General features: G+C 42.4%; 4 protein-coding genes and 2 pseudogenes across 8 annotated transcripts; 4 read left to right on the top strand and 2 right to left on the bottom strand.

The window, feature by feature from the left end:
• Positions 1-15,638: 15,638 nt before the first annotated feature.
• LOC147439444 (caffeoylshikimate esterase-like) lies at positions 15,639-16,990 on the bottom strand. Its single transcript, XM_086484319.1, has one exon. It carries the CDS (start codon positions 16,982-16,984, stop codon positions 15,890-15,892), a length of 1,095 nt encoding a protein of 364 aa, XP_086340445.1. The 5' UTR covers positions 16,985-16,990; the 3' UTR covers positions 15,639-15,889.
• Positions 16,991-30,270: 13,280 nt separating this feature from the next.
• On the top strand, positions 30,271-33,270 carry LOC147439443 (uncharacterized; annotated as a pseudogene).
• Positions 33,271-33,284: 14 nt separating this feature from the next.
• LOC147439442 (uncharacterized) lies at positions 33,285-35,090 on the top strand (annotated as a pseudogene).
• Positions 35,091-40,614: 5,524 nt separating this feature from the next.
• On the bottom strand, positions 40,615-41,148 carry LOC147439441 (uncharacterized). Its single transcript, XM_086484318.1, has one exon. It carries the CDS (start codon positions 41,146-41,148, stop codon positions 40,615-40,617), a length of 534 nt encoding a protein of 177 aa, XP_086340444.1.
• A 57,300-nt stretch (positions 41,149-98,448) lies between these two features.
• Positions 98,449-195,930, top strand: LOC147439440 (mechanosensitive ion channel protein 10-like). Of its 4 annotated transcripts, none has more exons than XM_086485295.1 (10): positions 98,449-98,887; positions 143,819-144,850; positions 174,694-174,867; positions 175,024-175,638; positions 177,559-177,699; positions 178,384-178,626; positions 178,719-178,934; positions 179,042-179,073; positions 194,697-194,973; positions 195,503-195,930. In XM_086485295.1, the coding sequence occupies exons 2-10, from the start codon at positions 143,954-143,956 to the stop codon at positions 195,650-195,652; spliced, it is 2,745 nt and encodes a 914-aa protein (XP_086341421.1). In that variant the 5' UTR covers positions 98,449-98,887; positions 143,819-143,953; the 3' UTR covers positions 195,653-195,930. The 4 variants fall into 4 exon arrangements, with proteins under 4 accessions (XP_086341421.1, XP_086341419.1, XP_086341420.1 ...); XM_086485293.1 differs by having other exon boundaries at positions 174,979-175,638; XM_086485294.1 differs by having other exon boundaries at positions 143,795-144,850; positions 174,979-175,638.
• Positions 195,931-231,038: 35,108 nt separating this feature from the next.
• LOC147439439 (pentatricopeptide repeat-containing protein At2g13600-like) lies at positions 231,039-233,961 on the top strand. Of its 2 annotated transcripts, none has more exons than XM_086485291.1 (2): positions 231,039-231,311; positions 231,405-233,961. In XM_086485291.1, the coding sequence occupies exons 1-2, from the start codon at positions 231,135-231,137 to the stop codon at positions 233,508-233,510; spliced, it is 2,283 nt and encodes a 760-aa protein (XP_086341417.1). In that variant the 5' UTR covers positions 231,039-231,134; the 3' UTR covers positions 233,511-233,961. The 2 variants fall into 2 exon arrangements, with proteins under 2 accessions (XP_086341417.1, XP_086341418.1); XM_086485292.1 differs by having other exon boundaries at positions 231,172-231,311; positions 231,416-233,961.
• Positions 233,962-288,358: the final 54,397 nt, after the last annotated feature.

The following is a 288,358-nucleotide window of genomic DNA, read 5'->3' as shown; positions in this document are numbered from 1 at the left end:
TTATGTGCATTGGTCATTAAAATATTGACACACATATCAATGCAAATAGTGACAATTTAGTTACGACACAATTTAGGATGTTTTTTAAGCATTGTGAGTATTGGAATCCCCCCTCCTCAGGCTGCTCACTTTCCAAAATGTGTATCATATCATGTAAGTTAACCGGAGAGGATTATTAATAGTCCAAAATGTAATTTTTTTTGTATACATTAGAGGGAGGTGAGGGATTTTAAAATAGGTTCACAATGTAAATATAACATGTATATTGGGGTAATATTAATAATATGTGGAGCACACAGGATTACGGATCTTTTGATGAGTGACCATTTTAAGGTTCACCCGCATCAGTATGGATGGCATAAGTGTGAAGATCCCCTTGTAGTGAAAGTTGTTGTTGTGGTACCGGCATGATGATGACACATCTTTAGGTATCGATATCATTATATCAATGATGATACTGGTTTCATATTGGTATGATAACAATACAAAAGAAATACCGATATGAAACCATTATCATATCAATATAATATTGGTTTGATATCGATATGACAAAGATACAAAAGAGGTATTGGTTTAAAACTATCAATTTCATATAGAAACAAACTGTATCATAAAGGTATGATATTGATACCTCTTTGATATGATGATGTTATCTTATCTTTATGATACGATTTATTTTTTATATGATACTAGTACCATACCGAAGTATAATAACAATTTTCTTATGGTTTGATACCATTGTTTTTGTTAAATATGTGTGGTTTAGACTCATGTCTTAGTCTTTCTTTGAGAGTATAGAACAGTGTTACCTTTAACTTATATGACTATGGAGTAAATGGTGAAGCCTCGGATTAATACAAAACAATAAGAAGTCAAAGAAGAAAAATATAAGGATTGTTATAATGTCGTAACTGACTTTTACTTATATGACTATGGAGTAAATGGTGAAGCATTGAATTAATAAAAAAGAGCAAGAAGAAATGGCAATATACCTTGACATTACCAAAGAAGGACAATATAGGGATTCTTATCATGTCATAATTGACTTGAACCAGTATTCTACATGTGACTATCTATTAATACAATGTTTACACAAATAAGGATGTAATATTATGCTGCAATGCAATCATATAGAAATGTACCGAGAATAAAGAAGAAAATGAAAAATTTGAATTAGCAAAATAGTTGACCATCAAATGTGAACAAATGGGCTTACCTGAGATTCTTCAAGAATATTCACAACATTTTTTCATATATTTCTTTCTTCCAATATGTTTATGTTCTTTCTATTGGGTGAAATACAAGTGTTGGACACCCAAAAAGAGAAGATCAGGTCCTTCACCTCAAACATAAAAAAACCACAATCATTTAGCTGTTGAGGACACAGAAAGAGATGGGTACATTTCCACTATCAACTACCTTCAGTTGATTCTTAGCATTAAGGAATTTTCTCTTCTGTACATTTAGCAATTTGAAAATTTTAGTAGTATTAACTTCAAAGGCTGAAATGGATTCTACATTTATAAGTATTGTCATGATGAACCGTTTCACAAACAAATCGTCTTCTTTTTGGGTATTTTAATGGACTCAAGTGTCTTACGTAGGACTTCAAGTAGCAAAGTGTCTTACGTAGGACTTCAAGTAGCAATGTGTCTTCCTTAGAATGCTGAAGACGTGAAAGAGTTGAATGGTTTTGATAAAGCTTCTCAATATATATGAGCGTGAACAAACACCAAGGGGCTTTGTGTGCCTATTGAAGGATAAATGAAAGCCATTGCAAAGTCTTTGCCGCTTAGCATCATTAACAATAGTTTCAATATTTTCTTCCACCAAGGCTCATTGGCCACGCTTGTTCTTCGCACAAGGGTCCCTCTTTCTCCAAGAATGATACTCCTTGATCCTGCTTTGCAGATTGCTGACATGTAGCCTAATTGCCATCCCCCATATTCCATGAGGCATTACGTCTAAAGGGAGAGAATGTGACATTGGATAGACCTTTACTTCAATTTGTGAAATAGCTTTAGCAAGACCACTTGAAAAGTATATATATATATATATATATATATATATATATATATATGAGGAGAGAATGACTTAGCTTAGCCTTGGGCTAGTTAAAAATTCAAAAGGCTAGTAGAATAAAGGAGAGAAATGACTTCGCTTAGCCTTGGGCTGGTTAGAAATTCAAAGTGGCCGGTAGGATAGAGGCACAAAGTAAATAAATGCAAACTTCCAAATGACAAATGTGGGAATGTTGTGGATTTGGCAATCAAATGGCCACTAGCCAAAGGTATCTAATAGACAATGCACACATATTCAATTCAATGTTGAACTATACAAAATTCCAAGGGTATTACATAAATTGAAATTTTACAGGAAAATTATAGCCAATTGTAAAACCTGTGTCGGGACACAGTTTTTGAGCTACCTAATCATGCATCCATCCTATACCAGTATCACACTTATTTATCATTTTGTACCATACTAGAATTATAGTGGCATTGTAGTGGTACCATTGTTATATGATAGGTATTGTTACATAATATTGGCATTGTAGTGACCATACCATTGTTATATGATAGTGGTGTTATCCTAGGGCCATCCTAGTATTATCTGGGTGTCATATTGAGATCCTACCAAGATCTTAGTGATATTATTTCATATTGGTATCATACTTGTGTCATTCATGTACCACACTTGCATCATACTGGGTACATTGTGGGATAAGAACAATATCATACCATTGTCATAAAACTGGAATGACAGTCGTATCAACAAACTAACATGTTGGGCTTGCGATGCATTGTTAGCTAAAGCACCATGTATCAAGGTTTCTTGCACTAATGCCAAAACATTTGCAAAACATTGTAGCTTTGGGAAATAGCACTAAGAAGTTGTACTCATGATGTCGAACATGTTACTTTCTTCCCATATGCTTTCTTCACATATCTTTTTTTATAAGACAAAACTTGAGTGTTAGACAACCAATAGCAAAAGTTCCAGTCTTTTACCTTAGCTCCTAATAAAACTGTAATGCCAAGGGAAAATCCAAGGGAGGTCAAGGACCGTGCCAAGGGCCGGCTGCCAATGGAGTAGGGATCCTAGGCCAAGAGGGCCAGAAAGGGAGGTTGGACGGAGGATCTAGCATGGAAGTTCCAGGGTTTCTCACACTGGTATCAGAGCCAAGGGGAGGGGAGCTATGGAGGAGGGGAAAGATGTCCTTGCATGGTGTTCCATGTCCTTGCATGGTTCTCTCTCTCTCTCTCTCTCTCTCTCTCTCTCTCTCTCTCTCTCTCTCTCTCTCTCTCTCTCTCTCAACGTAGGCATGAAGGCTTAGCTTGAGGATGAGAACGAGCATTGGTAAGCAACATGTGCAGGGGCGCTTGCGGTGGGGATGGAGCAAGCTTGACCTCCACCAAACCACACATGCTTGAGCTTGACAACATCGTGTCACAGAGGGGAGGACATCTCGTCATGGTGTCATCACCCGAGAAGAAATGCAACAACGGCAGTCTTCTTTCTCTCTCTCTCACTGTACTCTCTAGCCGCCATAGCCCAATAGGGAAGCTCTTTTTCACACACAGACGACCTAAGGCCTTTGGCCTTGGGCAATTAAAGTTGATTAAGGGAGGTTTCCCACGGGCCAACCCCCCTCGTAGCGTCGGCATCTTCACATGTCCTCATCTTCTCGGCATGTCACCAACTCAGCAACCTGCAGTACTGCAGAGATTAAGGATGCAGCAGTACTATGGAATTTCAAACATTTTTAAGCAAGCAAATCTTCAACGATTTTAAGGGGCTTACACCCCAGTTTATTCGACAATTGCTTCACATACGACAACACGTTTCCAAGGAGAATTGTAGCGAGTACAGGTATGCTTTATTCATAAAATTTAGCTAGTTTGTCAAAAATTTTCCTACTCGACACAGTCGAGAAACGTTACACACACTTTTCTTGAAATTTTATCTCGACTTTGAGTCTGGACACAAGGTACATAAAGCATGTTTTGCCTATGGAGTAGGACTCTGTATGGGGCTACCATGAACATGGCTTGAGTAAACAATTGTTGTCTTACAGTTTTTAAAACATTTGAAGCTTGTATCTCTGACCTAATGTCGAGGAAGAGACAAGTCACTCAAAACTATGGAACAACAATGCTTTCAGGAGCTGGGCTCTATACCTATCTATATACATTGGGTACATGGTCACTCCATAGTATTAATAGCTTGCCACAATACAGGCCAGGGATTTTAATTACGCGATGACGCATTTTGTTAAATGTTAATTATTTTTGTTATTATCACTATTTTTTTCATGTTAATAACATATCTAATGTCATGACCTACGAAAACCGGTAGAAAACGTAGAACCGGCGGGACAACCAACAATCCCGATAGACCCGACGAGCTTAATATGAAACCCGGCGGGCCCGGCGGGACAAGCAAGAATCCCGCTGGGCCCATCGTGTACCCCCTCTATATTTGGTGGCTCTATATAACACTTTTATAGACATCACATCACCTCTTCCTCTAAATTTGGTCATCCTTTAAAATTTAGAAGAAAAAATAAAGGTAAAAAATGAATAGTCTTTAAAAAAAATTAAAACTTAATGTAACTCTGATCATGGATCATTAGTTCTTTTTTGGACTGAACTGATTCTTGAAAGGAGGTAGAAAGGTGAATCTTTGGGTCGATATCTCTACTTTTGGGATGGACTGATCTCATGTTTGGTTCACCGTTATATTTGCTAAATTGATTGCTATATTGATTAGAACTTCTATCATGGGTCATTAGTTCTTTTTTGGACTGAACCGATTCTTGAAAAGAGATAGAAAGGTGAATCTTTGGGTCGATATCTCTACTTTTGGGATGGACTGATCACATGTTTGATTCACCGTTGTATTTGCTTGCTATTCCTATTGGAGCTCCAATCATGGGTCATTAGTTCTTTTTTGGACTCGACTGATTCATGAAAGGAGGTAGAAAGGTGAATCTTTGGGTCAATATCTCTACTTTTGGGATGGACTGATCACATGTTTGATTCACCGCTGTATTTGCTTGCTATTCCGATTGGAGCTCCAATCATGGGTCATTAGTTCTTTTTTGGACTGGACTGATTCATGAAAGGAGGTAGGAAGGTGAATCTTTGGGTCGATATCTCTACTTTTGGGATGGACTGATCACATGTTTGATTCACCGCTGTATTTGCTTGCTATTTCGATTAGAGCTCCAATCATGGGTCATTAGTTCTTTTTTGGACTGGACTGATTCATGAAAAGAGGTAGGCAGGTGAATCTTTGGGTCGATATCTCTACTTTTGGGATGGACTGATCACATATTTGATTCACCGTTGTATTTGCTTGCTCATGTTTGAGTAGATTGAGGTTTATTCCCTTCAGGCTTCACTACTACGCTTGTGTGTGATATTGATTATAACACTAATGTTTGGTTTGAATAATACTTGAAAGAAGAGATAGCATACTGAGCTATGTTTATTGGTATTGCAGGCATCCAATAAGTATGTCTTCCACCAGGAATGTGAGCGGTGATGTTGGTGTCTCAAGCCTGGCTTCCTTGAGGAGACCTCCTACCTTGATGCCAGGTCCTGCTTCGCAGGGCAAGCGAAAGGCAGGTGGAAAAAGTCCAAGACCCGAGTGGAATTTTGCCACAAATTTAAATAAGTATCAAGATTGGAAATGTAACTTTTGTGGGGAAGAGAAATCTGGAGGAGCACCAAGAATAAGGGATCATTTGCTAGGTGGCAATACCAGAATCCAAGGAGGAAAGTGCAAGGGCTTAGGTGCAGAAGAAGCAGCTATGCGCTTAAAAGCTTTAATTGGTAAGCTAACTTCCACGAGCAAAAGATCAAAACTCTCTACTTTCGACCATCACACCCCGGTATTGATAAGATCAAACCAGGATGAGGGATCATTGGGTGTAACACCCACCAACGGAAGCACTCAAAGCAGGGAACCAACTTCTCATATCGATGGAACTACACCTCCAAACCATGGATCTCCTGACTTTCAGGTAGGATCGTCAAAAAGTAGACAAGTTAGCTTACAAACGAGCTTCAAAACGCTTGCCTTAGAAGAAGCACAACTTGCACTAGCTAAAGCCGTCTATTTCACTGGGGGATCATTGGCCATTGTCACCCGTGATGCAGGAAGTCAGCTTGGAAACACATTGGGGAGTATGGTGCTAGATTTACCCCTCCAACATATCACCTTCTGAGAAACCAATTGTTGAATAAATGTTACACAAGCACACACCAGGATATTCAAAGGGTAATATTAAATGCAACAGAACAATCTAGATACACCATAGTTAGTGATGGTTGGTCCAAAGTTCAAAGGCGGCCATTCCTAGAGTTCACCTCTTTCCATTGTGTAACCACTGGGTTGGCCCACTAGGAGCAACGAGCTGCAATTTGAGCGGTGTCATTCACTCCACCGCCTTGACACATGGATCTGAGACGCTCAAAAGCGCGCTTAGCCCTTTGATTATCATTATCCATATCCTGATTAAACACTATACTTCAGTTACGGCATACAAACTTAATGATAATCAATTGCTATAAGAGTAATCACCATTTTACAACAATCAATTGATATAAGAGTAACCACCATTTTATGACAATCAATTGATATAAGAATAACCACCATCTTACGACAATCAATTGATATAAGAGTAACCACCATTTTTAAAATCAATGAATGACAATCAGTGACTGCACGTGGCTTATTGCTTGAAACTTAAGAGAAAAAACAAAACTCATAGAAAATTTGTTGTCTATTGAGATATAACAAAGTGTTTTTATTACTCATACATCATCCATGGCGCATAAAACCCAAATTTTAAAAGTGCTTTTATAAGTCAAAAGTCTCAAAAAACCTTGCTTCATAAAGTGCATCATATATCCATAAAAAAAAGGCTACACTCATTTCAGTGGGGGGACGTAAGCATCATTCTAGCTGGGCTTCAAATCTTTCTAATTCTTTGTCCAAAAATGCCAAGGTCTTTCTCTCTGTGGATTTCTTCCTCACCCAACCTTCCACAACAATCCTAGATATGGCTTGTACCTCCACTGAAACCTTATGTTTGAACCAATCTCTGATGTAGTAGTAAGAGAACTCTCCACAAAACTTACAAAATTGCCATATCACCCACCCTATGGCGTACACATCTGTGGCCTTGGTCCATGGGCATGGGTGATTGCCATCTAGTAACTTAGGAGCTCACCAAGGATGAAGCTTTTGCCAGTTTTCATCGGTATTGTTGGTATTTTGTGTCTCTAAGCCAACACGCAGAGACAATCCCCAATCAATTATTCCAATGCGGGGAGTGAGATCCTTGGTAAATCCCAACATGATGTTCCATGGATGGAGATCATTGTGGATCAGTCCTCGTCATGTGCGAATAGCAATGCCTTCACCAAGGCATGGATCAACGAGGGAGCATGATTGTACAGGCTCTTGATACGTGTTTTCTGCTCTTCAGAGGGTTGCTCCCATTTAAAGTCTGCAGGGATCTTTCCTTTCCCCTCTTGATGCGCTACAAGCGTCGTGAAAGAGCCATGTGGATGGGGCACTATCTCCATAAGATCACCTAAAGTTCCCCCATTGAAGTAGGGGAATATAAGAAACCATGACAACGTTACAAAGTGGGCAATACTCCTCACAATCCCTCTATGGTTGAGATCTACCCCACTTTCTGATGCAAAGCTTTTCCACTGATGCTTGGCCTGTCCTTTGAACTCCTTGGCACAATAATAAGTATTCATTGTAGGAAGGAAACTAATCCCTTTGATTTGAACTTGCCACCCTTGATCTTCTTAATGGACTTATTTGGAATGCCCAGAGTCATACTACATTCAGAATTGTATATACTGCTCTCCAGGTGACTGGCAGAAGCAGTAGAACCCGATGTTCCCTCAATGTCAACCTCCTCAATAAACGGTTCTCCAACTTGGCTACTCCCCACAACTCTGGTGACAGCCATTCGCATTTTCTTGCTTAGGCCAAACTGTGTGTCTATGTGGGATGCCTGCCTTGACCTCTCCTTTTCAGCTCTCTATCTAGTGTTCCAATGGTCTAGCTTACCCTTGTCTACTTCTTGAGGGCATTCCTCTTTCAAATCAGAGACCACCTTGAGCAAATTGCCCACCCAATTGCTCAGTAATGAGTTTATTGATTCGGTTGTTTTTTCTGGATATAACAACAACATTTTGCGGGCAATCTCACTGTATAATGATTGCAATCTAGAATCATCTGCAACAATTTGCGCTATATCGTCGGGATCTAGTGCACTGACGATCGTAATCAACAATTGTCTAATTTTATTTTTGAACTCTATCATTGAAGTAGCAGAAGCATCCATTTTGCCTGCAATGGTATTATTGCAAACAACACATTGTGAAATATAACTATGTGCCACTGCATTTGGATCTTTTCTACGTGAACGAAAAAGTGCAATATAGACCATAGATCTCGTACGCTTTTGCAGTGACACACCTAATCGCAACCATGTGCCAATTCCTCACCGTACGACAACTTACAAACAGATGCTCCTGTCATTCTAGCAGCAACACACCTAGTCGCAATTGCAACCATGTGCCGAAGCATGAATGACTGGGAGCAACATAAAACATAGTCACCCTACGCTTTTGCAATGACACACCTAGCCGCAATTGCAACCATGTGCTAGTGCATCCACGCACGGTGACTTCTTTCAAACAGATGCTCCTGTCATTCTAGCAGTAACACACCTATTCGCAATTGCAACCATGTGCCGAAGCATGAATGACTGGGAGCAACATAAAACATAGTCATCCTACGCTTTTGCAATGACACACCTAGCCGCAATTGCAACCATGTGCCAATGCATCCACGCACGGTGACTTCTTTCAAACAGATGCTCCTATCATTCTAGCAGCAACACACCTAGTCGCAATTGCAACCATGTGCCAAAGCATGAATGACTGGGAGCAACATAAAACATAGTCATCCTACGCTTTTGCAATGACACACCTAGTCACAATTGCAACCATGTGCCAGTGCATCCACGCACGATGTCTTCTTTCAAGATTCAAGCATATGAAGCATTATGAAATTATTTGAGCACACATTCATGCATTAGATGCTACCGTCAATCTAGCAGCAACACACCTAGTCGCAATTGCAACCATGTGCCGAAGCATGAATGACGGGAAGCAACATAAAACATAGTCATCTTGCATTTTTGCAATGACACACCTAGACGCAATTGCAACCATGTGCCAGTGCATCCGCGCACAGTGACTTCTTTCAAACAGATGCTCCTATCATTCTAGCAGCAACACAGCTAGTCGCATTTGCAACCATGTGCCGAAGCATGAATGACTGGGCGCAACATAAAACATAATCACCCTACGCTTTTGCAATGACACACCTAGCCGCAATTGCAACCATGTGCCAGTGCATTCACGCACGGTTACTTCTTTCAAACAAATTCTCCTGTCATTCTAGCAGCAACACACCTAGTTGCAATTGCAACCATGTGCCGAAGCACGAATGACTAGGAGCAATATAAAACATAATCATCGTACGCTTTTGCAATGACACACCTAGCCGCAATTGCAACCATGTGCCAGTGCATCCACATATGATGATTTGATAAAAGAAAATTTAAACCTTTAAGTTTTAACGCAAAAAACTCAAAAAAACATCAATAAAATAAGGAAGGGTTTAAAAAATTATTGCTACACTGCTTTGAGAATGTGGAAAGCTACCAGAAAGTTTGGTGAAGACTTTTCAATGTACCTCTTTTGTGAAAGACAAGCACCGGCGTCACCTTTATATAACCACAGCGGGCCCGACGGGCAAATAGCTTTACGCGACGTGACCGTCGGGAAGATTCACTAGCCCGGCGGGCCAACTAATTAGCCGGGCAGGCTACGAGCTAGTCTCCAGGTCTCCCTGGAGGTTAAAAAAGATGAATGTCAATTAACAAAATATTTGTTATTTTGCATTTCTATTGTTATTAACCTGAAATTATAGTGTGATCACGTCATTTTGAAATCCCTGGTACAGGCAAAAACCATACATGAAGCACATTGACATCAACAACTATGCTACGCCTTCTAGTGCCAAGGGTAGTGGTTACAAAAATTGCTATCTCTTTCAATATTGAGCAATCGCATGATTCCCAATACGTTGCATGATTTGGCAAGGCCGATTTTCTATGCACGCTCGACAAGGTTGACTCTCTTTGACATATATATGTCAATAGAGGCATATGTTTGCTATCAGCACACTCAGGATAGTTATGTCTCATCTTTTTGATGGGCTTCTAGGAAGCAAGGCTTCATATTAAGATATATTGCATAGCAGTTTCCAAAGTTTGGAATATGCTCATAGCATACGAACTTGGGAACACTTGCCAATATGTCTACACGTTTTTACATCCCATGAGGGTGTATATGATGTATACGCTAACTCGCTCGAGCAATACATATGGCTATGAGCCAGATTCAAGCAAATTTCCACAAACCTCATTTACATTACATAAGATCTCTCTGCTCTGCAAAGCAAAGTGCTTGGACAGACTCAATACAAAGCTGTTGTAGAAAGCAAAGTGTTTTGCCAAATTTCATGTGAAGCAAGGTTTCTCTCATGTGCCCAGGCATTATCGTTTGACTTTCGATCAACGGTAATGGCACACATCTTTAGCACTATGTGGATATAAGCTCACAGGCAACGTTGCATTGTGATGTATCCATCCCAGTGTAATTGTGCACGACACGTATACCAATGGCTCACATGGTTGAGGCTGTCATTGAAGCCAAGGGCTTATTATTCTCTTTTTACCTTTGTATGCATGGCATACTAGTATGATGGTCGTACAACAGCCATCATTGCATACGCTTCTGCTATAATGCTAACTACTCTGTGAAGGACAAGGTAAGTGACTCATTTCTTCAATCATTTTTTATGTTTAATAACAGGCAAACTGCCATACACATGCACCCTGATACAGTCACAATCACATACACGGTAAGTCGGTCAAGATGTGTCTTACGGTACCTCTCTCTACAAGGGCATGGTACAAGTACATTGTTGTATGATTATAGGATAAGCTAAGACACAGACATGGTCTACACTGGGTCATATGCAAGGGACATACAACACATTCGAATAAGGAATTTTCCTTAGCCCAGAATTCTCTCTTTCTCTCTCTTCCAACTTCTTTGTGGGAAAGGTTAAACTAGGCATGCTTTTATTGACATCTTTCTATGTCAATACGGTAATAGGAAGGGCTAAGAGCCAACAAGAAGGGATAACACCATCTATCGCCACCTCTTTTGAAATCGCTAAGCGCCATCTGTTTGTAATCCATCAGTGATTGCTTTCAAGATCGAACAATTCTATTTCATTGAGTACCATCAATTCTAATTGACAAGCAAGAGTCTTGCCATTATCAATTTTTGGGGCATTATTTTAACGCTACACACTTTATGTGGGAAGATCACATTGAGTTTTTGAACGTCTTAAACTCATAAGAGCTTATCTCTACCAAGGTATATAGATGAAGCCAGCATTTTAGACAGCATGACTGTTCACAACAACCCAAGATTATGGATTTTTGGGTCTACAGAAGATCCAGTGGTGAATACAATTCAAATTTGAGTGGATCTTCTATTTTATCTATAGCACTAAGAGTGTCTATACAAGTACAGTTTTGGGGTAAGACCCAGCTCGTGATTACTCAATCACTTATTACCGTATTGATGGTCACTTCTTGGAACCATCAAACTTCCACTTTCAAGAATTAAAGTCCATAAGCTGCCAAGGGGTAGTGGATAATTTCGACCTCCAAAGTTGAATTCAGCTACTATTAGTTTCTAGTTGAGCAGCTTTCCTACAAAAGTCTAACCACGTGGTTTGACAATGTCGATTTTAACTGAGGGGATTGGATTACAAAGGCAACACCCAAGGTTACATGTGCACAATGCTTGCACATCACTACTTTTCAGTAAGAGCTCCCAGGTCTTTGCAGGCGAGAAAATTGGGCATGTGCCTTTGACTACAGGTAAGTGAACACTCTGTTCAACCTCCAGGTACGTATATGATTTGGTTTATTTCCATTTTTGCATATGCTTTGCTTGACTTTTTCAAGCTGGATGAATAAACTACCATGTTTTTATCCATTTTTGCTCGTCCGCGAGATAGCAAGGTCATGTAAGAGCCAAGAAATTTGGGCTATAGAGTCCAAAATAAGTTTGTGCATTACGCAGTTATGGACCCACTTGTAGGGTTTGATTTGGCACAGGTTGTCGCATGGGATACAACATGGTCTAGGAACTCAAGGAGTTCGGTTTAGCTAGTGTGGAGCATGGATAATGAGGGTCTCTCTCACGCACGTCGCATGCGTGTTTACAGTTACCTCCACACCCAAGTACATCTTGTACTTGAAGGATGTTCTTTTTCTCAAACATCCTTACTTGAGACATATTCCACATGTGGAGAATATGAGTCTCTGGAACTGACACTGGCACTTGCTATTCCAATTATGTGTCACGACAAAGTCCCTCGGTGTGGTGGCCAAATCCGTTTTCTACACCATTTTCAGCAAGACATATTAGGAACAATTTTAGTGGCCAAAAATTGTCGGATACTTAGGACGACTTGCTACGATACAAGTGTTGCTAAACACCATTGACGAATGGTTGTTTATGCATATAGCAAGGTTATGAGTTGTTAACAGAAAGTTTTATTGTTTGTACCTAGAAGTGACCTATGTTTCACATTTTATTATGGTTCAAACCTTTCAGCAAGGCTTGCAAATGATTGCATTATAAAGCATCTAGTTTCTTTTCCGACCTATTTACACTCCTCTTTCATGTGTGCTAGGAGCATCACATTCACCATAAGTATTGGTAAGTATGATCATGGATATGCAAGTTTGGATCCGTTTTTGCTAAATGCATGCACACTAGGTGTTATGGTCCCTAGTGTTTAGCCAAGACTGATTTGGAGTGTCATGCATATTCATCACAGTAGTTGCTTATGAAGAGTTTTGTACTCTATGTGCAGTATCTCTATGAGATTACTTTTGGATCTACCAATCACCAATAGAGGTCATTGCTTAATTTGGGTGCTTGTGGATCTTTCACCTTAACTAAGATGGTTATTCAAGCCATTGTTGATTCCTCAGCAATGTTGTACAACATTGTGATCCCTGTTTACTAGTCATTTGGGAAGACTGTCTGTAACCATGGGGAAACACACCTCACTACTATCAGTTATCTAAAGAGGATAGCCAGATTACAAAGTGTAATCTTGTGCTAAAGGATATGCAAACTCTGTACGATATCACCAAGAAACTCAAATAGAAAGCATGTATTGCTCTAGTTGGAGTTTGCTTACCATAAGTTAAAGCATGTTTGCGACTATGCTTAGTCTCTTCATGTATAATTCAGGTTCTCAACCTTGAACACTAGTTATGGTGGGGTTGTTTACTGGTGAAAATGAGAACAAGTCAAGGACTTATATTTTGTTGGTAAATTACGTCAGCGGTTACTTTCATTGAAAGTGAAAAGAGGTCCTCTTTTGGGTACATCTTTGTTGTGATAACTCGTTTAACATGCTCGTATGTGTTCTTAATAGAGTCTACACACTATGTAAGATAGGAACCGGTAACACATGACGGTTGCAAATAGACAACAATGTGGAAAATCAAAATGTTACTCTTGGTTTCATTGAACCTCCTACTGAATCATGTTCCGATCCAACAGACAACTGGATCCTTGAAGGATGCCACTGCTGAAAACGTTAGTGTTCTTAAGAAGATACAACCACTTTTGTTTTCGAGGACGAAAACATTTCTCCAAGGGGGGAGTAATGTAATGCCAAGTGCAAATCCAAGGGAGGTCAAGGACCGGGGGCCAAGGGCCGGCTGCCAATGGAGTAGGGATCCTAGGCCAAGGGGCCATAAAGGGAGGTTGGGCGAAGGATCTAGCACGGCAGTTCCAGGGTTTCTCACACAAACACAATGCACCGGTTGATTGACACACAGGGAGATAAGCAAATCTCCATTATTATGTTTCTTTCGTCAACAATTCCTAGCAACAAGGAAGTTTCTCTTGTGCAAGTTTAGTGATTTAAAAGTTGCAAAAAGATAAAGTCTAGAGGTTCATGTGTACTTCACCTTCATAAGTATGATTTTCAGGTAATTCAAAATTTTGAGCTTCTTCTTCTTCTTCTCTCTCTCTCTCTCTCTCTCTCTCTCTCTCTCTCTCTCTCTCTCACACACACACACACACACACACACACACACACACACACACACACACACACACACACACACACACACACACACACACACACACACAGCTTGAGCTACTCTTACTCTCTATATAGACTTGTCTAGTGCATTCTAAAGCTACCATTCCTCACAAAGTATGTCATTGGGTGAAAGCAAGGGATGGTGGTACAAAATTGGTTATACTTGATAGAACCTTTGAGAAATCTTTGCACACACACACACACACACACACACACACACACACACACATATATATATATATATATATATATATATATATATATATATATATATATATATATATAGAGAGAGAGAGAGAGAGAGAGAGAGAGAGAGAGAGAGAGAGAGAGAGAGATTCAAGGCTAATGCAAGACAAAAAATTTGCCTATTGAATGTTTGAAATGAGAGGTACAAAGTCTTGCTTTCACTCACACCTTCATAGGCCTCTAGCTCAAGGGCTTACATTCTTTTAAAGAAGCTTCTAGGTTGACATTCCTTAGACATAGGAAAATGTGGTGAGAATGTGTAGCACTAGTGGTGATGTGATTAATGAGCGTCAGTTTGTGTGATTGACACATAGGAGAAGACTAAGAATAGTAGAAAAATCTAATATGCATGGATAGAATACTGCTATGTGAAATTGGAATTCATAGAGGTATCCTTGAATTGTGGTGAGTTTGGTTGCTGCTTAAGAGATAGGGTTTGATGGTTGCCTTGAAATTGGGATTGATAGGCAAAGATGGTTGATTGTATCTATGTGTAGAGTGTGTTTGTGTGATAGCGGCAAAAATGGTCAAGAAGCCTAAGGGGAGCATGAACCTAGAAATACAAAATTTCTAGCGATCATCTCCACTGATGTGAAATTTGAATGCCTGTGTGCGTGTGCATCTAATGTTGTGTCTACTTGTCTCTATGGTCATGTGCATATGAACAGGAACATGTGTATGTTTGCCACAATTACTGTTGGTTACACACTGGATTGGTTGATATTTTGTTGACTAGACTTGATTTTGTTGAGTGGATGCTTATTCAAACTACGAATGTTGTGCTAGCTCATATGACACCACATTAGCTTGACAAAAGAGTAGACCCGAGCATTCTACACAGTGATTTTAGATCATGCATTCACATTCATGGATTTCGAAAGAATAGATTTGTAAGCTCATAGTCGATACCCAAATAGGGACCTCAACCATAAAGATGCAATCCACACATAAAATGTCAAAGTTGCTTTCATTGCATCGTGTCCACCTTGTGAGAACAATCATTTATGAATTTTGTCCCAATTTTGTAGACACGAGACTATGAGAACCAACTAGTGAGGACAACGAGATAATGGAAATTCTCCCAATTCGTTTTTCGAAGTTTGAAGGATTTACTGGTTTTTACACCAAAATCCATAAAATTTTGTCGATTTTAGGACGCAAGCTTTGAAATCTAGCTGAGATTTTTAGAATGTCAGATGGTACACTAAACGTTAGTCCTTTGTGAACAATAATGTGTTGAGTGGCAGTTTGTTAAGAAATTAAGGCTTTATTTATTTGCTTGAGCAATTATGCAAAGCTTTTATGTATAATAATTGGGCTATGGAGAACTTTGAGCAGCCGCTCTAGCATCGAGCCAGGAGCACATGTCCGTGAAGACAATGTCAAGGTTGTGCTTGGGCTCCCCAACGAGCTGGTGCCACATCCCCTCGTACATTTTCAGCGTCTTGTCAGTGCTGCTTGCCTTCTCATACACCTTCCTCACTCCCTCTGGGTCGCACACCACATCCTCCTCCCCATGCACCACCATGAAGGGCACCGTGATCTCCTCCACTCGCACCTCGATCTCCCCTACCGCCCGCAGCAACGCCAACGCCGTCGCTGGCCTCGGCTTTAGTGTTATCCGCATCGGATCCTTTAACACTAGCTGTAGCTTCCATGGCTCTCTGAAGGACACCTGTGGGATGGCCTTCGTGGGAACAATTGGCAATGTGGGGATCAGCGCCGCGGCGAACCCTAGCAGTCGGACTAGGGCTCGCGGTGGTTGGAAAGATGGCGAGATGCCACACATTGCCCCGACAAGGATGATGCCATCGCAGCGCAGCGTTGGGTGGCGCAGGTGCAAGAGCAGTGCCAGTGCGCCGCCCAAGGACTCGCCTACGTAGAAATATGGACCTGCATGGCCCGTGCGCTGCCGGGCCATGCGGGCGAATTGGGCCCAGTCGTCCACCACGGGACCCACATCGGGAATGTGGGCCCGGAGGCCCTCGGAGCGGCCATGGCCGGGAAGGTCCATGGCCTGCACAGAGTAGCCTTGTGCCGCCATGCCGATTGCTGTGAGCTGCACGGACCAGCTGCTGTTGCCTGTGAAGCCATGCAGGAGCAGGATTTGGCCCTTGCGATTGCTGCGGCTGGTGGGCTCCCAAGACTGTGTAAAGAGGCGCATGCCCCGCTCATTGCTTATCCATTCCTCTGCGTGCTTGACCCCATGCTTCTGGTAGAACTCCTCTGCTGTTACACCCCCAAATAGGCTCTCAGCATTTGCTTCTTCAATTGGATGCGAAGGCATCTCTCTCTCTCTCTCTCTCTCTCTGACACACACACACACGCACGCGCGCACACATGCACAGCTCTGTCCTCCTTGTTCGTCGTCGTCATCTTCTTCTTCTGCCTTTTTTCTGATTTTTACTTTCATGCTCTTCGCACGACCAAAACGATACCTCACCTACCAAGCCACACTTTATCAAAGTTACAGCCTACAGGTTGGCTGGCTGTCCTGCGACGGACCCGGACAGTAGGTTTTCAAAGAAATTCACAAGTCAGGACAACTGAGTTCAGAGCTCAGGAGTGTGGAGAGCCACCCTCAAGACTAATTGACACCCCACTTGTCAGGTGGGATCTATGGTTCTCAAGAGTTGATGGCGGCACGATTGGTTCTCCACCATCCGATCCCGAATGTAATCCAAAGTGAACACCAAGTGAACTCTATTAAAGTGACCCTCTAGAGAGCTTTTTGTGAACTCCTTTTGAACATCATGCGAGCTACCAAATACCATGTGAACACGCTTATTCCGAAGTGGACATAATGTGAACAAATTCATTGCAAAGTGAACACCATGTGAACTCCATTTCCACATTATTACCATATTATTTTATAATCATGCTACCATTTCAACAAATATGCGATAGCTTAATGGTTGGGTAAGTGCCTTGAGAGTGGAACGTGGTGGGTTCAAGATCAGGGGCAAATCTAGCCGCACATTTTCTTTTTTCCTGATCAGCTTAATTGGACAGCCCATAGTGTTCGGCAATATTTGTACAACTTTGATCCTACCTCAAGAAGAAGATGTCAAATAGTAACGAGGAAGAACCACAAGCCTCGTCAATATCTCAGATGCGATATCTTAGGGGGGGTCTAGGACCCAAATTAGCGAGTATGGGTGGGATCAATCTGCACCATAGGATCGCTAGGTAGACTAGGGTGATTTTTTAACTAACATAAACAAGGGCATAAACTACGATAGTGCACACCCACCATGTCCACATGGGACTGCCACGCACTAGCATGATGATAAGGCTTTTGTGTGGAAACACGAGGTCCTAGGTTCAACTCCAAGAAATGCGGTGGCAAGGGGGACTAGGAATGACAATTTTGTCCCCTTAATCAGAGAAATGGATGGTGGAGATCTCCCAATGATCTGGGGATGTTGATCCCTTAGGACATCCCAAGTAGACAAGTATGTGTGATCACAAGGACCACCCATTGTCACCACATTTAGATAGGTTTCCTAGAGACAATATTTTGACATGTGACAAAAAAACACATTGTGCTTAAACTAAGAAGCATTGCCAAAAAGGATTTGACCCATACAAGATTAAAAAACTACCAAGGTGCCAAACTTGGGGGATCTTTCAAACTATCCAATTGATTATATAATCTTGAATCAAGATTGTTGGAGGACAAGTTGACAAGGTCTTAGGTCGAAAACCCACCAATGAAAATATCCCAAATAAGATCCTGACTACTACTGAAGGTCGATCTTCACAATGGATTATAAGAAATTGTGTGGGCAAAGGAGTAGCAAGGTCTTAGGTCAAAAGCCCGGGTTATACAAATTGGCGAGCAAGTGTTTCTGAGCAACAAAATAATCGAGCAAGTCCCTTCAAACATTCTTTATTACTTAGAGTGAATCGCAAAAGTGTAAGCGGGTTTTCAATTGTTGAAAACTAATCCCACAATTAAACTCAAATCCCATGATGACTAATCCCATGGAACCAAGATTGGAGCCAATTTCAAGGTTGCCTCCCTCCTAGCTATGTGAATAACTACTTCATTCAATGACCTCAAGCCAATGTTTGTGCTCTTGCTCTCATGATCACGAAGATCATTGTCATCAAAGTCCTATGTGACTAACACGGAGTACACTTGATCACTGCATAGAATATCGTGAGACATAGATCCTCTTCCTTTTCTTTGAGAGACTCTCCTACTTGTAGGACTACACCCAAGTTCTCAAAAAAATAAACAACCCCTTAAACCACTGCACAATCACTACTAATGAGAGTGTTGTACACATTTATCATGTAATCAATATACTCATTGTAATTAACACATTCATTCTATGTTGAGAACCAAGCATGAGGTAAAGTCTAGCTATGAGCAAGCCATGATAACAAAATAATTATTAAAATCCATTATTTTGTTCGCATGTGCTATCTTACATATTTTCGAGTGGACGCCCCGGGGATATCTATTATCCAAGAGGAAGCATCTCTCTCTCTAATAGGCTAATTGGAGGTAGGCTTCATAGTGTCCTTAACACACAAAGGTGGATGACAGGGTTGAGAGGATTGTAGGCATCAAGGACAAGGGAATCAGAGCATGTAGGAGGAGTTAAGTTCTAGCAAGTACCCAAACATAAAGACAGAAAGCTACGTTCTGGCTTGGGAATGGGTAAAAGAAAGCCATTGGTTGACATGATGGCTAATGGGCAACTAGCTGGAAAAAGCAACTACATAGTGATTTTGAGGGTCCCCTCCACCACTTCTAGCCATGGATGCATGGTGCTCTACATTAGTGCTTTAGTAATATTCAAACATATCGGTGCCTTTGCTATCAAAACACATCTTACTGGAGTATTGGTACTAATATCACAAACCCTCCAATCCGCCCATGTGTGGCCGCCCTTGAGAAGACAAGTCCGCTTTTGAATTCGGCCACCGGCCATTGAATTCGGCCATCGGCCACCAGCCATTGACTTCCGACCACCGGCCACCGGCCATTGACTTCCGACCACCGGCCATCGGCCATTGACTACCGGCCACCGGCCAACCGACCGGTTGTTTTCCAACCACTTTCCGGCCGCCGTCCGGCCATAATATTCCGGCGAAAAAGAATATTCCGGCGAAAAAAAAGTCTCGGGGTAAAGTTGCCCCTGATTCTTGTCAGTGAAAATTTTGGTTTCCGGTGAGTGATTTTCCTTCACGCACGATGACTTCTCCTCATAATGGGGGCCTTACAAATGTGCGCCAAGGGTAAATCAGGCTCCATACTTAACAATCTCCCACTTGGAGACTGATCTCCAAACCAAACCTGTGCCTGCTTTCCATTCTGGCTTCTTATCCTTGAATGCCGATTGAAGATGAGCAAAAGCTCAACTTCTCCTTGTTGACCACCTTTGTAAACATGTCTGCAGGATTTTCACTTGTATGCACCTTTCCTAGCTTTAGTTGTCCCTCTTCCAAAAGAGTGCGTATGAAGTGATATCTCACCTCAATGTGCTTTGTCCTTGAATGAAAGGCTGAGTTCTTTGCAAGATGGATAGCGCTTTGGCTATCACTGTACAAGACACAATTGTCTTGTTTGAATCCAAGCTCTTCTAAGAATCTGTGAAGCCACAGAATTTCTTTGCTTGTCTCCGTCATTGCTACATACTCTGCTTCCGTGATAGAAAGTGAAACCACTTTCTGCAGCTTTGAAGCCCAGCTTACTGCTGTGCCTCCAACCGTGAACACATAGCCAGTAGTGCTCCTTCGAGTATCTTTGTCACCTGCCATATCTGCATCATCATACCCTTCTAGAAAAATATCAGTTCCTCCAAAATACAAATCATTTGTTGTTGTCCCTTTTAGATACCTAAGTATCCACTTCACAGCTTGCCAATGCTCTTTACCTGGGTTGTCCACGAACCTACTCACAACTCCCACTGCATGTGCAATGTCTGGCCTTGTCCAGACCATAGCATACATTAGAGAACCTACCGCTGCAGCATATGGAACTTTAGACATATAGGCTATCTCCTCTTGTGTCTTTGGACACATATCCTTCGTTAGTTTAAAATGACCAGCCAACGGTGTAGAAATTGGTTTTGCATTTTGCATTGCAAACCTTTCTAGTACCTTCTTGATGTAATCTTCTTGAGATAGCTTTATTGTCTTCTTCGTCCTGTCCCTTGATATTTTCCTACCAAGTATCCTCTTTGCAGCACCTAAATCTTTCATTGAAAAAGATTTGGACAGCTCCTCTTTTAGGTCTTTGATGTTTTGCATGTTAGCACTTGCAATCAACATGTCATCAACATACAACATTAGGATGATGAATTTCCCATCTCCCAAATTCTCCATGTAGATGCAGTGATCCGAGTTGCATCTTGTGAATCCATGATCCAACATCCATCGATCAAACTTCAAGTACCATTGTCTTGATGCTTGCTTTAAACCATACAAGCTCTTCTTTAATCTGCAAACCATTTTCTCATTACCTTTTACTTCATACCCCTTTGGTTGAAGCATGTAGATTTCCTCCTCTAAGTCACCGTGAGGGAATGCCGTATTTACATCCATTTGCTCGAGATTTAGATCATGAGCAGCCACAAGGCTTAAGACAAGCCTAATTGAGTTCATTTTTACAACAGGAGAAAATATTTCATTGAAGTCAATACCTTTCTTTTGAGAAAAACCTTTTACCACAAGCCTAGACTTGTACCTTTTCTTCCCACCTTCTTCTTCCTTCAACTTGTACACCCATTTGTTTTGAAGTGCGCGCTTACCTTTAGGCAACTCAACCAACTCCCATGTTTGGTTGTGATGTAGTGAGTCCATCTCCACTTGCATGCTCTTCGTCCATTCTTCTTTGGATTCATGTTGCATAGCTTCTTCGTATGATTCCGGCTCTCCAGAATCTGAGATCAAGAGATGGTTGAAGGAAGGAACAAACCTTTCTGGAGGTCTACTTGCTCTTGTAGATCTTCGGGGAATAGGTTGAGGCTCCTCATTTGGTTGACGTTGTTGCACATTGTCACCGTTTGCAGTCCTTGAGTCTTCACCGTCCTCAAGCTCCATGTACTCATCACCTGTTTCTTTTGTTTGTTTCTTTCCAAGTAATCTTTGTACATATTTTGTTCGTTAAAAATTACATCCCTAATCCTTAAGATTTTACCATCTTCAAGATTCCATAGGCGATACCCAAAGTCTGCTTCTCCATAGCCAATGAAGAAACACTTTTTGGACTTTGCATCTAACTTTGATCTTAGGCTTCTATCTATGTGTATGAAAGCCTCACACCCAAACACTTTGAGAAATGCATAATTCACCGGTTTACCTGTCCATGCCTATTCTGGAACTCCCCCATCCAATGCCGTTGAGGGTGACCGATTGATTAAGTACACAGACGTACTTACAGTTTCCACCCAAAGCTCAAGCGGTAGGCCTGCATGTAGCCGCATGCTTCGTGCTCGTTCCATGATTGTCCTGCTCATCCTTTCCAAAATCCCATTTTTTTGGGGTGTCCTTGGGGTTGTCCTTTGCCTCCGAATGCCATTGCTAGCACAAAAGCTTTCAAAAGCTTGGCTGCAATATTCGCCTCCATTGTCGGATCTGATGCATTTAACCTTGGTACCTGTTTCATTCTCCACAAAGGCTTTCCACCTTTGAAATATGGAAAATACATCGGATTTATTCTTCATGACATAAACCCATGTTTTTCTAGTCGCATCGTCTATGAATGTCACATAGTACAATGAGCCACCAAGTGATGGTGTACTTGCAGGACCCCAAACATCAGGATGAACCAACTCAAGTTTTTTATTTTTTCTTTCATTTCCTGATTTTTGAAATTTTACCCTTTTTTGTTTACCATAAACACAATCTTCACAAAACTCTAAGTCCACTTCTTTCAAACCTGGTAGAAGCTTCTTTGTTTGAAGGATTTGCATTCCTTTGGCACTCATATGCCCAAGTCAGTAGTGCCAGACCGCATTGTCAACTTCTGTAGTTGCTGCACAAGCTGAAGGTTGCGTGCTAACAGTACACAAGTAAAGTGTACCGACTTTTTCACCCTTGGCAACCACCAAAGATCGCTTTGAGATCTTCCACCGTTTGTTTCCGAATGCAATGTTGTGACCTTCATCGTCCAATTGTCCTGTAGAGATCAAATTTTTGCGAAGAGAAGAAACATGCATAACATCTTTAAGCTTCCATTCATTTCCGTTAGCAGTTTTGACAGAAACTGTACCTTTGCCGACAATCTCACAAGCTTCATCATCTCCCAAGTATACATACCCAAAATTACCTTTGGTGTAGTCTTGGAAATGTTGCTTGTGTGGTGTCGCATGGAATAAAGCCCCGGAATCTACTATCCAGGAATTAGACACATTGTCTAATGAGAGAATTAGAGCATCTTGCTCTACTTTACCTGCCACATTGGCCTCCGATGTTGGCTTGTTGTCTTGAGACTCTGTCTCCTTCTTCTTCTTGGACCAACAATCCTTCTTGACGTGGCCCTTCTTGCCGCAGTTCCAACATTCAAGAACTGACTTCGTGAGTGACTTGCTCCGCCTTGAGCGATCACGACCCTTTTGGTTTTTGAACCTCTCCTTAAGCCTTCCTCTTGTTTCCACTGATAGTGCAGCACTTGATGATTCTCCCGTGCTTCTCCTTCGCATTTCCTCGCTTAGGAGAACACCCACAACATCATCAAACTTAAGAGTATTTGTGCTAGAGATAGAATTACTTACAGCCATCACAAGGCTGTCCCAACTATCCGGTAGAGATGATAGTATAAGGAGAGCTCGCACTTCGTCATCGAAATTGATTTTCACTGATCGAAGTTGACTTATGTTTGTGTTAAAGTCATTTAGGTGTTCTGCAACTGAACCATTCTCTGCCATCTTTAGATTGAACAAGCGCTTCATAAGAAATACCTTATTGGATGCTGATGGTTTCTCGTAGAAGTCGTCAAGTGACTTCATCAAGTCCTCCGTGGTCTTCATCTCCGAAACATTGAAGGCCACCGTTGACGCCAAGCTTAACCGGATTGTTCCCAGTGCCTTTCGATCAAGGACAATCCATGCTTCATCTGCCATTGTTGCGGGCTTCTTTGCAAGACCGCCTAGTGGCAAATAGAGGTCCTTCTGGTAGAGATAGTCTTCAATCTGCATCTTCCAATGTTGGTAGTTTTTGCCGTTGAACTTCTCAATCTTGAGCTTCCCTTCCTCCACCTTATCTCCCACTCAATTCAAGGAATCCTTTCCTTGAGATAATTTAGCTACGAGCAAACCTTGCTCTGATACCAGTTGTTAGGAAATAAGACGTAGCTAAATAGATAATTGAGTAGCTTACTTAATGGAGAGAGACATATTTATATACACGAGATTATAGAGTAGAGAGAGAGAGAGAGAGAGAGAGTACACACGATATACGTGGTTCACCCAATGTGGGCTACGTCCACAGGAAAGCAGCCACTCAATGGCTTTAGTACTTCAAAACAAGAAGTAGTTTACAAAGGGATTATACCCTTAATGGAGCTCCCGCCTTGCTTCACTCTCACCACCTCACACTCACCTTGTTGCATCAACTTCACACTATGAAATGTGTGTAGAAATGGCCTCTTTTTATAGGCCAAAAGGGCTGCCCTCTCTTATGAGAGATAGCCATGTGTAGCCGCCCTTGTGTGAATAAGTCCAAATCAGACCCTCCAATCCGCCCATGTGTGGCCGCCCTTGAGAAGACAAGTCCGCTTTTGAATTCGGCCACCGGCCATTGAATTCGACTTCCGACCACCGGCCATTGACTTCCGACCACCGGCCACCGGCCATTGACTTCCGACCACCGGCCATCAGCCATTGACTACCGGCCAACCGACCGGTTGTTTTCCGACCACTTTCCGGCCGCCGGCCGGCCATAATATTCCGGTGAAAAAGAATATTCCGGCGAAAAAAAAGTCTCGGGGGCCTCCATCCCCGAGGCCTTTAAAGTTGCCCCTGATTCTTATCCGTGAAAATTTTGGTTTCCGGTGAGTGATTTTCCTTCACGCAGTATGGCTTCTCCTCATAATGGGGGCCTTACAAATGTGCGCTTTTACCACAAAAAATTACAAGAGTAAATCAGGCTCCATACTTAACAGATTTTAGTTATGGGAGACATGTCTTTAGAATACAATCCATTAGGAGTGAGCTTCTCAAATAGCAATAGGAAGCACCACAAGTGATCCATAATATAGAGCAAGATATATATATTTATATATACACACACACACACACACACACACACACACACACATATATATATATATATATATAGAGAGAGAGAGAGAGAGAGAGAGAGAGAGAGAGGGAGAGGGAGGGAGGGAGGGAAGACAGAGATAAAGATAGAGATAGATAGAAGAGGAAGACAAAAAAGATATGGAAAGGGAGAGGAAAAGACATCGATAGAAATATAAATGGAAAGAGAGAGAGAGAGAGAGAGAGAGAGAGAGAGAGAGAGGGAGGGAGGACAAAGATAGAGAGAGAGGGAGAAAAAATAGAGATGGAAAGGGAGAGGAAAAGAGAGAGATAGAAATATAGATGGAGAGAGAGAGAGAGAGAGAGAGAGAGAGAGAGAGAGAGAGAGAGAGAGAGAGAGAGAGAGAATTAGAGGGATGGAGGGAAAGAGGGAGAGGAAAGAGATAGAGATAGAGAGAGGGAAGAGAGATGGAAAGTGAGATGGATGCGGAGGGAGAGAGAGAGAGAGAGAGAGAGAGAGAGAGAGAGAGAGGAGGGGGGGGGGGGGGGGGGGGGGGGGAGGTATAGAGATAGAAGAGAGGTGGAAAGATCGAGATATGGAGAGTAAATATGTATGCATGTATATATGTGTGTATAATATCATGTATATATATGTTGATATGTATGCATATGTATATGTGTGTGTATGTGTGTGCATGTATATAGCTAGGCAACACTGAGCAAGGGTGTATACACCCAATGGTCAAACACTTCATCTTGGGTATAGTCCCTTTTTAACTGTGACATTGCTGTCTTTGGTTCACTCATGTATGGATTACCACATCGTACCCGTGGTTTTACCATGATTGAGATTGTGATGATATTTAAAGAGGTGCCACTAGACTATTGGCACTACTAGCCCCTACCTAGGTCTAATAGTATATGTGTATGCATATATATAATAGATACGTATGTACGTGAGTGGTGTGTATGTATGTATCTATACAAGTGTGTATTTGTTTATATCCATGTATGTAAGCACTAAGTATACTTGTATATATGTATCTATGTGAGTGCGTGTGTGTGTGTGTGTATGATAGAGCATGTGTATATACATCTTATATACCTCTCTTTGTAGAGTAGGTGTATGTTAATGTGGAAAAGTATAGGTATGTAGATTATTTAATATTAAGGTATAGATAGGAATGTACAGCTTAGGGAAAGATTACGTGGCCATGAGAGAGAGAGAGAGAGAGAGAGAGAGAGAGAGAGAGAGAGAGAGAGAGAGAGAGAGAGAGAGAGAGGATTGGATGTAGACATGTAGAGCTGTTACATTAGGTATAAAGAGATTAAGAAATCCTTTTCAACAGCCCACAGGTGGTTGACGAGCGTCTTCTAGTAGTGCACAATGGTGTTCGTCTTAGGGTAGCGAGCACCATGAGCGACGGAGCAGTTGTTGGATCTCTTATTGGGACGCTTGTTTTGGTGGTGCAAGGGGGACAGCCTCACCTGTTCAGCAACATGCCACTCTAGTCATAGACGACAAGGACACTAATGCGCCCGTGTCAAACATGCATGGGCATTACTATAGGGTCGAGTATGGTGGCAAGGTCGACTTTGGTACTACCTAGGGTAGGGCATTTTTGGTGCCATCTACAAGTTCTTATACACTCGACATATAATAATTGTTTTATTAAATTCAAAGACCGAGTGCTCGATCATGCATGCAGCATCAAGGAAGCATTGCATTCTTGATTTTTGAATGCCCCCAATGAGTGTTTCTCAATACAATAGTTGGAGGGGTATATAAAAACATATTTTAACAAAAATCAATCAAGTGTATGACATGCAACAATCAACCAAGTCACAAATCTAGACAAGAGCTATTCTGATGACAACTTGGAAAATGCAGAGTGTGAGTGGGCAATGCAAGAAAATAGCGAGGAAGTTGCAACCAGATTATCCCACGGCCAATAGCGCAAATCTCGGGCCAAGAAAAATCCCGCACACTATGGTTCAGGGGGCAAAGCGGCTTGGAAAGATATATGAATCTTTTTTGCTTATTGTTAACTTAGGAAAATATCACTCTAAGCCATCCTACTAGAGAGATGGTTAAGTATCAAGACACATAGAGTTTGATACTTGGCAATGGTTGTTAGAAAACCATCATATCTTTCGTGAGAAATTTGACTTAGTAGTTAGATCTTTTGTAAGCGATAAGTGTAGACAATGAATATTGTATGAATCATTAATTTGGGTTATTGATTTATCCGATTTGTTTTTGGTTGGTGTAGAGTCGTAGTGATCAAATGTATATACATGTGGACGAGGACAAGGAGCATGACGAAGAGGACTAGGATAGATAGACATGTTTATGTCCTACAAGTGCAAATGTGGCACAAAAATCTCTCATGTTTTGTATATAAAACTCATTTTAAAATTTGTCTTTATTTGTAATTTTTAAGAGTATTGTTCTTTTTTGATTCAATTTACAAAGGTCAGGGGTGAGTTCAAATTTTAAAGTTTTTATTTTTTACAATTTTCAAAATGTGATTGATATTTGATATGTTTTATGTAGGTCAAAAATAAAGATGTTCATTTGGGCCACCCAAAATTGTGGCCCAGATGAGCATCTTTATTTTTGAAAAGCCATATAATAGCGGCAACATACACAATAATGAACGCGGTAATATGGACGATAATAGTTGTGAAAATATTTGCATGACTATTACCATGCCTATTGTTGATAAACCATTATCCCATGCATTCCCACTGCTATTACTGCTCATGCAAACTTTTCTCTTTCTATTTTCCTTTGTTGAACCGCGAGAATGTTGGTGATTCTAGACTTAGGCTATTATAGTGTATTCTCCCCAATGCTCTACACTTCCGCAACATCAACTTTGACATGTCTTTAGCTCTCCCTAACACAACTCCATTTGAAATGCCTCAATATTACTAGACTCAATATCCAACTGATGTGACAATGTTCAAATCTGTCCAATAGCATATCATAATCCATGGGAAAAGTGAGTGTCCATATAGGTAGGCCTATATAAAAGCCCATCCTTTGTAAGTTGGAGAAGATTCTCTCTATTTGTAGTCATCTTTGTACCCAGCTCATGTATAGGTTGTGTCCTGCTCATATTCAACTAAAACAAATCCTATTGTTTAAGTCTAGTGACCTCCCTCCATGTTAGAGAGAGATAGATAGAGAGAGAGAGAGAGAGGGTGCATCTAGAGAATACTGAAAGGACTACCATCCATGCATACCAACATGATGTATCTCCCTATGTTATAAAGTGCCAAGAGGACTAGAGAAACACACACACAAATGTTGTAAAGTGCCAAGAGGACTAGAGAAACACACACACACACACTTATGCTTGTGTAACTTATAGGTGGGAAAAAGTACTGGAATCTTGGTATTTTGAATAAAATACCCCATATTTTCTAGTTGTTTTGAAATATTAAGGTGACCTCATAAGGAGATGTATTAAGTGGTGTGAATTCCTTCCCAGAAATCCAAGAGTGAGCTCCATTCCAAGCCAAGTTTTTGCATATACGAGTGGGACAATTGGAGCTTTTATCAAATCCTACAATAAACTAATCCTATGAAAGTTTTTGAAAATCAACAGCAAGTTGTGGTGTGATCCAAGAGCTTTCAGTAGACAACCATTGAAAAGGTATACGTGAGATATTTTGAATAAAGCATTTTTCAACCAATTCAACTAAGTCCAGTAGGACCGTCTTCTCGAGTCAAAGAGTACTAACAAGGTCAGTTAAACAGCTAAGTAAAGTTGTTAAAGCTAGATATGGGTTAGTGGGTATGTGATTAAGTCCCTTAGCAAGGATTTTCCAAATTGTGGTATTTTCAATAAGATCCAGATTACAAGTGTAGACATGCAATCCATAAGTGTCAAAATCTTTGCAATATGGGATAAATTTATCACAAGAACAATCAAGCACAGTGTTGCGTCGTAAAAAATCATTATTGAAGATCACATTCTTAATAGGTTGTTGATACTTCCAACCAATAAGAACATTATCAAGCATCTCATGGTTTCCAAATAATGAGTTAAAACATTCACAAAAAAGTTTTTTTAGGGTCTATCATGTTAAGGTTAAAGGGGGCTTTAAAGAGTTCTCTTTTGTCCAAGAATTGACCTTCTTTTAGAATTTTGAGTCTACAATCCTCAATTGTGGCAGCACGGAGATTAGCGAGATACACCGAGGTTTCACTAAGAATAGGTTCTAGAAAAGCTTTGTTAGGTAGAGCCAAAAGCTGATGGTTCACACGAAAGGATTCAATTTCAATCTATCTAACAGGTAGGAAAGAAAAAACCTTGGATACTTTGGGTACCATTTCTAAAAGGTTAGAGTCACTTAGGGAGCAAAGATTGTTTTGGAATTCCTTAACATCCTCAAGTGCTGCATTATCTTTGCAAAATATTCCACCTGTTTGAGGAACAATTGGGCTAGCAGGGGTATTGTTAAAAGATGGATCGAGCCCACATAATTTTTTCAAAAAATTAGATAATTCAGCTATAGAAGACGAAAATAAGGCTAGCTCTTGTTGATATTGTATAGAAATTATAGGAAATTGGGCTATGTACTAGGAAATCATATTCACCCCATCTTTGGAGTCCTTGTCCAAGGTAGACAGAATCTTGACCCAATCATAAAAGGATAACATGTGTAAGATAGATAGCTTTTTATTTGAAGTTAGATCCAAATCATATATTAATTGAGAAGCATCCAAACCCAATACATCTAAGGACAAGAGAACTAGCCACAGAGAGGGGCTCAGAAGATAGTTACAGGCCTTGCAAGAGAGCAAGGGTCTGCAATAGACAAAATTTGTTAGTAAGTCATGGATTACTTGTGGTAATATGTAACACAATACTTGACCCGTCTAGCCAAAAAAGGTCTAGTTCTAGCAACTAGGGAATTTTTTGGAGACTGGTCCTTTATGTAAAATCTGATTTAGCTAGGTAAAATCCAAGACTAGATGAATGCAGGTGAGGAGTCTATCTTTTCTTGGAATTTTTTTTGGCTTAAAGCTATTGTCTATCCAAGAGTACACTTGCTCCTACCACTTGGGAAGTAATTCTTTATTGGATCACTATCATTGTATACTAGAATGAGGCTTCATTCTAGTATACAATTCTTTATTGGATCACTATCATTGTATACTAGAATGAGGCTTCATTCCCATATGCCATGTATAAAGATAATTTTAAGACCGGGTTGTTTTTGTACTAATTTTTGCCTTTTCTCTATAGCCAGCTTTTGGATTTTTGTCACCATTCTATCTGATTAGGATAGAATATGGTGACAAAAAAAATCAGCGAAATCCAATCTACCTAGCTTTAATCTAGTTACAGGGTATATGCATGCTAAGGTGGTACACTAGCTACTTGATTTTTGGGGGCTAGCCACTTCATGTTACTACCTAAGTTTGTAAGTGGTGGAGGTCACTTGTAGTACTGAATTTGAGAACATGGGGGTTTTTTTTTCAATATATACATATTAGTGTCTTTTTTTTTAGAGTGAGTTGAGTGGCTTGGGCCCCTTTGTAACAGCCGCGATCGGAGAGCTGGGGGCATGGCTATCATGCACCAAACGGGCTCAGTCCTCTCCACAGCACATCAAGGAGCGGGTGGGGAAAGAAAGGAAGGCACACAGGCACAGGTCTCAGGAGCAAGAAGCAAGGCAGAAGGAGAGCAAGCCGGTGAGGAAGACACCACCCAGGCACGTCGTGCATGCTTCTCCAAACAAGAGTTGCATCCTCTACTTCTGAGGGGGAGGACCATGACACACGCAGGGTGAAGAAGAGAAGGCCAAATCCTACTCATGCAACACCTGTTGTAGAGGAGAGGCAAGCTCGTCATTCCCGATCAAACCAAAATGTCGGAACCCCCGCTTCTCCTGCACCAATGTCTAGGTGGCAGCCTCCTCATGTCAACTTTGAGAGGAAGAGCCAGTTTTGCATGACAAAAGCAGAGGCCCATGAGGTGTACAAGCTTAATTGTGCTGGACAGGATCCTAGGCTCCTCAATGAGGAGGATTTTCCAGATGAAGACTGGCTGCAAGTGTTTACTGAGGTGCCAAAGAGAGGCAGCAAAGTCAAATGCCGGTTTGTTAAGAAGGAATTCTGGAGAAAATTCTACTCCATGTTCACTTCGGTGTAACAGGAGCCTCCTGGGAACTATGGTATGGAGGTAACAAAGGCATTTTCTAGGGGTTTGCTCTATGAACATTTGAGAGGGTTGTGAATTGGGTAGCTTTTGTTGAGAGCATTGTAGCCAATATGGAATCTAGCAAGCTACAACTGAAGAAACGGAGATGGGTAGCGTTCCACTCCGCAAGTGCACCGCAGAGCTCGTGGCGCATGACCATGGTTACGAATGTAGATGATGGGGATGCCAGCAGAGGTTCTGGCTTGCACAATGCGGCCAAAGTTTCAAAGCTTGGAAATTTGTCTCTTCGTGAACTTGATGATGTTGGAATGGCTGTGGCACTCAGCCAAGAAAAGGCATTAATGTAGTACCATGAAGCGTGTAAAAGACGAGATTCCATGCAGGCAAATGTGCATCAAAATGAGGGGGCAATGTCAATCATTAACAGTGTGACAACGCAGCTTGCTAAAGCCAAACATCGATTGGGGGAGCTGCAATCATCTGCAGCGGACAGTGCTCATGTGAAAAGGGAGAAGGCACGGGTCTTCAAGCTCAAAATGACGCTAGAGACCTTGCAAGCTGAGGTAGAGGATGATGACTGCAGTGTAGAGTTACTTGAGATTACTAGGGAAATTGAGATTTCATTTGCAGGTTCCACCCCCCAAAGTGACACCACCTAATGATGAGATATTGCAGGTGCTTGATAGCTGCAGTGCATGTGGCCTGCTCATGTATGAGGAAGAGGCGTTGGGGATATTCATACTCCCCTACAAACATGCTTACCACATACATTGTTTTGCCAACCTTGCTGGCAAAGAGGGAAAATGCTTGGCTGCAAGTTGTGGTCGTCTCATCCTAGATAATATCAAGGAATTAATGTTTGTAGACAGCGGGGGCGACACATCTCCTAGATGCTTAAACTTTGGTAAGTAGGTCATTTTGCTCATTTACATATGGTATTTGTGAATGTGGCTGAGAATGTGCATTGTTATTACCATCTTCCTAGGTATCATATGGGTAGGCACCTAACATAGAGATAGTTGTGTTTGTGGTAGAATTAGTCTACTACCAGTACATCTTCAGGCCTGTGCATACTTGTAGGTGTCATATGAGCATGATCTCAAAGGTATCTAACTATAATTGCATCTCCACAAGTACTATCTTCCAAAGTGGTGCTTACTGGGGCAGACATCTACTAGTGTGACATGAAGGGTAGCCACCTTGTTAGACAGTAGCTATGGTGCCTATTTCTTAATGGCTGGCATTTTCCCTCCAAGAGAACTGTGGTACCTCTTGTACGTGTGGTAGCAATGTGGTTGGCTAGGTGTTACCATGTATAGGTGTTCTAGACTAGATATTAACTAGGTAGGTCTTAGCTTGCAAGGTGGCAGTTAGCTGGGTGGTAGATGGCTAGCTACTGACTAGCTACCACTAGCTACTCAGAGCTAGCTAGTGACTAGCTATTGCTGAGTGGTGGCTACCTCTAGTCAACACTACCTAGTCACAGGTAGCCACCCTTCAGCACTACCTAGTCACAAATGCTGACTTGCTAGCTGGTTGGGTAGTATGTGACTAGGTGGCTAGTGACTATGTGGTAGCTTCTACAAAGGGGGTAGTACCTATGGTAGGTGGTGGTCCACCCCACCCAAGTCAGACCTGCCTAGTCACAAGTGCTGACTTGGTTGCTGGCTGGATAGTAGGTGGCTAGGTGGCTAGTGACTTATGTGCTAACTACTCCAAAGGTGGTAGCTATGGTAGGGGGTGACTACCACTTTATTTCCATGATCATGTGTCTTACATTCAATATTTAGGCACCAATGTTGTACTGGCTAAATTGTAGCTACTATGGTTTGAGCCACCCAGCACAGTGTTGTTACCCACTAGTATTGTGGTAGCTACCAGTCTGGGGATAGCTACCTTTTTCATGCAATGGTATCTAGCATGGTGGGACATAATCTTTAAGGTTATATCCATTGATGGTTAGCTTGTCATAACCTAAATTGACTAATGCTTGTACAGAATCTACCTCCAAGAAAAAAAGTGAGGTGCAGGTCCTTTCAACCAAATCAGATGACAGTTTTGGTAACCCTCTCTTCGGGGACATTCGTACAATATTTGTATGGTTTTGTCAATAAATGTTTCCTAAGCTTCCTATCTATTGATCAGATGCTGAAAAGGGTGATCTAAACACCGAAGTGATCTCCAAAGAGGTCAAAGTGGGCGCTATGATTAGTGTTCTCTCCGATAAGGAAGAGAGACATTGCAATCTAGAAGTTAACAACAGTTCCTTGGGTCCTCAGAAACAGATGTACCTGATATAGAGGAAACCCAATTAATGGATGGTGATGTGCTCCCCATTGCGCATGAAATGCTTGCGGAATCACCACTTGTCAGGGAAGAAGTGGAGATCTTCAAGAGCCAGTATCCTAGAAAACCCTTGACATCCATACCGGTGAACCAAGAGAAATCTCCCTCAAAAAGCCCTAATATTGCAGAGGCTTTTGCAGCGGCAAGAAATGCAAAAAAAACGCAAAGGGACTTCAGGTATAACTGGGTAGTCTTTGAGATGTTTGCATCTGTATGGATTGATTAGGGTGTTTATTAATAGTTACTACTCCTACAGGGGGGCGAGGGGAGACCAGAATGAAAGGTTGGATGCAACCAAAGAGTCAGAGAGTGCTAAAGAGAAGGATTCTGTGGTTGTAGATGGGGACACCGTTGCAGTAAGTGGAGAAAACCTCAAAAAAGGTGTTGCAAACACACGGGTAAAAATATGCCTGGCTTAGACTCTACCTAGTGTCCATGAGTGATGCTTTATAGCCAACCCTTCCATGAGCCTTTTTGGTTGTACCATCCTTTTTGTATCAAACCACTATCCTTCTTTGTACCGCAATCTTTTCGTAATGTAACAATAGAATGTTTGGAGGTGAGACCCATTTTCTCTTTAAAAAAATTAATATTGCAACTTTCTAACTCTTGCGTTATGTTTGTTTAGAGGAACTCAAACCCTTGGGCTACAACAGGTGGAAATGGGTAATTCCCCAAGGATTGAAAGGGGTTTTGAAGATCTTGTCTACTTTACGACGCACAGGTTTTGCCAACACAGCAAAAACACCAAAGGAGCTGCTTCTGCTGATACAATCTTTGGCTATTTTTCCTGGAAAAGGAAGGCACTGACATGAAGAGTGGTATAATGTCTGATGATGAATCACAGGATCCTACTGTCGGGGCATCCATGCATGTGCACCCAGCGGCCCCTCCAGACTTCATCCCTGTCGGTGATGCTCAGAAATATTCCCCTCTAGGGCAAGATGTGCAGCTAAAGCCTCCGAAAGAAGTGCATTTGCCAAAGTTACAACAAGATGTAAGTTCTTGTACAAAAAGGTGAAAGTATGTTCTAATGCCTTTCCCAATTAGCATTGTGACTGCTCCACTGATGGAGGGTATGCCACCTCCAACCTGTCCTGCTCAAAAAGTCCTGGTATTAGACATGAATGGGGTTCTCTTGAGAAGATACCCCAATCTAGAGATCCCTCCAAGAACCAAATATTTTCTCTATCGAAAAGTGTTCAAGGGAGGCACTGACCGTGGCACCTTTTGCATAATCAGGCCAGATGTGCTTCAATTTCTTCGTGAATGTGCAGAAATCTTTCACCTTTGCATCTGGTCCAGCTGCACTAACAGAAACATGAATATTACACTTAAGGGTTGCTTGAGCAGGATGCACCCCAGAATCTGGAAAGAGCAATTTTGCCAAACTGACTTCGTCAAATTGCCTTTTAGACTTACTGATATCAAAGAGCTGCAAGGCGGCGAAGCAAAACCAGTTTTTGTAAAGGGATTACCATAGCTTTTAAAAAGGAGACCAGATTGGAGTGTATCATCGATTCTTATGGTGGATGATACACGGTACAAAAATATTCTCAACAGTGATACAACCATGATATGTCCAACATTTCAACCGGATGACGAATCACAGGATCGCTACCTCACGAACACTCTATAGCCGTGGCTAAAGGGGTGGAACTGTGTGCAAGATCCTGATCAGTATGTTAGGATGCACATGATATCAAATGAGAAGGACCAAGTTTCCCAATATGTTATCAAATATTGGTCACAGAGAAAAGCGACTCGATCGTAAGAGACCAAGTTTAGGTTTGGTCCTATGTACTTGTGTAAACAGCCAATGGGAGTTGATAACCCCTTTTTGTATCATTGACCTATTTATATCAGCCTTCTTGAATCTGTAACTGGCTTCATACTAAAATGGATATCTCATACTTCTTGGCATTTGTGATTTTTTTGGGAAATGATACGCGGTACTTCAAGTCATTTGTAATTGATTTGAAATTTTTAAATCTTAGTCAACTGTGTTGTCTCCTCCCTGCAAATGCCACCAATATAAATCCTATTGTATGGTAGATGTCTATTCCTGCATGGTAGATGCCTGTTTATGAATGTTAGCTCTGTTTTCTACATGGTAGCTGCCTATTCTTGACTGGTAGCTATTTATTTTTGCATGGTAGTTGTCTGTTTAAGATTGGTAGCTAGTTTCTTATTAGTGGTAGCTATCTATTTTCAACATGGTAGCTAGCTGCTCAGACTGGTAGCTATCTTGTATTAGCATGGTAGCTAGCTTTATCTACATGGTAGCTCTATGTGGAAGCTATCTATTTCTTTCTGGTAGCTACCTATTTCTACATGGTAGCTACCTGTTGTCTCATGGTAGCTACCCCCTCTGACTCATGATTCATACTCATGACAATTTTGAAATAGAAGATTGTGTGCATGGGAGAGATAGAGAGAAATGAAAGGGAGGGAGGGAGGGGGAGAGAGAGAGAGAGAGAGAGAGAGAGAGAGAGAGAGAGAGAGAGAGAGAGAGAGAGAGAGAGAGAGAGAGAGAGAGAGAGAGAGAGAGAGGGAGGGGGGGAGAGAGAGGATGCTAGTTTTACAGTTCCAATTTTTTAATTGATTCGCGGTTGGAGTTTGATGATGAGGCCTTGTGCCTTGGTCTGGGAACCATCAGCTGAAGACTTTAATCCTCTTCTTGGATGTTCATTCTTCCTACCGCTTACCAAAAGCTCCTATTGTGGATCCTTAATCCTAATCCTATGCATTTTTTGTTCTGGCTGAGGCTCATCCCCTTGGGGTTTTGCTGTGATATAATTTTTCAAGGGTTTTACCTCGGTGATTTTCAGCCTTGTGTTTTCAGCCGTTACGGTGTAGTTTTATGTTACAGTTTTTGCCCACCTTCTTTTTTGCGAAGAGAGAGAGAGAGAGAGAGAGAGAGAGAGAGAGAGAGAGAGAGAGAGAGAGAGAGAGAGAGAGACCATGACTTGAGGATGCTAGTTTTTCTCACCTGTAAGGCAATTGTCTGTGAATCCTTTTCACCCAAATCTGTCCATGTCAGACTTGTAGAAAAGAATTCAAATTTCGTTGATGGAACCATAAAACCCATCTATGGTCTCAAAGAGCGGTAATTCATTCAATTAATACCTAGACTCATTCGCACACACATACTTTAAACTTGTTTCCTCGCTCAACACCTGGTTGGCTCGAAAGTCGGGTGCCCCTTGCAGTATTTATTTTTTAGTTAGAAGTGGGATATTACAATGGCTTTGAATACCAAGGTTCCTGACTTGTTCACACCTAGTCATCACCCGCTCTGGCTAAATTGAGGTTTAAGGATTCAGAGGAGATTTTGGAATTTTGGTTGGATTATTGTTTGTTCATTGACGATGAGGCCTTGTGCCTCCAACCCTAAACCATCAGCTGAAGACTTCCCTACCCACAACAACCTCCCAAGTGAAAGGAAGGTACCATTACAGAGCAAACACTTCTCTACCCACATCAACCTCCAAAGTGAAAGGAAGGAACCATTACATGTACAAAAATAGAGAGCAGACGTCCTATTGTGAATTAGAGCCCAAGAACAACATAGCAGTATATCCTTGCACCATTTAATTTGGAAGAAACAAAGGATACTTTACTTATTGAATATACTGGAAATTCTAAGGTCCCTATGTATCAAAGGGAATGCTGTTGTGAACAGCCTCATATACATCGGGGGACATCATAAACAAGTTGTGGTCGATTCTCTCCATGGGAAACTTGATAGCTCTCACAAGGTGTGATAACATATAAACTTCGTGCTTCGAGTGCAAGAGCTTGTATTCATGTGGATTTCCAGATCGCTGCTCATACCAAATTCCCTTGACCACATAAGATCCTCACAGGCAATAATTACCCCAAGCATCGATAATTGGAGACTCGATGCATGACTCCTCTCCCGTGCACTTCAACAAATAGAAGTCCACAAGCTCTTCATTGTCTGCACTTGCAGCAATAGCAAAGTTATCATCTACATGCAGAACATCTGTTAGGGCATCATAATGCCCTTCATAGGCTGGATTGTCTGTTTCTTCCTCCGCCTCAAAGTCATCCGTGGGCTCCGATCAAAACGTACTCCCAAGACCCCACATGCGCAAAATTGGAGCATCTCCTCCAAAGACCGTGCATACATGCACTACAAAAGCATGATAGTGTCCTACTTCTCAGAGCTCTCCCATTTGTCAGTGAATAACCAGATTTGCAATGAATGCTCCGCGTATTAGGGACAGCCTTACAAACCCATGCCTGACTTCGATCGACCTCATCTAACTTGATCTCCCAAAACACCCGTGATACTAGCCTGGTCTTTGATGGATAAGAAGCCTCTGCGCCTGTAGACATGGTCTCCCTCAAGAATGCTACAAATTCTCGTGCACACTGGAGTTTTACTCCATTTGGCTTCAACTACTCATGAGTGAGATGACGTTTGATGACAGCCCTTGCTCCATCATGCTCACCTTTTCCATGACCTGATCCTGAAAAATTCCATGTCATAAGAGCCCTTATTAGAGTTCCATACCTAGCAACAAAGTAAAAAGGCCTCCTGGATTTAAATTGAGAGGCCGCACCATCCGACCACACCCAATGTTCTTGGACTGCTAGGCCAAGTTGTTGCAACCATTGGTGATGTAGCATGAAACAATGTTGAACAAAAAGAGTATCATGAGTCTTGTCATCTGATATGTAGAAGTGAAAATATTTTTGGACCACTCCTGCAACGCGGATATAGGTGATGTGGACAAATATTGTGACCTGATCAGAGTACTAGTGCATTGTTTGAATCTCGTTCTACTCTTTGAACGTGTAGTTCTCTGCAAAGTCCACTACAGACAATACCACCGTTTCTGGGAAAACTAGAAGACACTCTTTGAATTGCTCAGCCTGCCATCTATACACAGAGTTATGTTGGATATACTTCTTCAAGTGATCCCTAAACAAAACCAGAAGCTCTTTGTTCTTCATCTTCTTAATTGAAAGGACTTTCCTCTTCTTCTTTTTCCCGGCATCTGTTTGTCCAACTTTGACATCCTCGAATAGCTTGACTGTCACGATGCATCCTGTCTGTGATTCTTCCCTTGGGCATGCATGCATTTTTTCTGGTCCACAAATAGAGCATTATCCCATTAAACATTCTTTATTGTGATGGCTAGAACTTTCAGACTTCGGACACACAACAAATTCCCATAGTACTGGCTAGAACTTTATTATCCCATTAAACATTCTTTATTGTGATGGCTAGAACTTTCAGACTTCGGACACACAACAAATTCCCATAGTACTGTCATACTGCTATAGTTTTGAGCACATGCATTGCACTTGTCGGTGGCTCCACAAATTTTACATTGGCAAGTACAGCTGACGGAATGCAAGCCAAGAGAACCTTGCCTTATCTGGTTTAAGGAATCTCTCAAAAAAGACATATGGACATGTGTTATGCAGCAGCACGTGTACCTATCCTTAAGTTTGCGGACAAAGTATGGCTTCAGTTTCTCGAGAGTTCGTTGACCAATCTTCACATCTGGATGGGCTCTTTGAAATTGAAGGAAGAATTCTACCTGTAAACATGCAAACCTTTGGACTTTGCATCCATATGAGCACGGTTTAAGCAGCAAGTAAAAAAAAAATTGTTGACCTATTTCTATTATGCACTTGATTGTACCTACTTATGGCCTAGTCAGCTTAAGTATATCTGATGGAAACCGTGCACTTCAAAATACCTTCCCCAATACAGGAAGCTAGCAGATGTCATACAATCTATAGCCACCCGTCACCAGACTAGCCTCCTTGATGAGCTCTTTTTCAGGTTGCCACCACCTAGGGGGTAGCTACCTGTATGATGAGCTCTTTTTTAGGTTGCCACCACCTAGGGGGGTAGCTACCTGTATGATCTATTAGTGTACCAATTTCATGCACCTACCACCACATAGAACCCAACCAAAAATGAAGGTAGAGTGGTAGCTACCTGACTATAATCTTCAACCAATAGCAAGTTGAACCCTAGGGGATAGCTACCATGTATGGAAGGTAGCAAGGGATTGGTCACGCCCTACCTTGGGAGGCTGCAAACCAAATGGGTAGCTACCTAGATCATAATTGTGGTGCTCTCAAGAAAGACTAAAATCCATGTCATTGTAGCCACCTCATGAGCACACCCCACCACAAATAATGGGATAGCTACCAAGCAAGGTACTTACAAAAGGTAGCTACCAATGACATACTAGTCATGTGAAAAGGGAAAATAGCCACCTCTTGACCTGAATTGCTACATTGTGCTCAAACACCACCAGATGGGAAAACCTAGCTACCACACCAATAAATTTTTTACTACAACCCCACCAGCTGGGAAAACCTAGCTACCAGACCAACAAATTTCTACTACAAGCAACACTATAACTACCATCCTGGATGCCTACTAGTAAGTAGCTACACTCAATATGTCTTATAGATTGGGTAGCCACCAAGACAATGACTTCTGAAGATACTAGTGTATATAGTAGGTGGACATCCCAGGTTATAAGCTGCATGCTAATTGACAGGGCATCATATCAATGACTTCTTCCTTAAAATGTGATAGCTACCACCCTCACCTCACACAATCTGGTGACTATGAAAACCATTCATGTAGATATGCAGCAAGAACTAAGCTTGTATCAACACTGGCGGCCTACCACATATCACTCCAATGGTAGGACTCATGAAAACCAAAGGGTGGATGCCACCATAGGGCTGATTACCGTATTTATCCCACCTAATCTTACAGCTATGAAAAAACTTACAACACGCCAACAAGAAAGATAGGAATGAAGCTAATGTAATCTCAGGATGCTTTTCAAAGTGCAAAAAAACATAAGAATGCATAAAAACATCAGAATGCAGAAAACATTCACCTGGGGTTGCTCTAGAAGATGCACAGGATGCTTTTTCCACAATTTTCTCTTGATTCATCTTCGGCACACATCCTTCTTGTGTGAGACACGTGTATTATCTGTCCAGAAGGAGAGCACCAATTACTTGACCTCATCAGAGATTGCATCCTTTGTGCGTGTCTGTCACTCGCATAAATGCAATGGCAAGGACCCATTTTTTAATTTCTCTCTTGCTGTGTAGAAGTTTTTGCGGTGTGTCCCTATAAGTTTTGAAGCTGCATAAATGTTTGGGGCCGGTGCTCACATGGCCATCATGATAGTCGCCCTCTTAAGAAACAGTTCTTTCTTGCTCCTGGGTTTCTTGATGGTAAAAAGAGTCTCCTTGAAACCCACCAGCACTGGATTCTCTCACGTCTCAATTTTGAGCCCACGCATGTAGCCATCATTCATCACATCCTTCATGATGGATTCCTTTGTCTCGTTGTCAAGGCCTCTTGTGTGCTGTTTGAAACATGTGACAATACGCTTTGCAATAGCTTGGCGTTTTGCAATAATCGGACGAGATGGATATTGGTTCTGACTTTCCTTGAGCTTTCGACGATACTCTCTCTTTCTGCGAGCTTCATAACTTCTGGCAGCAAGCCTTCTACATTTTTCACACTCACAAATGCCGGCATGGTTTGCACATGCTCCAAAACCTGAGGGAGCTTCAACACATGCTGTTCCATCTATTATCCCTGCTCCAAAACTTGTCGATGCCCCAATCAATTTTGTTTCCATAGATGCATTCTTGTTTCTTTCTCCAATAAACCCATTACCCGAGGGTGCTAGAACCAATGTTGATCCAATGCTTGAGGCTGCTCCACTCGATGCGGCTGCCATGTAGACCAAATTTAAGGTCCTATCGCTTGTAAGGTCAAGACGTGGCTGTCTTCCCACCATGGCCTTCTTGATATGTGTCAAAGAGTGCACACTAACCACTCTTCCTGCAATGTATAAGTTGTAGTTGTAGTTGTAGTTGTAGCTTGAAACCTCCTGCTTCACTACCAACACCCTCTGTGCTTAGCTCGAAAAGATGCTCTAGCTGCTTGCCAATTGGAAAACAAAAGCAAAACGTCTTCTCTGCAAAACCTCCTGCAAAACTCCCCTTCTGTGTTTGTCTTTGCCTAGAAAATAAGCTTATGTGCAAATGCTCCTGCAAGACTACCAACTTTGTAAGAAACTCCCATTCTGTGTTTGGTTCGTAGAGAAGCTTCTGTGCAAATGTTTCTGCAAGACTATCAATGCTCACTCTCCTGTGCTTGGTTTTTGTGCATGTAGAGAGAAAGAGAGAAGGAGAGAGCAAGGTGTTTGTGCATGTAGAGAGAGAGAGAGAGAGAGAGAGAGAAGGAGAGAGAGAGAGAGAGACATCCGACTAATTTTGTTTGAAAGTTCTCCAGGGGCATGGAGGGAACTATGGAACTACGAAACTGCCAAAGGTCGTGGGAATATTTTAATCATAAATGTCCACGCTTTGAAACTTTAATGTTTTATTTAGAACTCTTCTCTTGGTTCTTGCTTTGATATGCAAGAAGCTACCTCTCCACCACCAATGTCCGGGACATAGGTATTTAGTCCACCTAACCATGCACACACCCTACAACTTATTACACGTTTAGTAAAATAACATTAGAAATGGCATCTTTTACAATGTAGGTAGCCTGCTAAGAAGCAGGTATCAAAAGGAATCGGCACTTTAACCTAAAGTTTGCAAACCACATTCCCCACAACGTGGTTCAAGTAATACTCGTCCTTCAGGGCAAACCTTACCATTATCATGAGTGTCAACGGAAAATCATACCGCCTCTTTTTTATAAAAGTCAAACATTAAGCTAATTAGTATCATGTCATGCCAGCCATACGAAAGTAACAAGTATCCAATAATCCCCCTTTATTTAGCTGTCAGCAAGCTCAAACTACCCGTTTGTGTGTGTTATATTTTCCTATTAGCTATACAAAACAAGAAGGAAGAATCTCTCAATAGATCAACAAGGATCTTTGCTGTCAGCAAGCTCAAACTACCCGTTTGTGTGTGTTATATTTTCCTATTAGCTATACAAAACAAGAAGGAAGAATCTCTCAATAGATCAACAAGGATCTTTGCTTGCAACAAGCTTGCATTTGGGGGTGTAGCACCAGGAAATCCCACATTGTGAACCTCGTTAATGCCACTTGAATTATGTGTGAGTGTGTGTTCTTTATGAGCCAACATGCAGGGCTAAGCTCTCCTGCAAGTGCACGATGAACATATGCAATTGCAGAATACATATTACTCCCAATCTTATCATAACAATAATGCTTATTGTAAGTAGTATGTACTAATTGAGGTAAGGCCACCTACCTATATTAAAGTGAACTCACCAAGCCCTCTAATTGAGCAGAGTCAATGGTTATACCATCACATGAGGCCACACAATTTCCTAGCATTTTCTTAGGAGAAAATATGGACCAGTTCCTATGAAACCTCATAGACCAGGTTCCCATAATCACTTTGTATTCTTCAATGAAACCATCCATGGTTACATTCAGTAGGTATAAACCTTCTCCCATGTTACTGTTAGAGTATTCAAAGTTGTTATGAAATCATTGCCAAAACTCCAAAAATATCTATTAATGGCCTATGATAGCCCACCACTACTATCTTTGTTGGTATTTGTTTGCAGCTATCCCATAGATTTCAGCATGATTGACGAATTGCCAATAAAATAGTAGGGTACGAGTGATGTCCGATATTGTGACAATGTGTGTGTGTGTGTGTGTGTGTGTGTGTGTGTGTGTGTGTGTGAGAGAGAGAGAGAGAGAGAGAGAGAGGGAGATGAAATAAAATGTTATATCAATGTCTTCAAAAGTCCAAAATGACCTATGAGACCAAAAGGTTAATTCATAACCTATGCAAGAGAGGCTACATCCATTATATTATGTCTTCAAAAGGTAAAAATTGATGGGTTTCAAGCCCTAGTCATGGTTGTCCAACTTGTGTGGGAAATACTCCTATGGTAGAAACTAATGCAAACCACTCCTTTGTGGAGTTTGCATGGTTACAAAAGGATAGGCTAATATCATTCAAGGGACTCTATGTACGTAGAAGCTTTTTGATAAGGAATATAGCGCACGAAATTTTTCCCTTTGTCAAAGTTCTTCTTCTTCTTCTTCTTCTTCTTCTCTCTCTCTCTCTCTCTCTCTCTCTCTCTCTCTCTCTCTACCCTTCTTTGCATGCTTCCTCCCATGGCATGCCCTCATCGCCATCCTCTAAATCCAACCATCACCTAACAAAAATGACCTTTGAGACCAAAAGGTTACATATGTGAGAGAAAATTTTTTTGTACCATGCTTTGTCTCATACTTCTCCTTAATTTGGATCTCTAGATGTAGTCAATGTTTGGCGCTTGGCCATCAGATACATCTCTATGATGTACCCTTGGATACATCCCATTTGTCAGCATTTATGCACTACTTGGTTTGGATTTTGGAAGGAATTATGTCTTACGTTGATCTGACACTTGCGTTCTTATGTTGAGGAGGTAGTGAGGCATCCACTTGCATGGAATGCATATGTGACAAATGCAAAAGGTTGTAAGCTAGGTGAGAGAACTCACATTGATTGGGCTAGATGGGATGAAGGGCCAACAAGCTCCTTACACAATTCGTCCAATGCTTCCTTGGTTGAGTCACATCTTATTGGGGAAACCTACAGGATCTGTAGAGGGGCTAGTGCCCATACGAGAGAGATTTTATACCCAACTGGTATGCCTTCATCGAGGGATAGACTCATTTACCCTCACATCAAGGATGGAGGGTGTAATTTGATCCTCTCTAAGTAGACCCGAATTGTTTGGCAGTAGGAGACTCTAATCTTTAGCACCGTTGTTTGAGATTGGCCATCATGAACTAACGCTACATCAAACTGGATATTTAGGATGAGGTTTCACCTAATCAACACACCTGACTACCCATTGGTAGCATGTTAGAGCCGACGGTAGGCTCTTTCCATAGGAGATCATGTGTCGACCCTATTCCCACTATTGAGGAGGCACCACTTTGGAGACTATGGAATTGGCAAGGCAAGCCCCTTGTTCAATTGGACTGGGATCTTGGAGAGTGGCACAAGCCTTTGTTGAGTGATAAGGAAGCCCATCTATCCTCTTTTGAGTACATATCCTCCCTTGGGAGGAGGATTCTTGAGAGATTACCCTTCCCAGACATTTATGCAAAACTTATACATTTTCACTATACGTCAAAGTTGTGGAAACATTTATATAGGGTAAGAGTTCTTAGTGCCCGACCCAACATGGTGTGGGAATACACCCTTGTATGGGAAGGAGGCCACGAGGAAGGTCAATTGAATTCTACATTTACAGGTCCAAAGGGGATCGCCACCTTCTACTGCAACTTTTTTTCTTCTTGGGTTGCGGCCGCCGTGGCCAGAGCAGACCACCATCTCTCTCCATCTCTCTCTCTCTCTCTATCTCTCTCTCTCTCTCTCTCTCTCTCTCTCTCTCTCTCTCTCTCTCTCTCTCTGTGCACTGTTATCACCATCGGAGGCCTTGGAGAGGTTTGCTTTCCCATTAGGCATCACTATTTTGGGCTTTTTCCCAATTGCGTTTATCAAAGAGGGGTTCTCACGTTTAAACTTCATGCTTCGAAAAAGTTTGCAATGCCTAGTCACCGAAACAAAGCCATGGCAAGCATGGTGGATCAAAGGTGCAAGATTTCAACATATTTTTTCTTGGTTTTTATGAGTGTTGTATAAATCCCATCTCATTTCAAATTCAAAGAGGCCAACACAATAAATTGACAAAGTTATATACACTCAAGCAAGGCTTGAGATTCAAGAAGCAATTGCCAACAAGTATAGCAGTGTAATTTTCTTTAAGTTTGGATGTGGGATGGCCAAAGAAATCAGGAATGTTCTCTTCAAGGGAGTAGTACCAGGGGAATTTTTACGCTTGTAAGTACGTTCAAAATAGAGTTTCTATTTTTTTATTTGATTCAATTGTCCAGGTTGAATGAGCACAGCTATTTAACACCAGCGGTAGCATCCCAAAGAGTGCACGATGCATGCAAGGTAAGAGGGAGAAGAAGAGCAGACACATAGTGTTGGTGGAGCTCTCAGTGAGAATTGGGAATTACCTCAATACTCCTTATTATTCTATATGATCAAAAGAATAGATAATGTTAGTACAATCAGTGTGATGGGTGTCACTACAAGAGGTTGTGTGCTCTTGTGACGCTGTTAGCGACGGAAATACACTGGGTTTTTATAACCCCTGGCGTCGCTTAAACCGTCGCTACGAGAGCGTCGCTATAGGCATCGCTATATGTGTCGCTATATGCGTCGCTATATGCGTCGCTATAAGCGTCGCTATATAGGGACGCATATAGGGACGCCTATAGCGACGTTTACACAGAAGACTATAGCGACGCTCATAGCGACGCTACAGAGCCATAAATAGCGACGCTTATAGCGACGCCCGAGAGAATTTTTTTTTGGTGGCAGGGCATTCAATGCCCTGCCACCCATCAACCATATTGTACTTGATTCACTTTTAAAAAAAAGTGCAAAGGTAGATAATAGACCCAAAATAGTCACCCACAAGACGCATTGTTTGCAAAATTGACAATTGTACACATCATAAGCAAAATGAATTGATTGGCAAATGTAATAATGACAATTGTACAACATCATAGGCATAAAGAATTGATTGGCAAAAGGAACTGCGGTGATAAATGTAATAATATACATGGTTCAAAAAGACGTATAAAATCCGTCTCATGATACATAAGCTATGAGAAACCCTAAACTAATGCTATCTAGCTACGGCTAAACTGACGTCGTCTAGTCAGACGTCTCATCGCGTCCAAGCGGCGTATCTGTCGGATTCTGCAAAAAAAGACAATAAGACAGCTTTCAGTAAGTATAAACATATAACGACATTTATAAAACAATACAAAAAATAAAAAAGAGTAAACCCTAATACTAACCATGCCGCCGCGAGAACTGAGAATGTCCATCAGGGCGTTTAAGCCCTTCCTGCCTGCGTACTCGCGCTCGTACGGTGTGGGATCACGTCCTGTCATCGACCACTGTCAAAACATACAAAGATTTCATTATGTTAGAACTAAAAAACTCATAAACCCTAAACTATCGAACATGCATAAAGAGCAATGTGAAAACACTTACAAAATCGGCCTCAAATGATGCCCATCCACCGCTCCCCAAGTGGTGCGAGCTCCCTGCCTCTACTCGCGCTCTGGCTGCATCCTTTTGTTGCTTCCACTTGTCGGGATTCTCGCGCGCTGCTTTCTTCGCATTCTTCCAATCTTCTTTGGCCAGCCAATCTGGCCTGTTCCACCCATTCTTGATTGCTTTTTGCACTTCGGAACGCTTGTGTTTGCAGTATTCGCGCATTCGAATCTTCATCAGGTCCTCATTGAAGCGTTGATCCCGTGTTGGAACAGGAAACTCATCATGAAGTATGCTGATGACTCTGTTTTTTAAATCACTTGGTACTTCACTCCATTTGTTTAGTATGTAGTGTCTAAACAGCTGAGAGCAAAGACCACACATGCGCGAGATCACCTTCTTGCCGTCATCATCCATGATGATGCCGTCGCTGATGTCGACGGAGTAAGGCAAGCCCTCTGGCCGGTGACGCGTGAACCTGGGTGTCCCGGCAGGGGTCTCTAACGGCGTGTCGATGGGGGTACGGACGTCAGGTGTCTCCACCAGCGTCTGGGCCCCGAAGCGAGGAGTGTCGAGTGGGGTGGCTCCTGGCGGAGTAGGTAGAGGTGTGTAGCTTCTAGGAACAGTCAGTCGTGAAAAACCTGGCGTAGATGGCGATGCTGTGGCTGGTGTGGGGGCGGGCAAAGAAGGGGAGGGTAAAGAGCCTCGTCGAACACGAGGCGGTGTGGAGGCATCGGTGGCGGAATCCCCACAACAACCGCCACCGCCACCACTAGAGCGCCGGTGTCTAGACGAGTGTGAAGCTCGTCTCGTCAACGCCGAAGCTTCGGAGCGCGCCGAATGCTCCGAAAGAGAGGGAGATGCGGATGGAGTAGGAACGCGCGATGATGCGCCAGAGTGATGACGCTCCACGTACCACTGTCTCTGCTGCGGTGACAAAGAAGAAAGAAACTCCTCATCATCCATACCTGCATTAAACACACGAATATTTAAACTTAATATTGAATGAATAGAGTAGACAATGACGCAAAGACCATTAAATATAATGACGTAATGACGCATATAAATACAATGACGCAATGAATCGAGTGATAGAAGAGGCAAGTCGAAAACTCAGAATTTTCAATCAAAAGATGTGAGCGCGAGTAGAAAAGAGCGTTATACACCATGGAAGGTACTTAGAGAGCCAGAGCTTTTACAACACGGAGCAAAATTGTTCAAATACAATATTTGTGGCTTTAAGAGATCTCTCTCTCATCCTCGCATAACTCAGCATAACTTCCTATATCTATATAGAGCTCTCCGTTTAAACACATATCCTCTGTTTCATTTTGTAGCTCCTCTGCATGCACCCCATATAGAGTAGTAGCATCTTGATGCTCGTCTGGCACCACCGCAGCGGCTTCTGATTGAGCATCTTCTCTGATCTCCTCCATTGATGTCGTTGTGATTGGCACATGGTAGCCTTCATACGTCCTTGCACTACGAGGGGCTACCTCTATGACATACCACCAGTTTGATGTAGACTTTGTAGGATGAAATATTACCTGCCAGAGCCACATAACTTACATGAGAGCTTTCAAGCACATAACTTGTAAAAGGGGGATGTTAACTATTTATATACTTACTTGTTCACAATGCTCGGGTAGTACGAAAGTGTCTCTTAGGTCAGTCCATTTCTTAGTAGAATCCACCTCAAGAAAACCAGACTCTCCTCTACGCACAGTAGCGTTGCGACCCTCCATGATTATCTTGAACCATTGCACGTCGAACAAGTCGACAAAAAATCCTCTGTAATCGATCCTCAAAATCTCTTGCAGCGTGCCGAAGTAAGTGAGTTCCGCCACCACAGGATCTGCATCAGAGGAACGTCGTCGACTAGACTGTTCAAATTTTGCCATGATTCCACAATCTTGAGTAAAACGCTTTTTGTCGATTCGTTCCACCCTAAAATGTCGACCTTTACACCATGCTGCTGTGTATGACTTATACTACAACGAACAAAGATTATGAGTGGCTGTTCAAACGTTTATAAATAAAGTCACTTGCTAGTCGTACATTGCAAACTTACCTTGGTCGCGCAACCCCGAGAGTACTCCCACTCTTCTTCAGTAACTTCGTCACCGCATTGTTGTGCGCTTTTCAATTGGTTGTGCAACCATCTTAAGCTCATGAAGGTTGGTAGGCTCTCCAGAACCGCTGGATAGTGCATCGGTGGTCGTCTTCCCCGTCTCCACTCGATTCGTGCCCTTTGTCGCTCTTGCTTTGCATCCTCATATTGTGAAATCCACTTTTGCATCACTGGATTGTGAAGCATGCAAAATCGGTTGATTTTAGCCTCTAGATCTTCCGTCATCTTCTTCTCAACACCGAGATTGCACATGACAATCCCAGATATGCGCTCATCATCTATGGTTCGCCATAGCGTGTCCCGGGATTTATCAAATCCGTCTAGCCACTCTCCAATGTACACTAGGGACTCTGATAGCAACCAACCTTCTGCCATGCTACCCTCCGGACGTGCCTTTTGACGCACATATCCCTTAAGCGTTTTCATGAAACGCTCTAAGAAGAACATCCATCTGGAATGAACTGTGCCAGCTATTTCCACCTCATCAACTATGTGAACAAGAAGATGCACCTGAATGGTTAGCATTGTGGTAGGAAAATGTTTCTCAAACATGCACACAAGCTCCGCAGCATTTAGTTTGGCGAATGGTATGGAGTCTACGTTGATCTCCTTTTGTGAGATCCATTGCACCAGCTTTGCAAGTTTGTAGATTGTGTTACGGATGTCGAGAGACAAACATCCCTCAATGGCAACCGGTAAAATAAACTGTAAAGTATGTGCAGCAATGATATTAAAGTCCACATTTTATGCAATGATATTAAAGTCCACTATGAACGTACCTGACACATTTTATGCCAATCGTGTGACTTCAAACCGGTAAGCTTTCCTTCTTTAGTAAAACACGTTTGGAGCGAGTGCATTACGCCAATGGGGGTCCGCAAAGATCGAATGGTCTCTTTTACTTTGCGTTCTTGTGCATTACGCCATCCATAGCCAGGCCTAAGCGCAAATTTCGAGCTTCCCTGGCAAAATCCGACCATGTTCCATCTATATGTTTCCACGCTACGCAATCTGCAGGAATTCGTAGCACACCATCCGAAGATTTATTCTCCTCATGCCATGATGCTAGGGCGGCCATGGACTTACATTCGAAGAAATGCTTGATGCGAGGAAGCAGAGGGAAATGTCGCAAAACCTTTTGTGGAATTTTTGTCCCGTGGAGATCTACTCGATATCTTTCGGAATCACATTTTGGACACTTCTCCATGTCTATGTATTCCCCTCTGAAAAGAATGCAGTCATTAGGACAAGCGTGGATAGAATTGTAATCCATCCCCAAGTTTCGCAAAATCTTTCTTGCTTCATCTCGGGAATCTGGCATCACATTGTCAGTTGGTAGTATGTGCTCTTTCAGCAATCTACACAACATAAAAATATGATACAGTCGTGTAAAAATCTATCAGATCATTATACATTTAGAGTTCTATTAAAGTAAACTAATTGTAATAGATCACCTGAAAAGCGCTGTGACGCTAGTGTCACTCCATCCAAACTTTGCCTGCATGTTGAGAAGAACTAGGAGTGCTTTCAATCTAGACATACGTGCTCCATTATACAATGGCGTATCGGCTTCACTTTTCATATCATCATAGATAAGCCTTTCTGAATCCATGATCCTCTCGATCATTTCATCAATCTCGGGCTCAAACATTGCCTCGTTGGGAATGTGCTATGCATGATCATCCCCCGAGCTGTCAGAGGCTACATCTTGTGGCCTCACATATGCTGCTTGACCAAAGCGCCTGCGAACACGTCTATTGGGTTGCAAGATTGCTGCTTGTTGGCCAGCGTCAGAGTCCGACGAGTTATAATTGGCAACAACTCGATCTATAATAGATGGATCGAACTCGCCAAATTCGCGAACGTGCTGCAAAGAAACACGTCTTGTCCGTCGCACAGCATGCTTGCATTGATTACAAGGACATAAGACCCTCGTTGAGAGATAGGTGTTTCGGTTGGACGGTCCCACATCCTCGTCGCTACTCATAATGAGGATAAAAAACTTATAACCTGGACAACAAATTTAATATTCTATTGGCATTCTTCGTCTTATCTCTCTCTCTCTCTCTCTCTCTCTCTCTCTCTCTCTCTCTCTCTCTCTACCTCACATTCTCTAGTCATGTCCAATCCCCGCACACCTCGGTCTAGAGGTGCACGGAGATCAGAACCACCGGGTTATAATCTCGTCTTTATTGGTCAATACCTATATTTGTGGGTACAAGAAATCTACACACCCACGTCTACATGATACTGCCTGTAGTGGACAAAACCCCTTTGCCTCTTCTCTAGCTGTAGCACTTCACTTCATCTTAACATCTTTTCACAGTAGATCTTTTCACTGTTCGTCTAACTCTAAACCCTAAACCGTAAGTAATTCTTGCGTGGACTCGATCTAACGTAAATAAGCGTAAATCTAAATAAACGTAAATCTAACTAAAAATAAAGCTAAATCTAATTTAACGTAAGTCTAATGACTAGAGGTTGTCTAGATGGTCATTGTGTCGGGGATGTAGTGACTCTTTCCGCCCTGAAGATCCACCTTCTTCCCTATCTTCTGAAGACATTTCACCAGTACTAGTTTTGGATCGACGGAGCCCACCATGAGTGAAGGCAGCAATACCCTATATTCCATTGAGGGCTTTCTTCACCCGCTTCATGCAGGCATCGCAGTCTATGGAGACCTAAATCTAATCTAATATAACGTAAATCTAAATCTAGCTTAAATAAACGTAAAACTAGTTAAAAATAAACCTAAATCTAATTTAATGTAAGTCTACATATAACCTAATTTTTAACGTCTTTTAAGATAGTTTCCTACGACGTTATAACTCTCTTCTTCTTGTGTGTGTGCGCGTGTGTGGATGTGTGTGCCAATAAAAAGAGATAAATGGTATAACCTTTCTATCACCCATGCCAAGTATGATAGATTGATTATGCCATTTCCCTCTTGAATAATAGGTCTTGAGTTCAACTCCTCGTCGGCTAGATCTTTAGGTCTTTTAATTTTAATTAGTTTCCTACGACGTTAAATTAGTTTCTCTCTCTTTCTCTCTCAATGTGTGTGCGTTTTTTTGGATCGTATGCATGTTTTCTCTCTCTTTTACTCTCTCAATGTGTGCGTTTTTTGTTTATGCATGTTCTCTCTCTCTTTTCCTCTCTCAATGCGTGCGTTTTTTGTTTATGCATGCTCTCTCTCTCTTTTTCTCTCTCAATGTGTGTGTGCATTCTTTGTTTATGTATGTGTGTGTGCATTTTTGTTTTTGTTTGTACTCTCTCTCTCTCTCTCTCTCTCTCTCTCTCTCAAAAACACTATGTGTGTGTGTGTGTGTATGTGTGTGTGAGAGAGAGAGAGAGGGAGAGAGAAAGAGGGGAAGGGAACATGAGAATGAGGAGAGGGAAGGAGCATACCTGGCTCTCCTTCCTCTCCTCGTGTGTGTGTGTGTGTGTGTGTGTGGAGAAGAAAAAGAGAGAGAGAGAGAGAGAGAGAGAGAGAGAGAGAGTGAGGGAGAGCATTACCTGCTCCTTGCTTGAGGGCGCCAAAAAACTCAGATCTGAGATCTGAGTTTTTGGGCGCGCTCGGTTATTTTTTTACCCCAGCCGGCGTCGCTATGAGCATCGCTATAAGCGTCACTATGAGCGTCGCAAATTTACAAAGAAATTTGCGACGCTCATAGTGACGCTTATAGCGACGCTCATAGCGACGCCGGGAAATTTTTTTTGGAGCGTCGCTAATATGAAGAGCCTCTTGTAGTGTGTCTGGTCAGTTGCTTGAACCCTATCTATCTCCCACTTGAAGGCCAACGTGGCCCAAGTGGCCTATGTATGCACATTTTTACAAACATGAAGCATCCAAGTGGCTTCACCCTACACCCATCATCTCCATGCAATGTGCAAACCACTCGGAGGGTAGGCTCTTTGTGAGAGCATCTGCAGGGTTGCCATATGTATAAACCTTGACCAGCTCAATGCGCTTGCTAGCCAATATGTATTGTATCACATGATAATGGACTTCTATGCGTTTTGACTTGGAATGAAACACAGAATTCTTTGCTAATGCAATTGCACTCTAACTATTACAATGCAACACTAGAGTTTGTGTAATGCCAACATCTCCCACTAGGCTAACAATACAACTTCCTTGCTAGCATCAAAAAGTTCCACATACTTTGCCTCGATGATGGAAGATGATGTGCAATTCAAGAGACATGATCTCCATGCACAACTACTTCAAAAAATAGGAATACATAGCCATATGTGGACCATCTAGAATCCACACAATCCCCATAATCCGCATTCATGTAACCCACAATGGATGCATCATTGTTCCTAAAGCATAAGCACTTGTTTGTCATACCTTTCAAATATCTTAAAATGTGCTTCACCACTTGCCAGTGCTTCCTGTTAGGATTTAGCGTAAATCTTCTAACCACTCCCACTACAAAAGCAATGTCTTGTCTCATGGCTATCATGGTATTCATAAGTGACAACTACTAAAGAATATGGCACCTTGTCCATTTTTGCTTTCTCAGCATCATACTTGGGAGCATCATTCTTGCTAAGTTTTTTATATGCCTACATTGGGGGATTCAATGTAGCCTTCCCCTCATACATATTGAAACATTGCAAGACCTTGTGGATATACATTTTTTGAGACAACTCCTGTATTCCACGTTTTCTATCCCTCATTATATGCATACCAAGAAAGTGATTTGGATCTCCCAAATCCTTCATAGAAAATTGCATGCTAAGTGACTTCTTCAAGATGGCAATCTCATCTTTGAACTTCCCAGCAATGAGCATATCATCAACATAGAGCATCAAGATAATAAGTGAACCATAGTTCAACTTCTTGGTATACAAGGAGTGATCTTCCTGGCTCCTTACATACATTAGGAAGAAGATGGGGTCTAGGAGGGCCTCTTTATTTGGCAGTTTAAGGGAGTCAAAGCTCTAGTATTAAGAAAGAAATCAAAGGGCAGCTTTTGATATCAAACAGGCAAAATGGCTAGTTTATTTGAATTCAAATTTTCTCCCCAAAATGAAATTTAAAATCTAGCAAGAAAAACGATATCATGTAGCATATCTATGGAAAGAGCTCAACGTGTAGATTACAGAACTATAATCCCCACTCACACAAACTAAAATCAGAATAGTGTAACATAAGGATATAGCCAAAATGTTGTAACTGCTTCATTCTCTTTTGAATCATATGACCAATCCATCTATGCCACAACTAAGTAGAAGGAATCTCAGTTATATAGATAGAATTATTTTCCACAAAAAAGAGACATACAAGGAATATAATGAGCCAAAATTTTGGCCTTTGAGCATGAACCAAGTTACCTTTTCTGATTATCCAAGATCCATTGCCAAACATTGTAGTGTATCCAAGATCATCAACTTGTCCTACTAAAACCAAGCTCATAGTTATATTTAGCACATGTCTATTAACACCTCGCAGTAGCATGAACTCGATATCGTTGTGCATACTCAACTTCACATCTCTAATGCCATATATGTCAAGCTGATGAGAATCCATGGATCAAACCACGTGCACCCACATGTGCACTATCATCAAAATCCTCAAGTTCCCAAAGCAAGGAAATTAATGCATTGGATGAGGCCCTAACAAAGTTCCCAAAGAAAATGATGGCCTACATTGTAAGTGTTTACACTAGCCCAAACCATACAGTTTTGAGTCAAGACTTGTAGGATTTCTTGCATCAGATTCCATCTTTATGAGCCCCATATAGTTACCCAATGTAACCCATGTTAGACTTCCTGATCAAAATCCATGCTCTATTGTGTAAGCTTCAGATTACGGGGGTGTCTCTTGGGGTAAGCCTTAGCTTATACTTATAGTGAGAACACTCCCTAAAAGCCAAGCATGCAAAATTTAAGTGCATAGTCACATTTTTTCTATATATTTCATAAAGCCTCACACATGCTACTCATTCCCTGTACACATGCTACACACTTGATAGCCACATGTTTCTTGTGGCTATCAAGTGTGTGGTAATGTGAGCTACTTGTGGTAGCTCACATTACTTGCCATTTCCACTTGTAGTGTAGATCCATCCAATCATTGATTGCACTTCTCCACATTGAGCCTATAAATGGCCAATATACAAAGCTTGTAACTCTCTCAAATTTCTAATCAATCAAGAAAGTATTATTCTACATTGTGTATTGAGTTATCATGCTATAATTTACTCCTAATTATCTATTGGCTATGGTGCCACCATGAATGCCTCATTTTACAAAGGCAAGTTTGTTTTCAAAGATGTTGTTAGTGCTTTGCTCACAGAAGAGATTCGATGTTAGTCTCTTGACATTCGTGGGCATGGTGATGCGTATATGGCAAGTGGAAGTAACCATAAGAATAATCAAAGGTAGAGAGGTCATAGTCACAATTGCGGTCATTCTCAGGATTTCAAAACTACACGTAGCAAGAGTCATGGACATGGCACAAGGAACAATGAATGCTACCATTGTCACAAGAAAGGACACATGAAGAAAGATTTTTGTTTATTGCAAAGAGGAAAAGGTAAAGCTATTGTCGTAGGCCACGCACCTCCTAAAAGTAGTGTGAAGATTGAAAAGCTCAATGTCATTGAGTCTCCACATGTTGATGTTGCTTTTGACATGCCACAACTGCTAGATGTACTAGTCTTGACTTTTGATTTGAGTCTAGAGGCATTGTTAGCTCTCGATGAATAGTATGTGCAAAATTGGATCATTGACTCAAGTGCTAGTTTTCATGTTACTCCTCACAAAGGAGTGTTTCTTCAGTTATGCTTCCACACATGGTTTAGTTAAGCATGTCTTAGGTGCATATTAATATAGCTCAAGCTGGGTCACTACTTATGTAGGGTTATGATAGAAGCACATTTTGGATATGTGTATGTTAATTTTGGTGCTTCAATCATGGGGTGGTCTTACCAAAGTACATTGGCAGTGTCTAAAACCCCTTACAATCTCGAGATTAGATATGACACGCATAACACAAATTATTACACTTTTCTATAGGATCTTTGCTAACTCAAGTTTTGCATACAATATAATTATTACCAAAAGCTTCAATACTTTGATGCTTAATGCTTAAACTATGCGATCGTTGCACTATCTTGAATGTGTTTTGGGTGCCCTTTTGTTACCTTATGAAAATTTGCCTTTGTTAAAACCTGTTTAATGTTTGAAGATTCTTGTTACTCTACTACTACGCTATGTGAAAGCGAGGCCTAAGAGCCTAAAAGACAAACCAAGGTATTTCAAGGTCAAAGATAGTGAGTTTTCATCAGAACATGACCTTTTTCTTAAGAGGCGTGAGGCTTAATTTTGTGTGGGAACATGGGCGTGGAAATAAACTCCAATATTGCCAAGAATTTTACAATCGACCCTTTTTACCCCAGGTAGCATGTGAAAAGTTGAGAGTAGATGACTGGCAATCGTAGGTAGATAATTCCGAGTAGGTCTGTGAAGCAATAGGTGACAGATTTGATGACGAGGATAGGCGGTTTGCAAGGCAAGTAGCTACGAGTGACAAGGCAACGTGATGTGGAGTAACAAAATGCACTACAAAGTGATTGACAAGAGAAAGGCATAGAGAAGCTTGTGTGGGCCGAGGGAGGGATGAGCATTGGGGCATGGACCATTCGGGAACAAGTAGTCAAGATCGGGGTGTGTTGGCAGGTGGTTCCAATTAATGGAAGCCAGTGGACTTTGTGATTGATAAGAAATTCAACATCGTGCAAGGTAGTGGTAGTTGATGAGGAATGGTGGGTGAGTGGGCTTCACAATGCACAATAAAATAAAGCTATTTTGTGTCCAAAAATGGTCTCCACTACTGTGTACACACACACACACCTCAAGAGAAAATTAGTAGATGATTAGCACAACAAAAGATAATTCTCAAAAAGATTTAATATTAATCATCCAAGAAAGTAAGCATATGAGCACCGATTCAAGCATGCATAAGTGCAATAGGAAGCTCTTGAGAAGGACCTTTCATACACATGCATGTAGATGGCTAATGTTGCAAGGGAAGTGTGATGCAAGTCCACCAAAGTTTTCCAAAGTGGTGCCATTTTGATATTCATAGAAATGATTGTCCAATGCAATCAAGCAAGAAATAACACACAATCTAGTTCTCAATCTAATTATCTCTAAGCATTAGCTGGGGTAGTGGCCATATAGACTTGCCCAAGTCCAATGATAGAGATGATTAGAATTGAGTTAAACTAATCTAATTCTAAGGAGTAATGAATCAATTTAATGCTTAGAGGGTATGTCATTTTCATAAGCTAAAACACCCGAGCTAGGAATGACGAGCTTCAAAAAATCACCTTGATAAGATACATATTTCTCTTAGAAATATCAAGGTTGAGAAAAATATATAAGTAAATGAGGTAGTGTATAACTTCATATCCATTATGTATTACAATATGAACATGTAGCATCATTCTTGTTAATCTATAAAATAATTTGTTTGTACTACATTTAATTAGAGAAATTTTATCTAAGATCGTTTTCAACCATACAATTTGGAGAAATTATTTCTTTATACACATGCTAGAACCAAAAAAAATTGCAGTAATTAAGCTCGTATGCAATTTTAAAAAACATTTCTTTGAAGAAACTAGGTTTAAGAATGGTAAGAAAAAGGTACAAATTGTGGCTTATTATAATCGCATGGAGATGGAGACTTGTCAAAAAGTTCATATTTTGCTTGCAAAATATCCATTTGGAGATTCTACCTGCTATGAGTATTTAGGAGAGTGAGCATTCACCTATATTCAATCGGAGACATTATGCTTTAGCGTGGTAGAAAACCTTATTTTCCAAGAAGCTTTTGCTATGTATTTCTTGTGAAAGTCCAAGAATTTTTCTTTACAAAAGTTATGTTGGATTTGGAGAAAGTCATACTTGTATGCAAAAATCCTAGAGTCCAAGTAAAAGCCATTTTTTGTTGGAGAAATCAAGTTTCAAGCCAAGTCACAACCATACTTCTAAAGAGAAATTATATCTTAGCCCACCTAGTGTTCACCCATTTCTTTAATGAAATTAGTGAGAGGAGGGAAACAACTTCCATCAAATTTGAAAGGCTACAAATACAATGAAATTTCTTTGTATAAAGGGCTTCCTCAAAGTGCTAATCAATCAAAATTCTTTCCCTCCTCTTTGCAGATCGTGCATGCTCACTTTTATATTATATTTGGTAAGTATACCTTTTTGACTCATCCTTCAAATATTATGCGAGACCATCCAACTTTCCTTTTTAATGCTTGATACCACTAAAATAATTCATTATATGGGGAGTCGGATCAAAACCAATTTTTTCATAAAAATTGGCTCCATTGGAGCAACTACAACCTAATTTTGCTGGTGAAATTAGTATGGGCTACGCTTTGACATGTAACTTTCACATCCGGCATCGAAAATAATCATTCAACCACTCAATTCGAAGGGAAACTGGTGTTTGCACATTATTTTTGGTTAAAAGCTACATACATCATCATCTAAGATATCAAAATTACAAAATCAATTTCTTATATTAATATATATTATCTTTGAAGGCTATATGTTTCTTGCAGAATATTTGATGTGCAAAAGAGAACTTTGGTAGCATAGATATCTTTCTTTATGTTTCCATGGACCTTATCATAAACCATGTTTTTTTAAACAAGATTCAAATTTGTTATTTTTTCAGCCCTCTAGATCTACTATATACATTATGTTTTTCATTTTAACTTAGTATAATAAAACATTATGACAAAATAATTTTTAAATGTAATTTCTCTTAGTAATATATTATAAACAAAGACAAAATACTTTTCAAATGTAATTTATTCTAGAAATGTATTTTGTTATCTTTATCATTTTTATAAATTTGGGAGAAATTGTGTATATATGTTGACCCCCAGCTCGTTAGCTCGTGGGTTTTAGCTCGGAAAATGGAAACCCTTGTGCTTAGACAAGAAGAGAGCACTAAATCTAGCATAGGGATATTAATTGATGTAATTAGAGCGTACTAATTATGCATTAGCTCTGATACCACATATAAAGCTTATGGTGGATACACCAATGAGGCATTCATGGTTGCACCATAGCCAATAGATAATTAGGAGTAGGTTAGAGAGTGAGAAATCAATACACAATGTAAAATAATACTTTTTTGATTGATTGGAAATTTGAGAGAGTTACAAGCTTTGGATATTGACCATTTATAGGCTCCATGTGGAGAAGTGCAATCAATGATTAGATGGATCTGCACCACAAGTGGAAATGGCAAGGGTAATATGAGCTACCACAAATAGCATGTGTCTATCAAGTGTGTAGCATGTGTATAGGGAATGAGTAGCATGTGTGAGGCTTTATGGATTTCATAGAAAAAATGTGACTATGCACTTAAATGGTGCATGCTTGGCTCTAAGGGAGTGTTCCCACTATGAGTGTAAGCTAAGGCTTACCCCAACAACCCTTAAGGATGGAGGTACTAATGGTAGTGTTAAATGTATCCCATGATGCAGGCAAAGAGCATAGCAAGAAAATGGCTTTCATATCATCATCAAAATCCAGTCCTTTAGAAGTCAATTGTGTGAAAACACTATTCGGAACTTGTTCAAATGTGAAGTGACACTAGTACCCTCTTTCATATTTGAGCACATAAGCTTCTTCATCAAAAAAACTTTGTTTGATGCACTCTTCCCATCCCAAGCTGAGCATAATGTCCCCCATGATTCCTTTGTAGTAGTCTTGTCCATAATCATAAAGAAAATGGACTCACCAAGGTGTAGGCGAATGGTCGCCATAGCACGAGCATCAAGATCCTTCCACTCATCATAAGTGTAAACACCCTCTATATGCTCTTCAATGGAGTTGCAAGGCCCTTATCAATTAAGACATCAAGCATAGGTTGCTTACATATTGTAAAGTGTGTGCCATCAAACTTCTTGGTATAATACTTCTCTCAAAATTTCTATCCATGATCGACAAGAGCAAATGCAAGAAAGTGAGACTAGGAATTATGAAATTTTTTTTGCAAAAATCTTCGCAGATTCTCCTCTATTTAGAGATCAAAATCTCGATTAAAAACTTAGCAAAATCACAGCAATGTCAATGCAAAAGAGTGATATAGGAAAACTAGAGGACTTATGGGAAAATTTGATAGCGCCTCCTCTGTACAGAGATCAAACTCTCAAGGAAAACTAAGCCAAAAACAGTGCCCAGCAAAGAGTGTTGAATGGGCATAAATTGGCATATACTACTCAAAGAATATGTTGAGTGACTACTAACTTGGCTTCAAGGCATCTATAACGGTTTGCACATGTCAGGCCAAGAATGGGGATATCCGACAACCTAATCCACCTCACACTAGGTAATCCAGCCCCTAGTGCTCGGCTTCAATAAACTTATGCAATGATCTTTACAAAAGGCTATACAAACATGACTAGCCACAAACTCAAAAATGATTCTTCCAGATTGAGGCTCAGAAATGGCTAGGACAAGCCAAAATTGGCTCCACAATGTCATACAATGAAAGTATCCGCAACACAATTTACATCCAAAATGTCAACTGTTATTACAAAACCACAAGACATGCACTCAAACAGGTGCCAACGAGTATGTAAGCCAAATCACAGAACCAACTCTCTACAAGGAGTAAAATGCTCTCAATAGAGCACAAGCACTCTCAAGTGCTACTCATGTATAAACCATATGCATGCAAACTATCATTGGAATTGTAATGGTTGTCACTGCCAAAGATGCTCACAGATTTGTTGTCTCCAAAGAACCTGTGACTATCCTGTGTGTGTAAAAATATATTTGAGAGTTGTCTCTAAGAATACGTCAATGGCTATGCATAAGAAATACCATGAGAACATACATCATGGCCATGCATAAGAAATACCATGAGAACATACATCATGGCCAAACACGCTGATGGAAATCCAACTCTTCTCTCAAAAAATGTATAGAAATGCTGCTAATAGAAATCTGTAACCTACCTCTCTATGTTGCTCTCTATAATGCCAGAGAGCATGTGAAAACATGTAGTCGATGTAGCCGAAGTCGATGCCGATTCTGGGTGTCACTCCTCTATGGAAGAGGCACCTCACCCATGCATGTTGATGTCGGAGGAGAAGTTGTCAATGCTGCGAACAAGAAAATGTATTGTTGATGCCAAGGAGTGTGTGTGTGTGTGTGTGTGTGTGATACTACACATACAACCCCCCTTTCTTTCTATTGAATCCTCTTTATTTTCTTTTCTGAGAGTGTGTGTATTCGAGGCCTTTTGAGATGAAGCTATCTCTTTCTCTCTCTATACACTCTCTCTCCTCTCTTACTCAACTCAAATGCACAACTTGTCCTAAGAAAATAGCTTTCTATGTTTTTTATTTTAGATGTATCATACCCCAAACTAGCTGATAATCTCTTCTACTAAGTTTTAGAGCTCAAACCGTTCTTCGTTTTGGTAAAAAAGTTTTTGAATCGGACATATGTAGCTCAAGTTATGAGCAAAGTAGTAATCTGTTTTCCATATGTCCTAAACTGAGCAACTTACTTCCTCCTTGCTTCTTTCTCTCTTTGAGCTCACAGAAAGCTCAATTTATCACCCCTTATGGCTTGTGGACTTTAGCCCCTTGCTACCTTGATATGTGAGCTCTATGTGTCAAGCTCACGATGCCTCCGTAGCCATGGAAGCTCCGCGCTTTGATCCGTTGTCGATGTGAAGTTCACTGAGAGGGAAATGCCAAGAGAGGAGTAGCACAACAACCTTCACCTTTGATACCAGTTGAAGAGTGCATGGTGCATACAGTGTGAGAGGGAGAAGAAGAGCAGACACAGAGCATTGGTAGAGCTCAATGACGGTTGGGAATTATCTCATTACTCCTTATTGTTCTATATGATCAAAAGAATAGATAAGGTTAGTAAAATCAATGTGAAGCGTGTCCGGTTAGTTGGCTTGAACCCTCACACATCCAAAGTTGGGTTACAAGTTTGGAGCTCATTTTGCGTTGTGTCATGCAAAGGCGAGGATGGTTAGCCAAGATTCTAAATATTCCTCGCCTTAGGAAATCATCCTATTGCAATAAGGCCGCTTGAGGCGAGGCCTGTGGCTTATCAGGTAAATCTATTTTTAGCAAACCTTTGTGCGACAAAGGCGGCAAAGGTATTCAATAGGGCCGACTAGTTATTGCAATTCAAGAAGCCGACATGCATCTTTCACTCTAGTTCAAAGTCTTGGATTTGCTAGGGCATGACTCCTAGCCAAGTTTTCTTAAACAGATACGATCAACGCATTATTGGCAAGCCGAATCCGACGGGTTTTCAAGGTTAATTGGCAATAGGTGTTATGGAGGATAAGAGATATGTACATTTATTACTCAAGTGTTCATTACGAGCTATGGTCATTTATGCCCGATCGACCAATGTGTATTAATTTTTTAGCATTGAAGAATTTATAAACAAATACGTGCAAGAGGGAAATGCTCACTCTTGCATGGGGGGAGATTTGCACCCAATGCCTGTGTCTCTCTTCTCTCCTCTCCTTTCTTCTCTCTCGCCATGCCTGTGTAGCACTCCGTTTTAGGAGGTGCACCCACACGTGCTCTCTGTCTCCCTCAATACGTGTTCAGCTCGATCATGGATTTGTGTGATTCGTCTGGTATACAGATTCATTTTTTATGGCTTGCAGTGTGCTATTTGGGGTATTTTGCAGGGCGTTCCGCGCCTCCTTTTGTAGCAATGGTATCAGAGTTGAGGCTATGCTCCAGATATTGTAGATCCGGATAATCAAAAGCTAAATGCATTTACACAAATCTTGTTTTCTTCTGGTTTTCAAAATTTATCATTCTATTTCTTTATTTTATATTACCTTTTTCATGCAAATTTGGCGTTAATCCTTCAATAATTTTTAATTAGTGGAGGATATCTGAATAAGATTGTAGAAATGATAATTTTATACTGTGAGCAAATTTTACATAGTATTAATGTATATATATATTTTATATTATTTTTTATTTTCTTATTTTTTCTATTTTTTTATTTTTATTTTTAAAGCATGATAAGTATCATCATATGATCTGTATAGTAGATGAAGAAGAAGAAGAAGAAGAAGAATCAATCGTTTCGTTTCGTTTGGATGTTGTTTTGTTTCCTCTTCTCCCCGTAGGTAAAACATTAGGAGAGTAGGATAGAGAAGTTTTAATATGGTCGGTAGGGATCAAAACTCTAGCAATCCACCCCATTTAACACCACACTCACATACGCATCCTTTTACAGGACAGTGTTCGCTCTCTCTCTCTCTCTCTCTCTCTCTCTCTCTCTCTCTCTCTCTCTCTCTCTCTCTCTCTCTCTCTATCATAACTTCTTCATCCGAACTCCGATTTGGGTGATCTATAGCCTCAATCGAAGAGCACGAAGTCCTCTACGCATTGATGTAAAGACAGAAATTTTTAGAGTTATGGAAGGCGTTTTTGTAGCAGCATTTCCGAAATTAACAGGTTCAACAAAATTGATTCTCATCTCCTATTTTACATACAATGTCTTCCGGCACTCGCAAGGGTTCTTCTTCTTCAACAAGGTCCACAACCATTGTGGAAAATGATCCAAAATCTCCTAAGTGTGGAGATAGCAACACAACCACCCAACCAACGACATCGGAAACCATGATCATGGAGTACTTGGTATCATTGCAAGAGACCGTAAACAAACAAGGCGAAGACTTACGAGCACTTGCAATGGAGAATGGCACACTAAGGGTACTTGTGGTTGAGAATGAGAATCTCAAGAGGACACTTGAGATTCAAACAACACGTTTGATGCAACTTGAAGAGGAAGTCAAGGACTGTAAACGTTCTCTTGTGGACTTGAATGCTTTGAAGGAGCGGATGAGCAAAGTAGAGCATGACCATGTATTGAAAGAGGAGAAATTTGACACTATGAGCCGGGATGTATGCGACATAAAAAATGTATGCACAAACAAGTCTTGGGCTGATGTATGTGGTAGCAATGTGGTTTCTAATTTCTCACTCATGCAAGCTATGGTTCAAACAAAGAATGTTGAGAATGTGGATGTGGAGGAGTTGAAGGAACAGGAGCGACGTTCCAAGAACATTGTTATTCGTGGAATTCCCGAAGAGAAGCTAGAGACACCTCCTTCTCTTGCCATTGTTATTGAAGATTTCTTCAAAACCCACTTTGGCATGTCCGGAGTTATGGTCTATGGAGCACATAGAGTGGGGAAGCAAGGAGCTCCTTGCTCGGGAGAACGGCCAATTGTATGCACCATGCCGGATGAGACCAAGCGAAAGATTATCCTTGATAATAGTTGGATCTATTTGAGAGATACAAAATGTTTTGTGTGTGAAGATCGCATTATTAAGCAACAAAATATGCGTCGCAAGGCATATGAGGAAAAGAATAAGAAAAACAAGGAGATCTCTCATGAAGGAGGAGGCAAGTCTCTCAAGCAAATAGGGATGCGTGACCTATGAGACCGAGTTACAATTGAAAATATGCTTTTGGAATTGTAATGGATACCCATGGAATGCGGGGGTTGGCATTGATGAACTAACAAGCAAACCCGATGTTGTACTTCTTGTTGAAACTTGGGAGCATGATACACAAAGGAGTAACGGCTTGGAGGATTACAATGTACATTCATTGATGTGGTCAAAGAATCTCAAGCAACGAAGAGGACAAGGAGGGTTAGCATGTATGGTTAAGAAAGGATTGGAAGGTTTTGTATCAATTGTGAAAGATGACAAGTACAAACGTTATGTATGGCTGAAAATTATGACACCAAAAAGAGCACCCATTTTTATAGCCGGTTGCTACATTCCTCATCATGATTCTCCCTTTTATGCTTTCATGGATAGAGATCAACCATTTTCTGATTTGGAAGAGGACATTGCTTATTTCAAAGGTGAAGGTGATGTTATTGTATTTGGGGATATGAATGCTCGCACAAAAACATTGCAACATGATACTCAACAATTTGATATGCCATACATTTCAAGGGAGTTGGAGGAAGTTAACTTGTATGATCGTACTTCAATGGATGAGAAAGAGCCAGATCACTATGGAAAGTTACTTTTACACATGTGTAATAGCACGGGTATGCTCATTGCCAATGGTGTATCTTTGTGGAGTGGAACCAATGGATTTACATGTAGGAGACATAATGGGGATAGTGTTATTGACTATATGCTACTCTCTGAAGCCATCATGTATCGCATAAAGAGTTTTATGTTTGGTCAATGGACCCCAGAATCCGACCATCGCACCTTATGTATTGACCTTTCATGTGGAGAAGCAACTAAGCATGATAATCTCAGCCAAAGGAAAGAGAAGTTATCACTATGTATGGGTTTCAAACGGGCACCAATGTACATTGAAATGGTTGAGCAAAAATTATGGATGACAAAGCTTCAATGTGATGCACCATTGGAAACTAAATGGGAAGCTTTCAAGAAAGCTATTTGTTCTTGTGCGGAAGGATGCTTTGCCATAAAGCATCTCCATGGTATCAACAAAGATAGATCACCCAAAAGGTGGTTTGATAAAGAATGTCAAGATGCTCGAAAGTCCTTGATAAAGCTTGATGCAACTATGGACAAAGACAACTATCAAAGTCATTTGCATACATACAAGGCATTGATTCAAAAGAAGAGAAGAAGATGGGAAGTAAAGCAACAAGAATTTCAAGTCCAAGAAAAGGCACATGCATGTGGAAGATTTTGGAGAAACTTGAGAGGCAAGCGGGTTGAGAATTTTGGTAACTTGAGTCTAGTGGATATATACACACATTGTAGGCAATTATATGAGCAAGCAAATACTGAAAAAATGCCATTTTATGGTTCACTCCCATGTATGCCGTCTTTTTTTACTATTGAGGATGTATGCGGTGGGATTGAAAAGTTGGCCACTCGCAAAGCGGGAGATCTTCAAGGTATCAAGCCGGAGATGATCAAATGGACGGGAGATTTTACCCATGAGTGGATGTGTGATATGTTCAACCTTGCACTTCAACATGGTATGCCTTATGATTGGAGTACTAATTGGGTTAAGCCTTTGCATAAAGGAGGGGATGTAAAGAATGTAAGCAACTACCGGACTATAATGATTGGGTCTCTTATGGCAAAGTTGTTAGGGTGCATAATGGAGATGAAATTGAGTGATTGGGCTGAAGAGAATGACAAGCGTGCAAAGGGACAAGCGGGTTTTCGTCGATGCCATAGCACCATTGATCATCTTGTCACTCTTCATGTTCTCATGGAGGAAAGTCGGTTGAAAGGCAAGCGATTGTATTGTTGTTTTGTGGACTTTAAGAAAGCCTTTGATATGATTCCACGTAACAATTTGTGGAGAAGGATGGAAGAACTCCAAGTGCCAAGTGAGTTAATGCTTGCGGTTTCTCGAATCTATGAGAAGGTGATTTGTCAATTGCGCATGGGAAGAGAAATTTCAGAAATTTTTGTAAGCACTATTGGGGTTAAACAAGGATGTCCATTTTCACCAACTCTCTTTGGTCTATGCATCGATCAATTGGAACAAATGGTACTTAACTTTATGCAAGAAGAAGGCATTGAAGAGGTCACTATTTGCAATGCGGTAATCATGCTTTTGTTGTATACGGATGATGTAGTGCTTCTAGCACACACTTTAGAAGATGCACAAAAGCTTATGGTTGTCCTTGAGAACTTTTGCTTGCATAGTGGGCTGATTGTAAATGAATCCAAAACAAATGTTATGCTTGTGAAAACCAACCATAAGGAGAAGCCATGCATTGTGTACAACAACGAGACACTTGAAGTTGTTGAGAGCTTTAAGTACCTTGGCCTTGAGGTTCCATCCAATCACAAGTGGCATGAATTTGCTATGCGTCGTTTGGAAGCGGGAAAGAGAGCATATTATGCATTTGAGAACATGTGTAATGCGGGAAACATCAAGTGTTGGGTTCTCAAGAAGTATCTTTTTGATGCATTGGTGACACCGGTTCTTCTTTATGGAGTTGAAGTGTGGGGCGGGAGCATCTCAAAGTCTACTTGGAAAGAGTTTGAGAATGTCCAAAAGCGTTTTCTTACAAACTTTCTCCAAGTTAAGACACAAACACCATATATGCTCCTACTTCTTGAGTCGGGATCTCTTCCAATTGAGGTTATGGGCATGGAAAGGGTTGTGGAGTACATGATAAAGATGCGTCAAAACCCCTCACATCGACTTCCTACAATTGCATGGGAAGCAAGCAAAAAAGTTCAAAAGACGCATAAAAGCAATATCTTGAGCACGGGATGGATGCAAGACATAAATAAGTGGTTTGGGAGATGGGATGCATTACACTTGCTACATGATGCTTCAATTGACTCTCAAGTGAATGAAGCTTTTCTACAACGCCAATGTATTACGGCTTGGGAGAAATCTGGTGGGTCACGCTTCATACATTACACCACCCGTATTGCCCCCAACTACAAAATTGTGTTCTTTGGTGAAAGAGGAAATCTTACTCACACTTACATGCTTGAGCCTATCCCCTTGTCAGTTATACGCACTATCGCAGCCATTCGGCTTAACTCCCATTTCCTTCGATGCGAGATAGGGCGTTGGGGCAATGGAGAAGAGTCAAATTGACTGTGCACATTGTGCTCACTGCAAGTTCGAGAGTCTGAGTACCACACATTACTAGAGTGCTCAGCTTTTGGTCACATCCGAACTTGCTTCTCTCACATTTTCAGCCATAACTTAGACCTACACACTTTCCTCTCCCAGCCAAAGTGTGGGCTCTCCATTGTGACTCTCATCACCACAATTTTGGAGCATCGAGAGTCACTCATCAGCCATACACATACTACATCACATGTAACTTTGGTCCCATAGGTCATATTTGACCTCCGAGGACGATAATAAAATCTATCTCTCTCTCTCTCTCTCTCTCTCTCTCTCTCTCTCTCTCTCTCTCTCTCTCTCTCTCTCTCTCTCTCTCTCTCTCTCTCTCTCTCTCTCTCTCTCTCTCTCTCTCGCAATCATCTATAGAGGAGAAGTGCAGGGTTAATTTGAGTGCTCTTGCACCACAAAAAGGTAGAAAGTAGACAAAATGTATGTGAAGGGTTCATCCAGTGCTTTGCACTTCAAGAAGCAACAAGCAAGGTCAGTCGGTTGTCAACCCTCTCTCTCGTGCTATGGCGAAAAACCATCAGACTCCCCCCCCCCCTCCCTCTCTCTCTCTCTCTCTCTCTCTCTCTCTCTCTCTCTCTCTCTCTCTCTCTCTCTCTCTCTCTCTCTCTCTCTCTCTCTCTCTCTCTCTCTCTCTCTCTCTCTCTCTCTCTCTCTCTCTCTCTCTCTCTCTCTCTCTCTCAGTGTGACTACCTATAGAGGCAGACATGCGCTTCAGTGAACTGATGCAATACTTTCTTTGACATTGCCTGCTGTCGATCATTCTTAAACATCGACAATGATGATGATGCTTTTAATCAAGCTTTTGGGCTTTTTGTTTTAGTCTTTCAGTATTGCCCTCTATTTCATTTTATTTTTGTACACGGGCATTGTTTTAGATTCACAAGGATTGTATCACTTTGGTCTCATTGGTAATTTGGCCTTTTGAAGACGTATAATCTAACATTTCATTTCCTTTCTCTCTCTCTCTCTCTCTCTCTCTCTCTCTCTCTCTCTCTCTCTCTCTCTCTCTCTCTCTCTCTCTCTCTCTCTCTCTCTCTCTCTCTCTCTCTCTCTCTCTCTCTCTCTCTCTCTGTCAAACCTTATTGGTTTTTGGGGACCATTCCCACCACTCAGTGAATCTCAGGGTTTGTCTTTCATGCAATGGGTATTTCTCTTTATTAGCTGGACTTTTTTTTTGCCTTTGTTGGGCGGAGTTTGCGTACATGGATGCCATTGTGCTAACAATGTATGATCAAATCGTGATGTCAGCACAATGTTTCATGTATCATCTAACTATCTAGAATGGAGATTTCAATAGCACTTGTCTTCCAGGACTAGTTTTGTGCATTTATGCTCCTTGTGAGACTTGCAATGGCTACATTTGTTCAAAACAGCACTATCTAGACTCGAGATTTAATAAATTCATGGTGTTGTAGGTTTTAATACTTCTTAAATAATCATCTTTGGCATATGTTAGTGATAATTTGAAAACACAATTCAAGTGATGGGCATCATCTTATCTAGTGAGTTTGCACTTCTTTAAAGAGATCAAAGAACCCCCTTGCTTGGTTTTTAGTCAAGGGTGTAGGGTTGTAGAACTTTTTTGTATATACTTTGTATATACAGATTCTTAAATTTTTGCACATATGCATTGAAAACCTATCATCAAGAGAGTGACATAATGGCTCTCTAACCCCATTTACTGTGTTTTCTTTCATTCTTTCTACGATTGTTGAAGATTGCGTAAGATTGTAAGCCCTGGATAAAGCTAATCGGTTAGTGCCACATGGCAAGTTGATGATGACAAACCTATGTTCTTCCTTGTTCTTGAGCATAGTCTTATGTAAATGTGTGCGAGAAAGCTACATTTGCTTTTATAAAAGAGGGTCACTGAGTTAGGGCTACCACCACTTGAATTGATTGTTGTCTCGATTATAGCACTGCAGATATAACTAAGAATGCAGCTGTCAGATGTGCTCAAGATGTTTGTTGCTGAGGACAGATTGGATGGGGACAATTACCCTATGTGGGCTTACATGATGCAACATGTTCATGTGTCAAAGTGCGTCTTGAATATTGTGTAGGGCATTGATGTATGTCCTAGTTCTGAGGATGCAGGCGATGTTGGGGATGTTGCAGGTCTTGCTGCAAAAAACAAAATTGCTCTCTCATTGCTTCTTGCACGAGCTATTACCTTAATTATGTTCAGTTATACTCATTGGCAATGGTGTAATGGAATTAGATTTACAAATAGATTGCTCAAAGCTTCTCTTTAATGTTCCATCATATGGTATATTACTTGATATTGTATGTCATCCCTATTAGTGTTTCCAATACCCTTTTTGGATGGTTAAGGTTAAGGTCATGTATTAGGCATGGATTTTATTTTTAAATTTTACTACAAAACTTGCCTAAATTAAAGCTGCTATTTGGCCTTTGTATTGTTATCACACAACAAAATCTCTACAGACTCCCATCCCTACATTGTAAACAAATCTCATTACAAACTTTTAAAATGTTCATGCATTTAGTGTGTGCTTCCATTAGTTTTACAATTGATAAGAAGCCATTTTAATTGCTTTGTCTTTGAAAATCACTATTGCAGATAAAGCTATGTGTAATGGTTTCACGTCAAAGCACCTCCAGGTATGAATGTTTTTTTAATGCATTCTGACAATACCCCTCTAGCAAAATCATTTGCCGTCGGAAATATTTTTGTGGAAGATAGAGCTTCTTTTCCTTGTTTACATTTTATTATAAGCTGCAAGATCAAATCATGCCTTGTACTTACATTTATAAAAAAATTTAAAAACATATTTTGAGATGATTTGTCATGCAATTCTGCTATCACTCACCTCAGCTCAGTTCTTTTAAAATGATCATCAACATTCGGTACATGCCTTAGCATTCCAATCGCCTCCAATTTTGTACCACATAGGTAATAAATGTTTTGTAATTTTTACGCCTTCTCTAGTCCATAGGTGACGTGCAGACAAATTCGAACATACTTGTAAAGTTTTCCACAAACTACCTAGCACATTGGTTGAGACATTGTACATTGTTATGGCAAGGATCCTATGGGTTGAATTGAATTGGAATAGAAAAATTTCTACACATGTTAGAGCTCCTACACCTGAAGACGACATGATTATCCACTCCGCACCTTGTTATAGAAACTTATGGTTACTGGCACGTGTATTAGAGTGCCTACACCTCGTGCGGCACGACTCTCCGCTTTGCACTATTGTTATGGAAATTTATGGATGTCGATACATGTGTACGAGAGTGCCTACGGCTGGTAAGGCAGGACACTCCGTGGTTACATTATATGTGGAATTGGCCCACCACATTCGGTATGGATTGATATGAATGGATATGATGAATTGGTATGGCAAGGTGAAAGGGTGACAGATGGTGGTCATGATTTGGAACAACAATTCTGGCCAAGGTTGCACTCCGCACCTATGCACATGTTTTTCATTTTATGCAGTCCCATCACACCATATACATGATACACATTTTTGCACTTTTAAATTGCTTCCTACTAGTCATCGTTACTCTTTTGGTTTTTAGCTACACATTGTGCTATGCAAGCATGTACCCAACATCTTGTACCTCGCACTGGACCCACCACTTATGTACCTTGCAACTGAGGACAATTGCTTTTTATATGTTATGGATAAGGGATATGTACATGTATTACTCAAGTGCTCATTATGAGCTATGGCCATTTATGCCCAACTGGCTAATGTGTATTCACGTTTTAGTGTTGAAGAATCTATTTAAAAATATGTGCAAGAGGGAAATGCTCACTCTTGCACGGGGGGAGATTGCACCCAATGCCTATGTCTCTCTTCTCTCCTTTCTTCTCTCTGATCGTGTCGGTGTAGCACTCCGTTCTAGGAAGTGCATCTACACGTTCTCTCTCCCATGCTCTGTCTCCCTCAGTTTGTGTTTAGCTCGATTATGGATTTGTGTGATTCATCAGGTACGCATATTTGTTTGTTTATGGCTTGCAGTGTGCTATTTTGGGTATTTTGTAGGGCCTTTCGTGCCTTCGTTTGTAGCAATAGCTGCAGGCAAGCAGTATTGGAAGACTTGGATACTCCTTGTATGTGCAATTACTAGAGTTATTTTTATGTTTCTAGTATGCTATCCTACCCGACAAGATCAACAATTGGTGGGGATAATTTTCTTTTAACTTTGTCTAGTATGACGGGAGTATGACAATGCCATAAGATGCACCATGATACATCGATCATGTTTTAACTAAGGAGCATGGCTCTCTAAATTTACCAGCACACATGGCTATGAACCAGATACAAGCGAAGGAAACTTGCCTCAGAGAGATGACAACGTTAGCAAATTTAAAGTTATTTTGTTTTTTTTTTCAATTTTAAAATTGGTCAAGATCTTTAGCTTTGTAAAGCAAGGTGCTTTAAATGATCATCATGAAAAGAAAAGCTTTTTTGCCATGCTGAGGTACTACTCATTGCCTTGGGATCAAGAGCAATGGTAGTTAGGTCTGGGACATTGGCTCACAGTTTATGATTGGCAACAACAAGTTGTGATGTATCCATGCTAGTACAAATTGTGCAAGGCAAGTATGGCATCAGCTCACACTATTGAGAGCCTTGAGACCGTCATTGAAGCCAAGGGCTTGTCACTTTGTTATTTTTGTATGCATGCATGGTGTGCCAGTGAAGCGGGATGAATTCCACCCCGTCATTGTTTACGCTTCCACTATAACATCAGTTACTCTGTTAAGGAAGAGTTGAGCCTGGAAGATTTGCTTGTGATTTTTGTATATGTCTATAACACTAAGAAATTTACATCATTAACTCTATGCACATGGTGCAACAAATACAGATGATGTCTTTTGTGTGGGTAGCAAGTAGGCATTGCCTCGCTATCAAGGAACTAATTCATGAGATGGCATGAATACACTAAGAGAATCTCCAAGCAGGTAATCTCTTGTTTGAACAACTAAGAAAATCTAGTATGAATACCTTCTTTGGGGTGTTGGGAATCTTTCTCTTCTATTCATATAGAGATATGATAATTTCAAGATCCAGTTGTGAAAAATATTCTAGCTTGTGAGGATCTTTTGTTTAATTTATAGCACTCAATGTGCCTATAGGAGTGGTCTTTCCAAGGATATGACCTAGATAATACCAAATCACTCCATGAGTGTTGATGGTCATTGATTGACCTCCTCACAATTGTAATTTCAAGGAAAGAAGTCCTCAATCTGCCAAAGGGTAGTAGATAATTTCAACTTCACAAGTTGATAGCACTTATTCTTGGATATCACAGATTGTGTTGGTCACCATTAATGGCTAGTTTAGACAGTTAACATGTAGAATCTAACAAAAGGGTTTAGAATTACAAACTTTAACCAAGGATTTTGGATTGCCAAGGCAACACCCAAAGTTAACAGCTCAATATTACTTGGTTTTCACTAATATCTAATTTAGTGTTTAAGAGGTCAAAGACGAATCGAGTCTTTTGAGGCTGGATTTTTTTGGGTAATGTACCTTTCGGGTTTGGATAGTACACTTGACTCTAGGTAAGTGGATGTTATTTTCAACCTCCATGTACGCCTATGATTTGCTTCATTTTATTTTTGTATATGCTTTGATTGAATTTTCCAAGTAGGATATATAAGCTAGAATTCTTTATCCATTTTTCTCTTCAGACACATGACAATGTCACATAGGAGCAAAGCATTTTGGGACAGTAGTGTAACAGATACATTTATGCACAATGCAATTATGGACCTATAAGGTAAAGTTTTGTTTGCCACATGTTGCTACAAGGGATACAACATGGTCTAGGAACTTATGAAGTTTGGTTTAGCCAGTGTAAAGAAAAGTTTAAGAGGTTCTCTCTCACTCATGTTGCGGAGTGCTTAGAGCTATCTCCATACCCAAGTACATCTCGTACTTGCCGGATGTCATTTTTTTGTACATCCTTAAATGAGGCATATTCCACATGTGGAGAATATGAGTCTCTAGGACTAACACTGGCACCTATTATTTCAATTATGTGTCGTGACAAAGTCCCTCAGTACTGGTCAAATCTGTTTATTAGACCATTTTGAGCACATCGTATCATGAACTATTTTAACGGGGCTAGGAATTGTTGAAGACCTAGTAAGACTTGGTAAGGTTACAAATGTTGTTAAACAACTTTAACAAATGGTTGTTTGCACATGTAGCAAAGCTATGTTCTGCTCATGAACATGTTGTATTGTTGGCACCTAGATGTGATTAATTTTCACATTCTATTGTGGTCCAACTAAGTTAGCACAGCTTTCACGTAATTGCAAGAAAAAGTATTTAGTTCTTTCCCTGTTGGATGTGAGCATAATGCTAGCCATAAGCATTGGCAAGTATGGTCATGGAAATGTAGGTTCAAATCCGTTTTTGATAAATGCATGCTCACTAGGTGTTATGGGTCCTAGTGTTTAGCAAAGTCTTATTTGGAATGGCATGTAAATTCATGGAAGTAATAGCTTATGAAGCATTCTGCACTTCCTGTGTAGTATCTCGGGTCTACCATTCACCATCAGAGGTCATGGCTCAGTGTGGGCGATCATAGATAAGCTGCTTAGCCTTTGTAAATTCTATCCAATTCCTTTTTCAATCTCTAAAGTTAACGAGGTTGGTTGTTCATAACATTGTTGATATTTAGCAATGTTGTATGTAAATGGTTGGGAAAACCAGCTTAGTCCTGCCAAACATCCAGAGGTAGATAGGTAGTTCAAACTTCACAAGTGTGAATCTTGTGCTAAAGGATATGCTAAGTGCGTACATTAGCACAAAGCAATTCAATTAGAAAGGATAATCTTAACTAAGACATAATCCTAAGATCGCGAAGCCATAATCTCCAAGCCGTTAACCCGGAATTAATCCGGTAACCATAAAATGGATTGGACCACCCAAGGCTTTGGAAGTTAAAGGCAGAAGACAGTCCAAGGCAGTTTCTATTGACCGTCACCTGGATTAAGACGGATTAAACTTTGTAAAGTGCATAAACGTTTCCATTATTATTTGATTAAAACAAGGATACTATGGCTTATTAGGCTTAAGCTAAACTGTCTGTTTTGAACTCTGTTCCCGTTAATTGTGTTTGTTGCACCTCTTTTGCCCCACACCTCTCATAGCCAGGGGCCCGCTACCTTCTCGGTTCACCTTTCAAATACAAATCCCCCGATATTCTTGGTGAACCTGACGTGAAATGAGCCGGGCAGGATGGAGATTCCAGCAAAGTTGATGCAATTTATTGAAGACTACAATTTCAATAGATTTGAAAAAAATTTAGCGACTGCAAATCTGTCAAAAATGTTGGGCTTAGTTCAGAGATGTTTGCAAGAAGTAAAAGCTATGAAGATGAAAGAGCATATTGATGATGCAGTGGAGATGGAACTTGATGCCATACATAAAGTATGGAATTTTCCAAGGACATGATCCAGATGGACTCCTTGCATGCTATCAAGCGGAGATGAAGAGCCGAGGAATTCTAGAAGATCGGATGATTTCGACCTTTAAGGAAGTTGTAACCTTCGAGTTTAAAGATAAGGTTCGAGAACTGGCAAACACATATCCCACACAATGGGACTATTTTGAAGATGGGTTTGTTCATGAAAGCTCAAAAGTTATCGAGTTGGCAATGAAGGAGATTAACGAACGAAGCCAGATTGTTTTCTATAAAGAAGAAGGGGATCATATGTAATTATGATCAATTTTGGGATCATATTTCTGCAAAAAGTAAAGCCAAGGAAAATACAGCTTCGGAAGTAGCAGATCCAACTTCAAAGGACCGTATTTTGAGCAACCTAGCAAAGGTACATAATGAATTTAATGCTGAAATAGACATATATGATTTTGCATGGATGTTACCTCGAATAATGGTTCTAGCAAAGAGCTAGACTGTACAATTTCTTTTTTTCAAGCTACTAACCTTGGCATGGGATGCTCTCAACAAGTCTATCAAGAAGATGAGCCACTACAAGATTCTAATGGATCTATCGGCACTATAGCTGAGCAGGGCAGCAGATTCACTACAGATGATTGCATAAATTAAGCTATTATATATACAATAGTTGATGAAGTGGCCAAGATTGTGGATCTAAGATAGGATGAGCATGAAGATTCCAATGAACCTATGGTTGCTCCTAGCAATATGCTTACTGATTCTATTATCACACTGAAGCAGATTCCATAATTAATGGTTTTTTGGCCCAATCTGAAGGAGAAGGTTATAGCAATATAGGAAAGCTTTGTGATGCATGTACCCCTGTAGAGGGGGTTCTTGATGAACCTTTTCAAAGTTATAATGTCTTGCTAAGTAGCATGGACACAGATGAGGAAGCAGAGGATGATATTGAAGATTGCCTGCATCAAGTTGATTGTGCACAGGATATTGACATGGATTTTACATCTATGCTTATATACGGGCTGCAAGAGGAGCCAACTCCTATAGCTTTGATGAATGTTGAGACTTCCAAGGGTGATTTTCCCAAGTATGCTATGGTTGAAGATCTTCAGGGTAAAGCTATTCTCCATTATCAACCTCAAAACCCAGGTAAAAATCTCTCTGATGATACAAGTCCAGAAAGTCCTAAGGTTTTTCATAATGGCTATGAAGCTAGAGGGGGTGATGATGCTAAACCATCCTTGATATTGCATAAAGTGCACAAGATTTCTCATTTCTTTGGACAATGTGCCAAATGTGGCTGGATTTGGATAGTATTCCTAGTAATTCTTATGTCAATGATGTCCTGGCTACCAGTAAAAGGGAATCAAAATTATTTAATGCTTGCTGGTAACGACCTTAAGTTACCAAAAGGTTATGAGATGTGGGTGTTGCACTATGCTTCAGGTGAAGCTTTAGTATATTGCGGAGCCTATCAATGCTATGTGATCTTAATGGTATTTGATCCAGGTGATTCGATAGATCTTCAAAAGCAGGTTCACTATGGATGGGTATTTTTGGGTATACATTGTGGTTTCTTTCTACTAGATCCTGGAATAGCATATTTGGAGAAGACATGCTTGAAGTTGATCGATTCAAGATATGTATGCTCATGTGGATATTATGATGCTCCACTATTGGGGCACTTTCTTATTATCCCATTTGATCCTGGGAGCTATTGAAGAGCAACTTGCAGATTTAAGGATAGCATTTATTTTCTTGTAGCAGGTTACTTGGCAGTAGATATGTTTTTGTATGTATGCTAAAACAGAAGTTTTTTTGGTTATATGATCAATAAGCTTACATGGCTAGCTTCTAGTTGGCATCTTTGGACAATTGTTATAGTATCTTCACATCTTTTGAGATGGTTGTGCTACCAGAACTTGAAGTAAAGGACTTGATGACCATTCCGTGTGTAGACAAAGTAAGGCATACTTGAGCTTGAAAAGGTTCCCTAAAGCGAGCAAATGGTCAAGCCGTGTGCATAAGTAATTGGAGCACTTGAGTCTGGCACGGTTCACTAAACAGTTTTTTCATAATTGAAAGCTTTGGAGATACGACCACTACGGTTCAAAGATTTGTGATGGGACAACAACCAGATAATTGAGCTAGACTATTGATGCTATGATTTAAACCTTATTTTGTTTTGCATGTCTTTACCAACTACGTGAGCTTGATAACAAGTAGCTTAAGATGTTTACAGAAGATGCAGCTTGAAGACCGGTTGGCACTGACCCGAGGCTGTGCAGGTTCAGAGGGGGAGGGGGTGAATGTCGTTCCACTCTGCTCCCATGACAAGAAAATGAGCAAAGGAATGCCAATCAGGTGTTTTTAAATCCTGCATGATTATTCAGCAGTTATAAGGGCTTGCTAACAAGTCAATTTTTAAGCTAAAAGTGTGCCAAATGGGGCTCTAAGGGCCAAAAGATGTCTTGGTAATGCTAAACGGTGAGTATGTTTGAAGTGATAATAGCAAGGATTTTATTGATCAAAGATGAAGTACTTGAAGTGCTCTACAGGCTTGTCTTTACGGCTCATCAATCGGAGCTACACATAAGAAGTTATGGCAGCTTGAAGTTTGAGTCGATGCAGATCCGTACCGGATTGGGCAACTACAGCTGAGGGGACAAATATGAAATGAATGCACACACCTGAAGTGTTCACTTTGTGGAGTGCATCGGTCTTTTTAGATCAGTGATTGGAGTTCTGGTTGCCAAGATATTAGCTGTTGAAGATTCAACGAGGGCCGGTTCCGTACTAGTCTGGTCCGCTCGGTCGGTGTTCCGTTTGGGAAATTTTGAGCTTCATCCAGGTTTTGAAATGCGGGAGCAGTAAGTGCTTGAGGAGTATCATGTCCAGAATGATGTCTTTTGGAATGCAATGATTGCATAATTAACCCAACAGAGGCAGGGCCAGGAAGCTGGACAAATGCAAGACGGGACAACTCTCCAAATGCAATTACGTACGCTTGTATCTTGAAGGCAAGCGGCACCATGCAAAATGATATGGGCATCAAATTCATGATGATATTGTTAGTCAATGGCTACTAGAGAAAGGGTGTCATGCAAAGTGTTGCCTTGGCCGATATGTATGCCATGTGTGGGGCCCAGGTGTAGTGCCCAAGGGCCATAATCTAAAGGCCGCCCACATGAATTAAATGGACGCCCAAAGGTGTTTTAATAAGGTCTTTTGTGTGTGAAAGAAAGAAACTTGTGGCGGGCAAGCAGTGAACAGAGAGCCGCGGCTCAGGCAGCGAGAGACGAGCTTGTGCAGGGCTGGGAAGGGGTCGGCTGAGGACGGCCAAGAGACGGGAACCGCCTAGCAGGCCAGGGTGCTCCGTTTGAGGCTGCTCCTGACGAAAACCGTGCAAGTCCGGAATCTACCCGCCACATCATCGAAGGGGTACCCATTAGCGACATCGCTAATGGGTAGGCCCCTTTTAGCAAGAAATAAAGTTCATGCAAGATATAAAATGGGAAGGGACTCTCTTTGAGCGGACTAGGATGCTTTTTTCCAACTCCCCTTCTCATTTTTGAGCTCTCTCTAAGAGCAAGCACTTAAGCTGGGATTTATTTCCTAAGCTCATAATCTTAAACTCTTTCATTGGATTATCATAAGCTCTTAGCCTAATCTCTTGAGCACAACCAAGCCTAAGCTCGTTTTTCCTTTAAACTTCCTATACTAATCCAGGCCTTGAGACCATAAGCTCGAGAACCCAAGCTAAGCTTTCATAAGACTCATTAGCCGAGATTAAATTAATCTCCTTAAGATAACCCAAAGCTCTCGATGATTAAGAGCTCTAAGCCAATGCTCCAGTCTCATTAAGCCAAACCAATCCTAAGTTCGATTTCATAAGCTTGATAAGCCGAGCCTAATCTCTCATAAGCCAAGCTTTCAATCTAATCTCAAACTCCTAAACCTAAGCCTAATCTCATAAGACGAGTCTAAGCTCTCATTAACCAAGCATAAGCTTGATTTCATTAATCACCCATTAGCCGAGCCAAATCTTGTACTCATTAATCTCTTAACCCAAGCCTAATCCTAATCTCGCCTAAGACATAATCCTAAGCTCGCCAAGCCATAATCTCCTAGCCGTTAACCTGGAATTAATCCGATAACCATAAACTGGATTGGACCACCCAAGGCTTTGGAAGTTGAAGGAGGAAGACAGTCCAAGGTAGTTTCTACTGATCGTCTTGATTATCACCTGGATTAAGAGGGATAAACTTTGTAAAGTGCATAAACATTTCCATTATTATTTGATTTAAATAGGGATACTGTGGCTTATTAGTCTTAAGCTAAACTGTTTGTTTTGAGCTCTGTTCCCGTTAATTGTATCTGCTGCACCTCTTTTCCCCCGCACCTCTCATAACCAGAGGCCCGGTGCCTTCCCGGCTCACCTTTCGAATACAAATCCCCCGACAACGCGCCAGCCCACACAGAGGATTCAGTCCAACCACTCGGCTATGCCTCACTGGCCGTGAAAGCATCACGAAAATATTTACAGATTCTGCTGTCGCGTCTTGTGAACGAGGAGGGAGGAGGAAGATTTAAAGAGAAATATTTGCCGTTGGGCTCGTCTGAACCCGAGCTAAGGAGACCAACATTCAGGCATGCCACGTGGTTCAACAAGAAGGAGTGGTGAATGTCAGGAGATGGGCCAAAGCAAGATGAGAAGAGAGAGAGAGAGAGAGAGAGAGAGAGAGAGAGAGAGAGAGAGAGAGAGAGAGAGAGAGAGGAGCCTTTGCTAGCTATATTCAGCAGGCAAAGACAAGCGAGCCGACAGATTCTCTGGAAGAAGGTGAGAAGCTCTCTCCAAGTGAGGCCAGAGATAAAGTGGGCGTTCCTGCTGATGAAGTAGTTGTTAAAATCCACTGAGTTGGGCTGCAGAAAGAAGTGGGCAACGATGGTGCTCACGTCGACACATGCCTTGGCGGGACGTAACATAGCTGAGGGTGACACTGAAGTTAGAATGTAGCAGATATATAGGTGTGGAGCTCACGTTCGATGATTGAGATATGCCAGTCGAGACCATGCTGCAGACGAGAGAGAGAGAGAGAGAGAGAGAGAGAGAGAGAGAGAGAGAGAGAGAGAGAGAGAGAGAGAGAGAGAGAGATTTTATTATAGTCCTGGAGGTCAAAAATGACCTATGGGACCAAAGTTACATGTGATGTAGTATGTGTATGGCTGATGAGTGACTCTCGATGCTCCAAAATTGTGGTGATGAGAGTCACAATGGAGAGCCCACACTTTGGCTGGGAGAGGAAAGTGTGTAGGTCTAAGTTATGGCTGAAAATGTGAGAGAAGCAAGTTCGGATGTGACCAAAAGCTGAGCACTCTAGTAATGTGTGGTACTCAGACTCTCGAACTTGCAGTGAGCACAATGTGCACAGTCAATTTGACTCTTCTCCATTGCCCCAACGCCCTATCTCGCATCGAAGGAAATGGGAGTTAAGCCGAATGGCTGCGATAGTGCGTATAACTGACAAGGGGATAGGCTCAAGCATGTAAGTGTGAGTAAGATTTCCTCTTTCACCAAAGAACACAATTTTGTAGTTGGGGGCAATACGGGTGGTGTAATGTATGAAGCGTGACCCACCGGATTTCTCCCAAGCCATAATACATTGGCGTTGTAGAGAAGCTTCATTCACTTGGGAGTCAATTGAAGCATCATGTAGCAAGTGTAATGCATCCCATCTCAAGTGTCTCATTGTTGTACACAATGCATGGCTTCTCCTTATGATTGGTTTTCACAAGCATAGCATTTGTCATAAAATCTAATATCTAACCAACCCAAATGATTTTCTCATATTAAATTGATCACTTAATGTGGGAGAATAAACGGGAACAAGTGTTAAGATATAGATATGTGCTTATAGATCTATCTCAACACGGGGCCAATAGTAAAGGGGCCCAAATGGGAGATGGTCTATCAAGAGCAAGGCTAACCAATGGAGCATAAGACCTTAGGGTTAGCTTCATTGAAGACCTCCAATAATGTGTGTAAAAGTCCTTTGACCTTAGGTAAGCTAGGGCTGAGAGCTTGAGGTGGGAACCCGGCCCAAGCTCGAGGTGTTTGTCCTGCTTGAGGTGCTTGTCGTGCTTGAGGTGTTTGTCCTGCTTGAGGTGCTTGATTAAGGTGCTTGAGGTGCTTGACTTACTCCATGCTTGAGGTGCTTGACTTGCCGCTTGATTAAGGTGCTTGAGGTGCCTTGACATGCTTGCCTGAGATGCTTGTGGGAATACCCCCTAGTCCAAGTGCTTTGTCATGCTTGATGACTAAGGTTCTTGAGCTCCTAAAGTCAAAAGCATCCCTACAAGAGGGGGGGCGAGCCCTTTTCCTAGGGATTAGAGAGAGAACACACACTCACACTCACAAGGGAAGCCCCAGCTTGAAGAGGCAGCAAGGACACTTGTCAACATTTGGTCTTTATGAATATCTAGTCATGCCTTTTGGCTTGACTAATGCACCAGCTACTTTCAATCGTCTCATGAAGATAATTTTTAGACCATATCGTAAATTCACTGGAGTGTTCTTTGATGATATCATCATCTACTCCAAGTCTTTGGAGGAACATAAGTAACATCTCCAAGTGATTTTTCAAGCCTTGAGGGAGAACAAACTTTTTCTCAACCAAAAGAAAAGTGAATTCTTCCTTCAAGAGATTCAATATCTAGGTCATATTATCTCTCACGATGGTATTCGTATGGATCCATCAAAGTTATAGGTAATAAAATCATGGCCTAACCCAAGGAATCTACATGAGCTAAGAAGCTTTATTGGTATGTGTGCATACTATAGACGCTTCATAGCAAAATTCTCTCAAGTAGCAGGACCACTACACGACTTAGCAAAGAAGAACGTTAAGTTTGTATGGACTGCTAAGGAGAAAAATGCTTTTGAAAAACTCAAAGAGAAGCTTACTTCCCAACCAGTCCTCGTGCTTCCGGATCTCTCAAAACCATTTGAGGTCCAATGTGATGCTTGTGGTGATTGCCTTGGAGCGGTTTTGCTTCAAGAAGGGCATGCCATAGCATATGAGAGCCGAAGGCTCAATAGTGATGAACGAGTCTTGGGCATTTATGAGAAAGAGCTTTTAGCTGTTCTACATGCCCTAGACACATGGAAGCACTACCTATTAGGGACTCCATTTATCCTACGAACCGACCACCAAAGTCTCAAGTATTTCATGACGCAGACCAAGCTTTCCGACAAACAAATGAGGTGGGCAAATTTTCTTTCGCAATTTAATTTCCATATTGCTCACATAGCTGGTAAGCACAATCAAGTTGCCAATGCACTTTCACGACGACCAAAAGTTAATGCGGTGTCTATAGCTACTCACAATGATCTATCCTCTATGATAGATGAGTATGCTACTGACCCTGACTTTAGAGACATAATGTCCGCCCTTGCGTTGGGGAAGAAAGAGGAACCATTCACCTTGCAGGATGGTTATCTTCTCCACGGAAATAGGCTATGTGTTACCCATTCCCTTCGTGAGAAGGTTATGTATGAATCCCATGCTCCTCCATATGCAAGGCATAGAGGTATTCAACCTACTCTCCGAGGAGTAGAGACGTATTTCTATTGGCCTACCATGAAAGTGAACATACAAGAGTATGTTTCAAAATGTGTAGTATGCCAAAAGACCAAGTATGATAGAGGGAAGCAACCTGGATTACTCCAACCATTGCCTATTCCAAATTCACCATGGGAGAGTATATCCATGGATTTCATCTTTGGATTACCCAAGTCTATCCATGGGAATACAGGAATATGGACAATAGTCGACAGGTTTAGCAAGCAAGCACATTTTATTCCTGTCAAAAAGACTATTAAGGCACATCAAATGGCAACTCTCTTCATATCACAGATTTTCAAGCACCATGGATTACCCACATCCATCGTGTTAGATAGAGATCCTAGAATGACGAGTAATTTCTGGAAAGGTCTCTTTGAAAATCTAGGAACAAGATTGAATTTCTCTTCGGCCTATCACCCACAAACGGATGGCCAAAGTGAGATAGCCAATCTTACGATACTCGATCTACTCAAGACTTATGTTACCGAAGCAGATCAACGCTCACAATGGGAAAAGTATTTACCTCTAGTAGAGTATGCCTACAAAAATACTGTACTTACTTCTACGGGGAAAGCACCTTTCGAAATCATAGAGGGAAGACCTAAAAGTCCGTTGCTACTCAAAGTACATGGGAAGATCCTCGCCGCCGATGAGTATAGCCGTGACCTACAAGAATCTTTTCAAACGATTAGGGAGGCTATAGCCATCTCTCAACAAACGCAAAAAGTTGCTGCTGATAAGCACAGAAGAGCCTTAATGTTGAAAGAAAATGATTGGGTCTTACTCAAGTTTCCTAAGGCTCGATTAAGGCAAACGACGAGCAAAACTCCTATGGGCCATCAAAAGTATTATGCTAAACTAGAAAAAAGATACTATGGTCCTTTCCAAATCTTGAAGCCCATCAATGAGACGGCTTATCAACTCAAGTTGCCCAACCATTGGCTTATACACAATGCCTTTCATGTAAGCCTACTTAAGCCCTACAAAGGAGAGCCACCAACTGAACCAATTATTGAAGACCCTCCCGAAGTTGAAGACCAAGAAGAGGTACTACAAGCCGAAGCTGTCCTTCGCCATGAAGACAAGGTACTACGACATGGTAAGATAATCCGACGGTATCTTATTAAGTTCAAAAATTATCCTTTTGAAGATGCTAAATGGATGCAAGGAGTACAACTTAAGGATAGTATGAACCTTGTCAATGCTTACAATGCTACATTAGAGTAAGCAAATGTACAACTCTCTTTTAAATGACTCATGTTTTTGTCTTATAAGACTAATCCTCTTTTTAATTGTGCACAAATTTAACTAGTATGCATGCTTAGAATCATGTTTGTGATGACGACGTCTCTCAAACACCAAGTAGAATTTGTCACTCTACTTTGGGAGAATGAAATGGACTAAAGAGCAGACATGCTTGCGGCAGCTATGTCTCCCAAGCACCAAATGGATTAGTCATCCATCTTGGAAAGATGTCGTAGCGTAAAAAAGGGATCCTCTACCCGCTGAGTACGATTGACTAATGACTAAGCCTTTATCTCTTCTACCTCATAGTCGAGGACGACTATGATTTCAAGAGAGAGGTAATGTCATAAAATCTAATATCTAACCAACCCAAATGATTTTCTCATATTAAATTGATCACTTAATGTGGGAGAATAAACGGGAACAAGTGTTAAGATATAGATATGTGCTTATAGATCTATCTCAACACGGGGCCAATAGTAAAGGGGCCCAAATGGGAGATGGTCTATCAAGAGCAAGGCTAACCAATGGAGCATAAGACCTTAGGGTTAGCTTCATTGAAGACCTCCAATAATGTGTGTAAAAGTCCTTTGACCTTAGGTAAGCTAGGGCTGAGAGCTTGAGGTGGGAACCCGGCCCAAGCTCGAGGTGTTTGTCCTGCTTGAGGTGCTTGTCGTGCTTGAGGTGTTTGTCCTGCTTGAGGTGCGTGATTAAGGTGCTTGAGGTGCTTGACTTACTCCATGCTTGAGGTGCTTGACTTGCCGCTTGATTAAGGTGCTTGAGGTGCCTTGACATGCTTGCCTAAGCTGCTTGTGGGAATACCCCCTAGTCCAAGTGCTTTGTCATGCTTGATGACTAAGGTGCTTGAGCTCCTGAAGTCAAAAGCATCCCTACAAGAGGGGGGGTGAGCCCTTTTCCTAGGGATTAGAGAGAGAACACACACTCACACTTACAAGGGAAGCCCCAGCTTGAAGAGGCAGCAAGGACACTTGTCAAGTTCCTCCTCATGTTGCCCTCATGGTGTGCCTGAAGCCTATTGGTTGGCCACCCAAGGGGTCCAATGATAATTTAGGATATTTAATTAATTGATTTTGCATTTATCAAGTTCTCTCTCTCAAAGGGGAAAGGGGGACACTTGTCCCAAGGCTACCCATGTTGCTTGTAATGGCTCCTGCTTGTGATTGGCTAGACTTGGAGGGGTCCAATGAGCTTCAAGCATGAGCTACAAGGGGGGGTCGACCCAAGCAAGCTAGGGGGGTTCTTAGGGGGTATACTCACCCACACACACTCACAAACACTCTCATTGTGTACTATGCAAAGTGCAAGAACTCCCTCTCCTTCTCCAAGCAAGTAGAGGTTGAGAGCCTACACCAACACTCTTGGCTATGGAGTGCAAATCCATCCAAGAGCCATGCTTCAATGCTTGAGCTTGCCATCTATTTCTTCTTCATTACTATGCTTTTATGTATGCTAGCACAAGAGTTATGATAAGTGAGGAACTAGCTCTTTCTCATATGAAATGTTTCTTCTTCCTCTTCCCTACCCTCATTCCCTGCTAGCTCTCTCCACCTTCGAAGGTGTTTGAGGTCTTGGGACTGAGGCTTGGTATAGTTAAAGCTTTCTTCAAGTTTAGGTTATGCTATGATGGTGATGCATGAAGCTTTCCATATTCATTGCTTCACCTAGGTCACAAGGAACACAAAGAATGTATTGTAACAAGTCTCTCTTTATGGGAGAAATCATAATACAAATGCCTATTGGAGGGGGGACCGGCTCCACGTAAATCCGGTCCTCAACTGTTGTCATGTTCTCTAAATTCTCTCTCTTGCAAAAGTATTGTCTATGCCAAGTTAACTAATTGCTATGATTATGTTGCTATCTTCAATTATGTCAACCCACTATGCTCACAAAATCATTTCTTGAAAGTACTCTCATTAAATTCCGCTACTCTCAAATTGAATAGGCAAATTCCATTACATTGGTATCAGAGCATTTGGTTTCTGTTTTCTTGCTTAAGAAGAGAGGTCCTTAAGTAGCCTATAAATGGTTGATGTTGTTAATTATAATAGAGTAAGTGGAACTGGGATCTAATATCGGTTTTGTTAAGCCCACTATGTGGGGGATGGTGCACACCTCGGGAGCTTTGGAGTTAATAATGGAGTCTTTTTAGACTTGCCTACGGCTTTACCATTATTGAGCCATAAGAAGTCTGAAAGGAGCTAGCCCTTGGCAACTCTGCTATGTTAGACCTACTCCTCTACTCTCGATAATTAACCACTTTGAGCCGTGGGTGTAGATACTTAAGAGCCGATTTTCAAAGGCTAAGAGAATTGGCAACTAAGGTTTTGTATTGCCAAAGCATACACTAAGTATAAACAATTTTGTTAACATGGCTGACAATAATCAAGAGAGTAGAATGAACATTGATAGCTTTGATTTTGCACATGAAGGTGCTAATGATGATGCTCCCATGTTTGTGAATTATCTCGTCACTAGGTTGCAACAAGCTATGGGCAACCCTGCTTTGCAAGCCGAAGTTACTCAACAACTTCGTGCTTATGGAATTTCCGTTCCTCTCCTCGAGGAGAGAGAGCTTAGGAGGCCTCTTGAAGAGACCCCCAAAAGAAGACTCTCTCCCATTCGAGAGGAGGAATCCAAAGAGAAAGAAAGCAATGACAGTCTAAGTTCTTCTGAAGATGTGGCTCCACGAAGATGGCAGTCTAGACGATCGCCTACTCCTCCCAAGAGGAAAAGAGCAACCTATAGTCCTTCTCCTCATCACTCTGAAAGGCAAGAGAGGAAACAAAAGAAGAAAAGGGCTAGGAAGAGGTCACCCTCTTCTCCTTCTTCTTCACCTTCCTCCTCTTCCGATGAAAGTTATGGCTATTCTCCTAGAGAATACAAGAGGGGAGGACATCGCAAATCATTTCCTGCATGGCGAAGGTCACAAAAGCTAAAGAAGTTCAAGGAGGGAGGAAAGAGTATCTCTTTTCTCACCTACGATGGCACCTTTGGTGCTACCGATAAAGTGTTGGCCTTCATCCAGCAATTTGATGCGGACTTTGGGGACGAGGGCTTCACAGAGTCCTCCAAGCTACGCCATGTAGCTATGCACTTCCAAAAATTAGCTCGTCAATGGTGGGCTAGCCTTCGTGGCAATGGAGAAGCCCCAAAGACATGGAAAACTCTAGGAGTTTCCATCATGAAGCAATTTCTTCCAAGCGATACTAAAGATAAAGTTCTTACCGAATGGCGCGGCTTGAAGATTCTCTCTCATGAGTCTATCAACAAGTATGTAGACAAGTTTTGGGATTTACATCTCAAACCTACTGTCTTTCAAAAGATAGACTTTGCCGAGCAAAGACAACAATTCTGTGCGGAATTACCTGAAGAGATGGCCGAATACATCAACTCTCAACGGCCTGGTACTATTACCGAAGTAATCCATCACACCATGGTTGCTTCACGCATCAATTTCCATCAAGGGGCTAGACGTAATGTCAAGCCCATGGAAAACAAAGATAAAAATGATGCAAAGGGGAAATCCAATGCTCAAAATAATTCCCAAGGCACTTCCAACAACAACAATTGGTCCAAGGAGAAGGGAGTTTACAAAGGTAAAAACAAACTCTCTCCTGAAGAGCTTGAAGCTTTTCGCAAGGACCATAAATGTTTCAAGTGTGGGGAGCAAGGACATGGCCATCGTTCTTGCCCCAAGAAGAATACTCGCAATGAGACTCCTAGGGCTTCCACCATCAAAGCTCCAAAAGAGGATGCTCATTGCAAAGGATCATCACTCTCCTATGCTTGGGGAAAGGTAAGAGAGCATGATTCCTTCATCTTGTTTGACCCTGGCTCTACTCTCAACTTCATATCAATAGAGTTGGCCACCAAGTTGGGCATTCAAGCTTTTGAGATGGGAGATATAGTAACAGCTGATGCAGCTTTCAAGGGACAACAAGCCTCCGTTACTCCCTTGATTGGGAAGTTGAGGCTTCATGTCCAAAGCTATGTCGACAAAGAAGACTTCTTCATCTCTCCTCTCCAACATCAGGATGTTATCCTAGGGGCACCATGGTTTGATCGCATGGCTGCCAACATGAAGTTCCCTGAAAGGAGAATTTATTTCACCTACAGGGGAAAGAACATGTATATAGATGCTAGTGAGCGTGGTCGCACTATTCCACTTGTAAATCCTCTTTCTTTTGATAAATCAATGAAGAGCTCAGTTTCTACGTACATGATTTATGTCAAAGAGTCTCTAAAAGCTAATAATGTTTCATCAAATGAAAATGATAGGAATCAAGAAGAGTTAGACTTGTCTACTTTTCTAAAAGGATTCCAAGATGTGTTCATCGATGATATCCCTATGGACCTACCTCCAAAACGAGGGGATGATGACCATCGTATTGAGCTCCTTCCAGGAAGCTCACCGCCTAACAAACCTCCTTATCGAGTCTCACAAGCTCAACAAGAGGAGATTATGAGGCAAGTACAGGAATTGGTAGACAAAGGGATGGTGAAGCCTAGTTCCTCTCCCTTTTGTTCTCCAGTCCTTTTAGTGCAAAAGAAAGATGGTACATACCGTATGTGTGTGGACTATCGAGCACTAAACCATATCACTATCAAAAACAGATTTCCCGTGCCTCGGGTAGAAGATCTGTTTGATAAGCTACAAGGCTCTACCTACTTCAGTAGGATTGACCTTAAGAGTGGCTATCATCAAATAAGGATAGTGGATGAAGATATCCTAAAGACTGCGTTTCGCACAACATTTGGTCTTTATGAATATCTAGTCATTCCTTTTGGCTTGACTAATGCACCAACTACTTTCAATCGTCTCATGAAGATAATTTTTAGACCATATCGTAAATTCACTGGAGTGTTCTTTGATGATATCATCATCTACTCCAAGTCTTTGGAGGAACATAAGCAACATCTCCAAGTGATTTTTCAAGCCTTGAGGGAGAACAAACTTTTTCTCAACCAAAAGAAAAGTGAATTCTTCCTTCAAGAGATTCAATATCTAGGTCATATTATCTCTCACGATGGTATTCGTATGGATCCATCAAAGTTAGAGGTAATAAAATCATGGCCTAACCCAAGGAATCTACATGAGCTAAGAAGCTTTATTGGTATGTGTGCATAATAGACGCTTCATAGCAAAATTCTCTCAAGTAGCAGGACCACTACATGACTTAACAAAGAAGAACGTTAAGTTTGTATGGACTGCTAAGGAGCAAAATGCTTTTGAAAAACTCAAAGATAAGCTTACTTCCCAACTAGTCCTCGTGCTTCCGGATCTCTTAAAACCATTTGAGGTCCAATGTGATGCTTGTGGTGATTGCCTTGGAGCGGTTTTGCTTCAAGAAGGGCATGCCATAGCATATGAGAGCCGAAGGCTCAATAGTGATGAACGAGTCTTGGGCATTTATGAGAAAGAGCTTTTAGCTGTTCTACATGCCCTAGACACATGGAAGCACTACCTATTAGGGACTCCATTTATCCTACGAACCGACCACCCAAGTCTCAAGTATGTCATGACGCAAACCAAGCTTTCCGACAAACAAATGAGGTGGGCAAATTTTCTTTCGCAATTTAATTTCCATATTGCTCACATAGCTGGTAAGCACAATCAAGTTGCCGATGCACTTTCACGACGACCAAAAGTTAATGCGGTGTCTATAGCTACTCACAATGATCTATCCTCTATGATAGATGAGTATGCTACTGACCCTGACTTTAGAGACATAATGTCAGCCCTTGCGTTGGGGAAGAAAGAGGAACCATTCACCTTGCAGGATGGTTATCTTCTCCACGGAAATAGGCTATGTGTTACCCATTCCCTTCGTGAGAAGGTTATGTATGAATCCCATGCTCCTCCATATGCAGGGCATAGAGGTATTCAACCTACTCTCCGAGGAGTAGAGACGTATTTCTATTGCCCTACCATGAAAGTGGACATACAAGAGTATGTTTCAAAATGTGCAATATGCCAAAAGACCAAGTATGATAGAGGGAAGCAACCTGGATTACTCCAACCATTGCCTATTCCAAATTCACCATGGGAGAGTATATCCATGGATTTCATCTTTGGATTACCCAAGTCTATCCATGGGAATACAGGAATATGGACAATAGTCGACAGGTTTAGCAAGCAAGCACATTTTATTCCTGTCAAAAAGACTATTAAGGCACATCAAATGGCAACTCTCTTCATATCACAGATTTTCAAGCACCATGGATTACCCACATCCATCGTGTCAGATAGAGATCCTAGAACGACCAGTAATTTCTCGAAAGGTCTCTTTGAAAATCTAGGAACAAGATTGAATTTCTCTTCGGCCTATCACCCACAAACGGATGGCCAAAGTGAGATAGCCAATCTTAGGATACTCGATCTACTCAAGACTTATGTTACCGAAGTAGATCAACGCTCACAATGGGAAAAGTATTTACCTCTAGTAGAGTATGCCTACAATAATACTGTACTTACTTCTACGGGGAAAGCACCTTTCGAGATCATAGAGGGAAGACCTAAAAGTCCGTTGCTACTCAAAGTACATGGGAAGATCTTCGCCACCGATGAGTATAGCCGTGACCTACAAGAATCTTTTCAAAAGATTAGGGAGGCTATAGCCATCTCTCAACAAAGGCAAAAAGCTGCTGCTGATAAGCACAGAAGAGCCTTAATGTTGAAAGAAAATGATTGGGTCTTACTCAAGTTTCCTAAGGCTCGATTAAGGCAAACGACGGGCAAAAATCCTACGGGCCATCAAAAGTATTATGCTAAACTAGCAAAAAGATACTATGGTCCTTTCCAAATCTTGAAGCCCATCAATGAGATGGCTTATCAACTCAAGTTGCCCAACCATTGGCTTATACACAATGCCTTTCATGTAAGCCTACTTAAGCCCTACAAAGGAGAGCCACCAACTCAACCAATTATTGAAGACCCTCCCGAAGTTGAAGACCAAGAAGAGGTACTACAAGCCGAAGCTGTCCTTCGGCATGAAGACAAGGTACTACGACATGGTAAGATAATCCGACGGTATCTTATTAAGTTCAAAAATTATCCTTTTGAAGATGCTAAATGGATGCAAGGAGTACAACTTAAGGATAGTATGAACCTTGTCAATGCTTACAATGCTACATTAGAGTAAGCAAATGTACAACTCTCTTTTAAATGACTCATGTTTTTGTCTTATAAGACTAATCCTCTTTTTAATTGTGCACAAATTTAACTAGTATGCATGCTTAGAATCATGTTTGTGATGACGACGTCTCTCAAACACCAAGTAGAATTTGTCACTCTACTTTGGGAGAATGAAATGGACTAAAGAGCAGACATGCTTGCGGCAGCTATGTCTCCCAAGCACCAAATGGATTAGTCATCCATCTTGGAAAGATGTCGTAGGGTAAAAAAGGGATCCTCTACCCGCTGAGTACGATTGACTAATGACTAAGCCTTTATCTCTTCTACCTCATAGTCGAGGACGACTATGATTTCAAGAGAGAGGTAATGTCATAAAATCTAATATCTAACCAACCCAAATGATTTTCTCATATTAAATTGATCACTTAATGTGGGAGAATAAACGGGAACAAGTGTTAAGATATAGATATGTGCTTATAGATCTATCTCAACACGGGGCCAATAGTAAAGGGGCCCAAATGGGAGATGGTCTATCAAGAGCAAGGCTAACCAATGGAGCATAAGACCTTAGGGTTAGCTTCATTGAAGACCTCCAATAATGTGTGTAAAAGTCCTTTGACCTTAGGTAAGCTAGGGCTGAGAGCTTGAGGTGGGAACCCGGCCCAAGCTCGAGGTGTTTGTCTTGCTTGAGGTGCTTGTCGTGCTTGAGGTGTTTGTCCTGCTTGAGGTGCTTGATTAAGGTGCTTGAGGTGCTTGACTTACTCCATGCTTGAGGTGCTTGACTTGCCGCTTGATTAAGGTGCTTGAGGTGCCTTGACATGCTTGCCTAAGCTGCTTGTGGGAATACCCCCTAGTCCAAGTGCTTTGTCATGCTTGATGACTAAGGTTCTTGAGCTCCTAAAGTCAAAAGCATCCCTACAAGAGGGGGGGCGAGCCCTTTTCCTAGGGATTAGAGAGAGAACACACACTCACACTCACAAGGGAAGCCCCAGCTTGAAGAGGCAGCAAGGACACTTGTCAAGTTCCTCCTCATGTTGCCCTCATGGTGTGCCTGAAGCCTATTGGTTGGCCACCCAAGGGGTCCAATGATAATTTAGGATATTTAATTAATTGATTTTGCATTTATGTCCTCTCTCTCAAAGGGGAAAGGGGGACACTTGTCCCAAGGCTACCCATGTTGCTTGTAATGGCTTCTGCTTGTGATTGGCTAGACTTGGAGGGGTCCAATGAGCTTCAAGTATGAGCTACAAGGGGGGGTCGACCCAAGCAAGCTAGGGGGGTTCTTAGGGGGTATACTCACCCACACACACTCACAAACACTCTCATTGTGTACTATGCAAAGTGCAAGAACTCCCTCTCCTTCTCCAAGCAAGTAGAGGTTGAGAGCCTACACCAACACTCTTGGCTATGGAGTGCAAATCCATCCAAGAGCCATGCTTCAATGCTTGAGCTTGCCATCTATTTCTTCTTCATTACTATGCTATTATGTATGCTAGCACAAGAGTTATGATAAGTGAGGAACTAGCTCTTTCTCGTATGAAATGTTTCTTCTTCCTCTTCCCTACCCTCATTCCCTGCTAGCTCTCTCCACCTTCGAAGGTGTTTGAGGTCTTGGGACTGAGGCTTGGTATAGTTAAAGCTTTCTTCAAGTTTAGGTTATGCTATGATGGTGATGCATGAAGCTTTCCATCTTCATTGCTTCACCTAGGTCACAAGGAACACAAAGAATGTATTGTAACAAGTCTCTCTTTATGGGAGAAATCATAATACAAATGCCTGTTGGAGGGGGGACCGGCTCCACGTAAATCCGGTCCTCAACTGTTGTCATGTTCTCTAAATTCTCTCTCTTGCAAAAGTATTGTCTATGCCAAGTTAACTAATTGCTATGATTATGTTGCTATCTTCAATTATGTCAACCCGCTATGCTCACAAAATCATTTCTTGAAAGTACTCTCATTAAATTCCGCTACTCTCAAATTGAATAGGCAAATTCCATTACAACCTTTGTTTTGGATTCCTTCACAATCAGCCCACTATGAAAGAAAAATCTCTCAAGGACAACCATAAGCTTTTGTGCATCTTCTAAAGTGTGTGATAGAAGCACTTCATCCACATACAACAAAAGCATGATTACCACATTGCAAATAGTGACCTCTTCAATGCCTTCTTCTTGCATAAAGTCAAGTACCATTGGTTCCAATTGATCGATGCATAGACCAAAGAGAGTTGGTGACAACGGACATAATTGTTTAACCCCAATAGTGCTTACAAAAATTTCTGAAATTTCTCTTCCCATGCGCAATTGACAAATTGCGCATGCGCAATTGACAATTGACAAATCACCTTCTCATAGATTCGAGAAACCACAAGCATAAACTCACTTGGCACTTGGAGTTCTTCCATCCTTCTCCACAAATTGTTAGGTGGAATCATACCAAAGGATTTCTTAAAGTCCACAAAACAACAATACAATCGCTTGACAAGATGATCCATGGTGTTATGGCATCGACGAAAACCCGCTTGTCTCTTTATACGCTTGTCATTATCTTCAGTCCAATCACTCAATTTCATCTCCATTATGCACCCAAACAACTTTTCCATAAGAGAACCAATCATTATAGTCCGGTAGTTGTTTACATTCTTTACATCCCCTCCTTTATGCAAAGGCTTAACCCAATTAGTATTCCAATCATAATGCATACCATGTTGAAGTGCAAGGTTAAACATATCACACATCCACTCATGGGTCAAATCTCCCGTCCATTTGATCATCTCCGGCTTGATACCTTGAAGATCTCCCGCTTTGCGAGTGGCCAACTTTTCAAGCCCACCGCATATATCTTCAATAGTTCAAAAAGAGGGCATATATGGGAGTGAACCATAAAATGAAAATTTTTCAGCATTTGCTTGCTCATATAATTTCCTATAATGTGTGTACATATCCACAAGACTCAAGTTGCCAAAATTCTCAACCCGCTTGCTCCTCAAGTTTGTCCAAAATCTTCCACATGCATGTGCCTTTTCTTGGACTTGAAAAAGTTGTTGCTTTACTTCCCATCTGTTTCTCTTCTTTTGAATCAATGCCTTGTATATATGCAAATGACTTTGATAGTTGTCTTTGTCCATAGTTGCATCAAGCTTTATCAAGGACTTTCGAGCATCTTGATATTCTTTATCAAACCACCTTTTGCGTAATCTATTTTTGTTGATACCATGGAGATGCTTTATAGCAAAGCATTCTTCGGCACAAGAACAAATAACTTTTTTGAAAGCTTCCCATTTAGTTTCCAATGGTTCATCATATTGAAGGTTCTTCATCCATAATTTTTGCTCAACCATTTCAATGCACATTGGTGCCTGTTTGAAATCCTACATAGTAATAATTTATCTTTCCTTTGGCTGAGATTATCATGCTTAGTTACTTCTCCACATGAAAAGTCAATATATAAGGTGCGATGGTCAGATTCCGGGATCCATTGCCCAAACATAAAACTCTTTATGCAATACATGATGGCTTCGGAGAGTAGCATATAGTCAATCACACTATCACCATTATGTCTCCTACATGTAAATCCATTGGTTCCACTCCATAAAGATACACCATTGGCAATGAGCATACCTGTGCTATTACACATGTGTAAAAGTAACTTTCCATAGTGATCCGGCTCTTTCTCATCCATTAAATAACGATCATACAAGTGAACTTCCTCAAACTCCCTTGAAATGTATGGCCTCTTCTAATACAATAATATCACCTTCACCTTTGAAATAAGCAATGTACTCTTCTAAATCAAAAAATGGATGATCTCTATCTATGCAAACATAAAAGGGGGAATCATGATGAGGAATGTAGCAACCGGCTACAAAAATGGGTGCTTTTTTTGGTGTCATAATTTCCAGCCATACATAACGTTTGTACTTGTCATCTTTTACAATTGATACAAAATCTTCGAATCATTTCTTAACCATACATGCTACCCCTCCTTGTTCTCTTTGTTGCTTAAGATTCTTTGACCACATCAATGAATGTACATTGTAATTCTCCAAGCTATTAATCCTTTGTGTATCATGATCCCAAGTTTCAACAAGAAGTACAACATCGGCTTTGCTTGTTAGTTCATCAATGTCAACCTCCGCATTCCATGGTATCCATTACAATTCCAAAAGCATATTTTCAATTGTAACTCGGTCTCATAGGTCACACATCCCTATTTGCTGGAGGGACTTGCCTCCTCCTTGGGCACATTTTCTTCATGAGAGATCTCCTTGTTTTTCTTATTCTTTTCCTCATATGCCTTGCGACGCATATTTTGTTGCTTAATAATGCGATCTTCACACACAAAACATTTTGTATCTCTCAAATAGATCCAACTATTATCAAGGATAATCTTTCGCTTGGTCTCATCCGGCATGGTGCATACAATTGGCCGTTCTCCCGAGCAAGGAGCTCCTTGCTTCCCCACTCTATGTGCTCCATAGACCATAACTCCGGACATGCCAAAGTGGGTTTTGAAGAAATCTTCAATAACAATGGCAAGAGAAGGAGGTGTCTCTAGCTTCTCTTTGGGAATTCCACGAATAACAATGTTCTTGGAACGTCGCTCTTGTTCCTTCAACTCCTCCACATCCACATTCTCAATATTGTTTGTTTGAACCATATCTTGCATGAGTGAGGAATTAGAAACTACATTGCTACCACATACATCAGCCCAAGACTTCTTTGTGCATACATTTTTCATGTCGCATACATCCAGGCTCATGGTGTCAAATTTTTCCTCTTTCAATACATGGTTATGCTCTACTTTGCACATCCGCTCCTTCAAAGCATTCAACTCCACAAGAGAGCGTTTACATTCCTTGACTTCCTCTTCAAGTTGCATCAAACGTGTTGTTTGCATCTCAAGTGTCCTCTTGAGATTCTCATTCTCAACCACAAGTACCCTTAGTGTGCCATTCTCCATTGCAAGTGCTCATAAGTCTTCGCCTTGTTAGTTTACGGTCTCTTGCAATGATACCAAGTATGCCATGATCATGGTTTCCGATGTCGTTGGTTGGGTGGTTGTGTTGCTATCCCCACACTTAGGAGATTTTGGATCATTTTCCACAATGGTTGTGGACCTTGTTGAAGAAGAAGAACCCTTGCGAGTACCGGAAGACATTGTATGTAAAGTAAGTGATGAGAGTCAATTTTCTTGAACCTGTTCACTTCGGAAATGCTGTTACAGAAACACCTTCCATAACTCTGAATATTTTAGTCTTTACATCAATGCATAGAGGGCTTTGTGCTCTTCGATTGAAGCTATAGATCACCCAAATCGGAGTTCGGATTAAGAAGTTATGATCAAAAGAGTGAACTGCTATCTACTAGGTCAAAAAACGATTGCTTTTTTGAGAGAGAGAGAGAGAGAGAGAGAGAGAGAGAGAGAGAGAGAGAGAGAGAGAGAGAGAGAGAGATTTTGTAGGGCACTACCAGCATGCACAAACGTCTACCAGAGCATGCATCAAAGCCATCGACTGCGTTCTGTAGCTACGTCGCATAGAGTGTTTCAAACTGTTTCTTGGTCAGGGTGTGGCAGGGGTTGATGACTGGCAATCTATGTTTCCTCCTCATTCAAGTCCTCCAAAAGAAGGGGACTATCAGTTAAAGTTGGGGAGGTGAGGATAGCCTCAGACATTCCGTTCAGAAGATGTTTTCGCTTCTATCGCACCAGCGGGTTGTTGCATAATTTGTGACCTTGCCCATCCATGAACCTTCTCATCAGACCGTGCACGTTCTTCAATCATTCCCTGCGATTTTTGTTATCTCCCTCCACAATAGCCAATCATTCCTTGCGGCGAGGCTGATGTTGGGTTCGACCATGTAGCTATAGTCACACCTACAAACCCAAGCGAGATGTAGGACAATTGTTCCTGTTGCACGCAAGCATGTGACGAATGTGTGTGTGTGTGTGTGTGTGTGTGTGTGAGAGAGAGAGAGAGAGAGAGAGAGAGAGAGAGAGAGAGAGAGAGAGAGAGAGAGAGAGAGAGAGAGAGAGAGAGAGAGAGAGAGAGAGAGCGACAACAAGAGAGCGAGAGTCTTCAGAGAGACATATCTACTCCATTATTATGTATTCTTCCATCTCCCATCTCTTCACATTCTCGCTAAACAATGCCCTTGCTAACAAAGGCCCTTACTTGATTGCATAGCTGCAGGTGGATGATAAGGCTTTTTTGCTCCGATAGTTGCAAAGGCTGAAATGACCACTCCACACACACACAAAGAGAGAGAGAGAGAGAGAGAGAGAGAGAGAGAGAGAGAGAGAGAGAGAGAGAGAGAGAGAGAGAGATGTTTCTACCTATTGAGTGTGGGTGTGCTTGTGAAAGGCAACAAAAGCATATTTGTGTGTGTGTATGTGTCTGTGTGTCCGAGCAACTTCTATTGCATGGAAAAAGGATGCATGACGCCATCCTCTTCGGTTACTCCATGGCGCTTTGGATTCACTAGCCATGCATGCCATCTCTCCTCGATGTTCTCTCTCTGTAGCAGCTGCATCTACACTCGCTGTAGCAGTTGAGAACTGTCGCAACTGCACTTGCTGCACCTTGCATGTATGTTCACGGTGGATTTTTTAATGGTGGGCAACCTTGGATGCAGGGCGCAAGTTGGTGGGAGGAGAGTACCACCTCCATAGATTGCATGGCAAAATTATTTGTTAGGAGATGCAATGTTGTCCCTAGGCTAGGATTCAAAACAGGATTGGGTCGGCGTGCATATGATAGCCCATGTTCAGATTGTTTTCTTAGCGAAGTATGGGTTAACCTCTCCCTGTGTGAATAATCTTTGTGTCTTAATCCCAAGGGACCTCAAAAGACCATTTGTATCAAATGGTTGCAAGTAGGGGGTCCCCAATTTCGAAAAAAAAATACAGAGGCGAATAAAATATGATACTGCGTCGCCACCGAAGCACGAAAAATGGAATGGAGGAGTGTGTGTGTGTGTGGGCGGCGGGGGCGCAGAGATTACAACCGTAGAAGGAAGCGGAGGTGGTGCCAAACGCGAAGCAAGGGGCGAAGACGGGGACCAAGTGGGAGTGTAGGTGGGCGGGTCTGCAGTTGACGAGCAGTGGGCAACGCGGCAGTCAGAAATGAGAGGATGTGCGTGCAAGTGGATGTGCAAGAGACGAGCACGGATTGAGCACGGTGGGCATGCGCACAGGTGATGGGCACGGATTGACGATATTTTTTATTGTATGGGTTGGCCGCATAGGTCAACTCAAGGTCCCCGCTTCCTTGGTTAGGGAAGACCGCTTGAAAACCATTGTGTTGCTACGTTGTGGGTTCTAATACACCCGGTTCGCTTTTATAATGGTGCACGTGGAAGCCTCCTTAGTGGCAAGAAGTGGGGTTGGGAGGGGATCGAGTGGAATCTTGGAAGGAAATGAATAAAAATAGGAGAGTTGCAAAAGTGAAAAACTCCAATTTAATTATATATATATATATATATATATGCAACACAAATGCACGATAACAAAAAAGGAAGATGTATGTGCGTTAACACCCCCCCCCCCCCCCCCCCCCCCCCCCCCCCCCCTCCCTCTCTCTCTCTCTATCTCTGGTGCACGTCGAAGACAGAGAGGGACAAACTGGCATTTGAGCATGGGTATACAAGTGTCCATTGTGTGTGTGTTATGCAGAGATGTATAAAGATACTCTCTCACTCACTCTCTCTCTCTCACACACACACACACACACACACACACACCAATGGTAAGAGCGAGCTAGACCCGCCTACCGGCGGGTCGTGCGAGCTAGTTCCTCTTTAAGGCAAAGCCCTTGCCACGTGGCACACTCTCGCGGGAAGGTGAACTGGCGCAACCGGAAGGCAAGTGGCTCCGATCAGGTGGTGATGGACGTGAGCCACGAGGAAGCCAAGGCCCGCTTGGAGGAGATGGGAGGCGAACAGGCAAGGAGAGCCGGGAGCCTGGAGGAGAAGGCGAAAAGGCAAGAACTGGAGGCAAGGCGCAAACAGTATATCGGTCAGAGAGAGAGAGAGGATTCGAGAGCGAGAGAATGTACATTGCTGCAGACAAACACGAGAGAGAGAGAGAGAGACATCTTCTTTCTGCCCTAGCCAAGAGACCTATGGCGTGTTGCAGTTGAGAGAGAGAAAGACATCAATTGCCCGAAAGACGTTGCTAGGCTTGGTTGTAAGTTGTTGCCAGGTAATTCTCTCTCTCTCTCTCTCTCTCTCTCTCTCTCTCTCTTTGCTGTGGGTCAGTCAGCACGCCGCAAGGATGGGCAGATGGTCGTCCGACATAGCAGGGCTGGCCCTAGCGTGGGTACAACATGAAGAACATGTAATTCTGCTCTTTCACGTGCAATTCCACTTGGTTGTCCAAGCTGTGGTGCTGCCAGATGGAAAACCGAGCCAGAGCTGGTAGACTCGACAGAGGGATGCATGATTTGCTGGCAGTGACGAGGATGATAGCCCCTGTCTCTCCCCCCTGGCTCGCGACTGCCCTGCACACCCCCCTCCCCCCCCCGCCCCGCCCCCCCTTAGCGAGCTGCCTCTTTCCCGCAGCCCTTGCGTAGAGAGAGAATGGGCATTTTTCCCAACGTCGAGAGAGAGTGTGGTCGCAGAGCGTAGAGAGAGGAGTCTTTTAGGCGTAGAGAGAGTTTTTTAGGCGTAGAGAGAGAAAAAGGGGAGTTCAAACGTAGAGAGAGAATAGGCTTGCACGTGTAGAGAGAGAATAGGCCTGCATGCGTAGAGAAATGAAATGAAATGAAATGTTATATTAACGTCTTCAAAAGGCCAGAATGACCTATGAGACCAAACCGATACAAAAGTGGTGAATCTGTTACAATGTCTTGGGTACCTTAGTACTAAAGTACTAAGTGTGAAAAGTGTGAAAGTAAATGTGAAAAAACTAAATACAAAGTATTAAATAAACTTCTTAGGAGCATTCTGGGTGTCTGGCTAGAATGCTTCTAATCCTTTGTTGTAGTCTCCTCCGGTGAAGTGTGCTTCTGCATCTTGGTCGTGGTCGTCTCGATTTCCTAAGCTCAATCGCTCTGTCAATTAGGGTGCCTTTGGTATGAATGTGGGTACTCCTTTGTGTTGGCTGTTGGCCTCTTGCTTCTCCTTCCACTCCTGCTTCTCTCGATCCGAAGAAGTCTGTGATCTGCCTCTGAGGCCGTAGTGCTCTTTGTCTTCTCATTAGATTATCCTTGTGCCAATGTAGTTCCAGTAGGTACAAGCCTAAGCATCTTTGATCTTGGTATTGCATGATTTAGAGGTCCAAAGCCGTCTTTAAAGAAGCAATGAAAACGCCCACGTATCTCATAGTATACTGTGCGTGGCATATATAGTGTAATTCTGTCTCCGGCTCCATTCCGCATAACTTGCAAATTCTGCTCTCAGGTGGGATTCCCCTAAATCTGCCAAATTCAATTTCCAACTAGTGTGAGGATGTACGAATCTGACCAATAGCACATCTCAAACCATGAGACAGGTGGGTATCCATGTAACTCGGGCGAATCACAAATCCATCTTCAGATAGTTGTAGGAAGTTTTCTTTGTAGTCGGCCATCTTCGTGCCCAATTCTTGTGTAGGGTCTACCCATGTCCTCTTAGTATCCAACTGTATAAGATCCTATCGGATGATTCTATTAATCTCCGTTCGTGTAATTGCCAGTGATGGAGCCTCAAGAGAGTATTGGAAGTGGGGTAATCTTTCCATACTGAACCCGTGTCTCTAAAACCACGAGGACAGTTGCGCATACCAGCATGATGTATCCCCTTTCATTGCCAATTGTCGAGAGGATTCGAGGACCAGTCTAGTATATCGGCCATTATTTGTATCCCACAAACCATGTATGAAGGACACTGATCTGGTAAGAGCTTCAATTTCCATCGGAGGGGCCGCTAGTTCCGCTCGGGTAATCGCGTGTGGTACGGAGGCCTTGGCTCTAATCATTCGGGAAATCATAGATACCAAAGGTCTCTCCATTGACTTCCAATTATCCTGATCCACAGATGGTCCCTAAATCTGGACCCCATAAAGCATAGCTAAAGCCACCACAGTATCAAAGAGCCAAAGTTTTGTTCGTGGTTCCTGAAACTGCACTTGTGAACACATCCTCTCCAACCCTCCCAGGGCTGCAGAGGCTCTGGATAATCTAGCATCCGCTGCTTTCTTAAGAGTAAACTTCGGTCCTGCAATTACCACCCTAAGGTATGTGTATGCATCTGTGTACTCTACTGTATCCTGGCCATATGCAAATGTAGGTGCCGATCTCCTAACCCACTGCGGTGTAGTGTTAAACACCATAACTTTGGTTTTGCCCAAGTTTACCGACAGTCCACTGTTCTCCGTGAATTTATGTAATGCATCTAGCTGCCTCTGCATTCCATCTGGTGATTCTGCTATCAATACAATATCATCTGCATACAACAACAAAGGGATCCATGACCCTGCAAGTTGAGCACCTCTGTCACCTTCTCTATCAATGTAATCTGATACCTCATCTATGTACATACCACATAAAGTAGGGGACAGTGGGCATCCCTGCTTTACTCCAACGGTGGAGTGAACAATGTCGGAATCCCCTTCTGGAGTACGTACATAACCAGTTACTGACCTGTATAAGGCCATGATCCCCCAAATAATCTCTTTGGGGACCCCTAACTCTTGCATCCTGCGCATCAATCTGGCCCTTGGTACTGTATCAAAAGCTTTCCGAAAATCCACAAAGCAACAATACATCCTTCTCCCGTTTGCTCTTCCTTCCTCAATAATGGCTTTGAGTGTAAGAATATGATCTAAAGTGGAATAACCCCTTCTGAATCCAGCTTGTCCTGTTGCCCTTATGCCCTCATTCTCTGCCCATCTACTCAATTTTTGTTCAAGAATGGATGCGTACAGTCGGGTCAAAGTGTGACCTACCATAATGGTATGGTAGTTCATGGGTATCATAGGATCCCCCGACTTGAAAATAGGTACGTTAGTAGATAGTTTCCAAGATTCAGGTAATCCTTCACACATGACCTGATTAAACAGACGAGCAAGGACTTGTGAAAGTAGATCCCTGGCATGGATCAGATGTTCTGCTACTAAACCATCATGATCATATGCTCTTCTTGTCTTCATGTTATCAATGGCTTTTTCCACCATTTCCGTAGTAAAGAAAGTACTAGTAGCAGGGCATGGCTCTAGCGGATCTGGTAATGGAGGCTGTCCAGATACCATATATAATGATGTTACATATTGACCCCAGATCTCAGGAGAAGTGATCGTCGGAGGCGGTGAGTGCTCGTGAAATAAGCGCCAGGCCTCATGTGAGTCCTGACTCAAGAAGAGCTGATATAAATCCTTCTCCAGTTTGGCTAAAAATGCCCTTTTCTTGCGACGTACTATACGCCGAAGAGCAATCCGAGACTGCTTATATGTGATGATCCCAAGTGTAAGCTCTTTCTGGACCTGGGTTCTCGTCTCTCTGCATTCCTCATCATACCAACTGTTTTGAGGCATGTTCCCAGATCCTCTCTTCTGATCAGGTTGAGTATGTGGGTATGCCTCTTGTGCTGCTCCATGTAGTATCTCTGTTAATTGAGAAGTAATCTCCTCTACCGTATATACTGGCTCGGCTGTCCACATCCTATTATAGATCTTTTCCACATAGACTGAATCAATTTCTGGCGTGAAAGTATATCTTGTGTGTGTCTTCTTCCTTTGTACTTGAGAGGCATTGTATTGGAAGGAGATTGATAAGGTCAATAGAGCATGATCCACTGCAATTCCAACCGGTCTGGGTCCCACCTTAAATTCCTTGATACTAGAAATAAAGCTTGGTGAAGTCATGACATAATCCACTGTACTGGCCCCATGCCTGTGCGGGAAGCATGTGAATCCCCGAGATAACGGGAAATTCTCTAGACCATTAAGTATGGCCAAACCATGTATAGTTGCCATCTCCATGAGATGTCTCCCATATTCAGTGTGTTCTTTATCCTGTGAGTTTCTAGTAAGCCCCCTCTGTGATAAATCCACTTCTCTAAGCATTTCCTCAGAAGCATCATAGAATACTGCTTGAGAGTTGGCCGTTCTGGCATTAAAGTCTCCTAAGAGAACTATGTCTCCATCTCTAGAGAACTCCCATATATCATTATTCAATATGGAGAAAGGGGATTGTCCTTTAGGTGAGGAGTAGACTGAGGTACTTGGAGGGAAGTAGCATATAGAGATATATAGAAATCTACCTGTCTCGGCTCTCATTCTCACCCACATATACCTTGCTTGCTCATCTTTCCTGATAATCTGTAGTAGTGGTTTCAGCTCCTCCTTAAATAAGACTGCTACTCCTCTTGAACCCCGGCTACCCTGTAGAGATCTCTTGTTTGGTCGACCAGCTGTTTCCCATAAATAACCCTTCACATGTGGCATAAGCTGTCCCGGTATCTGGTGTGTCTCTGAGTAGAAAACTATGTCTCTGTCCCTAAAGCTGTCTTCAAAGGCACCTACATCTAGCCTATATGATCCATTACAATTCCACGCCGCTATCCGGAGCGTCGCCCCATAGGTCTCGCACCGTCATGCTGAGCGCTTTTCCAGAACCACTACTTTCCCTCCTCTATAAAAGGCGATTTTCCCCTTTTTTCTTGCTGCTTGATCGCTGGGATCAACTCTTGCATGTGTGTCACTTGTGCCAATGTAAGGTCATCTCCCAGGAAAATACCGGTTTTCTTAAGAGTTGGCCTCTTTTTTAGAAATTCTTTCCTTATTTCTATATTCGGGAATCGGAGAATAAGTGCCCTATCCTTTAAGTTTCCCTTCTCATCGATTCCTTTCTTGCCCACTCTCCATGCACTTGTGTGAGTAGGCTCTGTGATGCCCATGCGTTGTAGCAATTCCTTCACTTCTTCATCTACATTCTCTTTGTCTTTGACTCCTGTGACTCGCACATGCAGAGCCCGAGTCTTTCTTTTCTGCTCTTCCTCAATGGTCATATTAATAATGGTAGAAGTAGGTGTGGTCTCGAGCATCTGGGCCTTCCCTTTCTTCGCATCCTCAATCCATTTCTCTGCTTCATCAACCTTTTCTTGTGTCTTCACAAGACGTTCCGCCCATGAAGATGCCGTTTTCGATTTTTGTTCATCTCCTTCACGTAGAGTTTTCATCTGATCCTTCATGTCCTCGAGCTCCTTCAGCACCGAAGGTTGGTCGTCTCCCTTCTCCTTAGTTGTAGATTTGCAAGCCGCAAGTTCTCCTTTTAGCTCCTCGATTATTGCATCCTTTTCCCCCATGTGTTTTTCCATATTTGTTCTCCATGCTTCAAAACTTGCTACTGCCTCATCGAGTTTCTTTTGCATAACGCATTCTGTTACATTTACTTCGGCCTTGATTAGGTTTCGTAATTCCGTTTTCAAGCTCTGAATCTCCTCATTCTGTATCCCCTGGATCTCTCTCCTTAGTTCTCTCATCATGTCTCCATACATGGAGTTCCTGTAGCTCTCAGCGCTCACGTGCATTTCCTTCCTAATGTCATCTCTCATGTAGTTTAGCTCTGATTTGAGCATCACTTGGACCTTCTCCATCATTAGTTCATCATGTATCTTGGACGTTTTCCCCACTCGTAATGATCCTGGTGATAGTACAGTGTCTCTGTTTCTCTGCTTAAATGTAGCTGTTGTTTTTTTTGGGGTGGTGTAGCTATCTACACCCGGCCCTTCCCCTTCGGTAGGCGGATCCATCGAACCCGACCCGCAAATGTGGCGACCCCTGCTACAAGCTGATGGAGAATGGAGATCGTATTAAGACTCTTCAGACTGACGCGCGCGTGAAGGAGCAACAACTGACGTGCGCGTGAGCCAAACTCCAGCAACTGACGCGTCTTTGGGGAATTTCTTGCGCGTGAAGGAGCAGCAACCGATAGCCTTAGGCGATAGAGAGATGGGCAGCCTTAGGCGATAGAGAGAGAGAGAGAGAGAGAGAGAGAGAGAGAGAGAGAGAGAGAGAGAGAGAGAGAGAGAGAGAGAGAGAGAGAGAGAGAAGTATCCTTTATGCACGGTCTATGGGATCTCCCAAGGGACAGATACGCTCGGCTTGCCCTTGAGTCATCTCGACAACTAGCTCTACAAGGCGATACAGCATGTTGGTATCGACAGATGACAACATGGTTTCAGTCGCATGGTCTCAACATGGATAGATTACCTCCGCTTCAATACTCCCTGGATGCACCCTCCCTGTCTCTCACACGGACAGAGATCTCCAAACTCATACGTTAGGATCTGATTCAACTAGATATCAGGAGCACATGGATACAGCCGACACAGGAGTTGGGCACGAAGATGGCCTTCTATAGAGAGCATCTTCTCCAACTCACGAAGGACGGCTTTGTGACTAGGCCTGCATACATAGATACACACTTATCTCATGGGATAAGATGCGCTATTGGACAGATACACACATCCTCACATCAGCTCCAGATCGAGACTGGCCGATTTGGAGGGGTGCTGGTAGGGGCCAGGATATGTCACCTATGTGACTTAGAGCCAGAGACAGAGCTGCACTACACATGTCACTGCCCGGCATACTATGAGATACGCGGCCGCTTCCACTGCCTGTTCACAGAAGGTTTTGGACCGTTTTCTAGAGTCATGAGATACAAGGATCAGAGGTGTCTCGGATTGTCCCTGCTAGAGCTGCGCAGACTTAGGGAGAGCTTGTTGAGGACATCAGGGGAAAGACAATCTCAGACACGAATCACAGATTTCTTTACACCAGCCAAAGGAGAGCCAACGGAGCAGTCATTACCGCAGATCTCAGAGCGTACTCATACTAGAAGTATTCTGCTTGACCGAGCTACTGAGCTTGGCAAATCGAGACGCCCACGACCTCGGGGGGTCTCCCACTACGGATGAAGGCTGCAACAGAAGATACAGATCACTCTAGCTCGACATGCAAGACGCCTAACCAGAGTACTAACCATGAAGGAGGTTGATGAGATCCGACAGCGACCGATGAGAGATTTCATCTGAACCCACAACCCCCTCCCCCCCCCCCCTCCCCCCCTTATTTCCTTTTTCTTTAGTGTTTTAGTGTTAGTTCTTTGTAATTTCCGTACTCAGACATGGTATCAGATTCACCAATTGTAACTTTTTGGTCTCATAGGTCATTTGGCCTTTTTAAGACGTTAAATAACATCTCATTTCATTTCCTTTTCTCTCTATCTCTCTCTCGGAGGCTTGGGGATTGGAGCGATGAGCAGGAGCATGCATTCAGTTGGACAGAGGATAAGGGAGACCCTGGAGCTGCTACTGATGTTTGAGATGTGCGATCTACTATTGCTACCTCTACTGGCGTCTGACTCTCGCTAGGGGCTGATAGGTTTGCAAGTGCTATCGTAGCCCGCATTGTTCTCTATATGTCCTATAGAGCTGGCCTCCAGCAGCACCTTGACGACTCCTCCCCGCATCTGCCCACTTCGGTCCCCTCTTCTTCCCCCCAAGCCAAGTACCTTCATCTTGAAACTGCATCCCTTGCCTCTTAGTCAACATAGGAGATTGTTGATTCACACACATAGATAGCTCTTATGAAAGTTGATGACGTATAAAAACTCTTGAGCATCTAAATCAATTAGCCTTTCCATGGGGATGTGGACCAAAAGACAGGCAGATCTTTGTAGATAAGGCTATGGTCACGCGAGGCTTAGTTATCAGTAAGCCTCGATAGTTTTGACTGCGGCAGGTACAGCAGTTCAGAACGTCACAGGGAGCAGCATGTAGTGAGAGGGAGAGCGAGGTGCAGACATGAGAAAGAGAAAGCGGGCTGACCGGCAAGAAACAGGCATAGTTTGAAAACTATGCCTAAAATTAGGCATAGTAACAATACTAAGCCGGTGGAAAGCTGTTCCCTGTTAGAGATGGTCGGCTGTTGTAATGGGCAACTAAGCCTCGTGTGACAATACTAAGCCGGCGGAAAGCTGTACCCTGTTAGAGATGGTCCGCTGTTGTAATGGGCAACTAAGCCTCGTGTGACCGTAAGCTTTACCCTGTTAGAGACGGCCGGCAGTTGTAAAGGGCAACTAAGCCTTGTGTGACCATATTCTACTCTATAAGGCAAAGCCCTTTTCAGGCTTGCCACATGGCACAAGAAAGAGGCTCAGAGCGAGGTGGGGAGACTAAAAAGAGGCTTGCACCATCTGACACCAATTTGTTGGTGGTCGATAAGAGTTTGTCTTGGGAGAGTGAAGAAGTTGAAGAGACTTCACAGGCCTTGAACACTTGAGAGAAAGCGAGCCTCACGCGAGGGATACTTGAACAAGTGGAGAGAGAGAGAGAGAGAGAGAGAGAGAGAGAGAGACCCTTTTGTGTTTGGTTTTTCTGTTGCAGAGTTTGGCCTTGCCCCATGATGAACCTTGCTCTACTCTGCGGCCAATGTCCTTTTGCACCATGTGAATCCACGTGGCAGCTGTACAGGATAATTAGGCTTTATGAGCTGCAAGTGGAGGGGGACTTTCACAAAGCTGTGGTGCGCTACCGAAGGTGATAGAAGGACTCGCAGCCTACTACTCTTCTCCAGCCACCGTTGCTACTCTTCTACCTGTTGCCTTGCATGAGTGAGGTCAATCTCAGAAAACTGCTCCAAGTGTTGAAGGTAGCTTGAGTTAATGAAGCTTTGAAGGGAATTAGAGATGCCGGTGGGGTGTCTCAAGTAGGTGCCTGTGACCTCAGGGGAGGAAGCAGAAAGTTTGGAAGTCGAGGATCAAGAGGGAGCACGTTTCGGACTCAGCAAGACTCACCTGCCACCCAAAAGGTGAAAGAGCCTAGGACATTTGAGGTGGCGTGTGATCACGAGCAAACTTTCAAAGGTCTATTCAGTGTTGGGTCTTGCGCTGCTCGGCTTGGTCGGATTGTGGTCGTGGGCTAAGAGCGATTACAGCGGCTTCTAATGGTGACATTTATATTGAGGCCCATGGCCTAGACTGAGTGCAAATTGGAAATATTTATAGAAGCTTGTCAGATCGAGAGGTAAAAAAAATTAGGTTCTATGAAAATACGAACTGTAGTGTTGACGTGTGTAGAGTGATAAGAAATTCTTAAAGGATTAGCAAATATGGTTGTGCCTCAAGTTTGCATCACTGTATGGATGAAAACTTAAACGACCTTAAATAATGTAAGCGGGCTTTATGCTTGACACTGCTTGGCAAGCTTGACATTGCTTTATAAGCACATAAGAGGCTCAAATTAAATGAGCACAAATAGGCTAGCAAAAGATAAAGAGGTATGGTCAAGGTAACATGTTCCTTCCATGAATGGGAATAAAATTAGCCTTTTTATGAGGGATGTAGACCAAAAGACATGGCAAGATCTTTTGCCCCTTTTCACAAGGGCATCGACCATAAGAACTTGAATGTATAGATGTAGAGTTTGACATGACCTTCTGGATCATGGCTGATTTGTACAACTTGCATGCTTGGTGAACGAAAGGAAGGAATTGTGGGTGTGCCCCAAATTGCCACATGCATGATTGCTAATCAGTGTCTAAAAAACACAAGGGATGGTGTAATCTCACCTACATATTTTCAAGAACCATTGCTAATGCATGAAAGATCTATTCTACTCTATTATGACAAAGGTGATTCAGGCATGCCACGTGGTGCAAGAAGGGGGGTCCCATCCTCCAACGAGAATGGAGGGGTTTAGGGGTTGATGAGGAGAGGTTGGCTCGGAGAGGTGAACAAGTGAAGAGGTCTGGGAGCTGAAAGGTCTCCAATTACAAGACATGCATAGCCAAGTTGGCGGTTGGGGTGGGGCAGTTATGTTACGTGATAAGAAGTTGTTACTATCAAAAGTCTCCCAAAAGTTGTCCACCCTTGCCTACTGGGCACTTGATGCTCATAAATAGAGCTTGAGCGGCAGAGTTCTAACCCAAATGCTCGTTCACGATTCACATGGGAGGTCTTGATTACTTTGCACTCAATGGGCTTCATGGGATGGGAGCTTACATCATGAGCCAGCAGGTGACGGAAGCTGGCTGGCCCATCATGCTTAAAGCATAGAGAAGCCCCTGCTCTGTGTGTGTGTGTGTGTGTGTGTCAGAAGGTATGCTCGGGCTGAGTTGAGTAATGTGTCTCTCTTCAACTCTAGCTGGTGATTTGCAAGAGTCAAGTGTGCTTGCTATGGGATTGTGGGACATTGCAAAGGGCATCTCACAATCGGCCTATGTTATTACTACAAATGTGACACGAGACTGCCTTCCTTTCCCTGTACTCCTGTAAGCGCTCTCCCCTTGGAATAGTATTGCTTGCCAACTTGCTTACGAGAGTCCAGACAAGCCACACAACACACTCTCATGCATGCTCCTCTCTCTCTCTCTCTCTCTCTCTCTCTCTCTCTCTCTCTCTCTCTCTCTTTGCGCAGTGTTGAATGGGATGTTCTGTCTGCACCACTTTAAATCTGCTGTCATCGGAGTCCGAACTATCTGAAGACGAATCCTCTGTAGAACTGTCAGAAACTGGGTGAAATCTAGGCTTCTTTGCCTTTTTCTTGCCCTTTTCGAAGCTTTGCTTTTTGCTTCGCTTTTTCCCTTTTCTGTCTTCTTCGCTCGAGTCAGAAGAGCTAGAAGAACTGTTAGAAGAAGAAGAAGAAGAACTGGATACTCCTTCAAATCTAACATGCTTTTCCTGCTTTCTTGCCAAGGCAAAAGCAGATTGACGACCCAAATAACCCGGGAAGTCAGTTGCTTTCTTTTGGTTTTGTCGTGCTTTTCAGTTTTGTTCTGCGCGCCAAAAAGCTGAGAAATCCGTGCATCAACCACCTCTTCTAATTCTTACTCAGTAAACATCCTTGGAGTAGGAGGTTTCTTGAGTGCCGGTTTGAGGGGTGTTTCTGTGGTTTGCTGCCACTGTGCGTGCACCTCGTCGAAGGAGGTTTGGGTCATAAATTTTGCAAATTTCGGGTCCTTCGCAAAACTTAACATCATCTTTGTTGCATCGTCGACGCTCCATCTCTTCAAGCTCCGCCCGAGTAGGCCGAGGCGGGCCGTACTCCACTCGTGAATCTTCTTCGTGATCTCTTCCCGCATCTTTGGATGCAGAGGAAGTCGATTGATCTCTGTCTGAATCCATAAGTGCCGCATAAAAAGGATCGGATTTCCCGGTAGAAGAGAAATCGGCCGCGCTCTGATATCACCGTAACAAACTTGGACACTCCAAGTCAAGATTCTACCGCGACACGACAGGAATTCACTTCAAAACAGTTCACATTTCACAATTGATTCGACACGGCCCCACGGAGTTCCGTGCCTGGAGATATTGGCCCCAAAGACTGTCGCCCCTTTCGGTATTTCTTTTTGTATTAATCTGCAACTCAAAGTACAAGGGAGTGGAAGGTTCTCACTCTCAGACTCTGCGTCCAGATGCTCTGAGAAGTGGGAAGCCTGCCCACACTCATAAAGGTTTTACAAGGGATGCCAAAAGCAGAGCCCCAAAAGCTGTAAATCAAAAGCCTTGTAAAATAAAGCATGTTCCTCTCACAAGCTCTCTTGGGAAATTAAAGCAACTCCCAAAAAGCTTCAGCGTAGAAATTTTCAGCCCATGCGTAGATTAAAGCAGGAATTTCCGTACGCTGCTGCCACGTCAGCATTCCGCAAAACGCGCCGTAATTTCCAGGACTGTTCATATGATAGTGCCACGTCATCATTTCAGCCGGTTTTCCCCGGGCCTGTCCATGCCAAAGGGGAAGGTGTGTGTATACAAGGGCTGCCACGTCATTGGGTTGTGACAGGCGGCAAAGGGACACACAAGCACAAAAGGGGGAATGGGGGGGGGGGGGGGGGGGGGGTAGGGAGCGGCGAGGGTGAGCAAGGGGGGCATCACGAAGAGAGGGTGTGAAGGGAGGCTGTAGCGATTTGCTGACGTGTTGACCTACTAAAGAACGGAGCTACTGGCCGAGGGGACTAAACCTTAGAAGAAGCAGAAGCAGCAACAGGTTTCTGAAAATTGCGTAGCTGTTGATGATGTGGCAGATTTCCGAAAATTACACTGGCATGATGACGTGGCAGGCTGTACGGATTTCCACGTTTTGCGTTGGTTGATGATGTGGCAGGCTGTACGGATTTCCATAAATTACGCTGGTAGCTTTTGGCTTTGCTTTTTGGACCAGAAGCTTTTGAGTTTTGAAGGCTTTTCACTGTAACTACTTTTCAGGCCAAGGGCCTTTAAATATGAGGTTAGGGCTTATTCTCTGGCATGCTTCCTGGCGAAGGTGCAGAGCCTCGAGTACCGGTTTGTACTGTGTTGATGCAATATAAAGAAATACTGAAAGGGGTGCCAAGGTTTGGGGCCAATACTCTCTGGGGTGGAATTCTGCCACTCCGTGTCGCGTGCTGTCTCTCTCTTTCAGTTCAGTTGTTATTGAAGTGCTAAAAGTTTGTTCAGTCTGTTCTTTTCTATTGGCACGTGGTGCCCGTCTTGTGACAGTGGTATCAGAGCATCAGGCGTGTGCTTTTCTGAAAGCATACCGGTCCTACAAAAGAGCAGACAGAGCTATTGGAATTTTATTTGAGGTATCTTCGGCCTCCAACCCGGACTTATTAGCCACTCCCACCCTTACTTCATCGCGCATCGGGCGCGCTACCCTCTTCACCACTCATGTCTTACAAGGCATAAGCCATTAAGATCACTTCCAAGCGAAGGATCCAAGATTTGTTTCGACCTGCTGTTTTTCTCAGAGACAGTACCATGTAGATGTCTATAGCTACCTAGCCGCACACTTCCAAGGACTTGGCAAGCTTCGGAGTGCAACTTCTGGCAGAGTGGGAATCCTGAATGCTTGCCATGGAAACCCTAGCAGATTATAACTTGAAATTTCTCGACTTCTCTCAGTAGATATCTCTTCACGAGCAGATGACCTTGGAGGTCCAGTGCGATTGCTATCTTGGGACTACCATCGCCGCCAAAGAAAGACTGACTGTCCAAGAGCTGATGGACCATGCTTTGCTCGGCTATGAACTTATGAATGAACCTAACCCTAATTTTTGGTGCAGGTTCCAGGATGGAAAGCCAATCGACTTTTCGAGCTCGGCTAATGTTGAGATTGCTTTTTCTTAAGTTTGAGTTTTGTTTGATCTTGTTTGGAATTTGTTTGAAATGGATGGTATCTGAACGCCGACTTGAATTTTTTGACTCTGGTTTTAAATACTGGTTTCAATGATTGGTGATTTTACTCCCGGGTGGAGAAGTGAGAAATACTGTTTTGGTATTGTTTGAACCTCAAAACGACGCAGGCTGATGCCTGGGGAGCGTTTTTTTGTATGCTTGAACCTCAAAGCGACGCAGACTGCGGTCTGGGGAGCGTTTGGTTGTACAGTTCTGTGAGCTCATGGCTCGGACCTTTTTAAGTTATTTGCGGGGGGAGTGAGGTAGTTGTTGAGTAGCTTCATATCGCAGACCGTTTGTCTCGGGGGAGTGCTCAGCAGCGCTGTTTGTTGTGTCTTATGCATATGTAAGCATTTGTGTTGCATTGTGATGTGCCAATTACTGAATATTCCTAATTGGACGAGATTGCTTGGGTATGTAATTTTAGTGCATCAAGACACCCGTGGAAGATCAGTACGGTCTGGGTGTGATGGCTAATTTTACTATGCTGGAATATCAAGAGTTCCGGTCTGGACGAAAGGAGAAGCTAACTCCTTGATCAAAAGAGTTGAAAGGAGAAGCTAACTCCTTCATCAAAAGAGCCGAAAGGAGAAGCTAACTCCTTAACAAAAAGAGCAAATTGAATGTCCCTGGGAATTTTTTTTGGAGCTAACTTGAGTTGTTTTGCAGATATGCTGTAATCGCGGACGATTACTCTCTTTCAAGAAGGGGAGATGTAGCAAACTGCTGACCTGTCGACCTACTGAAGAACGGAACTACCGGCCGAGGGGCCTAAACCCTAAAAGAAGCAGAAGCAACAATAGATTTTTGAAAATTGCGTAGCTGCTGATGATGTGGTAGATTTTTGAAAATTGCACTGGCATGATGACGGTGGCAGGTTGTACGAATTTCCGCGTTTTGTGCTGGCTGATGACGTGGCAGGCTGTACGGATTTTCGTAAATCACGCTGACAGCTTTTGGCTTTGCTTTTTGGACCAGAAGCTTTTGAGTTTTGAAGGCTTTTCACTTTAACTGCTTTTCAGGCCAAGGGCCTTCAAATATGAGGTTAGGGCTCATTCTCTGGCATGCTTCTTGGCAAAGGTGCAGAGTCTCGAGTAGCGGCTTGTATTGTGTTGATGCAATATAACGAAATACCGAAAGGGGCACCAAGGTTTGGGGCCAATACTCTCTGGGGTGGAATTCCGCCACTCCGTGTTGCATGTCGTCTCTCTCTCTCTCTCTCTCTCTCTCTCTCTCTCTCTCTCTCTCAGTTTAGTTGTTATTGAAGTGCTAAAAGTCTGTTTAGTCTGTTCTTTTCTATTGGCACGTGGTGCCTGTCTTGTGACAGACGCAGCATGAGGGAAGGGGGGGTTGGGGGCCCCCAACGCGCAAGGAGGGAGGGAGGGCAGCGCAAGGGGAGGGGGGTGAGTGCAGTTCAATGAGCAGCAAGCCGTCCCTAGCTAACGAGGGAATTATGGGGAGTGGTTACATCATTGAAGTGTGATAAGGAATACGTGATAGGGGCATTAGTGGTTGTGGAAACTGATGTTTACCTTGTTTTGGAATGATTACAAATTGCTTTATTCCTAACAATATTATGCTACCATTGAATCCTTCAATCTCAAGTTCAAGCATATTGCTGTGAAGGAAAATCCAATGGCAGATATGCTATCTAGGGCAGGTTATGAAGATGAAGAGGACATGGTTGTCGAGGGAGATGATGTAGGCACAAAGTTTTTCACTATTGCTCATGCAAAGGGTGATCATGTATGTTTTGTAGCTTTGCTGGAGTCCTTTTCAGTATGAGGGTGAGTGGTTGCTCATAGGTCATACTTAAGTATCTTACAAAAGCATGATGATTGGACTGGACAAGAATTTACGAGGATAAGAAGGAAGGCATGTGGGTACTTTTTATAGAGTGGCTTTCTATGGAAGCATCCAAAACAAAGGGGAGGATTTCCCCTCTCTTGGCTTCGCTAGGCCTACCACCTGACGCTATCTTTGCTAAGAAGAAACTGGGAGGCAAACCATCCTCCCCTGGGAAGCTACCCCGTGGAAGTGCCCGGAGGGCCTTGTGCAGCTCCTCTAGGTGGAGAGGCAACTCAAGCCTCCGGCGCATCTCCTCAGTGACTAAGCAAGGCATCTGTGCTGACACCTACTCTCTGCATGCATCTCGGCGCGCTCAGACTGTGGCTTGCGGACTGAAAGAAGCTCACAGTAAAAGTCAGAAGCAATTGCACACATATCCTCGGGCTCAGTAGCAACTGACCCATCGGGCCCCCTCAATTGCCTAACATTGGTACGCACACGTCGAGGGCCCACAGTCTCAAAAAACTTGCTAGTAACTTTGTCACCCACTTGTGTCCATTGAGATGCCTGACGGTGGAAGGCAAACTCATGATGCCGCTCCTCAATGGTAATCAACTCCTGTCGAGCCTGCCGCATCTGCTTCTCTATCCGCTGCAAAGAAGCAATGCCCCGTCATAACCACGCCTTGATCGCAGCCAAGTGAGCTGCAGATTACTGAAGGAAGAAATGACTAATCTCCGCAAGACCAATGGCCACTCTAGTAGTAGGGGTATCCTTTGTGTCCAAAATCTCCATCCAAAGTGCCACAACCTGTTCTCTGAGCTCTGTATCTAGTAGAATCCTCTTCGGGATACGTAATATGCCACTACCACTAGACTGTCTGTCTGACACAATGAGAATCATTGGTGCATGATAAAAAAAAGTGGTCCCTGCCAAAATGCAAACTGATTCTCCCATGTCACAAATGTTATCACTAGTGTAAAATCGATCTATCCTAGATAGATTCACGCCCTCAAACCTACGGTTAAACCTAGAGAAAGAGAGTTTTTTTGAGGGGTGAACAAAACCTGCATGCTGCCATACATATGAAATCGTCAAGGTCATACGTAGACTCTCCCAAGATGCCAACTCAGCCCCGTGAACCATAGCATGGCTGCTTCCAATCCTGTTTGAGGGGTTCTCCAGCATGTTGAAGTCCCCCCCCCCCCCCCAAAACACACCACTGCTGTGCATGAGACAGGGACTCAACAATGTGCCCAAAACTCAGCTTGTGCACTTGCATGGTTAGGCACATAGATGTTCAAGAAGTTCATAAGGCTACCTTAGTACCTTGACCCTGCATAGTGATCCATTGGGCCCTGCCTGGAACAATAATACCTCTGCCTACAATGGCCGGCTGCCATGAGTCCGCAATAGTCATGCATACACCACCTTGAATGCCTCCCGGACCAAAAGTAGTTGACCTAAAGGTCTCATAGCGACCACGCAAGATTTGGCCACAACGCTGAATACGGCTCTTAGAGAAGTGATGCTCCTATAGCATAAGCATGTGAATCATACCACCCATGAGGCATCTCTGAAGCTCCTGACGTAGGCGACCCCTCTGGGGCAGAAACTGGGTTCACCTAAACCCTGTATATTCTATGAGAGGATCCTCATGGGATCAATGAGAGAAGACCGATGCTGCTACAGTAGCCAACCTCGCAATCTTCGAGGCCGGCTTGGATGGGGAGTAATCCGCATCCGAGCGACCCCGAGACAGACGTGTCTGAAGTAGTTGTCCAACCCAGGCCCACGAAGAGCGTGCAGTCTGTAGGGCTACATCCTCTGTCCAAGAATCCTCATGTACAAATACATAGCAAGGGGTATTCTGAGTGTCTGCAAAGAAGTAAACCACAATGTAAGTATGATGCTAAGATATATGAAGCAAGCTCGCTACGCTGCTCTCAACCTTCCCCCCCCCCCCCCCCCCCCCCCCCCCCCCTTCCCACCTTTCACGCTGCTAGTGCCAAGCAAACCCCCCCATGCTTGCACTGCCCTCCCGCCCCCCATTCTCGCTCGCTTTCGCCTGCAGCTCACCTGTCCATCAACCTCCCGCCTCACTCGCAGCCCCCCTCCCCCCATCTACCCATTGTCCCCCCCCCACAAAATCCCTCTTGTTCTCCGTTGTGTCGACCTTCCTTATCCTTTTTTGGTCCTCCCTTCTGAGAAAGGGCTTTGTAGCAGCAAGGTTGAGTCGGCACCTCGCTCAACAGCAGCAGCAAACACAGATGGATGCTCGTGCTTCGTGAAACCCCCTCGCCCGACCCCGTCAAGCCCACCATGTGACTTGCTCTGTCGCTAGCAGAGCAAGCGAGCCTCGCAGCAGAGGTGGAGCGCCTTTAGGCCACCTTTGTCATCTGCAAGATCATTGACAATCGTCCCAGTCGAGGAGAGGTACGCGACCTCCTTCAGGCCTGCCTTCTAGCAAAGGTGGGAAAGATTATTGACATCCAACTTCTCCGGCGAGGGTACTATCAGATCGAGTTTGAGACTCCCGAGATGGCCGCCAAGGTCATCTCGATGAGCCCATTGGCCATCCGAGCGGTTAGAGCTCATTTCCGACAGTGGCGCCATGGTTTAGATCGAGCTTCAGATGTTCTTGTCGAGGAGGCAAACGTGCCCATTTTGGTATGCTTCCCCAGCCTAAGGAGGGATTACTTACTGCTTTTTTCAAGGATTGGTTCCGAGATCGGGACAGTCTTGGAGACCCTGCGCACGGCAGCTTGAGTTGCAACCAAGGTTGCTGGTGTCCCTTCAGTACGCGTTGTGGTTCGTGACACTCATACTCTCCCGAAGGTGGTCCTTCTACCTAGGGTGAGTGGGGGATGGTTACGCCAGAGGGTGGAGTATTCGAGACTCCCGAACCAGTGCCTTATCTCCTCGTAGAAGATCTCGACCCACAACGCATGCTCAGCCCCCCAAGGCTGAACATGCCCAACAGATAGGTACCAAGGACACATAGGCTGGTACATCGACACAGACCGGCGATCATCAAGATGACGGCTGACAGCAGGTGCCCAGCCACCGTCGACAGGGACGGGCTCGTCACACTGCCCCCCCGGTGGCCAACCTCATACAACCTCAACAGCATTGGGTTCTGACAGGGAACCGTTTTGACCCCCTTTGAGGAGCCCCCCTCCACCTCAGCTGCACCATTGCCACCACCTTCCACCCCTCCACCTTCAGGCTCCTTTGCTCTGCCTCCACCTCCTCCCCTACCTCCCCCCCCTCTACCCCCACCTCCTGCTCCCCCCCTTTCCCCTGCGGGGTTCTCAACCTTATCACCTGACCCCATCCCACACTCCCGCGACAAAGGGGACTGACTGGTCACACATCCGCAGCTAGACGCTCTCTTGGTAGTGCTTTCGCTATGAGCCGCATGGATCGAGAAGGACAATCCTACTTGAGGATGCCACTTCTGGTTTAGACCTCGTCTCTCGCAGTATCCCCCCGTGGGCTGACCAGTTTCGATATTGGCAAACGATGGGATTTTTTCAACTACAGCTTCACCCACTTCCTCGGTGACCTTTCCCCCGACCTTGAGGTAGCTTGCTTTCGAGTTCACGTCCTCTTTCTAGCAGCCTAAGGCATCGAGCCTCTGGATACAGCGGTTTCCGTTGTGCGGCATGGATCACACAGAGTGGATCTTGCATACAGTTCTTGACTGGCTCCAGGTCCAGGCTATTGAGTTCTCACACCACACAGGAGACCGGGGGCGACAGATTTGGTACAGACACTTTGGCCTATAGCCAAGTTCAGTGTGACGTCGCTGGATCTAGTAGGATGTAGAAACATTGTGTGCACATGTTTGCTGACACTCAAGAGTCCCCCTTGCTATGTATTTGTACGTGAGGATTCTTGGAGAGAGGATGTAGTCCTAGAGACTGCACCCTCTGCTTGGGGCTTGGGTGGGACTGTCACAAGGCGGGCACCACGTGCCAGCAGAAAAGAATAGACTGAACAGACTTTTAACACTTCAATAACAACTGAACTGAAAGAGAGAGACGACACGCAACATGGAGTGGCAGAATTCCACCCGAGAGAGTATTGGCCCCAAACGTTGGCGCCCCTTTCGGTATTTCTTTATATTATTGCTGATTCGCAAAGTACAACAGCCGGGGAGCACCTCCTCTGCAATTTGCGCACTAAAGAGTGCCAGAGAGCCCCCCTAAGGCTCATATTTAAAGGCCCAAACCTAAAAGCATCAAATATGAAGCTGACCCCAAAAAATCACTTTCCTAAAATTTCAGGATTTCCCTAAAAATCCGCCTCGAATTTCGGAACGTCCGTACAGGTGCCACGTCATCATATTTTGATGTGCAAACTCCTTTGAGTGTATTATGCTTTATTTATAATGCCTTTATGTCACTTGGGCCCCATCGGACGGGGTCCCGTAAGTTGGTGGGAACTCTTCTTTAAAAATAGGCCACTCGTCAAGACTTTGTAAGTCTGTAAAACTTCTTCTTCTTCTTTTGTTGCTTCTTCTTAGGGTTTGGGTTAGGGTTTTTGCAGTTTTAGGGTTAGGGTTTCCATAATTAGGGTTTGCAAGTTTTAGGGTTAGGGTTTCCAGAATTAGGGTTTCGGGCACGTCAGCAGTTTGTTACATCTCCTCTTCTTGAAAGAGAGTAATCGTCTGCGATTACAGCATATCTGCAAAACAACCTAAGTTAGCTCAAAAATTTCCGAGAGACAATCAGTTTACTCTTTTTATTAAGGAGTTAGCTTCTCCTTTCTGCTCTTTTGATCAAGGAGTTAGCTTCTCCTTTCGGCTATTTTGATCAAGGAATTAGCTTCTCCTTTCGGCTGTTTTAATCAAGGAGTTAGCTTCTCCTTTCGGTTGTTTTGATCAAGGAGTTAGCTTCTCCTTTCGTCCAGATCGGATCTCTTGATATTCCGGCGTAGTAAAATTAGCCATCACACCCAGACCGTACTGATCTTCCACGTGTGTCTTGATGCACTAAAATTACATATCCAGGCAATCTCATCTAATTAGGAATATTCAGTAGTTGGTACATCACAATGCAACACAAATGCTCACATATGCATGTTACAAGACATAGAAACATAAAGCCGCCGATGAACACTCCCCCCCGCAAATAACCATCCAGGTCCGGGCCATGAGCTGTTCAACGACTCCCTCATCACTCCTCCCACAAATAACCTAAAAAGGTCCGGGCTATGAGATATAGAGGCCTTTTACAACCAAACGCCCCCCAGACCGTAGCCTGCGTCGTTTGGAGGTGCTGAGAGTAACCACTGCTTAGACTTCTTAATACTCCTCCCGCATAACCATCCAGGTCCGGGCCATGAGTAACAACAACAATACTCCCCCCGTAAATAATCACAAGGGTCCGGGCCATGAGTAAAAAAAACAGCACTTTTCAATCATTCAATACTCCCCCCGCAAATAACCACAAGGGTCCGGGCCATGAGTATAAACAAGCATTCTCAAACATCATTTCTCACTTCTCCACCCGGGAGTAAAATCACCAATATTGAAACCAGTGTCAAACTAGAGTCAAACAATTCAAATCGGCACCAAAACAGGTTCAAAACAAATAGCATCCATTTCAAACAAATTCCAAACAGGATCACCAAACAAGTTCTCAAACAGATTTGAAACTTAAAAAAGCAATCTCGACATCAGTCGAGCTCGAAAAGTCGACCGACTTTCCATCCTAGAACGTGCACCAAAAATTAGGGTTAGGTTCATTCCATAGGGTCGTAGCCGAGCACAACATGGTCCATCAGCTCTTGGACAAACAATGTTTCTGTGGCGGCGATGGTAGTCCCAAGATAGCAATCGCACTGGACCTCCAAGGTCATTTGATCGTGAAGAGACATCGACTGAAAGATGTCGAGAAATTTCAAGTTATAATTTGCTAGGGTTTCCATGGCAAGCATTTTAGGACACCCCGCTCTGCAAGAAGTTGCACTCCGAAGGAAGATGTTAGAAACCATATAACTTCGGGCAAAAATTTTCTTGAAAGCTTGCCAAGTACTTGGAGTATGCTGCTTGGTAGCTGTAGACATCAACATCTGCATGGCACTGCTTCTGAGAAAAAAAAAGAGTGACTTGAAACAAATCTTGGATCCTTCTCTTGCAAGTGATCTTCATTGGCTTATGCCCTGTAAGACATGAGCGGTGAAGACGGGAGCGCGTCCAATGCACGATGAAGTAAGGGTGGGAGTGGCTAGTAAGTCCGGGTTGCAAGGCGAAGATACCTCCAATAAATTCCAGAAGTCTGCTCTTTTGTGGGACCGGTATGCTTTCAGAAAAGCACACGCTTGATGCTCTGATACCACTGTCACAAGGCGGGCACCACGTGCCAGTAGAAAAGAATAGACTGAACAGACTTTTAACACTTCAATAACAATTGAACTGAAAGAGAGAGACGACATGCAACATGGAGTGGCAGAATTCCACCCCAGAGAGTATGGGCCCCAAACCTTGGCGCCCCCTTTTGGTATTTCTTTATATTACTGCTGATTCGCAAAGTACAACAGTCGGGGAGCACCTCCTCTGCAATTTGCGCACTAAAGAGTGCCAGAGAGCCCCCCTAAGGCTCATATTTAAAGGCCCAAAGCCTAAAAGCATCAAATATGGAAAGCTGACCCCAAAAAATCACTTTCCTAAAATTTCGGGATTTCCCTAAAAATCCGCCGCGAATTTCGGAACGTCCGTACAGGTGCCACGTCATCATATTTTGATGTGCAAAGTCCTTTGAGTGTATTGTGCTTTATTTATTTATAATGCCTTTATGTCACTTGGGCCCCATCGAACGGGGTCCCGTAAGTTGGCAGGAACTCTTCTTTAAAAATAAGCCACTCGTCAAGACTTTGTAAGTCTGTGAAACTTCTTCTTCTTCTTTTGCTGCTTCTTCTTAGGGTTTGGGTTAGGGTTTTTGCAGTTTTAGGGTTAGGGTTTCCATAATTAGGGTTTGCAGGTTTTAGGGTTAGGGTTTCTCGAATTAGAGTTTACAAGTTTTAGGGTTAGGGTTTCCAGAATTAGGGTTTCGAGCACGTCAGCAGTTTGTTATAGGACAGACACTTCAGATGTATTTGTGTAAAGGTCGCTCGGATGTGGATTACTCCCCATCCAAACCCGCCTCGAAGATAGTGAGATTGGCTGCTGTTGCAGCATTGGTCTTTTCTCACTGACCCCATGAGGTCGTCTCATGGAATGTACAGGGTTTAGGTTAACCCCAATTTCAGTGCCAGAGGGGCTGCTTGCGCCAAGAGCTTCAGAGATGCCTTGTGGGTGGTATGATTGATATTCTTATGCTTCAGGAGCATCATCTTTGTGAGAGCCGCATTTGGCGATGATGTCAAATTCTGCGTGGCCGCTATAAGACTTTTTGGTCAGCTCCTCTTGGGCCCAGAGGCATTTAGGGAGAGGTATGTATGACTATTGCGGACTCATGGAATTAGGCCATTGTGGGCATAAGTATTACTGTGCCAGGTAGGCCCGAGTGGATTACTATGCAGATTCATGGTTGCCTCGTGGGCTTCTTGAACATCTATGTGCCCAATGTGGCAAGTGCACGAGCTGAGTTTTGGTCACATATTGTAGAGTCTTTGCCACATGCAGAGAAGTGGTGTGTTGCGGAAGACTTCAACATGTTGGAGGATCCCTCAGAAAGGATTGAAGGTAGTCATGCTACCGTGCATGGGGCTGAGTTAGCAGCTTGGGAGCGGTTATGTATGACCTTGAGGATTTCAGATGTATGGCAGCATGCAGGTTTTGCCGGCCTATATCCCTTGGGTATCTGCCTACTGTGCTGGCTGTGCATGATTAGCCTTGGGAGGCTGAGTATGCGACGTGGGTCGAGATCTCTTGCGAGGACATGCCTTCGCTATATGGCCCATCTGCGTGCAAATGAAGCATTGACTCGGGAGTGCCAAATACTCCACCCTCTAGCGGAAGTCACCCCGCCATTCATCGTAGGTAGGAGGACTACCTTCGGGGGAGAGTGGGTGTCTCGAACCATTTGCACGCTGTACTCCCAGTTAGAGGGTCGTTCGCTTTCGCATTTGCTGATGAGTTGTTCGGCGCTAGATAAAGTAAGGGGGCGCTGGCTAAACCGATTCAACTCCACCTTCAACATAATTGACCCTTCGTTGGACCCTGAAGAAAGGACCGTTATCCTCCTTGGTGGGGAGGCTTGCGGGAAGCGGATGCCCTTTTGGGTACGCCGTGATCCGCACTCGAGGGACGAAACCGCAGGGCACGTGCCTGTGGCGAAGTTCCTCAGTGAAGTTGTACCCCGGTATTTGGGTGCTCTGCATAGGCGGATGGGGTTGTTATTTTGAATCCGATCCCTTTCAGGGGAAATGACGTAATTCTCCCCAAGCGAAGCCAGATGAGCTACAAGTTCCTAAGTTCCATTCCCCCCCCGGGGGGGGGTCAACTTCACCTAAAAAGGGGTTGGGAGGTGCGAACGGGAGACATCACCAACCTCAGCGGATGCCACCTGTGAGCCGACGCCCTTCCAAGCGGGTATGGCATTTCCTAGTGAAAAACCATCAGGTTCCAAAGGCAGTTTAGTGATGTGAGTAATAAGTTACCTAGAGGAGGCAACTCCAAAGGGAAGACCGAAGCAAGTCCCGCAGTACCTGGGCCTCTGAACAGAGGTACTTGGTCGCTGTCACGCCCAAATCCAAGTGGCGAAGTGGGTCTCTCAAGGGATTAGTCATGGCCCTAAGAGTGTAGATAATTCTGAACTCTCGTAGTCCAGAGGAAACTAGTGACAAAAGCGTCTGCCTTCAGTTTTGGGGTGCATAGTCTTGGTCGTTCTTCTTGTATATTTTTCAGGTGTATGAGGGGAGCGATCGGGCGTGCCCTACCCGACTCCGAAATCAAAACAAAACAAAAACGCGTATTGTGGGTATACTTGTAGCCTTGATAGCAACTGAAGCTACTGTGCATGGGGTCTCCAAGACTGTCCCAATCTCGGAACCAATCCTAGAAAGAAACGGGAGGTACTCTCTCCTTAGGCTGGGGAAGCAAATAGAGATTGGCAAGTCTGCTTCCTCGGCAAGAACATCTGAAGTTGGGTCGAAACCATGGCGCCACTGTTGAAATGAGCATCCACCAGTGGGCTCCTCGAAATGATCTTGGCAACCATCTCGGTAGTCTCAAACTCGATCTGGTATTACCCTCGCCCGAGAAGCTAAAAGTCGATTATCTTTCTCGCCTCTGCTAGGAGACGGGCTTGTAGGAGGTTGCGCACCTTGCCTCTGCTAGGTCGACTGCCAATGATCTTGCAGATAACAGAGGTGGCGTGAAGGCGCTCCACCTTTGCTACAAGGCTCGCTTGCTCTGTTGGCGACATAGCAAGTCGGATGGTGGGCTCGGTGGGGTCGGACAAGGGAACTTCATCTGAGTCCTTCTGAGGTGGAGCACGAGCTTCCATTTGTGTCTGCTATTGCAACTAAATACGAGAAGACAGAGTTCTCTTGCTAGAGAAAATCTCGCCTAGCGAGTCCGAGGAATTGCTGACGAAACCCCACGAGGAGAAGCGAAGTGGGAAAAGAAGGGGTGGCGGGGAGTTGCGAGTGATGGCGAAGCGAGCAGGGAGGGGGTAGGCCAGCAGCACCGAGCGTGACTTACTCCTCCGCGCCCTTCTTGAGCTGAGGTCAACGAGTTTGAAGGTTATCCAGTCTAATATTGTCATAATAATCAATATCTAATTCTTCTAAATGATTTTCTCATGTTAAACTGATCATTTAATATGGGGAAGTGCCAGGGGAGAAAAAGCTAGAATATTGGTTAAGCTAGCAGACCAACCACAATAGGGATCCAAAGGAGGGAAAATAGGGATCTAAAGGGGGGCCATCTGTAAAAGATCCATGTGCAACAATGGGCTTAAAAGACCCTAAGGTTCAGCCCATTAAGACTTCCAAATGCTAAGGTTCCAAAATTCAAAGGTTGTGTCCAAAGGTCAAACATTGGGGAATTGGATGCTTTGTGTGTGTCCCGAAAGTCTTTAGCAATCCCTACATAGGAAGGGGCGAGCCTTGCAAGTAGGGGATGAGAGAGAAACACACACACACACACACACACACACACACACACACACACACACACAAGCTCCCTTTACACAAAGGGAATGAGGGACACATGTCAGCTCCCTAGCCCAGATGCCCACAAGGTGTACCCAATTCCTATTGGATGGCCTTGGAGGTGGACCAATGAGAATTAGGCTAGAGTAAATCTAGTTTAATTAATTTAAAAACACTTACTAAAAGAACCAATAAGAATTAAGATCTCTAGAAGACTATTGGACAGTTTCCCAAGGGGACCAATGAGCATTCAGCAGCCCAATGGCTTGCCTGATTCCTATTGGCCAGGAGTCAAAGGGGTCCAATCAGAATTTAGTTGAATTAAATGATTACCTAAAGCTCTCACAAAAGGGGAAAGGTGGACAGATGTCAGAAGGCTATCACTTATGCTGCTTAATTACCATTGGCTAAGCCTAGGGAGGTCCAATAGGATGCTAGCAAGAGCAAAAAGCAAGAGGGGTCGACCAAGAGAGAGAGGGGGCTGATTTTTGCAAGGCATTATCACACACACTCACACAATCTCATGTGTGAAGTAAAGAAGACTCTCTCTCCTTCTCAAGCTTTAATGGAAAGCTTATCACCTACTCCAAGCTTGTGAGAAGGAAGCCCTACACCAACAACGCTTGGCTTTGTGATGCAAATCCAACCAAGGGCTAAGCTTCAATGCATGCTCATCTCCTCTACCATGCTAATTACTAAGCTAAGCTATGCTAATATGAGTGATTATGCGAGGAGATGTACATCTTTCTCGTAAGAATACTCCTTCTTCCTCTCAATCTACTCTCATACCCCGCTAGCTCTCACCATCTTCGAAGGTGTGTGAGATCTTGGGTCTGAAACCGTGAGGGAATTGATATTGTGCTTGATAAGTGTTTTGCGTAGTATATGAAGTTTCCATCTTCATTGCACTAGCTAGTATTGAAGGAACACAAGAAATTGTATTGTAAAATGTCTCTCTTGATGGGAGAAACCATAATACAAAGCCTTTTGGAGGGGAGACCGGCTCCATGCAAATCCGGTCCTCAACTGTTGTCAATTGCTTAATTTCTCTCTCTTTTGAAGTATTGTTCATGCTATCTAACTAGGTGTTATGATTTTTGTTGCTCTCTCCACCCAAGCACTCTTGTTATTCTCATTAGGAAGCTATTCTAATGAAATGCTCACTATGTTCATGCTATTTTCCGCTACACACAAGTTACTAGACCATTAAATGTTACATTGGTATCAGAGCATAAGGTTTCTCTTTTCTTGCTCAAGAAGGGACGTCCTCAAGCTAGCTATAAATGGTTGGTACTATTAATTGCATGTGAGTAAGTAGAATTGCATAGGGATTTTTCAGCCTTGCAGTGCGCCTATCTTTGTGCAGTTAACGAGGCATCACCGTCGAGAGCTATGGTCTTAATAGTGGAGTCCTACGGGGCTTGCTTACGGTTTAACCACTATTGAGCTATTAGAAGCTTGACAGGAGCCGGTGCTGTTTTGTTGTTGAACTACCCTCTCTTCTATTCCTTGCAATTCATGGTATTCGAGCCATGGGTACAGTAGCTTGAGTGCTTTTTCTAAAAGGGTAAAGAGGAGTAGCAACTAGGGCTTGAAGTACCAAAGTACACCTAAAAAGTTTACACCTAAACGTTGTTAGAATGGCTGACAATAGTGAAGAGAGTGAAATTAATGTTCATAACTTTGATTTTGCTAATGAGAAAGCCACTAATGATGCCCCGATGCTTGTTAACTATCTTGTTTCTAGGCTTCAACAAGCCATGGGCAATCCATCCCTCCAAAGTGAAGTGCAACGGCAGCTTCGTGCTCATGGGATTCTCCAAGCTCCCCACCATGACGAGAGAATACCTAGGAAGCCTCCTTGCGAGACTTCCAAAAGAGGTCTCTCTCCAATTCGGTAAGAAGAAGAGGATCCCTATGAAGGGCTCAAAAATTTGCTCCTTGATGACGCATCTCCTTCTCAAAGGAGAATTCAAGAGCCTCCACTGAAGGAACGGAAAGAAGTGAGTCTCCCGCCACCTCGGCGGAGATGGCTCCATGAAGAAAAAGGGCTAAACGCTCTCCATCACCTCCAAAACGGAGAAGACCATCGCATACTTCTCCACACCATACTTCAAAGAGGGATGACAAAAAGCAAGAGAAGAAAAAGGCGAGAAAGAGGACACCCTCTTCTCCATCTTCTTCATCCTCTTCCTCTTATGAAAGTGATGGTCAAGACAACGAAGATCAAGGCAAGAAAAAGGCGAGAAAGAGGTCACCCTCTTCTCCATCTTCCTCAAATTCTATATCTTCTGAAGAAAGTGATGGTGCAACCTTTGAACCACCAAAAAGAAAAGGCCATAGGAAATCCTATGCCGCGTGGGAGAGGTCATCCAAGCTCAAGAAGTTCAAAGAGGGAGAGAAGAGCATCTCTTTCCTTACCTATGATGACACTTTTGGTGCTACGGACAAAGTCTTGGCCTTTATCCAATAATTCGATACGGCGTTCGGAGATGAGGGCTTCACGGAGTCCTTTAAGCTACGCCATGTAACTATGCACTTTCAAAAGTCCGCCAGACAATGGTGGTCTAGTCTACGGGCCAACGGTGAAGCTCCACGAACATGGAAAGCTTTAAGAGCTTCCATTATGAAGTAGTTTTTGGCCACCAATGCCAAAGACAGAGTACTCACCGAATGGTGAAGTTGAAGCTCTCTCCCTATGAATCCATCCACAAATATGTAGACAAGTTTTGGGACCTACAACTCAAAGGCATTGTCTTCAACAAGTTGGATTTTGTAGAGCAAAAGCAGCAATTTTGTGCGGGCTTAATCGAAGAAATGGCGGAGTACTTCAACTCCCAAAGGCCATGTACCATATCGGCGGTAATACATCATACTATGGTGGCCTCTCGAATCAATTTCCAAACAGGGGCTAAGAGGAATTCTAAGCCTCCTGAAAACAAGGGTTCCAATGAGCCTAAGGGGAAGGACAATGTCCAAAAGTCTCCTAAGGGCAATTCCAACAAAGCTAAAGAGAAGGGAGTTTATAAAGGAAAAAATAAACTCTCTCCTGAAGAGCTTGAGCATTATTGCAAGGATAACCGGTGTTTCAAGTGCGGCGAACAAGGGCATGCGTACCGTACTTGTCCCCAAAAGAACAATCGCCATGATCCTCCTAGAGCTACCTTGGTCGAAATCCAAGAGGAGGAAACTCACCACAAAGGATCTCCTCTATGCCATGCTTGGGGAAAGGTAAGAGAACATGATGCTTTTATTCTCTTTGACCCCGGTTCTACTCATAATTTTATATCTATAGAGTTGGCCACCAAGCTAGGCATACAAGCCTACGAGATGGGAGATGTCCTACCCGCAGAGGGTGCTTTCAAGGGGCAAGAAGCTTCAGTCACTCCCTTAATCGGGAAATTGAGACTCCATGTACAAAGCTATGTGGACGAAGAGGACTTTTTTATCTCTCCTCTTAAGCATGAGGATGTAATCCTAGGGGCACCATGGTTTGATCGCATGGTTGCCAATGTTAAATTCCCTGAAAGGAGAATCTTCTTTAAGTTCAAGGAAAAAGATATGTATATAGATGCTAAGGAAATGGGTAACACTATACTCATTGTGTTAAAGAATATGTCCATTGTGCTATGGGCGGCCGGACACTGACTATACTATGTTGTAAATATACTTTGGATAATAGTTCAAAGATAAGTAGAGTGAGAGCAGCACGTTGAATGGCTGCTACAGGGTAATGATTGTGTGTGTGTGTCTCGATGTGTGTTGGTGTGTGTATGTAGTCTTCTTTCCTACCTTCTCCATCACCTGCGCACTCTACAAAGTGGTATTAGAGCTCAGTTTAAGGAGCTATAGTCAATACACAGGTTTCCGCAGCTCTGGAAAACAGCCAAAAAGAGAGGTTTTTTGGTTATAACTCCCTCACCCGAACTCGGAATACAGTGATCTAAGAGTCTATCTTTATGTTTTTGGGCATTCCGGACGCATTGGCATACTCAGATTTGCCAAAATCTGCAATTTTCTGCAGCAAACAGCCAGCTCACACAAGCATAAGAGATTTCCAGTTTTGCACTCGGCAGTAGATTTACAGGTTACAGGTGAAGAATTCAACATTTACACAGGTTTTGGAGAGCGACATAGAGCTTTTGCATCATGATCTTGTGTTATCGAAAATTATGTTTGGTTGTTGTGGGTCCGTTATGGACAGCCGCCTATGTAAGAAAGGTTGTGGGAAGAAGTTGAGGCGGTTATATTGTCAAATTGAGTACTTTGTGGTTATGTATGGATATGCAGTTAATGTATTTTGAAAAACTTTTGTGAGGGTCGAGTGAGGTTTTTTGAAGCCTTGCCTTGGGAGCTTTGGTACCTTGGCAAGGTGGATTAGGTACTGGAGCGAACCCCCGATTGGCCCCGTGAAAGACCTCATATGTCGTTTACGACTATGGGAAGAAGGTGGATGTATGGATATGTGGTACAGGACAGCGTATGGATTGCATTTGCATACACGTCTATGTGGACATTGTTTTAGAGTATTTATGCATAGTATTGAGTCAGTTTGTGGCAAAGTGAGTCAGTGGATTTTTCCTTGGCAGTGAGAGATTTTCTGTCAGTGTTTATGAGCACTTTGGCTGAGATTGTCACTTGAGATATTGTCCAAATACAAACAAAACTCTGCCGAAATTTTGTTAAAATCCTTTGGAAGAAATTGAGAGTGAAGATAGCAGAAAGTTCAGCTCAAGTCACACAGATTGTTGGAGCGAAGCTGACCAGAGAGAACTACAGCATACGGTCTTACAGGATGGAAAACTTTATCATGGGCAAAGGTTTATGGGATTACATTACAAGTGAACAAGAGTGTCCCGAGGTTGGTTTGGAACCAAATAGAGAGAATGTTGAAGCACATAAAACATGTCACGCAAGAGTAGAAGCTTACAAGAAGTGGATCGAGAATTCAAGGAAAGTGATGCATTGGATTTCACTATGCATTAGTGACTTCTTTATACCACATGTGAAGAAGGCTCAATCTTCAAAGGAAGCATGGGAGATACTAGCAAGAATGAACAGCTCCAATACATAACCACGAAAAGTTCACTTGAAGCAAAGGTTACATTGTGTATGGCAAGGAAATAGATCCATATCAGATTATGTGACAGAGATAAAGCAAATACAGAAAGATCAGCATTAATGTTGAAGTTCCAGATGATGACTTAGTTTCAGTGACATTGAATGGTTTGGGACCGGAATACAAGTCATTGGATCCATCTATATCTGCTCGAGGACACATGCCTGATTTTGAAAAGTTAGTAAACCTTTGTTTGCAAGAAGAGGTGAAGTTAGGCAAGTAAGGTCCTTCTACATCAAATAACAATTCTAGAGATCAGGTTTTTTACTCTAGAGGTCGTGGAAACAATAGAGGTGGTAGAGGAAACTATGATCGTGGAAACAATGTTGGAAGAGGTCAATGGCAAAACCAACAAAGTCAAAGTTACAATGATTATAGCCAAAGAGGCAGGGGGAGAGCCCGACCTCGTGGACGTGGAGGTGGACGATTTGTACATCCTCAAAGAGATGGATATTGTAACAGATGTGGCATTTATGGTCACTTTGAAAGAGAATGTTACACAAGGCTAAATCAAAATCGTGATCGTGGTGGAAGAGGCCGAGGTTATGGCAGACATGGAGGAAACTTTGTGTCACAAAAATACGGAAGCGAAAAACTGATTGTTAAATGCAATTTATATACTCAAGAGACTTTGGAGAGAAAGAGAGAAAGCTTGACACATCATTGGGGACCAGAAGATGGGCTGGTCCCCCCCCATAAAGAGAATTTCTTTATTACTAAGGGAGAATTCTTTACAAGCACAGGAACGGGGCGAAAGCCCGTCCTCTATTCTTTCTTGTCCTCCTCCTTCTTCTGACTGAGAGAGTAGAAGAACTGCTCTCTTGACTACTAAGAGGATCTTTCCTCTTCTGTGAGATTTTGGGAAGCTCTCGTAGATGAGAGTCTATCTTCCACAAAACTCATCGGAAGCTCTCAAAAACAAGAGTCTATCTTCCGCTAACTATGTCTCTTCGGACATGATCATTCCTGCAGTCAACCCACGAAGGAAACATGCAAAACACACGCACACACGCTTGCTGTAATTTTCTGCACATAACTAGAAATTGTTACCTGAGCGCGTTCCAACGCCGAAACGGAGGTCCTTTTCACGACGGAAATGCTCCAATCTTTGTGTGTGTGTATAGTAGGTAGAGAGGAATAGTTTCCTACTAAAGCTTTGCTGAAATTCACCCTAATATAGGTGATTAGGGACTGAAAACAAAGAATTTGCAGCAGCTAGTAGAGAGAGAAAAAGAGTTTTCTACTACTTTACGCGATGAAACTTCTCCCACAGCTGCCTATGACCATGAGAGGCCTTGTTCTAGGTGATGGGTGCACAGAGGCTCCACATACACCACAAGGTGCTGCTCTCAAGCTTCAATGGAGAGCTTCACTGCGTAGAGGACATTCAATTTAGGGGAGGTAGTGCACTGCCAACCTGGCAAGAGGGGGAGGGGCTGCTCTCATATAGCCTCCCAGAAGAGGGGGTGCTAGCATAGAGAGAGAGAGAGAGAGAGAGAGAGAGAGAGAGAGAGATTGCATGGGAAAGTGTGCCAAGTGACACACTTACTTTAAAATTTAAAAACCATTCAAATTTTGACTTTAAAAATCCTATGCTAGTTAATGAAATATACAATTAAGTGCACAACTGCACACACAGATGCAACCAATTAAATTGTTAGCTGCTCCCTAGCGCAATGCCGTACCGACACTGCTCTAGCATTACCTGTTCGCACTTGTCCGGCCATTTGGTCCAGCGCAAATCATTTAAGAATACTTTAACTAACTTATCTTAAGGCTGTAAAATAATCAGGCCTTAGGGTTATTATTCTATGGACCCCATCTCATTCTTGTTTTTGCACTTGCGTAATTTTCTGAGCCTGAAATCTGAGGCTACTATCTACCCCTTCATTGAAGACCCGATTTCCCAATCGCTAGGGCTTCATGGTATTTTCTGCTAGGATCTCCCTGAGGTGCACTGGCCGAAACATGGGCGCACCTGAGGCCCCAGAATTGCTAAATCTATTCTGATGTGCACACAACTAATTAGATATTTCTTTTCTCGTAAATAAATTAATTATTTACAAAGTCTGACTTAGTTACATCCCTCTTGGTTCTAAACAGTTGACCTCAATTGTAGAGCGTCAACATAACTGTGCAAGATGTCTGGGTAGTCCTTAAGATCGGACTCAGTCATCCACTTTGCGTCAAAGGAGTGTAATTCTTGAACTTGACTAAATACTTTCGATGTAGACTCCCCAACTTGAGTTGTCTCTCCGAGTGGTGTATTATCTGTTCAGGTTGAAGGATTTCCTCAGTCTCTTCGACTTCTGGAGGATCTTCTTGTACTGGCGTCACTGGAGGAGGTCCAACATATGGTCGGAGGAGACTGACATGAAAAGCATTATGGATGTGCCAGTGAGAAGGCAAATCCAATCTGAAAGTCACGTCATTGACTTTATCTATAATTTTGAAAGGGCCGTAAAATCTATGGGAAAGTTTGACAACTTTCCCTTTGCCGATCCGCTTTTTCAAACCGAAGCAAGACATATTGTCCTTTTTCTAGATTGAGATTCCGTCTGTGCTTGTCTGCTTTTCTCTTCTGTTGCTCTTGAGTACGAAGAATCGCTTGCTTTACTTGTTGATGGGCAATATCAATATTGCGCACAAATTCATCTGCGGCGAAGATGTTTTCTTTGGTAACCATAATAGGAAGTAAGAGTGGCTTCCCATAAATAATTTCGAAGGGAGCTTTACCAGTTGAGGAATGTATGGTATTATTATACGCAAACTCAACGATTGGTAAGTACTGTTCCCATTCGGATTGTCGTTTTGAAACATAGCACTTGAGGAGATCTAAAACAGTGGAATTAGCGATTTCACTTTGACCATCTGTTTGAGGATGATAAGCTGATGAAAAGTCAAGCTTAGTTCCCAAGTTTTCAAACAATGCCTGCCAAAATAGACTAGTCATGCGGGGATCTCTATCGCTGACAATAGTCTTTGGCAATCCATGGTGTTTAAAAATCTGAGCTAGAAATATTCTAGCCATGTTATCAGCTTTGATCGTCTTCTTTACTGGAAGAAAATGTGCTTGCTTACTGAATCTGTCTACTATAGTCCAGATTGCATCATTTCCATTCTTGGATCGAGGAAGATCCGTAATAAAATCCATAGCAATACTTTCCCATGGCGTGTTAGGCACAGGGAGCGGCTGAAGCTTTCCATAAACTTTATGTCTGTCATATTTTACTTTTTGGCAGACTAAACACTCACGTACATGTTTTTCAATGTCCGCACGGAGTGTTTGCCAAAAGAAATACCTTTCGAGGGCACTAGTGGTGGAAGCAATTCCCCGATGCCCGGCATAAGGAGAATTATGTGCTTCATCCATCACCTTCTGTCGTAAGGGCTGAGCTATGCATATTGCTTGTTGATGATAGAGTGTATTATCCCTGATGGAATAAGGTGGCCTTGAGTGACCAGCTTGAAGATCTGCCCAAATTGTGGCGAAGTCTGGATCTTAAGGATACATCTCACTGAGAGATTCTAGTTCCTCATGATAAATTGTTGTTAGTGCATTGATCTTTGGATGCCTGGAGAGAGCATCTTCAACTGCATTCTTCGTTCCAGAAGTATGTAAAATCTGAAAATGGAACATTGAAAGAAAGTTGGCCCATCTCATCTGCTTTTCTGATAACTTTCTCTGTGAGAAAGTAGCGAAGACTTTGATGATCTGTTTTGATAATAAAATCAGCTTCTAACAGATAGTGTTTCCAAATGTAAAGAGCATGAATTACTGCCATTAACTCTTTCTCGTATATGGAAACATGCAACTCTGCATCTTTAAGGCGCCAACTTTCATAGGCTATTGCGTGACCCTCTTGGTTCAAAACTGCTCCTACACAATCTCCAGATGCATCGCAGTAAACCTCGAAAGGTTTGTGAAGATCAGGGACGGTGAGAACAGGTCCGTGATTGAGTAGATACTTAAGATTTTTGAAAGCTTGTTTTTGTCCAGACCCCCAATGGAATGGAATCCGCTTCTTTGTCATGTCATGGAGGGGACCTGCTATCACGGCAAAAGCTCGAATGAAACGTCGATAATAAGAACAGAGGCCAAGGAAACTTCGTACATCATGTACTGTAGTTGGCGTAGGCCATTCTACAACTGCTTGAATCTTATCAGGGTCCATTCTCACCTGATTGTGAGATACTATATGGCCCAAATAGTGGATTTCTTTTAAAAAGAACTCACTCTTCGTAGCATTCAAAAATAATTTGTGTTTGCGTAATTCTTCAAACACTAAGGCGAGATGCTTATAGTGTTCGTCTTCTGACTCTGAGAAGATTAAGACGTCATCAAAGAAAACGCCTGCAAAACTTCTATATGAGTGGAAGATTCTATCCATCATTCTGTTGAATGTAGCTGGTGCATTAGTGAGTCCAAAAGGCATCACTAAGAATTCATACAACCCGAAGGTTGTTCTAAATGAAGTCTTATGCACATCTTGAGGAGCTATGCGGATTTGATGATAACCGCTCTTCAAGTCTATTCGACTAGACACTTGCTCCCTGTAACTTGTCAAGAATGTCGTCAATCCGAGGGATTGGAAATCGATTCTTGATTGTGATCTTGTTTAGAGATCTATAGTCTATGCACATGCGGAATGTGCCATCCTTTTTCTGTACTAGCAAGACAGGTGAACAATATGGAGAAGTACTAGGCCTTATTAAGCCCTTCTCCAAAAGTTCGTTAACCTGCTTGAGAATTTCCTCTTGCTGCATTAGACTAACTCGATAAGGGGGCTGATTTGGAGGAGAACTTCCTGGGATCAAATCAATTGTATGATCCTCAGGTCGCGAAGGTGGGAGTTCATTTGGAAGTTCATCTGCAAACAATCTTTATAACTTTCTACTAACTTAAGTCTTTTTTGCTCTATAGAGGAAGAAAGTTGTGAAACAGACACATCTCTCTCTCTTGCAAAAATCAAGTACGTTGAAACACACTTTTTCATTTCTTTCTTGATGGCAATGTGATTGGCGATAGGAATACGCCAATCACCTGCATCTGCAAGTACAAGATACTCCTTTCCTTTATAAGCAAAGGATAAGGTTTTCTGAACATAGTCCGGAATGGGATGCATCTTGTAGTGCCAAGGCATTCCCAAGATAACATCGCATCCTTCAAGTGAAGCTAGTAAAAAAGACTCTTGATCTTTGTAGTCGTCGACCTTTAGATTCAACTTCCCTATGATTGGAGTAGAGTTTGAATTCTGCCCTTTGAAAGCGGATTGTGCTTGAATAGAAACTCCAAAACGGTTGGGCTGCAAGTTCAGGTCATCAGCTAGCTTGGTAGAGATGAAGTTGTCTGTACTGCCAGGGTCAAACAAAATGGGAGCCCGTTGGTTGTTGATACTACCCCATGCTTTAAGAAGAGCTCTTTCTTTTCCATCCTTGGTTGTATTTCCCTGTACATCTGGGACTGCATTGGAAGAGGGTGGTTGTGGAGGTTTGGTAGGACAGTCACCCTTCATATGACCAACTTGTCCACACTTCCACACTTGAAGCATCTTCCTTCACTAATGTAAGTTCGCAACTCAGCAGGAGAGAGATATCTCCCTTTCTTGGGCTGATTTGGCTTTGCTTTTGCTTCGGAGGCTGTTCTTTTCTTCTTTTGAGAAGAAGAAGTAGAGGTAGGCTGCTCATGGAGAGCCTTCTGCTTGGCATGGTAAGTGCTTTGCTCCATCTTCCTGGGAGTACCCTTGTCATGTATTCCATCAGCTATGTGGGCTGATTCCATAAGTATCTGCAAGTTACCTCGAGGGTAAAGCTTCATAGCCTTTTGCAAGGCTTCATGCAATCCTGCTTCAAACTTGCGCATCTTCTCCGAATCGTCAATCTTCTTGAATGGAGTGACTTTCAAGAGAACGTCCCAAAACCTATCCACATAGCGTGGAACAGTTTCGTTCTCCGACTGTGAAAGTCGATCCCATTCTTTCTTTACCTCTTCCTCATAGTCTGGAGGAAGGAACTGTGCGTAGAACTCCTTGAAAGCAGTCCAATCTTGGGGTTTACGATCTTCCAGGATAAGGGTTAACCACCAACTGCTGGCGGTGTCTTTCATGTACATACTAACATAGCGAAGCTTGGATCTTTCTTTAAAATTCCCTTCAACAAATGCAACTTCGAATTGGCGGATGAAAGCCAACGATTTGTCATTATCACGCCGCCCATTGTAGGTGTCGAATTTCACATCTTTGTCTCCCGACTTGAATGTTTTCTGCCTGTGGTGCTTCTTCTTATGATGCTCCTTCTTTCTATGCTTAGACTCCTTATGGACAGGGGTCTTTTCCCTTGAATGCACTTCTTGCTGCGACGGATCTTCTAGGAACATGTCTTCCGGAGCAACAATGTCATCCAGATCCTTCATGAAAGAGAACTGCGGGGAATCAGGGAGATCCTTCTCTTGAACCTTTGGGTTAAACTGCACATGACGTTCTGGAGGTTTCCTGTGCCTCTCGTGTATGCGGGAGGTTCCAATCAAAGGATCTTTCCTTGGTTCTGGCACCTTTGGGTTCTGCAGGATTTCTCCCGATCCCATCGGCATTTTCTCCTTCCCTTTCTCAAGAGTATGGAGAATCTTTTGGACTTCTGGATGGGAGAGAGCTTTTTGCAACTCTTCCACCTGCTGTTGAAGGAGAGAGAACTCTATCTCGCATCCTCCCATTTCTGCAGTTTGCCAAGAGTTGTCAATCCCTCAAGGAAGAGAGAGATGACCTTGCTCTGATACCACTGTCACAAAAATACGGAAGCGAAAAACTGACTATTAAATGCAATTTATATACTCAAGAGACTTTGGAGAGAAAGAGAGAAAGCTTGACACATCATTGGGGACCAGAAGATGGGCTGGTCCCCCCCCATAAAGAGAATATTTTTATTACTAAGGAAGAATTCTTTACAAGCACAGGAACGGGGCGAAAGCCCGTCCTCTATTCTTTCTTGTCCTCCTCCTTCTTCTGACTGAGAGAGTAGAAGAACTGCTCTCCTGACTACTAAGAGGATCTTTCCTCTTCTGTGAGATTTTGGGAAGCTCTCGTAGATGAGAGTCTATCTTCCACAAAACTCATCGGAAGCTCTCAAAAACGAGAGTCTATCTTCCGCTAACTATGTCTCTTCGGACATGATCATTCCTGCAGTCAACCCACGAAGGAAACATGCAAAACACACGCACACACGCTTGCTGTAATTTTTTGCACATAACTAGAAATTGTTACCTGAGCGCGTTCCAACGCCGAAACGGAGGTCCTTTTCGCGACGGAAATGCTCCAAACTACTTTGTGTGTGTGTATAGTAGGTAGAGAGGAATAGTTTCCTACTAAAGCTTTGCTGAAATTCACCCTAATACAGGTGATTAGGGGCTGAAAACAAAGAATTTGCAGCAGCTAGTAGAGAGAGAAAAAGAGTTTTCTACTACTTTACGCGATGAAACGTCTCCCACAGCTGCCTATGACCATGAGAGGCCTTGTTCTAGGTGATGGGTGCATAGAGGCTCCACATACACCACAAGGTGCTGCTCTCAAGCTTCAATGGAGAGCTTCACTGCGTAGAGGACATTCAATTTAGGGGAGGTAGTGCACTGCCAACCTGGCAAGAGGGGGAGGGGCTGCTCTCATATAGCCTCCTAGAAGAGGGGGTGCTAGCATAGAGAGAGAGAGAGAGAGAGAGAGAGAGAGAGAGAGAGAGAGAGAGAGAGAGAGAGAGATTGCATGGGAAAGTGTGCCAAGTGGCACACTTACTTTAAGATTTAAAAACCATTCAAATTTTGACTTTAAAAATCCTATGCTAGTTAATGAAATATACAATTAAGTGCACAACTGCACACATAGATGCAACTAATTAAATTGTTAGCTGCTCCCCAGCGCAATGCCGTACCGACACTGCTCTGGCATTACCTGCTCGCACTTGTCCGGCCATTTGGTCCAACGCAAATCATTTAAGAATACGTTAACTAACTTATCCTAAGGCCGTAAAATAATCAGGCCTTAGGGTTATTATTCTAAGGGCCCCATCTCATTCCTGTGCTTGCACTAGCGCGCGTAATTTTCTGAGCCTGAAATATGAGGCTACTATCTACCCCTTCATTGAAGACCCGATTTCCCAATCGCTAGGGCTTCATGGTATTTTCTGCTAGGGTCTCCCTGAGGTGCACTGGCCCAAACTTAGGCGCACCTGAGGCCCCAGAACTGCTAAATCTATTCTGATGTGCACACAACTAATTAGATAATTCTTTTCTCGTAAATAAATTAATTATTTACAAAGTATGACTTAGTTACACTTTGTTGGATACAATCCTCATGATCAAAATATATATGACAATAGATCGAGTGGACATTTATTTCCTATGGAGAAGGTTACTGGAAGTCATGATGAGTAAATTTTGCATGTCAAGAAGAGTTTGTTGAGAGAAGTCAACATGAAGGACCTTGGTGAGTTGAGATATTTTTTGGGAATTGAAATTGTCGACACTTTATCAGGAATTTGGATGATACAAAGACAATACGCGTTGGATATGCTTGAGAAGTATGGAATGACAGCGTGCAAACCAGTTGATACACCTCTTGATCAAAATGTGAAGTTGTTTGATGATGGACATTACATTGAGGATGTCACTATGTACCGCAAGATGGTTGGAAGCCTTATTTACTTGACAATAACAAGGTCAGATTTGAGTTATGCAGTGGGTGTTGTCAGTCAATTCATGCAAAATCCATGTAAAAGTCATCTTGATGCTGTGAGACGGATTATGAGATATGTGAAAGCCACTGTCAGTTATGGAATGTTTATGAAAAGAATGGGAAGCTTTGTCTTTATGGTTACACAGATGCAGATTGGGCAGGAGATTTTATGGATAGAAGATCTACAAGTGGTTATGCATTTTTCATTGACAATGGTATGATAAGTTGGAGTAGCAAGAAGCAATCAACTGTAGCATTATCAAGTACAAAAGCTGAATATGGTGGAGCAGCTTTGGCAGCATGTGAAGAGTCATGGTTGAGAGTATTTATGGTAGACTTTGGTTTTGACTATCTTGACAATGTCATTATATATTGTGACAATATTAACAGTATCATGTTGGCAAAGAATCCAGTTTACCATGCTCGCACTAAACACATTGAAGTACATTATCACTTCATTAGAGAAAAAGTTTTGGCAGGTGAGATGGATTTGGTGTATGTGAAGACAAATGATCAAGTTGCGGATATATTCACAAAAGCTCTTGGAAAGGAGAAGTTTTGCTACTTTCGTGAAGCATTGGGAATCCATCATATGCAAGCTCACTCTGAGCTTGAGGAGGAGTGTTAAAGAATATGTCCATTGTGCTATGGGGGGCCGGACACTGACTATACTATGTTGTAAATATACTTTGGATAATAGTTCAAAGATAAGTAGAGTGAGAGCAGTGCGTTGCGATTGCGTGTGTGTGTCTCAATGTGTGTTGGTGTGTGTATGTAGTCTTCTTTCCTATCTTCTCCATCACCTGCGCACTCTACAAAGGTCTCGAGACACACATTGAGACATACACACACAATTGTTACCCTGTAGCAGCCATTCAACGTACTGCTCTCACTCTACTTATCTTTGAACTATTATCCAAAGTATATTTACAACATAGTATAGTCAGTGTCCGGCCGCCCATAGCACAATGGACATATTCTTTAACACATTGTACATACACAAGCTTTCAACAAGTCAATAAAGAGCTCTATTACCGTGTACATGATTTTTGTTAAAGATTCTCAAAATGAACCTAATGTTTTAGCAAAAGAAAATTTACACAATCAAAAGGAATTAGAGTTATCCAATTTTCTCAAGGGGTTTCAAGATGTCTTTATTGACGACATCCCTTGTGAGCTACCTTCTAAACGAGGCTATGATGACCATGCAATTGAACTTCTTCCAGGAAGTTCACCGCCTAACAAACCTCCTTATAGAGTTTCTCAAGCTCAACAAGAGGAGATTATGCGGCAAGTGCATGGGTTAGTTAAGAAGGGCATGGTTAGGCCTAGCTCATCTCCATTTTGTTCTCCTATGCTACTAGTGCAAAAGAAAGACGGCACATATCGTATGTGTGTCGACTACAGAGCACTAAATAGGATCACTATGAAGAATAGGTTTCCCGTTCCACGGGTAGAAGACCTATTTGATAAACTACAAGGGTCCACCTACTTCAGTAGGATTTACCTAAAAAGTGGCTATCATCAAATAAGGATAGTTGATCAAGACATTGTAAAGACCGCATTTCGCACTACGTTTGGTCTTTATGAATACATTGTCATGCCTTTTGGCTTGACCAATGCACTAGCCACATTCAACTGCTTGATGGAGAAGCTATTCAGGCCTCACCGAACCTTTACTGGAGTGTTCTTTGATGATATTATCATTTAATCTAATTCATTAGATGAACACAAGCGACACCTCCAGGTAATATTTCAAGTTCTAAGAGAGAATAAACTTTATGTTAATTGAAAGAAAAGTGAATTTTTCTTACAAGAGATTCAATATTTAGGTCACATTATCTCTCAAGATGGCATCCAAATGGATCCATCAAAGTTAGATGTAATAAAGGATGGCCTAAACCAAGGAATCTTCATGAGTTCAGAATCTTTATAAGTATGTGCGTATACTATAGACGCTTCATAAAAAAGTTCTCACTAATAGCAGGACCATTACATGACCTAACAAAGAAAAACATTAGGTACACATGGTCTGCCAAGGAGAACAATGCTTTCGAAAAGCTTATCTCTCAACCTGTGCTTACACTACCGGATCTCTCAAAGCCATTTGAGGTTCAATGTGATGCTTGTGGTGATTGCCTTGCAGCTGTTTTGCTTCAAGAAGGGCATGCCATAGGCTATGAAAGTTGAAGGCTCGACCTTGTTGAGCAAGCTCTAGGCATATATGAAAAGGAACTCGTTGCAGTTCTACATGCCTTAGACTCATGGAAGCACTATTTATTGGGGACTCCTTTCATTCTGCGAACGGATCACCAAAGTCTCAAGTACTTCATGACGCAGACGAAGCTCTCCGACAAACAAATGAGGTGGGAAAATTTCCTTTCGCAATTTCATTTTCATATTGCTCACATTGCTGGCAAGCATAATCAAGTAGCCGATGCACTCTCAAGACGGCCGAGAGTGAATGCGGTTTCCATAGCAACTCACAATGATTTATCTTCTATGATAGATGAGTATACTATTGATCCCGAATTTAGAGATGTAATTTCATCCCTTGTACTAGGGAAGAAAGAGGAACCATTTACTTTACAAGATGGTTATCTTCTCTATGGCAATAGACTATGCGTTACTAGCTCACTACATGAGAAAGTAATGTATGAATCTCATGCTCCTCCTTATGGAGGACATAGAGGGATTCAGTCCATAGTTACCAGGAACGGGAAACCGGAACGGGAACGCGGAACGGGAACGCCGAACAAAATGCCATTCCTTGTTACGGGTACTCATGTTTGAAACACGGAACGGGGATTCGGAACAGGAACTTGGAATGGGAACGGGGATTCGGAACAGGAACTTGGAATGGGAACGGGGAACGGAGACCTGAAAACGGCCATTCCCTGTTACTATGATTCAGTCTACCCTAAAGGGCATTGAAACATATTTCTATTGGCCTACCATGAAAGCAAACATACAAGAGTATGTTTCTAAATGTGTGGTATGCCAAAAGACAAAGTTTGATAGAGGAAGCAACTTGGATTGCTTCAACCTTTGCCAATCCCTAATTCACCATGGGAGAGCATATCCATGGATTTTATCTTTGGATTGCCTAAGTCTATCCATGGGAATACAGGAATATGAACGATAGTAGACAGGTTTAGTAAACAAGCACATTTTATACCTATCAAAAAGATTATCAAAGCCCATCAAATGGCAACCCTCTTCATTTCACAAATCTTCAAGTAGCAAGGCTTGCCAATGTCCATAGTGTCGGATAGAGATCCTAGAATGACTAGTAATTTTTGGAAGGGTCTCTTTGAGAATTTAGGAACAAGGCTAAATTTCTCTTCGGCCTATCACTCGCAAACGGATGGCCAAAGTGAAATAGCTAACTTAACAATTCTCGATCTACTAAAAGCCTATGTAACGGAAGTAGATCAAATATCCCAATGGGAGAAGTACTTACCCTTAGTGGAGTATGCCTACAATAACACTGTACATACTTCCACGGGAAAAGCACCTTTTGAGGTAATTGAGGGAAGATCAAAAGTCCCTTGCTACTTAAGGTACACGGGAAGGTCTTCGCTGCAGATGAGTATAGCCGAGACCTACAAGAATCTTTCCAAAAGATTAAGGATGCTATCTCTATCTCATAGCAAAGGCAAAAGGCTGTTGCCGACAAGCACAGAAGAGCCCAAGCCTTTAAAGAAAATGATTGGGTCTTATTAAAATTTTCCAAGGCTCGATTAAGGCACACGACGGGCAAGAATCCTACGGGACACCAAAAGTACTATGCTAAGTTAGCAAAAAGGTACTATGGTCCTTTCCAGATTCTTAGGCCAATCAATGAGATGGCCTATCAACTCAAATTGCCCAATCATTGGCTCATACACAATGCTTTCCATGTGAGCCTACTAAAGCCTTACAAAAGAGAGCCACCTCAAGAACCAACTATTGAAGACCCATCGGAGATCGAGGACCAAGAAGAGGTGCTGCAATCCGAGTCCATTCTCCGACATGAAGATAAGGTACTAAAAGGCGGTAAGACTATCCGACGATATCTTATTAAGTTAAAGAATTATCCTTTTGAAGATGCTAGATGGATGCAAGGCATACAATTAAAGGATAACCTAAACCTTGTCAATGCTTACAATGCTTCCCTAAAGTAAGCAAATGTACAAATGTTTAAAATGAACAAAGTTTTTGTCTTATAAGACTCTTTTTCTTTATTGTGCACAAAAATGTAGTATGCATACTTAGATCAAGTTTGAGGACACGACGTCTCCCGAACACCAAGTAGAGCTTTTCACTCTACTATGGAAGATGATAGGACTAATATGCAGACATGTTTGCGGCAGCCTCAGGCTCTCAAGCGCCAAATGGACTAGTCATCCATTGTGGAATGATGTCGTAGGGTAACATAAGGATTCTCTACCCGCTAAGAAAAGAACTAATGAATATGCTTCATCTTCTCTACCCCATAGTCGAGGACGACTATGATTTCAAGAGAGAGGTAATGTCATAATAATCAATATCTCATTCTCCTAAATGATTTTCTCATTTTAAATTGATCATTTAATATGGGAAAGTGTCGGGCGAGAAAAAGCTAGAATATTGGTTAAGCTAGTAGACCGGCCACAGTAGGGATCCAAAGGGGGGGCCATCTGTAAAAGAACCATGTGCAACAATTGGGTTAAAAGACCCTAAGGTTCATCCCATTAAGACTTCCAAAATGCTAAGGTTCCAAAATTCAAAGGTTGTGTCCAAAGGTCAAACATTGGGGGAATTGGATGCTTTGTGTGTGTCCCAAAAGTTTTTAGCAATCCCTACATAGGAGGGGTGGAGCCTTGCAAGTAGGGGATAAGAGAGAAACACACACACACACACACACACACACACACACACACACACAAGCTCCCTTTACACAAAGGGAATGAGGGACACATGTCAGCTCCCTAGCCCATTTGCCCACAAGGTGTACCCAATTCCTATTGGATGGCCTTGGAGGTGGACCAATGAGAATTAGGCTAGACTAAATCTAGTTTAATTAATTTAAAAACACTTAAAAAAAGAACCAATAAGAATTAAGCTCTCTAGAAGACTATTAGACAGTTTCCCAAGGGGACCAATGAGCATTCAACAGCCCAATGGCTTGCCTGATTCCTATTGGCCAGGAGGCAAAGGGGTCCAATGGGAGTTTAGTTGAATTAAATAATTACCTAAAGCTCTCACAAAAGGGGAAAGGGGGACACATGTCAGAAGGCTATCACTTATGTTGCTTAATTACCATTTGCTAAGCCTGGGGAGGTCCAATAGGATGCTAGCAAGAGCAAAAAGCAAGAGGGGTCGACCAAGAGAGAGAGGGGGCTGATTTTTGCAAGGCATTATCACACACACTGACACAATCTCATGTGTGAAGTAAAGAAGACTCTCTCTCCTTCTCAAGCTTTAATGGAAAGCTTATCACCTACTCCAAGCTTGTGAGAAGGAAGGCCTACACCAACAACGCTTGTCTTTGTGATGCAAATCCAACCAAGAGCCAACCTCCAATGCATGCTCATCTCCTCTACCATGCTAATTACTAAACTAAGCTATGCTAATATGAGTGATTATGTGAGGAGATGTACATCTTTCTCGTAAGAATACTCCTTCTTCCTCTCAATCTACTCTCATACCCCGCTAGCTCTCACCATCTTCGAAGGTGTGTGAGGTCTTGGGTCTGAGACCGTGAGGGAATTGATGTTGTGTTTAATAAGTGTTTTGCGTAGTGCATGAAGTTTCCATCTTCATTGCACTAGCTAGTATTGAAGGAACACAAGAAATTGTATTGTAAAATGTCTCTCTTGATGGGAGAAACCATAATACAAAGCCTTTTGGAGGGGGGACCGGCTCCATGCAAATCCAGTCCTCAACTGTTGTCATTTGCTTAATTTCTCTCTTTTTTGAAGTATTGTTCATGCTATCTAACTAGGTGTTATGCTTTTTGTTGCTCTCTCCAGCCAAGCACTCTTGTTATTCTCATTAGGAAGCTATTCTAATGAAATGCTCACTATGTTTATGCTATTTTCCGCTACACACAAGTTACTAGACCATTATATGTTACTAATATTGGTGACATTTTCATGGAGGAGTTAATGCAAGCTAGTTTGTGATGTTGACTTGATAACTTTGCTTGATAACTCTGTTTGTGGTTGCTCTTGTCTGACTGTGTTTATTTGTTGATTTTACACTGCTGTAATCAGTACTTGAAATATGGACATATACAGGTTGGTACCATGCATGCTCCATGCATGTGCATGAGGAGCTTGGAAATTGTGCAAGAAACATGCTCATTTTGCTCTACCCCAGATCATTGATCGGGCACGAATGCTCCACAACTTAGCTGTAATAGTAGCTTGACTATGGATAAGGGCCAAGAAGCCGCATATTTTGCAGAGACTGTAATCTCAGAAGATGCACTCACAAAGGAAGTGTCTGATAATAGTTCTCCGCAAAGAGGAGTTTTGCAGGGAAGTGGTGGTGAGATCCAAGACAAATGCCTGTTGAGAAGGCTTTCTGATAGTACTCCAGACTTTCAGCCAGATCTAGGGTCATGTGGCACAAAACCAATGCAAGTTTCAGCGCATGGTGACCACAAGAAGAAGTTACCCGGCCTTGTCAAACTTACTTTGCCGCCCACTCCAGACCTCGCAACAAGTAGTGCGATGAATGACTCCTGGAAAGATGAGGATGACTCTCATAATGACTCAGATGATAGTTTGGAGATGGAAGCAGATCATCTGCTGCCTACAGTCAAACCTTTTCCAGTTTATACTCGGATGAAAACACGGCTACAAGATCCACCTCCCATCACTCCTGTGGTTAAGAGTCAGCTCACCTATTGCAAGTCAACTTTGACACCCCAAAAAATCTCAATGCGTAATGCAGAGCAGCAAACCCCTACAGTAGAAACAGATCCTGTTGGGACCTTGCAAGGAACAGATCCAGCTGCCTCTTCTCAAATGGCTGCTAATCTGGGGCAGGTAGCATCGAGCTCTAAATTGAAACTTTCTGCCAGTGGAGAAGAAGACAAGGATGTGCTAGTTGATGAAGACTACATTGCAGAGAAGTATGAAGAAAACAAAGGGTTACTTATCACGCAATGGTGCAGCCTTTTTGTTTTAATTGCACTCTTAGTATGCACTAACAAAATACAACGGCTGGAGAAGGTGACTTTTCTTGGTCTAAATTTGTGGCGATGGCAGGCTCTAACCTTGGTTATATTTTGCGGACATCTTATATCAGGATGGATTATGAAGGTTAGTGCTCCTTATCTTGCATACAAAACCATTCAAATAAGGTGCTAGTTTTAGGAACGAGCTTGTGCTGTTCAGGGAATAGAATCTATATGCGAGTATTTCTCTGCATGGTTGAATGTTTGAAATAAACTCTTGCAGATTTGCAAAAATCATTTCAGTTATGTTCTTTTTAAGAAGAGTTTGCAATTGTGACTATATAAGTTTATGCAACAGCATGTCTTGTTTGCCATAAGAAAGGTCTCCCTGCTTTATTAACTTGCGACCTCCATCCCAAATAATCAGTCTTCTGGAAAGTCAAAAGTGCCTTTTTACTACTGTGTGAACTTTGGAAAAAATACGACTTATCCAAATGTATTTACAAATTCTCAAAAATGTTTTAATACAAGAAGCCATGGAGAGAATTAGGATGCTACACTGGGGCCAACATGGAGGTGTGTTCATCTGTCTAGGCTGTCTATTCTTAGCTCACAAGAAGCAGGGCAGGTTAATCACGTCTTTGTTCAATGTCGCTTCTTAGCTATCTTTCTGTCAAAGAGTAGAACAAGGCTTCTTCAATGTCCCCTCAGCACACCGTTACGCAGTTGTCTGCCAAGTGAACTGGACTCCTGCCCAAAACATACTCTGCACATGGTGCCTCAAAAAGCGCCATCCTGTTGTATAAGCAAAAGTGCCACCTATCTCTTAGATGTTTTTATTCTACTCTAGCAATGCTGTTAAAGGTGTTCCACCACCATTCTCTGATACTAAAGTACGAAGTCTCCCATCATGTAAATTCACATATTTGTGCATTAAATCCGTTCAAGAGGTGAACGTAGCCAGCAAAATGGTCGATAGTAAATTGGCATATTTGGCTCATACATATTAGATATTGATTGCCTACTTTTTCTGGAAGAAATCAAGGCTTTACCTGCACATCATATGCCTGTGAAAAAATTCTACATTAATGACAACATGGGGGAACATGCTCAGCAATAGGCAACATGCATGATACAAGGATTAAAAATGGCTGCTACAAAGGGATTAATCCGTAGGTTAGAGATATACAAAAACAAAGGAGGATTTCAACAATGAATATGCGGCTTAGACGAAATGGGAAAAAGCTGGGTTGAAGCTGTTGCCTGAGTCCGCCAGAAGCTCTTTTGCACAAGTGTACAACCTCCATTTCAAGAGACAGAACCCCATCGACTTGTTCATCACATTCAAAAGTAGCAACCCACCTATATCTGCACCGAATCGCACCACTGCATTCTCCACGTACATTCAATATGCAATAGTCCTGATATGGCCCATGCAATTGCAAAAGGAGGTGCTCTATTCTCTCTTGCATCCAAAACATAAGCAGTTGATGTCCAACACTAAGATAGGATGCAGTTCTCCTTACGAGCCCTAGGAAGGAAGCTCCCACTCCTTCTCTAGAACAAACATAAGAGGGAGGTACCACAAGAGTTATTCGGCCATACCAGTCTCTCGATTATTGTTGAGAAAATAATATTGGGCTTGATTCCTCACCACTGCTTCTGTTTTGGGTCATACTTCTGCATGCAATCGTACTTTTTCCAACACCATTCAGGCCTGCAAGATGCTGTGGAGTCCAGCTAACCTTTCTAACATGCTTAATTTTCTAATCTATGCCATGATGCATTCATACTTTCTACTGCGTGGTCCATTAGTGGAGTCAACGTAGGCACTGAAGTCCATGTTGCTATGTGATTCCTTATATTGTGCGTGCCACAATCTTCACAATCTCCCCTACCCATTCCATCGACTGTGGTTGAAGCAGCTGCTTCAGAAGGGGAAGCGCTTCCGTGCCCATTTGAAAAAGAGTAGGCGATGAATTTTCAGTTTTACTCGACACACCCGCTATCAGGGATGGCCCATGAGATTCCCAGAATTGCAGGGGGGGGAGGAGGGTGTCTATTTCGAGAATGCTTGTTGCTGTCATGTGTAAACTTTTATGGGTGTAGCTGGGCTACAATGTCACTCTACACGTAAGACAAGACAATTTACAATCGGTCGTGGGTTCACACTTGGTGGACTTGACACGTGGTAGGAGTGGTGGTTTAGAGGACACCGTGGCCAGTTCTTCTTTGCCAGCTGGATAGTCATAGATATTTAAGTTATCCGTTGGTTGCCCTTTTGGGTTGTATATATGCTCACTATTTCTTGAGTGTGGATACACTGCTCTACGTGGTTTTATGAGTCTTGAGTTTAGTGTTGTGTCGAGTCTACATCACACGTGCACCCTCCCTGCACATCTTGAGCCTCGGCACCCCCATTGTACCCGTGAGTTCTGGGCTTGGAGCAGAGTGTGCTATGTCCAATTTCTCCCCCGGCTCAACTAGGTAATCGGAAGTATTTGCTTGTGGCTACAAATTATGCTACCAAGTGGGCAGAGGTACTGGCAACAACTGATTGCAATGGCAATAGTAAAGTTTTTGTACAAAAATATATTGTGCAGGTTTGTATGTCCTTTGGAGATCACTAGTGATTGGGGTAGTCACTTTGTTAATGAGTTGATCTCGACTTTGCTGGCCAACTACAAGATTTTTCATCGCAAATCTTGCGGCTATTACCCTAGAACCAATGGACAGGCCGAGAGCACGAACAAGGTTCTTATTGCCCTTCTACGGAAAGCATGCTTCATGGGCTCAAGCTATCCACGGCACCCTCTGGGCATACCTCACTTCCTTCAAAGCGAGCGACAACCACTCACACCCCTTTCCAACTAGCCTTCGGTTTGGAAGTCGTAGCTCCTTTCGAATTCAACTCAAGCTACTCTTGAGTAGGCAGTCTTCGCGCTGATTGGGGTATGGGCTCTACCTACATCTCTCGTCTCTCCCACCTGGAAGAGAGTCGCTTGTTAGCTTCCAATACACTCCAAACGGAACAGCTGTGTCATAAGGCGTGGCATGATCGTCATCTTTCCGAGCTGAAATTCAAGCCCGGATCATTAGTGCTACTCTATCAGGCTCGCTACCAAAGGAAATCCAAAAAGCTCATCCCTTCTTGGGACCACAGCCGGGCTAACGTGCAGCATGAGGTTGGAGGGAGGGGATAGCGCTGGCGAGAGGGGGCGGGTGGTGGGGGGGGGGGGGGGGGGGGGGGGGGGGGGGGGGGGGGGGGGGAGGATGCACAGGCGGGGAGCAGTAGACAGCGCCGGCCATCACTAGGCAGCATGAAGGGTGGGAGAGGAGGGGCGGGATCGCAGGCAGAGGGCAGCAAGAGGGGGAGTTGGAGAGTGCAGCAATGGCGAGGCGTGCAGACAGCAGTAGCGAGCGCACGTTAGTCTTTCCACTCCATCTGTATTCATCGAGGTAAAAACTGCTCAAACTATTTCTTTCTCAATACTTCCCACGTAAATAACTATTGAGGTATACTTGATCAACTAGCAAAAGACGAAAATTTTGTTGGCAAGTGAGAAAAGAGCTCAGGTGTTGATCTATCGATATTAGAGGCTCGTTGCTGCTCCTACGCGCTCCCCTCCCCCCCCGCCTGCTCCTGCTCCCCCTTGCCATAGCCCCCCTTCGTATTCGCCCTCGCGCTGCCCCCTACCTGCGCTCTGTCTGTCCGCGAGCGCTGCTGAGCTTGCACCCAGCCTACGCACAACCCAGCCAGAGTGCAGCCCCGCCCGCTGCCCCCCTCTTGCTCGCTGCCCGCTGCCCTCGCCTCTCCAGCCCCTTATCCTCACGCCCCCCCCCCCCCCCCTCCAAAGGCCTCTCTTGAATTGCTTGTCAATGGATTCTCAGTTGGATTCTTCTTACTGAGCTCTCAAGCGTTAGCCTTCTCGTCCGCCTTTCTCCTTCAGAGCAGCAGACACTAATGGAGGCTCATGCTCCACCTCAGAGGGACTCCTCCGAAGCCCCCTCGCCCGACTCCGCTGAGCCCACCATTCGACTTGCTCTTTCACCGACAGAGCAAGCGAGCCTAGCCGCAGAGGTAGAGCGTTTGCAGGCGACCTCGGCCATTTGCAAGATTCTCAGCACCCGACCCAGCAGAGGAGAGCTGCATGACCTTCTCCAGGCCTGCCTTCTCGCAGAGGTGGGCAAGATCTTGGATGTCCAGATTCTCGGACTGGGGTACTACCAGATCGAGTTTGAGACCTCCGAGATGGCTTCCAAGGTCATAGCTATGAGTCCACTGGCCATCCGAGCATCACGCGCCCACTTTCGACAGTGGCGACATGGTTTTGACACGACTTCGGATGTGCTAGTAGAGGAGGCAGACATCCCCATCTCAGTCTGCTTTCCGGGTTTACGGAGGGAGTATCTACCACTTCTCTCCAGGATTGGCTCCGCCATCGGGGCTGTCTTGGAGACACCTCGTACGGCAGCATCAGTAGCTGCCAAGGCGGCTGGCATCCCCTCAGTTCGAGTTTTGGTCAGAGATACCCACACGCTTCCGAAGGTCATCCTTTTGCCTCGGGTGAGTGGGGGGTGGTTTAGACAGAGTGTGGAGTACTCGGGTCTCCCGAACCAGTGTTTCATTTGCAGACAAATGGGCCACCTAGCGAAGGCCTGTCCACGGAGGAGGCCACGATCTGCACCTGAGCCTCAGCCCCAGCCCTAGCCTGCCAAGGCTGGGCCGCAGCCTCAGATCCAACCCCACAGAGCACAGATTCAGAGTCACCCTCCGAGCTTGGGGCTCCAGCGGAGGAAGGGTGGCAGCAGGCCCGTGGCCATCGACGCCAGGGGCCACAGCGACAGCCTGGCACTCAGAGTAGCCCTCAGGTGCCTACTCAGCAGCAGTGGGTTCCCACGGGGAACCGCTTTGGTCCTCTTGAGCAGGAGGAGCCCCCTACGCCATCCTCCACCTCTGCTTCACCCTCGCCAGCCGCCCCCCCTTTAGAGTTCCCCTCCTCCTCCTCATCCTCCCCCCCGCCCTCTGCTCCCGTCCACTCCCCACCTCGCCCCTCTACCTCTTTCGCCCCACCCCGCTTTTCCTCCCCTCCGCCCCCCCCCAGCTCCTTCTCCCCCCCCTCCTGCTCCAGTTCCACAGTCGACTTAGGAGACTGGTCCCTCGCTGGCGGCTAGGAGATCTCTTGGCAGCACCTTTGCCACGAGTCGCCTAGCGAGAGAGGGTCAGCCCTTCTTGCGGCCCCCTCTGCAGATTCAGACATCTTCCCTTGCAGCTATCCCTCGTGGTCTGCCGAGCATTGACCTTCGACGCCGCTGGGATTTCTTCGACTACGGGTTCACTCGCTTTCTCGGCGATTCCGCAGCAGACCACAAGGCAACCTGCTTCAGGGTCCATGCTTTGTTCCTCGCCGCTAGGGGGACAAAGGCCTTGGACTCAGCAGTTGGTTTCTCCTTCCCCCTCTGTGGTAGGACCGAGACAGAGTGGTCCCTCGACTCAGTGGTGGAATGGTTGCATACACAGGTTCTCAAGTTCTCTCACCACATGGGAGAACTTGGAGTTACAGATTTGCTGCAGACTTTGTGGCCACTGGCCAAGTTTGCGGTGACACCCCCAGACTCAGCAGGATGTAGGCACATTGTGGTGTACTTTTTTGCTGATACGCAGTGTTTGCCTTGCTATGTATACATTCATGAGGACTCCTGGACAGAGGAGGTTGCTTTACACACGGCTCGCTCTACTTGGGCTTGGGCTAGGCACTCACTACAGTCTCGCCTATCTAGAGGACGCTCGGATGCGGATTACTCCCCATCCAAGCCAGCCTCGAAGATAGCCCGTCTTGCTGTTGCGGCAGCATCTGTTCTCTCTCGCTCCCCATGAGGATCGTCTCGTGGAACGTGCAGGGACTAGGTGGGCCCCAGTTTCAGCGACAGCGGGGCCGATTGCGTCAGGAGCTTCAGCGTTGCCTTGTGGGAGGAGAGGTTGATCTCCTTATGCTACAGGAGCACCATCTGTCTGAGAGCCGCATTCGGCGATGTGGTCAGATTTTGCGTGGACGATATGATACCTTTTGGTCAGCTGCTTTTGGACCTGGAGGCATCCAGGGTGGGGTATGTATGACTATTGCGGACTCATTGCAGCAGGCCATTGTGGACAGAGGGATTATTGTGCCAGGCAGCCCAGAGCGGGTCTTATTGGACTCAGCACTCAGAGAGAGGGTAGAGGCTCTTTGGACAGAGGGCATGGACAGCCAGGCTCTACCTGCAGACAGAGTGGCCTTAGGCCTAGCTCAGCTTAGCCACTTTTTTCTCCAGGAGTCTCTGGCTCGACGGGCTGCAGCGAGAGAGGAGCAGCGTCTCAGACGAGGCATTGCTTCACTACAGAGGATGCAGGAGCAGCATCCAGACAGTCCATGGTTGGAGGAGCAGTTACAACAGGCTCGACAGGAGCTTGCTTGCACAGAGGAGAGGCGTCATGAGTTTGCCTTTCACCGACAGGCATCTCAGTGGACTCAGATGGGAGACAGAGTGATAGGTGCTTTTTTTGAGACAGTGGGACCTCGGCACTCGCATGCCAAGGTCAATCAGTTGAGGAGACCCGATGGGTCAGTTGTTTGTGAGCCTGAGGATATGCGTGCAGTTGCTACTGACTTTTACCGTGAGTTACTGTTGGCTGAGCCCCAGTCAGAGCGGCAGGATGCATGCAGGGAGCAGGTTTGGGCACAGATGCCTTGTCTTGTGACTGAGGAGATGCGCTAGAGGCTAGAGATGTCTCTTCAGCTTGAGGAGCTGCACACGGCTCTTAGGGCCCTCCCTCGTGGTATCTGTCCAGGTGAGGATGGGCTGACTCCCAGCTTCTTCTTGGAGTACTGGGACCTGCTTGGCCCAGATCTTTGTAGTGCCTTTCAGTACATTCTGCACACAAGAGTGATGCCGGATAGCATGAGTGAGGGCCTGATTTACCTCATTCCAAAGGAGGGTGGCTCCTTGGATGAGATTCGACAGTGGCGCCCCATCACCATCCTCAACTCAACCTACAAAATTCTTCCCAAGGCTCTGAGTTTGAGGATTTAGCCACTTTTGGAGAGCCTTATACATGGGACTCAGACAGGTTTTGTCAAGGAACGCAGTATCCTTGACAACATCTTCACTTTCTGGGAGGCTTCTACCCTGGCACGGCTCCATGGGGAGGACCTTGTGATTCTTCTTCTCGATTTTGAGAAGGCATACGACAGAGTTGACTGGGACTTTCTAGAGGGCACTCTACGCAGGATGGGCTTCTCATATGCTTGGATCAGAGGAGTGTCAGCTTTGTACAGATAGGCTCACAGTCAGGTGCTTTTGGCAGGAGGTAGAGGTGAGCGCTTCATGCTCACACGATCGTCCAGACAGGGTTGTCCTCTTGCCCCCTTTCTCTTTCTGTTCTATGCGGAGGCGATGAGCAAATTTTTGGTGTCACAGCAGGTTGGTCTGAGGGGCTTAGCACTCCCTTTACGAGGGGATGAGCTTCTGGACGCTGAGTTTGCCGACGACTCAGCCTTGTACTTAGAGGGCCAGGAGGCCAATCTACACAGATGTGAGCAGGCTTTGGAGACCTTCTGCTGTGCATCGGGCGCACTGATCAACTGGAGAAAGACAATGGCTTTCTCGGTTGGCAGTGCTCCTGTGCCAGATTGGATGCCAGGAGAGGGTTTCAGGTGGATTCCTCCAGGGACTGCAGTTCGGTACTCGGGTTGTCAGGTTGGTTTGGACTTGTCCCCCGAGCAGCAGATTGCTCCTCTTCTCCTGTCCATCAGGAGAAAGCTGTTACATTGGAGCTCAGCACGACTTTCGTTGGCTGGTAGAGTAGTAGTTGCCAACCAGGTGTTGTTGGCGACTATGTGGTACATCACTTTTTGCTGGATCTTCTCGAGTTCTTGTATCAACCAGGTAGAGAGGCTGATCAGGAACTTCCTTTGGTCAGGTCGTGACACTCAAATTGCCCGAGCCAAGGTGGCTTGGTCGGTCATCACACTTCCTTGTTCTCAGGGAGGGCTTGGGATCATTGATCCAGCACAGCAGAGCAGAGCCCTTCTTGGGAAGTTCGTCGTCAGAGGACTTTCTCCAGGCGAGGAGCCCTGGAAGGAATTCTTGCTGCAGAGGCTTCGTGCCAGGGTGCCTCAGTCAGGAGGAGCTTGGCAACCTTCGACCAGATGGATCTTTACAGAGTTGCGCCGAGTTGGTTTGAGCAGGAGACTGGAGGACCGATTCGCTGTGAGTCTGCTTCGATCTTGGGAGCTCTTACTTCGTGGCCTAGAGCAGAGACAGCCGACTTGCACGGAGGAGCGCCTACGGCAGCCCCTTGTCTGGAACCCCATGGTTAGCACTCAGAGAGGCCACTTGGTTGGGAGTCGGCCTCATGTTTCTTGGAGTCCCATGGCAGCAGGTCCAGCGCGCTCTCTAGGTGACTGGCTAGAGTTCACAGGTTTGTCAGAGGAGGTGCAGGGTGTCCAGCTACAGGGCATGCGAGGGGTGCAGAGCATGTGTCAGGACATCTCAGAGTCAGTTCCAGCTGAGTGGCTCACGCCTCTTGAGCCAGTGCACCCCGGTGGATGGGAGCCGTCACACGACTGGAGGTTCTCATTTCAGTCGGGGCCTGCTCAGAGACTATCCCAGCCCTGTTCTTCGAGCTCTGGGTGGGGGACGATTACAGCGAGTTGTAGTAGAGGCCCCGTAGGTAGCAGAGTGCTGTTTCCAGAGGATCCAAGTTGTGGGCATCTGTTGGAGGACTTGCGTCATAGACCCTGACCCAGCAGCTCTTGAGACTGGACACTGGAGGCTATGGGCTTGGGAGTGTTGTCCACTTGCACGAGTACAGTGGGATCCTGGTGAGTGGCTACGGAGGGACCCCTTCTCTTCTGCAGACCGCTCAGGAGTCCCCCTCTTTCAGTACACTGTTCGGCTTGGACGTCATATACTTGCAGCACAGAGAGAGGCCCACCCCGCTGCAGCACGTCATTGGTAGGAGGAGGGCCTCACAGTCGAGTTCTTGGCAGCCTTTTGGCAGAGGCTGTGGGACTCCAGACAGCCGAGGCGCGTCACTTTGTTCCAGTGGCTGGTTGCACACAGAGCCATAGCTGTAGGGAGCTGGCTTGTGCATAGTGGTCTCTCGGCTGCATGTGCAGCCTGTGACCAGTTGGTGGAGAGTCAGTGTCACTGTCTTTGGGACTGTCCCTCGGCCCAGTAGGTGTGGCTACGAGTTCTTCGGCTGATGCCTGCCCTTTCCATGGCTCGACAGTACACTTGGGGGGCAGCGGCTTGGTCCACCCTCCCGGGCCCGGCACTTCAGTTTGAGCTATCTTCCACCAGCAAGATGATAGTGATGCAGGGGGGGCGACCTACACTCCAGCCTGCTACAGAGCTTACTCCACAGGAGTGGTGCAGTGAGAGAGAGGAGTGTTGGGAGCTCATCAGTGGCCTAGCTCTCTGGTTCATTTGGCGGGCCCGCTATTTCCGCATCTTTGAGGCTCGCCCTGTGCCACCAGCAAAGACTGTTCGTGACTTTTGGCTAGAGCTGATCCATACTCTCAGAGGACAGCTTGAGGGACTATAGGGCAGCTCCGACCGCATGCGCGAGCGCCGCGAGGCTTTCCTTCGACTCTGGCGCCCTGGGCCTTTCTACACCATAGTCCAGGGGGTGCTCAGATGGCACTACTGTCCACCTGTGTGGCTCTTCCCTCCTCCCATCTCTTGATTTAGCCTCATTGTATATATGCTGTTTTTTCATTGGGAGAGTCTCCCCATCATGCTTGTTGTAGCCCTCTCTTGCAGAGGTGGATGTAGCCCTATGGTCAGTTTTCATTAACTAATAGAAAGATCTTTTTTTGGGGGGAAAAAAAAAAAAAAAACTATTGAGGTCCAGGCCATGAGTAAAAATAGAATTTTTCAAACATCCAATACTCCCCTCGCAAATAACCACAAGGGTCCCCGCCGGCTATGAGTATGTGCAAGCATTCTCAAGCATCAATTCTCTTCAATACTCCTTCCAGGAGTGAATCACAAATCATAGAAACCAATATCAAAACCAGGGTCAAGCAATTCTCAAAACAGCACCAAGACATGTTCAGAACAGATAACATCCATTTCAAACAAATTCCAAACAATATTTCAAAAAAAGTTCAAAAAGTATCTAAATACAAAGCACTTAGAAAATTCATTCGGAGTTTTGTTCGAATAGTCGAACTTTAAAAACAATTGGCTTGTCCTTCTCGATCAAAGTGATCGTACAGTTCTTGATCTGGAGTGTTGGCGTCATTCTTGTCATGCCAAGGCATATCCTAGAGAGCATCGCAATCGCCAATTTCATGATTTGAAAATTTGCTTTTCCATGGTATCCTTGGATGGTTACTGTGAAGAGCACCAATGAGGGATACCACCTTCTGAGTTTTCCCAATGGCTAGCTAGCTTCAAGTTCTCCACCCTGGGAGTCGTAATCAAAGTCCATCTGCTTGGGATGGATGAAATTCTTGGTAGCTTCGGGTGTCACGTGACACATCCAACCCTATGTATCCGTGGACAAGCTACAGCATGACTAGGGTTCAGTTAGTCAAGTCAGTCTAGAATAGGAAGTGATCTGGCACTTTTGTGAGTCTATTCGCAGACCGTGCATGCCCAGTCACTTGGTGTAGATGCATATCCTCTGGTTGCACACAGCATGATCATAAGCATTCCCATCAGAATCCTTCAAGGGAATTTTTCAGTGCATTTAGCCTATTTTACCTATTTTTTACATTTTTCACTTATTATTTTTAAGTGACTTTTGTTGGAAAGTAGGTAGGGCAAATTGAGTAAGTTTGTATATAAGCAAACCTAAACTAGCACTAAATGGCAGAAGAAGCAACAGGAGCCATGCTCAGCAGATAACTTCTCCAACAAGACCCCTTGGTGGATTTTCCCTCCAAGCAGAGATCCCCCCATGCTAGCGTTTTCTTCATCAGCATCCCCTAGCGTTTTCACATTTAGCATCACCGCCAGGACCTTCTCAAGCCTAGCATTTTGCATCAGCATCATCGCCATAGAAGCCCAGCAAGCTAGCGTTTTTGCAGACCACAACGTTTGCAGATTTGCAGCCTTTACAGATTTCAGCATGGAGCGTTTTTCAGCCATGAAGGACCTGTAAGTTCAGCCCCTAAAAGAGTAGTAGATTCAGCCCGGAAAGAGTATTAGTTTCAGCTCTTAAGAACCTCAGTTTTCAGCCCTAAACCTGCAGAATTTCAGCGACAAAGACCTACAGAAACAGCCCCCAAAATCAGCATTTTTGGACTAGCTGCAGATTTCAGCCCCTAGCGTTTTTGGACAGCAGATAAAAGATTGCAGATTTCAGCCCTAGTGTCGGCCTCGTCATCCCCGTCGTCGTCCTCGTCGACATAGCCTAGACCTGCATCAGTCTCATGCATACCGTTTATACTAGTTTGTGCAATCATAAGTAGACCACTCTCGCCGACGAGAGTGGGGCCTTCGGAGGAGGGTTTTACGTCGTCTCTGGTGTCGTATCTCTCTTCTCTCTCTATCTCTCGGTCTCATACACTTGCACGCACAGTGTCCATTCACTTTGTTTGTGATCATAGCATTCTCTCATTAAGAATGGAAGGCTCTCCCTTCGATAAGAACAAAAGGAACCTTGAGCACAGTTCGGAGCACTCATCTTGTGCAAAGCGCAAACATTCATTCCGCTGCACCTTACATTGGTATCAGAGCTTTGGGAGTGTTCTGTATCACTCAAGGAAAGAACCACAAGAATCACAAGAATTTTTTTTCGCTTGTTGCAGTCGCACGAACCCAAGTTCGCTTGGGCGTGTCGATTCCTAATCGTGTTTTTGAAGAGTGACAGGAATCCCACGAAAGAAGGGCTTGTCCAGTCTCCCCTTGTGTCTCTTTTCACTCATTGAGAGCGGACCGTGCACTTAGCGGCCGGCCAATCGACGTGAGGTGGGAAAAAGCAACCTTGGTGTGAGCGCAAGGCCACCAAGGGGTGCGCGGGAAAGAGCAGAACTCGGGTGAAGAGAAGATCCTTCTCGAACACAGATTGCAAGCTAAGAAGAACTCAAGAACCTCAAGACCCTCAAGAACCTCAAGAACCCAAGAACCCAAGTTCTTCGTGAACTTAAGAACCCAAGACCACAAGAACCCAAGACTTCAATGGATGGTCATCACTTGAAGCAGAATGGATACTTTGCTTGGAGGTGATGAGCATGAGATCAAAGAGAGGCAAAGAAGAATTTTCCCCACCAGGAGGTTTTTCCGACCCTCCCCCTTCCCCATCTACGCCAAGGATTGCACTAACTCCTATGGAGGAGTTGAAGCAATTGTTTATGGAAAGAAAGTTAGAACGCGAAGACAGAGAAGCAGAAAGAAAGGCCTACGAAGAAGAAATGGCAGCCATAGATTGTGACTACGAAGAAGAAATGGCAGCCATAGAGCGTCAGTACGACTTGGAAGAAAAAGAAAGTCAAGCAAGACTTGATCGCGAGAACAAAGCAAGAATGCAAGAGATGTTGCGACTCTTTTCTCAAGTGCAGGCATAGATGCAAGAGATTCAGGAAAAGGAGACTCTCTCAGTCTCATCTTCTTCTCCAAAGCAAGACACACATGATTTGCATGATGATGATTTGAATGCCAATGATATGCATGATGATTTGAATGATAATGATGAGCATGATGACTTGCATAATCAAGATGTGATTCCTCACAAGCATGATGAGTTGCATGAAGATGACATGATTATTCACAAGGATGATGAGTTAGTTGATGCTTTTTCTAGCGAAGCTAACCTCGTTGCAGATTCGATCAATCACGAAGAACCGATCTTGGCTCTCGAGCCTAGGTCCAAAGAACCCCCTCATGAAGAATCGATCTTGGCTCTCGAGCCTCGGTCCAAAGAACCCTCACAGGAAGTATTATGTGTTCGCATGATTGATACGCACGCATTGTTCGAGTGTTTCATTCGTGATCGTTTCCTGTATTTTAGTCAGCGTCTTTATGTGATCTCTTTTATTAGGCATGACATATTGTACGTTGAGCACATTTCACTCATGGATGAGCACGAATGTATGCGGATTGTTCATGAAAAGCTGAAAAGTATGCATTCAAGGACACATTCGTAGAACGAGCACATGAAAGAATGAGCACCAAGCATGTACATTTCCGTTGTGAATTGCCAAAGTTGAATGATTTAGATCAGAACAGAATGATTCGATCTCATTGTTTGCGTGTGTGTGGTGAACCGTTTGGCACTCCGTCTATTTGTTCATCTACATTGCATGCACAGTCTTTGAGGAAGAGTAGAATTTTTCTAGTCACTTTACATGGAATGCGTATGTTCATGGTTTTGTGTTGGAAATGGTTTCAGGAATTTTCAGCCATGGAGATTCTTGAAGAAGAAAGAAGCATGACTCTAGACGAAGTTGAAGCATCAAAGGAGCCATAGAAGACTTTGTGTCACTTTGGGCGCGGCCCAAAGAAGCAAGCATTGCAGACCTTTATGAAGTTCAAGTACCACACGACCCACATTTCCGAGTGGGCCGGCGAAGAGTCCCTTCCAGGATTCCGGATGCTATTGGCGATCTCCCTCGACGCCATACAGTTCAGTACCAGTACCTCACTTTGAAAAGGAGGGGATGTCACGTGACACATCGAACCCTATGTATCCGTGGACAATCTACTACATGACCAGGGTTCAGTTAGTCAAGTCAGTCTAGAATAGGAAGTGATCTGGCACTTTTGTGAGTCTGTTCGCAGACCGTGCATGCCCAGTCACTTAGTGTACATGCATATCCTCTGGTTGCACACAGCATGATCATAAGCATTCCCATCAGAATCCTTCAGGGGAATTTTTCAGTGCATTTAGCCTATTTTACCTATTTTTGACATTTTTCACTTTTTATTTTTAAGTGACTTTTGTTGGAAAGTAGGTAGGGCAAATTGAGTAAGTTTGTAATAAGCAAACCTAGACTAGCACTAAATGGAAGAAGAGGCAACAGGAGCCAAGCTCAGCAGGCAACTTCTCCAACAAGACCCCTTGGTGGATTTTCCCTCCAAGCAGAGATCCCCCCCATGCTAGTGTTTTCTTCATGAGCATCCCCTAGCGTTTTCACATTCAACATCACCGCCAGGACCTTCCCAAGCCTAGCGTTTTGTATCAGCATCATCGCCAGAGAAGCCCAGAAAGCTAGCGTTTTTGGAGACACATCAACCTAGCGTTTTTGCAGACCATAGTGTTTGCAGATTTGCAGCCTTTATAGATTTCAGTATGCAGCGTTTTTCAGCCATGAAGGACCTGCAAGTTCAGCCCCTAAAAGAGTCGCAGATTCAGCCCGGAAAGACCATTAGTTTCAGTCCTTAAGAACCTCAGTTTTCAGCCCTAAACCTGCAGAATTTCAGCGACAAAGACCTACAGAAACAGCCCCCAAAATCAGCATTTTTGGACTAGCCGCAGATTTCAGCCCCTAGCGGTTTTGGACAGCAGATAAAAGATTGCAGATTTCAGCCCTAGTGTTGGCCTCGTCATCCCCGTCGTCGTCGTCGACATAGCCTAGACTTGCATCAATCTCATGCATACCGTTTGTACTAGTTTGTGCAATCATAAGTAGACCACTCTCGCCGACGAGAGTGGGGCCTTCGGAGGAGGGTTTTACAACGTCTCTGGTGTCGTATCTCTCTTCTCTCTCTATCTTTCGGTCTCATACACTTGCATGCACAATGTCCATTCACTATGTTTGTGATCATAGCATTCTCTCATTAAGAACGGAAGGCTCTCCCTTCATAAGAACAAAAGGAACCTTGAGCACAGTTCGGAGCACTCATCTTGAGCAAAGCGCAATCATTCATCCCGCTGCACCTAACATCGGGTCAAAGAAGATTAGGGCTTTCACGTTGATTTCTCCATATGCTTTGCACAATTCATCCAAAGTTTTGAGATTTATGCCATATATATCAGGTGCAATCCCAATTGCAGGTCTAACTCGCTTAGCCGGAGGTGGTCATGAGGGTCCGTCGCCTATCGGAGCAGGCATCCGCTCGGTAGGTGTGTCGGTTTAGAGGGGACAATCAAAATAATTATGCCCTGATTGAAAACATCCAAACATCTGCCTTCTTATAACAACGTGTCTCGTTGTTGAGGCGTCAAGCGAGGCCTTTGAGATTGACTTTCACGAGAATCTCGAGGAGTTGTTTGTTGTGGTCGAGAATTCTTGTTTGTTGTTGGAGTTTCTTCAGTACTAAACTCTAGCTTCCCTCTCATAAGATTGTAATCGACCGCAACATGGCCCATAAGGACTTGCATCATCGATACTTGCTTGGAAAGACAATACTTCTTTTACAGTGATGGCAATCTAGTTGTGTGTCGTTCGCAGTGGTCCTCCAAGGGAATCATCTTGAAGAAAGACACCGGAAGGTAGACATCCAGAAACCTTTGGTTATAGTCTTCCATGGTCTCTGTGGCAAGAATTTTCAAGTTTTCCCATTTTGACAAAATCTGGATTTCGATTAGGGAGGTCATGTAACTGCGGGCAAAAGTAATCATTAAAGCCTGCTGAGTCCTTGGAGCATGCGTTTGGGTAGCGATTGAACTCCACCATTGCATAGCATTATCTTTTAGAAATCCCGCAGCTTGAGAAATCTTTGATTCTTCTGTGTAGCTCCCCAAAGAATAGATGTTGTCGAATTGTTCGAGGAACTGCAAAGCTTTCTTCCGAACCTTCACTCCAGAAACAGTAAAAAAATTTAATGTCGTCCCACCATCCTTAAAATCTTTTGTTGGTTTGGAGCAAACTGAGGATGTGGATAGTAGAGGTATGTTTAAGGTCTCCAACCATTGTACCCACGTGGCGGTGGTGGTGGTGGAGGTGATGGCAACGGCGGCTGCACTGGATCAAGGTCAGACGGTTGAACCATGCTCCTAAAAACTCCCCCAATTGGAACAGAAGGGTTCTGGTGCCGGAGGGTGGTACCATTTGGGAAATCAAAGGGGGCAACATGTAGTTGAGGAACTGTTGAAAACTTTGCAGCATCGGGAGAATTTGCTGAGGATGCCGCGAAAACCAGAAATTCCATGATGCACCTCTGTTCTTGGTAGGACCGGTATGCTTTTAGAAAAGCACACGACTTGAGCGTTGATACCATCGTAACGGGAAGGCACCACGTGCCAACGGAAAAGAGCAGAATGAACAGACTTTAGACTCTTCAAAACAACTGAACTGAAAAGAAACACGGCACATGAGACATGGTGTGGTGATACTCCACCACTGGCCTCAAACCCTAGCATTCCTTTTGGTATTTCTTTTTTTTTTTTCCCGAAAAGAAGATCCTTCTATTAGTTAATGAAACTGTCCATAGGGCTACAACCACCTCTACTAGAGAGGGCTATAACAATCATAAGGGGGAGAGTCTCCCAATGAAAAAACAACATATGTACAATGAGGCTAAATTAAGAGATGGGAGGAGGGAAAAGCCACAGAAGTGGACAGTAGTGCCATCTGAGCACACCGTGGACCACGATGAAGAAAGGCCCAGGGCGCCAAAGTCGAAGGAAAGCCTCTCTACGCTCCCGCATGCGGTTGGAGCTGCCCTGGAGTCTCTCGAACTGTCCTTTGAGAGTATGGATCAGCTCTAGCCAAAGATCTCGAACTCTCTGCTGGTGGTACAGGGCGAGCCTCAAAGATGCGGAAGCAGCGGGCCCGCCAAATGAATAAGAGTGTCAGGCCGCAGATGAGCTCCCAATACTCCTCTCTCTCACTGCACCACTCCTGTGGAGTAAGCTCTGTAGCAGGCTGGAGTATAGGTCGACCCCCCCGCATCACTATCATCTTGCTGGTGGAGGATAGCTCAAACTGAAGTGCCGAGCGCGTGAGAGTGGACCAAGCAGCTGCCCCCCAAGTGTACTGCTGTGCTGTGGAAAGAGCTGGCATCAGCTGAAGGACACGAAGCCAAACCTGCTGTGCCAAAGGACAATCCCAAAGACAGTGATGCTGAGTCTCCACAGGATGGTCACAAGCTGCGCATGCTGCCGAGAGACCACTATGTACAAGCCAGCTCCCAACTACTGTAGCTCGATGTGCAACCAGCCACTGGAACAAAGTGACTCGCCGCGGCTGTCTAGAGTCCCACAACCTTGCCCAAAAAGCTGACAAGAACTCAGCTGTGAGACTCTCCTCCTGCCAATGAGGTGCTACAGCTGGACGAGCCTCTCTCCGTGATGCCAATATGCGGCGTCCCAGTCGAACAGTGTACTGAAAGAAAGGGACGCTTGGATGGTCAACTGAGGAGAAAGGGTCCCTCCAAAACCACTCTCCAGGATCCCACTGCACTCGTGCAAGTGGACAGCTCTCCCAAGCCCACAACCTCCAGTGGCCAGTCGCAAGAGCTGCTGGGTCAAGATCTATGACACAAGTCCTCCCACAGATGCCGAAAACAGCACTCGCCACCTGTGGGGCCTCTACTAAAACTCGGTGTAAACGAACCTCACCTTGTAGCTTGAAAAACAGGGAGGGTACAATCTCTGAGCAAGCTCGAACTGCGATGAGAACCTCCAGTCACGTGAAGGCCCCCATCCATCTGGGTGCTGCTGACTTGAGAGGTGTGAGCCACTCAGCTGGTACTGCCTCTGTGATATCCTGACACATGCTCTGCACACCTCTCATGCCCTATAGCTGTATGCTTTGAAGCTTCTCTGACAAGCCTGAGAAGTGTAGCCAGTCACCTAAAGTGCGTGCTGGACCCTCTGCCATGGGACCCTAAGAAACATGAGGCCTACTACCAACCAAGTGGCCTCTCTGAGTGCTAACCCTGGGGTTCCAAACAAGGGGCTATCTCAGGCGCTGCTCTGTGCAACTAGGTTGATGCTGCTCCAGGCCTCTCCGCAGCTGCTCCCAGGAGCAGAGTAGACTCACAGCAAAATGGTCCTCTAGTCTCGTGCTCAGGTCAACTTTGCATCTCTGTGAAAATCCATCAGGTCGAAGGTCGCCAGGGGCCTCCAGCCTGAGGCACTCTAGCACTAAGCCGCTGAAGCAAAAACTCCTTCCAGGGCTCCTCCCCTGGAAGCAATCGTCTGACAACAAACTTCCCAAGAAGGGCTCTACTCTGCAATGCTGGGTCTATGATCCCCAACCCTCCCTGAGAACAAGGAAGAGTGATGACCTGCCAAGCCACTTTGGCCCGGGCTATCTAAGTGTCGCGCTTTGACCAAAGGAAGTTCCTAGTCAACCTCTCTACCTGGCTGATGCAGGAACTCGAAAAGATCCAACAAGAAGTGATGTACCACATAGTAGCACCTGGTTGGCCACTACAACTCTGCCTGGCAGAGAAAGTCGTACGGAGCTCCAATGTAACATCTTCCTCCTGATGGATAAGAGGAGGGGAGCAATGTGCTACTCAGGAGACAAGTCCAAGCCAACCTGACATCCCAAGTATCGAACTGCAGTCCCTGGGGAAATCCATTTGAAACCCTCACCTGGCAGCCAATCAGGCGTAAGAGCACTACCAACTGAGAAAACCACTGTCTTTCTCCAGTTGATCAGTGCACTTGATGCACAACAAAAGGTCTCAAGAGCTTGCTCACACCTGTGAAGGTTGGCCTCCTGGCCCTCCAAGTACAAGGTTGAGTGGTCTGCAAACTCAGCATCTAGTAGCTCATCTCCCCGAATAGGGAGCTCTAAGCCATGCAGACCAACCTGCTTTGAAACCAAAAACCTTCTCATCGCCTCAGCATAGTACAGAAAGAGGAAGGGGGCAAGAGGGCAGCCCTGTCTGACCTAACGTGTGAGCATGAAACGATCACTTCTACCACTCGAAAAAAGTATCTGACTGTGTGCCCGTCTGTAAAGAGCTGACACACCTCTGATCCAGGCATCTGAGAATCCCATTCTGCATAGAGTGCCCTTCAAAAAATCCCAGTCAACTCTATCGTAGGCCTTCTCAAAATCGAGAAGAAGTATCACCAGATCCTCACCACGGAGGCGTGCGAGGGCAGATGCCTCCCAAATAGTAAAGATGTTGTCAACGATACTACGCTCCTTGACAAAACCTGTCTGTGTCCCATTAATTCTCTCTAGAAGTGGCGTGGATCCTCAAACTTAGAGCCTTGGCAAGGATTTTGTAGGCTGAGTTGAGGATGGTGATGGGCCGCCACTGTTGAATCTCATCCAAGGTGCCACCCTCCTTGGGAATGAAGTAAATCAGGCCGTCACTCATGCTGTCAGTCATCTCTCCTGTGTGTAGGATGTACTGAAAAGCGTTGCAGAGATCTGAGCCAAGCAAGTCCCAGTACTCCAAGAAAAGCTGGGAGTCAAGCCATCCTCACCTGGACAGCTACCACGGGGAAATGCTCTGAAGGCCGCATGGAGCTCCTCTAATTGAAGAGGCAGCTAAACCCTCTGTCACAAGACAAGGCATCTATGCCCACACTTGCTCTCTGCATGCATCCTGACGCTTTGCTGACTGAGGCTCTACTGACAGCAGGTCAAGGTAAAAGTCAGTAGTAACTGCACGCATGTCCTCTGGCGTATCTCCTGAGTCACAAGACAAGGCATCTGTGCCCACATCTGCTCTCTGCATGCATCCTTGACGCTCTGTTGACTGAGGCTCTGCTGACAGCAAGTCACGGTAAAATTCAGTAGCAACTGCACGCATGTCCTCCGGCTGTGAAGCAACTGACCTGTCAGGCCTCCTCAACTGGCTGACCCTGGCATGCTCATGTCGGGGCCCCACTGTCTCAAAGAAAGCCCCTGTCACTCTATCACCCACCTGGGTCCACTAAGATGCCTGTCGATGAAAAGAAAACTCATGGCGTCTCTCCTCTGTGCTGGCAAGCTCCTCGCGAGCCTACTGCAACTGCTCCTCCAACCTGGGACTGTTTGGATGCTGCTCCTGCATCCTCTGCAAGGATGCAACGCCTCGTTAGAGACACTGCTGCTCCTCTCTCGCTGTAGTTAGGCGGGCCGTAGACTCATGGAGAAATAGCCGACTAAGTTGAGCAAATCTAGAGGCCACTCTATCAGCAGGAGACTTCTGCATGTCTAAGCCCTCTGTCCAAAGAGCCACCACTCGCACTCTGAGCGCAGAGTCCAGTAAGACCCTCTTAGGGATGTGTAGCATCGTGCTCCGGCTCCTTTGTCTATCTGTCACTGTGAGGATCACTGGTGCATGGTCCGAAAAAGCAGTCCTAGCTAGAATGCAAACTGTCCTACCCAAGTCACAGAAGTGGTCACTAGTGTAGAAGCGATCTATCCGAGATAGATTTACTCCTCCTCCTCTGCGGTCCGAACGAGAGAAGGCCAGGCTGTCTGGGAGCCTCACAAAGCTAGAATGCTGCCACACATCTGAAACCCGTAGAGTCATACATGACCTCTCCCAGGCTGCCAACTCAACTCCATGCACTGTAGTATGGCTACCTCCAATCGTGTCAGAGGGGTCCTCCAACATGTTGAAGTCTCCCTCAACGCACCATTGCTCTGCCTGCGGCAGAGACTCTACAATACTCTGCACGTGCACTCGCCACATTGGGCGCATAGATGTTCAGGAAGCCCACAAGGCAACCCTGAACCTGCATAGTAATCCACTGAGCCCTGCCTAGCACAATAATCCCTTTGCCCATGATGGCCTGCCGCAAAGAATCCGCAATAGTCAACTGATCAAAACCTCTCATAGCGGCCACACAAAATCTGACCACACCGTCTAATGCGGCTCTCACAAAGATGATGCTTCTCTAGCATAAGAATGTCAATCTCACCACCCACAAGGCATCTCTGAAGCTCCTGACGCAGCCCACCCCTTTGACACTGAAATTGGGGCCCTCCTAATCCCTACACATTCCATGAGATAATCCTCATGGAGTCAGTGAGAGAAAACAGATGCTGCCACAACAGCCAGCCTCGCTATCTTTTGAGGCCGTTTTGGATGGGGAGTAATCCGCATCCGAACGACCTCTAGACAAGAGCGAAACAAGTGACTGTCCTGCCTAGGCCCAAGCCGAGCATGCAGCGTGAAGGGCTACATCCTCTGTCCAAGAATCCTCATGTACCAATACATAGCATGGAGAGCTCTGAGTGTCAGCAAACAAATGCACCACAATGTGCCTGCAACCCGCTGCATCTGGAGGCATCGCGCTGAACTTGGCAAGAGGCCAAAGTGTCTGCACCAGATCTGTCACCCCTAGGTCCCCTGTGTGGTGTGAGAACTCAGTAGCCCGAATCTAGAGCCAGTCAAGAACTGTGTGTTAGGTCCATGTTGTGGAATCCCTAGCGCACAGCGGAAAGGAGAAGCCCACCGCTGTGTCCAAAGCCTCAATGCCTCTAGCTACAAGAAAGAGGACGTGGACTCGAAAGCAAGCCTCCTCCAGGTCAGGAGAAGAGTCACCCAGAAACCGTGTGAAGCTGTAGTCGAAGAAGTCCCAGCGTCTGCGAATGTCAAAACTAGTCAAACCTCTAGGGACTGTTGCAAAAGGAGAAGTTTGCACCAAAAAAGGGGGCCGCAGTTGGGGCTGTCCCTCTCAAGCCACACGACTTGCAGCGAAAGCACTACCAAGAGATCGCCTCGCGGCAGATGCGTGTCCAGTCCCCTGCATCTGAGGAGTGGAGGAGGGGTCAAGAGATGAGGCTGTGGGCCCCACCGAGGAAAGAGGAGGGACGGGAGGCGGAGGTGGGGATGGGGGAGGAGGCGGGGAGGCGGAGCGGCAACGCCTGAGGGAGGAGGAGGTGGAGGAACTGAAGTGGACGAGGTGGGGCCTCCTCAGGCGAGTCTTGTTGAAGGGGGTCAAAATGGTTTCCAGTTGGAACCTAGTGTTGCCGAGCTGCAGAAGATCGGCCACCAGGGGGAGCAGTGGAGCGAGCCTGCCCTTGTCGGCGGCGGCTAGGCACCTGCTGCCAACCGTCAGTTGTCTGATTGCTGGTCTCAGTTGAGGTACCAGCCTATGCGTCATGTGTATCTGGCTTCTGGGCATGCTCAGCCTTGGGAGGTTATGCATGCGCTGTGGGTCGAGGTCTCCTGCGAAGATAGGCCTTTGCCAAATAACCCATCTGTCTGCAAATGAAACACTGATTCGAGAGGCCTGAATACTCCACACTCTGACGGAACCAACCTCCACTCAACCGAGGCAGTAGGATGACCGCCGGGAGAGTGTGGGTGTTCCGAACCAGAACACGTACTCCCTCCGCAAACCGGGAAAGTAGACTGAGATGGGCAGGTCTGCCTCCTCGACAAGAACGTCGCTAGCTGGGTCGAAACCGTTGCGCCACTGTTGGAAGTGCACTGCTTGGATGGCCAGGGGGCTCATCGCAATGACCTTGGACGCCATCTCGGGAGTATCAAACTCTATCTAGTAGTAGCCACGTCCGAGAAGCTGAACATCGAGGATCTTATCCACCTCTGCAAGAAGGCGGGCTTGAAAGAGATCACGCACCTCCCCTCTACCGGGTCTCGTGCCGAGAATCTTGCAGATAACAGAGGTGGCCTAGAGGTGCGCCCCTCTGCCTCTAAGCTCACTTCCTCTGTCAGCGAAAGACCAAGTCAGATGGTGGGTTCTGCGGGGTCGGGCGAGGGGGCTGCAGTGGAGTCCCTTTGTGGCGGAGCAGAATCCTCCATCTGTGTCTGCTGCTGCGAAGGCGAGCGTAGGGGAGTTGAGGGCGTCGATGCGAACGAAGCGAGCCGGTGTCTCCGTAAGCCAACACCAAAAGAAAACCCGAGGTGGGGGTGAGGAGAATGTGGGTAGGCTGTGGGCAGTGCAAGGAAGGGGGGATGAGCGGCAGGCGAGCAACCCAGGGCAGCATGCGACGGGCGGGCAGCTCAGGGCAATGCGAGGAGGGGGGGCGGGGGTGTGGCCGGGCTGGTAGGGCAGGGCAACGCAAAAATGCCAGAGAGAGAGAGAGAGAGAGAGAGCCCACAATTCATATTTAAAGGCCCTTGGCCCTCAAAAGCAGTTTACATGAAAAGCACATAGTCTAAAAGCGTCCGGTCTTCCAAAAACAAGCGCAAATGGGTTGTCCGTATAATCTGCCACATCATCGTTTGTCAATGCAATTTGTGGAATTCCGTACAACTGCCACATCATGAGGTTTTTACGCAAGTCTTGAGTGTGTGTCTGTGTCCTTGCTTTATTTTATTAACTTGTGCCCTAGCGGACGGGATCCCATAAGTTGCTGAGAGTTAGGATTTTAATCCTAACCCTTCTTTAGTACTTAGTCCGCTCGGCGAGGATCTATAACCCTTCTTTAGTACTTGCACCACTTGGCGAGGATCTGTAAGCTGGTAAAAGACTTCTTTTGCTGCTTTTGCTAGGGTTTAGGCCCCTCGGTGGGGATTTTCAAGCTGGCTAGTGCTACGCTTAAGGAGTCCTAACCCGCTGGGTCTTGACACGTCAACAGTTTGTGACATGCATCCTCATCCACCATTGACTCCGCTTGTCATAGACGCCTCTCTAGAGGAGCAACATTGGATAGGGTGATTGCTATTTGTAAGATGAGATGCCCAGACCTCACTTACAGCTTCCTCACCATCAGAAGATTCGATCCATCATTGTTTGTAGGAGTAGTGCAGTATCCCTTAATGGCATCTTCCTCTTGAAGCAACCCTTCATGGAGAAACTAGATTGAGGAGAGAATACTTCTACAACTTGCTAGTTGTAGCCTACAGCTACAAAGCAGGGCTACAGTGTCACTGGCACAAGACGAGTAGTTAGTTGCAGTTGGGCTAGAGTTCACACTGGATGGACTCTCGCCTGGGCAGTGACATGTGGCAAGTGATACAGATGGTGGTCGAGTGGACACCGTGGCCAGATCACCACCACCTCAGTTTGGAGATAGGCTTAGCTGGATTGGGATATCTGCTAGCTGTTGGTGGCCCTTTAGGAGATATATATGTGTGGTTGGTTCTAGTCGGGGGATCAGCATCATCCACTTTGTATGGTTTAGCGTCTAGTCTTGAGTCCTGAGTTTAGAGTTCTGCACGCCACTGGCACTCTCCCTGCACATTGGAGCCTCGACACCCCCATTGTACCTTGAGTCCTGAGCTTGGAGCTGTGTGTGCTGCCAGCCAAAGTTGTATGGTTCTTTGAGCTTGTCGAGTTCCTTTGAGTTGAGTCTGCAGTTGTGTTTTGAGTCGTGTCTTGAGTCATATTCCACTTCTGTGTTTGAGTCATGTTCCTGTGTGATGTTTTTGTTGGAGTGAGGTTTCATGCATACTGCATTGAGGAGCACCCACTCTAGAGAGCACGACACCTTTTCCTCGCTACAGGTGCTCTCATTTTTGGCACGCCTGGTGGGACCTCAACTGAAATCTCACTCTCTGTAGGGAGCAGAGTCAAGTCGAGGAGCTGCCGGGTTTCAACTCTCTACCTGTTTTGCTCTGTTGGGTTCGACTGGGTTGTCTTAGTCCAATAGAGTTCCACCTCGACTTGCTTAGTTCTAGACCTGCTGGTCTAGTCTCTCCTCGTGGTCTAGTAGTCTCTCAGCCTGGGTCTAGTCCTTTCTCGTCCATGTCTAGCCAATGGTCCAGTCACTCGCCTTGGTCTAGTCTCTCTCGTCCAGGTCCAGCCAGGTGGTCTAGTCACTCGCCTTGGTCTAGTGGCGATTGGACCAGTTTTCAGCAAGTTACAAGGTCTTCGTGCCCAAAGCTTGAGTGGGCTTTTGGTTACTGCATGACACATACAAGGCAGTCAAAAAGCCCACCCCCTCCCACCCTCACTCGCCCCTTCCCTCTCGTTCGCCCCTACCCACCCCCTCACATCCTCACTTGCCTCGGCCCCCTACCCACCCACTCCCAATCTCACTCGCCCCTTCCCTCCCCCTCCCACCCTCACTCGCCCCTACCCTCTCTCTCACTCGCCCCTAGCCACCCCCTCACACCCTCTCTCTCCCCTACCCACTCCCTCTCGCCCCTACCCACCCCCTAGACCCTACCCTCACCCTCTCGCCCCTACCCACACCCCCCTCGCCCCTACCCACCCTCTTCCTCTCTCCTCGCCCCCACCCAGTCCCCCTCGCTCCTACCCACCCCCTCCCTCCCCCCTGGCCCCTATTCACCCCCTCCCTTCCTTCCTAGTCCTCACCACCTTATCCCCTACCCTCCCCTCCACTCTCCAGTGTTAACAAGACACAAGGCGTTGATTAATTCACCGGCACAATTCCAGTCAGATTTTGAGCTTGCCTTGAAGAATACCTTTTTTTTTTTGCGAATTCAAATCTTGATCTAAACCCGGGAGCATTCTGGTAGCCAACTCTTCGCCTTTTGGCCCATTTATAGTCGCCTTGTGACTTTCAGGCTTTTTCTTCATGCTGGGGCATTCTTCAGTTTCTGCTTCTGCTACTGGCAGATTATCTCTCGTGACAGGTGTCTGTACTTCTTCATCGTCTCCTACAAGTGCCTATATCCCTTTCCCTCAGAATTACTATCTTCTCTACACGCAGCTTCTTCAGTCTGGTTGGTCTATATTATCCTTTGCCAATTTTTCAGTGTTTGTCCACCGAGACCGTGAGTGGATTTGTGGCAAGCAACCTATATCAGGGCTATAGTGTCACTGGCACAAGACAAGCAGTTAGTTACAGTTGGGCTAGAGTTCAAACTGGACGGACTCTCGCCTGGGCAGTGACATGTGGCAAGTGATACGGATGGCGGTCCAGTGGATCAGCATCATCCACTTTGTATGGTTTAGTGTCTAGTCCCGAGTCCCGAGTCTAGAGTTCTGCACGCCACTGGCACTCTCCCTGCACATTGGAGCCTCGACATCCCCATTGTACCTTGAGTCCTGAGCTTGGAGCTGTGTGTGTTGCCAGCCAAAGTTGTATGGTTCTTTGAGCTTGTCGAGTTCCATTGAGTTGTGTCTACAGTTGTGTTTGAGTCGTGTCGTGTCTTGAGTCATATTGCACTTCTATGTTTGAGTCATGTTCCTGTGTGATGTTTCTTCTGTTGGAGTGAGGTTTCATGCATATTGCACTGAGGAGCACGCACTCTAGAGAGCACGACACCTTTTCCTTGCTTCAAGCTTTAGGGTCTTCCAAGAGATATCTCTTCTCTATTTTAGCCAGGGTTTAAGTTAGAACTAAGCTTTCCTTTTCTGTAACACTCGATGGTGACAAATCATCATCAATTTCCTTTTTTTATCTCTTATGGGCCATTTTGGCCTTTAAGAGACATTAATAATATATCTTTTGGTCTTTTGTTCTAATTCTGGACTACGTCTGTGCTATTGAGGAGCTAGGAGATACCATGTCTTTCCTTACTCTTCTCCAGAAGGCATGATGTGCCTTGTGTGGCGTTTGATATGCACCATGATCTTTAGACACATTTTGGACCTCCCTTGCTCTCTCCTTTTTGTTGTGTAACCCGCACGGTGCTTGTAAATAAGCAGCCTGCTGCTTAAGCAGGAATCTACAATTGCAAACTTTAATAAAAGTCTCACTAATTGCTATGAGCTAAATTTTGCATGTACTGACTGCTATTGCTGTGGTGAACATTATGTGTGCTTCTTGTGTTTCCTTTGCTTTTGTTGGACACTGCCAATGAATGCCCCTTATAAGCTTGCAAAGCACTGTTTGAAAGCTAGAGAGAAAGTGAGAGCTATGGGAGAAGGCCTTGGGCTGATCAATAAAGCTTCAAAAGCTGATGAATGCTGCTGACCATGGAAAGAACAGTATGGAACAATGCAAAGACATCACTTGCAGCAGATACAAAAATGAGAGGGCACCAATGCCATATATAGCTACCAAAACTGTAGCATCCCCTTAGATATTCACATGCATAAGTAGGGTGTCGCAGCCCTACTAACAATGTGGCAGTCCTACAAAGGGTAAAAAAATTGAAAGTGATAAAAAACCCTAAAAGTGCTATGCAATGTGGTGGCAAAGTCTAAGGCAACAAACTAGCCATACAACATGCCAAAAAGTGCTAATGGGAACAGGAGGAGATGACTTCTACCACGACCCCTGTCACGAGGACGTGGCAACTGCTAACTTTAGTTGTTGGTTTCTTTCCAATGATTTTTATTTAATTTTTGAGACCCTCTTTTTGAAGTTGTAAATGGTCGGACATTGCATGGCCAATGTGAACGGTAGTTTCATCCGCAGATGGGTAGTGGTCGGCACTGGAATTCGTATGGTAAGAGGATGTCTAGGCTCAGAGCAAGATCATATAGGCCCCCCCGTCGCACTTAGCAAGTTGGTGGATGTTAGGAAGTGAACTCAATAAAGGCCTAAAGTCAAGGTGTGACTGCCAACAGAAAGTATCCGACAGTTGGGCCACATTGCACTTTTGGATGCGGTTCCAATGAGGATAGATGGTCAGATGACCACAGGGAGCCCAATGAAATCATTTCCTAAAATTTAGGGAACTGCTATTTTGGGCCGTGAAATGTGTTCGCGTCATTACCTCCGGTATGACAAGGGGAACATTTTATTACTCTGCTGCAAAGTCAACTGATGCACAAGTTGAGAGATTTTTAAGCAGGAAGCCCAATGTGGGGAAATTGCATGTATGAGTGCCAAGTGGCACTTTTTGGTCAATTTACCAAGTTTGGGAGAACAGAACTCGTAACTGACTTTTTGGAGCAGTTTTGGAGGTTGTTAACACTGATTTTCAGCCATTTCTCTCCATTTTTTAGCTTCCCATGACTTTGCCTAGGTCCAAGGAGCTCATTTTCAGCATTGGAAGGCATCAGATGCGTGTTTACAAAGCTGTTTTGCTGCGTTTTCAACGATACGCAGGTTTTGGCAGCCATGGAAATCTTCCCCTTTTTGCATCTATTTGTTCACAGATGCATTACAGGTCAAGGACAAAAGAGGGGACGCTTGATTTATGCTGGGGGGATGCTTCATTGAGAACCTGTCATAGGTTAAGAGCTATGGAGTGCTTGCTTTCCTCTCTATGTACAGTGTGGTGCTAGGAGTGATGACCTGCACACTACACACTGCTCGCTCTCTCCCCTACGTGCAGTTATGTTATGCCCCACAAGAGGGCTCTTCATTTGACTGATGTACAGCTGTGTGGGTTCATGCTTTTGTGCTGAGGCAAGAGCCTCCTCGAGCAGGAACATGGGTAGTTAGATGCTACTCCAAAGCAGGTACCGGTGAGGGTCATAACCTCACCGTACAGGTGCATATTCAGCACTGTGTATGTGCAGAAACTTTGACTGTTTTTCAGCCACACGAACGCCAGAACCATTGGGAATAGTGCCCCACTGGCAGAGGACAGTTAGGGGACTGTTTGGGTTTGAAAACAGGGCAAAAACTAGGAATCAGAGGGTTTATGCCAGTGAAAGAGAGTTCCATCGGGGAAATTGGTTTCGCGCAAGTTTTGGGGTTGTTATGCTGCCGAAATTTGGCCAAAACGGGTAGTATCTAGCGGGATACTGGTAAAGGATTCCTAGGACTCTACTTTGTAATTTACCCTCTCAAAGTATAAAGAAATACCGAAAGGGGCGCCAATTTTGGGGCCTACAGGTTGTCGGGGTCTGCTCAGAGCATTCTAGCTTCCGAGCCGTATGTGTGCATAAGTGTTAATTCCCGTCGCAGGTTCCCTTTGCAAAGTGCTCTGTGTGTGTGTCTAAAGTAAAGAATTTTGGGTGAAAGCCAAAGTCTACCGCCCCACCACGGGCCGGTTACAACCCCTCTATGCTGAACGTATGTAATTTGCTTAAAACCTGCACGCTAGCTAATAAGTTACAGTTTAGAAGTCCTTCCATAATCTAAGCAGTCTTATAGGAAAGGTTTGTTGCAAATTGCAATGCACCTACAATATTTTTCTCTCAATGCTAATGTGCGGAAACCCATACAGTGAGGATCTCCAATTAGTTGTGTTGTATATGCAATGGAATCCACGTAACCCACAGACATTGAACTTGTTTAATGATTGAACAACCATGAGCCACAGTCCACTAAGCCTGTTAAATATAAGCCAGCCTCTTGCATAGGTTAGGAAGCCACACCTGTATTCTCTCGATTGTTTCCCAAGTGTCTCTGTAATTTTTCTACAGCCTGCAGACTGTGGGAGCAGAAATGGAAACAATCCGCACCATTGAGTCACAAATTAGCAAGCGAAGTTCTCTCTCACGGAAATAATTTGACTTCAACTTTTGCCACCTTCAAATCAATAGCTTAGCTGGTTATTACTACATTGTCATGCATGGATAGCTGAAGGAGATCTCCACAACAGAACACTTTGTGATCATGCAAGAGATGACAATGGGGGAGCCTTGTAGAACCATTCTTATCCTTCCTTCATGCTGGTGGTGGATGGCCGATGATACATATGTTCATATAGAGGTGATATTGACTGAAATGCGTGATTTTAACTAACCTCTGCTCAAGGCTTCACATGCTCAAAAGTAATCGTCTGTTGTCTGCACCAGGCCCACGCTTTTTAAAATTCAATATAAAAATGCTTTAGTACATCCTATTATAGTAAGAGACTTTTGTATGCATGTGATGAATCCTCTGCACAAGGGAACTCACTGCCAATATCTGCTCCCCGGGAGTGGTTCTCACTAGGACAGCGCATTTGATCTTATTGCATTTTTTCTATTGGACTTAGTTCTACACCCACTATTGGGCACTGACGACGTTAGTGGGGATGTCGTGGTATTTAGTCAATACTATGCATGATGGAGCTGATGGTTATATTGTCTTGTGGGTGACTACCATGGGTCTCTACCTTGCACTTTCCTTCAAGGGTGAATCTGGGCTTATCCTGGATTCATCTAGGTATATCTATTACACAGCTATCTGCCCTCCCTCTCAGTATGAAAGGAATTGCAGTAACATGTGCAAATGATTTTTCTTCTCCTTCTTGGCTGCATACCTAATCATGGAAATTGGGAGTGTCTCTTGTATGGATATCCAGACCACTTTGCACTTTGGCTTTACTTGTAAGCACTCCTTTTCTATGTTGGTATCACGTAAATTTTTTGTCTGTGGTGTGTAGATTCTTTTCCAAAACCTGCATGAGGGACATCACTAATAAATTTTATGTTTTAAGCTGTTTGTGTCTTTGATAGAAAAACATTATCTGCTGAAGAAGAAAGTTCTCTACTTTGTGTATGGGCTGCGGCATTCTGTGAAAAGCTGTATCTGGCTAGCTCTTGTTCTTGGAGTCTGGGAGGTGATATTTCAAGGGCACGAGGACACCCCAGCTGTCAACATAATGACAAGGGTCTGTTTTCTTTTTAAGCATGGCGCTCTCTTGACATCTCTGTACTTGATCAAAATTGACCACTTCATGTCACAGAAGCTAGATAAGGCTTTTTTTTTTCCGTTCCTGTAGATACTCTGGTGTTTTTTCACGGCATCTGTTGCTTGGATGTTGAAGGTCTTGGCAGTGAAGATTGCTGCAAACAGTTTCCATCGCAAAGCATACTTTGACAGGATACAAGACTGCCTTTTTAATCAATATGTTTTAGAGAGGCTAGCTGGACCTCCTTGTGGTCATTTTGCAGAAGAGTTGGATTCAGACCAAACAACCATCAACAAAAGAAAACATAAAACTGCTGCACAATCAGTCAAGGTTCAAACTGAACCAGATGCAAAGGCTCTTCCAAGAACGCAGTCTAAAAATGTCTATTCAGAAATGCTACTCGCAGATCAAACATCCGGTTTGGGCCTCTCAGGTCAACTACCCTCTCGTTCAAAGTTTGCTGCCATGTGGCACAAGGGCCGCAAAAGATTGAACAGCTTGACGACACAACATCAACATGATATGCAGGACAATGCAAATTATACTGGACACTTCAATGAAGCAAGGGCTCCAAATAGCATGCCAGAGGAGGCACCACAGCATAAATTTATAAACATAGGGCTCATGACACCTAAAGCAAGCACATCGATGCCAGTGTCAGACCAAAACACATCAGCCTCCTCAATTCCAACAAACTCAAGAACCTCAGATACAGTTCAACAAGAGAAATTACAAGGGCTAACCTCAGAGGTATATTTGCAATGCTACACTTATTTAAATGTACCTTTCTTACTAATAAAGAGAGGAAAAAAAAGGAAAGAAGGATGAAATAATAAGTAAAGAAAGACTATATTAGTGGCGGCCTATGAGACCAAAACAGTGCATACACTAGATTTGTCTCTCATTCAAGAGAAAACATTCAAGAGAAAAGGAAAGGAAGCCTATAGACTAGAGGCTAATAAAATGCCTATCAAAAAGTACATCCACAATCCAGCATATACACAAGATACTTTTGAAATCCTCTCTCAGTAGGGTTCATGAGAAGATGTATCTCTGCATAGCTGAGATGCCTTGACATCTTCCTTGTGTGACGCTGGATAATTAGCTATGACCTGTTTATGATGTAGGTGTCCGGGCTGCCTCCTTGGTGAGTGTGGGTGTCCTACCCGGCTGAGTGCCCCTGCTCTATCTAGAAAGACACCTCTCGAAGTTGAGGGCCTTGATGAATGATGTATTCTTGCTGATGTCTGAGTGATGATGAAGAAATGCATTATTGTGCTATTCTTGGATGGGCGTGGCTGGTCTGGTCTTTTCTCTCCTAGAGTGGCGGTCCAGTGTCTCTAAACTTCCAAGAGGATTTACCTCAAACATCTCTCATCCTGAACCCACATGACCCATCATAGCAGCCCAAAACCTTCCCAAGATAAGCAATGGTATCTGCATTGAATAAAATAGAATGCTGTACATCTGCCAATCTACTGCTTCTTTGTCTCGACTCTCTAACTCTCCATACAGAGTCAGGTCACTATTTTTTACAGAGGGACTACTTGGGGTGGCCCACACATGTTACCTAGTGATGCCCTAAGGCATCCTTCTTGATCAAGCCATCCAGCTTGGCAGCTCATGATGCCTGAGGATGCAAGATCTTCATATCGTAGATGAGGTCTACATCAGAGGCTATGGAGCATCGTAGAGTGACATCGAGCACGTCCCCCCAGAGAGCTGACTATGGAGAACATTTGAGGCCATACTGCAGAGACCTATGAGAGAGTTCATGGGATGATCACTTTTGTATACTTTCTCCATTGTACACCTCATTAGCCCTCCCCTTATGTTTTGAGATGGTGTATTATGTGATGCTGATGCTGATGATGATGATGTAGGGTAGGCTAACATCCCACCTACTCTAGGTACCTTATTTTTATTTTTATGTTCCCTAGACATTGTACTACAGTCACACAAGAATGTAACCTTTTGGTCTCATAGGTCATTATGGCCTTTTGAAAACGTTAATATAACGTTTCATTTCTGTGTGGAGTATTCAGCCAGCCAGTCACTGTAAATGATTTTATCGTGAGTTGATGGGTCCAGCTGAGCATTAGCCCATTCTGGTTGTCTCTGTTATCTTCTGTTCTGCATCGACTTAGATGCCACACATCACACTTTTCCTTCTATGACTGACTTCTTGTCATAAAGAACCTGTGATTCCATAGGTTTATGGCACTTATGTATGGGTGTGCTAAAGATATGCATTGCAAAATCTAGGACGATGCTGACGATTAATCAGCTAATGTCCTGTACAGAAAATCAATAAACTACTGCATCCTGTGTCAGCCATCAAAGGTATCCTCAGACAGACATTGCATTTCTGCCTTTTGCATTATCTTCATTTGGGGTTTTCACTCACCTTAAGGTCTCCCACTCATAATATGTAATTTCACCAGAAAAAGAATGTGTATATGTGTGTGTTTGAAACTCCTGAAATTTTAATGTTGCTTGTCCAAAGACTCCAAATGCATGTTCTCTCTAAACTAGAAACTCTAAACTTCCTGATCACTTTTAAAATTTCTGGTGAGTACGTTGAGAAGCTTTTACACTTTACCTTGATTGTACACGTACAAAACTAAAGCACCTGAAGCTTAAGAAATGTTTGATAACTTTTTTATGCAGACAGTTTCAGTTTGGACACTCAAAAAGCTAATGAGGACAATTAGAAGTACAAATTTAAAGGCTTACTCGTCTATTTTGTCCCATGAGAAAGGTGATGCAACAATAAATAGTGAGGTTCAAGCAAGGATTGCTGCAAAACAGGTTTTTCTACTTCCAAGCATTTTTTTGAATTCTGGATAAACAATGTGCTTGCATGCCCTGCGTGATTCCACCAAATCTTGATTTTTTAGTGCAGTTCCATTTGAAAAAGAATAAAGGAAAACTACCAAAATACCCCTCAAGTTTCGACTAAAATTCCCAATATGTCCTTGAAATTTTCCAAAATCCCCAATCTACCCCCCATGATAATAGAAAACATGCGAAAACGATAATCTTTTACAAGTTTCCATACAAAGCACTCTATTCAAACAATTGAGCATGTCAAAATGCGGATTCTTGATGGTATTATGGACTCAAGAGATAAAATAGCTCGATATTAACACACGCAAATGCTACTGTTTTTGGGTATGCGGGTGATTATTTGTGGCTAACAATTATCTAAATACATGTTTATGCTTTTGTATATTCTCTTTGGGAAAATTGGAGCAATTCCTTGTAAAAAATGGCACAAGGGTATTTTGGGAATTTCCAAAAATTTGAGGGCTATTCAAGTAATTTTTCCAAGAATAAATATGTAGAAATGTCTAGCTTGAGAGTTTTGTAAATCTCAATGTGTGACTCAGGGGGATTCAAATGAAAGGAGACCTTTTAAGGTGGCTTTTCATAATTTTATCAGTTAGTGGAATTTTTGTCCAAGTAACATTTTGTTTCAAATTGCGTGTCCAGGTTTTTAACAACATGGCTAAACATGGACAAAAGAGAATCACTCTCCAGAACTTCATCTATTTTTTACCAGAGGAGCACTTAGCCAGGGCTTTTGCCATGTTTGAAACGACAGAAAATGGAGAGATCACAAAAGAGTCGTTTATAAAATGGGTCGTCAATGTTTATACAGAAAGAAGGGCCCTTTGTTTGACATTGAATGATAATAAAACAGTTGTGGAGAAGCTGCATAGACTGTTAAATGCAGTATGTATATGGCAACAAATCAAGGGGAATACATAAAGAAATTTTACAGGAGCAAGGATAATCTAAGTAAACAAACTTTTTTTTTGTATCAGGTGCTAATAATGATCCTGATTCCAGTGTTTGTGTTGATATTTGGAGTTGAAACACCAAAAATACTCGTCTTTTTCACATCTCTTGTCCTGCCCTCTGTATTCATGTTTGGCAACTCGGCAAAGAACGTGTTTGAGTCCTTGATTTTCCTCTTTGTTACACACCCATTTGATGTAGGAGATCGCATTGTCGTGGACGGTCAGACAATGCTCGTAGAGGTATTGCAGTTTATGAATTGTCTTTTGTAGGTTTCAAATTTTTGGCTGCACAGGAGATACTGCCTGAGTTCGACCACTATTCTAAGCAGATTTTTTTTTCTGAACAGGAAATGAACATTCTAAATACCGTACTGCTCAGGTGAGCATATATACTCGCTATTTTTTTGCATATTGTACTTGTTTTTAACAAGAAATACATTGATGTATGGGTTGTAAGGAACCTGACGACATGAGGGAGAGAAAGATATAGTAGTACTTTCTTTTAAAGCCAAAATGGTCCATGAGACCAGAACAAGGTACAACTGGTGATCATATCTCGCATCATTAAGTGTCGCAAAAAAAGATTGCCTCAAAAGGAGAAGACCGTTACGTTGCCGTGCTCTTTGATGATGAACAATGATGGCACGAATTCGCTAATGGTGTTGTGCGTAGAGAGAGCGAGAGTATGAGAGTTAATTCTGACTTAATTCTATAAGTCTGAGAGTTTGAGTCTTCACAGTGGAATCAGAGCAAATCAAGAACCGGCCTGTGAAGCGCCTACACACGTACAAACACATAGTGCTGTATGGAAGCAGCAGAATGGTGGTGCCTTCTCACACATAAAGAAATTCTTATGTAGTTTACTAATCGCAGACACCCACCCACCCACTCGTAATTGCAGACTGTGGAGTAAAAGAAGTGACATACCGGATTATGGTAATGTATACCCAGGAATAAACTTCATATTGATGTGCCTCTTTGGCAAGCAAAGCCCTTCAAATTCATCATGACTTTAAACCAAAGCCTCCTCAATTCTACCACACCCACCGCTCTCTTGCAGACTATGAGTGCCCACGATACATCACTAGGGTGGTCTCTTGTATGCTAACCCGTCTCTATGACACAAGCCTGTAAGGGTAACCCAAGCCCATTGGACGCCTGTAAGCAAGGTCCTTGTGGTCATGGACGTCTTGCTTTACAAATGGCAATGGCCCTGTCAAAGGTTTCTCCTCTAGAGACGTGTCTATGATAGGGTAAGTTAGTGGATGAGGATGTAGAAACTGTTGGAGCTGTATACTAAACATTTCTGTAAGTGCTTCTTGTATTGGCAGCATGGGACTCATTTCTCTCGTCCCTCAGTAGATTCTCTCTATGACACCTAAGCTCCAATAAAAGGAGCCCAAACACTCTTATGCTCAAAGGACGGGAGCTAAGGTCCCTTTAGGAGTCTAAATGAAACCACATTGACATGTGCATACCATCATCTAGAGTCTCCCAACATGGCTAGCTAACGACATGACTCAATTCCAATCTAGCATAACGATGACTTGGAAGCTTTCACAAGCCATGTATGTAAGATACTGATCTATTAAGTGCCTCAACCATAAGCGGTGTAGCTCCCAATTCCACTATGTCAACCTCATGTGGCATTGTGGCCTCACATTGGATCATCCTATAGATCATATCTCTCCATCCACATATATCTGACCACACAACTACGATGGTCAAGATCAGGTACCAAATATGTAACCCATACAATAATGTGGATGTCACAAATGTATCAAACAACAATAGCTCGGCATGGGTATAACCGGCTTGTACACCGTAGAGGGCGGTACTAATTTGATTACATGTTAACTTTACATAGAGCAGTGGGAAGAAAAAAAGAACACAGATGCGTCCAATGACTCATTGCGCACTTGAGACCGACACCTTAAAGGCCCCAAAGATTGGCACCCCTTTCGGTATTTCTTTATTCAACTGAAAATAAACGAACCAATTTCTTAGATCAAAGTCTCACAAAGCTGTCCAAACATAGAGAGGGCTGAAATTGCAAGTTCTTGACCCAATTTCGGCAGCATAACAATGCCAAATCCCCTGTAGGTCAAAAGTACCCGTCTAAGACGGATTCCCTCGCGATTTAGAAGCTTTGTGGGGAGCTGTAACAGAATTTCAGCGTGCTGTAATTCTCTGTTTTTCCACTGTTAGGTGCCCAAAACCCTGTACACGCATCCCAAGGCTTTATCGAGGCTCCCTTGGTGATTCCTTGTAGTTTAGGTGCGAAACCCTAAACCTGCAGAAAAACACAGCAGGCTGTAATTCTCTGTTTTGGATCGTATTTAGCGGAGCGAACATGTCTACGCGTATCCCTAGGGCTCCCGCACGCAATGGGACAGTTCCTCTGTAATTTGGACGAGTTCTCATGCGAGAAAATTCTCCAAATTCACAATCTTTTGCGATTAAACTGTGCGTACTTGTGGAGGATTAGCAATTAGCTAATCCAGTTCCTTTTGCCTTGGCAAACGCGCATAAAATGTACATAGTTAATTGAGAAGCCCAACTAGTGGGGCGTTACCATATGTGCAAAGGGGAGAGAGATGCACGAGCGAAAATCATCGCGCTACATGAGACAAAGGAGAAGGCAAGCTTTCCATTAAAGCTGTGAACCTGCACCCACTACTCACACACACTCTGTAGCTCACTTCATGTTCAAAAATCAGCCTTCACTCTCAATGGGCGCCCCCTCTTGGGATGAGAGTCTCAAGAAGTGTGTGTTGACTTGCAGGTTGCTCTCCTACTGCCATGTGTCCACTTTGCCTCTTAAAGTTGTGACTTGCCATGCGGCCCAAATTCCATTTGGCGCACATAGGCTTCCATACTCATCAGAATTCAGTGCTAACTGACCTGACCAGTCCTAGACTGACCGACCTAGACTCCCGATATGAGAAACCTGTTCTGCCATAGCCATTTCACACTAGCCATGCAATGTCCACTTGTACCTTTTCAAGGGTTCCAGGGAAACAAGTAAAAATAAATTATATAAAAATATGTAGTACATATTTAAAGAAGACAAGAGGAAAAATACACTTCCTGATGACACAGCCCACCCTTGAAATACTGCAAGCGACCTCGCTTACATGCCAATAATACATGCGAATATCTCTTGATATCACATATATTCTATGATGGGAATCCAAGATATACATGCTTCACAGACAATTCAAACTAGACAAGATTCAAAGGTGAGCATCCCTTTGTAAGAATAAAAGGATCCCAACGTGTGCTCGCTGCTGCTGTACCCTGCCCCCCCTCGCCATCGCTGAAACCCCCCCCCCCCCCCCCCCCCCCCTGCTTCGTTTCGCGCCATCCCTGCCCTGCATTGCGCACTCACGCGCTAGCCTCCCTCGCCCTCTGCCCACTCGCGCCAGCCGGCCTCCTCCACCCCTCTCGCTGCCTCAGTCCGCCTCTGCCTCTGCCCGCCTTCCCTCACCCTACTCAGCCAGCAGCCCCCTCAGTCCACCTTCCGTAGCCCTCCTTCGCCGCCCACCCCCCTATGTGCACCTTTAGCCCCCCCCCCCAAGGCCTGGCTCTGTTTAGCCCTGCAGTGGTGTTTTCCCTGGGACTCTACTCGCCGGGTTTCACAGGTGTTTTGTCTTCACGCACCCCCTTTCCATCACAGCAGCATACACAGATGGAGGCTCATGCTCCGCCCCAGAGGGACTTCTCAGAAGCCCCCTCGCCCGACCCTACAGAGCCCATTGCTCTTTCACTGAAAGAGCAAGCGAGCCTCGCTACAGAGGTGGAGCTCCTCCAAGCGACCTCCGTCATCTGCAAGATTCTCGACACCAGACCCAATAGAGGAGAGCTGCGTGATCTTCTCCAGGCCCGCCTCCTCGCAGAGGTGGGCAAGATCTTGGATGTTCAGTTCCTCGGACGTCGCTACTATCATTTAGAGTTTGAGACCTCCGAGATGGCGTTCAAGGTCATGGCGATGAGCCCCTTGACCATCCGAGCAGTTCGAGCCCACTTTCGACAGTGCAGACATGGTTTTGACCCAGCTTCAGATGTTCTGGTAGAGGAGGTAGACCTTCCCATCTCCGTCTGCTTTCTTGGTTTGAGGAGGGAGTACCTACCACTTTTGTACAGGATAGGCTTAGAGATTGGGAATGTCCTGGAGACATCTCGCACGGCAGCCTCAGTAGCTGCCAAGGCAGCCGGCATTCCCTTAGTACGTGTTCTCGTTAGGGACACCCACACTCTCCCGAAGGTCATCCTACTTCCTCGATGAGTGGGGGTTGGTTCCTACAGAGCGTGGAGTATTCGGGCCTCCCCAATCAGTGTTTCATTTGTCGACAGATGGGCCATCTTGCGAAGGCCTGTCCACGGAGGAGGCCCTGACCTACATCACAGGCCCAGGCCCACCAGCCCCAGTCCCAGCCCTCAAGGGCTGGCCAGCAGCAGCAAGCAGAGTCACAAAGTACGCATGCAGAGCCACCATCCGAGCATGGGGCTCAAGCGGAGGAGGGCTGACAGCAGGTTTGTGGTCGACGTCGGTAGGGGCCACTGCGCCAGCCTGGCACTCAAAGTGGTCCTCAGGCTCCTACCTAGCAGCAGTGGGTTCCCACGGGGAATCGATTCGACCCTCTTCAGCAGGACGAGGTCCCTGCTCCAGCCTCCACCTCAGCCTCACCCTTGACAACCCCTCCTCCCCCCGAGTTCTCCCCCTCTTCACCCCCCCCCCCCCCCCCCCCCCCCCCCCCCCCCCCCTCCTCCTCCCTTTGCCTCTCCATCTCGCCCTCCTACCTTTGCCAATCCCCCTCGCCCCCCCTCTCCCCTTGCTCCCTCACCTCCTCCCGATCCAGCCCCGCAGCCGTCCCAGGGGGTAGGGCAATCCTCGGCTGCTAGGAGATCTCTTGGCAGCGCCTTTGCCACGAGTCGCTTGGCGAGAGAGGACAGCCTTTCTTACGACCCCCTCTTCTAGTGCAGACGTCTCCCTTTACAGTAGTTCCTCGTGGTCTGACGAGCTTCGACATTCATCGTTGTTGGGATTTCTTTGCCTACGACTTTACACGTTTTCTCGGTGACTCCTCACCAGACCTTGAGGCAGCTTGCTTCAGAGTTCATGTACTGTTCCTTGCAGCTAGGGCGATAGAGTCCTTGGACTTAGCTGTTGGCTTCTCTTTTTGGCCATTGGCCAAGTTTTCTGTGACACCTCCAGACGCAGCAGGATGTAGACACATTGTGGTTCACTTCTTTGCTGACACACAGAGCCCGCCATGATATGTGCACATACATGAGGACTCCTGGACAGAGGAGGTTGCTTTACGCACGGCTCGGTCTACTTTGCTTGGGCTAGACACTCTTTGCAGTCACGCCTATCTCGAGGACGCTTGGATACGGATTACTCCCCATCCAAGCTTGCCTCGAAGATAGCACGGTTAGCTGCTGCTGCAGCATCAATTCTCTCTCGCTCCCCATGAGGATCGTCTCATGGAATGTACAAGGATTAGGTGGGACCCAGTTTCAGCGTCAGAGGGGCCGACTGCGTCAGGAGCTTCAGCGATGCCTTGTGGAAGGAGAGATTGACCTTCTTATGCTACAGGAGCACCATCTATGTGAGAGCCGCATTAGACATTATGGTTAGCTTTTGCGTGGACGATATGAGACTTTTTGGTCAGCTGCATTTGGACCTGGAGGCATCCAGGGCGGGGTATGTACGACTATTGGGAATTCTTTGCAGCGGGCCATTGTGGGCAGAGAGATTATTGTGCCAGGCAGGGCTCAGTGGATCACTATGCAGGTTCAAGGTTGTCTCCAGGGCTTCCTGAACATCTATGCGCCCAATGTGGCGAGTGCAGAGTTTTGGTCTCAGATTGTTGAGTCTTTGCCGCAGGTAGAGCAATGGTGCATAGGGGGTGACTTCAATATGTTGGAGGACCCCTCTGATAGGATTGGTGGTAGTCATACTACTGTGCATTGAGTTGCGCTGGCACTTGGGCGAGGTTTTGTATGACTGCGGGTTTCAGATGTGTGGCAGCATTCTAGCTTTGAGGCCCCCAAACAGCCTGGCCTTCTCTCGTTTGGACCGTATAGTGGGAGGAGTGAATCTATCTTGGATAGATCGCTTCTACACTAGTGACCACTTCTGTGACTTGGGTGGGACAGGTGGCATTTTGGTAGGGACTTCCTTTTCGGACCATGCACTAGTGATCCTCACAGTGACTGATAGGCAGAGGAGGGAGAGCACGATGCTACGCATCCCTGAGAGGGTCTTGCTGAACTCTGCGCTCAGAGAGCAAGTGGAGGCTCTTTGGACAGAGAGCTTAGACATGCAGGATTCTCCTGCTGACAAAGTGGCCTCAGGACTTGCTCAGCTTAGTCGATTCTTTCTTCAGGAGTCTTCGCCTCACCTGGCTGCAGCGAGAGAGGAGCAGCGTCTCCGACTGGGTGTTTCTTCCTTGCAGAGGATGCAGGAGCAGTATCCAGACAATCCTTGGTTGGAGAAGCAGTTACAGCAGGCTTGCCAGAAGCTCGTCAGCACAGAGGAGAGGCGCCATGAGTTTGCTTTCCATCGACAGGCATCTCAGTGGACCGAGGTGGTGATAGAGTGACATGCACTTTCTTTGAGGCAGTGTGACCCCGGCATATGCATGCCAAGGTCAGCCAGTTGAGGAGGCTAGACGGGTCAGTGTCGGCAGAGCCAGAGGATATGCGTGCAGTTGCTACTGACTTCTATCGTGATCTACCGTCTGCGGAGCCTCGGTTAGAGCGTCAGGATGCATGCAGAGAGCAGGTGTGGGCATAGATGCCTTGTCTTGTGACCGAGGAGATGCACTAGAGGCTTGAGCTGCTCTTCAGCTAGAGGAGCTACACACGGCTCTTAGAGCACTACCCCGTGGTGGCTGTCCAGGTGAGGATGGCTTGATTCCTAGCTTTTTCTTGGAGTACTTGGACTTGCTTGTCTCAGATCTCTGAAGTGCTTTTCAGTTCATCCTGCACACAGGAGAGATGCCTGAAAGTATGAGTGAGGGCCTGATTTACCTCATTCCCAAGGATGGTGGCTCCTTGGATAAGATTCGATAGTGGCGCCCCATCACCATCCTCAACTCAGCCTACAAAATTCTTGCCAAGGCTCTGAGTTTGAGGATACAGCCACTTCTAGAGAGCATTATACATTGGACACAGACAGGTTTTGTCGTAGTATCCTTGACAACATCTTTCTGTTTTGGGAGGCTTCTGCCCTCGCACGGCTCCATGGTGAGGATCTGGTGATACTTCTTCTCGATTTTGAGAAGGCCTACGACAGAATTGACTGGGAATTTTTGGAGGGCACTCTATGCAGGATGGGCTTCTCATATGCTTGGATCAAAGGTGTGTCAGCTCTGTACAGTCAGGTACTTTTTTTAGGAGGGAGAGGTGATCGTTTCATGCTCAAACGTTCGGTCAGACAGGGCTGCCCTCTTGCCCCCTTCCTCTTTCTGTTCTGAGGCGATGAGCAGGTTTTTGGTTTCACAGCAAGTTGGTTACGTGGCTTAGCGCTCCCTATTGGGGGAGATGAGCTACTGGACGTTGAGTTTGCAGACGACTCAACCTTGTACTTGGATGGCCAGGAGGCCAACCTTCACAGGTGTGAGCAGGCTCTTGAGACTTTTGTTGTGTATCAGGCGCACTGATCTACTGGAGAAAGACAGTGGCTTTCTCGGTTGGTAGTGCTCCTACGCCTGATTGGATGCCATGTGCCTGTTTAGAAGGCACTTGCCTTGGCAAGCGTGCATCAAACCCCCAGAAATGTACATAGTCCACTGAGAAGCCAAACTAGTGGGGCATTACCATGTGTGCAAAGTGGAGAGAGAGTTTATGAGAGAAAATCATCGCGCTACATGAGACAAAGGAGAAGGCAAGCTTTTCATTACAGCCGTGAACCTGCACCCACTACCCATGCACACTCTGTAGGTCACTTCATGTTCAAAAATCAGCCTCCACTCGCAAAATGGGTGCCTCCTCTTGGGATGAGAGTCTCTGGAAGTGGTTGTTGACTTGCTCTCCTACTGCCATGTGTCTAGTTTGCCTCTTTTGAGTTAATGCCCTAGTTCCCACCAACTTATTAATTTGTAAGTGACTTGCCAGGTGGCCCAAATTCCATTTGGGGCACACATGCTTCCATACTCATCAGAATTCAATGCTAACTGGCCCAACCAGTCCGAGACTGACCGACCTAGACTCCCGATGTGAAAAACCTGTTCGGCCGCAATCGTTTCATTTTGGCATGCAATGTCCACTTGCATCTTTTCAAGGGTTCCGGGGAAAACAAGTAAAAAGAAATTAAATAAAAATGTATAGGAAATAGGAAAATACACCTCCTGGTGACATTGGGTGTCACATAGTGATAACGTGGTGTGCCCAATTGGAATAGAAATGGCCGAGTGGACAAGACATTAAACCCAAGAGAACTTTAGAAGTTGTGGCCGAGGGGCCTACAAAGGGATTAGGATTGAAAAACCCTAACCGAGCAACTTAAAGAACTTATGGAGCACTTGTCGAGGGGCCTAAAACCCTAAAAGTCAAAATCTTAACCTCTAAGGAAAATTTTCGTAAAACGCGCTGACATGCTGACGTGGTAGGCTGTACAATTACTGTAAATTGCGTTGCTGATGATGACGTGGTAGATTGTAAGGAATTCTGCGTTTTGCGCTGCTAGCAGTTTTGGGTAGCTTTTGAGGACAATTGCTTTTGGGTTGAAGTGCTTTTGAATTGATGCTTTTGGGGGTTTTCTTTTGGGCATCCCTTGTACTGTTTATAAGTGCCCTTTGGGCTACTCCAGAGAGTATCTGGAATGTCACAAATTGATGATGTGGCAGTTGTACGGCCATCTGTGAATTGCGCTGACATGGCAACTGTACATATCGTCGCTTTTCGCGCTGACATGCCACGTGGACAACTGTACGAATTTCCGCCAATTGCGATGATTGCTTTTTGGGCAGTTTTTGGAAATTAGATGCGTTTGAGTTATTGCTTTTGAGCTGAATGATTTTAGGGCTCTGCTTTTGGGGCATCCCTTGTAAGAATAAATAGACCCTTGGGCCTCACTGTGGAGAGTGGTAGCTGTACGGCCCTCCGTGAATTACACTGACATTTGCGCTGACTGCTTTTTGGGCAGTTTTTGGAAATTAGATGCTTTTGAGTTCTTGCTTTTGAATTGAATGATTTTGGGGCTTTGCTTTTGGGGCATCCCTTGTAAGAATAGTAAGACCATTGAGGCCTCACTCTACAGAGCATCTGGACACAGAGTCTGAGAGCAAAGGTCCCGTGGGTGTTGTACTTTTCTCAAGCATTAATATAGAAATAAATACCGAAATAGGCGCCAGATTTTGGGGCCAATACCTCTAGGCACGGAACTATGCCGAGCTGTGTCGGCTCAAATTTTAAAGTTGTGAAGTAGTTTAAGTGATTCTCTCGTGTGTCGTGTCAGATTCTTGACTTGGGATGCCCAAGTCTGTAACATGGACACAGAGTCTTAGAGAGAGTTGGACCCTCGGGAGTTGTACTTTGCGAGCATAAGAATAAAGAAATACCAGAAGCGGTGTCAGTCTTTGGGACTTGTGTGTTGTCATGCAGCTCCGCTGCCATGATGAGATAAAGAGCAGAAAAATGCAAGCTAAGCTTCTTTGAAGCCTACACATTTACTAAGCAGTGATCAGGGCTTGATAACAGGCCAAGTTTAATGATTAATGTATCCCAAATGCGGCTTAAAAGGGCCAACTGATGCCTTAATGATGCCAAAAAGGGCTATGCTTGATGTGAGCACAAATGGGATATTATGACCTAAGACTGTAGTGCTTGAAGTGCTCTAGTGGCCTGTCTTTACGGCTCGTCGATTGGAGCTACGATGAAGAAGTTATGGCAGTTTAAAGTTTAAGTCGATTGCAGATCCGTAGCGGATTGGGCAACTGCAGCTGAGGTGGAAGAATTGAAATGAATGCACGGGCCTGAAGTGCTCACTTCGTGGAGCGCGTCGATCTTTTCAGATTAGTGATTGGAGTTCTGGTTGCCAAGATATCGCCAGTTTAAGTTTCCGCGGGGGTCGGTTCTGTGCTAGGCCGGTCACCTCGGTCGGAGCGCCATCTGGAAATTTACAGCCTTAGCAGAGTTTGTATGCGTTCTATGCAGTTTGAGAAGTCTACGGCTTGGCAGGCAGAGTCCGGTGTCAGTTATCGGCAATGCTGAGCTGGATTATTTTAGCATTATTCTAGATGTCGGAATGGGCAATAAAAATTCACGATGATATTGTTAGTCAATGACTGCTCGAGAAAAATGTGCTGCTAGGTAATGCTTGGCCGATATGCATGTTAAACGTGGTGCCTTTACAAAAGCATGCCTTGCTTGATAAGCATGCTTAATGTGGTGCCGTTACAAAAGCACAAACAGTGCTTGAAGAGCTTCGTGTTCGTAATGTAATCTCTTGGGATGCATTGACTGCGGGGTATACTTACGTGGGCAGGGCCAATATGTATGCCTAATGTGGTGCCCTTATGAGATAAGGGCCGCATGCCCATAATCTTATGAGATAAGGGCCGCCGCCCATAACCTTATGAGGTATGGCCGCCCAATTAAGGGGCATGGCCAATGGCCACTCAATAAATGTGTGTAAAAGGGGAAGAAAAAGAAAAGCATGGCGAGCAGGGGTAGCAAGCAGAACCTACGTAGGGAGAAGAAGAGCTCATCGCGAGCTGGGTGAAACTCGGACGCCAACGACCCAGTGACGGGATTTTCGCAGCATCTCAAGGCGACCAGATTCGGAGCCGTTCCGCCCGGCTTTCGCGCGCATCATTTCCGCCAGTGCCACGTCATAGGGGTGTTTTTCTTGGCCTCCCTAGCAACAACGGCGCCGTCGTTGCTAAGGGAGGGAGGGGCTTAAAATAGATGGGTATTGCATGTAGGGAAGTTAACGAGGAGAAGAAAAAGGCCAACAAAGGAAGAACTCCATCGAAGCTTGCTCGAAGGCAAGAAGAGGAGGTGGTCGAAGCTTGCTCGAAGGCAAGAAGAGGAGGTGATCAAAGCTTACTCAAAGGCAGGAAGAGGATTCGAGGAAAGCCGGAAACGAGGAGAAGAGGAGGGCATAACACGAGGGCAAGAAGAAACGAAGGAAGGAGGCAAGCTCTCGCTCTTGATTTCCAATTCAACCAAGGCAAAGCATCTCTCTCTTGATCGGCAATCCAACCAATGCAAGGGGAACTCGTCCTCGAAGCAACCAAAGCAAAGGAGAGACTCTCTCTCTCTCTCTCTCTCTCTCTCTCTCTCTCTCTCTCTCTCTCTCTCTCTCTCTCTCTCTCTCTCTCTCGACTGTGGAGAGCAGGCTCGAGGCTTGAAGCCGGTGAAGCACTAAGAAAGGGAAAGCTTGGACAACCAAAGCAAGAAAGGCTTGTCGAAGTCGAAGAAAAGCAAGGGAGTAAACTTGAAGCAAGCAAGGGCAAGCTTGGTCGAAGCAACCAAGGGAGTAAGCTTAAAACAGGCAAGAAGAGAGTTGGAGCTCGGCAAGGAAAGCTGACTTGAAGCTCGTAAGCGGTAATTAAGGCAGAGTAAAGCATATAAAGCAGGGAGCATGAAAATTGAAGCAGCGAATAGAATTGAAACTTGCAGATTCCAAGGCAATTGAAGCAGATAATTCAAAGACAGTATAAAGCAACAGGAGGACATTTCCACAACCGTCATCATATAGAGATTGAATTAATCATTCTGTTAAGCTCGGTGTCGTTAACGGCCCGGTTAATTCTGTAAAGCGGGAGCTTAAACTCCTAGTTAGCAGATGATCCAAGTGACGGTGCTGTTAACAGCCCGCCTTGGCGTAAGGACTAAGTTGTACTCAAAGTAATATTCAATTAATTGATGATTGCGGTGATTGGTAGAGCTGTCATTGTCTCTTGTTCTCTCTCTTTCACACCTCCCACAGCTAGAGGCCCTGCGCTTGCCCGGCTCACGTAGCGAACACATATCCCCCGACAGCGTGTTGGCTCGGAACTCTGTCGTGCCGTGTCGATTCTCTCTCTCTCTCTCTCTCTCTCTCTCTCTCTCTCTCTCTCTCTCTCTCTCTCTCTCTCTCTCTCTCTCTCTCTCTCTCTCATCAAGCTTAGTGATTTTGCAGTTTCTATTCGTATGCTGCTATTGATTTCTCGCTTGGAGTGTCCAAGCTTGTAACAGTGGTATCAGAGCTCAAAAAGATTCTTCTTCTATGGAGGATTCTATCCCTTTTGTAGCGCACATGGGTTCTCGCGGAGAATCTGACAGAGACAACACCACTTTGCTGGGAGATGAAGAAAAGTTGAAACCTAGCACGGGAATTGAAGAAACCAACAGAGATCTAGGCAAATTTTCGATGGGGAATTTTTGCAAGAGCAGAGTACAAACGTCAACAACAGGTCGACAAGTGTGTAAAAGGATTGATCAAGTACTCTAGACACCCAAAATATGTGAAGCATCTCAAGAATTACCCAATTGATGAGATTCACTTGAGATGGCGAGAGGTCGTCGATTCTCCTCTCAAGGTGGGAAGAAAACTAAAATAAAAGCCGAGTGTCATGGATGCTTGAGAGTCAGTCGCTGCCTGCATCATCGCCTATGTCATCGCCTACATCATCGCTAGAAGGCTCTAGAAGAATCTAGAAGGATCTAGAAGATTCTAGAAAGTTCTAAAAGTATCTAGGAGATTCTAGAAGTTTCTAGAAGCATGGAGAAGATTCCGGAAGAATCTAGAAGTTTCTGGAAAGCTCTAGAAAGTTGAAGAAGGATCCAGAAGGTTCTAGAAGGACTAGAAGGATCAAGAAGGTTCTAGAAGATTCTAACCTCCTCAAGAAGAATCTAAAAAGTCCTAACCTCCTCAAGTAACCTCCTCAAGCACTAGTATAAATAGGGGTCTTGGTCCACAAGCCCCTCGGTCTTGCCAACACCAATTGTGAGCCTCCTATGAGGAAATCCCTCTTCTAGTTCTTATGTTCAAGTCTGCTCCTTGCAATCAAGCCTTGTCTTGTGCTCGAGTCATGTAATCCAATTCTTGTATCTAGCTCTCTTAATAAAGTATTAAGTCTTGTAATCAATATTAAGCTTATTATCAAATCCAAGTTCTTGTACATTGTGAGCGCCTCTTCTTGCTCTCTTCTAGCTCTATACGCGCTCATAACAGTTTGGCAAGACTACCATCTCTTAATCTTCTCAAGCCATCATGGCCGACGATGGAAGGTGTCATCAACGCATTGCAAAGCATCCAAGCTCAGTTACAAGAACTTCGCGAGAGTAATGCTCAACTTCAAGCAGGGCAACCCCTAATCTTGGGACCGGCGTTGCAAAATCTTCAATGTCAAATTCAAGAGCTTCAAGAGACAAGCACACATCAAGCACAAGCTGCAAGATCTAGCTATTCTCAACAACAGAAGAAGGAGCTGAAGGTCATCATGCCTGAAAAATTTGATGGGACTAGATCAAAGTTTAGAGGTTTTCTCTAACAAGTGCGTCTCTTCATTCGAATGCAACGAGAGCGTCATCCAGATGATGCCTCTCAAGTAGGCCTTATTGGGACCCTCCTCTCGGGTACAGCTCTCTCCTGGTTTGCTCCCTTACTTGAAAAAGTATCTCCTCTTCTTCATGACTTTGAAGCTTTTGTGCGGGAGTTCTCAGCAACCTTTGGGGATACTGATAGAGCAAGGGTTCCTGAAACCAAACTTAGAAATCTCCGCCAAGGATCAAGACCTGCATCCATCTATGCATCCAAATTTCAACAGCTCACTTGTGATCTGACTTGGCATAAGGAATATTTCATTAGCCAATTTCGGTGGGGATTAAAGGATGACGTAAAAGATCTTTTATTGACTATACCAAAGGTTCACACACTAAGCGAGTTCATCTCTCAAGCAATAGAATGTGATAATCGACTATTTGAGAGGAGACAAGAGAGGCGTCTTGGGACACCATTGCGACCCCAAACAGAAGTGACACATAATGGCTACACACCTCAACAGGGCCATGAATCAAGCATTGAGCCCATGCAAATTGATTCAGCACAGTTTCAACCTTTCTCGGCCCAGGAGAAGCAAAGGCGACGCATTAATGGCTTATGTGTGTATTGTGGAGAGCAGGGGCACATAGTTCGACAGTGTCCAAGGAAGAGAAGGATGAAGGTTCATGGTGGAATGGCCTCAACGTGTTCGGAAAACATGGACGTCCAACCCCAATAGAGAACGACCGGTTGGACAAAAGACGAGAAAAAAAAGGTCTCTTTCTTCCCGTTGATTCCACTTCAAGTTTTATGCTACCAGTCAAGATCCATATGCCGGGTAGGCACATGGATTGTGAAGCATTACTAGATTCAGGCACAACGGTGTGCTTCATGGACAAAGAATTTGCAAAAGAACAAGGCATACCACTTGTGGAGAAGTCTAATCCAGCAACTGTAGAAGTCATTGATGGTCGTCCCATGAATACGTACAGCTCACCGGAAAGCTTCCAAGATGCAAGGTAAAGTGTCCTTGAGGTGTACTTCTGACCTACAGGGGATTTGGCGTCGTTATGCTGCTGAAATCAGGTATTTGTGAGCTCGTTATTGATGAGTTTTTTCTAAGACACAGGTCTCCATTGTCATAAAGATTGACCATGTAAAAATTGGGGCAAATCCATCACAAAATGATACAAGGGTATATTGTGAATTCTTGAAATTTGATGGAATTTCCACAAATTTCAGGGGAATTTTGGTAATTTTCCCTTCTGTTAACACCAGAAGAAATGGCCGAATGGAGGTTGCATATCGAGTCTAGAACACTCAGACTACATATGACCAAATTTCCCACAAACTTTCCCCATTTGAGCTTGAATTGTCTTTTACCAATAATAGGGTCACTTGAGTTCAACATTAACATTATGCCTTCAAGGGTGGGTTTATGAGTGTCCCAAATATGCAAAATCTGTTGGGGCTTGCATGCAATTTAGGAGGACATATAATCTTTCCAAACGTCGTAGCACTAACAGACAATAGGTGTTTCCAAGTTCTAGGAAAGTCTTGAATTTCTACACACACAGGACATTGATGCCTTATTTAAGTCTGATAATCTTTTGTTAGAGACCAAGGCAAAACATGAATCATCTGTGCGCTATAGAAAGGAGGAGACATTTCCAACAACTGATTTTTAGCACTTACATCAGAAAGAAGAATCTCATAGAATCCTTTGACACCAAAGAAAACACCCTACACTGTTTTAAGACAATAATTGACCCACTGTGCTACATCTTGTGCAAATGACATTTTTCCAAGAAAAAATAGGATCACTGCATTTTGAGCATATTGACGTAACAGATCAATGAGATCTTTTGCAGGAATCAAAATTTCAGTGGAAGGCAAAGCACCTTCCCAAGATTTCAAGGCATCGGAGAAATTCTCTATCAAGCATAGATGCAGAGCCTGTAAATCTTTAGGAAGTTCAAGAGCCATGCTTTTTCTACGTTTGTAGACCTTGTGACAATCCAATAAAAGTTCAGACATGAAAAATCCCACATCTAAGCAAGCTTCGAGACGACGTACAGAATGAAGAAAACAGCAGCTAAGATTCACAGGAAACTTTGAGCTCAAAACTCAACCTCTTGAAGGGCAGGGAGCAGCAGAAGCTTTAAAATATACAGTAGCTCACATGAAGTGACACACAGCAAAAAACACACTATACCAAAGCATACATGGTGATGAAAAGTATTAAAGCCAAACTATTAGAATTGAAATAAACGCTGCAACGAGCAGCTAAAGTGAAGAAGGAAGATGAACCGTGAGGTTCTCTCACCCATCACACACACGCACACACTTTTTTAACTAAAATTAATATACCACACACACAACATGCATGCGCACGCACGCACACACCTCGATTATGATAGCACAGGTTGTTGTCTTGTAATAACACTAAATTTGCATTTGTAGAGCACCCTCACCATATGTCCTTAAATATGAATTTTCTAAATTTTGGGTGGCTGCAGCTCTTGTAATGAGAAGCTGTATTACCCAAACTCGCTTCTTTGCACGAAGCCAATCTCGAATTATTATCGAAGTCCAGATATGTGGGACTCAATCGAGTTCCAGATTCACATGCGAACTCCTCTAGAGAAAATTGCGGAGCTGAAGGACAGGATTCAGAAGCACATTGAGGGGCTGCCACAGTACTGGTATCCGGAATTCAAAGTGGTCTGCAAAGACATAGAGGACTGCACAAAAATGAAGATGGCCATGTGGATGAGACATCATCTCAACTACCAGGTACTTACTCCTTTCTACAAATAGGGATGGCTAAACCAGTTCACAATACAAAGCACTTTGGCATGTTGTTTAGCTAGACTCTTGAGCCACTACTCCCCAAGTTAATTAGGGACTACTAGCATTGGCATTATGCATTAATAAAAGTGTTGATTAGTGTCTGTACAAGAGTATTTGCATTCTCTTAGTATGTCTCAACGAGTTTGAAAAATAATATTCATCATCAAGTGAGGATATTCTGAGGGAGTATTGATAAGCTTATTAATTAAGCATATTCATAAGGTCACTGTTAGTGTGTGTACATAACATGGAAGGTGCCAATCAAAATCACACTGTAATTATGTGCATTTGCCAAAGTATTGTTCAGTATGAAGAGCTTGTAGATTTTCTGTCCTTGTGTCCGTTGAAGAGAACCATTTCTACACATTTGACGCAGTTTCAAATCCTTAAAAGGCACATAAAATTGTGTTTTTGTCTTTTTTGAAGATATTCTTTTTAAGCACTAATGCAAACAATTTGCTTGTTGTTGCAGGAAGGAGGTGAGAGGTTTCAACGACGGAGTAATCTACTGCTATATTTGAAGCAGCAACTAGAGGATCTAGAGATTAGCTACAGATTGCCCCAACAAGAGATACTGGTCACAGGAGTTCCAATGCTGTGTGAAAGTCAAAAAATCACATGACACACTTTGTATTTAAGAGGCTAGCAATGAGGGTGCGGTGGGTCGCTTGTTGGCATATGCTTGACTCTGATTTGTAGTTGGGTCAAGTATTGGAACACCTCTGTTCGACAGGATGACAGTCTTTTGAACTGAAAATGGGCTTTGTAAATAAACTCAATGCAGGCGAGGACTTGAAGGTAACTATCCCATTTGGGGATAACTTCATACATACCTCTTTTGTTTTCTTTTTTATGATGGTTAATTGATTATTCCAATTCAAAAGTTTTTCAAGATATAAAGCACATGGCTTACACATAAAACATGTACAAAACCTCATCTGATATCGAGTGACTTGAGACATTTACAAAAAAAATAGTGTGCAACCATTGGGAAGCATGTTCCTTGTGAACGATTTGAGCATCGATCTGAAAAGAGACCCACTGAAGCAATAGACCACGAACAGGCCTAGTATGGCTTGTCCACCCCGAGCAGGATGAAGAATAAAAGCATGGCGTAGGGTCCATTTATGCCGAAGGCCCATCCGCTGAAAGTAAACAAACACCGCTGCATTCACATCTTTCCCTACAGAGTCGTCATAGCCAAAAGGCAATTGTTGAGATTGCTCATTGTAACCAAAGCAAGCTTTGGAGGATAAAATTAAGGTTCTCATGATTGTCAAAGCTTGAATAAGAGAGCAATGTCTTGTTAAGCTGAACACTTGCCTGTAAAAGCTTGAGAAAAAATCTTAGAACCATGAGTGATGAAGACCTTGCCTATAAAAGTACCAGCTGAAGAAATCGATGTGCTTGAGGAGGTGCCAATCCAGTTGAAGTTACCTCAGGCACCTGAGATGGTTTGAATGTTTCTCAATGGGATCGTGGAATCAGGAAAGATTCTCCCACGTCATGTGCAGAGTGCTACCTAAGCTAAAAGTCCATCAATCCCTTGAAGGGGGGTCTTTTGACATTTTTGTAAGTTGATTATTTGTATATAGCCTGATTTCTTTTGGAGGTAAGATTGAATTTTGAAAGTATCATTGGATTTGAACTTGAGTCCTTGCACACCCACACAAACACCCGACCACTAGACTACGATCTTGTTGGCATTGTATATACCTTTCGGTATAATAATGTAAGTCAAAGCATTCTAATGTTCTCATGTTTTTGGTATGCACTCAAGTGCTTCACGAAGAAGAGTCGGTTCCAGTCTTTGTATATTGAATTGTGAATATTGAGTGGAGTAAACATGTATATTGATAGGAGAAACTTTTTACATCATCATCATCACAAGAGAGCTCGTTCTAATCGAGGGCTTTCACAAGCACATTTTGGCTGGCAGAAATTGCCTACAAAGTGTCCATCACAAAAGATATTACAAAATAAAACACTTCAATTGTTTTTCTCGTCATCCCATCCACTAGCAAACATTTTGGGGTAAGCATCTGAGACCTTCTTGATGTGGTCATGTTAAATGTCCAGATTACTAGCAGAGCATCTGTAGCTTTCACTAGATCATCTTCCAGCGCATATGCAAGCTTAAGGAAGGTCACCGCACCCAATCATTGTCGATTGGATGTTGGCCTGACAGCTAAAAATAATAATGTTACATCCTTTTATCCAAAATTCAAACATGCCACAAATATTCTTTATGAATGACATCCCACAAAAGTAGTGGGAATTCCATAAAATTCTCAAGATAAATATGCTGCCATTTCAAGTCAGAGCATTCAATGTTAACCAGCTTGCTTAGAATATCCAAGTCTTCTTTATCGGCACTGCTGGTAAGGCAAGGTTTGGGGAGGAAATTCGCTAGCATGGCCATAGGGACTTTGGCCAATCGATAGGAAGGATTCTTGAAGAAGAGACTAACACTCTAGTAAATGGATATTTTTGGGTGATGACCCCACTCTAACACAAGTAGCACACATGCAAGAGCTGATGCTAGAGATCATGGCAGCAAGGGAGAAAGGGAGAATTGCTTTCTAGAGGGGAGGGAGAGTAGTTGTTTTGGAAAGACGCACTACATGACGGGACCTATGGGACCAACCTTAAAATGGCAACATGGAGTTGTAATGCATCAATGAAGCTAGATGTAGGAGCATTTGAGGATAGCTTCAAGGGAAGAGACATTATTTTCTACTCAGAGATGCATCAGACTCCTGGTGGCACATTACCTAGAGTGACGGGATACCATTGGGAGACTACTTGTAGGCAAGATGTGAAATCAACGCATAGAGGACGTAGGTCATGAGGTGTGGCAGTTCTATTCAAAGAGGAGCTTCAGTCCCTCATTCGTATTGTTCGGAGAGATGAGCAGGCATCTACAGAATGTTTGCATTTATTTCTTAAACAAAACATATTTATCTGGGTATCTCAAACTAGGAGAAAAAGACAAGTGCAAGAAAAAAAATACATATTATCAGACAGTTTTTTTTTTTTTAATGAAGAGTACAAAAGGCGCTATTTATGGATCGTACCCGAGATTTTCAATTCTACACCTATTACTTACAACTTGGCAGTTGAAATTTACTCTAGGAAAAATCTTGATTGACTTCTATGGTTCGTTCCTCTTGAGGATAACGAATTGGAAAATGAGTTTGCAGAGCATTATATGCATTTACGAAACATTGTACTCATATAAACCCACTGGAAAGCCTGAACTCCATGAGTTGTTTATTATATTGAAAAGCGCTCGCCAGTACAGTATGTACATAGATATAGATGTTGGCCTATGGTCAAAAGATGAATAAAAAAAATTTGTATATTTTTTTTTACTATTGGTTTCATTATGTTGAACTTGGAAAAGGTCAGTACTAGTATATCGATAAATACTTCCACTTCTTAGTTTTTATTATATTAATAAAGTAGCTATTGTATCAATTATTTATTATTTATTCTCTTTTTAATCATGAAATGATATATCAAGTCTCCTACTTCATTTTGTAGATTTAATAAAACAGTCGTAATAAGTCTGATTATTCTCTCTCTCTCTCTCTCTCTCTCTCTCTCTCTCTCTCTCTCTCTCAAGTGTGGTAGATTGGTTATACCATTTTCCTCTTGAATAACAAGTCTTGAGTTCAACTCTCCTCGTCAGATAGATCTTTAAGGTCTCTTAAGATAGTTTCCTATGACGTTAAAACATTCTTCTCCTCCTCCTCCTCCTCCTCTCTCTCTCTCTCTCTCTCTCTCTCTCTCTATTTATACATTCATTATAGTGAAACTGTAAACCTTGATAGTAAGAACTTTTAGATAGTTTATTAAACTATTATCAAAGTATGAAAGTGTTTATGTGAATTGATTATTTTGTTCTTTAACTCTTTTTGTATCTAATGTCTAATGAATATATGCATTGATTCTTTTCGGAAGATTTTCAAGAGGAACGCTACTAAATAGAGCTAAGCAATATAGTTACTTGCTTAAACGACTCTACCCTAGTGTTCATTTCCTTGACCAACGATAGTTTTGTACAAAACTGTACAAAAAGTTCATTACTTTTGATGAAATAGCTTGGTTTTTGAACAAAAAAAGACAAAGGGATATATTGAAGTATACAAAGTAGAGAAAGTAACAGCACAAGATTTTTTTCTTGGCTTTGAATCAAAAGAACACAACGATCACAACATTATTGGCAAACCAACCACTCATGTCAAAAATTGTTTCTAAAAAGTGGAGTGAATTTTGCTTATGAATTGAATTTAGATAGTTTGCTTAGAACTTACGTTTCAAGTAATATACAAATTACATAGGCAATAAATTTTGTAATAAAAGTTGCATGTTCTTATATATCTTCTTTCATTTTTGTAAATAGAAAATTTACAAAAGTATTAAAAATAATATACTTGTCTTTTTCAGTAACTTCTATAGCTTTCAGTAAAATAGCTAGTACTACTAGAACTTAGCATAATGTGTTTTACATTTGCAATTTAAAATACAATATGTACTAACATACTATGGCTGGGGCTTACAACTCGTAGTTATGGAGGCCAATTTTTTTTTTTTTACGTATCTCACTATGCTGGCTTCCACTTCTATAATTAATGTACATTCATAAAATACGCATACAATATTATAAATTGATCATCTTTTATATATGATCATCGTAATAAAAACTTCGCTTTGTAATAATATATAGTCTTAGTGCTAATAGTGAAAACGTATCTATATATCCAAAATTAAAAGACATCCTTGACCTTTAGCATATAAAACCTCACCTGAATTCAAAATAAAAAAGATTAAGAACCTAATAAGCATATGTAACTTTAAAATGATCTTATTGATTAAATGAGAAAAAATAATAACAACCTTTTTGTACACAACTTTCTCCTTGTATTTATTTAAAGAATAATTACAACTACTAAAATACCATGACTAGTTTACTTATAATCTTTTAATTTTACTAAACTAAACTATATTTACGCAACGCTAAAAATCTTATATCCATTTTTGTTAACATACAAAATTTATATTAAATCTTTTTCTCTTGGATGTAGATGGAGTTAATGGCATGTCTATATGCATTGCCTCCTTAATGCACGAAGAAAATATTCTTCTAGTATACAATTGCGGCATTTGGCTTCTGCAAAATTGAAGTCATTCAAAAATTGGCAGATATAATGACCATTGAGTACTTAGTGCACACGTTCCTTGCATGGAAAATTCATGTAGACAGCCAACCAGAGTTTTGTACTGAACCATCAACTACCTTTTCTCAAAATATTTAATGGGCACAAGAACAAATTACTTGAGCGAATATTATAGTATGATGTGATATTTATACATTGATGCTCATGATTTATTGATGCATCCTTTGAGGGACACCATAAGTACAAAAAAAACTTTAATGATGAATGAAAAGTTTGAAATTCGATCTATTGTGATCTTCAAGATTTAGGAACAACATGACTTCCGACTTAACTTCTCTTGTGTGCCACAATGACTATTTCATAAGCATTTCAAGAAGATTATTGCCAATAATCACTTGGGCTTGGATATAAGATTCGATTACTAGTATAAATCAAGATGTGTATGGGATAGCGCTCGGATGTCAAAAGAGATGGTCAATCTGAAATCTTTTTTTTTTTTTTGAATTACCTTACCGAAAGACAGGCTTATTTAATAAGGTCCAGCATCTTCCACCCTCTGATACGACAAATAGTGAAGGATGGTCTGAGAAGCATGACAAACTTACCGATGCCAAGAGTTGGATGTACGTAGATTAAGTGATTTTGCACGAAGATTTCAGAACGTAAAGCTTATAGCCAAATGTAAAAACTAGAAATCTACTCTTTACTCTATATTCCTCCCTTGCTAATTATTTGCCTTCTTTGTTTTCTTGAACATAAATATAAATAGTGTATATAAATACAGGTCTTTAACTAAAAAATCTCCAAGTTACTTTATTATTTTTACCATGTTTTGTTTTGCATTGAGTTATAATGGTATGATAATTTACAAAATTATGTTATTTCTCATTTTTTGTATTCTCTTAAAGACATGTACTGTTTATACAAAAATTTTGCTTTATTTTGTATATAAATTTAGCAAAACATGCTCATCTTTCAAAACGGTAAATTCAAAATCTATTTGAAAAAATGAAAAACATGTGAGGAATACAATAGTAGGAAGTAGATCTAGATGATAATAACTCATGAATTTCTACTAAGCTCCAAACCAAACAAATATAGCAATGAGAATACTATCGATGAATTAATTAGTATTGCTACAAGTTGTCATAAGAGAGTAGAGTAAATATGGCTATAAACTCAATGTAGGTAATGTATACTTAATACCATATATTTGAAGTATTACATAAATTATAAAGATAATAGATTTTACAACAATTAGTTGTAACTCTCAAAATAAGTTTCCCACAATTTACTTGTAGACATCTCCATCGTCTCGCACCTTGTCCGACTCGTATCTATGTTGCCTGCTCTATTGGTCTTATACACCTTCACTATCAACGGCATGCACGATGTCTTGCTCGTTTGTCCTTACTATCTCTATGTACAACCCTATATCGCCATGTCCTCATGTGCCTTATCTTTTTAATCAACACCCACTATCGGTTTACATACCAATGTTGTCTCTGTCCGCCCTCTTCAGTAAGCCTATAGACGTTCACCTTTTATTTTGTTTCTCTACCTATGTAAAGATGCTTGCTATAGAGTACCCATCTGCCAGTCTCTGTGGTTTCCTTTGCCTAGCCCATGTACCAGTTGTATTGGCCTCCATCACTTACAACAATTGTCATCTATTTATAAAATAATTAAAGTTACTGCTATATATCAACCATTTTTGCTACATATTCTTAGGTTCATTAAGCTATAGTTAAGTAGCTTTAAAAGATCTACAGTCTTTTTGTGTCATTATACGATATTGAAATTAAAATTTTTCTCTTAGATGTAGATGGACTTAATGTTTTATTTATATGCATTGTCTCTTAAACACATAACAAAAATATTTTTCCAATCTGCAACTGCAGTCAAAATTGAAGGTACTCAAAAATTGACAAATAAAATAACCACCAAATACTTGGTATCAGATATATTCTTTGTATGGATAATTTTTATAGATAACTAAACAGAGTCCTATACTAAACTGTTAGTACCCTTTTTCCAAAATATTGAATAAGAACAGAAACAAATTACTCAAAGGAACATTACAGTAAAACCATCATAGTTCCTTTTGATATACAACTACGACAATTTGCTGCTACATAATTGAAGCTCCTTGAAAATTGACAAATCAAATGGCCATTGTATATTTGGTACCAAAGACTTTTTTTGCAGAAGAAATTATATTCAAGTTACTTTATATTTCTATAGTGCTTTGATTTTCATTGAATAATAATGATATCATAATTAAAAAAATTATCTTATTTCTTGTTTTGTATTCCCTTAAAGACAAGTACTATTTATACATGAATTTTTCTTTATTTTGTATTAAATTTAGCAAAACATGCTTGTCTTTCAAAGTAGTAAATACAGAATCCATTTGGAAAAATAAAAAACATATAGAAGAGTACAATAGTAGAAAGTAGATCTAGACAGTAATAACTCATGAATTTTTACCAAGTTTTCAACCAAAATAACATAGCGATGATAATATTATCGATGAACCAATTAGTATTGCTACAAATTGTTGTAAGAGAGTAGAGTAAATATTGTTGTAAACTCAATGTAGGGAATGTATACGTAATATCATATATTTTAAGTATTACATAAATTACATAGGTAATAAATTTTACAACAAGTAGTTGTAACTTTCAAGTATGTTTTCCACAATTTTCTTGTAGACATCTCCATCGTCTCACACCTCGTCCGACTCGTATCCATGCCACTTGCTCTATTGGTCTCATACAGCTTCACTACAAATGCCATGTACAATGTCTTGCTCATAATTCTCTTACTATCTTATTGTAAAATACTATATCATCACATCCACATGTGCCTTATCTTTTTAATTAACACCTACAATCGATTTACATGCCAGTGTTGTCTCTGTTTGCCCTCTTCACAAACTGTCTATGCTATTAAGCCTGTAGACGTTCACCTCTCTTATTTTGTCCTTTCTCTACCTATGTAAAGATTCTTGCTACAGAGTACCCATCTATCATCCTCTGTGATTTCCTTTCCCTAGCCCATGTACTAGTTTTGTCAGCCTCCATCACCTACGCCATCTATTTATAAAATAATTAAAGTTACCACTATATTAAACATTTTCATTACAAATTTTTAGGCTACTAAGCTATATTTAAATAGATTTAAAAGGTCTATATTCATTTCGTGTAAGTACACAATATTGGAATTTACTTGCTCTCTTAGATGTAGATGGACTTAATGTTTTATTTATATGCATTGTCTCTTATATACATGACAAAAATATTCTTCCAATACGCTACTGCAGTCAAAATTGAAGGTACTCAAAAATTGACAATAAAATGACCACTAAATACTTGGTATCAAGTATATTTGTTGTATGGATATTTTTTATAGATAACTAACCAAATTATTTTACTAAAGCATCAATAAACTTTTTTCAAATATTGAATAAGAACAAAAACATATTACTCCAAGGAACATTACAGTAAAATTGTCATAGTTCCTTTTGGCATGTAACTATAACATTTTGCTGGTACGGAATTGAAGATGCCTGAAAATTGATAAATAAAATGGCCATTGTGTATTTGGTACCAAACACTTTTTTCACATAAGAAATTTTTGTAAATATCTCTCCTAAAAATATTGAATGTACATAATAATAGATCACTCAAGAAAATATTATATTGAGACGTAATATACTATACATTGATGCTCATCACTTATTGTTGTACCCTTTGAGAGGCACCATACGTGCCAAAAAAAAAGATCTAATGATAGATCAAAAGCTTGGAAACTATTCTATTGTAACCTTTAACCTAAGAGTAGCAAGACTTTTGTCTTAGTTTCCCTTCTATAATGCCGCAATAGCTATCTGATGAGCACTTTTAAAAATTTATTGTCAATAATCACTTTAAGCTAAAAAATAAGGCTTGATCATTACCATAAACCAACATTCACATAGAAAAATATTTAAATATTAGAAGAAATATATTTGAGCTCTATTTTTTCCATCAATTACCTTCTCAAGAGGCAAACTTGTATTAATTGAGTTCGCCATATACGTTCTCTGACCCAATACTATTACTACTAAAAAATGGTACGAGAAGCATCACAAATTTAGTGATGCAAAGTTGAACATATAAAAATTGAGCGGTTTTTCTTTCTTAATATTAAAGGTTTGACTCCTTGAAACTACCAAATAAAGAGGTTCTCATAGACCCCATTCTTTTTCTAATGGTCACAAGCTCAAAATTTGTCCTATTGTAATCTTCAAAATGTGAGAGTACCAAGACTTTTGACTTAATTCTACTTGTATAGTATTGTAGCAGTTATTGAATGAGCATTTAAAAAAAAATGTTCCCAACAATTCTTTAGGATTGAAAATAAGGTTTGATGGTTACTATGAACAAAAATCTATATAGAATAGCACTCAAATATTAGAAGAAATATACTTGAGTTTTATTTTTTTCATGGATTATCTTTCCAAGAGGCAAACTTATGTTGACCAAGTTCGCCATCTTTTGTTGCCTAATACTGCTATCATTGAAGAGTGGTGCAGAGAGTACCACAAACTTACTAATGCAGAGTTAAACATATGAAACTAAGCGATTTTGCATAGAAATTATTAACCATAAATCCTATAACTAAATTTAAAAATTGGGAAGCTACCTCTTATTCTACATTCCTCCCTTGCTGATTACTGCCCTCTTTGGTTCTCCTAAGTTCAAGTATAAATATTGTACACATTGAAAGATGCTAAATTATAAATTCTCCAAATTTTACTATATTATCTTTGTAGTGCTCTACCTCATATTCTATGTGAACGATATAATAAGTTAATTCTCTCTTGTGTTTCCTTGAGAAAAAACATTGTACTTATGTACTTATGAATTTGGTTTCATTTTGTATACAAATTTACTTTTAAATACCATTTGTACATTGCAATGAAAGAGCTATTACAAAAATCCATACTTACTCATATAATACACACACCGATATGAAATCAATACTTAAACACTCATACATCAAAATAGAGCACATGATATAACAAGGAGATCAAACTACTACCTAGGAAAATGATTCTGTATTTATTACAAAAACTCTTGCGTAAGAAAAACTTACTTTCACAATAAAGTTACATACAATTTTAGAAAGGCTATTTATTGTAGCAATAATTTTAAATATTTTTAAAAGACAAACCATTAGAATTTTTGAGAGTAAATAGATACTACTCCTTTCCATTTTAAGAAAAATACAAATATGCCTTTGATTTCTCTTATTGATATACCGGATACAATACAATAAAGGAATAACAATCATTTTTGGAAAACAAGAAAAGCTACTTGCCGTAGACACTACAATATTCATATAGTATAACGCAATAAAAATTGCAAAACTTTTGAAAGGAACTTATGTCTTCATACACTATTTTTGTGAAGAAAAGTAAATTATATCAATATACTCTTAATACATACTGCAAAATAATATGAACAAGTTCAAAAAGAAATGCACAATTCAACCAAAATAGTACATTAAAAAAAATTACAATTGTAATAAGCATAAATAGAGCTCCTACTTAAAAAAACATACAGAAACTTTGAGTAGTAGTATAAAATTGTTTTTTGGACATAAGAGAGATGTAAAAAAATATTAAATACACCACATTCAAATTGAACATAAACAATAATTCAAAATCATTCAATTCAAAAATAATTCACAGTATACTTTTCTAAATATTATGATAAATTTATTATATTATATATACATATATTTCTTACCAATATGTTATGAGTTTTGTTCTTGACTAACATAATCATAACATGAAAACTTAATAATAATAAAATTACTATATTTTAAAATATATTCTTCTTTATGAAAACATGTGTAAGACATGACTTTGAATATTAGATGTATTATAAAAAATCCTCTAGTACACAAATATTATATTTAGTGAGAAACTTAAACAAATAATAAGGTTCACTGATACTCATTATAATCAAAAGAATAAAATATATTATATTTTAAAATCTATATTTTTTTTAAATTTATTTTTAACAATAAGAATTAGAAACTATTTCATTCTTCACTTTTGTACATTTCTAAACCAACTTCCACTGCTTATATTTTTTCTTCTTGTTTTATATTACTTGTAGATCTCACAAAAAAAAAGTATTTAGAAATGGATTCATCCAGTGGTAAGCAGGTACGAATCTATATTTAAAAATGCCTCATTCTTCTTGCAAAAGAAATTATACATCCAATTATTGGATTATTTAGAACTAAATTCATAATCATATATACTATTTAGAGTAAATACTACTACCTAAAAAAATATGTACATTACATTAAGTTAAAAAGCAACTATATGCTCTAACATACTGCCTAGACTAATTAATAATATAGAAAAATTATAGAGTATATACTCATATAATAAATTACTTTAGCAAAAAATAATTCTATTTTTTTAATCCTTCTCTTCCATTAAATTCATCTATCTAATCTTTTTAACAATCAGAATATTGCTACTGGTACATCTACATTGAAGGTCACTGATTTCTCTAAGCCAATGAGATCCGGTATAGTTTTCAAAGGATACATGCTTAATAGATATGAAACATAGCTAATTCTTTTACAAGTATGACCCCATTTCTACAGACAAATCTCATTGGCCAAGAGGGAAGCATGAAAATCACATTACAAATCAATAAATCTCAGATAAGTAGATTCAACTTCATTATTCAAAAAAGAGCATGAATTAGGATATAACATTTCTTAATCCAAAAAAAAAACCTTCTTACAATAAAGACAATGCTCTGGTGATTATTATTCTTGATAACAATACAATAATACGCAAACTTTTGGCTAAGAACATAGAAATTATGTTCTTTTCAAATGCAAAAATTATTGAATTGACTCATATTCAGACCATGCTTAAAAGGAAGATACAATCTTTGTTGTGGTAATCCAGGATGGAGAAGCAAAAGTTATAGGCAAGGATAAATTCATTGTCCACATACAATTTGCAGATGGTATAAAAGATTATGATCGACATATTGTAAGTTCCGTATTCAATTTCCTATATAGCCTTTGCCCAAGGTTCTATATACTTATCAATGTTTTTTTAAAATATTTATATAAAGGTCGTGTTTATCAGTGGATGCGAAGAAGATCAAATTTTCATTTTGAACGAGTTTTACAATTTACAAATTACACAATGTTCGTACTAAACAACTTGTTCTCTAGCTCATATAGAGGCATATGCTCTTTGCACTTTCGAACGCCTTTAATTGCAGTTCCTATTATTGATGTTGATTACAAACAACACTCACAAAAGGTTGTTCACTTTTGGAAAATGTGAAAGAGGTTATTTATAGTGTTGTATACCATGCTCACATCTTCAAAAAAAGTCTCTATATACATATTTTGTATGTATATATATACATATAGAGTTTAAACTATTTTTATTTGTATAGGTAAATGGTTGCTTGATATTCTTGTCTCCAACCCGCCCATTCTATATAGGCTAGGAATGTTATAGCTCCAAATTTCAAACAACTCCTTCTCTATACCTAATATTAATACAATCAAATTATATTGTATGTTGTGTTCCAGAAATACTCGCATCAAACCCATTTCATACTTGACCGAGACAATTCAGAGTGATGAGATCTGTATGAATGTGTCTATTATAAATGATTGGGTCATGAAGCTCCTTGATATAAATGAGCCAATTCACACATTTTTTCAGAATCATATAAAAGGGTTCTACATAAAAGTAGTTAGCGCACGTATCCAAGGTCATTTTAAGATAAATAATACAAATGCTATTATAGATTATGAGAGAGGCTCTTTTAAGAAAACTAAAATTGATGAATCATCACGAGTATGTACTATTACTAGTCTATTTTTAGCAAAAAAGTGCTTGTTTTTTTTTATCTTTCTTACTTTTGTATGTTTCCCTCTCTATGAGTCTATAACATACTCATAGGAAATATGAGTTCAAGTACTTATTTTCACGGCTATACAAACATCTAATGCTTTTGTTACAAAATGATATTTTTGTTATTTTTACACAGACTTGGCATGAATAGTTCCAAATATTGTAGCTTCCAAGAAAAGTAGAGAAATATACTTGTATAGAAGATTAATCATTTCTTACAATATACAAGCATTTTATATGTACTATCTAGTTCCTTGAAAAAATTAAGGAAAAATTGCCACAACTCTACATACCAAATGACTGATAGCTCATTATACAGGAACTATACATACCTTGAAGTAGGATTATACTGTCTAAAAGATTATAAATATGTACCTAGCGATTGCTTGTTTAATATGCTTGGTTATTTGTTGCAGAATACAATCTCCTCTACTATGCTCTGAAAAATTGTCATCAATAGCTTTATGTCTTTGTTACATAACTATGATAATGAAGCTTTAAGATGTTTAAGAACTTTTTTGTCACTCGATATTTTATTGACTTTACACAATGTCTACTCTTTAAATGAATATTTTGAAAAAGTGCAACTACCAACATTGACTGGAGGTTTATGGAGAGACCACTTTTGCATATTTTGGTTTGCTCATTTATTTAATAAAAGTGTGCATTATGGTCCAAGACCTCAAAAGCAATTTTACATTACTTAGCTTCCTGAATTTAAAGAAACTTTACATATATTGTATGACAATCGGTTTGCATATACTAGACATTTTGAGCCCTTAGTTTTACACCAAACTACCTCCACTACTGATAGTAAAAACATAACAATACAAGAAATTAATATACTCTATCCATAGTTTTATGTCTTTCAAATAGTCAAAGATTCTAATTTTATTATTGGTGACTGTGTGTTCGACTCTATTTATTTTCTCCTCAATAATCAAAACACACAAGAATAATAATTACTACAAGTGAAGAACTAAGACAAAAAAATTGTTCTTGAACTAATTGAAAATTTCTCTAAGAATGATCTTATAACTATCAAAACTATACAGATTTACTTAGCACAATGTCTTCTACATGAAACTCATAATATTGAGACTATAGAAGAATACATTCAATGAATGATATTGCCATCATCTATGGACCCCTTAAGTCTTATACAAAAATCCTCTTATAGAGGTGCTTTACATTTTTTAGTATCTCGCCTCCCATTGGTCCATCTATCCACTTGACTTAGAAATTTTTGAGAGGGTGGTGCCTCCTTGTGCTCCATGCATCACATGAATTCCTTTTGCACCCCATGATAGGATTGGAGGGCTAGGGTGGATGCAGCCTGAGTAGTTCCACGGCTTGGAGTAGCGTGGTATGCAGAGAAGGAGAAGAGGAGAGCAAGACAGCGAAAGAGAGCAGGAGTCGACAGAACAGCCAAAAAAAATAACGCTATTCTTCTTTTTTTTTTATTGATGTGTAGCCTTTTACATATATAGGCATACTTGCCATGCAAAAGAAACTCAACTCTAACTGAGGTTATTCTGCATGCTATAGGGGCCTGTTCCCACTAGTTGACATCAGACATAATTTGGGCTTGAATACCCAACAATCCCCCCCTCAAGCCCGAATTCGACAAGCAACTCATGATACCTCGAGTTTTTGGTGGACTCATCAACCGTGAGTTTTAGGTTTTCTCACAACCAAGGATTTTTGGTTTATCCATAACCTGGTGCTAGGTCAGTGACCCCCCCTTGAACAGATAGGGTGTAGGCCAAATATGTAGCTACCAAAAATGATTGGAGTTTTTGGTTCACTGCCAAACCTTGGGTTTAAGGTGTACCCAGTAACCTCATGAGAAGCGATAAAAAATAGGCTGAGAACTGACAAAAATTGGGAGGTCTTACCACTTATTTGTGTGGCAGTGTCTAGAGCCCGTACAATTTTGATATGATGAAAACTGACAAGCATGACAATGTAAAAGAAAAAGCTTTGACTGGAAAGTTTATGACAAAACAAGAGTATAACACTGAATTGGTAAACTAAGTTGTGAAAACTTGTACTGCAACCTCGAAGTAGATTCCATGTGTCGCATCTGTTGATATGCCAAGTGCTTTGAAGAAAATTGTCATGGTCTGCATCACTTGCCACATTACTAGCTGTATCCGAACCACTAAACTGGTATACTTGGCATACGCGTTCGAGAGAGGTGCTGCATGTAAATTAAGATGTTGAAATGTTGTAGGAAAGTGCATATTGGCTTGCCTTGCCATATGATGGCTGTTCAAAATGCTCGATGCACAGAACTCCTTTTGCCAATAGCCACTCTCTTTCAACCAATATGCCAGATTGCAGATGCGGGGTGTGAATCAACACACTATGTGTGAATACCCGCTTGGATAGAAAGTTCAAGACCAAAATTGGGTGGCCCTTTGTTTTCAGTGTGAAAATCACAATAAAACATAACAAAAAAAAAAGTGAGTTGTCTGCAAGAGCCGAAACATGCGATGGTGAGCAAGGCAGGTTTACTCATAGCGGGATGAGGAGGCCGAACCAAGGCTTGCTCATGTGTCGAGAATTCACCAAGAGACCAGGGCGAAACTGTTGAGACTGATTCCGGGCAAAAAAACGCAAGTCGACTTCCTCACGGTTCTCTGCATAAGCGGTTGTACCCGCGAGCTTGAGTCACGAGCCGAGAGCCGAGGCCCGGCAAGGCTCTGATACCAGTTGATAGGATTGGAGGGCTAGGGTGCATGCAGCATGACAGTTCCATGGCTTGGAGTAGCGTGGTATGCAGAGAACGAGAAGAGGAGAGCAAGAGAGCGAAAGAGAGCAGGAGTCGACACAGTAGCCAAAAAAAATAACGCTTTTCTTCTTATTTTTTAATTGATGTGTAGCCTTTTACATATATAGGCACACTTGCCATGCAAAAGAAACTCAACTCTAACTGAGGTTATCCTACATGCTATAGGGGCTTGTTCCCACTAGTTGACATCAGACATAATTTGGGCTTGAATACCCAACACCCCAGTAGTGCCCATCGCTACTCCCCCCAAGCCTGAATATCTTTGTTTTCAATAAAAAAAAAAGAAGGGGGGGGGGGGGGGGGGGGGGGGGGGGGAGCCTACAAGCACTCCCAATGCACCCAAATTTTGTAAAAAACCATCTGCTCCTACTTCCTCAGCATCTATTTTCAACTTCACTAGAGATATCTTTGTGCCCGTGGTTTGGATCGATGAGCCGTCAATTCCGGATGACTCGACACACTGCGTACTTCTCTTGAATCTTGGCAAGCCCCAAAAGATCCTTAATGGCATGCCTACTGAGATAGTCAAAACACACCAGAATTGGTCCCCCTTGAAAATTTCATTGGCCCATAATTTGGCCATTTAGACTCCGATTGATGATTTGAAAAGACATGCATGCACCACAATTTGAGAACTTGAAGTTTTTTTTCTCACATCAGCTTTACCAATCTATTTGCACCTACCCAACTTGCCAAGGATTTGCAAAGCATTCCACTTAAATTGCAATCAACTTGCACACCGTAGCTCCGATTGAGGAGCCGTCTGGAGCAGATTGAAAAGCACCTCAAACAGCATATCTTGCCACATATTTCTAGCACTTTGGACACCATCAACCTGTTAAGCCGACCATGGAGTTTTTTTGGCTTGAAAAATCACCATAGACATACATCTAGATCCCCTTAGATGCCTTGGACCTTCATACATGCTTTAGCACCATGTCTTGCACCTGTAGACACCCTTAGCCCTACTTTGTGTTGATCATAGTACCGACTATCTTTGCCTGCACCAATGACACAAATGAAAAAGAAATAGTTTGGGGGGGGAGCCTACGAGCACCCCCAATGCACCCAAATTTTGTAAAAAACCATCTGCTCCTACTTCCTCAACATTTATCCTCAACTTCAATTGGAGATATCTATGTGCCGGTGGTTTGGATTGATGAGCCGTCAATTTCGGATGACTCGACACACTGCATACTTCTCTTGAGAATATTGGCAACCCCAAAAATCCCTAGCGGCATGCCTACTGAGACAGTCAAAACACACCAGAATTGGTCCCCCTTGAAAATTTCATCGGCCCATAATTTGGCCATTCAGACTCCGATTGATGATCTGAAAAGACCGGCATACAACACAATTTGAGAACTTGAAGTCTATTTTCTCACATCAGGTTTACCAATCTATTTGCACCTACCCAACTTGGCAAGGATTTGCAAAGCATTCCACTTTTAAACTGCAATAACTTGCACACTATAGCTCCGATTGAGGAGCCATCTAGACTAGCTTGGAAAGCACCTCAAACAACATATCTTGCCACATATTTCTAGCACTTTGGACACAATCAACCTGTTAATCCCACCATGGAGTCTTTTTGGCTTGAAAGATCACCATAGACATACATTTCTAGATCCCCTTAGATGGCTTGGACCTTCATACATGTCTTGCACTTGTAGACACCCTTAGCCCTACTTTGTGTCGATCATAGTACCGACTATCTTTGGCTACACCAATGACACAAATGAAAAAGAAATAGTTGCTTTTATAGAATGCTATATATACAAATCGCAGAACATTTGTGGCATAGTCAAACACATTTTCACACACACACATACAAAAATAATAATAATAAATATTACATATTTAAATTTCCAAAATCACCACTTATAAATACAATTATCTTGAAACAATTAGAGAACATATAAAATAGCAATTAAGAAATCCTAATAAAATTCAATCATATTTAAAAATATACAATGATAATGAGGCTCTCAATTTTCACCAACTTCTTTGTGATTTAGAAATGATTGAAACTACTTATTTAAAAGCAATACAATCAACAATTAAAAGTCCAATAATCTGCTTGAAAAGGAACTTATAGAACATATGAACAAATTCCTTCTCAAAACACCTTATCACCATTTGAGAAGCCAACATAGACTCCCAATCTTTTTTAGAACCATATACAGTAGCACAACATTGTACTTCATACTTAAAAAAGGTCGATAACAATCTCACAAATACCTTTCAAGAATAACTAAAATGTGCAAAATAGAAGAAAAAACGAATTAAACAACTTGGATCAGCTTTATTAAATATACAACAAGATATTTACATAATACTTTCACTACCTCTGTTCCATGCAACACATACATTCCAGTTCATAAACAGAGTGCTAAAAAATAAATGTGCTTTCCGTCTAAAACACCCACGTAAATTAAAAGGCTTACCAAATGTATATGGAAGCATAATGAAAGAATCAATCATAGATAGGTATTGTCAATGACTACCACATTTAGAGTGTTGCACATTAGCAGACATCGTTGTCAATTATAATTATGAACAATATTTTCAAAAAAGAAAAAGAAAAAGTAATCAAATCAATCAAATACAATAAAGTACAAAACCCTAAAAACTCCTATAGAGAAATGATCCTTATGCACTTAGCTTTTTGACACAATGAAGATAACCTTATCTATGGACGTGTAACTTGGAAAGCGATATGTGAAACTAATGAAGAAACAATACAAACAAATTATAACAAGTATAACTATCAATTACAAAACCAGTGGAACGACATTGAAGAACGAAAAAAATGTAGAGAACAATTTAGTCTCTAATAACGATGATATTGTCTACATCAAAATTATGAATACAATAGGTATAGAAACCATTGATATTGCTAGTCAAATTGGAAAAATACAATGCTAGATATTAACACTTTCTGGTTCAACTCTAGAAACGCCTCAACACCATATGTAAATACGAAACCTTAATGCAGCAATGATACTTTTTTGATGGCGTATAATACAAATTATATTATGAGACCAAAAACCAAATAGTTGCTTTCATAACTGATGCAGCTGAAACAGGTAAAATGACTCTCTTAAGAGCAATGAGTGAAGAACTCATTAGATTTTATAACTCCCACAAAAATTTTGAACTAATAAAATCGAAAGTTCTTAGATTAGCACAAACCGATAAAGAAGCATACAGTATTGATAAAACTACAATTCATTCAGATCTATATATATCGATAAATAGAAAACTCTAACACAAATTCCATACATATGTTCAAATAATTGAAGTAAATTATATAGCAAATTAAAAGTCATTATCATCAATAAAATCTCATTAATAAGAGCATGAATGTTTTCGTATTTAAATAAATATCTCTAAACAATCAAACATATTTACCATATACCATTTAAAGGGGTACATATCTTTTGCTTTGACGATTTATATCAGCTTCCTCCTATAAGGGGTAAATGGATATTCTTAGACTCTAATCCACTTGTACCAAATATCTGGAAGACTCACTTTATGCAATATGAACTAACACAAGTTAAGCAAAAAAAGGACACAACCTTGATAATCTATTAAATAGTTCACTAGAATTAATTGACAAACAGAATCCGATATCCAAATTTTCATCACCTTATGCTTTAAAAATTTTCACCATGGGATTCATATGTAACCCACTTATTATGTGAACAACAAAAAATCCAAAATCTAAATCAAAATGGAATACAATAATTTCAAAACTAGATTTCTCAAACTTAAGTGATATCAACACTAAATACTAGATCATTCTTTACATATTATGATGATATACAGGTACGTCCTTTACTACAATCATGCAATGTATTTATCTTCAAGAAGCCAATACAACAAACCTTAACTTACTAGTTTGGAACATAAATTTAATTTTATTTCAGCTCAACCTTTTTATAGTACAACAAGCACATATAATTCTTCTATATTACTCATTTCAAAAAGTATACACACATCTAAATTTTTTGAAATTATTGAAGAAATATTAATATTTAATAAAATAAAATATTTATAAATAATAATAGTTTATCAACTTTTAAATATAAATATACAACCATTTCTTGACATTCTTGAAACAATTTTACTTGCATCCCCTCATGATATCCAGTTGCTTATTCTCAATTATTTCAATATCCATATGATTAAACCATCTCACCAATGAATAAAATCACAACTTATGAGAAAAATAAGTTACAAATCATAAACAAACTACCAACTACCATGTACATGAGTGTACTCAACACATGGACTAAGAAAACTCAAAACAAATAACTACCCTATATATTGGTCAAATCATGATGCTATGTTATTATTGATATAGAAAAAAAAATGCTTCTAATACTAATTAGAACCATACAGCAAGAAAAAATAAATCCTCTTACCTTTTGAGCATACAAACACCAATTTTGTGGAGATAAGTTGCACTCAAAAATTAATTAAAGATAATTTTAAAAGCACACATGGGGAAGTGGCCACAACAAAAACTTCACCGTCTGTATGAGGATGATTGGCTAACAACTTATAGTACCTACAACTTTTGGATACCTCATTACACAAAATGGAGCATTATAGCAAGAACGCTCGACATTAACATGAAAGTTTTAAATGCATGTCATATTAAGAATTATCTCATGATGTTCATTCAAATCCTAGATAAACTCTTCTTTCAATCAATTTCAACATTTATCCCTCTTTTATTTCCAAAGGCAACGCTTTTGTCAAAAAGTACTTCAATGAAGCTTTTCAGAACCTACAATCACTATACAACTCCTCTATAGATAAAATCAAGATAGAAGTATAAAGAAAATTGTATATTCCTATAGATAATCTTAGGACTAAGGAGCATTAAAAAAATTGTACATTCCTGCTTGAAATACACTATTAATAATGTCCTCTAGCTCAATTATTTTCATGGTCAGAATTTATTGTTTTTCTACACCACAATTTATATGTCTCATTACTACTTGTTTTTCCAGATAGAAGCATAAAAATCATTATATAGTTTTTCTTAGAATACACAACTACCAATATTTTTTAATCCAATTACTTTCACTGGTCAAAGTTTAGTATTTTTCTAGACTACATATGATATTATTTGTTGTTGTGGGCCACCAAGCATAAATTGTACCTATATGATTTCTTACACATACAGTTCAATAACATTTCTAACCAATAATTCCAATGTTTAATTGGAGGTAGTGTCCTTGTCTACTATAGACACCCTTTTTATCTTTCCACAGAATAAATAAATGAAAAACATCTTCATATGTGGTGGGGCACCGCTGACAAAGGCCATTGACTATTCTTAATTGTTGTGCTTTATCTCCATACAATTATTTGTATGCATTGGACTCGCCCATATCATTGAGAAATTCCAATACCATTGGTGGCTATCCTTTTCAGTGCCCCACTGCTCCTTCAATTAACTATGTAGAGAAACAGAGGGGGGTACTTGTAGGCAAGGGAACTTTGGGAAGGGAAGTTCCCCTCCATTGGGACGTGTTTTCTTAGTGAGCATTTTTTGGCAAGCGCTTTTTTGGAATCCAGCAAGAAGATTCCAAAAAGATTCTCTCTCTCAACCCTTGATAGTTGAAGATCCGCTCTTTTTTTGCTCTTCTCTCTCTCTCTCTCTCTCTCTCTCTCTGCATTTTTCCCTTGGCGAACACACATTGATCAAACATTCATTACTTTAAAATCTCCCTCTTTTTTGCCTCTCTCATGCACACTCATACACAATCACAAAAGTACACCTGAATCATTACACACACTCTCTCTTTCAAATATCATAATTATGTCGTGCAATAAGTTTATCCACCAACTGGACAATGGTACACCCGAATCATTTACAACAAGAAAATGTTATGGGTTTTCATACCAAAATAATTCAATTTAACTCAATGAATGAACACCATTGAAAGACTAGCTAGTGAAACATACCCATATAAACTAATATTGAAAATCTTGAAAATAAACATTTTAATTGAAACAAAAACTGCAAAAAGAAAGATATGGAGTGAACCAAAACATTTATATAATATTGTAAAATGTATTCACAGGCTTATTGTTCTAATACTAGCTTACTATGGAAAATCTAGTTGTCGTCGTTGCTAGTGTCATTGTCATTGTCATTGTCATTGTCATCATCCTCATTGTTTCCATTGATGGATCCATTGGCTTGTCCTTGTAAAGCAATGTATATCATCCACACTTCTATCAAAGCCTCCACATGTCTCTCAAAGGCTGCACCCTCCTGTGCAGTGCTATATCCATGTTCCCCCAAATCATTATTGCATTGTGGGAAAAAATGGCAACTTGCTCGACATCCACTTCAATTGGCTATGCATTTTTATCAAGCTCATACATGGCATTGAATAGAGACTTGGTGGTGTCATCGACTGCATGGAAAGCCTCTGTGTTGTTGTGTGCACTTTGTGTTGCACATATATTATTCATTGCATACATAGTATTTAGAATGTAATTAGCATGCACATTGTTGATGGGGTCAACACGAGGGAGTGATGGACCATGCTGAGAGCCATGCCCACGTTGTGTGCACTTTGTGTTGCACATACATTATTCATTGCATACATAGTATTTAGAATGTAATTAGCATGCACATTGTTGATGGGGTCAACATGAGGGAGTGATGGACCATGCTGAGAGCCATGCCCACATTGAGCGGCCTACCAATGCTGATCGCGTTTTTCGCAATCTCCCCTCGGCATGGTGAATGTGTGAAAGCAACAAGATTGAAAGAGAAGCTTGTAAAAAGGAACACATAGACACTTTTGAATGAATGATACTTGTGAATTTTTGGCTTTTCATAGAAAACCCTAAGTGACTTTATTTTCACGAACTTTCACACCATGTCATCCATCTGCTTTTTGAATAAAATAAAACATTGAACAAAATTTCACTTCAAGATTAAACGTCTTTGGCTAAATTACATCCAAATCAAGGATTATTTAACATCAACAAGAATGCACTAATTCACTAATAAAAAAGAAGAGTGATTTCTTGCAAAATTAAAATATGGTGAGAAAAATAATACAAAGTCCAAAGGCCTCATTACATAGAAAATGAGTACATATAAAACTAACAATACAACATGAGTTTTAGGTTCCTAGTGGCCGTAGTTCTAGTGTCGATGGTGCTAGTGGCGGTCATGCAGGTGGGGGTCCCATGGGTAGCGAGGAAAATAGTGGCATGTAGAGCAACTGACCGTGGTATGGTCAACAAGGTACTCCAAATGGTCGTCTGTTGGGGGATGGAGCAGATGGCACCATGGACTTCTGGGGACTTGGTGAAGGCAAGGTGGGTGGTTGTGACTGTGTTAAATGTGAAACATCACCAAAATGAAGATTCAACCCTACCCCACTCGAAAGTCATTGTTGTGGTAAAATACGTGCCATAAATACACTGCGGTCTTGCTCGATGCTAATGCAATGTCGTTGTAGACGCTCAAACTCTATTGTCAAGCCACCGCATGTAGCAAGACACTCCAAAATTGTGTCACCAACAATCCAATAATATATGTGCTACCTGTAGCATAGCATGTACATTATTTTACAATGCAATGAAGACTATAGACAAGGACTTCAACCATTCCTCAACTTACCAAGCAAAGAACTCGCTCTTCTCCACATCGTGCCAAAAGGGTGCTCCAATGTGGTCGCTATCCATGGTGCCTCTCAAAATGGTTCCTCGAATAATTTCTCTAGAAGAAAGGACATCGTGAAGCTGATTGATGATGACACTTTCGCTTTTCCCTTCCTTCTAGCCTTCTTGTGTATTGATGCAAGTCAAAAAAATAGTGATGACACTATACAAAATCGAATACCACATTGGCTGCATAAGGAGGAGATAACTTAGCATTTTATACTTCCGCTTCATTTTTGGGGAACTTGCCATCAACATAGTCCAAGAACCATGGGCAGTCTCCCCACGTATCCTTACCATTGATTTTGTCTATCCAATCGTAGAGATAGATACCTCTCTCCGACTACACCCATGCATCACTAGGATGCTCAAGGTATGAACTACGTAAACCGTTCTTGAGGGTGCCCAACCACCATCTACAAATTAAAATTTTGACTCCATTAACTAAAACATACAATATGAATCATATACCGTGGAGCTTCTTCATAGTTAGAGTTCTCGGACTCCATCTTCTTCGTCGAGCTCAATACACCTCTATAATTCAAGAATCAGCAACATTGCACTAATATATATGTTCACGTACTCTAATGTTACTACAATCACCTTTCCAGCTACCACTAGTAGATGTGAATTCTCAGCCACTGCAAGGGCTTCTCTTGACTTGGAATAGATGCCTTTGTTACAAAAAGCTTGCCCTTGGCCAATATGTTAAGTAGACGACATTTCCTACAATTTTTCATTGCATACCATCTAAGTTAGATAATCATATAAAAAAACAATGCATTCAAAAGCAAACAATACTTACTCCACAGGACTAATGCATGCGCATGCAATCTTGGACACTCTGAAGGGAATCATTTTGCAACCCTTTTCTCTCCAACCCACAAATGAAATACACTTTCAAAAGAAGTATGCGTCGTTCTTGGGATTGGCAATGACCGCTATCTCCAATCTCTTTCAAGCAAAGAAGTCCTCGGTCTTCTTAAGCATCATGTCATAGCTTGCTTTGTAACTTCTTGTGAAAGGTACTCTCTATTGTCAAGGTACTCTCTATTGTCCATTCGGAAGAGAATGGGGTATAGGAGAGCCTCTTTATTTGGCAATTTAAGGAAATACTTAAAACTTAATCAAGCTTTGTGGGATAGACAGCCTAGACATGCCTATATAAAAATACTTTTGTTTTTTTCTTAAAGAGTATATGCAGATTTTACTAGATCTGGTTGGGGTTACTCTACCCCCCAAAAATAATTTTTCAATTTTCAAATATTAAAAGTTTTCCTCTCTTATTTCCTCTTTGTATTCTCTCTCCTTCTTTCTCTCCCTCCAAAAGTTTTCCAAGCTCTCTTTCTCTCCCCTTAGCTGGTGAAAAGTATAGATTTGCAATCTTTATCTCCACTCTCTCTCTAAAACGCCCTAACATCTCTCTCTATCCTCTCTCCTATTCTCATGCTATAGGGCACCTTTTTGCAAAGTAGCCTACAACACATCATTTTAGCTTTGGACCTCTTCCTCCATAGCTTCAACCCTTCTAGATCTGTAACCTCTTTCTCCGTAGCTACAACCTCTTCTTCTAGATCTGCAACCTCTTCTTGTAGATCTGCAACCTCTTTCTCCATAGCTATAACCTCTCCTTCTAGATCTGCAACCTCTTTCTCCATAGCTCCAATATTGCCTGCTAGATCTGTAACCTCTTTCTCCATAGATCCAACATCTCCTTCCTTGAACAAGGTTCCCTACCTCGCTTTTTCTCTCTTCCCAAGCTTGCATCTCTTTTTTGAGTTCTTTTGTAACTTCTTTCTTTGTGTGCAGCATCAACTTTCCAACTCTAGATCGCTATCACTTTCAAGGACTCTTTCCACATTTGTTGTAGCTTCTCCTTCCTTATTCCCTCTCTCTCTCTCTCTCTCTCTCTCTCTCTCCCTCTCTCTCTCTCTCTCTCTCTCTCTCTCTCTCTCTCTCTCTCTCTCTTCCCAAACTATGAACTATGCAAGTAATTTCTAGCAGGAGTTTGCCTATTCAAAGCTACCAAAGGATTATAATGGAGTAGAGATCTAATTTACATGCTTTAGAGATCTACTTTACATGTTGCCAATGGACTAGAAATCTACTTTACATGGTGTCAATGCAGTGGTGAATGCAAGGGGTGTATCCCGGGTGTATGTAAGGATTATCAAGGGTCACACATTTTCAATGTTGGTAAAGGATCCTTGGTTAAGTGGTAGTTCTTGTAAAATGTGTGTGGTTAGTGTATATTCACATGAATGAATTATTGGAGCTTTTTTTCTTTTGAAATTAAAAGGAATATTTATTAACCATCTCTTCTTTTAACAAATTCTATAAACTCAACAACATTGGAACAGCATCTTCAAAAGAGTCATTTGTAAGCTGCTAATCAATGGCACGGGAAACTTGACTCTAATGCATCTCATCAATGTAGGCTGCAAGTATGGATTGGCATGTTCTTGGAAGAGGTAAAGTGTTGATTTTTCATATTGCAATTGAATTCAACTATGGATTTAAGAGGCTCACACTGTATTTAGCTTTTGATTTTGTACATCTTTTGTTCATGTTTCATGGACATTATGTATGCAATATTCGAATGATCAAGCTCTAAGGAGATATAATCAATTTCTTAGTGGATGTTGTAGGCCAAAAACCAACCAATGGAAATTCAAGTGTGGAACCAAACCTCAACAACCAAGAATTAGTTGAAGGTGTTTGCTAAAGCTACGAAGAAAGGTGCCGCAAATGAAAGGCAAGACAAAGGGGCCAAAAAGTTGGAGCAATATGATAAAAAGGGAGGAACCCTTCATCGTGGTGGTGGGAGAGAGACATGAGAGCCTAGCTTTGTTTTCGATTTATAAAACACCTATGTAGAAAATTCATATGCTAAGCCAGTAGGCACATGTACTTGATTGATGCAATATAGTCTCTACCATCTTACAGTGTTTATCTCTTTACTTGCTTTACTCTTTGTCATTGTCTTGACGTACTTTATGTTTTCATTCAATTAGTGGTTAGTTGTGTGCACTTATCATGAAATACTGAAGTTTCTCCCATTTTTTCTAAGCCCCACAAAAAATAGTGTCGAGGCTCAAGTCAGACAGAAACTCTTGCAGTTGACATGTTCCTCTACATAACTAGATGTGGATAGTGGCTAGTGAAAGGTTGGCCACAAGGCACCATAAAACAAAGGAAATATCATTAATTTTATTTCTAAATAAATGATATCTAAGTCTAAAATGTGGACATGACACATGTGGCTGCTAATAATACAATCAACCTTAATAGACATTAGGAAGAGAATGGGGTATATGAGTACCTCTTTTAATAATAGTTTAAGGAAGTACTTAAAACTTAATCAATTTTTGAACAAAGGCTAGAATGGTGGGGTGTTCTAAAACTAGCCTTAGGACATATGTTTAAACAAGTTAGTGGTGGCCCTTAGGACGTATGCATAAAAGTGCTTTCAATCAGTTTAGTGGCTTGGGTCACTGAAGTAGCTTATGGCAGATTTTGGTAATTTGATCGTAACTTTTGTATACAATTTTATAAAATAGTCACGGAAATATGGTTCTAATATGTGGAAAAAATGATAAGTCTGATATTTGACTTCAAAGGACTCAAAAGAATGATTTGGCCAAATTTGCCCCGAAAACATGGCCTCAAATGGAAAATTTCTCTTTAGAGACCCAAAAATACATCAAATAGGCCAAACTTGTGCCTAATTGTCCTTGATGCCTCATGATACTCAACAAACCCATCGCATGTATTTTTTTGATACATTTATCTTGCCATTGACAACCTATTTTTTTCCAATTGACCCCATTTTTTAAGGTAAGTAGACTTCTTGTAGAGAGGGCACACAAGACTAGATCCTCGGTGAACAAGACAAAGGTATCTCAAAAGAGGAAGAAGAATATGGCTAAATCCACAAAGGAACAAACATCCCCAAAAGAGTACAACGTACAAGAACGATGACCTTGCATGGAAACAACAACCCCCTCCTGTCCCGCTGCCAATAACTAAGAAGAATAGGTAATGGAGAGCTAACAAAGTGGCCTTGCATGATATAAAAATATATATTTAAAGAGCACAAAGCCCATACATCTCAAAGCTCCATTCTCAATAGAAGAGCGCACACAAAATAATTTAGAATTTTTCATCCCCTCGAAGTCCCACAGTCTTTAAAATGTTGTTGAGGAAAAGAAATCGATCATTCTCTATCATCATCGCATGCAAAGAGGGTAGATGGAATACTCAAACCTCCTCCATCATATCATCTCCATATAGTACTCAATTTATGTCATCTACAAGGTGAGAGTCTTGTAGGAGCACAAGTGCCATTGAGGCATCTTCATGCTCACTTATCTCTTCAACCTCCCCATCTCTCTTGTCAACAAGGATTACGGGGGTTTTTTGCTTGATTTTTTCTTTGTTCTTACCCCTCTTCGTTCCCTCAAGAATCAACAAAGCTAGGACCATGTTCCAATTAAGGAATTGGGTGCTTATACACCCCATGTCCAAGTCAATGAAGTCCCTCTTAGCAAGCCCTTTGACAAATCTCAATAGGCAATATCAAAAAATCCTTGTGATATTTGTACATAATCTTTAGAAAATTAATCAACAACCACATGGTGTGAATTCCTTAAAACAATTGCATATTTGAACATGTGTTCCTCCTTGTTCTCTACAAACTCCTTGAATACATTCTTGTGAATACAAACTCCTTGAATACATTCTTGTGAATGGCTGATGTTTCCCTCATGTCAGTTGTGCCCTTAAACACGGGAACTATTGTACTGGTGTGATTAGTAAGCCCCACCTTTGCCAACTATGCAAGGAGTGCCTCATGGGGTGTCTCCATGGAGGCGGATGGAAGAAACTAGCATAGAAAGCAGGAGAGTTAGAGTTTTAGGAGAAGGAGAAATGACATTGAAAACTTTATAGATGACTTTTAAAGCTGACAAATTAACAAATACAAACTTAATGAACTACCAAAAGCATCACCTAATTTGAATCAAAAACTAAAAGAACTTAACTTAAACTTTACAATCCACAGTTATCCCATAGAGATGGGATGGAAAACAAAATCTTTATTAAGATAGGACTCTATGGTTGAGGTGGTATGATGATACATTGCAAGAATGAGATGTCCTTACAAGTAAAACCCTTCTCTTCTCTAGACCATACAACTTTGTTATTTACACAAAGGAATATAAACAAACATGTGCAGAGGAATAGGGTAGCATTGTGTGACCCATAGGTACACTTCATTGCAGTGTGCGAATCCAAATCCGTCCTTTTTTTGGTTGATGTTATCAATGCATTGTCTTGTCTAGGCCATTGCAAACTGTCAAGCTTGTTAAGTTAGTGGGAGATACATTACCACACCCATTTTGACTCAATGTGACAAACGCACAGTTGTAGAAGAATATCTTCTATGGGGAAATCTCTTAAGGTTAGCACTTTGCATATAGCAACTTGTCAAGGTCCACGTGGATAGCTTCAAAACTACCTATAAAAGATTCCACCAACTCTTGCTTGACAAGGTTAGATGGAAAAATATATGAGATAAAAACACAATCAATCATGCACACATTTGAAGCAACCTAAGAGGTAAAAGCATAATGGGACAATCCAAAATATTTAAGTAGAAGTAGGACACATAGAGTTTGCTGTTGAGAAAAGGATGTATTGATTCAACTAGGAAGCTATACACATGTTGTAACTTTGTTGGCCGCTTTCCATCTTGAGTTTTCCTAAAATCCATGATTCTCCCCTTCTAATGGTATTCTTGAGAAGCCATATGTCTCCTTGGCATCTTGAGCTTGGGTGTATTGTCAAGGCCTGCATAAATCATTTGTAGTCAACAACATGCCAATAACTGCTAGCATCTTGCACATTGTTGCAACTTACTGATTTAATAAAACTCTCGAATTGATAAGCCGGTGGAGAATCCATGAAAGAAATCCAATACACCCTGCAAAATGATTCAAGATTAGTTTATATACATGGTTATTCTTAGTGCAACATAACCAGTAATGCTAAGACGTTTACAAAGATAGACAATGGCATTGCTACAAGTCTCTACATGGAAAATGGAAACAAAGACCACTATGGTGCAGAAAATTATGAAAACATTGGAAATGGGAATGAAACTCGATGTTCTTATAAACCAACATGTTTGGTGAAATAATCCTAATGATCTTACCAAACAATGCTCCTGTGCCTAAGCTTCAAAACAATGTTGATGTGTGAGGGGAGACCATTCAAATCTAGACAAGGAATAAGGACCAAGGAAGGTGTTGAGGAAGGTGCTCTAGAAGCAGCCAATCCTTCAAAAGTATAGCTTTATGTAGAGGTGTGAAAGTAAGGTTGAGTGATCCATGGAGAAGGGAGGTTTCAAACCTCTAGTGTGAGAGGTATTTGGAGGGAAAAGTGGACTTGAAGAAGGAGATGCAGGTTTCATATTTAGAGAGGAGTGAGGATAGAGATAGTAGCCTTGGAGAGATTAAAGAGGAGAGAGAGGTTTGAAGAGGGAGATGCAGACCTCATAGCTGGAGGCGAGAGAGAATAGAGGTAGCAGCCTTGGAGAGAGTAAAGATGAGAGAGATAATGTCATCACTTTTTTGAAAGATCCCCTTTTAGGGGAGATGGGGGAGGATTTAGCAGTCTCTAGAGAGAGAAAGAGTAGGTTTTTATCCCAACTTTATGAAAAGGTTCAAATTTTTTACTTTTTCATTTTAGGGGGCAGCCTTGGAGAGAGTAAAGATGAGAGAGAGAATGTCAACACTTTTTTTGAAAGATCCCCTTTTAGGGGGGATGGGGAAGGGTTCAACAAAGAAAGAGTAGGTTTTTATGCCAACTTTATGAAAAAGGTTCCAATTTTTTTAACTTTCTCATTTTATTAATATAGAAAAGGCCCCTCTACCTCAGGCCCTTAAGTTTGACCACTCACTTTTAGGACCTGCCACATGTGTCATTCCAATCCACATGGCAGTCCCGTATTTGCACATTCCTTAATCTCATTTTTTATCCCATGGCAAATAAAGAGGCCCTCCTACACCCCATTCCCTTCCTAATGTTTAACACTAGTTTGGTACCAAAATAGGACACTTAAGTGTTCTTTTTTACAAATTTAAATTAAATGCTACTTGCATTAGATGGTGTATTTAAGAAAACCCTCTTGATATGCTTAAATATGTTAGCTAGAGGGTATTTTAAAAATATAACCTTGCATTTTAGAATCTACCATGATCAAGAACTATACTCATCAAGTTAACTCTCGTAAGACTGTGATTGATGATTTGAAGAAATCTACTTTATAAGCTCAAGAAAAAATGAAGTGACCTTTTAGAAAAATTCACGTGAGTTTTCCACAATTGTGCTATAGATAATTGGAAGTTTCATGTTTTAAAAAAATCACTTTAGAGTATATAAAATAATGGAAAGTTCTATATTTTTTATATGGCTATTTCAAGCATATCGTTGTATACAAAGAAAAATATGTTTTTGTTGTATTTGTGAGTTTTAGAAAGTGATACATTGCTAACCCTTTCCATTGAGGACTCAAGGTGGAAAGTAGACGGGCTTTGGTATGCATCATTTTAAATATTCAAATCTGTGTAAGAGAAAACCTTGATATTTTCATTCTTGACACATAAGCATTCAAAATCTCAAATAATATCAAACTTTCCATGTAGATCAACTAAATGTATCAAAGTATGTGCTACATACACAATTGGGGTGCCTAGAATTTTGGTTCCAATGTTAGTATGGAGAACTCAAATTTTCAAGAGATTTTTCACAATAAAAATTCAAGATAGCATTCAAGCAACAAGATTTAACTAAGTTAGGGAGCCGAAAAAATCCATACTTCATTGATTTCAACATATAAATTCATTTGTAGTTGTCCAAATCTACTAGAATAGCCCCAATTCCATGAGGGGACCTTTGGAAGAACAAAATTATAGTCTTATTCAACACGTGCTCAAGTATGAAATTATGTTTGTAACTTGCATGTGACTTGAGAACTATTCTTTGAAGGGCATTTGATTGTTTTGTAACACTAAGTACTAAGTACGTACTAGTCTTGTTTCCCTTTTATTTCCCCATATTAAATGATCAGTTTAACATGAGAAAATCATTTGGGTAAAGCTAGATATTATATTTTATGACAGAGAATACGGATGCAGGTGCGACGGCGGTAGGAGTAGAAGAGCAAGGTATGCTGCAAAAAATGCGGCATACCACGCTCTCTTCCTTTTTGAAATTTTCGAGGTAATATGTGTGGTAATATACACGGCAATATGCACAATAATGTTTAATTTACCAAAAAAACCCTTCTCTCTCCCGTGGCGACCCCATTTTGCTCTCTCTCTCTCTCTCTCTCTCTCTCTCTCTCTCTCTCTCTCTCTCTCTCTCTCTCTCTCTCTACAAAACGCGGTAAAGGGCCGCGGTAAATGTTTTGAAAGTTTCAGAGTGGAGAAAGAAATTTGTCTATGGGAGCTTGAGACAGACGAGAGAGAGAAGTGCTTAATTGAGAGCAAACCCATGCTGCCCCACATCTCCTGCACACCCTTCTCCCCACCCTCTTCTTGCACAACCCTTGGCAGCCCTTGGCCTTTTGTGCACTACTCCCTTGTGGCTTGCCGCTCCCTCCTCACACACTTCCTTGGCGGTACCTTCCCAAAGTATGCGCACCAGGAAGTGCTACAATTTCCTTGTCTCTAAGATCATCTAATTATGGCTTCGTGCTTCAACATAGTCACAAAAAAACACACCTTCATCCTTGGCATACAACTCCACGAAGGGGCGGAACTTTCGGTCTACAATTGATGCCTTGTCAAATGGAAGCTCCTCACCTGCCTAACCTCATCATGGTTGGTGGCCCACTCTCCCTGCAGATTTCAGCCTTTGTAGGTAGCGCCATCCTCCCTCTCACTTGCAGTTGGCGACAATCTTCTTTTGCTCAAGGCGCCCCAACTTGCTGTGTATGCCCTCCTTCTCCTCACTTTTTTGCAGCACCCTCAAACCCCCCTTGCAATCCTCCCCTTCTTGCTTTTGGCAACTCGCCTCCACTTGGTGACCCCTTATGCCAAAAAAAATTTTCCATCACGTTTTCTAGGTATCCATGCTAATCACACAAGCATGCAAGCCACACAAAGGGTATCCATAGTCATCGTGTCTAAGCCTAATGTCTACATGATGACATAGCCAAAGATAAGGTGCAGATATGAGATCAACAAGGACAAGGTCCATCAAGACGAATCTCTACCAATAGGGGTCAAGGACCGCCAAATGCTTGACATACATGGTTTTGTAAGACACAATCAGGTGGGATTTTTCTCATCTACCTATGAGGTGTCTGTGGAGGATTCGTCGACATTTATCCAACACAATTCCAAGTTCCAGTGGACATAGGGGTGTTGCAATCAGGTATCCTTGGATGTAGTGTAACTATGAGCAACCCTAGACCGTTCAAGAGACAATATGACATATTTATGCAAGCTAGTTGGTCGACAAGCTCGTGGGTAAGCAGATTTATCTATAGTTAACTTGATCTTGAGCTTTTTTTTCCAGAAGTATGCCACGAGCTTGATGAACCTAGCAAGGCTTTACATGTGAGCATATTTCGACAAAGGAGCAAGGCTCCATATGGGGCCTCTCATGAGCAAGGCTTGTGTGGAAGGGTCAATTTTCTTTTAACTCTATCGAGGCTTTGAGCATAGACACAAGATAGCATCCAAAGTTGGGCTACACGTTTCACACTCATTTTGTGCTATGTCATGCAAATTTCTCTTTCTCGCATACCTTTGTTTGATGAAAGAAGAAGAGGTGCTCGGCATGGCCGACTATTCTTTTCCATTTATGAAGCGGGCAAGAATCTATTTCTCTGGTTCAGAGTTTTGGGTTTTCTAGAGCATGGCTCCTACACTAGTTTTATGTACTCGATGCATTCAGAAACGGTAATGATCAACCCATTGTCGGCAAGCTGGATCCGACGGGTTAATTCGCAACCGATGTATGCAGGCGATAGTTGGGCAACTCAGGTACGCTTTGTTTCTCCAATTATTGTAGGTCTTTTTATGCTTCAAGTACGGTACCCTCCTCGACAAGGTCGACAATACATGGGGTTAATTTTCTTTTAACTCTGACTAGTATAACAATGCCATAAAAATTTGTTGAAAAGAAAAGCTACAGGCTAAATTCAACACACGCAAAACCAGCAAGGTGTGCTACAGATTTCGGTACCAAGGGTGGAAACTCAAGCAAGACGGTAAGCAAGTTACGGTTTGTCAATTTGGACTAATCTTGCAGAAAATTTTACCGTGCCAACTTGACAAGCGAATGTTGCTTTGGTCAAGCACAATTTGGTAGTTAAGATGGAATTTGATGCTAAGCTTCCTGAGCTATCTATTTCAAGATTGGGCAATCGAAGGATTCTCAATAAGATGCATGCTTCGGCAATGCCGATTCTTTATGAAAGCTCAACAAGGTCGATTAGTTTTTGTGTTTACATCTAGTTGTCAACAAAAGCATCTTTTAGCTATGACCACTCAGGCTCCATTCTGTCTCATCTTTTTGATGGACTTCTGCGAAGCAAGGCTTCATTTTAGGGCATATTGCATGTAAGCTTCCAAAGTTTGGAATATGCTATTAGCATACGACTTGGGAAAAATTTGCAACATAACTACCTGATGTTTTCTTAGAGGTCGGTATAAACCATGCCACAAGGGCCTGCAAGGTCCTTTCGATAGCTCTAGGCATGCAAGGTCCTTCCAATAGCTCTAAAATTATCAACATACATGGCAATGAACCAGATTCAAGCGAAGGCAACTGATCTCAAAGGGGCGACAAGGCTGGCCAATTTCAAGTTCTACTTGTGTTTCTATCTTTACCTTTTCATTTGAAAAAGATTTCTCTATTGTGCAAAGCAAAGTGCTTTGACAGACTTAGCACGAAGCAAGGCTTCCAGTTTGTGCCAAGGTACTATCCATTGACTTGTAATCAAGGATAACGGCACATAGATTTTGCAAATTGACAATAATAGGATATGTGCTCACACTTACGGTTGGCAACAACAACGAACTGTGATGTATCCATGCCAGTACAGATCGTGCAAGGGATGTATGCCATCGGCTCAAACTGTTGATACTGTCATTAAATCCAAGGGCTTATCACTCTATTTTTTGATATCCATGCATGGCGTGTCAGTACGGTCGCCGCTCAATCATTGAATCATTGTTTATGCTTCCGCTATAACATCATCTACTCTGTTTAGGGAGAAGAGGCAGGGCGATTGGCTTATAATCGTTGTATATGTATACATCGGCGGACACTTTACAATATTGGCTCTATGCACAAGGTGCAACCAATATAGATGACATTTTTTATGGTAGCAAGTAGGTATGGCCTAGCTATCAAGCAACTAATTCATGAGATGACATGAATAAACAAATACAGTGGCATGCATCCCCCTTGGCATTCAACTATTGGTGAAAGAAGGAGCTCTCTGCAACTGGACCCACCAGTCGAATGGGCAACATCTCACCTCCGAAACATGCTCTTTTTGCCTACTTTTGCAGTGGTAGGCACGGGCTGCCCTTGGATATCTAACACACATAGCCATAGCCGCATATCTTGTTGAAAACCATGCACTGTGTGAATTGGAGGCTTGCAGAGTGGAAGTGAGTATGCTCGGGGTTTGTGTGTACTTTGAATGCAGCCTAAGACGATTATATTTTCCATGTTTGCCATGCTGAGCCTTCTAGATGAGCGATTGTTCCATTTTGGTTATGCTACATCCGAAAAGCCTGTAGAAGTTTGATCCTTTGAGGTAGATAGAGATTGTTAGCTTCCAAGCTCTTCAAATATCCACTTCCCATGGTTACAACCATCGAAGTCCAATTTCTTGATTGTTTTCGTTATCAATGAAAAAGTCATAAGAGTGGTTACAATGACTTGCAATTGTTTGCTTAAAGAGAAACTTCACTTGCTAATGAGTCCAAAATGTTTCTTGCAGTAGAGTGCCTCATTGCCTTGATTCTTCCCGTTCTCAAATCCAAATCTCATCCAAATGCAGGCAATGGCTAGAATTCTTATAACTTGCTTTATTTGATCGTCGATCAACACAAGACTTTCAAAAAACCAAGTGAGGCTGATTTTTATATATCTTTTAATGGTTTCACCCTTAATATTTTTTAATTTAAATAATAGATAGATATTTCGAGCACAAACAAAAGTCACATTTCAGCATAGGCATCTTTACAAGACCTGGCTTTTATCGATTTGTCAAACAGGGGCACAAATCTCTTAATTTGGCCCTAGTTAAGGTAAGCAATTCTGTGGCAAAAAGCCTACTAGTACTATGTTTGAACCGGGGTTGAACTCGCGCACACGCAATCTTTTTTGAAAATTTTGTTAAAGATTTCAAGGCAGCAGACATGTGATGAGAAGCATCCTAGACAGTACCGTGTTACCATTTGCTGTAGTCAATGTCGGAGCGGCTCTTCCTACTACGAGGGCAGAAGAGAGGCTTGCTTATCCTTCCATAGACAAACTGGACATTCTATGGCGAGATTTCTTCAAAAACCCTTCTCATTGGATCGACATCAGAAGCACCAAGGTATGGGTGCCTCTCTGTATGTGTGTGTGTGTGTGTGTGTGTGTTATAACTTGCTTTATTTGATCCATTTGCTTTTTCTAATTTTCCTCACAGACTGACCCCAGGTCCCCAGATTTTAAGTATAAAGCTACCGAGAATCCCGTCTGGGTATTTGGCTGGCCTAATCCATACTGGGTTCAAGAAAAGCTGACAAGAAGGGGGCTAAAAGCACCTGATGTAGCATTAAACACGAAGGATGGGTGTGTTCCTGTTGAGTTGGAAAGTTCTCCAGCTACGGAGGAGGAAGTTCAAACATATTGTCAAATGCAGGATGGACATTTTTTGCACCAAAATGCACAGTGTGTGACCTCACAATCTAATTGCCGTACCACAGTAAATGCAGAGCACTTTGATGAGCAATCAGCAAATGTTGCCATCAACAATGCTCCTCAGAACAATGAAGGGTACACACATGCATGTGCTGCTTTGGATACCTCAATCAAAGCTTGTGCTGATCAAGGAGTAGCAGAGCAGTTTGAAGAGCCATCAATGGATGGTGTCATCAACAATGTTCTCCAGAACAATGCAGGGGACAGAAGTGCATGTATTGCTCTGGTCACCTCACTAAAAGCTTGTGCTGATCAAGGAGATCTTCTTGGAGGCATCTCATTACATACGGACATTGCTCGCCAGGGGCTGCTCGAAAGCAACCACATAATCGGTGGTGCGGTAATCAACATGTATGCCAAATGTGGTGCATTGTCCAAAGCACAGGAAGTTTTTGATGTCCTTCCAACTTGTAGTGTTGTCTCTTGGAATGCACTCCTTGCAGGATATGCCCAAAATGGACAGGGTCAGAATGCCCTAGTCTGTTTTGATCGCATGCAAAAGGAGGGTGTGTATCCAGATGCGGTAACTGCTGTTTGCATCTTGAATGCTTGTGGAAGTGTGGGAGCCTTAGACAAGGGCCAAGAACTACATGCCTTTATTGTCAAAGAAGGGTTGCTGGATATAAATGTGGTCGTTGGGAATGCGTTGATTGATATGTATGCATGTTGCCAACTGCTTGCCAAAGCACAAGCTGTGTTTTTTGAGCTTCCTTCTTGTAATGAAGTATCCTGGACAACATTGATCACAGGATTTGTGAAACATGGTCTGGGGGATGAAGCAATTAAATGTTTTGAGTTGATGAAACTTAAGGGCTTTTCATTGGTCATGGCAACATGCTTGAGCATCTTGAAAGCATGTGCTATTAGTTGTGCTGTAAACAAAGGGCAAGAAATACATGCTGTTCTAGTTAAAGATGGTTTATTGGGTGACAGCATGGTTATTGGTACGGCGTTGGTAGATATGTATGCGAAGTGTGGTGCACTTGGCAAGGCATTGACAATATTTCATGAGCTTCCGATGCAGGATGTAGTCGCGTGGGGTGCACTTCTTGATGGGTATTCCCAGTACAGAGATAGTGAGGAAGCAATTCAGTGTTACGAGGAGATGCGAAAGGGGGGCTTTTGTCCTGATGGGGCAACATACATATGCATCTTACAAGCCTCAGGTAGCGTAGGTGCTGCTCGTAAAGGTCAGGAAATACATGCTGAGGTTGCTGCGGAGGGTTGGTTTGACAAAGATGCGGGTGTTGCAAATTCTGTAATCGACATGTATGCCAAGTGTGGAATGCTTGCAGAGGCACAAGATGTGTTTGATGAACTTCTCGTGCGTAGTGTCATTATGTGGAATGCGCTGCTTGCAGGGTATGCTCAACTTGGGGAGGAGGCAGTTGTTTCAAGGTTATTTACCAAAATGGTAGCGGAAGGAACAGAGCCAGATTTTGTAACGTTTATTATTGTGCTCGGTGCATGTAGCCATAGGGGTTTATTGAGCAAAGGTGAAGCTCAATTTGAAAGCATGATTTTAGACTATGGGATTGATCCAATTTCCGAGCATCTGACATGTGTGGTTGATCTATTTGGCCGTGCAGGTCACATTAACAAGGCAATAGCAGTGGTCAAGGCCATGCCTGTTTCTGCAGACATGTCTGCATTGCTTGCTGTGTTGGATGCCTGTAAGAAAATGGGGAACTTGAATCTTGGCTCTTGGGCATTGGAGCACACATTACATCTAGATATAAAACATTCGGCGGCATATGTGTGTGTGAGTGACATTTACGCAAGTGTTGGCAAGCTAGAAGATGTAGAGGAAACTGAAGGTTTCAATGTGTAGAAGCTATGAGCTGTCAAAGTCGACGATGCGGAAGCGTAGAGACCAAGGGGAGTGAGCAAGAGAGAGAGAGAGAGTCTCCTGAACCTATCAACCTTAGCAATGAATAATTGAATGTGTATACAATGGAGGGAAGGGGTTACTTATATAGCAATCTTAGTAAATTGCCTTACCTAAGACTTTGACAAATAAGTTAAATAAATACTTAAAAGCCAAACTAAATAATGGGATCACATTGGGCAGTTCAGTTGAGATGCCTAAGCTTTAACACCCTCTTTGTAGCTCATAGTGGACATCAATAGTGAGACCAAGTCGATTAAGAAGCTACCATGCACATCCCAGAAAGTGGCCACCAACTGGATACACCTCGGTGTTGCTCTCCTCAACTTTGTACCTAAAAGTAATGCCATCTTGAGCATCGGTTGCTTTTGTAGAAACTTTGAATTGTAGACCATACTACGTCCAATAGTCCCTATTCGTGAATTGTGAACATATCACGTCCAATATATAAAAGTCCAAGATAATGAGCTGTTGAAACACATCTTGTCCATGATCCGAACAACAACAATGAATTGGTTAGCCCATCCATAGTGTTTTAGACGTCTGATTGGTTCCTTGTCTCCGACCTACGATTCCAAACACCAATAACTTGAACTCCAACACAAGGGTCCAAATTAATTATAGAGAGCAGTCATTGTCCTTCTTTGCCACTCACAAGCCTCTCTCTGGTTAAAGCTAGTGGTGACACCTGTCGTTTGATTAGAAATGTGACGTCGAGGCCACTGTCACGAGGGCCATGCTGATCTCCTCTGTCAAATCTTTATTACCGTAATCTTTGTCCAGCTTGCCTTTATCCTTATCTATTTGTGAGTTCATGCTTTTTCCTTTGGCTTCAAACTCTCGAGCCAAACAAAGCGTCGAATCATAATTATGACTGTGGTCGTACCTCTCAGGTACCGAGGCAGCCAACTGAGTAATGGTACTACCATCCGTGTCAACCTCTAGTGAACTCCTCCATTTGCTTTTGACTTCGCAAGCTTGAGCCAAATAAATTTCCGGGTTCCTTGAGAACTGTGCCGATACATGGGCCGCTAAATGGATGGTTGACAATCCGTTATCCATAGCTTTTAGTTGCTTGTCCACACCCTCCTTTGCTGCTCTTCCCGGGTCGCTCGAACAAAACTCCTTTGCTGTGACATCAATTCTTCTCTGCCGCCTTTCACGCCCTCGCACTATTCCCCCTCGTCGTGCCAAGGGACCTTGCACGTGGCTCTTTCCCGTCGCGTCTTCTTGCTTCTCTGAAATTGCCGGCGCCGATTTGCCAAAGAAGGCTTTGTCCGCTGGGACTGCAACGTTTTAGAACGTTGGCTGCACAGATGGGATGACGTCAGGCTACGTGGATGTGCGTTTCAAAACGTTGGTTGCTGGCGACAGTTTACTGCGTAGGCAAGGTAGAACAGGGCAAGGTAGGCGTCTGCGTTTCAAAACGCAGACTGCTTGGGCAGATTGCCATGCAAGGAAGGCAACAGAGCAAGGCAGGTTGCTTGCTGGTAACGCCAACAAAGAGTTAACGTAGGTGCAACATGGCAACATTTTAGGGTTTGAAAATGACAGGCCGCAGGAGCAAAAACGCCAAGGCAGCAAGTGGGGAAATCGATGGCGAGGGCTTCTTATTCTTCTCTTCATGGTGTCGGCTCCTCCACCAAGGGCTTCAAGTCGTAAGCTCTGATACCATGTCAAAGTCAATGATGCGGAAGCATAGAGACCAAGGGAAGTGAGCACACGCGAGAGAGAGAGAGAGAGAGAGAGAGAGAGAGAGAGAGAGAGAGAGAGGGAGAGAGTCTCTTGAACCTATCAACCTTGGCAATGAATAATTGAATGTGTATACAAGAGAGGCAAGGGATTACTTATATAGCAATCCTAGTAAATTGCCCTATCCAAGATGTTGACAAATAAGTTAAATAAATACCTAAAAACAAAACTAAATAATGGGATCACATTGGGAATTTCACTTGAGATGCCTAAAATTTAACACCCTCTCTACAACTCATAGTGGACATTGATAGTGAGACCAAGTCGATTCAGAAGCTACCATGGACACCCCAGAAAGTGGCCATCAATTGGATACACCTAGGTGTTGCTCTCCTCAACTTTGTACCTGAAAGTAATGCCATCTTGAGCATCGGTTGCCTTTGTAGAAAATTTGAATTGTAGAGCATACTACATCCCATAGTCCCCATTCGTGAATTGTGAACATATTACGTCCAGTATATAAAACTCCAAGATAATGAACTGTTGGAACACATCTTGTCCATGATCCGACCAACAACAATGAATTAGCTAGCCCATCCATAGTATTTTAGACGTCTCATTGGTTCCCTGTCTGCGACCTACGATTGCAAACACTAATAACTTGAACTCCAACACAAGGGTCCGAATTAATTATAGAGAGCAGTCATTGTCCCTCTCTGCCACTCACAAACCTCTCTCTGGCTGAAGCTAGTGGTGACATCTGTCATTTGATCAGAAACTTGACATTGAGGCCATTGTGGCAACTGCCACGAGTGCCATGCCAATCTCCTCTGTCAAATCTTTATTACCGTAATCTTTGTCTAGCTTGCCTTTATCCTTGTCTATCTGTGAGTTTCCGCTTTTGCCTTTTGCTTCAAACTCTCGAGCCAAACAAAGCGTCGAATCATAATTATGACTATGGTCGTACCTCTCAGGTACCGAGGCAACCAACTGAGTGCTGGTACTACTAGCGTTTTAGAACATTGGTTGGACAGATGGTATGGCGTCCGGCTACAGGGATGTGCGTTTCAAAACGCTTCCTGCTGGGTACAGTTTACTGCGTAGGCAAGATAGAGCAGGGCAAGGCAGGCCTGTGCGTTTCAAAACGGAGGCTGCTTGGGCAGATTGCCGCGCAAGGAAGACAACAGAGCAGGGGAGGTTGCCTGTTGGTAACTTCAGCAAAGGGTAAACGCAGATGCAACATGGCAACGTTTAGGGTATTAAAATGACAGGCTGCAGGAGCAAAAACGCTAAGGCAGCAAGTGGGGAAATCGAGAGCGAGGGCTTCTTCTTCATCTCTTCACGGTGTCGGCTTCTCCACCAAGGGCTTCAAGCCGTAAGCTTTGATACCATGTCAAAGTCGACGATGCGGAAGCATAGAGACCAAGGGGAGTGAGCATGAGAGAGAGAGAGAGAGAGAGAGAGAGAGAGAGAGAGAGAGAGAGAGAGTCTCCTGAACCTATCAACCTTGGCAATGAATAACTGAATGTGTATAAATGGAGGCAAGGGGTTACTTATATAGCAATCCTAGTAAATTGCCCTATCCAAGACTTTGACAAATAAGTTAAATAAATACCTAAAAGCCAAACTAAATAATGGGATCATAGTGGGTAGTTCACTTGAGATGCCTAAACTATAACACCCTCTCGACAGCTCATAGTGGACATCAATAATGAGATCAAGTCGATTAAGGAGCTACCATGGATACCCCAGAAAGTGGCCACCAACTGGATACAGCTAAGTGTTGCTCTCCTCAACTTTGTACCTGAAAGTAATGCCATCTTGAGCATCAGTTTTCTTTGTAGAAACTTTGAATTGTAGACCATACTACGTCCAATAGTTCCCATTCGTGAATTGTGAACATATCACGTCCAATATATAAAAACTCCAAGATAATGAATGTTGGAACACATCTTGTCCATGATCTGGCCAATAAAAATGAGTTGACTAGCCTATCCATAGTGTCTTAGACGTCTGATTGGTTCCCTACCAGATGCATGTGCATTGAACTCCGACCTACGGCTCCAAACACCAATAACTTGAACTCCAACACAAGGATCCAAATTAATTATAGAGAGCACTCATTGCCCCCCTCTGCCACTCACCAGCCTCTCTCTGGCTGAAGCTAGTGGTGACACCTATCATTTGATTAGAAATTTGATATCGAGACCACTGTGGCCACTGTCACGAGTTCCATGCCGATCTCCTCTGTCAAATCTTTATTACCGTAATCTTTGTCCAACTTGCCTTTATCCTTGTCTATCTGTGAGTTCCTGCTTTTGCCTTTGGCTTCAAACTCCCGAGCCAAACAAAGCGTCGAATCATAATTATGACTGTGGTCGTACCTCTCAGGTACCGAGGCAGCCAACTGAGTACTGGTACTATTATCCGGGTCCAACTGACCATTGCAATTGTCGTCTAGCGAACTCTTCCATTTGATTTTGATTTCACAAACTCGAGCCAAACAAATTTCTGTGTTCCTTTAGAACTGTGCCGATGCATGGGCCGCTAAATGGATGGTTGGCGATCCGTTATCCATAGCTTTTAGTTGGTTGTCCACATCCTCCTTTGTTGCTCTTCCCAAGCCGCTCCAACAAAAGTCCTTTGCGGCGACACCAATTCCTCTCTGCCACCTTTCACGCCCTCACACTATTCCCCCTCGCTGTGCCAAGGGACCTCGCACGTGCCTCTTTGCCGCCGCGTCTTCTTGCTTCTACGAAATTTCCGCCCCCTAATCGCCAAGGAAGGCTTTGCTCGCTCGGACTGCAGCGTTTTAGAACGTTGGCTGGACAGATGGGATGGCGTCAGGATACAAGGACGTGCGTTTCAAAACGCTGGCTGCTGGGGACAGTTTACTGTGTAGGCAAGGTAGAGCAGGGCAAGGAAGACCTGTGTGTTTCAATACGCACGCTGCTTGGGCAGATTGCTGTGCAAGGAAGGCAATAGAGCAGGGCAGGGCAGGTTGCCTATTGGTAACGCCAGCAAAGGATAAAAACGCCAGCAAAGGGTAAACGTAGGTGCAACATGGCAACATTTTAGGGTTTAAAAATGACAGGCTGCAGGAACAAAAACGCCAAAGCAACAAGTAGGGAAATCGATGGCCACGGCTTCTTCTTCGTCTCTTCACGGTGTCGGCTTCTCCACCAAGGACTTCAAGCCGTAAGCTCTGATACCATGTCAAAGTTGACGATCTGGAAGCATAGAGACCAAGGGGAGTGAGCACGAGAGAGAGAGAGAGAGAGAGAGAGAGAGAGAGAGAGAGAGAGAGAGAGAGAGAGTCTCTTGAACCTATCAACCTTGGCAATGAATAACTGAATGTGTATACAATGGAGGCAAGGGGTTACTTATATAGCAATCCTAGTAAATTGCCCTACCCAAGACTTTGACAAATAAGTTAAATAAATACCTAAAAGCCAAACTAAATAATGGGATCACATTGGGCAGTTCACTTGAAATGCCTAAAGTTTAACACCTTCTCTACAGCTCATAGTGGACATCAATAATGAGACCAAGTAGATTAAGAAGCTACCATGGACACCCCAGAAAGTGGCCACCAACTCGATACACCTAGGTGTTTCTCTCCTCAACTTTGTACCTGAAAGTAATGCCGTCTTGAGCATCGGTTGCCTTTGTAGAAACTTTCAACTGTAGACCATACTACATCCAAAGTCCCCATTCGTGAATTGTGAACATATCACGCCCAATATATAAAACTCCAAGATACTGAACTATTGGAAGACATCTTGTCCATGATCCGACCAACAACAATGAATTGGCTAGCCTATCCATAGTGTTTTAGACGTCTGATTGGTTCCCTGCCAAATGCATGTGCATTGAACTCCGACCTACGGGTCCAAACACCAATAACTTGAACTCCAACACAAGGGTCCAAATTAATTATAGAGAGCACTCATTGCCCCCCTCTACCACTCACAATCCTCTCTCTGGCTGAAGCTAGTTGGTGACACCTGCCATTTGATTAGAAATTTGACGTCGAGGCCACTGTGGCCATTGTCACGAGTGCCATGCCGATCTTCTCTGTCAAATCTTTATTACTGTAATCTTTGCCCAGCTTGCCTTTATCGTTGTCTATCTGTGAGTTTCTGCTTTTGACTTTGGCTTCAAACTCCCAACCAAACAAAGCGTCGAATCATAATTATGACAATGGTCGTACCTCTCAGGTACCGAGGCAGCCAACTGAGTAATGGTACTACCATGTGTGTCCAACCTCTAGCGAACTCCTCCATTTGCTTTTGACTTCACAAGCTCAAGCTAAACAAATTTCTGGGTTCCTTGAGAACTGTGCCGATGCATGGGACGCTAAATGGATGGTTGACAATCCGTTATCCATAGCTTTTAGTAAGTTCTCCACACACTCCTTTGCTTCTCTTCGCAAGCCGCTTAAACAAAACGCCTTTTCAGCGACACCAATTTCTCTGTGCCTCCTTTCACTCCCTCGTACTATTCCCCCTTGCCATGCCAAGGGACCTCGCACGTGCCTCTTTGCCGCCGCGTCCTTTTGCTTTTCCGAAATTGCCAACGCCAATTCGCCAAAGAAGGCTTTGCTCGCTGGACTGCAGTGTTTTAGAACGTTGGTTTGACAGATGGGATGGCGTCGGGCTACAGGGATGTGCGTTTCAAAACGTTGGTTGTTGGGGGCAGTTTACTGTGTAGTAAGGTAGAGCAAAGCAAGGCAGGCCTCTGTGTTTCAAAACGCAGGCTGCTTGGGCAAATTTCCGCGCAAGGAAGGCAACAGAGAGGGCAGGGCAGGTTTCCTGTTGGTAACGCCAGCAAAGGATAAACACAGGTGCAACATGGCAATGTTTTACAGATTAAACATGACAGGCTGCAGGAGCAAAAACGCCAGGGCAACAAGTGGGGAAATCTATGGCGAGGGCTACTTCTTCGTCTCTTCACGGTGTCGGCTCCTCCACCAAGGGCTTCAAGTCGTAAGCTCTGATACCATGTCAAAGTCGATGATGCGAAAGCATAGAGACCAAGGGGAGTAAGCACGAGAGAGAGAGAGAGAGAGAGAGAGAGAGAGAGAGAGAGAGAGAGAGAGAGAGAGAGAGAGAGACCCATGGACCTATCAACCTTGGCAATGAATATCTGAATGTGTATACAATGGAGGCAAGGGGCCCGGCAAGGGGTTACTTATATAGCAATCCTAGTAAATTGCCTTACCCAAGACTTTGACAGATAAGTTAAATAAATACCTAAATGCCAAACTAAATAATGGGATCACATTGGGCATTTCACTTGAGATGCCTAATCTTTAACACCCTCTTTGCAGCTCATAGTGGACATCAATAGTGACACCAAGTCGATTAAGAAGCTACATGGACACCCCAGAAAGTGGCCACCAACTGGATACACCTAGGTGTTGCTCTCCTCAACTTTGTATCTGAAAGTAATGCCATCTTGAGCATCGGTTGCCTTTGTAGAAACTTTGAATTGTAGATCGTACTACGTCCAATAGTCCCCATTCGTGAATTGTGAAATATCACATCCAATATATAAAACTCCAAGATAATGAACTGTTGGAACACATCTTGTCCGTGATCCGACCAACAACAATGAATTGGCTAGTGTTAGGAAATAAGATGTAGCTAAATAGATAATTGAGTAGATTACTTAATGGAGAGAGACAGATTTATATACACGAGATTATAGAGTAGAGAGAGAGAGAGAGAGAGAGAGAGAGAGAGAGAGAGAGAGTACACACGATATACGTGGTTCACCCAATGTGGGCTACGTCCACGGGAAAGTAGCCACTCAATGGCTTTAGTACTTCAAAACAAGAAGTAGTTTACAAAGGGATTATACCCTTAATGGAGCTCCCGCCTTGCTTCACTCTCACCACCTCACACTCACCTTGTTGCATCAACTTCACACTATGAAATGTGTGTAGAAATGGCCTCCTTTTATAGGCCAAAAGGGTTGCCCTCTCTTATGAGAGATAGCCATGTGTAGCCACCCTTGTGCGAATATGTCCAAATCGGACCCTCCAATCCGCCCATGTGTGGTCGCCCTTGAGAAGACAAGTCCGCTTTTGAATTCGGCCACCGGCCATTGACTTCCGACCACCGGCCACCGGCCATTGACTTCTGACCACTGGCCATCGGCCATTGACTACCGGCCACCGGCCAACCGACCGGTTGTTTTCCGACCACTTTCCGGCCGCCGTCCGGCCATAATATTCCGGCGAAAAAAAAGTCTCGGGGGCCTCCGCCCCCGAGGCCTTTAAAGTTGCCCTTGATTCTTGTCCGTGAAAATTTTGATTTCCGATGAGTGATTTTCCTTCACACACGATGGCTTCTCCTCATAATGGGGGCCTTACAAATGTGTGCTTTTACCACAGAAAATTACAAGGGTAAATCAGGCTCCATACTTAACAATCTCCCACTTGGAGACTGATCTCCAAACCAAAGCTGTGACTACTTTCCATTCTGGCTTCTTATCCTTGAATGCCGATTGAAGATGAGCAAAAGCTCAACTTCTCCTTGTTGACCACCTTTGTAAACATGTTTGCAGGATTTTCACTTTTATGCACCTTTCCTATCTTTAGTTGTCCCTCTTCCAAAAGAGTGCGTATGAAGTGATATCTCACCTCAATGTGCTTTGTCCTTGAATGAAAGGCTGAGTTCTTCGCAAGATGGATAGCGCTTTGGCTATCACTGTACAAGACACAATTGTCTTGTTTGAATCCAAGCTCTTCTAAGAATCTGTGAAGCCACAAAATTTCTTTGCTTGCCTCCGTCATTGCTACATACTCTGCTTCCGTGGTAGAAAGTGAAACCACTTTCTGCAGCTTCGAAGCCCAGCTTACTGTTGTGCCTCCAACCCTGAACACATAGCCAGTAGTGCTCCTTCGAGTATCTTTGTCACCTGCCATATCTGCATCAGCATACCCTTCTAGAAAAATACTAGTTCCTCCAAAATACAAAGCATTTGTTGTTGTCCCTTTTAGATACCTAAGTATCCACTTCACAGCTCGCCAATGCTCTTTACCTGGGTTGTCCAAGAACCTACTCACAACTCCCACTGCATGTGCAATGTCTGGCCTTGTCCAGACCATAGCATACATTAGAGAACCTACCGCTGCAGCATATGGAACTTTAGACATATAGGCTATCTCCTCTTGTGTCTTTGGACACATATCCTTCGTTAGTTTAAAATGATCAGCCAAAGGTGTGGAAACTGGTTTTGCATTTTGCATTGCAAACCTTTCTAGTACCTTCTTGATGTAATCTTATGTAATCTTCTTGAGATAGCTTTATTGTCTTCTTCGTCCTGTCCCTTGATATTTTCATACCAAGTATCCTCTTTGCAGCACCTAAATCTTTCATTGAAAAAGATTTGGACAACTCCTCTTTTAGGTCTTTGATGTCCTGCATGTTAGCACTTGCAATCAACATGTCATCAACATACAACATTAGGATGATGAATTTCCCATCTCCCAAATTCTCCGTGTAGACGCAGTGATCCGAGTTGCATCTTGTGAATCCATGATCCAACATCCATCGATCAAACTTCAAGTACCATTGTCTTGATGCTTGATTTAAACCATACAAGCTCTTCTTTAATTTGCAAACCATTTTCTCCTTACCTTTTACTTCATACCCCTTTGGTTGAAGCATGTAGATTTCCTCCTCTAAGTCACCGTGAGGGAATGCCGTATTTACATCCATTTGCTCGAGATTTAGATCATGAGCAGCCACAAGGCTTAAGACAAGCCTAATTGAGTTCATTTTTACAACAGGAGAAAATATTTCATTGAAGTCAATACCTTTCTTTTGAGAAAAACCTTTTACCACAAGCCTAGACTTGTACCTTTTCTTCCCACCTTCTTCTTCCTTTAGCTTGTACACCCATTTGTTTTGAAGTGCCCGCTTACCTTTAGGAAACTCAACCAACTCCCATGTTTGGTTGCGATGTAGTGAGTCCATCTCCACTTGCATGCTCTTCGTCCATTCTTCTTTGGATTCATGTTGCATAGCTTCTTCATATGATTCCGGCTCTCCAGAATCTAAGATCAAGAGATGGTTGAAGGAAGGAACAAACCTTTCTGGAGGTCTACTTGCTCTTGTAGATCTTCGGGGAATAGGTTGAGGCTCCTCATTTGGTTGACGTTGTTGCACATTGTCACCGTTTGCAGTCCTTGAGTCTTCACCGTCATCAAGCTCCATGTACTCATCACCTGTTTCTTTTGTTTGTTTTCTTTCCAAGTAATCTTTGTACATATTTTGTTCGTTAAAAATTACATCCCTACTCCTTAAGATTTTACCATCTTCAGGATTCCATAGGCGATACCCAAAGTCTCCTTCTCCATAGCCAATGAAGAAACACTTTTTGGACTTTGTATCTAACTTTGATCTTAGGCTTCTATCTATGTGCATGAAATCCTCACACCCAAACACTTTGAGAAATGCATAATTCACTGGTTTACCTGTCCATGCCTCTTCTGGAACTCCCCCATCCAATGCCGTTGAGGGTGACCGATTGATTAAGTACACAGACGTACTTACAGCTTCCGCCCAAAGCTCAAGCGGTAGGCCTGCATGTAGCCGCATGCTTCGTGCTCGTTCCATGATTGTCCTGTTCATCCTTTCCGAAATCCCATTTTGTTGAGGTGTCCTTGGGGTTGTCCTTTGCCTCCGAATGCCATTGCTAGCACAAAAGCTTTCAAAAGCTTGGCTGCAATATTCGCCTCCATTGTCGGATCTGAGGCATTTAACCTTGGTACCTGTTTCATTCTCCACAAAGGCTTTCCACCTTTGAAATATAGAAAATACATCGAATTTATTCTTCATGACATAAACCCATGTTTTTCTAGTCGCATCGTCTATGAATGTTACATAGTACAATGAGCCACCAAGTGATGGTGTACTTGCAGGACCCCAAACATCAGAATGAACCAACTCAAGTTTTTTTTTAATTTTATCTTTCATTACCTGATTTTTGAAATTTTACCCTCTTTTGTTTACCATAAACACAATCTTCACAGAACTCTAAGTCCACTTCTTTCAAACCTGGTAGAAGCTTCTTTGTTTGAAGGATTTGCATTCCTTTGGCACTCATATGCCCAAGTCGGTAGTGCCACACCGCACTGTCAACTTCTGTAGTTGCTGCACAAGCTGAAGGTTGCGTGCTAACAGTACACAAGTAAAGTGTACCGACTTTTTCACCCTTGGCAACCACCAAAGATCCCTTTGAGATCTTCCACCGTTTGTTTCCGAATGCAATGTTGTGACCTTCATCGTCCAATTGTCCTGTAGAGATCAAATTTTTGCGAAGAGAAGGAACATGCCTAACATCTTTAAGCTTCCATTCATTTCCGTTAGCAGTTTTGACAGAAACTGTACCTTTGCCGACAATCTCACAAGCTTCATCATCTCCCAAGTATACATACCCAAAATTACCTTTGGTGTAGTCTTGGAAATATTGCTTGTGTGGTGTCGCATGGAATGAAGCCCCATAATCTACTATCCAGGAATTAGACACATTGTCTAATGAGAGAATTAGAGCATCTTGCTCTACTTTACCTGCCACATTGGCCTCCGATGTTGGCTTGTTGTCTTGAGACTCTATCTCCTTCTTCTTCTTGGACCAGCAATCCTTCTTGACGTGGCCCTTCTTGCCGCAGTTCCAACATTCAAGAACTGACTTTGTGCGTGACTTGCTCCGCCTTGAGCGATCACGACCCTTTTGGTTTTTGAACCTCTCCTTAAGCCTTCCTCTTGTTTCCCGGTAGAGATGATAGTATAAGGAGAGCTCGCACTTCGTCATCGAAATTGATTTTCACTGATCGAAGTTGACTTATGTTTGTGTTAAAGTCATTTAGGTGTTCTGCAACTGAACCATTCTCTGCCATCTTTAGATTGAACAAGCGCTTCATAAGAAATACCTTATTGGATGCCGATGGTTTCTCGTAGAAGTCGTCAAGTGACTTCATCAAGTCCTTCGTGGTCTTCATCTCCAAAACATTGAAGGCCACCGTTGACGCCAAGCTTAACCGGATTGTTCCTAGTGCCTTTCGATCAAGGACAATCCATGCTTCATCTGCCATTGTTGCGGGCTTCTTCGCAAGACCGCCTAGTGGCAAATAGAGGTCCTTCTGGTAGAGATAGTCTTCAATCTGCATCTTCCAATGTTGGTAGTTTTTGCCGTTGAACTTCTCAATCTTGAGCTTCCCTTCCTGCGCCATAACTCCCACTCAATTCAAGGAATCCTTTCCTTGAGATAATTTAGCTACGAGCAAACCTTGCTCTGATACCAGTTGTTAGGAAATAAGACGTAGCTAAATAGATAATTGAGTAGATTACTTAATGGAGAGAGACAGATTTATATACACGAGATTATAGAGTAGAGAGAGAGAGAGAGAGAGAGAGAGAGAGAGAGAGAGAGAGAGAGAGAGCGAGAGAGAGAGTACACACGATATACGTGGTTCACCCAATGTGGGCTACGTCCACGGGAAAGCAGCCACTCAATGGATTTAGTACTTCAAAACAAGAAGTAGTTTACAAAGGGATTATACCCTTAATGGAGCTCCCACCTTGCTTCACTCTCACCACCTCACACTCACCTTGTTGCATCAACTTCACACTATGAAATGTGTGTAGAAATGGCCTCCTTTTATAGGCCAAAAGGGCTACCCTCTCTTATGAGAGACAGCCATGTGTAGCCGCCCTTGTGCGAATAAGTCCAAATCGGACCCTCCAATCCGCCCATGTGTGGCCGCCCTTGAGAAGACAAGTCCGCTTTTGAATTCAGCCACCGGCCATTGACTTCCGACCACTGGCCATCGGCCATTGACTACCGTCCACCGGCCAACCAACCGGTTGTTTTCCGACCACTTTCCGGCTACCGTCCGGCCAACAAATTCCGGCGAAAAAGAATATTTCGGCGAAAAAAAGTCTCGGGGGCCTTTGCCTCCGAGGCCTTTAAAGTTGCTCCTGATCCTTGTCCATGAAAATTTTGGTTTCTGGTGAGTGATTTTCCTTCACGCACGATGGCTTCTCCTCATAATGGGGGCCTTACAAATGTGCGCTTTTACCACAAAAAATTACAAGGGTAAATCAGGCTTTATACTTAACAGCTAGCCCATCCATAGTGTTTTAGACGTCTCATTGGTTCCCTATCTCCGACCTATGATTCCAAACACCAATAACTTGAACTTCAACACAAGGCTCCGAATGAATTATAGAGAGCAGTCATTGTCCCTCTCTGCCACTCACAAACCTCTCTCTGGCTGAAGCTAGTGGTGACATCTGTCATTTGATTAGAAACTTGACTTCGAGGCCAATGTGGCCACTGTCACGAGTGCCATGCCGATCTCCTTTGTCAAATCTTTATTACCGTAATCTTTGTCCAGCTTGCCTTTATCCTTGTCTATCTGTGAGTTCCTGCTTTTGCCTTTGGCTTCAAACTCCTGAGCCAAACAAAGCATCGAATCATAATTATGACTGTGGTCGTACCTCTCAGGTACCGAGGCAGCCAACTGAGTACTGGTACTACCATCCGTGTCCAACCTCTAGCGAACTCCTCCATTTGCTTTTGACTTCACAAGCTCGAGCCAAACAAATTTCTGGGTTCCTTGAGAACTTTGCCGATGCATGGGCCGCTAAATGAATGGTTGACAATCCGTTATCCATAGCTTTTAGTTGGTTGTCCACACACTTCTTTGCTACTCTTCCGAAAACTCTCCAACAAAACTCCTTTGACACGACACCAATTCCTCTCTGTCGCCTTTCACGCCTTTGCACTATTCCCCCTCGCCGTGCCAAGGGACCCCGCACGTGCCTCTTTGTCGCTGCGTCTTCTTGCTTCTCTGAAATTGCCGGCCCCTATTCGCCAAGGAAGGCTTTGCCCGCTGGGACTACAGCGTTTTAGAATAATGGCTGGACAAATGGGATGGCGTCGGGCGACAGGGATGTGCATTTCAAAACACTGGCTCCTAGGGACAGTTTACTGCGTAGGCAAGGTAGAGTAGGGGAAGGCAGGCCTGTGCATTTCAAAACGTAGGCTGCTTGGGCAGATTGCCGCGCAAGGAAGGCAACAGAGCAGGGCAGGGCAGGTTGCCTGTTGGTAACGCCAACAAAGGGTAAACGCATGTGCAACATAGCAACATTTTAGGGTATTAAAATGACAGGCTACAGGAGCAAAAACACCAAGGCAGCAAGTGGGGAAATCGAGGGCGGGGGCTTCTTCTTCGTCTCTTCACGGTGTCGCCTCCTCCACCAAGGGCTTCAAGCCGTAAGCTCTGATACCACGTCAAAGTCGACGATGCGGAAGCATAGAGACCAAGGGGAGAGAGAGAGAGAGAGAGAGAGAGCGAGAGAGAGAGAGAGAGAGAGAGAGAGAGAGAGAGAGAGAGAGAGAGAGAGAGAGAGAGAGAGAGAGAGAGAGTCTCCTGAACCTATCAACCTTGGCAATGAATAACTGAATGTGTATACAATGGAGGAAAGGGGTTACTTATATAACAATCCTAGTAAATTGCCCTATCCAAGACTTTGACAAATAAGTTAAATAAATACCTAAAAGCCAAACTAAATAATGGGATCACATTGGGCAGTTCAGTTGAGATGCCTAAACTTTAACACCTTCTTGACAGCTCATAGTGGACATCAATAATGAGACCAAGTCGATTAAGAAGCTACCATGGACACCCCAGAAAGTGGCCACCAACTGGATACACCTAGGTGTTGCTCTCCTCAACTTTGTACGGAAAGTAATGCCATCTTGAGCATCGGTTGCCTTTGTAGAAACTTTCAACTGTAGACCATACTACGTCTAATAGTCCCCATTCGTGAATTGTGAACATATCACATCCAATATATATAAAACTCCAAGATAATGAACTGTTGGAACACATCTTATTCATGATCCAACCAACAACAATGATTTGACTAGCCCATCCATAGTGTTTTAGACGTCTGATTGGTTCCCTGCCAGATGCATGTGCATTGAACTCCGATCTACGGGTCCAAACACCAATAACTTGAACTCCAACACAAGGGTCCAAATTAATTATAGAGAGCACTCATTGCCCCCCTCTGCCACTCACAAGCGTCTCTCTGGCTGAAGCTAGTGGTGACACCTGTCATTTGATTAGAAATTTGACGTTGAGGCCACTATGGCCACTGTCACGAATTCCATGCCGATCTCCTTTGTCAAATCTTTATTACCGTAATCTTTGTCTAGCTTGCCTTTATCCTTGTCTATCTGTGAGTTCTTGCTTTTTCCTTTGGCCCGGGGCGGTCACTTATCAAAAGCTTCCTATATCACGTGCGTTCAAGAGGTTATTAATAATACCTCAATATACGTACTATATTTACACTACGTGCCTATTTAAAAAACCCCCACCCCCCTCTGTATGTATACATTTTGATACATTTTGATCTTTTAATAATCCTCTCCGGTTAACTCACGTGATAGCATACACATTCTAAAAAGTGACCGCCCCGGGGCCTTTGGCTTCAAACTCCTGAGCCAAACAAAGAGTCAAATCATAATTATGACTGTGGTCATACCTCTCAGGTACCGAGGCATCCAACTAAGTACTGGTACTACCATCCGTCTCCAACCTCTAGCGAACTCCTCCATTTGCTTTTAAATTCACAAGCTCGAGCCAAACAAATTTTCGGGTTGCCTGAGAACTGTGCCGATGCATGGGCCGCTAAATGAATGGTTGGCGATCCGTTATCCATAGCTTTTAGTTGGTTGTCCACATCCTCCTTTGCTGCTCTTCCCAAGCCGCTCCAACAACACTCCTTTGCCGCGACACCAATTCCTCTCTGCCGCCTTTTACGCCCTCGCACTATTCCCCCTCGCCATGCTAAGGACCCCGCACGTGCCTCTTTGTCGCTGCATCTTCTTGCTTCTCCGAAATTGCCGACACCTATTCGCCAAGGAATGCTTTTCCCGCTGGGACTGCAGCGTTTTAGAACGTTGGCTGGACAGATGGGATGGCGTCGGGCTACAGGGATGTGCGTTTCAAAACACTGGCTGTTGGGGACATTTTACTACGTATGCAAGGTAGAGCAGGGCAAGGCAGGCCTGTGAGTTTCAAAATGCAGGCTGCTTGGGTAGATTGCCATGCAAGGAAGGCAACAGAGCAGGGCGGGGCAGGTTGCCTTTTGGTAACGCCAGCAAAGGGTAAACGTAGGTGCAACATAGCAACGTTTTAGGGTTTAAAAATGATAGGCTACAGGAGCAAAAACGCCAGGGCAGCAAGTGGGGAAATCGATGGCAAGGGCTCCTTCTTAGTCTCTTCACGGTGGTAGCTCCTCCACCAAGGGCTTCAAGCCGTAAGCTTTGATACCATGTCAAAGTCGACTATGCTTCCTAGAGACCAAGGGGGGGGGGGGAGAGAGAGAGAGAGAGAGAGAAAGAGAGAGAGAGAGAGAGAGAGAGAACAAGAGAGAGAGAGAGAGAGTCTCCTGAGCCTATCAACCTTGGCAATGAATAACTGAATGTGTATACAATGGAGGCAAGGGATTACTTATATAGCAATCCTAGTAAATTGCCCTACCGAAGATTTTGACAAATAAGTTAAATAAATACCTAAAAGCCAAACTAAATAATGGGATCACATTGGCCAGTTCACTTGAGATACCTAAACTTTAACACCCTCTCTACAGATCATAGTGGACATCAATAATGAGACCAAGTCGATTAAGAAGCTACCACACCCCAGAAAGTGGCCACCAACTGGATACACCTAGGTGTTGCTCTCCTCAAGTTTTTACCTGAAAGTAATGCCATCTTGAGCATCGGTTGCCTTTCTAGAAACTTTGAACTGTAGACCATACTACGTCCAATAGGCCCCATTCGTGAATTTTAAACATATCACGTCCAATATATAAAACTCCAAGATACTGAACTGTTGGAACACATCTTGTCCATGATCCGACCAACAACAATGAATTGGCTAGCCCATCCATAGTGTTTGAGATGTCTGATTGGTTCCCTGCCAAATACATGTGCATTGAACTACGACCTACGGGTCCAAACACCAATAATGTGAACTCCAACACAAGGGTCCAAATTAATTATAGAGAGAACTCATTGCCCCCCTCTGCCACTCACAAGCCTCTCTTCAGCTGAAGCTAGTGGAGACACCTGTTATTTGACTAGAAATTTGACGTCGAGGCTACTGTGGCCACTGTCACCAGTGCCATGCCGATCTCCTTTGTCAAATCTTTATTACCGTAATCTTTGTCCAGCTTGCCTTTATCCTTGTCGATCTGTGAGTTCCTGATTTTGCCTTTGGCTTCAAACTCCCGTGCCAAACAAAGCGTCGAATCATAATTATGACTGTGGTCGTACCTCTCAGGTACCGAGGCGGCCAACTGAGTATCGGTACTACCATCCATGTCCAACTGACCTTTGTTGTTTCCTCTAGCAAACTCCTCCATTTGATTTTGACTTCACAAACTCGAGCCAAACAAATTTCCAGGTTCCTTCAGGACTGTGCCAATGCATGGGCCGCTAAATGGACGGTTGACGATCCGTTATCCATAGATTTTAGTTGGTTGTCCACACCCTCCTTTGCTGCTCTTCCCAAGACGCTCCAAAAAAACTCCTTTGTCGCAACACCAATTCCTCTCTGCCGCCTTTCACGCCCTTGCACTATTTCCCCTTGCCGTGCCAAGGGACCCCGCATGTGCCTCTTTGCCGCCGCGTCTTCTTGCTTCTCCAAAATTTCTGGCACCGATTCGCCAAGGAAGGCTGTGTCCGTTGGGACTACAGCATTTTAGAACTTTGGCTGGACAGATGGGATGGCGTCAGGCTACAGGGATGTGCGTTTCAAAACGTTGGCTGCTAGGGACAGTTTACTGCGTAGGCATTTCAGAACGCAGGCTGCTTGGGCAAATTGCCATGCAAGGAAGGCATCAAAGCAGGGCAGGGCAGGACAGGTTGCCTGCGGGTAACACCAGCAAAGGTTAAATGCAGGTGCAAAATGGCAATGTTTTAGGGTTTAAAAACGCCAGGCTGCAAGAGCAAAAACGCCAAGGCAGGAAGAGGGGAAATCAATGGCGAGGGCTTCTTCTTCTTCTCTTCACGGTACCGGCTCCTCCACCAAGGGCTTCAAGCAGTAAGCTCTGATACCATGTCAAAGTAACCGATGCGGAAGCGTAGAAACCAAGGGGAGTGAGCACACGAGAGAGAGAGAGAGAGAGAGAGAGAGAGAGAGAGAGAGAGAGAGAGAGAGAGAGAGAGAGAGAGAGAGAGAGAGAGAGAGAGAGAGAGAGAGAGAGAGAGAGAGAACAAGAGAGAGAGAGAGAGTCTCCTGAGCCTATCAACCTTGGGAATGAATAACTGAATGTGTATACAATGGAGGCAAGGGATTACTTATATAGCAATCCTAGTAAATTGCCCTACCGAAGATTTTGACAAATAAGTTAAATAAATACCTAAAAGCCAAACTAAATAATGGGATCACATTGGCCAGTTCACTTGAGATACCTAGACTTTAACACCCTCTCTACAGCTCATAGTGGACATCAATAATGAGACCAAGTCGATTAAGAAGCTACCACACCCCAGAAAGTGGCCACCAACTGGATACACCTAGGTGTTGCTCTCTTCAAGTTTTTACCTGAAAATAATTCCATCTTGAGCATCGGTTGCCTTTCTAGAAACTTTGAACTGTAGACCATACTACGTCCAATAGGCCCCATTCGTGAATTTTAAACATATCACGTCCAATATATAAAACTCCAAGATACTGATTTGTTGGAACACATCTTGTCCATGATCCGACCAACAACAATGAATTGGCTAGCCCATCCATAGTGTTTGAGATGTCTGATTGGTTCCCTGCCAAATACATGTGCATTGAACTACGACCTACGGGTCCAAACACCAATAATGTGAACTCCAACACAAGGGTCCAAATTAATTATAGAGAGAACTCATTGCCCCCCTCTGCCACTCACAAGCCTCTCTTCAGCTGAAGCTAGTGGAGACACCTGTTATTTGACTAGAAATTTGACGTCGAGGCTACTGTGGCCACTGTCACCAGTGCCATGCCGATCTCTTTTGTCAAATCTTTATTACCGTAATCTTTGTCTAGCTTGCCTTTATCCTTGTCGATCTGTGAGTTCCTGATTTTGCCTTTGGCTTCAAACTCCCGTGCCAAACAAAGCGTCGAATCATAATTATGACTGTGGTCGTACCTCTCAGGTACCGAGGCGGCCAACTGAGTATCGGTACTACCATCCATGTCCAACTGACCTTTGCCGTTTCCTCTAGCAAACTCCTCCATTTGATTTTGACTTCACAAACTCGAGCCAAACAAATTTCCAGGTTCCTTCAGGACTGTGCCAATGCATGGGCCGCTAAATGGACGGTTGACGATCCGTTATCCATAGATTTTAGTTGGTTGTCTACACCCTCCTTTGCTGCTCTTCCCAAGACGCTCCAAAAAAACTCCTTTGTCGCAACACCAATTCCTCTCTGCCGCCTTTCACGCCCTTGTACTATTTCCCCTTGCCGTGCCAAGGGACCTCGCATGTGCCTCTTTGCCGCCGCGTCTTCTTGCTTCTCCAAAATTTCTGGCACCGATTCGCCAAGGAAGGCTGTGTCCGTTGGGACTACAGCATTTTAGAACTTTGGCTGGACAGATGGGATGGCGTCAGGCTACAGGGATGTGCGTTTCAAAACGTTGGCTGCTAGGGACAGTTTACTGCGTAGGCGTTTCAGAACGCAGGCTGCTTGGGCAAATTGCCGTGCAAGGAAGGCATCAAAGCAGGGCAGGGCAGGGCAGGACAGGTTGCCTGCGGGTAACACCAGCAAAGGTTAAATGTAGGTGTAACATGGCAATGTTTTAGGGTTTAAAAACGCCAGGCTGCAAGAGCAAAAACGCCAAGGCAGGAAGAGGGGAAATCAATGGCGAGGGCTTCTTCTTCTTCTCTTCACGGTACCGGCTCCTCCACCAAGGGCTTCAAGTAGTAAGCTCTGATACCATGTCAAAGTCAACGATGCGGAAGCGTAGAGACCAAGGGGAGTGAGCACACGAGAGAGAGAGAGAGAGAGAGAGAGAGAGAGAGAGAGAGAGAGAGAGAGAGAGAGAGAGAGAGAGAGAGAGAGAGAGAGAGAGAGAGAGTCTCGTGAACCAATCAACCTTGGCAATAAATAACTGAATGTGTATACAATGGAGGCAAGGGGTTGCTTATATACCAAGCCTAGTAAATTTCCCTACCCAAGACTTTGACAAATAAGTAAACTAAATACCTAAAAGCCAAACTAAATAATGGGGTCACATTGGGCAGTTTACTTGAGATGCCTAAAATTTAACATTAGCAAGGGAATTGGAATTTTGCTGGTGGGTGGATGTGAGTGGAATCTGTCCGTTCGTTTTCGACTGGGGAGAGAGAGCATGTGCAATTAGAACTTATTCACTCGAAACTCGACTTCTTTGCTCGACAACAATAGCTAGTTGAAAACAATTGATCAGACCCTACTCCAAAAGCATGTGAAATCAAAGATTATGAGGCAAAATTTCCCTTTGTCCATAATGAACAGTTGGCAATTGCTTGTGCACTTAGCAATACAGCTGATGGGACATCCATCAGTGTGGTGAAGAACACACGTTGTTGGGAAACAAACAAACTGGAATACCTCTATAGCGATGTCACCCAAGAGCGTTGTAAGAGCACTAAAACAACACCAAAAGCTTTGGAAAATACCTTTGAAACACCACAAGTATGATAAGAGCAGACCCTTGGGAATTTACTAGCCGTCGCCCACCCAAGAATCTATATCACATAGGAGCAAAACCCTGTCAAAGCACGGATTTATAGCACACGCTGACCAATGCATATGAATACAAGAGCCTCTCCTTTCACAATTGAACAACACAAACCCACAACTTCAATATCAATTCCACAATTCATAGAAACATGGCCTCCGAATCTGTCTGCACACAATTTGCCACTAGGCTGCCATAACCATAACCCTGTAGAGAACTAGTCATAACCTGAAGAGCACAACTCCAATTGGGGCACTTTAAAGCTTGAGAGGAATCTTGAAAAATGAATGGCAAGAAAGCTGAAGATGACCCAATTTGAATCTACACACTGCTACATGAAAAATTGATGCTAACAGGGAGCTGTCCCAATACGGCTACACGTATAGTAGGCAAGGCGAGGGCAAAACATGCAACAGAAACCATCAAGAAGGCACAACGAGCTCAAACCTGCAATTTTATGATCTTTGGCTGAAATTTTTTAAGTTTCCACACGAGTTTAAGTTATATACGAGTCTCCCTTCAAAAAACTCACTCACGGGCACTTACAGCAACCCGCCAGCTATCACTAGACTAGCGACTTGCAGTGCATGTACATGTGCTTGCTAAAGAAAGCTAAAAAATCCAAAAAAATAAAGCCCCACACACACTTTTGACATCGGGTGTCATGTTCGTATGTACAAATTTACAAAAACCGGGGTGTCAGAAATGCGCCCAATAACGTGTTTGTTGCATCTGTCATTATAACATAGCCTTGATATCTAGATTTGAAACACATAAAATATTTGTAAGGGATATGAATCATTTACATGGTTTTTCAGATGGAAAATGTATTTGTGAGATTCTTGAGTGATTGTGTTCATATAAATTTTTTGGCTAACTTGTTTTCTTGCATACTAGGATCATCGATGTTATGCAAACGGACCAGATGATTATGATGAAGGGAATGTGGTTCAGCATGTCTGATCATATGGTCTGAAAAGATGAGAGTAGTTCTCTGCTTAAGCATTGTTAGGTGATGACCTCATCATAGCAGAGCAATAGGTTACCATGATCGATGTTTGCGTAAATAATCTATTCTGTGAAGTCTCTATTCTCAAGGAATGGATTGTTCGAGTTCCCTTTGCAATTCATTCATAAGCGGCATGACTTCTTGTCGGGTTATTGCTGCTACGATTCTAGTGCCAGGCAATGCACTTCAATCGCATGGTTGTTGCCCATGGTAGCTGAGCTTTGATGGTAAAATCAGCGAAGTGTTTCATATGGGTGATGCCAGGTCTCTGGCGGTTATAGAGTGGGTAACTTAACCAAGGAACTGGATGATCTTGTAGACCAACTTTAGGATATAGGCAGATGAAGAGGGTGCATGTACACACACACACACACACACACACACACACACACACACACACACACACACACACACACACACACATTTTTACGTAAATCTCGTTGATTCAAATTACAAGTGTGGGAAACCTCAAAGCAAGGAAAATCCACCAAGCAGAAAAGATACAAAAAGTGGAGCAGCATGACGCTCCACACTAGGGCCAAAAACAACTCTAAAAGGATTGTGTAAGGAATTGGTTAACTTACCAATTAGTAGAGTCATTGATGATCAAAACGGTTCCAAACTTGGTCGTTTTGGTTATTTAAAGCATATCTATGCAATTTAAAAGCGTATTTAGGTACATATCTCTAAATATTCAAAAAGATATCATTTTTTTCATGTTCTTTTACGGTTCACCTCGAAATTTGTTTTCATTTACTTCACTTGAAGGCAAATAGTTTTCACTTTTGAATCACACTTTTTTCTCTCTGACCTTTCACGAACTTTCTCTCTTCTTTTCTGATGCTGGCAGCTCTGTTACTATGTTATCTCTATTATACTTTTTATGTGCTCTTCATTACTTACAATGAGTAATACATCTTCCATTAATGATAACCGCAAGTATCATTTGAACATTAAGCTAATTAAGCCAGGAATATTCTACTACGTGAAGTGTCTATCAAAGACCAGTCACAGATGCAAATGAAGCACAACAACTTCGCAGCGAGGGGAAGAAATACATTGATCTATGGACAGACGGGAGCTTGTATCCACCGGATCCGAGTACTAGAAGGTATCGATCTTTTCACACACCTTATGATTTGATGAGATTTGTTGGAGATAGGATTGATGGCTTACTAGGAATAGTTCTAAGCTATCTTAGCTACACATTAATCATACACATTACATTCAATATCTCCAAACTGCTTTGTTTCGAATGCAACAAGAATTTTAGAACTTGAAAACCAAATAGCGTCTCTAAAATAAGAAAATCATTAGCTTCAGACTTTAAAAGAAACTCCAATATGATTAAGAGCACGAATAAAATGAATGAGAGATGTAATAAACTTAATAGAAGGTTCTAAACAAAGAAAAAAAGGTTAAATATTACTAGAGAAAATGTGACCAGCCTTTAAGGATTTGATATGACCAATGTTCAAGAAAGGGTGAGATTCTTGAATGAGGTAATGAACAAGAGTGACATTTTGAAACTTTTGAAACTTCCCCAAAATCGACCCAAAAGAAATTGGTATTTCAAATTTTACTGAAAGATATGGATTTATTGGTCCAACCTTCTCAAATGCAAGAAGTTTGTGACACTGTGGGGATGAGTAGACGGGTTATAGGGCCATCACAAAACCTGATTTCAGGTCCTTAAGTATTACAAGATTATAGATTTTGAAGCGGCTTAGGTCTCACAATATTGAGAAATTAAGGACTCTGTTAAACAAAGAAACACCCGAACATTTTGGAGAGTACTACCATATAGAGAGAACGATGCTACAAAAAAAACAGAAGAAAAAATCTTCGTTTGAGTATAATGTTTTTTAATAACATTTGGATGAGTATAGAAAAAATTCAATCTCCTATGGTGAGATACTATAATATGCAAGAAGTAGATTCTGAAGAAAAACTTATATTTGTTATGAAATTGGATGAAGCTCAAATTTAGACTCATGTCAAAAAATGAAAAGAGTATCCATATCCCTAATGAATAGAGCATCGGATTATAGCCAAGGTAAGCTTGATTCCCCATACCACAAAACTCAATCAGAAATGGAGCTATGGTGGATTGGAGCATCTTAAATACCAGTAGAAAACCACGATACATTGAAATGGCTCTTTTTGCAAACTGACATCCCTTCTGTTATACATTATCAAAATTTAGGTGAACAACTCCATGTAGATGGCATGGGTGACTTCATTGTAGATTGGAACTTGTGTGCTGACCTTAAGACATTGAAGTGCATGTTTGGTGTATGTGGAGGTACCAATACCAAGTATCCATGTTTGTATTGCATGGCAAGCACTGGAACAAAAGGATGGCTTGCAGAACATGAGTTTGGAAAACCACCATCAAGAAATATTGTGAATGTCATCGACTACCTATCGTCTTCTATGATTTGAGATCCAATTCTAGAAATAGATTTAAAAAATGTATATATATGTTCAATGCATGCAGAGATTAGAATCTTGGACAAATTGCTTCGACTTCATCATGATTATGCATATTCTATTAAGCTGAGTAAACTTGCAGACAAGTGCATAGAAAATGCGAGGCTTTGCTCTCTTGAATGGGTTTCTATGGTGGTCAAGTGCATCTGAAAAAAGATTCCACTCTTTTAGAAGGAATGGGTGATGTTTTGCAAGATGTTTCAATGGTTGGAGCAAAAGCCAAAAGATTTTTGAGCAACCATGACAGCAAATAAATTGACTCTATGTGGAATTGCTGGAAGGATCTTTGTGTAATAACAACCAATGTCAAAAGTAGACCAAATGTAGCCAACAAACGCATGGAAGTGTGGAAGAAGCTTGACAAAATTTTGAAAGTTTTGAGACAATAAGTTAGCTCTACTACTTATGTAGATGGATTTAAGAAGGAGGCAATAAAGCTTTTAATAACTGCTATCACGGATGCTTGGGGTGAAAAAGATATCACATATTACTTGGTGAGTATTCAATTACTTCTTAACACTAGTTCTGTAATTGGACACTTAAGTGTCCTGAGACACTAAAGTGTCCTGTTTTTCTAACATGTTTTGGCAATTTATTTGTCAAGCTAGAAAGAAGTTTTTTACACCTTGCTTCTACCATAGATTGGTTATGAGGGAAAGAAAACAATGGATTTTTCTCCATATCAAAATACAATCTGTATGGAGAGAATCTGTAAAATTTCAAGCTGTTTTGCTAGAAAAATTATAAAAATATTATATCTCTTTGTAGAGATGGTATTTTTTATGATTATAAAAGCCAAGTGTTAGCATTTGATGTTACAAAACAATGGAATGCACTTCAAAGATAAGTTTTCAAGTCACATGTAAGCTATAGACATAATTTCATACTTAAGCACGTGCTGAATAAGAGCATAATTTTGGTCTTCCAAAGGTCCCCTCATGAAATTGGTACTATTCTAGTGCAATTTGACAACTACAAATGACTTTATATGTTTAAACCAAGAAACTACGTATTTTTTGGGCTCCCTAACTCAAGTAAATCTCGTTGCTTGAACTCTATCTTGAATTTTTTATCGTGCAAAAACTCTTAAAAATCTTGAGTTCTCCATAATAACATTGAAACCAAGGTTTTAGGCACCCCAATTGTGTATGTACCACGTACTTTGATACATTTAGTTGATCTACATGGAAAGTTTGATATTATTTGAGGTTTTGAATGCTTATGTCTCAAGAATGAAAATATGAAAGTTTTCTCTTATGCAGTTTTGAATATTTAAAATGATCCAATACTTGTTGCATACCAAAGCCCTTCTACTTGCCACCTTGAGTGCTCAATGGAAAGGGCCAGCAATGTATCACTTTCTAAAACTCACAATACATCAGAAACATATTTTTCTTTGTATACAATGATATGCTTGAATTGACCATATCAAACACATGGAAATTTCCATTATTTTATGTCAATTTTTTTGCACATGAAACTTTCAATTATCTATAGAAAAATTGTGGAAGAGTCACGTAAAATTTTCTACAAGGTCGCTTCATTTTTTCTTGAGCTTATAAAGGCGATTTCTTCAAAGCGTCAATCGTAGTCTTACGAGGGTCAACTTGATGAGTATAGTTCTTGATCATAATAGATTCTAAAATGCAAGGTTATATTTTTAAAAGACCCTCTAGCTAAAATATTTAAGCATATCAAGAGGGATTTCTTAAATAAACCGTCTAATGCAAGTAGCATTTAATATAAATTTGTTAAAAAAGGACACTTAAAGTGTCCTGTTTTGGTACCAAACTAGTGTTAAAGTCTGGATAGTTTTTTACATTGCATCCTATGAGTTCAACTAACTTTTTTAATTAATTAATTAGCATATTCAATACTTGCATGGACCATATTTTGCAAAACAATGACCCCTTGCAACATGGAATACTTAAGGAATGCAAAAATCTCACTATCAAGCGAGGACTTCATTTTTCAGATGTACGAGAAAGGAAGAAGGAGCAATGCACTAAAGGAATTATTCAATCGGTTCTATAGGAGGCAATTACAACGGATGAGATCAAACAACCATGCTGCTCAACCACAAATGGAGATTAATGCTTCACTTTGAAACTTTATACCGAGTCTTTTCTAAAAAGATCCAAATTCAAAAAATATATTTTTACACAAAATATTATCAATTTTTTATTCTTTTGGTGTCACTACGCATGTCACCGCTAGATCTCAAAAACTTTCTTCTTCTATAGTCCCCAAGAAGGTTGATAGTTGTCTCCTTAGCTGCCGCTGCATAACTAGAGTAGCAAAGAAAGTATCCCGCTCTTCACGCATTGAATCCTGCAGCATATCCAAATATTCTAAGTGCTACAACTCTCTCAAGTAGCATGATCTTGTTTGCATTGATTTGAAGGGGAGTGTACCCCAAAAATCATGACAATATCTTTAGGGAAAATATTGGCGACTCAGGATCTATAGAATATTGCATGTGAAAAGCACAAAGGTGGCACTATCCAATGTAGGCATGTAGTGCATGAGAGAGGAGGCATCCCCTCTGGAAGTGCCCTCTATTGCTTTCCCTCTTGAGCCTTTAGCTCTCCCAAGAAAATTGTCTTTGTTAAGGAGTTCAATCTGCAAAACAAGAAGTAATGATTGATTAAAACAAACTTGAAAAAGAAGGAAGATTATAGGAAGGGAGATCAAGATGAAACTGAATCTACCTTTTGCAACTCATCCTCGGCAATGAATTTTTCTTGAAGGAGATTGCATGATCCAGTCATCTCTCTTTTGTCAACATCCTTTTCAAATTCCTTTAACTTAAATTCTCTGCCAAAAGATTGGATACCAAGCTCAACAAGCTTCTTCTCAAAATCTTCATCTTTGAGAGTAAGTTTCTCCTCATCCACTCTTTTCATGCATAGAGAAAGTGCATCAGGAGCAGGAAGAAATAAGTTATAGGATGTCTATAGATCAAGTGCCAAAAACTCCTCTTTCAACTTTTATTATGTATATCAGTGAAGTCTTTGGCCACCTCAAAAGCTTCAAAAATGGTTGCAAGACAGCGGTAGTCCTCCCTGATATTAAGCAGACATTGAATATGGTGGAGAGGGATATACTCTTTTTCATTGATATAAAAGTAGAGAAGACTTGGAACAGTAAGGGAGGCCTCATATAACTCTACCTCCTTTGTGGGATCATCACTGCCTAGCTCTAATTTGAGCAACATCAAAATTTGAACTCTCCTACTCCTCAGCTACAACGTCAATTTCCTCCTCCTCTAGAACTTCACTTTTCTCAAGATGCAAGACTGTGGAAACATTTGTATTTGTTCCCTCTTTGTCTATATCTTTCACTTCATCACCTTTGCCTTGCATATCAACTTTGAGGAACAAAAAGAAAAGAAAGGCAACTACTTTTGGAACAAGGTTGCAAGGCTTTGAATGGACAGGACAAGAAATGGTCGATAGGAAAACAAAAGAAGTCTTCTTGGGAAATCTTCCTAATCTCCTTGTTACTTTTCCTTTCTCATTTGAGTTGGTAGGAAATTCAGTTAGATAGCAATAAGTCTTGCCATCCCACACCAAACACTTACCCTCAACTGCCTCTTCAAACTCTTTGACTTCCTCTGACAAAATGTCCTTTAATTTGTCTAGCATAACTGCAAGATCAAACAAGGGATTGAATATTTCATATGCCTTTGAGTACCCTTCCATGTCACCACCGTCCATGATAGAAACCAAGAGCTTCTCACTTGGGCTCTCTTCTAAAATCTCTGCACGGCCTTTAGCAATAAGACTCATCTTTTGGTTAAAAAGATGGTATCAAACTTGAGAGACCACATGTCAGTGAATCTTTCAAAATCAAACGGTGCAAAACAAGCCTTAGGTAGACTCTGCAACTATATCTTATCACGTTGTGCAGAGGTTACTTGAAAGACCATCAGTGAACAATTTAGATCCGAACGGCGCAATACTGGCATGAGGCAGACTCTGCGAGTATCACTTATCGCGTTCTGCAGGAGTTATGGATAGGATAGGAGGGAGACCAAGCTAGATCGATGTGGAGAGCCCCTAGGGAGATATGTTGGAGAATGTATAGGATAGGGAGGAATGGAGCTAAAATATGCAAAAGGTTAGGGGATGAGAGTGCTCTAAAGGGGTCGGAGGAGTTGATAAACTAATAGGTAAGAAGGATACTTCAAGGAGCTCTGAGTTGAAGCCTTAACGGCGCAATCGTCATGTGACCTAAGTCTTTCAACACCGCCTACTTGTGCCGTGCGAACGGAACAAGTAATAAAGCGCTAAAAACAGGCTAGAAAAGTCATGGGAGTATGTGTAATTGTGTTGTAAAGGATTGTTGTAGGGTGTGAGAAGGGAGAGAAATCGGCAAATGTCAAGCTTAATATAGGGGCCTCAAAAAATACCGTTTGTGACACATGTCATGCATGCACATGTGCCACATGGCATAGTGCGGATGATCACTGCATGGATGGTCAAAAGTATAAAACTTTGATGTCACGTGCTTATTTATCACCTCTCTGAAATCATCCAATCGCGTCGTTTTGTCCTTACCCTTCCCCCACCCATCGTCGTCATCCAACAAATCCTTTTCACAATTGCCTCGTCCCATTATGTTTGTAAGTTATCTTCCAGGGCGCAATAAGGTGTGGTCTTAAGCAGTGCAAGTTCATTATATCGCTTTGTTTGAGCATGTGTACTTTCTATAATTATGCTTCAGGGCATGACACTGCATTGTCGTGAACATCTATCTCCAAGGTGTGATGATTTACCCGCACAGTGCGATAAGGCATGGTATGAAAAGTTGAAATCAAGTCCTATCGCGTTTTTCGAACAATCTTATATAGTGTAACCACTTTCTTCCCATCTACCCGCATGATGCAATAGCACATAGTTAGCAAACTTGCAAACACCTCTTATTGCGTTGTTTGGGCAATATCAAAGCGTGTGACACTTTCATCCCATCTTCCCGCACGATGCGATAGCGCATGTTTTGAAAAGTTTTGAGCACCTCCTATCGCATTGTTCGGGCATTTTTTTTGGCTTACTCCTTTTCGACGATCAGATGGCAAGGAAAAAGAAAACTGCAAGAAAAGTTTACCAAGTTCCAAAGGATTCAGAGAAAGATGATGACAACCAACAGGAATCAGTGAAGCCAGAGTTTGGGAAGAAAGAGGAGGAGAAACCACTTACACCCTTTTTAGAGGCCTACTATTAGGAAGAGAATGAATTATCAAGTCAAATCTCTAAGGGAGATAAGGAAAGCACAAAAAAATCAACTTGTCTTCTTATTCCTAGGCTACCCTTCATGAGAGTTGTCAAAGAGATATCAAATATATTGGTGAGCATGATAAAAATCAACCCAAATGGGACACTTATGACGAATAAGACTCTGATAGCTTTTGGTGAGAGCCTAGGGTGAAACATGAGTCATTTGTGTATTGAAAAAGAGGGGAGACATTTCCAGCAATGTGTCTCGAGCATCCATATCTAAACCCTCTCTCTCCAAAGTAAACTCCTCGGACTGCTTGCCTCTTGAGCAGAGAATGAACCCACTGGCCTACATTCTGACCGGTAGGCATTTTGCTCGGGAAGAAGAGAATCACCGCATTAAGGGCATATTGAGCCACATGATCCATGAGATCCTGAATGGGAATACACACTTCCATGACAGGAGCAGGCTCTTCCCATGCTCGGCGTGCATCCTCAAATCCTTATGAAGATAGTCTTTGATAAGAGATAAAGCATCCATAGCTGGATTCTTCAAAGCTTTCCAGCGCTTGTAGATACACTGATCGCCCAAATCCATCCGCTCCAAAAACCACACACATACACACACACACACACACACACACACACACACACACACACACACACTTCTTTTAGTTTTTATTTTTATAAAGACTTGGAATGACAAAGAAGCCTTGTTCCTACTGTACAAACTTTTTGGAAAAGCTCTGTTGAACACACTACCTTTGAGAACCTCTTGTTGCACGTTCGTGCGTGCGTGTGCACGCACGCGCACGCGCGCGTGCACACACACACACACACACACACACACACACACACACACACACACACACACACACACACACACACACACACACACACACACACACACACACACACACACACACACAATCTACTATAGTGACTTGGGGGGGTCACCATGTATAAATTGTGTATATCACATGCGTTCAAGAAAAAAAATTTAAACTCCTTATCTGTGAATTTTTGACAAATTAAATACACCTTCCTTTTCAATCTGTAAATTTATTTTCCAATTCCTTTTTATGGTACGCTTCTGTATGTCAAAATGTGAGAGAAAACATGAAAATTATTAACCCCTTGAGCTGCACTCATGTGATAGTTACATAATTATTAAGTGACCCCCCGAGATCAATGATTAGATGTTTGTACCGACCATAGCGCATTGCAATGAGCCGCAAGCCAGGTTTGCGGAAGGAGAAGAGCATATACATGACATACAAAAATGGCATCCAAAGGTGTGCCTCTTAGAGTCCAGTCCAAGATGTGGCAGCCATCATCCAAGTGAAAAATGGGTAGAAAATCAGCAAGCATGTGCTTAAGCTCCCTCCAAAGCGGATGATAATGCACACCCAAACCAAAGGGGGTAGAGGCCGAAGGAGACCAAACCATGTGCTCAAAAGCATCAACCACATTTTTGACTATGCATAGGCCAAGACAAGGAAGGAAATATGCCTGGAAAGCGAAATGGTCAACCGGAGTAAGAGAGAATGCCTTACTCCAATGGATGCTTTCCAGGCGGAACGAATTCCCTGTTTGTTGTTGTTTGCCATGCCAAGATAGATGAACTATTACTGTTTTCCAAGCAAAGAGCACAGTAGAGGTAAATGAACAGAAGGAATGAAACCATCCATTTTGCCAAAGACAATCCCCCATAAAGATGACTACTAGTGACCGAATGAGGAAGTGGTGGCATGTTGACACATGGAGGCAACCATAATAGTCCATGGCTAACTCTGCCTCACGAGGGTCGACAATTCCTTCCGCACAAGAGCATGCCAATGTAAGTCCAATATATTAAGTCTCCCAAAGTGCTTTGGAGTGTAAAGAGAGATGAGACAACAATGTGGCCAATGCAACAATGTTAAGTAAAACTGCCATCATTATACTCTAAGAAATTTAGAGTCAAACATGTAATGCCACATAGATAACTTCCAGTAACATAATCTGTTATATAGGAATTGCGTAACCCAATCCAATTGCTGAGTATTGATGACCATCCAGCCAATTGAGTACCCCAAATGTTGGACAATCACATGCAGAGACATACTATTCCACATGCCACAAGAGATGATGCCAATCTTGTGGATTATGGGCCAGAAGTTTAGATTTTCAGAAATTGACCTTGAGACTTGTCGCAAGGCCAAACGTGGCCAAGGCCTGCATAATTCCTCACACATCATCTGGGTGATTATAAGGCATGCATAGAGAGTCATCCACATATGCCTACCCAATAAAGTCCGGTCCCGATGGTAGTCATAGCCCATGAAGGCAACCATATTAAGTCAAGTGATCTAGTTGCAAGAGCAAAGGGTGTGTGTCAATGGCAAACAACAAAGCACCGAGAGGGAAACCTTGCCTCACATAGCATCAAAGAGGCCATGAATTTGTCAAATCACCATCAAGAATCCCTGAGGAAGTGTTGTGAGCATACAGGAAGTGTGCAATATTGGCCTTTAAGCCAAAGCCAAGACACCGTATAGTATCTAAAATGGAATTCCCACTGCACAATATCAAAGGCCTTTTTGATTTCAACTTTCATGACAAAGTAAATCTTGCTGAGTATATTTTGCGTATTCCATTCCAAAAATGACATTTGCCAAATTATTTGTGGTTTGTCGATGAGGTATGGAACTATATTGTGCCAGATGATTACTTGCAAGAAGGTGATCCTTGATACGAGTGACAATCATCTTGGTGAGAATTTTGTATATAACAAGAATGAGAGAGATTGGCCGCCAATGAGAGAATTGTGCACAAAGTGCTTGTTTGGGCAATAGATTAAGCAATCCCTCTTTTCATAACAATGGCAATTCTTGCTTCTCCCATGCCGCATTCAACATGTACAAAAGTGACATTTTGGGGGATTCCCAAAAGGATAGAAAGAATTACACAGAGAACCCATCCCAACCAGGAGATCTCCAATGGCCAAGAGCATATAAGGTCGAATGCATTTCAGCTTCAATGAATTTAGCCTTGATTGCTTGCGCATCATGAAGGGAGAAGGTTGGATGCATGTGAGAGAGGAGGTCTTACCGAGCATAACGAGCTTTGGCTGAAAGTGGAGGAGGATCAAAAAATTTATGCTTAAAGTGCAAAACCATAGCATCAACGATCTCACTTTTTGAAGCTGACCAAGATCCCGTAGGTAGCATAACTCATTTGATGGCTTGGGAGGACCGAGAATGATGTTGGTGCTTAAAAAATTGTTTCAAAGAACACCCTTTTTCCACAAATGCTCGTTCACAAGCCCGAGTTTTCCATTTAGCTAGTTTACATTGATCATTATGTTACAGACACACACGAGCCTCACATATCTTTGTAAATTCACATTCAAAAAGTGGCCATGTGTCAGCCATAGATGGGAGCTTTTGACAAACATATTTTGCATCCTCTACATCCCCACGTGACCATTGCATGTAGTGTTGGCAAGAATCTTGAATTATACATTGCACACACTTGACAAAACAATACCATGCAATATCAATATGAAGATGCATTTGGTCAATCAGGAGAAGAATAACATCATGGATCATATCGCAAAATGTTTGATGTGTGCGATAAGAATTATTGATATGTAGCAAACACTTTCAAGAGAGAGGATGATCTCTTAAGGATTGCACAAAGTGCAAGGTTAATAGAACAAGGGCATAATTTGATAGCATGAGAGTATGCTCAATCCACATCTTAGATACATATTCCTCATATTGCTACACGTTGAGAACATACCATCAATCTAATTTGTGCACAATATGAGGGTTGATGTTGTAAAGTGTATCCAACACATCTGGATGCAAGAAACTCCACAAATCACACATCTGCGTATATGAAGTAAGATGATACCAAGCCTATGTTTTTGCAGTCAACATGTGTGAGTGTCGTGTGGTGTTATCAGAGATAGTTGGCGCATTGTTAAAGTCACCACAAAGGAAGGCATTAGATGTAACGTGAGGGGCACCACATGAAAATGGAAAAGAACAGACTGAACAAACTTTTCAACACTTACAAAAAAAGTGACTGAAAGAGATGTATGACACACGAGACGCGGAGTGACGGAGTTCCACCCCAATAGAGCACTAGCTCCAAACCCAAGCGTCCCTTTTGGTATTTCTTTATATGCTTCCACTTAAGGTCGGTGGCTCTGCTTTGCATCTGCATGAGAATGCCAAGGAAAGAGATCGCCCTTTGTATTTAAAGGCCCAAGGCCATTCCAAAATTAGTACAAGAAAAGCATCAAACTTAAAAGCATATGGTCTCCCAAAAGTAGCCAATGTAAAATCAAGTTGTATGTACAACTGCCATGTCACCCTGCTACCAAAGTAATTCACAAAATTGTCGTACAATTTCCACATCATCATTCTTTTACTCCAAGTCTTTTGTGGGTGTGTGTGTCTACTTTATTTTAATGTTGGCCCCTCGGTCAAAACTTATAAGTTGTTGGGGGTTAGGATTTTTAATCCTAACCCATCTTTTAAAGTTGGACCACTTGACAAGACTTTGCAAGTTGGTAAAAACTTCTTATGCTACTTCTTCTCTTTGGTTTCACGTCCCTCGATCGGGATTTGCAAGTTAGTTAAGGTTAGGTCTCGAAAACCCTAACCCATCGGGTCTTCAATGGCTTGACACCTCAGCAGTTTGTGACATCCCCCCTCCTTGAAAGAAGAGTAATCTTCTACCATTACAATATAACTGCAATAACTCAAGTTAGCTAAAAAAAATTGGGGATCATTCTGAGGGTCATTCAATTGCCTCATTTCATATTGGAGCTCTTGATATTCTGGCATAGCAAAATTATCCATCACACACCGAGACCGTGCTAATTAGTAGCTGGTGTCTTGATGCACTAAAATTACATACCCAGGTTATCTCACCCAATTAGGAATATTTAGTGGTTGACACAAAACAATGCAACACAAATGCTTACATACGTATGTTACAAGACACAAAAAAATTATAGTTACCTATGACCTCTCCCCTCGCAAATACCGTCACGGTCCATGTCATGAGATTTTCAACGACCCTCCCGCATATAACCTTCTAAAGAGGTTCTAAGCCATGAGACATAGAGGCCTTTTACAACTAAACACTCCCTAGACAACAACCTGCATTGCTTGGAGGTGCTGAGAGTAACCACTGCTCAGACTTCAATACTCCCCCTCAGACTTCAATGCTCCGGACCATGCGTATGTGCACGCATACTGAAGCATCAATTCTCTTCACTACTCCTCCCAGGAGTAAATCACCAATCATTGAAACCAATAACAAAACTAGAGTTGAGAAATTGTCAAATCAACACCAAGACAGGTTCGAAATAGATAATATCCATTTCAAACAACTCCAACCAGCATTTCAAACAATTCCTAAAATAGGTTCTCAAAAAAAGTTGAAAAAGTGTCTAAATTAAATGTAAATAGCAGTCTTGGTGTATCTTGTTCACTTGAGATTGAAAAGACAACAAGCTTTCCATCCTGAGACCCGCAACAAAGTTAGGGTTAGGTTCCTTCCATAAGGTTACAACCGAATGCAGCATGGTCTATAAGCTCTTGAATGGTAAAAACTGGTTTGGATAGCTAGTGTTCCGGTAGTGGTGATGGTAGTCCAATGATATAGCAATCCCACTAGGCCTCCAAAGTTATTAGCTCGAGGAGAGACACTTGATGATAGATGTCGCCAAATTTCAAGTTGTAATCTACTAGGGTTTTTGTGGCAAGCATTTTCAAACTGCCCCATTCTTACAAGATTTGCACTTCAAATAGGAGGTCATATAATTTTGCGCAAAAATAATCTTGAAAGCCTTCCAAGTCCTTGGAGCATGCAATTGGGCCACGATTAAAAGTCTCACCATTGCATAACATTATCTTTAAGAAATCTTGCTGCTCAAGAAATATTTGATTCTTCCATATAATTTTCCCAAACATGGATGTTGTCAAACTGTTGTAGGAACTACAATGCTTTCTTCTGATCTTTTGCTCCTAAAAAAGTGAAAAACTTTATTGTCATGTCATCATCCTTGAAATCCTTTGGCTAGTTAGGGCATACCCAGTATATGGATAATAAAGATATCCATACGGACTCCAACCATTGTATCCAAGTGGAAGTGGTGGTGGAGGAGGTGGTGGCAATGGTTGTGGCAGAGGTGGTTGTACTAGGTCAGGGTCAATGTGGTTGCACCATTTGCCTAAAACCTTCCCCAATCGGAACAGACGATTGAGAAGGTTGCCGGTTAGAGGCTCTTGCACATTATAGTGCCGGAGGAGGGGGTACCACCTGGGGCATCAGAGGGGGTAACATGTAGTCCAAAAATTGTTGGAAACTTTGCAGCATTGGGATATTTTGCTCGGGATGCCGAGAAATTATGTCGCGAACTATCAACTCATATCTTTAAAACAAGATGTTTTGCATATTAGGCATTTCGTGTCATTTTTGTATTCACCACTATATTGTTGGGACATGCATGTATGGTGTTGTAATTGAGTCCAAGTGGGATCAACATCCTTTTCACCTCATCTCTTGATGTAGAAAGGATGTTGTTTGAGGGTAAAAGCTTTTGAGATAGCAACGTGCAATATTTTGAGTAAGCACCACATACAAATTAAGTATTAGAAATATTAAAAAATAACGCAATTAACATTGAGAATTGAGAAGGCATTTACCTCAAGCATAACAATTTTAGAGGTTCGAAATAAGAAAACTCATGCTTAATCGTAAAAAAATTGAGTTTGTGTAGATTTTCTTAAGCGCTTCCATCCTAAGAAAACTTTCTTTATCAAAGGTTACTTTATTTGTATCAATCTAACTATTTAAATCACTCTTGAGGAGGAGTTTCATGCACTCAATTGACATATGTGAGATACCATGAGAATAGACGCACATTGTATTCAACATCATAATCTAGAACCTATCTAATAAACATGATTATAAGAATTCAATATACAAAAATCAAACTTAATATTTTGTATTAAAAATATTTATCAAATTAAGAAATAAATAATTTCTTCAATAGAAAAATAAATCTCTTCTTTGTTGTGTGGCTAAGTAAAAATTTTCCACAAGCTTATTTGCTCTTTTTAGGGCAATATTGCCTTGAAGAATCGTGAAAAGCTCAAAGCTATTCTCTGTTGTGTGGTCGAGTAACAATCTTCCACAAGCTTAAGGCTGCAATAAACCCTCGACTAATCAAGTTTGCTTGTGTTTGCTCACAAATCCCTGGTAAAGCTTAGGCCTATAACCATGGAGCTTTGGTTGCGGTTCAACAAAATTTTTTTAAAAAAAGATTGTGCAAAAAACAAAATTTGATGACCCCTCTTTTGTTCTTCCTTTGGTGGCTTCTTTAAGCCTTTCAAACTTGCCCAAAACTTGTGGCCCCTTGTGGGAATCCCCTTAAGCCATAAACATGGCCAATAGCACTAAAAGAGGTGGCCAAAGGTATCTCCTTATGAAAGCATACGAAATTGGCTATGGCGGCCTATTTGGTAGCACACGAGAGAGAAGAACCACTTGCACAGCTCACTATGGCCCATGAGCTCAACATGTATCCTATTTCCTTGGTACACATCCTTCTTCTTTGCTCATCTTGAATAGTGCCACATGCCTTCAAGGTGCAAGAATAGGTGACTGCATTAGAAGAGATGCCCTCGATTCACATCCAAGCAACTCAATGTCCTGCCTACCCATGTTGGGCATTCCACATTCCGGATTCCTTATTAGGGACTTGTTATGATCTGATAAGTGCATCACACTTGAGATACATAGTGACTAACGTGTTGCCTAAGTATGCGTTCTAATTCAAGGAATCCACTATCACAAATATCAACATGTATTCCACAACCTTGTTTCTTCTTCACACAAAATTTAAGTGAGTTCACAAAAGATAGACTCGCTCTCTTACTTTCAACAGGAAGCTTCCCAAGCACTTCCATTAGGAGAAACTTGGACTCAATTTTGGGCCCTGTAAGAAACGCCAACTCACCATAGAGAGAGGTAATTGTGAAAAATTAAAAAGGTTTTTTTTGGAATTCTATTTCTCATAGTACATACGTAAAAGTTTGCTCAATCACTTAAATGCATGCTCATACAAAATGCTTTTCGAGAGCCAAACTTAAGTGAACACAAAATTCCATGTCTGTGAATCTTAATGAGTGATGTGATGTATGATGAGAGAAAACACACAAGAGTTGTTTTCGAAATACAAAAATAATGCCACGGATGCATCTGAAACGTCCAAAAACCATAGGATAGCTCTTTAAAACGTTGAAATCTGACATCTCTAGCTCAAGATAGAGTATATTTAAGCCTAGGGCCTCATGAGGTCAGTACCAAGCGAATAGAGGCCTCATGAGGTGAGTACCAAGCGAATAGAGGCCCTTGAGACAGCTCAAGATAGAGCATTTTTAAGCCTAGGGCCTCATGAGGTCAGTACCAAGCGAATAGAGGCCTCATGAGGTCAGTACCAAGCGAATAGAGGCCCTTGAGACAGATTTCAGCGTTTTAAAGAGCTATCCTATGGTTTTTGGACGTTCTGGGTGCATCCGTGGGCTTAAAAAGTGCTATATCTTAATCCTAGGCCCTCATAAGGTTAGAACCAAGCGAATAGAGGTCCTAGAGATCCCTCAAGCGCCTCTATTCGCTTGGTTCCGATTCCTTCATAGTCTTAAATAATACCTATCAATCACTATCAAGTACAATCTGTTCAAATTTAAATTGTGCGTACTTCATAAAAAGGTGATTGATACTTGTGCGAGATGCACAAGTACAAGTCCTTCACTTTATAGGATAGCAACAACGGGTCATAAAAAGGCGTTCGGCGCTTGTGCCAGATGTCATTATCAAGCGCCTTACTTTCCTGATGATAGTGACAATTTCACCAAAATAGTTTTCATGGACATTTTCAAAATGAGAAAAAAGGTTTTTTCAACGTAACGTTAGCCTTCTTCCTATTGGCTAAGGAGCATTCTCTCACTAGAGTTGAAAGGCCCAAAAATGAGTCCATTTCTTTCCTAATGTTATGATTTTTGAAGTAAATAAACCACATTTGGCATAGATATTGACAAGGGCAATGCCAAGTTGGACGTTTTTACAACGCCTGCCTACTAATACTATTGTGAATTCTCATGACCACATCATCATCTTGCGTATGCCACATGATGCTCTGATAGCCCTAGAAAATCATGGTATAAAGTTACCTTGTCTCACCATCGTGGTAGTGCAATGCAATGCTCGAAAAAAAGTGTTTTCTAAAAATGTAGAGAACCCACATAGGAAATTTTAGATGAAGGTTTTTACAGTGCTCAAGGGTCCACTTTTCCCACCTTCAAATTGAAATTTAAAATTTTATTTCAAAATCTAATTTTAGAGGTAAATTTCAATATTTGTTGGCGGGACGGAGGGTTTTTTGGAGTACTTAGACCGCCAAATTCCCAGTTGAGTGTAAAGTGAACCCTGCTAGGGTTTGAATTTTATGGGAGAACTCTAAATTGCGAGACGAGCAGGCATGCACAGATCTTGCAATCTTTGATGTAAATCGATGCAGGAGACTCATGAATGGAGATGGCGTATGATTTTCTAAAGTTCCTTGCGGTCATGGCAATGTTCCCCTACTCTACCAAGAATTTGAATTGCATCTCACGCACGCTACCCTCCCTTTCTCATATCTTAGTTTTTTCTCTTTCCCCTTTCTTGCTACTTATTCAGCCAAGCTTTGCGTCTGTCATATGTACAAGAGAGAGAGAGAGAGAGAGAGAGAGAGAGAGAGAGAGAGAGAGAGAGAGAGAGAGAGAGAGAGAGAGACTGTGCATCTGCCCTTCCCCCATGAGAAGGAGCTACAACAGACCTTCAACATCATGTAGGGATGGCAATTCGTAGTGGTGCAAATGCTGTCCGTGTTGAGAGTGTAAACTTAAAACGGGCATTCCATTAAGAAGTCAAAGATAGCGAAGAAGCTGTTGCTTGCTCCACAAGACGGAACAACAAAGATAACATATCTCTTCTCGGCTTCAAATCAGAGCAAGGTTAGCAATTAAATGCAGAATGAATTCTTCTTCGTGTAACATGTAGCAGCACAAAATATTTTGGTTTATAAGGATGCAGCGATAAATTTGGAGGAAAAATTGTAACTTTTTTAGCATTGGATGTTGCATTACTACAATTTTATTTGCTGTATTTGGGAATATGCTCACTCCTTCATCCATCATTCACTCCGTGCTCGCAAGCACTTCAACCTTTTTTAGTTCATGGGCTAGTCAAGTGATCTATGTCGATGCTTTGATTTGGTTTGTGTCCCTGTTGATATCATAGTTACAAGAAAACTCCGCTTCGGGGTCTATTGGATCAAAAAATATATTTTCAAAGTCCCCAGTTCCTCGTTTTTTTTTTTTTCGTTTCTTTGGGAGTTTTAAATGCTTTATACATAGTATACACATGTATAGCCATTTTGAAACTGTTGTAGTGAAATGAGCAAACCGTTTTCATCTCTGATGGCTTTGTTGATCTTGTTCCTGTTTCTTGTTCTAGGCGACTATGGTTGATATTTCAAAGACATCGGTGGATGCATTTTTTCCAACTCTTTTCAATTATTGTAGTGTTTGTAGATTGCATTTTTGGAAGTTTGATGACAAATATTTGTATGTTGCTTCTTTGGAAGTTCTATGACAATGATGGAGTTCTTAGTCAGACATGTCAAGATTGAACATCTTCTTGGTGCTCTTTAGGTGTAATCACTTTCATTTTGTGTGATCTATACATAGGATTTCTTGTAAGCATAAGTCTTGGATTGTAAAGTAGAGGTTGTTTTGCTGGTATAGCAAGATCCAAGACAAAGTTGATCTATAAACTCATGATGTTGGCAATGTGTAGTTCTAAAGGAGGTGATTGGGAGTAGAATACGTGGACACTTGGCTGTATCTATAACCTTTTAACGTATGTGACAATGCAGAAAACTCATTGTATGTCCTCATAAGCTATTCTATTGAATGCATTTTGATAGAAACTAGAAACAAAGGTTGTGCTTTATCGTTCTAATCCAATTGCTTTCTTGTGGAAGCTTGGCATAAAGCTACATTGTGCGTAGCACTTTAAACCCCAGTCAATACACGAGCACTTAAATTGGCAGTAGGACTTAGAATGCCTATAGAAGAAAGGTGGATTCTTGAAACATGCAATACAAAGGCTTGAGGGAGCTATAGCTTGGTGTACACATAATGTGCTTAGGTGGGAGATTATGGACGCATGTTAGGTGGGATGAGCATAGAACACATGTAAGGAAGTGCAAGGAGTTTGATAGATGTGCAAGGAGAGCGGGGTTATGGAAGCGGTGTGAGCATTGGCTTCACTTTGTTGTGCCACTAGGTGGAGAACGCGCAAGTGCTTGAAGTATCATCCTTGCATTGGACATTGAATACTTATTAGGAGCTAGAGAAACAAGAGACGTGTGGGGTTCCCATGAATCCTCCCTATTTTTAACACAGGAAAACATGAATCCTTCAATAACCCCCCCCCCCCCCCCCCCCCCCCAGAAAAAAAATAATAATGGGGTCCACATTGGTCATGGTGCATTAAGACATAGCTACCTTGAATAGTGTAAGAAACCTCCATTTTCACAAATGAAACTATCAAAATTGTGAAATTAGTGTCAATGTACAAAGGAAACTATCAAAATTTCTAAAACTGACAATATTTACAACCCGTACGCATATTACAGAGGGGGTCATGTTGACTATAGAAGCACCGTAGAAAGGGGGGTATATGGGTTCTTTAAAATTTGTAGATAGGGGGTTGGGCTAGCACCATGGGGTTTGTAGAGAGAGGGTTTTTCCCATATGGCTGCATGCAAGTGACATCCTCCCCTAAGTATAAATGAATCCCTCGGGGGGGGGGGGGGGGGGGGGGGGGGGACCTGACCCGAGTTGATTACTTGTAATGATTGGTCACTGGTGTGCACTAGAACTTGAATGATTCTAGGGGAATTCTTTTATCAGGTCACATCAAATTTTGCATCAAGCCTGTCATAGATAAGGGTTGATTTGAACCAGGTCAAGGGTTGATTTACACCATGCATGCTGATCAGGCACATGATTTGAAAGTCAAACTAAGACACATTGAGGGTACATCTAGTTATCAACAGCAGTGGTTCATTAGTATGTTTCAAGTCACTATGCTACTCACTCTTTGACTAGTTTTACTCAGTTAGATAATGTGAGACCTAAATTTTATATGTAAGATAGGGGTATGATAGTTTTCTTCATTGATTGTTGTACAAGCGTAGAAAGGGGTGTCATATTCTCTAATATGAGTCGTATATAGGGGTTTTATCAAAGTTGTTCGCTCGTAAATGGCATCCCGTTTTGTTTATAGAGTGAATCCCCCGGGAGATCACAAAGGAAGAGTTAGCAGGGCAAGATGATTCAAAAAATGAGGATATAAAGGAAGAGAAGGAAGGGTAAGATATAGAGGAAAATCAAGATAGAGAGGAGAAGCCCAAGAAAACGAGTCTTAAGAATCATCCACCCTCTACAATTCCTTGGAAGAGCCTTAGAAACCATCCACCCTCTACAAGGAAACCCAAAACACAAGAGACATAGCTCTTTCAAACACCAAACCATTCAAGAGTACATGTTTAGCCAATCATTTTGTGAAGGCAACATTATCTAACCCTTTGGTGCTAAGCTTTTGATAATCAATCTATGTCCTTTTCCTTTGAATTGGATAAAAAGTTGGATTTATCCATAGATGGCGTGCAGTTGTCTTGTAGTTGAGGAGAGTGTCAGAGTGTTCTTTGAACCATTGGCGGTGCCAAAGAGGCTGGTCTTATTGGCTGGTGCAATAATCATCAAGTAGCTGTTTGTGTCTATTCACTAATTTCTCTTGGTACTAGGCAATCTTCTTACATGAGTATGTTAAAAAAAATAGTCACTTGGAATTGCTTCTATTTAGTCCAACATTTAGGCATATAAAAAATGTACACAAAAGTGTACAGAAAATAAGATTCCTCTTTTCAAATAGTAAAACTTGACCAAATTAAAATTTCAATGATGATATAGAACATGTACAATGGATCGGTGTAGACAAAACTCACATTCTGTGCATTTTGAAAATGGTTGCAACCATTTTAAAAGTGGGCAAAACCCAACTTTTTGCAAGATTTGTCTATACACACACCTTGATATGTTCTAGATAACCTATATGATCAAGTTTAGTGTGGATTGGAAAATACTTGGTCAGTCAAATGTGAAGTTTTTGCAAATTTCTATGCAAAAATCCTTAGATTTAAATCTCAATTCAAATCCAGTTTCAAACGTGAAGGCACTTTTGGAATCCCCTAAGCACCCCCTTTGATCCCATGTGGTCAAAAACCTTTCTAGGGCTATATGAAAATGGTCATGACTTTTCATATGGCCTCTCAGATCGGATCTTAGCCACTTTCTATGCATTCCTTATGGTCTCAAGAGTCCAAACATGCAATTTTGGTCCAAGTTGGATTAGATTTGATTAATCAAAGGATGTTTATGGCGATTCCAACAAAAATTATGTTACAAATACCAAATACTCATTTTCACAAGCCAAAAGATGTCCAAATGAATTGATGCTTGATATATGAGTCCCATATGGTGTCTAGATCATGTATATATGCCTGCATTCTTCAAATTTACCTCAGATTGCTAGTTAAAAGATGTTCATGATCACTTTCATCGTGCGTTTTTTTGAGCAAGTGATGGTCCGGATTTGTTCCACACATTGTGTGGATCCAGTAATGCAAAAATTAATCAAAAGGGATATGAAAATTAATGTCTATGAGATGTTTTGTCTAAAAGCCGTTTTATGTACTGCTCTATCTCCTCAAACTTTCACGCATGCAAGTGCATCCATAATGAATTTCATGAAATGCCTTGATGTTTGGGATGCTATTGCCAATGCTTTTGACTATTTTGATCCACAATATGCTACACATGTGTGAACTTGGTTTTATCTCGTGCAAACACTCCAATGTGCTTTGATGCAAACAAGTGTTGAATTCCAATGAAACGCACTTCAAATGTTCACAAGGATGCACAAATGCAACCTAGATGTAACTTCTACTTATTCCTACTCCTATGAAGTTGACAATCAATGCAAAATTTAATTTACACAAAAAGTCAAAATGAGTTCATGTATATGCAAACATATAGATCCTAGTCATTAGGCACAATTACACGGACATGAGCACACTATCAAGACTCTCACAAGTGCGCTGAGCCCACTCATGCAGAGACATACTAAAGGTCCTTGGAAAGTCTCCTACTTCCTGGATACCTCAACACACTAAAAATGGATTCACGTTTCCAAGACAAAACTTAGATGTGACTAGTGAGAGCTACCTAGCATAGTCTACAAACTGGTAAGCCATCAACTCGTTCGGTGGTTGGTAGATCCACAGTAAATATCCTAGAGATAATGCACCTGTGGTGGAAAATGCGTCGTAAGCTATCAACTTCATGAATTTGCATGCCGCTCCAAGTTAGCCTTTGCTAAACACAAGGGCCTAGTTTGCATGCCTTTAGCAAAAACGTACTCGAACCTGCATTTTCATGAATCTAAAATCCAATGCGTATGGTGAGTGTTATCTTTATAGCACTCAGATAACAAGAGGAAAAACATTGGGTAAATAGCCCATTGTGATCTCTTGAAAGCCTTGCTAAACCGTTGGACCTTAATATACTATATAAAATAATCACATCTAGGTACCAACCATGAAACATTTTCATTAATAGAGAATAGCCTTGCTATAAGTGTAAACAACCATCCTTTAATGTTGTTTACAATACTTGTAACCTCAAGAAGTCTGTACTTAGTACCTAACAATTTTTTGGACACCAAAATTGTTCTACTAATACTGTATGCTCAAAATGGTCAAACAAACCGATGTGACTTGCACCTAGGGTCTTTGTCCTGACACATTATTAAGATACAAGTGCCAATGTCAAACCCAGAGATTCGTATTTTGAACATGTGGAATATGTCTCAGAAACCAATGTTAGAAAAAGTGACATCTAACAAGTACGAGATGTACTTGTGTGTGGAAGTAACTTGAAACACTCACACTAACATGAGCAAGAGGAACCCTCATGAACCTCACTCCATACTGGCTAAACCAAACTCCATGAGTTTGTGGACCATGTTGCACACCTTGTGACTAACAACATGCGCCAAACAAAACCGTACCATATAGGCCTATCACTGCAAAGTGCAAAAATTCCCTGGTACAATACTTTCCGAGGGTTTTTTGCTCCAACATGACCTTGTCATGTGTCTGTCCAAGAAAAATGGAAGCAACATGTACATCCCACTCTGGGAACACGTAATCAACATATACAAACATGAAAAACCAAAGTACATGCTGAGCTTAATTAGAAACATATCATGGAGTACCAAAGCCTTGCTTTAAGGGCTCATTATTGACACAACTTGTCAACTAAACACTAAAAAGAAATTAGTGAATAGACACAAATAGTTACTTGATGATTATTGTCCACGTCTTGGCAATCTGAAACCCTTGGTAGATTCCAAATGATACGGTGATTACCCAATGGTAGAAGAGAAAATCTTTTCTTGAAAATACGAATGTGAAGGTTCCAAGAATTGACCATCAATACTTAGTGAGTGATTTAGTGATCGTGAGCTGGTTCTTATCCCAAAACCGTGTTTCTATAGACACTCTCAGTGCTGTAGACATAGCAGGAGATTTCCTCAAGTTGGAACCATATTCACAACTAGAGCTTTCGTAGAGTTGAAAGTTCATAATTTTGATTTTTTTAATGGACAAACGTGCTGCCTGAAATGTTGCTTCATCTATACACCTTGGTAGAGATAAGTCGTTATGAGTTTAAGACTTTCAAAAAATCAACTTGATCTTCACACTAAAAGTATGTTGTAACATCCTAAAAAATTACTAATGGAAAGATGCCTGCTTGTCCATTAGAACTGATGGGTACTCAACTAGATCAAATTGTTCAATCTTGATAGTAAAATCACTGATGGATTATAAAAAGATGGCTCTTAGCCATTTGAAAGTGGATGGCTCATAGCCCTTCTAAAACAAATGACTCTTAGCCTTTTCTATTACCATACCAACTTAGAAAGGTTTTGGAAAATCATATCTAATTTGACTATCCCTTTAGAGAATTAGTGTAGAGAGAGAGAGAGAGAGAGAGAGAGAGAGAGAATGATGAGCTGAGGAAAATCACTTAATCTATATGTAACTAATGTCAACCATTCCGAGCACCCTTGCCGCCTTCATGAAGCAAAGGTAGGCACTAAGAGATGTGCATGACAAGTCACATGCAATGCCTTGACTTGCCTTATTACAATTGAATGACTTAAAAACCGGTAAGGCTCATAGCCCTTTGGCATATGCTATTGGGAGTTCTATGCCTGACTTGTAGCTTATCCTATAAGCATACAACAAGTGGTATGGATGACACTTTCTCATAGAGACGCTGCCCAACAACATCAGTCATAACTTGACCCACCTATCTTGTATGTGGTTGTGACTATATTTGATGGACGTACTTATGGTGTTTTTCTTGTGAATTAAATTTGTGTAATCAAATCATTTTAAATAGTCAATATATTTCTTTGTCCTTGTTTAGCTAGTGTTATAGGCATAAATAATGATTGAGGTGAAGTACCTTCCACCTAACATTGCTACAGCCTGAGGCATGGAGAGCCCTGCAAAATACCGAAAACAATATACTGCATGCCATAAAACGGACAAATCTCCATACCTGGCAAATCCATGAGCACATAATCAACGCTATACGCGAACAGAGAGAGATAAAGAGCGGGAGAGAGTGACCGAACGCGTGTAGGCGCACCTCCTAGAGCGGAGTGCTACGCCGGCACGGCGAGAGAGAAGAGAGGAGAGGTGAGAAGAAGAACACAGACACTGGGTGCAATCTCCCCCCGTGCAAGAGTGACCATTTCCCTCTTGCACGTATTTCATTTATAGATTTCTTAAATGGTCAAATTGAGTACAAACTAGCCGGTCGGTCATAAATGGCCAAAGCTCATAAAAGAGCACTTGAATAATAAAATGTACAATGTATATAATTTCATTCGCATAGGCCTAGCTCGGTCCTAGTCTTTTTCCACCTGTTGATAGCCGTTTTCCGGCTTTGCATAATTGCCACAGTGAGTTACCTCACCCTACAAAAATCACCCAAACACTGTGGCTATCCCTGACATTTCACTATACATAGGTGTGTGTAAGTTAGGGGGCTTTTCCCATATCTTCTTAAAAACCCTCAGCTAGCTAGTCACTGGGCTAGTTGAGCCAAAAAAATAAAAAATAAAAAAATAGAAGTATATTATGGCCTCTTTGTGTGTAAATATTTCATTGTATATATGGCCTAAATATAGGGATTTTTTATAATTATTTTGGTATTTTATTTAAATATTTCTACTTAGGTGTGTGTTTTATTAAACCTATGTACACCTTCTTTCATCCTCTTACAGCATAAGTATATTTTTTGCCAATATGTACATACTCTAACCTTATATTTTTCCTTTATACAAATCACTCCCACATTTTCACCCTCACCCTCGTGAAAACAAAAAATTGATTTCTACTCATTGGTCACGTTTATTATATTATTTACTTGCATACCTTTTTCTCTTTCACCCAAAATAATTCAAAGAGGGACCATATCATATGATTCCAATATCTTTCCATATCCATAACTCCTCCATACTTTTATTATTATTTTTACTCATTATTCTAACACCATGTGCTCATTGAGCTAAAGTCCATGAATAGTCCATACACTAGTTCCACCATGTATATATTTCTTTATTCACCAATAATCCTCCTCCATGCATGGGTCAAGGGCAACTTGAATGCTTTGTATTATAATATGACAAAGGAGGGGCTCACTCTTGGATGCATTGTACAAATTCAACAAAGGAGGGGGCCACTAAAAGACTTTTGCAGGCATAAAAAACAGGCTTTTTGGTGAGAATTTTGGCACCTATCTCCACTCCGAATTTGGAGCGGTGGTCAAAAGAGAAAATGTAGCCCACGCTCTGAATAATCACCTCAAATTTTTTCATGATTTTTGGAGCTACCAGCGGTGAGCTATGATTTTTTGAGTGGACCCCAGTCTGCCCACTTTTCTCACAAGTAGCCCTTAGTCTTCTCTCACCCTTCCACACACCTACTCACTCTTACACATCCCTCCCTCTCCTTCCCTCACTCAAACCTGCAATTTCCATGGCTTCTCCCACCCTCTTCACCATTACCCTTCTCTCTCATCCCTATAGTTCTTTTATGAACCTCTACATACATACACCCTCTCCATGTCTCTCTCTATTGCTTCTATGTTACAATTTCATTTACCTCTCCTAAAATATCTAAAATTCAGCATCTTAACCATGATAACTTCTGCAAATTGAGGATTTTTCATCAACAAATCCTCTTTTCATCGTGGTGGTCAACCGTGGCGGCGGCGTAAAGAAGCGAAGAAGAAGAAGAAGACCAGCGGTCATTTTTTCCACAATCTACACAAGGGTGAGTTCAAGCTTCTTCAAAGCTTCACCATCTCAATGATTCTCTTTTAATTCACCCCTCTTCCTTCATCAAATCAACTCACTCTACCCATTGTAAATGTAACATTAACTTTCTAGTGATTACTAACGACTAACATACTAACACAAAATAGCATTGACCTAACCATAAAAGACACCTCACCTCAAGACATGTATAGTAACTCTCTCTCTCTCTCTCTCTCTCTCTCTCTCTCTCCCCTTCCTTAAAACTTACTTTCACCTTATCTACCATCAATAATGCTCTCTTTTGAGCCCACACCCATGACTCAAGCAGACAAAGAAGGCCCGCAATGTTTTGATATTCAAAAAAATCATAATCCTGATTTGTTAGCTTGTAAATTAGGATTTCCAATAATCTTAATATGGGGTCTCCAACCTATAAATAGGCCCCTCTCCTTCTTGTAAAACAACCTCCAACATCTCACATAGCACCCCAACACTCTATGCGCGAGGAGAGACTTAGGTGTAGCAACCACTTGTGAGCTTCACTCTTGGTGTGAGAGAAGCTTTCAAGCTACACATTGCAAGTGAGAGAGCGTGAGTTTCACAAATCTCAAAACCACTATTGTATATGCTCCTTTATCATCAATAAATTGAGGTTTGGTGCATTCAAAGGCGTGATTCGACGTTCAAATCTTCGTCCTTCCATTTGTGCAATACGGTTTGGTGAATTTAAGGTGACTTGTGTATTTTGAGTTTTTATCAGTTGATCTTGATTTTAGAAAGTGTTTTAGTGTGTTTTTCATTGCCAGTTTTGTGTCCATTGTAAGAGGGTATTGTGGTGAGAGGTCTCCCACACCCTAAGACAGTGTGTGTGTGTTTTGGCAATGTTTAGCAATCACTAAGCATTGAGTGAGTTTTATACAAGTTCTACAATAGCATCATAACGAACCATCTCCATTTGCAAGTCACAAATAAGGTATTACGCAAGATCCTTTCCTCTCTCTCTTCCCTTTGCTCTAGATCTCTCTGGTCCATTTCATGTGTGTCTTGGTGTGAGGTTGCTTGTGTGTGTTGTGTGGTGCATCTTCTTGGTTGTGCCAAAATCTCTCTTGCATCCTAGTTCGCATACCATAACTAGGTGGTGCCCCTATCTTGTTTGCGTTTGGCTGTGGGTTTGTTGTTGCGATGTGCTTGTGGTCGCCCCAGCCGCAATTGAGCAGCACGGGAGCCTTGAGGGGTGTTTAGAGGTCGCCTCTCTTGTTGCCCGCCCCGAACCGCCTCAATTTTGGTGCCCCCACTGAGGACTGACTTTGTGCTTATTGTTGTTGTATTGCATGAATGCTTGAATTTCAGCATAATCAAGTAGATTGTATGAATCATGAAAACATGTATGACCGAGTTTAATTTCAAGGAAACAAAAATTGATCTAGAATATGGTTCGGATTATGCATAACATAAGAAAGGAAAAAAACATTTTCACATAAGAATCTAGAATACATGTTGAAAGACCTTTCAAAACTTTGTGTAGTTAGTTGATGATTGTTTGGAACTAATCTTTGTGTGGTTCTAGCATTGAGAGACTATGACACGCTATACCTTTGATGATATCCTAATCTTCTTCGGAAATCTAGAAGAAGATGTTGATGATTTTCTTGCTGATTTTAGAATGGTTTGTCGTATCCTTGGTAAAAGGGATGACATTGAAAAAGGGGATTTTCTATTGCTATGCCTTAGAGGCAACGCTGAGCAATGGTTTTGGAGTATGTCTTCTCAGATTGAAGATGGGTATACCCAAATTTCCAAAGCTTTGAAGGCCAGATTCTCTAAAGTTCCAACAACGGAGAAAGCATGGGCTTCACTACGGAGACTTCAACAACATGGTGAAGACTACTATGCTTATGAGGATATTTTTTCTCGTCAATGGGAAGGATGTGGATTTAGTTCTACATTTCCAGATTATGTAAAAATGGATCAATTTATTTCGGGTTTGTCTCCTTTCCTAAAGACTAAGGTTACTTGTAGTGGACCCTCTACCTTTGAAGAAGCGGTCACTATTGCCCGAAGGAAGTTTCACAAGTACTTCTACATCAAAAATGGTTGCCATCATGCTGGAAGAACCAACCATCATGAAAGTGTTTCTATCAAGGAGTCATCTCCTTTGCCATACTTGTCTCCTTCTACTCCGACAAATGTTGAAGAAGTTACTTACATACCAACTGATTATTCAAGTGCTAAAGTGTGTGGCCAAGATTCAAATGTGGAATCTCTTTCTTCTACCTTTATCACAAGTATGCAAAAATCGACACAAGATATCTCAAATGGCATTGATGATTCAATAATGGATACATCCAACCTTTTGGCGGAGGATCAATTTCTAGTCCGAGCAGACGAAGCTTTTGTGCAACATGAATCTATGGAGAATGAAGAACTTGAAGGTAACCTTGATCTTATGGAATGTTCTGAGAGTGTATCTTGTCTAAAAGAAGAGAGTGAAGAAGAAGATGAAATCATAGGTGGAGAGATCATAGACCACATTGATCATAAAAAGATGATTGTGTACATGGAATGCCAACTCCAAAACAAAGTAGAAGAGTGTGAGTTGAATCCAGGTGAGGATAATCTTGAAGTGTTTGAGGATGTTGAAAAGCATTGGTATGACCCATGTATGTTAAGCATAGAGGAACCTATCATGCAAGAAGCCAAATGTTTCACAAAATCAAACAGTATTCCATCAACCTTTGAGGTGGTACAATGTGAGGAGTTACAACCTTGCCAAAGGGGGGGCTTAGAAGGGGATGAAGAACATGGGAGAGTAGTAAAAGATAAAATCATAAAAGGAAACTATCAGAAGGGTATCATTCTCTCCAATGGTGTTTTAGTGGGTGGCTCTTCATTCATGGGACAATCTCTTAGCAAGGAAATCCAAGCTTTTGAAGCCCCAATCATCTTCATATTGGGTTTCACCTCTTCAAGGCCAACTTCTCCTCTCTTCACATATACCTTTCATCGGGGACACCATACCTTCTTAAGCGGAAGAGGACATGAATACTTGGTGATAAACGGATGTTTCCAAATCTTCTTCATTTGGTTCTTTGGTGTATGGAGGTCGCACATTGTGATGCTTCTGGTCTTCATCATAGATGAAAAACTTGTTGATTGCTACATGTGGATATTTCATCAATCAGTACCAAAATCTATTCTCTTCCAATGTGTTGGAGGCAAAAGAAACCTTCCTCTGTTATCTACCTATGTGGTAAACTATTTGCAATACCTTCCAATAGCAGCTGGAAGCATGGATCAAGCTTTCCTAAATCATGAAGGCCATATAATTTTTGACTTGGTGAGCCTACCCAGAATGAATGAATTTTATGAGCTACAGTTCAGGAATTCGCTCATACAAGCTCTTGAAGATCGTAGCAGATACATCAACTTTATACACGAGGAAGAGCAACCAATCTTTTATATCACATTCATAGTGATAGATGCAATGATGGACAACAGTAAAATCTACAAGTTTCTTCAATCAAAATCAGTAAGTGATTCCATACCATACATCTCGCTTTGGGAAACATATTTCAAGATCTTTGATCCTGGGGGGTGCTTATGGAAACTTTCTCGATGGAGGAGGTTTACTCCGTCGCTTCATTTCATCCTGCTATTGTCTCCGAGAACCTTTCATATCACACAAGGTTTTTTAATCATACAACCAAGGTTCTTCAAAGATGAGAGCAGACAAAGACAGACGTTACACAATCTACATGTTGTATGATCGGATAAATGGTACATGAATGTACCATTATCTAAGGGGGGGGCTAATGATAGCCGTTTTCCGGCTTTGCATAATTGCCACAGTGAGTTACCTCACCCTACAAAAATCACCCAAACACTGTGGCTATCCCTGACATTTCACTATACATAGGTGTGTGTAAGTTAGGGGGCTTTTCCCATATCTTCTTAAAAACCCTCAGCTAGCTAGTCACTGGGCTAGTTGAGCCAAAAAAATAAAAAATAAAAAAATAGAAGTATATTATGGCCTCTTTGTGTGTAAATATTTCATTGTATATATGGCCTAAATATAGGGATTTTTTATAATTATTTTGGTATTTTATTTAAATATTTCTACTTAGGTGTGTGTTTTATTAAACCTATGTACACCTTCTTTCATCCTCTTACAGCATAAGTATATTTTTTGCCAATATGTACATACTCTAACCTTATATTTTTCCTTTATACAAATCACTCCCACATTTTCACCCTCACCCTCGTGAAAACAAAAAATTGATTTCTACTCATTGGTCACGTTTATTATATTATTTACTTGCATACCTTTTTCTCTTTCACCCAAAATAATTCAAAGAGGGACCATATCATATGATTCCAATATCTTTCCATATCCATAACTCCTCCATACTTTTATTATTATTTTTACTCATTATTCTAACACCATGTGCTCATTGAGCTAAAGTCCATGAATAGTCCATACACTAGTTCCACCATGTATATATTTCTTTATTCACCAATAATCCTCCTCCATGCATGGGTCAAGGGCAACTTGAATGCTTTGTATTATAATATGACAAAGGAGGGGCTCACTCTTGGATGCATTGTACAAATTCAACAAAGGAGGGGGCCACTAAAAGACTTTTGCAGGCATAAAAAACAGGCTTTTTGGTGAGAATTTTGGCACCTATCTCCACTCCGAATTTGGAGCGGTGGTCAAAAGAGAAAATGTAGCCCACGCTCTGAATAATCACCTCAAATTTTTTCATGATTTTTGGAGCTACCAGCGGTGAGCTATGATTTTTTGAGTGGACCCCAGTCTGCCCACTTTTCTCACAAGTAGCCCTTAGTCTTCTCTCACCCTTCCACACACCTACTCACTCTTACACATCCCTCCCTCTCCTTCCCTCACTCAAACCTGCAATTTCCATGGCTTCTTCCACCCTCTTCACCATTACCCTTCTCTCTCATCCCTATAGTTCTTTTATGAACCTCTACATACATACACCCTCTCCATGTCTCTCTCTATTGCTTCTATGTTACAATTTCATTTACCTCTCCTAAAATATCTAAAATTCAGCATCTTAACCATGATAACTTCTGCAAATTGAGGATTTTTCATCAACAAATCCTCTTTTCATCGTGGTGGTCAACCGTGGCGGCGGCGTAAAGAAGCGAAGAAGAAGAAGAAGACCAGCGGTCATTTTTTCCACAATCTACACAAGGGTGAGTTCAAGCTTCTTCAAAGCTTCACCATCTCAATGATTCTCTTTTAATTCACCCCTCTTCTTTCATCAAATCAACTCACTCTACCCATTGTAAATGTAACATTAACTTTCTAGTGATTACTAACGACTAACATACTAACACAAAATAGCATTGACCTAACCATAAAAGACACCTCACCTCAAGACATGTATAGTAACTCTCTCTCTCTCTCTCTCTCTCTCTCCCCTTCCTTAAAACTTACTTTCACCTTATCTACCATCAATAATGCTCTCTTTTGAGCCCACACCCATGACTCAAGCAGACAAAGAAGGCCCGCAATGTTTTGATATTCAAAAAAATCATAATCCTGATTTGTTAGCTTGTAAATTAGGATTTCCAATAATCTTAATATGGGGTCTCCAACCTATAAATAGGCCCCTCTCCTTCTTGTAAAACAACCTCCAACATCTCACATAGCACCCCAACACTCTATGCGCGAGGAGAGACTTAGGTGTAGCAACCACTTGTGAGCTTCACTCTTGGTGTGAGAGAAGCTTTCAAGCTACACATTGCAAGTGAGAGAGCGTGAGTTTCACAAATCTCAAAACCACTATTGTATATGCTCCTTTATCATCAATAAATTGAGGTTTGGTGCATTCAAAGGCGTGATTCGACGTTCAAATCTTCGTCCTTCCATTTGTGCAATACGGTTTGGTGAATTTAAGGTGACTTGTGTATTTTGAGTTTTTATCAGTTGATCTTGATTTTAGAAAGTGTTTTAGTGTGTTTTTCATTGCCAGTTTTGTGTCCATTGTAAGAGGGTATTGTGGTGAGAGGTCTCCCACACCCTAAGACAGTGTGTGTGTGTTTTGGCAATGTTTAGCAATCACTAAGCATTGAGTGAGTTTTATACAAGTTCTACAATAGCATCATAACGAACCATCTCCATTTGCAAGTCACAAATAAGGTATTACGCAAGATCCTTTCCTCTCTCTCTTCCCTTTGCTCTAGATCTCTCTGGTCCATTTCATGTGTGTCTTGGTGTGAGGTTGCTTGTGTGTGTTGTGTGGTGCATCTTCTTGGTTGTGCCAAAATCTCTCTTGCGTCCTAGTTCGCATACCATAACTAGGTGGTGCCCCTATCTTGTTTGCGTTTGGCTGTGGGTTTGTTGTTGCGATGTGCTTGTGGTCGCCCCAGCCGCAATTGAGCAGCACGGGAGCCTTGAGGGGTGTTTAGAGGTCGCCTCTCTTGTTGCCCGCCCCGAACCGCCTCACTGTCAGCTGCAATAAATAATAAAATGTCAATTCTATAACATACCTCTCCGTTGGAAAGCAACTATCCTCAGTTGCGAAGATGAAAATCTGCAAACAATACTTGTGAAAAACAATGATTAGAAATCTGTATCAAATAGTAAAAGAAAAATCAATAAAATTAGACACATTGGTTATGCCTGCCGTCATCCACATACTACCTATTCTAGTGTCCCATACCACTAGAATAAGCAGTATATGTCATACCCTGATGAATCAGGATATCATTGGTCACACTCATCGTCAATCTCATAAATGTCAAGTCCCATCTCATAAACACTGCCGTGACAAAATGATCATCAGATACGAAATTCCAATCCAATTCCAATGTCACAATATAAGTCCAAATCCAAATAACTTTCATTATGTACCCGGGTAACAAAATCATACCAGTTACAGTGGTGGCCAGCCACTACAGCATGATTTTGTGGTCGGTGTTGCCTCATCCGGCGAGTCTACACCAATAAAACGTGCTGCCTAAATCGGCAAAT

This window comes from Adiantum capillus-veneris, chromosome 16 (assembly GCF_014529385.1).
Source record: "Adiantum capillus-veneris isolate H3 chromosome 16, ASM1452938v2, whole genome shotgun sequence".
NCBI lineage: Eukaryota > Viridiplantae > Streptophyta > Polypodiopsida > Polypodiales > Pteridaceae > Adiantum > Adiantum capillus-veneris.
Note: the sequence above shows the minus strand (reverse complement) of the source record. Positions and strands in the feature narration are given on the sequence as shown.

Excerpts from the sequence above, each read along its gene's own strand:
- LOC147439444 (XM_086484319.1), bottom strand. The coding sequence starts at position 16,984 with ATGAAAGTAAAAATCAGAAAAAAGGCAGAAGAAGAAGATGACGACGAC.
- LOC147439441 (XM_086484318.1), bottom strand. The coding sequence starts at position 41,148 with ATGGTGGGAAGACAGCCACGTCTTGACCTTACAAGCGATAGGACCTTA.
- LOC147439440 (XM_086485293.1), top strand. The coding sequence starts at position 143,954 with ATGGATAAGGGCCAAGAAGCCGCATATTTTGCAGAGACTGTAATCTCA. Across the intron at positions 175,639-177,558 it reads TACAAGGGCTAACCTCAGAG|ACAGTTTCAGTTTGGACACT; the intron begins GTATATTTGCAA and ends TTTTTTATGCAG. Across the intron at positions 194,974-195,502 it reads GACATCATCTCAACTACCAG|GAAGGAGGTGAGAGGTTTCA; the intron begins GTACTTACTCCT and ends TTGTTGTTGCAG.
- LOC147439439 (XM_086485291.1), top strand. The coding sequence starts at position 231,135 with ATGAGAAGCATCCTAGACAGTACCGTGTTACCATTTGCTGTAGTCAAT. Across the intron at positions 231,312-231,404 it reads TCGACATCAGAAGCACCAAG|ACTGACCCCAGGTCCCCAGA; the intron begins GTATGGGTGCCT and ends TTTTCCTCACAG.